At 41.7% G+C, this 288,358-nt stretch overlaps 4 protein-coding genes across 18 annotated transcripts; 3 read left to right on the top strand and 1 right to left on the bottom strand.

Annotated features, from left to right (window-relative positions):
- Nucleotides 1–24,265: 24,265 nt before the first annotated feature.
- CKAP4 (cytoskeleton associated protein 4) lies at nucleotides 24,266–34,541 on the bottom strand. The gene is made up of 2 exons (XM_033220802.1): nucleotides 33,779–34,541; nucleotides 24,266–26,722 (listed from the first exon to the last, which is right to left on the bottom strand). The coding sequence occupies exons 1-2, from the start codon at nucleotides 34,253–34,255 to the stop codon at nucleotides 25,397–25,399; spliced, it is 1,803 nt and encodes a 600-aa protein (XP_033076693.1). The 5' UTR covers nucleotides 34,256–34,541; the 3' UTR covers nucleotides 24,266–25,396.
- A 55,800-nt stretch (nucleotides 34,542–90,341) lies between these two features.
- On the top strand, nucleotides 90,342–132,845 carry TCP11L2 (t-complex 11 like 2). 13 transcript variants are annotated; one of them, XM_033220795.1, is made up of 13 exons: nucleotides 90,345–90,702; nucleotides 91,848–91,986; nucleotides 95,087–95,175; nucleotides 96,740–96,886; nucleotides 96,984–97,175; nucleotides 100,257–100,392; nucleotides 103,897–104,017; nucleotides 106,748–106,968; nucleotides 108,772–108,908; nucleotides 121,224–121,411; nucleotides 121,617–121,798; nucleotides 126,349–126,521; nucleotides 132,116–132,830. In XM_033220795.1, exons 5-13 carry the CDS (start codon nucleotides 97,019–97,021, stop codon nucleotides 132,358–132,360), a joined length of 1,560 nt encoding a protein of 519 aa, XP_033076686.1. In that variant the 5' UTR covers nucleotides 90,345–90,702; nucleotides 91,848–91,986; nucleotides 95,087–95,175; nucleotides 96,740–96,886; nucleotides 96,984–97,018; the 3' UTR covers nucleotides 132,361–132,830. The 13 variants fall into 13 exon arrangements, 12 of the variants coding, with proteins under 12 accessions (XP_033076691.1, XP_033076692.1, XP_033076689.1 ...); XR_004439629.1 differs by lacking the exons at nucleotides 91,848–91,986; nucleotides 96,740–96,886 and adding an exon at nucleotides 131,373–131,585 and having other exon boundaries at nucleotides 90,344–90,702; nucleotides 132,116–132,253; XM_033220794.1 differs by lacking the exon at nucleotides 91,848–91,986.
- A 10,600-nt stretch (nucleotides 132,846–143,445) lies between these two features.
- On the top strand, nucleotides 143,446–288,111 carry POLR3B (RNA polymerase III subunit B). Of its 3 annotated transcripts, XM_033220786.1 has the most exons (28): nucleotides 143,448–144,136; nucleotides 149,755–149,787; nucleotides 152,369–152,425; nucleotides 152,511–152,575; nucleotides 155,129–155,204; nucleotides 155,439–155,539; nucleotides 161,344–161,435; nucleotides 163,237–163,354; nucleotides 164,987–165,095; nucleotides 177,902–178,024; nucleotides 184,540–184,659; nucleotides 189,522–189,656; nucleotides 212,392–212,553; nucleotides 215,481–215,681; nucleotides 217,469–217,631; nucleotides 218,871–219,024; nucleotides 222,552–222,626; nucleotides 223,167–223,265; nucleotides 230,265–230,392; nucleotides 238,151–238,360; nucleotides 240,775–240,933; nucleotides 242,902–243,019; nucleotides 247,128–247,270; nucleotides 273,738–273,841; nucleotides 274,430–274,596; nucleotides 278,944–279,057; nucleotides 282,024–282,197; nucleotides 287,335–288,111. In XM_033220786.1, exons 1-28 carry the CDS (start codon nucleotides 144,065–144,067, stop codon nucleotides 287,462–287,464), a joined length of 3,402 nt encoding a protein of 1,133 aa, XP_033076677.1. In that variant the 5' UTR covers nucleotides 143,448–144,064; the 3' UTR covers nucleotides 287,465–288,111. The 3 variants fall into 3 exon arrangements, with proteins under 3 accessions (XP_033076679.1, XP_033076677.1, XP_033076678.1); XM_033220787.1 differs by lacking the exon at nucleotides 212,392–212,553 and having other exon boundaries at nucleotides 287,335–288,017; XM_033220788.1 differs by lacking the exons at nucleotides 273,738–273,841; nucleotides 274,430–274,596; nucleotides 278,944–279,057; nucleotides 282,024–282,197; nucleotides 287,335–288,111 and adding an exon at nucleotides 271,613–271,756 and having other exon boundaries at nucleotides 143,446–144,136.
- Nucleotides 201,511–202,311, top strand: LOC117089477 (translationally-controlled tumor protein-like). The gene has a single exon (XM_033220789.1). The coding sequence runs from the start codon at nucleotides 201,570–201,572 to the stop codon at nucleotides 202,086–202,088; it is 519 nt and encodes a 172-aa protein (XP_033076680.1). The 5' UTR covers nucleotides 201,511–201,569; the 3' UTR covers nucleotides 202,089–202,311.
- Nucleotides 288,112–288,358: the final 247 nt, after the last annotated feature.

The following is a 288,358-nucleotide window of genomic DNA, read 5'->3' as shown; positions in this document are numbered from 1 at the left end:
CTGTGCCGGAGATCCTCAGGCTCAGACCCTCATGGCTTCCCTTGGGTAGGGGAGAAAATTCCCCAACCCCTTGTGCTTCCTGGGTGAGGCGATGCCCCACCCCGCTTCGGCTCACCCTCCGTGGGCTGTACCCACTGTCCAACCAGTCCCAGTGAAATGAACCACGTACCTCAGTTGGAAATGCAGAAATCACCCACCTGCGTCCATCTAGCTCGGAGCTGCAGACCGGTGCTGTTCCTATTCCATCATCTTGAATCCTCTCTGAATGTTACTGAATTAACTTAGCCTTGCAGGTAAATCAAAAGGAACAGTAGAATTTTCTCCTATCAGAAAAGTGTGTTATGAGTCCTCCCCCTTTACCACAGTCATGAAGAACATGGGCTTTGACATCAGACAGGCCTGATTTTGCACCCTGGTTTCACTGCTTTCTTGGGCAAATTATTTAATCTCGCTTAGTCTTGGTCTTCTTAGTTGTAAAAAGGAACTAATAGTTATCCCCACTGTATAGTGTTCTGGGAGTGATTCTGTGAAGTAAGGCTTTTGATCACTTAACCATAGTCTTTGCATAAAGCAAACTCAATATATAGTTTCTACAATTTTTCAGTCGATCTTTTCAACACCCTCTGGGCTTAGAATTTTATCTCATTGCTTCCTCTCCAAAAAGGCTATGATATGCATTGCAAGAATCCCTCAAATGTTCACCTTCAAATTCTAGTGCAGTGGAAAAACAGGAGGTCCTAAACTAGGATTCAAATCCCATCTCCACCACTGACTGTCTTTTCCATTTAAAGCAAGTCCCCTCTGCTCTCACCACATGACTGAAAGAACTGCCTTTCAAAGAAGTCAACAGTAGACAAAATAATGGCCCTCTCACCCTGCAAAATGTCCTCATCCTGATCCCTGAAGCCTGTAAATATGTTGCCTTACATGGCAAAGGGGACTTTACATGTGTTATTAAGTTAAAGTCTTGAGAAGGGGGCATTATTCTGGGTTATCCAGGTGGGTCTAAGGGTCCAGGGATCCTCATGAGGGTCCTTAGAAGAGTCAGAGAGGGATTTGCAAAGAGAAAAGCAAAGTGTCAGAGGGACTCCAGGTTGATCTGAAGATACTGCACTGCCAGCTCTGAGGGGGGCCATGGAATGCGGATGACCTCTAGGAGCTGGAAAACACAAGGAAACAGATTCTCCACTAGAGCCTCCAGAAGGAATGCAGCCCTGCCAACACCTTGATTTCAGCCCAGCGAGACTGATCTTGAACTCTGACTTCCAGAACTGAGAATAAAATTTGTGTTGATGTAAGGCACTAAGTTTGTGATAATTAGTTACAGCAGCCAGAGGAAACTGATACGAGACTGCTCTGTGAAAGTTCTTTAATAGTCACTCTTGGCCGGGTGCGGCGGCTCACCCCTGTAAACCCAGCACTTTGGGATGCCAAGGTGGGCCAATCACGAGGTCAGGAGTTCCAGACCAGTCTTACCAACATGGTGAAACCCTGTCTCTACTACAAATACAAAAACTAGCCGGGCATGGTGACGTGCACCTGTAATCCCAGCTACTCAGGAGGCTGAGGCAGGAGAACTGCTTGAAGCCGGGAGGCAGAGGTTGCAGTGAGTAGAGATCACACCACTACACTCCAGCCTGGGTGACAGAGCGAGACTCTGTCTCAAAAAAAGAAAAAAAAAAAAAATCACTCTCTGTCCAGGCACGGTGGCTCATACCTGTAATCCCAGCACTTTGGGAAGCCGAGGCGGGCAAATGACTTGAGGTCAGGAGTTCGAGACCACCTAGCCTAATATAGTGAAACCTCGTCTCTACTAAAAACACAAAAATTAGCCAGGCATGTTGGTGGGCACCTGTAATCCCAGCTACATGGGAGACTGAGAGGCAGGAGAATCACTTGAACCCAGGAGGCAGAGGTTGCAGTGAGCCAAGATCGCCACACTGCACTCTAGCCTGGGTAACAGAACGAGAGTCCGTCTCAAAAAAAAAAAAAAAAGTCACACTCTGCCCGCTTGCTTTCACACACACACACACACACACACCCCATTGCTACTGCTAACATTTAAAGTGAGTGACTCAGCAGGTCAGCCAGTAGTCCATGCTCTAGCAGAGGGGAGAAGTGTAAACCCAAGACTTCACTACCCAGAGGTCAAGGGTCCCTGAACCTTCATTAGACGACACCCAGCTGTCACAGAAACTAAACTGGGAGCTTTCCATTCACAGCTCCCTGAGAGAAGGTCAAGGAATTTCCAATCTTTCCAACAAACACTTATTATGCTTTCCACCCTTACTCAGAACCAAAAGATTTTGTCCCAACCAGATCCATCCTGGCAAAAATGCACCATCCGCAGGAATTTAGCACAGCCATGTCTATTTTGCATCCAACATGAAGAATACTATGGAAAAAAGCCAGCCTTCTTCCAGTGGTCGCTGTGTTTCGCTCCATCATCTGTAATTACCCTGTGTTATTGTTGGTGTCTTGTGTTTTCCTTTTTCCCCCATAAACAATGCAATTTGCCTTTGCTTTTTGAGAAAGTCCCTTGGAGAAAGTGCAAAAAAAATGTTTTTTGGGATCCCTCCCTGTAGTTTCAAACTGCTTGGCTCCAGATTTTTATGGGGAAAAGTTCCATAAACATTCTGCCACGCAGAGAGCTCTTGCCTGGCATGAGGAGCATTGGTTTTGGCAGCCAGACATGTCGCCAGGGGCATACCAGCTAAAGGTAGCCCTCTCTTGTGCTCTGCAAAAGCTGAGGTTAGGTGGGGGAGTGGGCCATGCAGGTGGGCAGGGTGGAGAGGAGAGCCAGGGGCTGAGACTGGGGCTGGGGCAAAGCTTAATAGGACACACCTGTTGGAAACAGCATCGCAAGGGAGCCCTCAAGTCATTTGGGCACTTTTCAAGAGCATGTGCTATGAAAACGCAGCACAAGATATCGTGATAATAAAAGGGGGAGAGACTTGTGCAAGGAGAAGGGAGGGTGGGTTGGTGGAAGCCAGTGGAGATGGGAAAAGAAGAATGGAGAGAAAGGAGAGGAGAGGAGAGGAGAGGAGAGGAGAGGAGAGAAGAGGAGAGGAGAGAAGAGGAGAGGACAGGAGAGGAGAGGACAGGAGAGGAGAGGAGAGGAGAAGAGAGGAGAGGAGAGGAGAGGAGGTTGAGAGAGAAACTATTAGTGTTGGGGATATACATATTATTTTTTAGAATTTATTGCTAGGAGAAAGATACACACACACACCTTAAATGTTGACATATCCTGAGAGATCAGTGTTGTGTGTAGCTCACTTCAGTTCAAAGTTTCGGGGGTCTCCTTCTTCCTAGCTCACCCTCCATGGCCAAGTCCCCTAGGCTCAGTGGAAAAACTGCTGTATTCGGGACAGTGAGGAGCTTCTCCCTAGCCTCTTGCTTTTCCTTTCCTTCTGCAGCCCCCTCCTAATGAACAGAGGCCCAGGGAAATGGTACCCTGGAGAAGTAAAACCCAAGTCCCAAGCGAGCCTCTAACCACCAAAATGTGCCCACTGGAGTAGGCTAACCAGACCACATGGAGGAAGCTGCCAGGCTGACAGTGTTATATACCCCGCTAAGAGTCTGAGACCTCAGCTACATGGGAGGTGACGGGTAGCCAGGGAGAGATGCAGGAAAGGAACATGTTAGAATAACGAAGTTGGTGGTCTTTGGCTGAGTAGATTAGAGAGAGAGAAGAGGAAAAAGTGTGAAAAACACTTTCCTGGTTTTTCTCTGATGAAAGGAAAAGAATGACAAAAGGAAGGGTTAGAAATAGTGGCTTTACGAAAACAGACTGGCTTTATCTTTCTCATTTTCATTCTGGAAAACACAGAAAAGGAGAGTAAAAATAAAAGTGATGCATAATCCTCCAATCAAGAAATATTTTTGTTAACAGCTTTCCTCAAGTACAACTGGCAGACGATAAAGGGCATATGTTTCAAGTGTAGAATTTAGTCAGTTCTGACATATGTCTACACCCATGAAACCAGCACCACAATAATACAATGACCATGTCCATCTCTCCTGAAAATTTTCTCCTACCCTCTTAGAATCCCTCCTTTCCACCCATTTGCATTTTATCTTCCATGGTGGTTTATTAGCTATAACTTTGGTTTGCAGTTTTGGTGGATTTTCTAGTGTCCATAACATACTTTTTTTTATTATTATACTTTAAGTTCTGGGGTACATGTGCAGAGCATGCAGGTTTGTTACATAGGTATACATGTGCCATGATGGTTTGCTGCACCCATCAACCCATCACCCACATTAGGTATTTCTCCTAATGTTCTCCCTCCCCTTGCCCCCGACCCCCCAACAGGCCCTGGTGTGTGATGGATAACATACATCTTTAACTCACAGTCTACCTTCAAGTATATAATGCTGCTTCACATCTAAGAATCATACAACTATCCTATTTTGCCCTTCCTCCCTTTTTGTGTTCTCGTTCTCATATATTTTATTTCTGTATATGTTATAAACTCCACAATAGTTTGTTACTTTGTAAATTTAAACAGTCAATTATAGTTTATACAATTTAAATAATGAGAAATTTTACTCAACATAATTAACAATTCTGAGGCTCTTCATTCTCTTACATAGATTCAAATGTCTACCTAGTAGCATTTTCCTTCTGCCTGGAGGACTTCCTTTAATATTTCTCTTTTTCTTTCTTTTTTTTTTTTTTTTTTTGAAACAGTGTCTCACTCTGTTGCACAGGCTGGAGTACAGTGGTGTGATCATGGCTCACTATAGCCTCTACCTCCTAGGCAAGATCCTCCCACCTCAGCCTCCCAAGTCCTGGGACCACAGGTGCATGCCACCACGCCTGACTAATTTTTGTATTTTTTTTTTTTAGAGACATGGTTTCGCCATCTTGCTGAGGCTGGTCTTGAACTCCTGGGCTCAAGCCATCCTCCTGCCTTTGCCTCCCAAAGCACTGGGATTACAAGTGTGTGAGCCAGTACATCCAGCCTAATATTTCTTATAGTACAAATTGGCTGGTGATATTAATAAATTCTTTCAGCTTTATTTTGCCTTCATTTTTGAAATGAGTTGATGGGTTTTCTGTCAATATTTTAGATATATTGCCCAATTGTCTTCTACCTTACATCATTTCCAACAAGATATCTGCCATCTTCCTTCTCTTTGGTAGAAAATGTGTTTTTCTCCCTCTGGTTGCTTTTAAACTTCTCTACTTATCACCTGCTTTAAGCAATTGAATCATGATGTATCTTAGTGTAATTTTCTTCATGTTTCTTGGGATTAGCAAGCATCTTGGATCTGTGGGTTTATACCTTTCATCCCATCTGAAAAATGTCTGCCATTATTTCTTCAAATATTTTTCTGCTGTCCCCTCTGCTTCAGAGATTCCAATTACATGTATATTTGACTACTTGTAGTTTTGCCACAGCTCACTAATGCTGTTCGTTTTGGGTTTTCTTCAATGTTTCTTTTCGAATAATTTCCATTGTTATGTCTTCCAGTTTATTAATCTTTTTTCTCAAATGTTTAACCTACCATTAGTACCATCTTGAACATCACTGTTTTCACCTCTAGAGGTTTCATTTGGGTCATTTTTATAACTTCCATATCTCTACTTACCATGTTCAATATTTCCTCTAGCTTCTAGAACACATGGAATACATTTATAATGATTATTTTAATATCCTTGCCTATAGTTTTTAACATCTGTGTCACTCCTAGGTCAGTTCTAAATGATTGAATGTTCTCTTCACTGTGGGTTGCATTTTGCTGATGTTTTGCATCAGCCCAACATTGTGAATTTTACCTTTTGGGGTAAAATTTTGTATATTTTTTGTATTATTATAAATATTCTCGAACTTTGTTCTGGGACAGAGTGATACCTGGAGACAGTATGATGTTTTCAAGTCTTGCTGTTACTTTATTGAGCAGGACCAGAGCAGTTTTGTTTGAGGCTAATTTTCCCTACATCTGAGTCCTCTGCCTAATGTACTGTGAAGTATGAGGTTTTGAGGTTTACACTTTTACTGATTGGAACAGAATCCTAACCCTATGTGAGCTCTGAGAATTATAGCCTCTCATTCTTTGTTTGTTTGTTTGTTTGTTTGTTTGTTTTTGACACAGTCTTACTGTCACCCAGGCTGGAGTGCAGTGGTGAGATCCTGGCTCACTGCAACCTCCACCTCCCAGGTTCAAGTGATTCTCTTGCTTCAGCCTCTCAAGTAGCTGGGATTACAGGTGCATGCCACCATGCCCAGCTAATTTTTGTATTTTTAGTAGAGACAGGGTTTCACCATGTTGGCTAGGCTGGTCTTGAACTTCTAACTTCAAGTGATCTGCCTGCCTCAGCCTCCCAAAGTGCTGGGATTACAGGCATGAGCCACTGCGCCCAGCCTCTCATCCTTTTAAGTAGTTCTTTCTCCAGCCTCAGATAATTTTCTAAAACACATGTGCTGATGGGTACTTTATTGAAGATTGGAGGGAGATCATCTGCAGATCTCAGAGTTCTATCTCCTCTGCAGTTCTCTGTCTTGTAACCTCTAGCCATGTTGGCCTCACCAGGCTCCTGGCTTTGCCTCTTCAACTCAGGAAGACTGCCAGAATCCACCTGGGATCTCCCTCCCTGCACCACAGCCTGGGTTGCCCAACTCTCCTCAGTTGGGCAACATATTCCTTTCCAGGCAACAAGCTAGGGCAGCTGTAGGACTCATTTCATTTGCTTCTCTTCTCTCAAGGATTGCTGTCCTTCATTGCCTAGTGATCAGTATCTTGAGAATCATCGTTTCATATATTTGATCCAATTTCTTAGTTTTTTCAGATGAGTGGATAAATCCAGTACTGTTATTCTACCTTGGCCAGAAGCAGAAGTCAAAATAATGAGTTTTTCATTTATTTTCTTCCGGAATTTTCTGGCATACACTCGTCTCTGTTACATATATATATATATTTAAACAAATCTTTACTGGGTGCTTGCTATGTGCCAGGCACTATAGTAGTGCTGGAGATAGAGTTCTCATCAAGACAGACACAACTTACAGCCTAGGAGATGAACTAGGCATACATATAACTATATAATTACCTTAGTTCATCAAATCTAAGATGCCATTGCTCATAAGTTGCACCATTAGTTTATATACCACTAAAAAAAACACTACCAATGACACTTCTGAGATGCCTTCAATTGTAAGATGCATCCCAACTTCAGAGATATTAGGTGTTTAGAAACATATACACATATCAGAAAGTCAAGGAAATACAGTAATAATTAATTGCAATTTTGATAAGAGCTGAGACAGAGAAATCCAAAATGCTAGCAGGCTATGTATTAGAAGAACCTGACTTAGCCTGGAGAATGAAGGAAGCCTTATTCACATGCAGCATTTCAGCTGAGATCAGAAAGATGACCTGGTGTTAGCCAAGTGAAGGTGGTATTCTAGGCAGAGGGACTAGGTTGTGCCAAGATGCCAAGGTGGTAAGCAATTTTGCATTGGTGGGGAAGAGAAAGTGTTTCTAGTATAAACTGAGGGACTGCAATGTGATTTTGAACTTTAACCTCAAAGCAACACAAGCCAGATTATAAACAAAGGAGTGATATACAGTCATGTATCACTTAACAATGGAGACACATCCTGAGAAATGTGATGTGTGGTTAAGTGATTTTGTCATTGTGAGAATATCACAGAGTTCATGCACAAACCTAGACAGCATAGCCTACTACACACCCAGGCTATATGTTACGGTCCATTGCTCCCAGACTACATCTATACAGTATGGGACTGTCCTGAATACTGTAGGCAATTGTAACAGAATGGGAAGTATTTCTGTATCAACATATCTCAACATATAAAAGGTATAGTAAAATATGGTATTATAATCCTGTAGGATCAACATCGTATATGCAGTCCATCACGGACTGAAATGTCATTAGGTGGCGCATGACCATAAGTAAATTTGTCCTGTTGAAACATCACTCCTGCTTCTGTGTGACGGGTGGACTGGGAGAAGCACAGACACTGGTTAAGAGGCAATTACAAGAGTCTGGGAAAGAGAGAATGATGGTTTGGACAAGAGTCATGACAGTGGATATCAGGAAAAGTTCTCAGGAAATATTTATAGAGATGCAGCAATAGGATGACTGCCTGTGGACACTAAGGGAGAGGGAGGTGCAAGGACTCATGCTCTGACATGAGAAATTAGATAGATGGAAAAGCCGTTTACTCCGATATGGTTCAATGGAGAAGGAGAAAGTTTCAGAGGAGTGGTCAATGAGCTCATTTGGAGCACAGTGAATTTAATAAGCTTGACCACTCATGGGTGTTTGTTGCAATCCACACAAAACACTCCTGAACATTGCCACCTCAACCCTAAATGCTGTTTCTTCAGTTTCAGTGTAAATAACTTCTGATTATCTCTGGGCCACAAAGATTCAAAGCTGTAGTCTGAGAGTGTGTAATTGGCTAAGAACTAGAAGAGATAATATCTGTACCCCCTCCCTAAAACAGAAAGGGTGTTTTAATGATGGAGAGTCCACTGAAGGATCTTTAAGCAAGCCTTGGAAGGATATCCAGTGGCTTACAACCAAGCCCTTAGGACTGGTGAAGGAAGAGATGCCTGCACAGCTCCCAGGAGGAAGTGGTCATCAGAAAGACCAGAGACCCAGGCGCTGAAGTTATTCAGGCAGGAGGGAGGTGAAGTTCAGGTGAAAGCAGTCTGGTGTGAATCACCACACCTGGACATTTGCCACCTCAACCCTGGAGCCTCAATGTCTTCAGTTTCAGTATAAATAACCTCTGATCATCTCTGCCCCACAAAGGCTAGAAGATCCAGTCTGAGAGCACGTAATTGGCCGAGAACTAGAAGAGAGGATAGCTGAGCCCTTTCCCCCAAAGAGAAGGGGGGGTTCTAATGACAGAGATCTGCTGACGGATCTTGGAATATCCAGGTAGAAATGACAAGTAGGCATTTGACCAGTGCTAGACTGGAACTCAGAAGAAAGGTCTGGACTGGAGATCAAACCTTAGGGTCCTCAGCCTGCGTAGGTAACCTGCATAATGTAGGCACAGATGGCATCACACAGGAGGAAAACATATAGAGCAAGAAGAGAGAACAGCTCACCTCCAAGCCCTTAGGTCTAGTGGAGAAAGAGAAGTCTGCACAGCTAGCAAGAGGAAGTGGCCAAGAAAGGAAGAAGAAAACCAGGAGCATGAAGTGGCAAGGACACCAAGGGAGGGAGTGGGCACCTGCAGTGAACACGGATGAGAGGCTAAGGGAGATGGGAACAGGAAGACCTTGGATCTTGAAAACTACCGGTGACTTCAGCAAGAACCATCTTCATGACAAAGAGCAGAGTTCATGATACAGGGGATGGAAGAGTGAAGATGAGGACAGGTGACTCCTTGGAGGCTTTGTCTGTGGAGGGAAGGTAAGGGGAGAGATGGCACTGGAGCTTTTTTTTTTCTTTTGTTTTGTTTTTCGATTTTCCAGAATAGGAGAGAGGCAAACATGTTTAAGACTGGACTGGATAAAGCCAGGAGAGGAGAGGTTGAAGAGACAGGAGAGGAGGAAGAGGATTGAAAGTATCTCCTTCTGGGTGGTTGGGGCCATTCATTCAACAAGTATCACTGAACCCTTAGCTACATGCTTGGGCATGATAGCACAGTGGTTCAGAGTACAACCTCTGGGCCAGGCACAGTGGCTCATGCCTGTAATCCCAGCACGTTGGGAGGCCAAGGCATGGATCACCTGAAATCAGGAGTTCGAGACCAGCCTGCCCAACATGGTAAAACCCCATCTCTACTAAAAATACAAAAATTAGCCAGGCGTGGTGGCGCATGCCTGTAATTCCAGCTGCTCGGGAGGCTGAGGCAAGAGAATCACTTGAACCCGGGAGGCAGAGGTTGCCGTGAGCCAAGATCGCACTACTGCACTCTAGCCTGGGTGACAGAGTGAGACTCTGTCTCAAAAATAAAAAGTACATAGCCTCTGGAATGTCTGCATCTTGACTGGCTCTTACTAGCTAAGTGACCTGGTCAAGTCACATAAGCCATATGAAACTCAATTTCCTCAGCTGTAAATGGAACTAACAATACAACCTGCTTCACACACTTGCGAGGGATAAATGAGTTAAACATGAAAATAATAATGGTAAACATTTGATGAGCACTTACTATGTGCTTATGATTTAGTTGTTTCAGACAGGTGGGTAAATCCAGTCCCTGTTACTCTACCTGGCCAGAAACAGAAGTAGAGATTTTTTTTTTTTAATGTATTTTCTTCTGAGATTTTTTTTGTCAGGATACATCAATCTGTGTAATACAGACATACACGTATATATTAAACAAATCTTTGTTAGGTGCCTAATAATAATGCTCTAAGACTTTACAGATTTACTTCTCACAAATACTCTGAGGTAGGTACTATTATAATCACCTCATTTTCCAGGTGGGGAACTGAGGCAATAAGTTTAAGTGTTTGCCCCAAGTCACACACCCAGGTGGTCTAGCTTCAGAGCCTAAGTTTCTAGCCACGAGGCTATCCTGCCCCCACCAGCTCCAGGAATAAGTCCAAGGGTAATACCAGGACAGCGGGTAAGAGGGCCACAGCCACGGATGCAGGAATAGTCTGAAAAATGGGAAGTGTGGTAGGAGGACCCTGAAAAAGTCCCACCTACCCTATCCAGCGCTCACACTTCTGGTGCTGGCTTTGTGGTGCTGGGTGATTCTAGCAGGATCAGAGGCCAGTGGAGAAAGAAATACCCAGAACCATCAAAAATACCCATTTGTCTGTTAATGATAAGCCTTTAGACCTTCAGAGCCCCCACTGAAATGACTCCAGTGGAAAGAGACTCCGCGCAGAGTCAGATGCTGGGGGGTGAGGGGACCGCCGATGGGGTTTCTGAAGCATAACAAGGCATGTTTGGTGGCTGCCTGAGCAGAGCCAGAAAGGATTCGCCTGCTGACTTCACTTTTTCTCTCTGCCAAGGAGCACCCAAGGCCACCACAGACTCTGCATTAAGCCATTTCTGGAAGGCAGTTCCATCAAGAAAGAGAATAGGCTCTATTACAAAATGCAGAGACGGGCAAACCACCAGTGTGCGCTGTCTGTAACTTTAATTGTTTCTTTGGGATTAAGCACTCCTCCAACAAGGGCCGGAGCAGGCTAGAATATCATGCTGGATTCCAGTCGACTTGGGGTGGTTTGACAGGCTGCCCAACCTGAGCATGTGACCCCAGGGGAGGGAGCTGTTTTAGGGTTTCCTCCTGCTGGACTCGCTTAGAGAGGTTTGAGCCCCCCAACAAAAGAAACTTCCCAGCCTCACTCACCTCCTCCCCCAGACCTTGCTTCTGGTTTCTTCCTTCTATAACCCACTTGGAATTCTTGGCTGAATCATTCCAATTCTCTCCTGATGGGATCGCAGAATGTCAGAGCTAGAGGCCATCAGGAAAAATTGGGCCAAGCTTCTTAATGGCAGGTCCCAGCTACTTCCAAGCACTGGACTAGAACGCTCATCCACTGCAGCTGCTCCCTCCCGGGCCGCTGCACTACAGTGCCCTCTTCTGGGAGTGGGTGGAAATTGCCTCTGAGTGGCATCGGATTTTCAGGACTGTATTGTGGCTCCGACATCTCCTCGGCATAGACTTTCTCTGCAGAGGGGTTCTAGGGGTTGAGTGTGCAGGCTGCCTCTCTGCAGATTTTACTCCCTCTCTCCTGTGCCCCTCCTTATCTCAGCAAGCCCTGGTTCCTTCCCGTGAAGGCTAGGAGGAAAGTAGCCATCTGCAGAATAATGCAAAGAGGGCCTGCCATGGTGGGCTTTAGTTCTTGGCCAGAAGAGCCTCTGTTCTTGGTAAGAGAAGCCAAATTGCACAAGAAAACCCAAAGATCTTCTTTGATGTACAAAGCCATGAAGTCACAGGCCTTAAAAGAGGTCGACAAAGAGCCCAAAGTTTCCATCAGGTTGACAATTTCCATGTAATTCATCTCACTCACTGCAAGGATCAAAACACCAAATGCTTCCAGGAGCCAGACAGGAGGCCTAAATGAATGGAGAAGCAGACACAAGTGAGTGGTGGGAAATGTGAGAATCTAGAGGCCACAGGCCCACCTGAAGGCACTCACAATCAAAATTCCAAGCTCAGCAGGGCGCAGTGGCTCATGCCTGTAATCCCAACACTTTGGCAGGATTACTTAATCTCAGGAGTTTGATACCAGCCTAGGTAACATAGTGAGACCCCTGTTTCTATGAAAAAATCAAAACATGAGCCAGGTATGGTGGTGTGCATCTATGGTCCCAGCTACAAGGGAGGCTGAAGCGGGAGGATCACTTGAGCCTGGGGGTTCAAGGCTGCAAGTGAGCTATGACCATGCCACTGCACTCCAGCCTGGGCAATGCAGTGAGACCCTGCCAAAAAAAAAAAATTCTAAACTCACCTTTTGCAGGCCAACTATAGGAGGGCTCATTTCACAAGCCCGGCATTTCAAATTCCCCGCATTTAGTCAATTTCTAAGCACTTCTATTGAGCACTTCACTGTCATGGCCACTGTCCTAAGATGGAGTAAGCCTCACAACAACCCTATGAAGTCGGCACTGTCGTTAGCATCGTTTGCATTTATAGGTGGGGAGACCGAGGCAGGGAGTGCTTAAGTGACTTTTCCCAATGTCAGACAGAACATGCTGTGGCTGGGAACTCAAATAGTAAGGCTCAAGAACCCAATTTATTCAATTGTTTATTTATTTATTTATTTTTATTATTTTTTTTTTTTGAGACAGGGTCTCACTTGGGCTAGAGTGCAGTGCTGCCATCACGGGTCACTGCAGCCTCAACTTCCCATGCTCAAGCAATCCAGCCTCGACTTCCCATGCTCAAGCAATCCTCCCACCTCAGCCTCCTGAATAGCTGGGTCTACAGACGTGCACCACCACACCTGGCTAATTTTTATATTTTTTGTAGACATGGGGTTTTGCCATGTTGCCCAGGCTGGTCTCAAACTCCTGGGCTCAAGCAATCCACCTGCCTTGGCCTCCCAAAGTGCTGGGATTACAGGCACAAGCCGCTCCACCCGGCCAGAACCCAGTTTCTTAACCACCAGTATTATATACACAATACAAGTACATAGTTGTATCCTGGGACATTATGGGAAGCTGATTTTATTACTATGGGAAAGGGAGTATGGTTTTATGGACAAAAAGCAGGCTTTGTTAGAGACAAACAGAGTCTGAGTCCTGCTGCTACCACAGACTGTGTGCTCCCAGAGCAAATTAATGACCATTTCTTAGCTGCAGTGGCTGATCAGTAAATCAGAGACAACCATTTTTACTCCCTGGGATAATCGTCAGGATAAGTGAGATGATAAATGTGTTCCACCTAAGGCCTGACATCAAACACAAAACACAATTATGGGTGGCTATTATTTAAGTTAAGGACTAAGCATCCAACATTGGACTTGCCTGATTTAAAGGGTGCCACCTGCACTTCTTTTTTTTTTTTTAGTAGAGTCTCGCTCTGTTTCCCAGGCCAGAGTGCAGTGGTGTGATCTCGGCTCACTGCAACCTCCACCTCCCAGGTTCAAGTGATTCTCCCGAGTAGCTGGGATGAGAGGCAAGTGCCACCACACCAAGCTAATTTTTTGCATTTTTAGTAGAGATGGGGTTTCACGATGTTAGCCAGGATAGTCTCGATCTCCTGACCTCGTGATCCGCCCGCCTCAACCTCCCAAAGTGCTGGGATTACAGGCATGAGCCACTGCGCACTTCTTAACTAGCTGGACGTAGGAACAATAAAGGTCTTTAGGTATCTAAATTTCTAACAAAAGATTCGTATTAAACAAAACTATTATTATCTAAGTTTTCAAAAGAGGCTAATTAGTAGGATAGTATACACATTACAAAAGCATTCATGTCACAGACAAATAAACACATAGATCTTTTAAATAGTGGATTTTCCTGGTATTTTTAATGGTACAATTGGATTTTATCCCTTTTCTGAAACAAGTGCTAAAAATGAAGAAATCATTCCTGTGATCCCTGACTCAGACACTAGATGGTGATAAATTCACACTTCAATTATGTTCCCTGGGTTCCTACTGCCAGTCAGACCAATTTGGGGCTATTCCCCAGCTGAAAGTTCAGGGGCTTGACCTGCTTTGGATTTTTTACTGGTGCATCCTGGCATCTCCTGAAAGTGAAGTCTTCAAGTGAGGTTATCCAAGATGTCAGCCCGGCCCGGCCAACTCTCCCCATTTCACCCCAATAAATGAGAAAACATTAATTGTGACCCAATGTGTGCCAGCCCCCATGGGAGCCACGAATAGACCCTTGAGTAAGACAGAAGCCACCCTGGCCCCTAAAGATCTGCTCACCGTCTAGTCCTTTTTCCCTTAGGCCTTGTCCTGCCCACCCGAGGCTCCAAAAGAATCTTGTGCAATGGCTAAAGTCAAGGAAAGTTGGATCTGGAAGAGAACATGAAGATGACTTTATCTCTCCTCGCTTTTCAGATAGGAAAACAGATGGAGGCCCAGAGAAAGAAAGTGAATTATCCCAGGCAGCATAGCCTGGCAAGCCAGCATTAGCATCAGAGTCCTGATTCCAGGTCACTCACTTCCTCCATCCCTGCTGTTCTTGCCACCCCACATGGGAACTCCCTCCTGGAGTGCAAACCAAGATCATACCAGTGAATGGAAGAAAACAAAATAGACCTAGGTTTCTGAGCTTCCATGAAGGACTCTGGGGGACAGGATGCATCCTAACACCAGCAACCACACCCAACTGGTAATGCCTCTTTCAACACATCACTAGGTATTTGAACACAGATGGGCTGGGATTTCCCCACAGGCCCGTGACCCAACAGGTATTGCTCCTGAGTGTTCGCTGCCACCCGCGGGGGCTTGCACAGCAAGGCCAGGCTGCCACACCCCTTCCTGCCAAGAGTGGGTTTGACTGCCTACAGCAACTCAACTGCCCTGAGTTTTCGCTTACTTCTGAGCATTTTGGATCTGTGCTTAGGCCTGGAGTGGAGCCACAACAAATTGTGGGTGATAAGAGAATAAATTAGCCCCTGTCTTCTTAGCCAGTTAGTGTTTGAGCTTGGGTGAACAACTTTCTGTCTCTGAGGCCCAGCCTCCCCATCTGTAAAACAACAGAATTAGATTAGAGCCTCCTCTCAGCCTTAGCTTTCTAAGGCCTGTCACACGGCTATTTAGCAATCATTACTATGAAAAGTAATTAATCATGCGTAAATGCAGCACTTCATGTAATATATGTAGGCATCATTTGTTTTCTGATCTGTACTAGTTTAACTATTAAAAGTATAAGCTTTTCTCTATGTCTTTCTTCCCCTTTAAAAAAAAAAAGTTTAATTACAAAATATTTCTGACCTATGAAAAGATATCAGGAATATGGGGAGGCCAGGTATGGTGGCTCACACCTGTAATCCCAGCACTTTGGGAGGCCAAGGTAGGTGATCACTTAAGCCCAGGAATGCAAGACCAGCAAGGGCAACAAGGCAAGATCTTGTCTCTACAAAAACACAAAAATTAGCCAGGTGTGGGGGTGCACGCCTGTTAGTCCCAGCTACTACTTGGGAGGCTGCGGCAGGAGAATCACTTGAGCCAGGGAGGTAGAGGCTACAGTGAGCCAAGATCAGCCACTGCACTGCATTCTGGGTGTATATATGTCACATATATGTACCATCTTCCCATATTTTTTTATTTTTCTGAACAGAGCAAGACATTGTTCAAAAAAATTTTTTTAATGGGGAGATGGATGTATATGTGATACACAAACATAGCAAAGTGTTCATTATAGTCTAAGTAGTAGATATATGAGTGTCTGCTGGACAATTCTTTCAACTTTGCTGTTTGAATTTTCAAAATAAAATATTGAAAGGAGAAAAAAAGTATTACGAATGATATCATGAATACTTAGGTAGCACCCACTCAGCCTAAGAAATCAAATTATCTGAATTTGGATATTCAGTCTCCTAGTCACTTCTTGGTACTTTTACTACAATATATAGTATTATTTTACATGGTAAAAATGTCTTAGTTTTAAGAATTAAGGAATTTCTGATGTGTCACACTGTGTATTTTGTCTGCAGCTTTTTTTTTCACTTGGCATTTTAGTTGTGAGATTCATCCCCACGATATGTGAGATTAGGATTTGGTCCTTTTTGTTGTCATTTTGAGGTCTATTGCATGAACAAGTCATAGTGGATTTACTGATCTTGTAGCTACTTTCTCAATGTTTCCACTTTTCTTTCTTTGTAAGCAGCACTGCTGTGCCCATTCTCTCCACGGCTCCATGTCGCCTTGTGCACGGAAAAGGAGGCACAGTGGTGTTCAGGTGCTCTGTGGAGAAACACATGGCCCCTAGCACAGGTGACCCAGGTGTTCAAACTATGTCCTCAGGAACCTGTATTTCGCCAACTCTTGGTTCTGTTTTCTTCTCTGCTGGCCTCATTCTCAGTGGCCTCTGCACATGTGGTGGCCTTTAGCAGCCCTGAGCATTTATCCGGCCAGCCTGGCAGTCCTGGTGGGCAGAAGGCATCCCTTTCCAGAAAGTTCCAACAATAGTCAAGGGACCGCATGGTGACCTGTGTTCCTCCTGCACAAGTCAGACCAGATTTCTGATTGGCCAAACCTGGGTCATGCACTCAGCCCAGTCAGTCTCATAGAAGCCAAATGGACTGGGAGTGGGGAAGGGGTGATTCCCTAACAGAAAACAGAGAAGTGGTCACCAAACGAAGGAGGACTGGATGCTGGGCAGGCAACAACAACACATGTCCAGGACCCAGCAGTCCTCATGTGGTCCCTTGACCGCTGCACAGGTCACCATGCATCTGATTATGGTGCCATTTACATGTCTGTGTCCCCTTTTCAGCTGGGAACCACTCAAAGAGGGAGACCTCATCTTTAATCTCATCTCCCCTGAGCAAATGCAGCTCAGTACCCGGTTTATAATAAATGACAATGGGAGGAATCAATCCCCTGACCAAACACATCCTGAAGAGGGGGAAGGGCAATTCAACCTTCTGCCTCTGAACTTTTAGTTCCTCCCTCTGCGAACCAAGTCAGAGGGGTAAGATGAAGAAAACATCCACTACACCTCACCCTCTTTTTCTCTCTGAGTTACTGACCATCAGGACAAATGCATTGTCCAGTTCAGAAGTCCATATGTTCTCAAACAGCTGCTCTTTATTGAACACCTACTATGTCCCACACATTTTGTTTATATATGGCGGGGCAAGATTCATTCAGATAGGAATGTTTCCAGTCTTCTGTGAATATGCTGGACACAACTGTACACCTTAATAGGGTGAATTGTATGGTATGTGACTTTTATCTCAGTAAAGCTGTCATTTTTTAAAAGAAATACCAAGTCTTATATGATTTCATCTCTATAAAATTCAAAAATGGGCAAAGTAGTCTACGGTGATAGCAGTCAGAATAGTGGTTAGGTTAGAGGATATTGACTGAGGGAGCTCCTGAGGTGCTGGAAAAGTTAAATATCTTGATCTGGTGGTGAGTACATGGAGATATTGTGTGCAGAAATTCATTCAGTCGTAGGTTTCAGATGTGTGTGTCTTAAAGCACCAACGTTATACCTTAACAAAAAGTAGTCCCAAACAATGATGTCTTTTTAAGTGAAGAAAAGAAACCAATTCTAGAGCAGTACAAAATTTTAATGGTTTACCATTAAAATGTAATGGTTTGCCATTACTTTTGTTGTTTTTTTTTTCGAGACAGAGTCTCGCTCTGTCGCCCAGGCTGGAGTGCAGTGGCATGATCTCAGCTCACTGCAAGCTCCGCCTCCTGGGTTCATGCCATTCTCTTGCCTCAGCTGCCCAAGTAGCTGGGACTACAGGCGCCACCATGCCCAGCTAATTTTTTTTTGTATTTTTAGTAGAGATGGGGTTTCACTGTGTTGGCCAGGATGGTCTCGATCTCCTGACCTTGTGATCTGCCCGCCTCGGCCTCCCAAAGTGCTAGGATTACAGGCATGAGCCACCGTGCTCGGCCCCGCCATTACTTTTAATGCAAAAAAAGCGATTACTTTTGAACCAACCTAATAACTCAAGCTATTGGGTTCTAAACCTGGCTACCCCACTTACTAGCTATAACTAGGAAGTACTTTGTCCAAGTTACTGAATCACTCTGTACCTCAGTTTCCCCATCAGTAAAATGGAGTGGCTAATAGTACCTACCCTTAGGACTATTATAATGATTGAATGAGATAATCTTTGTAAAACCTCTAGAGCAGTGTCTGGCACATAGTAAATGCTCAATAAACTTTAGTTTTTTTCTGTTATTATTGATGTGGGCCAAGCACAATGATCTCTGTGGATACAGAGATGAAAGAGCCTTATTCTCACGTGGAACACACCAGAAGCAAGCGGTTATGATACAGAGGAACACTTTGACAAGAAGCCTGGAGTGTGGGCTCTCATAGGAGGAGCTCCCAAATTCAGCCTGTGGTTTGGGTTGAGGGATGCAGAGAACGTGCACCAAGAGTGACAGAATCAGGGGCTGCATAAGGGTGGTTAAGCAAATCAGGGCAGCTACAGAGTTCACAGAAGAGGAGGCTGGAGGGCAGGAAGACAGAGCAATGGAAAAGCTCCTTCTTGGCCACAACCTAGAGCCAGGCTGCTCCTGAGGCCAAGGGGAGAGCTGAGGGATTTAGTGGGGAGGGGACACAGGCAGATTTGCTTTTGAGAAAGAGAATGCTGGTCACTGTGGAGGATTTCCTGAATGGGAGCCAGGCTAGAGACAGGGAGACCAGTTAGGAGGTTGTACCCATTCCTCAAGCATATACTGCAGTCTGTATAATACATTGTCCCGTCTATTTCTGAATGTCTCCTCCCCGCTGCATCATGAGCACCAGGAAAGCAGGAACCATATCTGTGAAGTCATCTCCTTAGTCTGGCAAAGAGTGTGTGCTCTGTGAATGGATACTGAGTGCATGGACTGCATTTCTGATCTCAGTTGGCCAGCAGAGAGCACCGTGGGGAGAGGCTGCTGCTGGAAAGGCTGGGAGGAGGGGACAGAGGTGGATGTGTCAAGGCTTCAACCCTAGGAAATGAGGAGGGAGAGGAAAGGGGAGAAACAGAGAAACAACGGATGACTCCTGAGCTTCTGACTTAAGCAGGGAAGGGGTCAGCTGTGCCATTTACTTTGAGGGGAAACAACTTCAGTTTGGATCCCAGTGAGATTTCCGGGGGTGTGGCGGGTGCAGCAAGGTGTCCAGATGTTATTGGAAAAACAGATGAGTAGCTCAGAGGTATGGTCTGAACTAGGCAGAGGGATTTAGGAATTATTATTATCTAGGTGGCAAATTACATGAATGCATATAAAAGTCTAGAAAATGCCTGCATCGTTTTGGTATCTATGTTGAAATAAAAAGTGATTTAATGCATTCATTCACGCCCATCCTTGTTATGAAAAAAAATTGAGATGGCACTCATAAATACACTTTTTATATTTCTTTTTAGGCTATAGCTTCTGGCTTTTTATATTTCTTTTTAGGCTATGGCTTCATTTTTTTCCCTCTAGGTAGAAATAAACACACCTGGCACCACAGAATTTTAGTCTTACTCTCTAATTCTAGCCTAGTGGTTCTCAAAGTGTAACCCCCTGACCAGCAGCATCAGAATTACCTGGAGCGGCCGGGCGCGGTGGCTCAAGCCTGTAATCCTAGCACTTTGGGAGGCCAAGACGGGCGGATCGCCAGGTCAGGAGATCGAGACCATCCTGGCTAACACGGTGAAACCCCGTCTCTACTAAAAACTACAAAAAACTAGCCGGGCAAGGTGGCAGCGCCTGTAGTCCCAGCTACCTGGGAGGCTGAGACAGGAGAATGGCGTGAACCCGGGAGGCGGAGCTTGCAGTGAGCTGAGATCCGGCCACTGCACTCCAGCCTGGGTGACAGAGCGAGACTCCGTCTCAAAAAAAAAAAAAAAAAAGAATTACCTGGAGCTTGTTACAGATGCAAATTCTTGGGTCCCTCCCCAGACCTCCTGACTTGGAAATTCTGGGACCTGCAATCAGTGTTTTGTTTTGTTTTTTGGTGGTTTTGTTTTGTTTTTTGTTTTTTTGTTTTTTTTTTTTGGAGACGGAGTCTCGCTCTCTTGCCCAGGCTGGAGTGCAGTGGTATGATCTTGGCTCACTGCAACCTCTGTCTCCTGGGTTCAAGCAATTCTCTTGCCTCAGCCTCCCAAATAGCTGAGAATACAGGCACGTGTCCCCATGCCCGGCTAATTTTTTGTTGTTGTTTTTGTTTTGTTTTGTTTTGTTTTTTGTAGAGACAGGGTTTCACCATGTTAGACAGGATGGTCTCGATCTCCTGACCTCGTGATCTACCCGCCTCGGCCTCCCAAAGTGCTGGGATTACAGGCATGAGCCACCATGCCCAGCCCAGTGTTTTCACAAGGTTTCAAGGTGACTCTGATACGTGTTACAATGCGAGAGTCACTAGTCTGGCCCAATGCCATCATTTTGCAGATGAGGAACATGCGACACAGAGAAATTAAAAGATGTACTTGCCTGACATCACACATTGGCCGTAACAGGACATGATCCAGACATCTGAAGAAAGACTAAGATCAAGCTACACAGCCTAAATAGAGGTAGCTACCTTCACTGCAGTGGTGATATCAGGAAGAAATGATGTCTTCAAGGGGTTGACTCTGCAAAGCCATCTCCAATCACTCAACTTCTTAGGTGTCTGCTGAAAGCCAGGCGCTATGTCAGTCTCAGAAGTAAGGCATGGGCATTGCTGGAAACCATGAAGGACAGCACATTTTCTTTATCAAAAAATGTCTCACCCATAGGAGGCCTTCTGTATGAGTTAGGGTCCCATCAGGAAACAGAAATTAAGTAATTGAATTAGGGGAATTTCAGCATGCAGAATTGTGACCTAGTGTGGTGAACTACTCAAGCCACTGGTCTCCTGGGCCTTTCCTTTCCTTACCATTACTCCCTATTCATTTTCCTCCTCCCTCTCTGATCATTCTTTCATGGGTTCCTTTCCTTCACATCTCCTTTAAGTTATCTAAGCAATCTCATCCACTTCCTTAATTTAATAATAAGTATGGATGAGTAATTCTGAAAGCAGGCCTCTCAACTGAGCTCCAGACCTGGCCAGCCCATGGGCTCTGTCTGTACAGGCCACATGAGCACAAGTCACCTTCTTATATCCTCTCCCAATCTGGGAGGGCCATTGTCTTGGAGGCTTCTCCCTTCCTCACCCCACAGGCATTCAGCAGCATATAACCTGGCACATCTCTGACATCCATCTGCAACCCTCATCCTCAGGGCACATCGGACCCAGCCTGGATCACTACTTCCCAATGTCCACCTGCCCTCCTCTTGCTCTCCTCCAATCCTGCCAATGCAGGGGCACTCTAAAACCCAGTTCTGACCATGGTTACTTCCCCCGCCCCACTTAAACCCTTTTGTTTATTCCTCATAGTTCAGATCCAAAGTCTCAGGGATGACACGCAAGGCCTCCAGGTCCTGGCCCCATCAGCCCTCTGACCCCATCTCCACCCCACTGCCTACCTCTGCTTCCTCTATTCCAACAGCAAGAACTGTGCTCAGCCTCTCAACTCTCCTGACCGCTTCAAACCCAGTACCTTTTGCCTGGTACCTGACAACCCTACTTTTAGAACTGGGTTCAAGTTTTACCACCTCTTTATGTAGACACTTCTTTAAAACAAATCATACACACACATCAATTTTTGAGCTCACAAGGAAGGATAATTTCAAAATATGTAATCACTGGTAAAGTGTGGGCACCCACCCATCAGAACAAATGCAGGCCCTGGGGCTGGAGCAGAGTCTCGTGGTCTCTGCTATACTAGAATATTAACCTATTAGATGCTGGGTTGTAAAGAGGTATAGTGGTCCAGAGAGAGGACATGCAGGGGGCTCAGTGCAGAAGCTATTCACCAACTAGGACAAAAGTATTTCAATATTTTAACCTTTGGTATGATCCGTGCATGCATGATCACTGATGCACTTATGATGTGCCAGATTCTGTGCTAACCCCTCTCAACACGCTACCTCATTGAGTCCTCACAACCACGCTGTACCATCACATCATTTTCATCACCACCACCGTCATCATCTCCATCTCCACCATCATCTCTATTAACACCATCACCATTCTAAGTGACTTGCCCAAGGCCACACTGTCAGTGGTATAGTAGTCTCCTCACCAGGGTGCTGTCAGTCCTGCCTGAGAAGTTTCACTGCAGCCTCTTATCCTGGTGCTGGATCTGCAATTCAACCAACATGTTCAGTAATTTGTATATATTATTTGTTCAAAGGGCAGAACAACCTGTTTCCTGAAGGTTCCCATTACTCATGAAAGCATTCCAAGGTACTTCCCCTACGCCTTCAAAAACCCATTCCAACCACCTCTAGACCAACCATGGCACAACTGGCCACTCCTTCCTCTTGGCCCAATACACCCAACTATAGCACGTTTCTTTATAATACCTACCATTTTACATGACTGTCATCCCCACTGGGCTAGTCCTGTACATTTTAATTCACTGATACTTAGCAAAATGCCTGGCTATCGGCCCAATAAATGTTTGTTGAATGAATGAACACTATTGAATGAATGAACAAGACTGAGCTGCATTATTTGGTTTAAGAACTCTAACTGCCCCACCACCAGAAATATGTGAATTCCTAATATATTCCTTTTATTTATTTTCACCTCTTGAATTTGCATTTATCAGACACTTGTCAATGTTTTCATTTATAATATTAATGAGAATCTATTAAACCACTCCATAGTCAGAAATTAGCAACCGCAGAAATGATGGCAGAAGAAAGAGCAAGAACACACTCAATGCAACCAATTGGCCTGAGAAGGAAATGAATTTAATTTTTTCCATGCATGCGACTTTACGCTGTTCTGCACCCTCCCCAAGTGGGTGAAAGTAGCCATTTAAAGCACACGTGTCAATACTTAAGACTTTAAAATAAAAAGTAAAATGGTTTTGAAATAAAAATAGAAATGATTTACAGAGCCTGTCCTGATTTGCTGACGGCTTTGGGAAAAACTTCCAGCTCCGAGTTGTGAAGCTTTGAGGGATCCAGAGTGCCTGACAGCAATCCAGAGATGAGGGGCCCTTCAGCCTGAAAGGGGGACAACAAGCCACAGGGCCTCAGGTCCTAGCCACCCTCTACTCCCTAGGTGGGAAAGAAGAAATCTCTTGCAGCCCCAGGCTCTGGAACACGACAGATGTTCCACAGGCCAAATGGACCTGCACTGGTGTCAGTGGATGGTAGAGGATGCTGTCCCAGTTAAAGCAAGGATGAGGTACAAAGCTTAGCCCTGCCATTTCCTAATGAATGATCTTGTATGAAGCTTCTCAGCCTGCTGTCCCTCTGTGAAATATAGTCCTACCTCAGGGGACTATAAGGAGGAATAACAGGTTATTACACATGCTGAGCACGAGACCTGGCACACAGGTACTCAATAAACAGCATGTGGTTTTTATTGGGTGGAGGGTGGAAGGCAATCCAGGGAAGAAAACACGCCCAGGTGTGCACTAGGGCTGAAGGTCACTCAGATGGTCTGAGACACTGGTTCTCAACCGTGGCTGGACATCAGAATCAGAGAGGGAGCCTTTGAAATACTAGTGCTGGCTGGGTACGGTAGCTCACGCCTGTAATCCCAGCACTTTGGGAGGCCAAGGCGGGCGGATCACAAGGTCAGGAGATTGAGACCATCCTGGTTAACACGGTGAAACCCCGTCTCTACCAAAAATACAAAAAAAAGTAGCCGGGCATGGTGGCCGGTGCCTGTATTCCCAGCTACTCAGGAGGCTGAGGCAGAATGGCCAGAACCCGGGAGGCGGAGCTTGCAGTGAGCTGAGATTGCACCACTGCACTCCAGCCTGGATGACAGAGCGAGACTCTGTCTCAAAAAAAAAAAAAAAAAAATGCCAGCGCCAGACTCTTTATGCCTATTCAATCGGCATCCGTTGGGGCAGGGCCCAGGCATTTTTTAAAGCTCCCAGGAAGATTCTAATAGGTAGTAAGGGTTGAGGTCCTATGCTTGAAGCTAAGAGCTGGAGACAAGTAATCATTGAACACACTTGCTAACAGTCCATCAAAGGAGGCCCCCAGCCCAAGAGTGAGGCCATCTTGGTTTCAGAATTAAAAGAAAAAACAGCTTTAAAACAATAAACGTACCTATTTGCTAATTGTTTATACCACATGCTAATAAAATACATCATAATTACGAAATTCTCAAAATGCAACCACTCTGGAAAAGTCATAACAAAGCTCAAGTGTTTATTAAGAATTAAAAATACTGTAAATAAGCCATACAGTTCATTTCACAGTAAACTAAACAAAACCTTTTTTTTTTTGTACTTTTCAGGTTTTTTTGTTTTTTTTTTTTTTCAATTTTTTTGGAAGGGCAAGACAGCCATTAAAGAACAATACAGCTCAGAGGGAAGGGAGATACAGCAAACAATTACAGAAACGCAGTATGCACGCTTCTTGCTGACAGACAGGGCTGCCCAGGCAGCAAACCTCCTCATGGACATCATGTTAAAATAAAAGGACTTGGCCTACATTCCCCAGGGAGAACCCCCATTCCACTGTGGACAGCTCTCCTAACGCATTTTTTGGAAGAACCCAAGGACTCCCCTTTCTGGGAGTCTAAACCTCTGTGTTCCTTGGTGACCTCCCGAGAGAGAACACGGGCCGGCAGTGGGGACAGAGGTCTGGTGTAGTGCTTCACATTCAGAACCGTCTGGATGCTTTGCATAGTTACCTCTGATATCATAAGATGCGTCAGGAAGACAAATGACACACACACCACAGGGGAAGGCGGCCCTCAAGCAGCGGATTCCTTTCAAAGAAAGACCCAGGGGCTTCTCCCCTCCTCATTCAGAGCTGACAGCTATGAGCTTTAACCGGTTCAAAGTGGAAGACAAGTGAGAGATATCTCAAAAATTTTGGCCAGAAGTACAAAAAAAAAAAAAAAGTAAAATTAATTTTCCTTAAAGACAACTGGAAATAAAAGTGTCCCCCAAAACCACCTTTTTTTACTTGAAATCTGCCAGCCAGACAGGATTTCTGAGGTTAATCTGCTTCTGTTAATCCTCAGTTGAAGCCTTTATCATTTTTCTCTGACTAGAGACATCCATGAAAAGCCACCTGTTATTCACAGCGGCTGCGCTTCAGGAAACTAACCAAACTCTGAAGCAGAGAACTTAAAACATTGTCAATAAATTAACTGGGCACGAAAATACAATGCCTTGGTGTTCAGGTGGTGACAACTGCTCTTTAAGAGGGGACAAGAAATCGGGGGCTGGGGGACACATGGGAGAAAACCACACATTTTTTGGTCATGAGAAATTGGACTTTAAATCCGTGCCCTGCACACGCAACTCATTTAGACCTTTTCGTGAATCTTCTCCACTTTCACGAACAACCTATCCAGATCATTCCTCAGGTCATCTAGTAAACCCTTGGCTGATTCCAGGTTGTTCTCGTTGCTTTCTATTTTGACCGAGTATGCAACCAAACTGTCCACAGCAGTCCTGAGCATTTTCAAGTCTGCCTCCACTTGGCTGACTGAGGCTTTCAGGTTGTCTAAAGAAGAAAGTCTGTCCAGGAAGTCCTGAGGAGGCAGACGGGCGGCCTGGGCTTGGTCCTGACTGAGCAGCGTGTGCACCTGCTCCTGCACTTTCTGGAGTGATTCCACGGTGCTGGGGAGCTCGCCCACACTCCTCTTCAGCTCCTCCACGTCGCCGTAGAGCACCAGCTGGGCCTCACCCAGGCTCCGCACCGTGCTGGCCAGGCCATCCTGGTCTGCCTCCGAGGACCCCAGGCCTTCCAGGCGCCCCTGCAGGGCGGCCAGGCGCTGCTCATGCTCCTGGCTCTTGGACAGGAGGGACTCCAGGCTCTCGGTCTGACGCGCAGAAGCCACCTGCATGGAGAGCACCCCATCCTCCACGTGCTGGAGCCTGGAGTCCAGTCCCTGACTCTTTTGCTGGAGCGCCTCAAAGGCTTCCGAGTGTCTGAAGCCTCCATCTTCCTTCGGCCCGTGGGAATCGGACTTCAGCTGGCGGAGCTCTTCCTCCAGTCTCTGGATCTCCTCCGGGAGGCGGGAGACGGACTCTTCGGACCTGAGAAGCTTCTCCGTGAGGGCCTGCAGGGCGAGCCGCTCCGTGTCGGCCGCCTCCTTGAAAGCCTGCTGCTCCTGCTTGAGGCTCACCAGCTCGCGGACCTCGGTATAGACGTCAGACTCCATAGTCTGAAGGGTGCTTCTCAGGGCCTCCATGTCCCACTCTCTGGACTTGGCTGAGGTCTGTATCTCCTTCACAGCTTCCTTCAAGGCTTTCAAATCCTGCTTGTGCCCCTCGGATTCTTCCAGGGAGGCAACCTTTGCCTTCACGTCGTTGATCTCCTTCTGGCTCCTCTTCTGGACTTCTGTGAAGATGGCGATGTTGTCGTTGATGGATTTGGTGAGCTCTGTCAGTCGCTCCTCCACCGTGTTCTCCAGGGATGTGAAGTCCCGCTCCCGGGCGTCCTTCACCACATGGATCCCATCCGAGAGGTCTTTGAGAATCTCATTCTGGAGTTTCTGCAGCACTTCACTGATCCGGCTGACCTCACTCTCCCCTTGCTTCACAGCTTTCTCTGTGAGGTCTTGTTTATGTTGGGAGCTTCTCAAGATGGACTCAAAAGTTCCAAATGTGGCTTGCAAAGACTGCACCTGTAATCAAAATCCAGACGTTAATTGCTGAGAAGACCTGATGAGTTTCACATGATAGAACTTTTTTTGTCTGTCCAGCTTCCAGGTCCTGTTTTTTCCAGAATGGCACCACAATTTTCCTTTGGAGAAACATCCTTCCACACATAGTCCATATGGTTTTGATGACCAACCCTAGAGCCCCCTTCTAGTGCTCCAGGGACGATTTATAACTCAGGCCTGACTAATCAGGCTGGACAGCACAATGATTAATAACATGGGTTTTAGCCTGATGTGGCACATGGTGCCACTTTTAATACTTAATACTTTGTTGCAAAAAAAAACAAAGAAAAGACAGAAAACAAAAACCTGACTCTGTCAAGTCCCTCGGTCTAACCATCACGCAGGAGAGACATGTCATGAGGATGCAATCAGCCGAACCCACAATGTGAAAAATTCTACAGGACAAAGAACCAGGATCTTCAACAACTAAGTGGCATTTTAAAAGAAGGAAAGACAGGAAACTTACAGGCCGAAAGAAATTTAGGAAAATTTTCAATCAAATGTAATGTGTGGATCTTACACAGATCCTGATTTGAACAAACCAACTGTTAAAAAAGACATCTTTGAGCTGGGCCTAGTGGTGTCCACCTGTAGTCCCAGCTACTTGGGAAGCTAAGGTGACAGGTTGCCTTGAGCCCAGGAGTTCAAGTCCAGCCTGGGCAACAGAGTGAGGTCCTGTGTCTAAAACAACACAAAAATTTAAAAATAAATAAATACATTTTTTAAAGCCATTTTTGAAATAATCTAGGAACTGTGATTCTGGACTGGGTGTCCGATGATACTCAAGAAATACTGTAAACTTTGTTAGGTATGACATGCTGTGTTCTGTTAAAACAAACGGAAAGGAATAGGAAGGAAAGGAAAGGAACCCTTATCAGTTGGAAATAAATCCTAAAATGCTTCAGGTAAACTAAGAATGTCAGCCAGGGATTCATTTTAAAACTAATTCCTAATTCACTATCCCCTGGATCTGCCAGGACAACACAGGCTCTTCAGAGGCCCTAGAGCTGAACTGCCAACATTTTCTGAAGCCCTGGACCCACTTCTGCCCAGTAAATTTTCTGGCTTCAGGACAGGAAAGCCACTCTGCTTATGCTATGGCCATTCAACAGCAACAGCATCTGGAGAACAAGGGAGACCAGGTTGGGCACCCATAGGGCAAGAGAGTGGTTCAGAATCAGACTTCTAACTCCAGCCAAAAAAAAAAAAGGCAGATGGCAGGGGTGCTGATGGAATGAAAAAAGAATGGCAAAACATCAGTAATTCTTGAAACTGGGGTTCATTATATTGCTCTTTTTTTGTTTATGCTTGAACACTGCCATGATAAAAAGTTAAAAAATAAAAAGAATCTGTCCACTGGCAAGGACTCTTGAGCCAGACTGCCTAGGTTCAAATCCTAGCTTGAACACTTAATTCACTTAATTCACACTGCAGTGTGATCTTAGGGAAGTTATTTAGCCTATCTGTACCTTGGTTTCCTCAGTTGAAGGATAGGAAAACAGTACCAGCCTCATATGATTGTCTATATGAGGATTAAGTGAATTAATAATATATCAAATACTTAAACTGTGCCCAGAACATAGTGAACGCTCAATACATGGCAGCTATCATCATCGTGATTATTTCTCGTTTCTTCTGAAGTACCTGGTGAGTATGCAGATTCCTAGAACTATCCTCAGCCCAATGCCAAAAGGCAGGAGGATAAACTGAAGCGGAATGTGAACAGCACACCTCGGCTCTTGTGCCAGCCCCACCAGTAACCAGCTCTGTAAGCACGAAGAGTCACATTCACTTTCCAAGTCCCAGGCTCATCATCCAGTAGCAAATAAGTCTCTAAAGTGCTGTCTAGCTCCATCGGTCTGTTTTAAGGCAGATTAGAATAAGGTTCTCAGGGGCTCCAGAATACTAGACAATTTCCCTGCCCAACCAAATACAACCCAAGTCTTAAAGGACACTCTGTGAAAGTACTGGAGAGAGCCCATCTTTGAAACTAGGTTACTAAATCACAGTGTCTGCCTGTTCTAAGCATAGCACTCAGAACAGAGGTGTGAGCAGGTGAGCACGGTACCTTCAACATGGCAGGCTTTCATCCAGTGTTTTTTGATGGAATCACAAAATGAAGAAGTTCAAGCAAAGCCTGATGAGCTGGCCCATGTCTCCTCTGATCCCTGCCAGCCCTGACCTGGGCTGGCTCTTCACAAATGGTTAGGAAGGAGACTAGAACAGAAATTATACCTAACCCCCAACACTATAAAAAGAACATGGTGTTCCCCTACTGAGGGTACTATGAGTTGTGCATCCTTATGTGAAAATAACTCATTATAATCAATATGCATAGGAAATATCTGTTCCCCCAACAAATGTGGGATGCCCACTAAGTGGTGGGCAGCGGGCAAGATGCCAGAGATGAAATAATGGTTAGGATCCTTGCCCTCAAGGTTACTACACCATAGGGTGGGGGCACTGGGTGTTAGCAGTGGTTGACATTCAACTGGGCACTTACGATGGACCAATAACTATACAAAGGACTTCAGACACATTTCAGACACATCATCTCATTACACCCTCATTATCATCTCATGAGTTGGTGGCTCCCAATGATCTCCATTTTACTAATGAGGAAACTGGTAAGTGGTAGGCTCAAATGTCAAAATCCCAAAATGCTTGATTTCAGAACCTGAGTTCTTAACCACTATGTGATATGCTCAGACAGGGGCACTGACTTCCAAGTGCCCTGAGTACCTGGAAGAGAGGCTGCCAATTCCTGATGCCCTGACTCCTTAGGCAGAGAATCTAGACAAGAAAACAAAAGAAATACGAACAGGGAACTCACTCTTCCACAAATAGGTCCTCGTCTCATTAAACTGTCCCTACCAGGCCTAAGCCTACTCCTACCATTCTTTTTTTTTTTTTTTTTTGAGATGGAGTCTCGCTCTGTCGCCCAGGCTGGAGTGCAGTGGTGCAATCTTGGCTCGCTGCAAGCTCTGCCTCTTGGGTTCACACCATTCTCCTGCCTCAGCCTCCCGAGTAGCTGGGACAACAGGCACCCGCCACCACGCCTGGCTAGTTTTTTATATTTTTTTAGTAGAGACGGGGTTTCACCGTGTTAGCCAGGATGGTCTCGATCTCTTGACCTCGTGATCCACCCACCTCAGCCTCCCAAAGTGCTGGGATTACAGGCGTGAGCCACCGCGCCCAGCCTACCATTCTTTATATCACGCTGGATCTGCCAGGGCAACACAGGCTCTTCAGAAGGTCTAGAGATGAACTGCCAACACTTTCTGAAGCCCAGGACTCACTTGTACCTGCTGAATCCTCTGGGTAAGGACAGGCCAGCCTCTCTGCCTGTGCTACAGTCATTCAGAAGATTTGAGCCATTCTCCAATAACAAGAATATCTGGAGGACAAGAGACAGGTGGGCACCCAACTCCAGCTACACCACTTATGGTCTGTGTGTGACCTTGAATGAGTGACACAGCCAGTCCTCAGCCGCCCCATCTGCAAAATGGTGCTACTAAATGATACCTGCATCAGAGGGTGGCTGGAAGAACAGAAATCATGACTATAAAGCATTTAATAGCATGGCTGACTGACAGTGAACACTAATTATGAATACTGTAAGTATACTTCCCTGCTATGAACCAAACTCCAACCCCCAATAAGTCACCAAGAGTTATAAAGGGGTTCAAACTTAGGATGTCAGAGAACCAAACACAACTGGTTCCTCAATGCAAAATAATTATTTCCTGGTCACCCCAAAGATGCAGACAGAGTGGCCACATTCTGTGGCAAATCCTAACACTGTTGTGGCCATGTTCTGAGTCTCAAGTCAATGAAACATTTATTGGGCACCTACTATGTACTAGGCTAAATAGCGGAGTGGTTAATAGTGTTCTAGGAGTTAGACAACAGTTTGGATCCTAGCCCAGCCACTTACTCGCTATATAACCGCTCAGCCACTTAGCCTCACTTAGTCACTTTTCTCCTCTGTCAAAGAGGGCTGATAATAGTTCCTACCTCTTGGGGTTGTTGTGAGAGTCAGGAGATGATGCATTTTCAAATGCTTTGCATAGTGCCTGGCACGTAATAAGTGCACCACAAATATGACACATTAAATTATAGTTTTATTACACTACTAAATTAAAAGAAAAGTGGTCAGCCAGGCGCAGTGGCTCACATCTGTAGTCCCAGCACTTTGAGAGGCCAAGGCAGGAGGACCGCTTGAGCCCAGGAGTTTGAGACCAACCTAAGCAACACGGCAAGACCCTGACTCTACCAAAAATTTAAAAAATAAATAGCTGGACGTGCTTGTGTGTGCCTCTGGTCCCAGCTACTTGTGAGACTGAGGCAAGAGGAATACTTGAGGCCAGGAGCTCAAGGCTGCAGTGAGCTATGATCACACCACTATGCCCCAGCCTGGTGACACAGTGAGAGACCCTGTCTCTATGAAATATAAAATATGAAATAAAAAAAAGAGAAGTCACTATTTCAACGATTTTAGAGCCATGAGGATTCTTAAAAGTCCGGATGGAGCCCTCTTCTCATTGTGTGGAAGGGAAAACTGAGCCCCAAAGAAGAAAGTGATCTATATACATAGCTCTGATGGAGACGGGGTGAAGAAGCAGAAAGAAGAGACTAAGGGAGGGGCAGGGAGCAGCACAGAGAATTAACCTGGATTCAAGACCTTCCCTATTTTGGCCTCAACTTCCAACCTCCCCTCTCTCACAATTTCCTAAATGTAACTCTGCCACTGGCACGGTAGCCACCTCCTCTCTCTCAAACATGCTCAAAATAGTGCCCCTGCCACGGTGTTCGTCACACTTCTTCTCTCAACATTTATCGATCACCGGCTAGATGGCTGGTACTACCCTGGCCACCAGGATACAGGCGAAATTCCACACCCTCCCTCTTCTGAACTTTCATGGGAGTTACCCTCAACTGACACCTCCTTATGTGCTGCACAAGTGATTCGTGTCTTTTGCTCCTTCATACCCTCCCACAAAGCCTACACAGAGCCACGCAACTGTCAAACTTTAATAAATATTATGATTGATTAGTAAGTAGGTGGATGAAAGAGAAGAAACAGAGGCTAGTGATTATACTCCAGCAGTATGTCTATTTTTTAAGAATGGTTTGACATTCAGGATAGGCAAAGCAGCACTGCCTACTTAATTCCCTTAGAAAAGTCACCTCCCTTGGCCTGCAGCGTTTAGCAGGCTGACTCATTCCAGTTGTTCTGCCTTTTTTTTTTTTGAGATGGAGTCTCGCTCTATGGTTCAGGCTGGGGTGCACTGGCAGGATCTCTGCTCACTGCAACCTCTGCCTCCTGGGTTCAAGTAATTCTCCTGCCTCAGCCTCCTGAGTAGCTGGGACTACAGGCATGCGTCACCACGCCCCACTAATTTTGGTATTTTTAGTAGACACGGGGTTTCACCATGTTGGCCAGGCTGCTCTCAAACTCCTGACCTCAGGTGATCCGCCCGCCTCGGCCTCCTAAAGCGCCGGGATTACAGGAATGAGCCACCACGCCCGGCCGTGCTCTGCCAGTCTTAAGAGGAAACTCCTAGTCCTGCACACTCAACAAAAGCAGAGAGCAACTTGGCAGGACAGACAGCATGCTGGGAAGAGGAGGCAGCGGCTCCGGGATCAGAAGTGGCGGGATTTTTTGTTTCAGTCTTGCAACCAACTTTCATTGGGCAATGACATAGTGAGGAGTGAATGAGAGAAAAGGGGCCGTACTTGGTATGGAAAAACCACAGAAGGGCGGAAGCTGAGCACCTTCGCCTTGAGAGTTGGGTCCGTCCATACCTGAAATGAACCCCTGTGGACCCTTAACGAACAGGGCAGTGGACTAGACATTTGCATGTGTCTGCCACTCACCAGCTGGGGACTTTGTCAACTCACTGCTCTGTCTAAACCTCAATGTTCTGCTCTGGAAAATGAAATCAAAACTGTTAGTCCTCCCTCTCTCCCAGGGTGGCTATAAAAATTAGGTAATATATGAGTAAGCATTCTAAACACCATATAAATGTGGCTAGAAGTATTATTCACCAGTATGATCTAGTATTTTTGGCCCTCCCCTTCCCCTAAAGCTGAACTAGGGCCGGGCGCAGTGGCTCACGCCTGTAATCCAAGCATTCTGGGAGGCCGAGGCAGGCGGATCACTTGAGGTCAGAAGTTCGAAACCAGCCTGACCAACATGGTGAAACCTTGTCTCTACTACTACTAAAAAATTAGCCAGGCGTGGTGGCACATGCCTGTAATCCTGTAATCCCAGCTACTCAGGAGGCTGAAGGAGGAGAATCGCTAGAACCTGGGAGGCAGAGGTTGCAGTGAGCTGAGATCACACCACTGCACTCCAGCCTGGACGCCAGAGCCACACTCCCTCTCAAAAGAAAACCCAAAAAAAGCTGAAGTAGGACTACGACAAAGGCCTACCTGGGCAGGCTGGTCCAATACAGGACAAGGGACCTAAAGATAGATGGTATTTCATTTGGACCTGCAAATGAGTAAGAATGCCAGCTCCGGGTCTATTAAAAACCCCGCTGGGATGTCTCCCACAGGCAGAGCTGAGGTGGGGCCTTGCCTGAGGCTTCCAGGGATGCGCTGGCTTCCCTTTCAATCTCCTTTTTAGACAACTCTGCCCATTCAGCGGTTCCTAATCCAGAAAGAATGGGCTCCCCGGAGCCTGCCGGCTTCCTTACAGGTCACCGCTAATGCCCTGTGACAGGCCCTTGGCCCACCCTGCCAGGCAAGCCTGGCCATCCTCGCGGCGGCCCATCCCTCGGGGCCGATTCCTCCGCAGCCATTAACAAAGGGGGTCTGGGGACTGCCTCAAAACTAGGGGGCCGCATGGAGGGGGTGTCTAGGCCAGGGCCCGCCAAGGAGGAGCGACCGGCTCCCGCCTCGGGGCCTGGGCAGACAGCGCTAGGGGCCGGTCAGGAAGCACGAAGGGGCCCGGCCGTGGGTCCAGAGGCCGCAGTCGATGGGGACAGTGGGGGGGCCGGGGGTACCCACCTTCTGCTCGACGCCCTGCAAGCCCTGGCCCAGCTCCTCCCTTTGCCGGGAGAAGTCCTGGTGGCTGCGCCGGACCTGCTGGACCTCCTCCAGGACGTGGTGGACGCACCAGCCTGAGAAAGCGGCCGCCGCCACCAGGGCGAGGTAGAAGAGAAAGTTGAGCGCCCTGCCGAGCCTGCGCGAGCAGGACGCCGAGGACGAGGCGGCGGCGGCCGAGGAGGAGGACGAGGAGGAGGACTTGCCGCCGCCGCCGCCGCCGCGGTGGCCGCCCTTGCCATGCGCCTGGTTCTGCGGGTGCTGCTGCGGGTGCTGCTGCGGGTGCTGCTGCGGGTGCGGCGCGGGCGGCGGCGGCTGCTGCGGCGCCGGAGGCGGCTTCTTCGCCACGTCATCCGCGCCGCCCGACGGGTGGGCACCCTTCTCCGAGGGGCTTGCGGCGCCGTGGCCGCCCTTGGAGCCCCTTTGTTTGGCCGAGGGCATGGCGGGCGCGGCGGCGGCTCAGGCCGCGGGCTGGGAGGCGAGCGAGCGCGGCGCGCGGCCCGGGAAACTTGCTGGGGCTCCCCCGGGACTGGGCGAGCGGCACGCGGGCGCTAGTGGCGTCGGAGCGGCCGAGAGGACTAGCGGCCGGGGAAGGAGGCCGGGCCGAGGAGGCGGGAGGAGGGGGCCTGCCTCCGCCGCTGCGGCGCCGACCCCGCCTCCCGGTAAGGGAGGCCGAGCGAGCCGAGCCGGGAGAGCCTGCCACGCACGCCGGCCCGGCGGCCCCTCCTCCCCGTCGCCACGACCCCGGAGAGGGAGGGCCGGGCGGGGTCTACGGGGGCCGGGAAGCCGGCGCGGGGGCGGCCGGGCGCGGGGCGGGGCCCGGCGGGGTCTGCGGAGGCTGAGGCGGGCGCCGATGTGGCCGCGAGGGGAGAGGAGAGGAGCGGAGGGGAGGGGAGGGGAGGGGAGGGGAAGCGGCTGAGGTGGGGCTGGCGGCCGGGCGGGTTCCATGCAGGATGGGGACGGAGGGCCAGGTCGACCCCAGCCGGGGCGTGCGGGCCAGCAGGGTCGACGGGGGCCGGGGATGGGCGGCCAGGCGGGGTCAGAGGGACGAAAGCCGGGGGGTGACCCTGCGCCGCGGGCTAAGCGCGACCCCCTCCCTTCCCGACCTGTGCGGAGAGGAGAGAAATGAAGGGGGGCGCCCAAGGAGCCCTGGCCCCGGCAGTGGGAGTCAGCGGATGGGAACAGATCGCCCTTCCTTTCCGCCGGGAATTGGGGGAATCCCCCTGCTTTCACCCTCCCAGCCCGCCATGAGGTTGGGCTTTGTCCTTTGCCTTGGGTTTGAAGGCGGAGGCACAAAGGGCTGTCCAAAATCCAGCCAGCTTCGGAGGCATGTTTGGTGCGAGTTAGCAAAGATTCTCGACTGCGGTAAGTCTGTTCAAGGGGACGCATTCACCGAGCGTCCCCGTTAGCCAAGTTAGCCTGCTGTGGCCAGCTCTTTACTTTTTCCCCCCGAAGTCCCTTCAGCTCTGTTTTCCCTTTGGGGGTCATGAAGTTTGTCCACGGCCCCTACTCCGGGCAGCCTGTGGGATGGGTGCTGCAGAGCCAGCAGCAGCCGCACAGAAAGAGGCAGATCAGGGTTGTCACCCCTACTTTTGTAAAAGGAAATCTAGTATTGCCAGGCTGTGTGCTTAGCGACTCACATATGTTCTGGAAACCTCACGAAAGCCCTGTGAGGTGGAAATTATTTTATCCATTTTGTAGGAAGGAAATTGAGACTAAGCAAGCCGGCTTCGGATTGGCCCAAGGTCACATATAGTCATCATTCGAACCTCACTCAGTCCGCTTCTTTCTGAAGTCTATGCAGCTGAATCACTTCAGAATGGGAAGGAAACGGGAGCCCAGGGAAGTTAAGCAACTTGCCCACTCACTAAGTCTAGTAGGTGCCGGGGCAGGGACAGAACTCACTCAGTTCCACTGCTTTCCCCAGTTCCTGGTGAGTGGTGTGTGCCTGGCCCTGTGTGCACCTGGCACTGTGTGTGGTAGGAATGTTGTTTCTTCTGTCTGTAACCTCCTCCCAGTTCTGTTAACAAAGACAAAACCATGCCCTGCCCTTAAAGCCTATAGGGTTCAAATGCCACCTCTTCAGTGGTACTTTCCCTATAACACCACTTGATACCTCTCATGGGACTCAGCAAGTAATTGCAACGAGAGGCATATATGTTGGTTCAATATAGCAAACCTTTGTTGAAGGCCCACTAAGTGCCAGGTATGTCTCCCCTCCTTGAGGACTGGAAGCAACCATAGTTTGTATTTCTCCTTCTTTCTCGCTTTATAAGTCGCTACTAAAAGCCTCTAGTGAATGAATGAACACCTGTGTGCCTGCCCTCAAAGAGCCTGCATTACACTTGGAGAAATATACAAAAACCTGTTAAGGGCTAACTTAGGTTAATTGGGAATATAAATGTAAAGAGATTTGGAAAGCAAACCATTGAGCTGTACATGGGCAGGCTTTGGGGGCAGAAAGACCTTGAGCAATGCCTTGAAGAATGATTTGCATATGAGAGCAGGGAGGATATTTCTGTGGCGGAAATGGGGTGAGCCCAGGACACCTGTTGGACATGAGGGTGTGTTCTACATGTAGAGAAGAAAGAGATGAACTGGGTGAAGCGGGTCCAGATTGCAGAAGGCTGTAAAAGCCAAGCTGGCAGATAGAAGAATCGCTATTAGTGTGGGAGGACAGAGTAAATTATAGCAGGTTCTGGACTAGAAATACAACCATCTGCCCCAGTCAGAGAGGAACATACCTACTTCAGCTAAATACCAGGAGCTATTGTAGGAGCCTCCTGGTTCAACAGGGCGTAGGTCTCTGACCTGTGGGGCGGGGAGACAGCAGAGGAAATCAGAAGACTCACTCATCCCAAGAACCTTGTTTAAAAACTATTCAGCTAAGTTTGGGTTGTGCTGTTAAAATCTCTAGTGCACAAAAAGAGGTTATCTCCCTTCAAGCAGTTCTCCATGTTAGGGGCAGAGGCAGTAATAACTGGTAAAGCAGCTTGCTGCCAAGATCTGGCCTTGGAAGCAAGAGCCCTACTCCTTACTCCTTTAGTGCTACTACCAAAGTGTGTGACCTTGAGAAGTATCCCTAAACTCCTCTCTAGATTTCAGTCACCCTTTCTGTAAGTGCATCTTTAAGGACCTTTCTTATTATTAATCTGTTTCTTAGAGAAATAGTCATCTGATACTTATCAAAAATAATTCAGTGATATTTAAATTCTTAAAAATTGATCCAGGCCAAGTACAGTGCCTCACACCTATAATCCCAACTATGTGAGGCCAAGCCAGGAAGATCACTTGAGGCCAGGAGTTCCAAGACCAGCCTGGATAACAGCAAGACCACAACTCCACCAAAAATAAAAATAAAAATTAGCTGGATGTGGTGGCACTCAGGAGGCTGAGACAGGAGGATCGCTTGAGCCGAGGAGTTCAAGGTTATAGTCAGCTATGATGACACCACTGTACTCCAGCCTGGGCAACAGAGCAAGACCCTGTCTCAGGAAGAAAAAAAAACACCCACACTGTAGGTCAGATATGAGAATGGACAGTTGCTCAATTTTTGCCTCTACTGAGCACTGAATGAATGGAGAGTAAGACGAAGGGACTGTTAGTATTTTCAGCATTTCCCTCTCATTCTTTTCCTCTGGGAGATAGTACATATAATGGTTAAGACATAGGCTGTAGAATAGACTGACTTGGGTTCAAATTCAGCTCCATGACTGACTTTGGAGTGTGATCTCTCTGAACCTCAGTATCTTCAGCTATAAGACAGAAATAATTGCTACCTCACTGGGCCAGGGTCGGTGGCTCAGTGAGGTAGTCCTCCCCAAATCCCAGGACTTGGGGAGGCCGAGGCAGGTGGATTACTTGAACCCAGGAGTTCAAAACCAGCCTGGGCAATATGGCAAAACCCTGTCCCTACAAAAAATACAAAAACAAATCATCCAGGCATGGTGGGGTGTGACTGTAGTCCCAGCTACTTGGGGAGCTGAGGCGAGAGGATCACTTGGGCCTGGAAAGTCAAGGCTGCAGTGAGCCCTGTTCACTATTGCACTCCAGCCTAGGTGATAGAAAGACCCTGTCTCAAAAAAAAAAAAAAAAAACCTTGCTGTTATGACGATTAGACGAGAGACACCATATGATACTGGGCATGTGGCAATGCTTAGTGAATATTGGACAGCTAATACAATTTGCAGAGTCACTGAGGGAAAGTATAGCTTCACAGAGCTGCTGTGTCCAGATTCCAGCGATTTTCTTTCATCATTATTTCTTGGGGCTCCCAGGACCATATGTGGCTTACAAACCACAGGCTAGGATGTGTTTAACGTTAAAAGCAAGCAGTGTGTTTCTCTGAAGTGTGGCTCCACCATGGTGTTCAGTTACACCCAGAGGAGGAGGCTGGTGGGCAGTGATGGAAGTGCATATTCCAGGGCAGGAAGGGATCAACAGCTCTTCCTGGAGACTTCCATTCTCCTACCGCAGTTTCTGAGCACAGCATGCCTCTAGGGGAGTTTCTTTTCTGCTTTTCCTCCCAGTTTTGTCTCCTCTATCCCTTTTCCTTGCTAAAGTGTGTTGGACGGTCAGGAATGTGGGCGGAGAAGAGGGAGAGCTGGAGACATCTCTTCCTTTCATCCAGCTTGTGTAAAAATGCCTCGGAACTCCCTCGTACCACATGCACCATAAATTATAAGGTCGAGCTTTGTAAGCCTGCATCCCTCTTGGCTTTCTGCATGTTGGTTAGAATGCCTAAATAGAAAGCCCCCATTAATGTTGATTGCCTCTTCTCTGTTCCAGGTTGGCAAGGCCCCCAGTGGCCAAGGCATGAGCCTGGATGCCCTGCAAACTGAGTACGTGTTAGGGATAGGGGCCATTCTTTATAGTTTGGCTCTGGAGAGCTAGGACCACTTTTCCCAGCCTCAGGGGTGCACATCCTCAGGAGCTCCCTACTTCCAGATGTTGTACCTCCATGCAGAAGAGGAAGGGCCCAGCTGGGGCACCTCTTGGTTGAGGAATGAGTATGTGACATTTTCGTGTGGGTACATTTTGATGCTACTTTAAAAATAGGCCGAGCACAGTGGCTCACACCTGTAATTCCAGCACTTCGAGAGGCTGAGAGAGGTGGATCACCTGAGGTCAGGAGTTCGAGATCAGCCTGGCCAACATGAAGAAACCCTGCCTCTACTAAAAATACAAAACATTAGCTGGGTGTGGTGGCACACACCTGTAATTCCAGCTACTCGGGAGGCTGAGGCAGGAGAATCGCTTGAATCTGGGAGGCGGAGGTTGCAGTGAGCCAAGATCACGCTACTACACTCCAGCCTACACTCGTATGATGAGGAGGAGGATAATGGTGGTGATTATGACAATGGTGACATTGGGGATGGTCTTGCTCTGTCACAATCAGTCAATCAATACATAAACACCTTTCTAGTTGTTTTTGCAGTCCTAAGATAAGTGCTCAGTAGCATCCCTGCCCTTCTAATGTGAACTTGAGGGAGGGGTAAGACCCAGAGATGGCATGGGGGACGGGATAAGGAAGGCCTACTGTTCATATTACTTGCAAACATAAAATGGTTTTACATTTTGATGCCACTTCGTTAAATTGACTGAATGATATGAACTGACCTTACACCCTCCTTTAAATTCCGGCTAACACATCCATGTCCTCAAGTGGTATCAGTTGATAATGCCCATGAAAATATTTTGTAAACTACAGGGTGCTAAACAATTGCTTACTTGTATTTTCTGTGGGGGACAGTTTGGCGCTATATACAAAGCAGTGAAGTCTCGACAAGAATGATGACGACTACAGTGAGCACAAAATAAAGTCTTTGGGTGTTTTTTTTTTTTTAGGAAACAGGGTCTCGCTCTGTCACCCACGCTGGAGTGCGATGGTGCATAATCTCAGCTCACTGCATAATCTCAGCTCACTGCAACCTCCGCCCCCTGGGTTCAAGTGATTCTCCTGCCTCACCCTCCTGAGTAGCTGAGATTACAGGCCTGTGCCACCACACCCGGCTAAATTTTTTGTATTTTTAATAGAGATGGGGTTACATCATGTTAGCCAGGCTGGTCTTGAACTCCTGGCCTCATATGATCCTCCTGCATCAGCCTTCCAAAGTGTTGGCATTACAGGCGTGAGTGACTGCTCCTGGCACCAAATAAATGCCTAATAAAATAATATTAAAAGTAATAGCAAACTTTTGTTGGGTCTTGCTTATGTGTGGTCATTGTACTAAGCACTCTGCATATATTTTTAAACTTATTTTTTATTCCCATAGGTTTTTGGGTAACAGGTGGTATTTGGTTATGAATAAGTTCTTTAGTGGTGATTTCTGAGATTGTGGTGCACCCATTATATCTTTTAAACTTCACAACAGCCCTGTGAAGGACTTACTCTTCTCCCCATTTTACCGATGATAAAACAGAAGGGAAGCATAGAACAGTTAAGAAACTTGTCCTAGTTCCCGCAGCTAATAAGTGGTAGAACCAGGATTTGAACCCAGGTGGACTGACTCCAGAGCCCGTGCTGTTAGGCACCATTTAGCTGCTTACAATCCTAGCAGGCCCAGCCAGGGCTGAAATGGGTAAATAATGGTCACTGGGTGGCTAAGGATGGAGAAATCTTCTCGTCCAGAGTTGGAATGGAAATCAGACAGCTCAGTCCGAGGTGCCTTAACAGTCACTGAAGGTCATTCATTTTCAAGTTAATGAGTTAGAATTTCACTCACCAACCAAAACTTCACTGGCCAAAGGGATCTGGGGCGTCGTCCAGCTGGCATGAATGATGTTAAATTTGGTGGTCTGGAAGGTGAGTGGCCTCCAGTGTTCTCTCTGGAGGAAGGGAAGCCTTCATGTGCATAAGTTTCACTCCTGTGGAGAAGAGGGACCTTTTTAGTTTGAGTGGGAGCCAGAAGTGTAACCCTTGATGGTCAGTGGTAAAGGCCTTGAGGCTAAGAGGTTGGTTGGAACCCGGGTCTAAGGAAGTCAAGACCAGGGCTTCTGTGAACTTGGCTTCGCTATAGGATTATAGTCTATAGAATCAGGGAGAGCTAGTGCAAATCTTGGCTCTTGCCACTTACGTGACCTTGAGCAAAACACTTTAGTGAGTCCCAGTTGTTATGGAAGATAACAATAGTACCTACTTTACAGGTACAATATGAGCATAAAATTGATTTTCTCCTCAACATCTGCTCACAGTCTTCCACATCCCAGCACATGCCAGTTCCATCTGTTCAGCTGCTCAGGAATCATGCTTGACTTGTCTCTTTCTCTCACTCCTGTTCCATATTCAATGCAGTATATTAGAAAATCCTGCTGGCTTTATCTTCAAAATATATCTAGCATCTCCCACTTCTCATGACCTCCACAGCTATTCCATTGATTCCAGCCACCAGCAGCTCACACTTGGGTTACTGAAATAAGCTAGACTGGCCTCTCTGCTGAAGTACTTGTCACCCTGTCTTGTGTTGTCAGCACAAAAGCCAAAGTGACTCCATTAGAATATAAGTCAGATCATGTTACACCTCTTTCCAAAATCCTCTGATGACTTTCCAAGTCAATGAGAGTAAAGGCCAGAGTTTTTACAATGACCTGGTCCCAGTGTTCTGCCCCCTGCTGCTTCTCTGATCTCATCCACTGTTACTCCTAGCTTTCATCCAGCCACGCTAGCCTCCTTTTTCCTCCTCACATGCCAGGCATGTTGCTGCCTGGGGGCCTTTATAATTTTGTTCCTGGCCTTTGCACCACCACCCTCCCCCCAAGGTATCTATGTGGGGCCTCCTTCCCTTCCTCAATTCAAATGTCACCTCTAGATGAGCCTTCTTTAACCATCCCAAATAAAAATGGCAACTGCCCAACCCCAGAAACTTCTTTCCCTGCTTTATTTTTCTCTCCAGTATTAATTTTACTTTGACATACTACATAGTTCCTTGTAGTATGTCAGATTCTACAAGGACACATGTAGTATGTCAAAGGAAAATAAATGTCAATCCTTGTAGTATTGTGAATTCTCACTTGTGGAATTAGGCTAATGAGAAGAGACAGACAATACGTCTATGTCTGTCTCTTCTCATTAGCCTAATTCCACAAGTGAGAATTTTATTTAGCTCACCCCTGTATCCTTTGTGCCCAGAAAAATGTCTGATGTATAGTAGGAGCCCAGTAAATGTTAAGAATATCACATCACAAAAATTTAGGTAGGGCCTTCTTTTTCATAAGACAACCACAAGGAAGAAGACTGGAAGCAAGGAACCCAGTGAGGAATGACCTTGGACAGCTTCGATATGATGAGGAGGAGGACGATGATGGTGGTGATTATGATGGAAATGGTGATGGTGATGATGACAATGGTGATAGTGGGGATGGGTATGGTGATGACGATGGCAATATGAGGATGATGATGGGATGGCAAGGATGATGACGGTGAAGACAATGATCACTATAATGACAGAATTTGATCACTAACTGTTCAGCTGCAGGGGAGATGCAATGACACAGGCGCTTGTGATCTTTAACATTTAGTGAGCATTACTTTATGCCAAACACTATGCCAGGAGCTTTACACGCATACCTCCTTTCATCCTCAGCGAATCTTTGATGTAGGCACCACAGTAGTATTGATCCAGTTTGCTGATGAGGGTGGACAGCTTATCCAAGGTGACCCAGCTTGAGAATGATAGGGGACAGAGTAGAATCCAGGCAGTTAATGCTAAAGCCTACACTCTCAACTAGCATACGAACAGGTAAGAGATAAGAACAGAAGGCCTAATGTGATAAAGTGACAAAGCCAATATTATTCAGTCTTCAGATAAAATCCAGATTCTTACTAAGCATCATGAATCTCAAACTGTGAAGGGCAAGGCAGGGCCATATCTCAACCTGACACTGGTATTTCACCTCTGCAACTGTTCCCTCTCACCATGCTGTTGATGGACATGAGTCATCCCTTAGGTATGCTATAGGCAGAAAAAAAAATTACGAGGAACACTGCCTTAACATGACATTGAAAAAAATTCCCTTTCTCAATCCTTCTCTCTCTAGCCTCATTTCCCCCCAAGTCCCTTTTTACTATACATTTAGCCAGACTGAGCTTTCCTGCAATTGCCCTAATTTGCCATATTCTCTTAGGAACTCAGCTTCCTTGACCCTTTCCCTGCCTTCACCCCCAGCCTGGATAAGGTGTCCCTTCCTGGTACATCTCCAACTCCCAGATGGGTCATGACACTTATCACAATGTATTGTAATTGCCTGTTTACGTACTGTCATCCACACTGGAACTTGCAGAGCAGAGACTGATCTGTTCCTTTTTTATCCCAACACTTTGCCTAGATTGTTGCCTAGATATGTTTCATAGGCACTCAACATATGATGGGTGGGTGGATGGATGGATGTGGGTAGGTGGGTGGATGGATGGATGGGTGGATGGATAGATGTGGATGGGTGGATGGATAGATGTGGATGGATGGATGGATGTGGATGGATGGATGGATGGATGGATGGATGGATGTGGATGGATGGATGGATGGATGGATGGATGGATGGATGGATGGATTATATATTAGTTTGCTAGCACTCCCATAACAAAATACCACAGGCTGGGTGGCTTACACAACAGAAATTTATTTTCTCACAGTTCTAGAGTCTAGAAGTGAAAAATCAAGATATCTATCAGCAGGTGTGGTTGCTTCTAAGGGCTCTCTCCTTGGCTTCCACCTTCTCACTGTGTCCTCACATGGTCTTTCACCTCTGCAGATGCATCCTTGCTGTCTCTCTGTATGTCCAAATTTCCCCTTCTCATCAGTCAAATTGGATTAGGGTTCACCCTAAAGACCTAATTTTAAGTTACCCCTTTAGCTATACATTTAGCCAGACTGACCCTTCCTGCAGTTGCCCTAATTTGCCATATTCTCTTTGGAACTCACCTTCCTTGACCCTTCTCCTGCCTTCATCCCCAACCTGGATAAGGTGTCCCATCCTGGTACATCCCCAGCTCCCAGATGTGTCATGGCACTTATCACAATGTATTGTAATTGTGTTTACTGCTGTTTACTTACTATCGTCCACACTAGAACTTTCAGGGCAGAGACCAATCTGTTCCTTTTTTGTCCCAATATGAGGCACTTTGCCTAGATTGTTGCCTAGATATATTGCATATGCACTCAATATATGATAGATGAATGGATAGATGTTTAGATGGATGGACAGATGGATGGATGGATGGATGGATGGATACTATCTTTAATGATACTATCTCCAATTGCAGTCACATTATTACGTACCAGAGGGCTTCATCATAAGGAATTTGGGGGTATACAATTCAGCCCATAACTGGTGAATGGGTAGATACGACTTAGAATGCTAGGCTTCTGGAGGAGGTGGAGCAAGATGGTGGAACAGAGGCCTCTGCTGATTATCTTCCCCACAGGAACACCAAATCTGGCAACTAGCCACCCAAAACAGCACCTTCATAGGAACCAAAATTAAGGGGAGCACTCACAATACCTGGTTTTAACTTCATTTACTGAAAGAGGCACTAAAGAAGGTAGAAAAGTCAGTCTTGAATTGTTGACTCCATCTCTCCCTATTCCCCGGCAGTGCCCTTATGGTATGGAGAGAGAATCTGTGCACTTGAGGGAGGGGCAGCACAGCAATTAGGGAATTTTGCATTGGAACACAGTGCTGCCAACAATGGGCAGAAATCAGTTGACGCCCAGGAGGGAGCATATAGACAAGCCCCAGCCAGAGGGGACTCACCCACCTCAGTGGTCAGAACCTGAGTTCCGGCAAGTTTCGCGACCATGGGCCCAAGTGATGTGGGGTTCAAAATAAACTTGAAAAGCAGTCTAGGCCACAAGGACTGCAACTCCTAGGCAAGTCCTAGTGCTGTGCTGGGCTCAGAGACAGTGGACTTGGGGGACACGTGACCTAGTAAGACACCAGCTGGGGCAGCTAAAGGAGTGCTTGTGTCATCCCTCCCTAAACCCCAGGCAGCACAGCTTGCAGCTCCAAAAGAGAACTTCCTTCCGCTTGAGGAGAGAAGAGGTTAAAGTAAAGAGGACTTTGTTTTGCAACTTGGATACCAGCTCAGCCACAGTAAGACAGGGCACCAGGCAGAGTCATGAGGCCCCCATTTCAGGCTCTAGCTCCAAATAGCACACTCTGGACCAGAAAGGAACCTGCCGCCTTGAAGGAAAGGACTCAGTCCTGGCAGGATTCATCACCTGCTGACAACAGAGCCCTTGGGCCCTGAATAATCGGCAGCAGTAACCAAGTAGTGCACACCGTGGGTCTTGGGTGAGACTCAGGGACACGCTGGCTTCCGGAGTGACCCATCATATTCATAGTTGCGGTGGCTATGAGGAGAGGTACCTTCTACTTGAGAAAAGAAGAGGGAAAAATAAATGGGACTTTGTCTTGTAGTTTAGGTACTAGGCCAGCCATAGTGGGGAAGAGCACCAACCAGGCTCTTGGGGTCCACAAGTCCAGGCCTTGGCTCTTAGACAGCATTTCTGGGCCTACTCTGAGCCAGAGGGGACCCCATGGCCCTGAAGGGTGAGTCCCATGCCTGGCAGCATTCACCACAAGCTGACTGAAGAGCCCGAGGGCCTTAATGAACAACGCTGGTGCCCTGCGGTAATCCCCATGGGTCTGTGGTGGTGGTGACATGGGGAGAGACTTCTCTGCCTGGGGAAAAGGGAAAGAGGCGTGGGAGGGACTTTGTCTTGAAGTTTTGGTGTCAGCTTAGCGACAAAACAATAGACCACACCAGGTAGATTGCTAGGGTTTCCAACTCTAGGCTCTGGCTCCCGCACAGCATCTGTGGACCTTTCTGGGCCCCAGGGGAACTTGGCACTGTGCTGGTTTCAGGTCTGACCCAGCATAGTCCTAGTGGTGGTGGCCACGGGGGTGCTCGTGTCACCCTTACTCCAGGTCCAGGCAGCTCAGCACAGAGGGAAACAGACTCTATTTCCTTGGGAGAAAGTAGTGGAAGAGAACAAAAGCCTCTGCCTAGTAATTCAAAGAATTCTTCTAGATCTTATCTAAGACCACCAAAGTGGTACCTCTATGAGTCTGCAAGAATTACAGTAATACTGAGCTTGGAGTGCCCCGTAATGCAGTTATGGCTGCAGTGACCAAAAACTTAGATCACAAGACCCTGATCCCTTTGATTATCTGGAAAGCCTTCCCAAGAAGGATGGGTACAAACAAGCTCAGGCTGTAAAGACTACGATAAATCCCTAACTCTTAATGCCCACACACTGACAGCTTTTTTTTTTTAGACAGAGTTTCACTCTTCTTGCCTAGCCTGGAGTGCAATGGTGTGATCTCGGCTCACCACAACCTCTGCCTCCTAGGTTTAAGTGATTCTCCTGCCTCAGCCTCCCTAGTAGCTGGGATTAGAGGCATGTGTCACTATGCCCAGCTAATTTTGTATTTTTAGTAGAGACAGGGTTTCTCCATGTTGGTCAAGCTGGTCTCAAACTCCCCACCTAAGGTGATCCGCCCTCCTCGGCCTCCCAAAGTGCTGGAATTACAGGCATAAGCAACTACATCTGGCTCACACTGACAAATGTTTACAAGCATCAAGACCATCCAGGAAAGCATTACTGACCTCACAAAATATACTAAATTAGGCACCAGGGGCCAACCCTGGAAAGATAGAAGTATGAAACCTTTCACAGAGAGAATTCAAAATAGCTGTTTTGAGGAAACTCAAAGAAATTCAAGATAACACAGAGAATGAATTCAGACTCCTATAAGATAAAGTTAACAAAGAAATTAAAATAATTAAAAAGACTCAAACAGAAATTTTGCAGTTGAAAAATACAACTGACATAATGGAGACTGCATCAGAGTCTCTTAATGGCAGAATTGATCAAGCAGAAAAAAGAATTAGTGAGATTGAAGACAGGCTATTTGAAAAGACACAGCCGGAGGAAACAAAAGAAAAAAGAATAAAAAGGAGTGAAACATGCTGACAAGATCTAGAAAATAGCCTCAAAGGGGCAATCTCAGAAGTATTGGCCTTAACGAGGAGATAGAGAGAGAGATAGGGGTAGAAAGTGTATTCAAAGGGATAATAATAGAGAACTTCCCCAACCTAGAGAAAGATATCAATATTGAAATACAAGAAGGTTATAGAACAGTAATCAGATTTAACCCAAATAAGACTACCTCAAGGCATTTAATAATCAAACTCCCAAAGGTCAAGGATAAAGAAAGGATTTTTTTTTTTTTTTTTTTTTTATTATACTTTAAGTTCTAGGGTACAGAAAGGATCTTAACATCAGCAAGAGACAGGAAACAAATAACATACAATGGAGTTTCATTATGTCTGGCAGCAGACTTTTCAGTGGAAACCAGGAGAGTGGCATGACATCTTTAAAGTGCTGAAGGAAAAAACCTTTTATCCTAGTATAATTTCTCCTGTGAAAATATCCTTCAAACATGAAGAAGAAATAAAGAGTTTCCAGAAAAACAAAAGCTGAGGCATTTCATCAATACCAAGCCTGTCCTACAAGAAATGCTAAAAAGAGTTATTCAATCTGAAAGAAAAGGATGCTAATGAGCAACAGAAATCATCTGAAGGTACAAAACTCATTGGTTATAGTCAGGTCATAGAAAAACACAGAATATGACAACACTGTAATTACTGTGTGGAAATTCATATCATAAGTAAATGAATCAATAAAAAATAACTACAACTTTTCAAGACAGTAAAATAAGGTATAATTCAAACAACACAAAGTTAAAAAGCAGGGAGAAAAAATTAAAGCATAGAGCTGTTAGGAGTTTTTTTGCTTGTTTGTGTATGCAATCACTGTTAAGCTGTCATCAGTTTAAAATAATGAGTTATATTTTTTGCACACCTTATGGTAACATCAAATCTAAAAATATAAAATGGATACACAAAAAATAAAAAGAAATTAAAAGATACCACCAGATAAAATCAACTTCACTAAAGAGAATACAGGAAAGAATGAAGAGAAGACCACAAAACAACCGGAAACAAATGACAGGAATAAGCTTTTATTTATCAATGGTAACATTGAATGTAAATAGACTAAATTGACCAATAAAAAGACATAGAGTAGCTGAATAGATTTGAAAAAACAATCTATTGCCTATAAGAAACACCCTACACCTATAAAGACATATATAGACTGAAAATAAAGGGATGAAAAAATTTTTGTATGGCCGGGCGCGGTGGCTCAAGCCTGTAATCCCAGCACTTTGGGAGGCCGAGACGGGCGGATCACGAGGTCAGGAGATCGAGACCATCCTGGCTAATACGGTGAAACCCCGTCTCTACTAAAAAAATACAAAAAACTAGCCGGGCGACGAGGCGGGCGCCTGTAGTCCCAGCTACTCGGGAGGCTGAGACAGGAGAATGGCGTGAACCCGGGAGGTGGAGCTTGCAGTGAGCTGAGATCCGGCCACTGCACTCCAGCCTGGGCGACAGAGTGAGACTCCGTCTCAAAAAAAAAAAAAAAAAAATTTTTGTATGCCAGTGGAAACCAAAAAAAAAAATAGTAGCAGCAATACTTACATCAGACAAAATAGATTTCAAGGCAAAAGCTGTAAAAACAGACAAAAAAGTTCATTATATAATGATAAAAGGGTCAATTCAGCAAGAGGATATAACAATTGTAACTATATATGCACCCCACACTGGAGCACCTAGATATACAAAGAAAATATTATTAGAGCCAAAGAGAGAAAGAGAGACCTCAATAAAATAATAGCTGGAGGCTTCAACGCCCCATTTTCAGCATCGAACAGATCATCCAGACAGAAAAGTAACAAAGAAACGTTGGACTTAATCTGCACTATAGACCAAATGGATCTAACAAATATTTACAGAACATTTCATCGAAAGGCCATAGAATACATATTCTACTCCTCAGCACATGGATCATTCTCAAAGACAGGCCACATGTTAAGCCACAAAAGAAGTCTCAAAACATTCCAAAAAAAAGAAATAATATCAAATATCTTCTCTGACCACAATGGAATAGAACTAGAAGTCGATAACAAGAGAAATTTTAGAAACTATACAAACACATTAAAATCAAACAACATGCTCCTGAATAACCAGTGGGTCAATGACGAGATTAAGATCGAAACTTAAAAATTTTTTGAAACAAATAATAATGGAAACACAACATACCAAAACCTATGGGATATGGTGAAAGCAATACTAAGAAAGAATTTTATTATCATAAGTGCCTACATCAATCAAAATAGAAGAGAAACTTCAAATAAACAACCTAATGATGCATCTTAAAGAACTAGAGCAGCAAGAAGACTAAACCTAAAGCTAGTGGATGAAAAAAACTGATAATACTGGTCAGAGCAGAAATAAATGAAATTGAAACAAAGAAAGTAATACAAAAGATGAACAAAATGAAAAAGTTGGTTTTTTGAAAAGATGAACAGAATTAGCAAGCCTTTAGCCAGAGTAAGATAAAAAAAGAGAAAACCCAGATAGATAAAACCACAGATGAAAATGGAGACATTACAACCAATGCTGCAGAAATTTAAATAATTTTTAGAAGCAACTGTGTGCAATTATATGCCAATAAATTGGAAAAGCTAGAAGAAATGAACAAATTCTCAGACATGTTCAACCTACCAAAATTGAACCATGAAGAAATCCAAAACCTGAACAGACCAATAATAAGTAACAGGATCAAAGCCATAATAAAAAATCTCCAAAGAAAAGCCTGAGACCTAATGGCTTCATTGCTGAATTTTACCGAAAATTTGAAGAACTAATGCCAATCCTACTCAAATTATTCAAAAAATAGAGGTGGAAAAAATAATTTTGAACTCATTTTACAAGGCCAGTATTACCCTCATTCCAAAACCAAAGACATAAAAAAAAATATATATATATATACAGGTTAATATCTCTGATGAACATTAATGTAAAAATCCTTAACAAAATACTAGCAAATCAAATTCAACAACACATTAAAAAGATCATTCATTATGACCAAGTGGGATTTATCACAGGGATGCAAGGATGGTTCAGCATACAAAAATCAATCAGTGTGATACATCAAATCAACAGAATGAAGGATAATAACTATATGACTCTTTTAATTGATGCCAAAAAATTTTTGATAAAATTCAACATCCCGTCATGATAAAAAACCCTCAAAAAATTGGGTATAGAGGGAACATACCTCAACATAATAAAAGTCACATACCGTAGGCCCACAGCTAGTATCATACTGAATGGGGAAAAACTGAAAGCCTTTCCTCTAAGATCTGGAACAAAACAAGGATGTTTACTTTTACCACTGTTATTCAACATAGAACTGGAAGTCCTAGCTAGAGCAATCAGACAAGATAAATAAATAAAGGGCATCTAAATTGGAAAGGAAAAAGTCAAATTTTCTTTATTTGCAGATGATATGATCTTACATTTGAAAAAACATAAAGACTCCACCAAAAAACTGTTAGAACTGATAAACAAATTCAGTAAAGTTGCAGGATACAAAATCAATATATAGGCCAGCCACAGTGGCTCATGCCTATAATCCCAGCACTTTGGGAGGCCAAGGTGGGCTGATCACCTGAGGTCAGGATTTCGAGACCATTCTGGTCAACATGACGAAACCACATCTCTACTAAAAAATACAAAAATTAGCCAGGCATGATGGAGGGCACCTGTAATCCCAGCTACTGGGGAGGCTGAGGCAGGAAGAATTGCTTGAACCTGGAAGGCAGAAGTTGCAGTGAGCCAAGACTGTCCACTGCACCCCAGCCTGGGTGACAGAGCGAGACTCTGTCTCAAAAACAAACAAACAAACAAAATAAAACAAACAAAAGCATAAAACAAAATCAATGCATAAAAATAAATAGCATTTTTACATGCCAACAGCAAGCAATCTGAAAAAGAAATTGAGAAAGCAATCCTATTTACATTAGCTATGAATACAAGTAAATACCTAGGAATTAACCAAGATTTCTACTGTGAAAACTATTAAATATTGGTGAAAGAAATTGAGGAGGACATACATACAAAATGGATAGATATTCCATGTTCCTGGATTGGAAGAATAAATATTATTAAAATCTCCATACCATCCAAAGCAATTTACAGATTCAGTGCAATCCCTATCAAAATACCAATGACATTATTCACAGAAATAGAAAAAAAAATCCTGAAATTTATATGGAACCATGAAAGACCCAAAATAGTCAAAGCTATCCTGAGCGAAAAGAACAAAAGTGGATGAATCACATTACCTGACTTCAAATTACACTACAAAACTATAGTTACCAAAACAGCATGGTACTTGCATAAAAACAGACACATAGACCAATGGAACAGAATACAGAACCCAGAAACTAATCCATACATCTATAGTGAACTCATTTTTGACAAAGGTGCCAAGAACATACATTGGCGAAAGGACAGTCTCTTCCATAAATGGTGCTGGGAAAACTGAATGTCCTTATGCAGAAGACTGAAACTTGATCCCTCTCTCTCACCATATACAAAAATCAAATCAAAATGGATTAAAAACTTAAATTTAAGACCTCAAACTACGAAACTACTATAATAAAACATTGAGGGAACTCTTCTGGACAATGGACTGGGTAAACATTTCTTGAGTAATACCCCACAAGCATAGGCAATCAAAGCAAAAATGAACAAATGGGATCACATCAAGTTTAAAAGCTTCTGCACAGCAAAGGAAACAATCACTAAAGTGAGGAGACAACCCTAGAATTGGTGAAAGTATTTCTAAACTATCAATCTGACAAGTGATTAATAACCAGAATATATAAGGAGCTCAAACAACTCTTTAAGAAAAAATCTAATAATCTGATTTTAAAATCGGCAAAAGATCTGAATAGACATTTTGCAAAAGGAGACATACAAATGGCAAACAGCTATATGAAAAGTTGCTCAACATCATTGATCATCAGAGAAATGCAAATCAAAACTATAATGGGATAGCATCTCACCCTGGTTAAAATGGCTTCCATCCAAAAGACAGTCAATAACAAAGGCTGGCAAGGATGTGGGGAAAAGGGAAGCCTCATACACCTTTGATGGAAGTGGAAATTAGTACAACCCTACGGAGGACAGTTTGGAGGTTCCTCAAAAAACTAAAAATAGAGATGCCATATGATCCAGCAATCCTACTACTGGGTATACACCCAAAAGAAAGGAAATTAGTATATCAAAGAGATATCTGCACTCCTATGTGTGTTGCAGCACTGTTCACAATAGCTAAGATTTAGAAGCAACCTAAAAGCCCATCAAGAGATGAATAGATAAAGAAAATGTGTTATTTATGTACAATGGAGTATTATTTAGACATAAAAAGGAATGTGATCTTGTCATTTGCAACAACATGGATAGATCTAGAGGTCATTATGTTAAGTAAAATAAGCCAGGCACAAAAAGGCAAACTTGGCATTTTCTCACTTACTTGTGGGAGCTAAAAATTAAAACTATTGAACTCACGGAGATACATGGTTACTAGAGGCTGGGAAGGGTATGGGATGGTGGGTGGGTGAGTAAGGGGGAAGTGGAGATGGTCATTGGTATGTTAGTCCGTTCTTACATTGCTGTAAAGAAATACCTGAGACTGAGTAATTTATAGGAAAAGAGGTTTAATTGGCTTATGGTTCTACAGGCCACACAGGAAGCATAGTGCTGGCATCTGCTTCTAGGGAAGCCTCAGGAAGCTTACAATCATGGCAGAAGGTGAAGGGGGAGCAGGTATCTCACATAGCAGGAACAGGAGCAAGAGACAGTTGTGGGGAGATGCCACACATTTAAACAACCAGATCTTGTGAGTACTCACTGGCTACTGCAAGGACAGCACCAAGACATGAGGGATCTGCCCCGATAAGCCAAAACACCTCACACGAGGTCCCACCCCCAACATTGTGGATTACATTTCAACATGAGATTTGAGTAGGGACAAATATCCACACTACATCAAATGGGTACCGAAAAACAGTTTGAAAGAATGAATAAAACCTAGTATTTGATAGCACAATAGGGTGACTATGGTCAATAATAATTTAATTGTACATTGTAAAATAACTAAAAGAGTATGCTTGGATTGTTTGTAACACAAAGCATAAATGCTTGAGGTGATGGATACCCCATTCCCCATGATGTGATTATGACACATGTCGTGCCTGTATGAAAATATCTCATATACCCCATAAATATATATGCCTACTATGCACCCACGAAAATTAAAAATAAGAAAAATATTTAAGAATGCTAGAGTTCTGATTCTCAGCATCCTGCATTGTCAGGCTTTTTTTTTTTTTTTTTTTTTTTTGAGATGTAGTCTCGCTCTGTTGCCCAGCCTGGAGTGCAGTGGGGGCAATCTCAGCTCATTTCAACCTCCATCCCCCGGGTTCAAGCAATTCTTCTACCTCAGCCTCCTGAGTAGCTGGGATTACAGGCATGCGCCACCATGCCTGGCTAATTTTTGTATTTCTAATAGAGATGGGGTTTCACCATGTTGGCCAGGCTGGTCTCGAACTGCTGACCTCGTGATCCATCTGTATCAGCCTCCCACAGTGCTGGGATTACAGGTGTGAGCCACTGTGCCCAGCCCAGAGTACCCATTCTTTAGGTGGACAGAATGTTGGGAAAGTCTCAAAGCTTTGAAAGTGGTTAGTAGAAGTGGGTATTATACACAAATGCAATGTTCTATGATAGGTTCAGATAATACATTATAAACATATGTTGCTAATTTAACCAAGAAAATAGAAGAGGTGCATGGACATGATTGATTTCTAAATGAGTAGGATGAAAAAATAGCTGTAGAAGCCCTATTTCATCCTGCCCTTGCCTTGCTCAGGGATCTGCCATATCTCCTTATTAGAATCAAACCGTAATGGCCAGGAGTGTGTGGGGGGTTAGGGTTGGAAGTGTGGAAACTATGCCTCTTCACCCATCCAGGATTCTACTCACCCTACCACTCCCTGCCCTGCAGCCACGTGCAAGCCTTTGTCCGTTGTTCAAGCTCTTCTCCCTAGTCCTACAACCTGTAAGTCCCAGTGGTCTCCTTCTCTAGAGGAATATAGTCCCTGACTACCCCTCCCTGTCCAACTAGTGCCCCCATCATTTGGATTCCTTATAATGGAGAAGAATTTTAAGGATACAGATTGGCTCTGATGCCATCTAGAAGAGTTAGGAGGTGTGTGGCTCTGGTAAGTTATCCAACTTCTCTAAGCCTCAGTTTCCTCATTTATAAAGTAGGATAATTCTTAACAGTATTTATGGGAAGCAGTAAATACGAAAAAGGCCATTATAACTGTAGGTTACATATATAGTTATCATCAATACGTGCCAACAAAATAAGTCCATTCTCTCTGTAACTCAGAGGCTATCTGGGTATTTTCAACTGTAGAAAAACAAAGATAGCATCTATAAACTAGGGATTATAGTACCCACATCCCAGGGTTGTGGTAAGGTTTCAGTGACATGATATCAGCAAAGCACCCAGCATGTTCTATTTCAGGAGAATGGAGATTATTGCGTAGTTAGTTCGGTATCTTATCCTCAACAGGCCTTAGGCCTCTGGAGGGAATAACCTTGTCTGCCTTGTTCACTGCACTATCCTGGTGCTAATTGTTGGGTGGAGCACATAACTAAAACTAAGAAAGAATATCTTTTATTCAATTCATGGAACAAATTTGAGCATCAGACCTAGGCCAAGGGACTACAGAAGCGAACAAAGCAGTCCAAAGTCCCTGCCCTCATGGAGCTCTCAGGCTAGCAAGGGAGACAGACAATAGTGCATTAGTAAAAGTCAGCATCACCTGGCATGGTGGCTCACGCCTGTAATCTCAGCACTTTGGGAAACTGAGGTGGGTGGATCATCTCAAGACAGGAGTTTGAGACCAGCTTGGCCAACATGGTGAAAACCCCATCTCTACTAAAAATACAAAAATTAGCCGGGTGTGGTGGCATGCGCCTGTAGTCCCAGCTACTCTACTCGGGAGGCTGAGGCAGGAGAATCGCTTGAACACAGGAGGTGGAGATTACAGTGAGCCAAGATTGTGCCACTGCACTCTGGAGATCACGGCACTGCACTCCAGCCTGGGTGACAGAGTGAGACTCCATCAAAAAAAACAAAAAAGTTAAAGGCAGCATCCTAGATACAGTAGTACTAAGTGCTAAAAGGAAAAAGTGAAGTGGAGAAATGGGAACAGAAAGGGCCTGGAATTGGGACAGGGGTTATAATTTTAGATTAAGTGTTCAGGGACCTCACTGAGAAGGTGACATTGGAGGAAAGACCTGAAGGAGTGAGGAGCCAGCCAAGCAAATACATGGAAGAAGAGCCTTCCAGGCAGAACAAAAGAGCAAATGCAAAGGCCCTGAGGTGCATCCAAGAAACAGAAAGGAGGCCAGGAGAGCTGGTGCAAGCGAGCAATTCATTCAGCAAGTATTTATGTTGCCCTGTTTATTGAATTAACAGATAAATTAGCACAATGCCCAGCACATAATCAGCTCTCAGCACATGTGATGTTATTATCAACATCATTACCACTATTATCTCTGTATCTCTCTCATCACCATCACCATCACCCAGTACCCAGCACAAGACCTGCCACCTAGTAAGAGCCCAGAAGCTTCTTAGTAAACTGAATCTCACTGTCCTGTGGAGGCTGCTATCCCCTAACCATTATCACTTGGGTATCCTCTGAGATTTAGCTGCATTGGAAGCTTACTATTTCCTTACATTGGGCTTTTTGCTCTAAAAAGTCATCAGGTCTTAAAGTGGTACCAGAATTGTACATAAATGCAATAGTGTATTTATTTAGTTTAATTCCTCTACCTTCAAAATTATAGAGTCTAGTGTTTGGACTCTGACTTCCAATCAGCCCCCTGGATCCCTTCATTGTATAGGTCCATGACCAGGAGGATCCCTCGAGGGAAGGGCAAGTGCACCAGGCCCAGCATCTCCATGGCTTTGGAGTATCATGCAGGACCCAGCAGCCAGAATGAGGAGCTTGCTGTTTAAAATGCAGATTCACCTCTGAAGGGATTCTGCCAAAAAGAAGGTAGTTGAGAATGAGGGAACCAGAGCTCACCAGGAAACTTTCAACCACAGTGACATTGCAATAACTCAGTAGACGTATCTAGGATGCTTAAGTCCTCACTTATCATTGTTCATAGGTTCTTGGAAATTGCAACTTTAAGCAAAATAACATATAACAAAACCAATTTGACCATAGGCTAATTGATATAAACAAGAGTTAAGTTTCCACACCCTATTCTGGTCACAAAAGTATCACCAAACAGGCCAGGCGTGGTGGCTCATGTGAGCCTGTAATCCCAGCAATTTGGGAGGCCAAGGCGGGCAGATTACCTGAGGTCAGGAGTTAGAGACCAGCCCAGCCAACATACTGAAACCCCATCTCTACTAAAAATACAAAAATTAGCTGGATGTGTTGGCACGCGCTTGTAGTTCCAGCTACTTGGGAAGCTAAGGTAGGAGAATTGCTTGAACCAGGGAGGCAGAGGTTGCAGTGAGCCAAGATCATGCCACTGCACTCCAGCCTGGGTGACAGAGCAAGACTCTCTCTCTCAAAAAAAAAAAAAAAAGCGTCACCAAACTTGTAAAGACCAAAACACTTATCATAGTAAACACTGAAATACATGTGAGCTACACATACATTTAAGAAAGATGAATAAAAACAAGAAAGATAATTATTTACCCAATTATTCTAGTTCAAGGTTGTAGGGGGCAGAAGCCTCTCCCAGCAGCTCAGGGTACAAGACCGGAAACCACCTTGGACAGGATGCCATTCCATCACAGGGCACACTCACATGCACACCCATGCCCACACTCACTCATACTGGGACCATTGAGACATGCCGGTGAAACTGACTTGCAATCTTTGGGAGGAAACCAAAGTACCCAGAGAAAACCCACGCAGACATGGAGAGAACCTGCAAACTCCATACCAACAGTGGCCCAGCTGGGAATCCATTGTTTTTTTTTTTTCATCAACTTTAAACAATACCACATTGAATGAAAAGACATTATTCAAGACCTGCTGTACATGAAAGAGATTGAGAGTTGCTAAAGAACTCCCTTCTGAGCCTCTGCCAGCTGGGAGATTTCAAGTCTTAGACAGGAGACTCCTTGGTGAAGTAAGGTAATCTTGTACTTTTCTCACAGTGAGAAAGTCAGTATTACTATCTAACTTAAGACCCTCTTGTTTCAATAAGCCTAGGTCTCCTCGTTCTTTCTGCAAGTGAAAAAAATGCCATCGGCAGTGCATGGTGGCTCACGCCTGTAATCCCAGCACTTTGGGAGGCTAAGGCAAGTGGATCACCTGAGGTCAGGAGTTCGATACTAGCCTAGCCAAACACAGTGAAACCCCGTCTCTACTGAAAATACAAAAAATTAGCCAGGCGTGGTGGCAGGAGCCTGTAATCCTAGCTACTGGGGAGGCTGAGGCTGGAGAGTCACTTGAATAGCCACAGGAGGCTGAGGTTGCAGTGAGCCGAGATCGCGCCATTGCACTACAGCCTGGGCCACAAGAGCGAAATTCCATCTCTCACACACACACACAAAAAGCCATCCTCTCTTGATCTATTTCTCTGACATCCAGTAAAAGCAGAGCAGAAGAGAACCCTCCATTCTTAGGAGGCTTTCAGTTCAGCTGCAAATTGTCTCAATGTGTTCATCCTCTGCAGCTCAAGCCCCACCATTGCCCAGGGACTTCCACAACACCTATTCTAAATCTGGGCTTTTGTGATCTGTGTATCAAGCAGAAGGGCTCTTCTTCCACTGTTCCAAAGTAACCTCTCATTGTTCCCACATACACCTCCCTCTCCATTTATTGGGCAGGCTGGTTGTCTCTTTCTGTCCCTCTGGTACCTCACCAGTTCCCATCCTCTGGGATGAATGAGCTCTTTCCTCCTCTCCACCCAACCGAATGCCATTCTGAAGAAGAGAAAACTGGCTTTGGAGTGAGAAAGACATTGTTCTCATTTTAGAGAAAAATAAAGCTGAGTCAGAGTGTCTTCACGATTAGCCTAAAGTCACACAGCTTGTCCCTATCAAGAGTCAAGGTTTGAGACCATGCGTGTCTGATTTTAAATCTTTCTCCCTTTCTTCCAGTCACGGTACCTCTTGGTTGGGTGACCTCCAAGGAATGCTGATTAGTACCCAATCCCAAAATAAATATTTGGTATCAATTTATAATACAAGGAGGCATGGGAAATTGGTTTAAAATTATTACTGTATAGAGGCCAGTTCTAGAGTAGTTGTCAAACAGAAGTGACATCAATAAATATCTGTCAAATCACTGAATGAATATCAATGATACAAAGTTAAGGAGGGTGGATCTCCTGAGAAGGAATGGTATTTTCCATCTTCAAGAAAGGAGATTATTTGTTCTGAAAACAGATTTGAATGAGGAATTTTCTTTTATAAAAATGACTATGGCTGTGTTATTTTCATAACAGCTGACCTTGGTTCCCAGGCTAAGCTTCCCAGGGGCTAGGATTATCTTTGCAACTGAGCTGAGGTGGCTTGTAGTGGAGCCAAGTTTTGCCTTTGTCAAGCTATGAAGGCAAGGCCTTTGGGAGATTCAAAGCTTCTCTCCATTTCTCTAAGGAAGAAGAGTTCCTCTCTTAAAAGGCACAACCTCTTTGAAGGTTTTGGAAACCTCTGGGATTAAAAGACAACTTGGATCTCTTTCCATTTATCAATTTGACATGTATTCGCATGTTTTCTCTGGAAATGTCTTACATTAGTTCATCCCAAAGGCAACTATGAGGCAGGTCTGGCATAGACCAAAGGCTCATTCAAGAGGAAGAAGGCAGAATTCATTCATGCATCAGGTGCTGAGCCAGGTATTTTTATACTCGACTTCCCATTGACTCATCACAACCTGTTAAGCAGATATTATTAATTTTGTTCAAGGTGAGAAAAAGAAAGAAAAAAACAAGACTCTGAGAGAAGACCTGCAAACTGGATAACATAGCCTGACATTGGTAAAAATATGATCGAAACCTCTATCTGCTTGAGCCCAAAGTCCATGCTTTTTCAGCTGTGCCCTCAGAGGGTTCCTGAACCCACAACTAGATTCAGCTTGGCATCGCTATCTCTCTCAATCTGTTCCCTACTTATCAGACTAGCTTTATCTCCCACAGTTTCCCACATTAGTGGTGCCTGGGAAGCTTTTAAAAAACAGATGAGTTGGCCGGGCACGGTGGCTCACGCCTGTAATCCCAATACTTTGGGAGGCCAAAGCAGGCGGATCACAAGGTCAGGAGTTCAAAACCAGCCTGACTAACATGGTGAAACCCTGTCTCTACTAAAAATACAAAAATTAGCCAGGCGTGGTGGCACGTGCCTGTAATCCCAGCTACTCAGGAGGCTGAGGCAGGAAAATCACTTGAACTCAGGAGGCAGAACTTGCAGTGAGCCGAGATCACGCCACTGTGCTCCAGCCTGGGTGACAGAGTGAGACTCTGTCTAAAATAATAATAATAATAATAAATACACAAATAAATAACAGATGAGTTGGCCAGCAGTGGTAATCCCAGAACTTTGGGAGTCTGAGGCAGGAAGATCACTTGAGCCCAGGAATTCAAGACCAGCCTGAACACCATGGCAAAACCCTATCTCTACAAGCAATACAAAAAATTAGCTGGGCGTGGTGGCTCACACACCTGTAGTCACAGCTACTAGGGAGGCTGAGGTAGGAGGATCACCTGAGCCTGGGAAGTCGAAGCTGCAGTGAACAGTAATCGTGCCACTGTACTCCAGCCTGGGTGTCAGCGTGAGACCCTGTTTCAAAAAGATAAATAAATGAGTCCCAGTTCTACACTGAACCTCCTAATGGTAGAGCCCAAGCGTAAGGATGTCTTTAGAGCTCCCCAGTCAACAGGTTTGTCCATCCTTGGTTAAGAATCACTATAACATATGGACCTTTTATTCCAGACAAACTCTGCCTGCATTAATGCCTTGTGTGTACGCATTTCCTTGCCATTTCCCTTACCAGATTATCTAAACTGAGCAACTCCAATTGCCCTTCAACAACCCCCATCTCACCTCTCCACTGATCAACGTTCTGCCTATTGTCATCTGTTCAAATCAATGAAAAAAGGTACAGTTCAGTAAGTGTTCAATGTTTGGAAAAAATAACCAGTGTAGATGCACAGCTCACCCCACACACTATGATAAATTATAAATAAATTAAATAATTGAACACAAAAGTTTCATGACTAGGAAAATCAGAAATAACGAAAATGAATCATATCTTAAAATTTTGCTGAGGAAATGAAATTTCTAAGCATGGAAGAAAAATATTTTATTAAAAGGGGAAAGTAGGTCAGATTCAACCACATAAAAATGTAAAACTACTGTATGGAAGAATAAAAACAGCTTATAAGAAAAATATTCGTTGTGAATATGACAAGCAAGACTTAGTATATTATTTTCTAAACAGGCCATACAAATAGAGGATAAGTACCCTAAACATGGGAATGCTGTCTGCCTTGTTTACTATTATATTTTCTGCATCTATAAATGCTTGACCTATAACAGCAAATGAGTACATATTTGTTGAATAAAGAGATTTAAAAATAACTTGTCCATAAGGTAAATGAACAAAAGATCCAAACATTCACAAGAGAAGAAATACAATTACTTCACATTTAGGAACATATTGCTAACCTCACTTGTGATGTAAGAAATGAAAGTAGGCCAGACATGGTGGCTCCCTCATGCCTGCAATCCCAACACTTTGGGAGGCCAAGGTGGGCAGATCACTTGAGGCCAGGAGTTCAACACCAGCCTGGCCAACATGGTGAAATCCCATCTCTGTGCAAAAGAAAACAAAAATTAGCCAGGCATGGTGGTGCACGCCTGTAGTCCCAACTACTCAGGAGTCTAAGGCAGGAGAATCACTTGAACCTGGGATGCAGACATTGCAGTGAGCAGAGATCACACCACTGTACTCTACCCGGGCAACAGAGTGAGACTCCATCAAAAAAAGAAAGAAGGAAGGAAGGGAGGGAGGAAGAAGGAAGGAAGGAAGAAGGAAGGAAGGAAGGAAGGAAGGAAGGAAGGAAGGAAGGAAGGAGAGAAAGAAAAGAAAAGAAAGAGAGAAGTACTTAAAATACCAATAGATTATTATTTTTGCCTATGAAATTAGCTGAGATGAAAAACAATAAAGAAAACGCCTGTAATCCCAGCACTTTGGGAGGCTGTGGTGGCAGCATGGCTTGAGCCCAGGAGTTCAAGGCTATAGTGAGCTATTATCTCACCGTGGCACTCCAGCCTGGGTGACAGAGTGAGACGCTATCTCAAAAATAGAAAAGAAAACTGTGACATATAATGCCAAAACACAGGTGAAACAGCTCCTTCTATCCTTGATTCGGCCACTCTGGAGACTAGCAGAAATGGGAACGAGGTTCTGATGGCATTGAGATGGTCACTGTAATGGGAATTAGTGAGTTTTTCCTGACCAGCAACCCTCCCTCCCCACCTCCTGACAGATCCTATGATCCTCAGGCAGTGCACCTACCCTCTGACCCCAGGGCAGCGTACACAATTAAAGACTGACCAACCCGGCACTGGGATTTTTCAAACCAGCACCGAAGCCCTCCTTCTTCTCTGGTTGGGAATTGGTGAGGATGTAACTCTGGCAGTTGCTGCCATCCACGTCTCTTGAAACACGGAGAGAATGGATCTCTAGTCGGGAAAAACTAGGTTGGTTTGCAGACAGAACCCTACTGGCTTTCGTTTCCCTTGTTCTCTTCCTTCCTGAGGTCACATTCTGTGTCCCTGCTCTTTCTACATGTTGCAGAAGTGAGTGAATCATTTTCCTCTTTTTTACATTTTTCATTGAGTGTGGTAGAGTGGGCTTCTCTGGCTTGCAACAGCCTATTGTTAAATGTTCAGGAATTTTGTTAACTGAATATTAAATGATTGGGAGCTTGAAATCAGCTCTGGTGGAAGTATCTACTCTCAGTCTACCGATGGGTGTTTCCAGCCCATGGAACTCTGCAAACACTACCCACTACAAATCAGGCCTTTTTTTTTTTCCCCCCCTGGCAAGCGAGTTGTTAAATATTTACTAACTTTCCTTAAGGTAACTGGGCTGCAGTTCTGTCACCAACAATCCAGAGTATTTTGGACGATGCAGCCAGAGATCCTGAGAACACCTAAATCCCACCTGAGACTTTCATTATCTCTAGTTTTCACAAATGAAGAAACATCCTCTAGGCAGTCCCAAAGGGAGGTGACACCCAAAGGGAGTCTTATTGTCAGCTGGGCTTTAGGCCCCAAACCCCAAAGCAAAATTCTGGTGCGTGAAACTGTTCTGCACAGCCAAGGCTAGACATATAAAGGTTCAACTTCTCCTCTAACCTGAATCTTGGGTGGGCCATTTTGCAGAGAAAAATGACACAGTGCACATTTATCAGAGCTGTATGCAATGAAGCCACAGAGAAAGAGACCTCAGCAGAAAGTGCATTCGCCTCTGAGCTTAGCAAGGATCTACCCAGGCAGGAGTCAGGCCTGCTTGCTGCATGGGAGAAAAGAGAGCCAAGGAAACGCCCAGGCTTCCTTTAGGGGTCCATGTTCTGGGTCAGTTTTCATCTGGGAATGCATTCAACAGATTGGCAGAAAAAGGAGACACTGTATTGTCTCCAGACTTCTTTCTGCTCAGTGACCCTGCCCACGGTAAAGGTAACCCAACAAGTGCCTGGGCCTCCGGTTAATCATATTCCTCCTCTTCCTCTTCCTCTTCCTTCACTTGGAAATGAAGAAAGAACAAAGGGGCTCAGAGAAGCAACAGGAGATAAAAGCCCCTTCTCCACATGCCTTCAGAATTATTTTGGCAACACTATGAACATTAAAATTGTCCATACTTCTTTAGTTCTGGAAATCATTTCTAAAGGAATAATACAAAATAAAGGAAAATGTTTATGCACAGACTGGTTTATTACTGAGCTTTTTAGACTAGGAAAAAAGTTGGAATCCACACAAAGGTCTAACAATAGGAGAATGATTAAGTAAATTACAATATATTAACTCAATGTAATGCATTGCAGTCATGAAAAATGTTTTGTAAAGGTTGTAATAAGATGGAAAAATTCTTATGTTATCTAAATAAAAATTAGGATATAAATTTTGTATTCAGAATGACAGGTAACACAAAAAGGAAAGAAAGGCAAACTAGGCATTGACTGAAAACTGGAAAAAGATACTCAAAAATGTTAACTGTGGTTTTCTTCTTTGGGCGGTAGAACTATTGATGCTTTTCAGTTCTGCTTTTCTCCATGTTTTGCAAGTGGTGTTCAATAAACTTACATAAAAATGGATACCATTTTACTGAGCATGTACTATGTGCCAGGCCTTATGCTAGGCACTTTTCATAGATTATTTTGTTTAACTCTCCCAGCAAGCTGGGTACAATGGCACATACCTGTAATCCCAGCTACTTTGGAGGCTGAGGCAGGAGGATCACTTGAGGCCAGGAGTTTGATGCTGCAGTGCATGATGATCTCACCTGTGAATGGCTACTGCACACCAGCTTGGGCAACAGAGTGAGAAGCCCTCTCTAAAAAAAAAAAAAAAAAAATTAATCTCATAGCAACCCCATGAGTTGGATACTTTCATTATCTCCAGTTTACAAATGAGGCTCAGCGAGCTTAAGTAACTTGGCTAAAATCACACAGCTGATTGGTAGAGGAGCCAGGATTTAACAGCTGATCTGTTTGATTTCAGAACCAAAGCCTATTATCCACCCATCCCTCCCAATAAGAGAAAAAAAAGGTAAGTAATTTACATATGATTTTACATATAAAGAATTACATCTTAAAGAAAAAATAAACTTAAGCAGTAGATCCATCCTTCAAGGTTGGTTCTTAGGTGAGAACTTCTGCTCCTGTCCCTAAACCCCTGTGCTCCTGTTTGCTCCCTTCATTCATTCTTACATTGTCCTGTGTTGTTGACTCTCTTTTCTTATATATAGGATTTAGGCTATCAAATAACCAGAAAGCCTGAGGGTTTCCCAACTGACTAAATGGAACCTCTGTTGGCCAAGGGGATCCCAAAGAAACCTGAAAAACTAGTTAAGGCCATGACAAGAAGGTGGGGTTAGACGTGCCTGCTATACCCTCCTCCCTTTGGAGTTTAGGCCCAACTGACCAGCATTAACATTAAAATAGAGATCATAAAATAGAGAACTGACTGAAACAAACTCTTTGTAGGAGCAAGATACCCAGCTCCAACCTGACTCTGGCATAGCATCACATGACAGATAGCAGGCCCTGAAGGACATTAAAGTGTTTTACCCCAAAATATATTTCTTTGACATATTTTGGAATGGCCCTGCAAAGCAATCTCCAGTAGGAGAAATTGGCATTCTGTAGAGAATCTCCTTCCCTTACTAGTTCTTTACTTGAGAATCTGACACCTTTTAAGGTCCAATAAGAGACATTTATCGTCTGTTATTTCGGAAACCTATTACTTAGAGGTTTCATCTACATGACAAGAATTTGGCTTCCACAACCCCCCTTATCTTAACTCAAGCATTTCTTCAGGCCAACTTCAACTCTTCAGGCATAGCTTAACTCTTTCAACCAATTGCCAATCAGAAAATCTTTTTTTTTTTTTTTTTTTTTTTTTTTTTTTTTTTTTTTTTTTTTTTTTTTGAGACGGAGTCTCGCTCTAGCCCGGGCTGGAGTGCAGTGGCCGGATCTCAGCTCACTGCAAGCTCCGCCTCCCGGGTTTACGCCATTCTCCTGCCTCAGCCTCCGGAGTAGCTGGGACTACAGGCGCCCGCCACCTCGCCCGGCTAGTTTTTTGTATTTTTTTTAGTAGAGACGGGGTTTCACCGTGTTAGCCAGGATGGTCTCGATCTCCTGACCTCGTGATCCGCCCGTCTCGGCCTCCCAAAGTGCTGGGATTACAGGCTTGAGCCACCGCGCCCGGCCGAAAATCTTTAATCTACCTATGATCTGGAAGTCGCTCCACTTTCAAGATCTTCAAGATGTCCTGCCTTTCCAGGCTGAATCAATGTATACCTTACATATATTGATTTATGGCTTTGCCTGTAGCTTCTATCTCTCTAAAAATGTATAAAACCAAGCTGTAACCCAACCATCTTTGGCACATATTCTCAGGATCTCCTAAGGCTGTCATGGGCCATGGGCCTCATATTTGGCTCATAATAAACCTTTTCAAATATTTTATAGAGTCTGGCTTTTTTCATCAACAGTGGGAAGGGCATCTTCCCCTCACTCTATTCTTTCTACTTTTTTTTACACCCTTTCCTTCCTGTTGTATACTGGATGTCAGCGGCAATCTTAATGCATCATATATAAAATGAGCTAGAAAATTCCAAATTCATGTCCTAGGCAGATGTTTAAATGCCCCACCCAAGACTTCCTCCAAATGCCCCAGGAGCTTGCTTTTTTATTTTCTTATAGCTTCTTCTGCTTCCAGCGCCTAACACTCTACCAAGCTACTTCATTCATGAAAAGTCTCGTCTTTCTGCCTCTGACCCAGACGAAAACTCAACCCCTTCCTTGGTTTCTGTGGAAAGCCCACACTTACAAGGTAATTCGCATGTGCAGAATTTACTGAAGACACTGGAGGCCCAAGGAGGGGTTTACTCTGCTGAAATTCAAAGAACTTCAACATGAACTTTGACATCTTTGTAAAAACGAAATGAAACAAAACAAAACTCTTTGGCCACCCGGCCCTGAAGATGTATTAGGGCCACTTTGCTCTATGTAGTATCTCACTGGATCCCCACGCTCCCTCCCTCCCTGTGGTCTCCCCTGACCTTGCTGCTATACTTGAACTCCAAATTCTCTCCACTCTGCACAGCCATTCAGCTCACGCAAGCCCCAACCTCTAGACTCAGCTCCTAACCCTCCCAGGTGCCCAGTTGAATAAAAAGAGCTTTCACTGAAGTAGAACATACTCTTCTTACAAGGCAGCTGTTTGTGGATGGCAAACATTTTTATCTTTTTCTGTTATACTTAAATATATAACCTTAATTGAGACTCTTCTTTGTGCCAGATACTAGTGATATACAAAAGTGAAAAGTACGCAAGCAACAATCCTTAAGAATGAAAACCTTAAGTTCCTTAGGAACTTGCAGCTTATGAAACAAGTAATCCCATGCCAGGTCACTGATGCTATAATAGAGACAGGGCAAACCATGGGGCTCAAGGGGATGGCACAGCCTGTAGATTGGAACCCCTTAGAAATTTGAGAGACTGACATGCAGCTGTCTTGATTTCCTTTCTTTAGCCATGTGTTCAGCTGGTGTTCCTCATGTCTCCCTTTCAAAAGCTTCATTCTGGGTGTAGCTGCTGATGCAGGATTCTTCTTGGCTCCTTTGCTGGACTCGAAGCAGGGGATACCTGGTCTACTCAGCCCACCATGCTCAGCCCCTTGCAGGAGGGAGCACATGAGGGAGTGAGTGTGGGGTTCGGCCAGCCACTCTGAGCACCAACACAGGAGCAAGCTTTGTGCAGGGCCAGTGCCCAGACCAGGCATGTTACCCCAAGGGGAATGTGGCGATACCCAGGCTGGGATGCCTGCAACCCCAAAACTCCAGAGGGGGTGTTAGTGGGATAATTAGCTCTTTCAATTCTGCCATCCACAGCCTGACAGACGGCGGCATGTTAGTAGCTCAGTCGGCCCCTGGCCCCATCTCATGGGGTGGCTGTCCTCTGCCAGGGAGGGCAAAGGGCCACTGTGACCACCTTTCTGAGTATTTGCTCTTGGTGGGTCCTGAGCTCTTGTCTAGCATCCAAGAAAAATGAGGTCATGCTGATGATTGAAGGGTAATGATAGCAGACAATTTTACTGAGCAACAAAAACAGCTCTCAGCAGAGAGAGAGCTGGAGAGGGGATGAGAAGATCAGGTCATCTTCCCCGAAGTCATGTCGTCTCTTCCCCAAAGTCAGGTTGTCTGTGTCATTGTGGCCGAATCTGGGGTTTTTATAGGCACAGGATGGGGGTGAGACAGGCCGTAGGTAGTATTGGAAAAGGCAACATTTGATTGGTTAAAAGGCATTATTCAGAAAGAACCAATTGGGAAAGAGCAGACAAACAGGAATAGAAGTTCTTACTCTGGGCCATGGGTTTCAGGCTGTTTTTTTGGCTTGAAGGTAGGGTTTCACTGGGGACCCACTCCTGTTTCCCTAGAATTTGTCTGCCTTCTGCTCCTGTTACTGCCATGATTCTTTCCACTGCGTTATGTAATATACAGCATTTATGAAGGACACTATCCCCAATAACACTAACTTGACAATAACTCCAATTTGAAACGTATAAAACAGTAGGTCTGCACTACCTCTGAACCATCCTGCGGGGTACCATGAGCATCTGCAAGATCATTTGGTGGTTTGAGCAACGGAGGATATTGAGGGTTCTACAAAGAAAGCCAAAATGTGCTAAGAAGCTCAATAAAGTCCATTTCAACCTAAGTTTCCTGTTCCTGTTTTTTTGTTGTTATTGTTTCCTCAAAACCAAATGCACACCAGAGCTTTTCTTTCAGAGTCTTTAAAAATAAATGGGGGTAAGGGAGAGATCTCTGTTATCACAGAGGATGTTGCCTGCCTTAACAATGGTTTCAACAGTTCCTTTACAAAATGCTGTGACTGTGCTGTTTTTCACCGACCAGCTTGAATTTTGAGCATGCAGCAATTTGGTTGTCAAGACAATCAAACTGTCTTGTCATAGAAGCTCTAATATTTGTAGAGTACATACTACATGCTAGTTGTTGCGCTGACTGGTTAAATATAATATCAATTTAAACCTCAAAATGAACCTATGCAGTAAATGATATGTCAGATTTCTAAAAGAAGAAAATGGAAGCTCTTGCATTTTCTAGAATTACATATAAATAGAACCATTCAATGTGTACTATTTTGGGCCTTGCTTCTTGATGAATTCAAAAATGAATTTGCCCAAGATTGCACAGCTGATAAGTAAAAGAGCTGGAATTTGAAGCCAGGTTCATTTGAGTCTAAACTCATGATATCTCTCAAACGTAATAATCTATGGAAATAAAAATTGCATTGGTTTTGAGGTTATTTCTAATAATTTGAAGCCAGATGTTAAAATCAAATGTTTTATCTTTTAATGATATGATCAAGATTTGCCTTCACCTTAGCATAATACACTGCTAGTAAGTTTAAAGTTCAAATTGTAGTTATTGATGTCCTCTGGGTTGAGATATTTTAAATTGTTGTTTTTAAATATAAAAGAGATATATGTGCATTGTAAAATGCTATAACTTTTTGGAAGTATAAAGCAAAATGCAAATGTCAATAGCCCACAAAAATTTGAATAGACACTTAACCAAAGAAGATCTATGGATGGCAAATAAGCATATGAAAAAACTGTACATCATCGTCAGTCATTAAAGAAATAAAACTTTCCCATTAGAAGACCTAAAATTTAAAAGTCTGATCATGTCAGATATTGGCAAGTATATAGAAAAACTGGAATACTCATATACGGCTACTGGGATGTAAAATGGTACAACTGCTTTGAAAAACAGCTTGGCAGCTTCTTAAAAAATTAAATACATACCTGCCATATGACCTAGCCATTCCACTCCTGGGTACATATTTACACAAGATAAATCAAAACGTGCAAATGCAAAGACTGGTACACAAATGTGCAGAGCAGCATTATTCATAATAGCCCCAAACCCTCAACAATCCAAACGTCCATCAGCAGATAAATGGAAAAGCAAATTGTGATACAACCATACAATGTAATGCTATTTAGCAACTAAAATGAATTAATTATTTATACCCTTAACAATGTGGATGAACCTCAAATTAATATTGCTGAATGAAAGACACAAGGCCAAAAATAGTACACATTGAATGATTCTATTTATACATAGCTCTAGAAAATGCAAACTGTTAGTGACAGAAAGCAGACCAGTGGCTGCCTGGGGATGGAGGACAGAAAAGAATGATAGGGAGGGTTTTCAAGGACAGTAAAGACACCTTTGGGGGTGATGGATATATTCATTATTGTGATTGTGGCAATGGTTTCACAGGTGTGTATATTTGTCAAAATGTATATTAAACCGCACACTTTAAATATATCCAGCATACTGTATGTCAACTATATTTTGACAAGATTCAACACACACGTGCACACACACACACAGCAAAGGACTAAACACTTATGTTCCCCAAAAATGTGTATGTTGAATTCCTAACCCCCAGGCGATATTTGGAGTTGGGACCTTTGGGAAATAATTAGGTCAAGAGGATGGAGTCCTCATGAGTGGGATTAGTGCCCTTATAAAAGAGACTCATCAGCCCTTCTGCTATGTGAGGACACCACAAGCATGTGCCCTCTATGAACCAGGAAGTTGCCCTCACTGGATGCCAAATCTTGGACTCCTCAGCCTCCAGAACTGTGACAAATAAGCTTCTAGCATTTATAAGTCACTAATATTCTGATATTTTGTTCTAGCAGTTCAAACAGACCAGGACAAATACACACACACACACACACACACACTCAATGGCTCCAAAATCCTCTCCAACAGTTACCACTGATATCAATATTATGATCATCTTTCTAGACACTTACGCTACAGGGATCATAATGTACACAGTATTTTATAACTTGCTTTTGTCACTTGGACTTGTTTTCATCTGTATACGTACAGATCTACCTCGCTGGAACCTGGGAATTCAGTGCGTGAATGCTTTGTCATATTTAGTGGGTCCTCTATTTGTGAACCTTTAGGTGGCTTCTTGTTTGTGCTTCACTATGGATCTTTCCAGAGTTATGAACATCGAACTAAGAAGCTTCCTACTTATGCATCAGTCCCATGCTGGCGCTTTCTCCTACCCTATCCTTCCTCCTTACCCCAGCAGCCTGCAACCGAGCTGTCCTGGCCTACTTGCTCCACCTGGTGGCTAATGTGAGATACTACCTAGGTTTAGTATTTTTCTCTCTCGAGTCTCTTGGTCTCTAGTTTGCCCTTCTCAAATCCATCTTGTCCCTGGCAGCCGGAGTGATCTTTCTAAATACAGATCTGATCTCCTCACTCTCATGATGAAAACGCATCACCTAAAACAAACATAAACCTCTAAGCAGAGTATGCAAAGCAGGAATATTTTGACCCTTGCCCACCTCTCCAGCCTCAATTTTCTCCTCCTAGCACTTTGTACCCTAGCAATACATAACCAATCGCAGTTCGTTAAACACACAGTGCTGCTTCCTGCATCCATATATTTGTACCTGTTGTTTTCTTTTCTTTAGATTTTTTCTGGTAAAAACTGGGAAACCTGCCACACAAATTGTAAAAGAGCTGCAACACCGCCACCTGCTATTTTCTCTCTCTGGAGTGTCACTCTGCCCACTCCCATTCCATGTTTGCCAGGCAAACTCCTATTCAGCTTTTAGAACCCTACTTAGCAGACCCCCCACCTCCTCTCTGCAGTTTTGCCTTTTCCCTCACATGGAGTTGATCACTCTTCTCTTCCTACTGTACCTCCAATACCAAACCTATAACATTTGATTATAATTATCTGTTTATATGTTTGTCTCCTGTACTAACTGGCTACCTCCCTGAACCCCATCACTAAACCTGAGGACCAGAACTGTCTCTTGGTCATTATCCTCTCTCCAGCATCTTCCACAGTGCCCAGAACACAGTAAAGTAAGGTTTAATAAGCAGATACTGAAAGAAAAAGAGCTAACTACATCCACAGTCTCAAGGGTGTGGTACTGTGTGCCTCTTTTTTCCATGTTTATAGGGCCTGCCAGAGTTAGGAATGCTGTGGTCAAGGCACAAAGTTCAGGGGCTGAGACCAGTCAAAGGAAGCGCACACTTTTTTTTTTTCAGACGGAGTTTCACTTTTGCTGTTGCCCAGGCTGGATTACAATGGCATGATCTCGGCTCACCGCAACCTCTGCCTCCCGGGTTTAAGCGATTCTCCTGCCTCAGCCTCCAGAGTAGCTGGGATTACAGGCATGTGCCACCACGCCTGGCTAATTTTTTATTTTTAGTAGAGACGGGGTTTTTCCATATTGGTCAGGCTGGTCTTGAACTCCCGACCTCAAGTGATCGCCCACCTCAGTCTCCCAAAGTGCTGGGATTATAGGCATGAGCCACCATGCCTGGCCAGGAACCACACACTCTTTAATCTTAATCTTGATCAAATACATTTTCAAGTAACATCCAGCACTTGGACAAACCGGAAGGTCATTTGACCCACCCTGAACCTGGTATTCCTCAATCAGTGGTTGGGGAACAAATGACAAAGTGGTTTGGTTCGCAGCCTACAGTCTTGTTCCTTTGGGGTCCATAAGGATATTGTTCCAATAAATGGAGAGTTTCCTTTTATCGAATTCCCCAGGGGAGAAATTGTAGGATCATGGTGACCCTCCTTTTTCCTCATTTGGGATCCAAAGGAAGATATTTCACCCTTTTACTCTTTCATTCAACAAACATTGAGTGTCAGACACTTTTCTAGGCACTTGGAATCCATTAGTGAACAAAACAATGATCTCTGCACTCATGGAGCTTAATTCTAATGAAAATAAACAATACAGTACTAATAAACAGAATAAGTAAATACATTGCATCATATGCTAGAAGACAAGTGTTGGGAAAAAAAGAAAACATCGAGCAGGTTAGGGGGCTCTGTCTATAAAGAGATGCACATAAAAATGTTCGAGCGAGCAGAATCCCAGTTGAACTTCCTGGTTGAATCCTGCACTTCCGACTATGTGAGGTGATTTCCTCACTGTGGAAGCCAGTTTAGACTGGATTTCTGTTCCTTGAAGCTGAAAGTACCCTGACTAAACTGGGAGAGCCACCTTGGCATGCCTTCCTTAAGAGCAGTCTTTGTCGGCTGGGCGCGGTGGCTCAAGCCTGTAATCCCAGCACTTTGGGAGGCCGAGACGGGCGGATCACGAGGTCAGGAGATCGAGACCATCCTGGCTAACACGGTGAAACCCCGTCTCTACTAAAAAAATACAAAAAACTAGCCGGGCGACGTGGCGGGCGCCTGTAGCCCCAGCTACTGGGGAGGCTGAGGCAGGAGAATGGCGTAAACCCAGGAGGTGGAGCTTGCAGTGAGCTGAGATCCGGCCACTGCACTCCAGCCAGGGCGGCAGAGTGAGACTCCGTCTCAAAAAAAAAAAAAAAAAAAAAAAAGAAGAGCAGTCGTTGTCATCCAGTCATCCCATCTGTTCCCTTGGCAAGGAAAAATAATTACAAGGAGATGCCAGAGTCTTCGTTTTCATTTGAGGGTTTTCCTGAGAGCCTCTGATGACACTATATTCTTTGTCACATACCAATCAATTATTTCCACTCCAGCTAAACTCCTTCTCATTGTAAAGCATGAGAGTCAGAAAGCTGCACCTCAAAGTGTACCCCCAGGATGGGATTCAAGAGGATCAACATGCAACTGCTGTTCAAGGGCATGCTCTGTCCACAGGGACAAGGCCACCTGCACAACCCCAGCTCAACCACCCTCATCTCCAGCCTGAATCGCTGCCACATCTTTCCAACTGGTCTCCTCACAGCAGCCAAGGTGATTCTTTTAAAAGAGTTATCACATCCTGTCATTTCCCTCCAATAATTTCCCATCACTTACAGACACCGCATGATCTGGCCCTGGGTTAGCTCCAGCTTCTCCTGCCAAACTTCTTCCTTACTCACCATGCTTCAGTGACACTTGTCCATGCTGGTTCCTTTAGGATGCCAGCTTCTTCCATTCCAGCCTTTGCACCTGCCCTAGAACATTCTTTCAACAGACATCTGCAGGCTAACGCCCTCGCTTTGTTTAGATTTCTGCTCAAATGTAACTTCAGCGTTGCAGCCTTACCTGACCAAGCTACCTAAAATAGGCCCCCAAGCCCCTCTCTGTTGTCATAGTATTTGTCATATATGACATTATCACGTGGATCAATTTCTTGGTTTCTCTGCCGCCTGCCTCCCCTACTAAAACGTGAGCTCCCTGAGGACAAGAACTTTTCCTGTGTTGATCACTCTTGGGTTCTCCAGATTTAAGCACTGCTTGGCACCTAATAGGTACTCAATAAATATTTTCTGAATGAATTGATGATAACCTGACAGACTCCACCTCACTCCATGGCCTAGCGAGGACATTCACACACAGACACACACCCTTTTAAAGCCTCTTCTTCCTTTTCTCCGCTCCTCTAATTCTCATATCTTTGGGAAAGCCTTGCTTCCATCTAACCTTTTCAGTCCCCTGATTTAAATATGTGTGTGTGTATATATATACGTTTATATATATTTTATATTTTTTATTTTATTTTATATTATATATATATATTTTTTTTTTTTTTTTGGAGACGGAGTCTCGCTCTGTCGCTCAGGCTGGAGTGCAGTGGCACAATCTCAGCTCACTGCAAGCTCCGCCTCCTGGGTTCATGCCATTCTCCTGCCTCAGTCTCCCGAGTAGCTGGGACTACAGGCGCCCACCAACACACCCGGCTAATTTTTTTTTTTTTTTTTGTATTTTTAGTAGAGACGGGGTTTCACCGTATTAGCCAGGATGGTCTCGATCTCCTGACCTCGTGATCCTCCCGCCTCGGCCTCCCAAAGTGCTGGGATTACAGGCGTGAGCCACCATGCCCGGCCTATAATATATATTTTATAGTATATTTTTATATATTATATATATACACACAATATATACACACACACATATATATAATTTTTACAAAGCCATGTCTGATTAATAATCTGATAACTGCCAAAGTTCTTGGGCTAGGCACTAACAGTGCTGTCTCCAGGAGGCTAAACTATGTTAGAACTGATTAAGGAAGACATCACGACGCTCCAAGCATAAGCAAATAGGAGTGCATACAGGGTCAGGGAGAGGACTGGCTTCCCACTTCTGCACTGAGCCCAGCACAAGTTTTGGAAGCTACGGAAGTATCCAGAGATTGTCTGCCATGAGTCTTGGCTGTCCTGTTGCTCATAGTGGCAGAGGTGTCTAAGCATCTCTATGCACAGCAAACCCGTACATGCGAGAATCTAAGTAAGAGAGGACAAACAAGGTTAATGGCATGCAGTGTTTGTAAACTCAGAGGCATGCATGAGTGCTCAGAGCTAACTGCGGGATGCTTTAAAGAAGACTAATTTCCAGCAATACAGCTAGTATGCACTCATGCCATCATAATTTGAATACAGAAAGGAAGTATGACCTCATTTTATACTCACAAGGTTGTGTGGACTGAGACCAGGAGTAAAACATGAGTTGAAAATCTGAGTTAGATGTAAAAATGAACCAGGTAAATTAACTATCAAAATCATGGATGGGATCAAAGAGTCTTTAGTAAATGTACCTCCAAATTCTCCAACTATGTTCTTATTTTTCTTTTCTTCAGTTTGCTTTCCCCCCAAACATCAACATGCTGAAGAAGTTCTTTCAAAAAACTATACTCACTGTTTTTCAGGTTTGTTTAATTACTGGCATTGCATCATTTTTTTTTTTCATTGCAACTATTTGGTATTTCTTTTTTTTTTTTTTTTTGAGATGGAGGCTCACTCTGTCACTCAGGTTGAAGTGCAGTGGTGCTATCTCAGCTCACTGCAACCTCCACCTCCCAGGTTCAAGCAATTCTCTTGCCTCAGCCTCCTGAGCAGCTGGGATTACAGGCACACACCACCACGCCCGGACAATTTTTGTCCGACGTAGAGACGGGGTTTCACTATGTTTGGCAGGCTGGTCTCGAACTCCTGACCTCATGATTCACCTGCCTCAGCCTCCCAAAGTGCTGGGATTACAGGTGTGAGCCACCATGCCCAACTTAACTATTTGGTATTTCAAAGACATTGTTGCTTGAATCTTGTTTTATGATCCACCTAAGGAACTAAGTTTCCTATGTGTAACCAGGTATTCTTGCCAAGAATCCCTGAAAATTACTGGGACATCGTTTGTTTATAAATCATAAATTGGGCTGGGCATGATGGCTCACGCCTGTGATCTCAACATTTTGGGAGGTTGAGGTGGGCGGATCACTTGAGGCCAGGAGTTCAAAACTAGCCCAGCCAACATGGTAAAACCCTGTCTCTACTAAAAATACAAAAATCAGCCAGGCATGGTGGCAGGCACCTGTAATTCCAGCTACTCAGGAGGCTGAGGGAGGAGCATCGCTTGAACCCGGGGGGCAGAGGTTGTAGTAAGCCAAGATCGTGCCACTACATTCCAGCCTGGGCAACAAAGGGAGATGCCATCTAAAAAAAAAATCATAAATTGTTCAACGGTGGGTTGCTTTTTTTCAGTGCTGATATTGACTATACACAAAATGATCTTGATTCATCTGCTTGCTGTGGCCCAGAAATTTCTGCTTTTGCAGAAGAGAAAATAAGATAGATAAGGGGCTAGGAAGGGTGGCTGAGAATGAGGCTACAACCTGTAATCCTTCACAGGTCTGTTGAGAACAATAGCATCAATCTTCTCCAGAAAAGTGGCTGCTGGTGGGAAGGCAACCATGATAAAGACTATTAATTCTGACCTGTGGCTTCATGAGCATTTGGAGATCATCTCTTTGAACTGTTCCAACCTGCCTTGAACCAAATATTACCTGGTTAATAAAGAAATAGCAAATTAGTCAAATGTGCATTGTGGGGGTATGTGTTGGGAGGTAGGTTTCTTCCTTTAACTGACTTTCTTTGAAGACCTACGAGGCCAAATCACTGCTGGAAGAACTAAAGGTTGGGCTGAGGGGTGATTACAGAGGTGAGTGAAATTCGGTCCCTGCCTTCCAGACACTAAAAATCTAAAGGAGAAACACACATGAATAGAAATAAATAAACTAAAAAAGGATGTTCTCGATAGCACTTAAGGTCACTTTCACACCTGAGATTTTATTATCCTATTCTATTTATCCATTCAACAAACATGTATTCAGGTCACCCAGAGGAAATTGAAACGGAGGTCTGTGGGGAGTACAGAGAGGGGCATAATTACTTCCAAAGGTGGAGCCGTGGAAGGTTATGATGCAGGTAGCGTGGTAGCATCTGAGCTGAATCTTAAATGGCAAGTAGAAATTTGGGAGACAGATGGATTTATGGGGTGAAAGATACTGCAAGAAAAGGGTAGTGTGTAAGTAAAACCAGGACCCCAAATTTAGGAATCCATGAGTGTTTTAGCATTCCTAAAGTATGCCAAATATGGTGGGGTTTTGTGGTACGTAGTCCTTCCTAATCTGTGGCGGATACATTCCAAGACCCCTAACGGATGCCTGAAACCATGGATGGCACCAAACCCTATACAGACTATGTTTTTTTCCTGTACATACATACCTATGATAAAGTTTAATTTATAAATTAGGCACAGTAAAAGATTGACAATAATAACCAGTAATCAAATAGAATAATTATAACAATATGTGAGGATCACTACTCTTGTGCTTTGGGGCCATTATTAAATAAAATAAAGGTCACTTGAACACAAGCACTGCAATACTGTCACAGTCGATCTAATGGGTTACTGAGTGACTCACGGGTAGTGTATACAGTATGGATATGCTAGACAAAGGGATGATTCATGTTCTGGTCAGGTCGGAGCAAGATGGGGCGAGATTTCATCATGCTTCTCAGAACGGCACACAATTTAAAACTTATGAATTGCTTATTTCTGGAATTTTCCATTCAATAGTTTCAGACTGCGGTTGACAGTAAGTAACTGAAACCTTGTAAAGCGAAACCACAGATAAGGGGGAACTGCTATAGTTTTAAAGCATGTCTGCAAATTCTTTGACACTTCCTACAAAAGGTAGAGAATCTAATGCCCCTCCCTTCGAAAATGAGCCGACTCTAATGACAGGCTTCTAACTAAGAGAATGTAATGGAAATGCCACTTCACGGCTTCTGAAGCCAGGCTAGGAAAGGTGATAGAACTTCTACCTGGGATGCTCTCTCATGACATGTGCTTTGGGAACCCATGTGTGAGAATTCCCGCTACCCTGAAGCTACCCGGCTGGAGAGACCATGTGGAAAGGCCACATAGCAAGATGCAGAGATGCCCCAGAGGCCCAACTACTGGAGTCTTCCCAGCGTCAACCACCACACACAAGTGTGGAGATTTTCCAGTGACTCTTACTCTCCACTTTCAAGTCTTCTAGTTTAGGTGCCAGACATTGTGGAGCAGAGATAAGCCTTCCCTGCTGAATCCTGTTCAAATTCCTGATACACAAGAATCTGTGAGCATAATGAAAAGTTGTTTTGTGCCACTAAGTTTTGGGACTAATTTGTTACACAATCATAGTAACTAGAGAAAGCTTGCTGGAAGACAAGGTAGAAAGAATTGGTTGCTTCCCCATCAATGAAGGCCTTGAAGTTTAGGTTTTACTTGGGAGTAATGGGGAGCCACTGATGGTTTTTGAGTAGGTGTGTGACATGACGACACACGATGAGAGGAGGAAGAGAGCAAGATATGGAGTTCATGATCCAGGGAAGTGGTATGGACGCAGAAGCATTGGTCTCTGTGGCTTTCTCTCATCTCCTTGGGAAATCCTGGGAAATATGAAAACAGAAGCATGGTGGGCAGGAATATCTAAGATCTACCAAGGTATAAGACCACTGCTTCAGGACCTGAATATTAGACCAAATGCTAGTTTTCTCTTTTCTTCCTCTCTTTTTTTTCTTTTTTGAAACAGAGTCTTGCTCTATCACGCAGGCTGAAGTGCAGTGGCACGATCTTGGCTCACTGCAGCCTCCACCTCCTGGGTGCAAGTGATTCTCCTGCCTCAGCTTCCCGAGTATCTGGGGTTACAGGCATGAGCCACCATGCCCAGCTAATTTTTTTTGTAGTTTTATTAGTGACAGGGTTTCACTATGTTGGCCAGGCTGGTCTCAAACTCCTGACCTCAAGTGATCTGCCTGCCTCGGTCTCCCAAAGTGTTGGGATTACAGGCGTGAGCCACTGCGCCTGGACTTTTTTCCCCACGTTTTCAATGGGATTAAGAAAAAAATTGATTGGTGAGACTTATACAAAAAGAAATCAACTAAATAATGTGAAATGTATCATCACTCTTGCTCTTTAAGTCTGGCTTTTCCCCGCTAGGTACACACTGCCACTTCTCACCTCTTTGAGTTTTGTCATTCTGTCCCCTTACCCAGAACACTCTGACTCCCTTTCTTCTTCTAGCTAACTCACCCCTCAAGACTCAGCTTTGGGGTAGCTCATTCGTTTATTTATTTACAAAATATTTACGAAGAACCAAATTTTGTACCAGATACCACACTGGGCACTAGAAAGGCAGTCATGAAGAAAATTCCCTGTCTGCACAGGGTCCAGTGGGATGAACAGATGTAACCAGATATATAAAGGAAATAGTGATGGTTTCGATTTTATTGGTACAATTTTATCCAGGACGCCCAGGTACAGTGGCTCACCTCTGTAATCCCAGCACTTTGAAAGGCTTGAGGCAGAAGAATCACTTGAGCTCAGCAGTTCGAGACCAGCCTGGGCAACAAAGCAAGACCCGGTCTCTACAAAACTAAACTAAACAAAAATAAAATAAATTAGCTGGACACAGTGGCATGTACCTGTAGTCCCGGCTTCTCAAGAGGCCAAGACAGGAGGATATCTTGAGCCCAGGAGTTCAAGATTGCAGTGAGCTATGATCGTGCCACTGCACTCCAGCCTGCGTGACAGAACGAGACCATGTCACACACAAAAAAATGAATCTGGAGTCCCAAGAAAGTGAGTGAAAATCCATCCATCACTTCCCCCCTATTTCACTGGCCAGAATCCAGTAAATTCGGTAGTATGTCAATATCTAACCATAAGGGAGGCTATGTGACCAGCAGGTAAAGGAAGTAGATAAGTCACTCTCTGGCTCACAGCCTACATATGTTCGTTTCATTTTATTTTCACAGGATTCCCAATTAGTTAGGCCTGATCATTCTCATTTTATAGATAAGATAATTCAGACTTTGAAAGGTTAAGCAGCTTGCCTAAAATCCTTCAGTATTTAGGAAGGTTGATTTTTATAAAATAAATCTACCCTCTTTCCACTGCCTGTATGCTATTTTTTCCCAACCCTGCCACTATTCCCCAAAAGAAATGTTTATATTGTTATGAGTCTTTGTAAATAATTATACAGTCATGCACCTCATAACTGTTTCAGTCAACGGTGGACTGTATATGTGATGGTGGTCCCATGAGATTACAGTCAGCTGCCCTAAATACATGTACCATAATTTATCTTTTACACCATATTTTTTCTGTACTTTTTCCATGTTTAGATATGTTTAGACACAGAAATACTTGCCATAGTGTTACTACAATTCCCTGCAATATTCAGCATGGTAACACGCTGTACAGGTTTGTAACCTAGAAGCAATAGATTAGACCATCCTGCCTAGGTGTGTAGCAGGCGATGCCACCTAAGTTTGTGTATGTACACTCTATGATGTTTGCACAAGGACCTAATGATGCCTTTCTCAGAGTGTATCCTGATTATTAAGCAACCGTGACTGTAATTGTTTGAAACACTGCTTAATCACCGTACTTTGCAAAATTCTGGGTAGTCCTGAATGATTCTTCATCTTTCTTGGTTTGCCTGGGGTTTGTTTCAGCTTATCGCGTCTCCAGAAAAACTATCTAGATTTTCCTCAAGAACCTCTGCGGTCATATAACTTTTGATTTTCTTTAAATGGACAGAAAGATCCCTTTGTAATTTAAGCAGAGATAAGGGAATATATTTGCTTCTTAATTTTCACGATTAGCTCTCTGACTGCTCTACCTTGTCTATTTCCTGGTTTTCAGGCGAAGCAGAAAGAAAGAAAAAAGGAAAAAGAAAGTTATAGTCAAAGTCCATCACAGTTAATTTCCCTCCTCATCAGTGACTGTCCCTGCCGACTAACTTCCTGCACTCCCAGCCAGTATTTAGAAGTGCACCTTTAATGTCCTCTTACCAATCAGTATATACAGCACTGAGAAACTACTATGTCACAGGCATTGTGCAAAAGAACATAGATTAATTTAAAGATGGATGTAGGCCTGGCACCGTGGCTCCCACCTGTAATCCCAGCACTTTGGGAGGCCAAGGTGGGCGGATCACCTGAGGTCGGGAGTTTCAGACCAACCTGGCCAATATGGTGAAACCCCATCTGTACTAAAAATACAAAAAATTAGCCAGGTGTGGTCGTGGGCGCCTGTAATCGCAGCTACTCTGGAGGCTGAGGCAGGAGAATCACTTGAACCTGGGAGGTAGAGGTTGCAGTGAGCCAAGATCATGCCATTGCACTCCAGCCTGGGCACAACAGAGTGAGACTCTGTCTCAAATAAAAAAAAAAAATAAATGAATAAATAAAAAATAAAGAAAGAAAGATGGATATAAAGAGTTATCGTCTGAAAAAGGGTTTGGGGCAAACATAAGCAAGCATTGCTCACTGTAGGATCCAATGCACAGGCAGAAGTATCTCCTGTTCTCATTACCCACGACCAAGAGGTGCATTTGGGTTAGGGCATAGCTGCATGTGCCTCAGACCTGTGCTCCAAAAGAGGAACTCCCATGCCTGTATTTTCCCCTTTTATGGAGCAAGTATGAGAATGACCTTGTCCAAAAGAGACATTGTGATGTCAGCCATCAGGTAGCCTGAGAATAAGAGGCAGCTATTGAGGGGAGTGTTGGTAAACACTACCTGCCCAGCATCTGGAGACTTTAGGTGCTCAGGAGAAGTTTAATTTTTGCACAACCCCTCCTGCTAAAAGGAAAAACAAAACAAAAAAAAACAAAAAAACCTGAAACTCTTGTTAGTCCAAAGTCAGGCAATTTGAGCCTCTGAGTTCAGCCTTTAAACAGTTAAGTTGCTTGTGTTCATGAGTAGGAGACATTTCTTGTACCCAAGGAACTATCTAGATTTTCCCCACAGTCTAAAGTGAGTGACTTTCATGTCCTCCAATAATCACAGGACATGTGTGACACATGCTGCACATTTAAAAGCTTTCCTGAGGTCTGTTTTTTTTTGTATCTAGTCATGCACAGCAGATTTCATGGGTGAAAACAATGCTAAGGGCCCTACTTCTCTTCATGGAGATGGCAAAAATGCTTAAAGAATTAGGTGATTCATGTATGAAGTAGGCTACATATAAGAGAGATGGGCTTGTGGCATTCAAATTCAAAGTCCACCTGTGGGCTGAAGGCCACTCATTGCGATGCCCTCTACACCAAGCTTATGGTTGAGCTCTGGGCTCCTGAAGAAATTGCGCAGAACCGTCTATGTAGACTTACAAAGTGAATTGAGTTCCTCACCTCATTTGGCAAGAATGGTGAATTTCCCACAGTTAGCATGTACCTGTGGTTCCGAAGTGAACTATCTGCTGCCATTTTTGAAAATTATAAAAGCAACACTGAAGCAGTTTAAATCAATCCAGATTTTTAGCTAAGCAGTTCCAATTTTCTTCCTTATCAGTTAAGCTCATATCAGCCTTATTTTTCAACCATGAATTTTACCTAAATACTGATTTAGAGGCCTGAGTCTGCTTTATTGAGATCACTTGAGAACTTCTTGTACATGTCTCTGCTTGGCTACTCCTTTCTCTAAGAAGCCTACCTGGGGGCTGTCAGTTCTGGATCACATGCTCCTTCTACGTGGCCCCCTAGATTGACTTCTATTTGTCAAAATATAATTTTCAACAAGTTAAAAACATGACTTATATGAAATAGATCAAACACAGGCTTAAAAAAATATTTATTTCATCAGTTAAAGAATTAGCCAGTAAAATGGTAAAGTTGACTTAAGGAGCATTTGAGAAATAGGGGTTTATCTATCCCATCAAGAAATGCATTTTTAAAAATCTTACAATAAGATTTGTATCTTACTAGGTTAGATACAAAATTGGTTAATTTCTTACAAGGTAATAAATAGTAAGATTTTATCTTTTCTATAGAACAGAAATGATTTTACTTGTATTAGAAACGGACAAGAATAATTGGCACTGTTATCAATTTTTTGGTGTTTTGTTTTGGGTTTTGGGTTTTGGTGTTTTGACCCACCGTCTCTGTCACCCAGGCTAAAGTGAGGTGCCATGATGATAGCTCACCATAGCCTCGAACTCCTGGGCTCAAGGGACCCTCCTGCTCTAGCCTCCTAATTAGCTGGGACTACAGCCACATGCCACCATGCCCAGCTAATTTTTGTATTTTTTTTTGTAGATACAGGATCTCTCTATGTTACCCAGGCTGGTTGCCAACTCCTAGCCTCAAGCAATCTGCCCATCTTGGCCTCTCAAAGTGCTGGGATGACAGGCATGAGCCACTACACGGGGCCTTTGTTATCAGTTTTTAATAAAGTAACATTTGCCTTTACAAAGTTCTGAAATATCTGAACCAATAATGAATAGTAAGTCCAACAAAGGTACACAGTCCTAGATAATGCATGAATCCTTGCACGAGTCTGCCACTACACAGCACTACACAGCACCCTATTAAAAGGACATCCATCAGTCCCTTTTGCCTATTTCCAAGCCTTCGGATAACGTTTGGATAATTATCCAAGTTTTTGGATCATCGTTCTTAACACTATATCATGTTATATTATTTTCCTGAATGGATCCTGACTTACTGGCCTAATGAGTGGAGAATAGTAATCCTCATATTGACATATAAATACCGGGTGATGTGTTAGGCTCACTTGTTAGCTAAATAAATGACTCTCGTACCACTAACTTATTGGATTCAAGTTTGCTCCTTGGCAGAATTTTAAATTATCACATGTCACAGACCTTTAAGTTGCCTAGGACCTGTCGAAGCTGTAAATATTAAATCATTAAAATAACTAGTATAATAACAGTAGTTACAGTTTACTGATCCATACAATGTCCCTGGCACTCTGCTCAACTCTTCATATACATTATTCCTTTTAATTCTCCCACGGGTTATGGGGTATTTGTTCTAGGCAAGGTTCTTAGTGGCAAATAATACACTCTAGTCTGACTAGACCAGAAGGGTCTTCGTAGCTCATGGAACTGAGACCAGAGGGTCTTGGTAGCTCATGGAAGTAGCTAGTGAGTGACTCTAACATATTTTAGACTGAAGACCCAAGCTTGGGAAAGAACTAAAGGAAGCCAAGTATACCTAAGATCATGCTAAGGATGCCATAGCTGGTGTCATCAGCATTGGGCACCACCACTGTAGCTCTGTGAATCACTCTTACCTGCCTGTGGTGGTCAGCATATGATAGAACATGCGTAGGTCCCATGCCCATGCTACAGCCGCCGGGGTCTGGGAAGACAGAATGCCTTTCCAGCTCCAGCAGTAAAGTATGAATGAGATTAGCATATCATCCCCTCTCTGGCTTCTATAATAAATAACAATTTACCATTTGGGAAGCTGGATCACCAAAATGACAAATGGCTCCCACAACATTATTATCCCCGTTTTATGCCTGTAGGGATAAGGACATATGTATAATGAGTGGTGGAACTCGGTTGTCAACCCTCTGGTCTGTCTGAACCCAAAGCCCACCCTCTTTCCACCATACCACATTTCCTCATTATATACAATTATTTTGTACCTCAGTTGATTCCTTGAAAATTTTGATCTATGTAATGCTTGTAACTTTTAAAAAGCCATTTTTTTAATGTCCATGTATAATCACAGAGGTTTTCCTTTAAATAAAGAATTCAGCTTGAGCATTAAAATTTATTTGTATAATTATACCGAGCTTTTTTTTTTTTTTTATTTTTTATTTTATTTTATTTTTTTTTTGAGGCTGAGTTTCACTCTGTCGCCCAGGCCAAAGTGTAGTGGTGCAATCTTGGCTCACTGCAGCCTCTGCCTCCCGGGTTCTCCTGCCTCAACCTCCCGAGTAGCTGGGACTACAGGAGTGTGCCACCATGCCTGGCTAATTTTTTGTATTTTTAATAGAGATGGGGTTTCACCATGTTGACCAGGCTGGTCTTAAACTCCTGACCTCAGGTGATCCGCCCACCTTGGCCTCCCAAAACGCTGGGAGTGTAGGAATGAGCCACTGCTCCTGGCCTGTACTGAGCTTTTCAGGAACTTACTGATAATGTACATGCAGATGTACATGTACCATAAATAATGGCATGGCCTGGGATCCCTCTGAGGGAATTGGCCAGAAACGTTTCGTGTGTGTGTGTGTGTGTGTGTGTGTGTGTGTGGTGAATATATATCTATGTAAACAGCTTTGTATTTTTGTATAAAGCAGTATTCCATTCTTGCTTTCTGGAAGGCACAGCCACCCCAGTATCTGGTCCAGGCACCCTTCAAGAGTAATGGAATGCGATTATAAATACTTTGGGCACTTAGTTGGTACAGAGCTGGTATGCTTGTTGACATGTTGTTATGGAAATTAGATAATTATGCCAATGGGTAATACTTTGCATGTGACACTGCACGTATGTATGTGCGTATTTGCGGAGAGAAGCCATGAAGTGAGTTCTTCTGGTTTCTATTCTCGACCTGCCAACTGAGTGAGTCACTGCTGAGTATCTCTTTAGTCAACATAAACCCTTAGTACCCTAGTATACGACCTTCCTGTAGAATGCCCAGGGACTCAGGTAAAAGCTACTGTACAGGCATCTGAATGTTCAGAGCTCTCAATTTTTTATCTTCAAAAGGTATGGCTGGATGTGGTGGCTCATGCCTGTAATCCCAGCACTTTGGGAGGCCAAGGGGCAGATCACTTGAGGTCAGGAGTTCGAGACCAACCTGGCCAACATGGTGAAACCCCATCTCTACTAAAAATACAAAATGTTAGCCAGGTGTGATGGCACACATCTGTGATTCCAGCCGCTCAGGAGGCTGAGGCAAGAGAATCACTTGAGCTCGGGAGGCAGAGGTTGCAGTGAGCCGAGATCATGCCACTGAACTGCAATCTGGCTGACCGAGTGAGATTCTGCCTCAAAAAAAAAAAAAAAAAAAACAGAAAAGGTAGTGTAATTATTTAAGTCCCATATCACTTTGAGAAAGGACATTTGTCCAGTTTATCATCAAAGGAAGGGAAGGTTTTATAGGTCAGAGTTTGGGGCAAAAACATGTTTAAAATGAAAGCAAACTGCATGCACTTTGGCTATGGAAGAATAGGGCTTGAGGAAAAGAACTTAAAAAGTAAGGATCAATATTCCCCCACCCAGCATTAATAATTTTGACCTATCATAGTGAGGGACTTTTTGAAAATCTGTTCTTTTATATACTTTATATGAGAAGCTCCATTTGTTGTCATGGCTTTCTTAAATATGAATAAAAAAGAGATGGGAAATCTGCTTATTGTGCAGTATCATAGCCTATCTTCACTAAGGTATATTTAGGAGGACATACAGTGATAAGAGTAGTTGCATTGTATGGCAGTGTGAAATAGACTAGTAATATATGAATGACATTCTCACTGCAAAAGAAATAAGCTGTTTGAATGAATACGGAATAAACAAGGAACTAACTTGCCTAAGTAGCCTCCTAAATAGTTCAGTTTCTTTTTAGTCCATTTCTATGTATTTCATATATGCAGAATGCATATGTGCTGTCTCTAGTGTAAGCTCTCACTAGCATAAATCATGTCACTCCATAAGCAGTGTTCTGCAACTCATGTTTTCATGTTGAATCGTGTATCTAAAGAGTCACATTTCTTAATCCTTCCTTTATGTCTTCTGGAGATTGCATCTTATTTTAGTAGCTCTTCCTCATGCCCATTTGGCTATTTCATTTTATTTTAAAACTGAGGGCCTAAGTGTTCATCCATGAACACCTTAGCAAAGCAATCATTTAGAAAATGGTTGATTGCCTGCTGGCCTGGAGGTGGGCTAAAGAGAGTGACTGGCTTGGTCAGAGGTCTGAGCCATCACCTGTTTGGCCTCCCATAGATGCTCCTTTGAGCTTCAACTCTCTTTGGCCCCTCCCACTTCCTGCCCCAGAGTTGTCTTCACTGCTTGTTCTCATTCTCTTTGTGCTTCCCAGGAGACAACAGTGGTGCTCAGGTAAGAGGAAGGGGCCCAGGGGAGGATGTAGGGATTACTAAGAATATTTGTCTTTTTAGTATGTGACAGGGTCAGGGACTGGGCAGTGCCTAAATGTGAAGGTACAGGCAATTGAAATGAGAAATAACCGCTAATTTTTTACTAATTCGGTTCAGTGGAGTCAAAAGAAAACTGGTTTTGGTGTTTTGGAAAATTGTTCAAGCATCAGTTAATAGTCAAAACTGGTCGATTGCCTAGATCTACCTTATCTTCCAAATAAAAGTATATAGAACAAAAAAATTTGCCTAAAAGGTGTGGTTAATTTTTTTTAATAGACCTTATTTTTAGAGCTCACAGTAGAACTGAGTAGGAGGTATGCAGTTAATTTTTGAACATTCAGGGCCTAATTCTCTAGTATGTGTATTAGCTAAATTCATTTTCTTCTTTTTGCTTTCTATTGTATTTTCCTCCTCACTGATTTTTGGCCTTTCTGTATCACCTGAAGATGGACAGGGGTGAGAAAAAAGTGGGATTCCTTTTAAAAAAAATTAATTTAATTTTTAGTTTTTAATTTTTTTTGAGACAAAATCTCGCTGTGTTGCCCAGGCTGGAGTGCAATGGTGCAATCTCAGCTCACTGCAACCTCCGCCTCCCAGGTTCAAGCAATTCTCCTGCCTCAGCCTCTCAAGTAGCTGGGATTACAGGTGTGTGCCACCATGCCCAACTAACTTTTTGTATTTTTAGTAGAGACAAGGTTTTGCCATGTTGGTCAGGCTGGTCTCAAACTCCTGACCTCAAGTGATCCTCCTGCCTCAGCCTCCCAAACTGCTGGGATTACAGGTGTGAACCACCATGCCCAGCCATTATTTTTGAGACTGAGTTTCACTCTTGTTGCCCAGGCTGGAGTGCAATGGCACAATCTCGGCTCACTGCAACTTCTGCCTCCAGGGTTCTAGTGATTTTCCTGCCTCAGCCTCCCAAGTAGTTGGGATTACAGGTATGCACCACCACGCCTGGCTAATTTTTTGTATTTAGTAGAGACGGGGTTTCACCATGTTGGTCAGACTGGTCTCGAACTCATGACTTCAGATGATCCACCCACCTCAGCCTCCCAAAGTGCTGAGATTACAGGCATGAGCCACCATGCCCGGCCCATCTTTTTGTTTTGTTTTGTTTTTTCAATTACAATGGACTCACATCTTACATGAGGGATTAGGCTCTTCAGGAAGACCATGAGGTCAAAGTGCAGTGAAAATTACTCTTGAAAATTTTTTAATGAGCCATAAGACCTAGGATACACCAAGTTTTTGTTGTTTTTGTTTGTTTGGGGCTATTTCTTTTCTTCCAGCATTGAAACAGACATAAGTTTCTTCAACTGAGCACTGGTTGAAATAATTGATCGGCACTTAGGGGCAGGAAAATAAGTGTCTTTAACCACTAGACTCATATTCTGTGTGGGGAGATCAGGACCAGTTATACAATTTGCCAGGTCCAGTGCAAAATGAAAATGCAAGGCCCCTCTTTCAAAAAGCACAATATTAAGAATCTCAACATAACAGCAGCAAAGTGTTAAACCAAGCACAGGGCTCTTCCAAGGGTGGGACCTTGTGCGACTGCCCAGACTGCACGCCCATGAAGCCAGCCATGGGAAAGAAGTTTGGAACATAATGAGAAGCTCAGAAACTCTGATCAACACAGGAAGAGAAGCCTCAAACTCCCATGGAGAGAAATAGGGGACAAGATCACTGGAAGTAATTCAGTTATTCTCTTGTGTTCCTCATATTCTGTCCTAGATGAGTCCCGTATAGCTAAATTTGCATTACATTAAATCAGTACAAGATGCAACTCCACTAGAAAAGTTATAAGGCTGAGAGGTTGCAAATCCAACTGTAAGTACATTTTTGGATTTTGGGCCATGATTTATTATAATTTAAAACTCAGATTTCAAATGTGTAAAAAGAAAATGAGTATTTCTATTTCTTCATCGAACAAAAATTTTGATCTGCCCTTACTTAGTCTTTTGCCAAGAGTGATAGACCACATTTGGTCTACCGTGTAATTTATAGGGAGAAAACAAACTGTATTCCTGTCAGTTCTCCAAGTGGTTCAAAAAAGGTAAGTTGGAAAAACTACGTGTAATAATATGTCTTCTTCAAATAAAATGCTACTTGTTTTACTTGCTAAAGAGGTTGCCTTTTCAGACTTTGGGTTTTTTGTTTGTTTGTTTGTTTTTTCTCAGAAAGTCATGAACATAACCTGAGCAGAGAAGATTTTATGTTATGACTGTCTGAGCCCTCTGAGCAACAATGTGATACAAGGCTCATTTTTGAGGGAACTGCTTTATATTTTACAGCACTCCATTTTTTCAGTGTTGTTTTTGTTTTGAAATAGAGTCTTGCTCTGTCGGCCAGGCTGGAGTGCAGTGGCGTGATCTTGGCTCACTGCAACCTCCACCTCCCAGGTTCAAACGATTCTCCTGCCTCAGCCTCTACAGTAGCTGGGATTACAGGCGCATGCCACCACACCCAGCTAATTTTTTGTATTTTTAGTAGAGACGGGATTTCACCATGTTAGCCAGGATGGTTCATCTCCTGATCTTGTGATCCACCCACCTTGGCCTCCCAAAGTGCTTGGATTACAGGCCTGAGCCACCGCACCTGGCCCAAAGTGCTTTTATACACAAGTCAGGCCAAGGGCAGTTGGTCAGGTAATTCACCAAAGGGTTTTCAGATAGCAAGTTATTGAACATTAAAGTAACAGAAGATAATATTTCCAGCATAATTTCTTATCTCAGCTTGGGTTTCTGATGTTACCCCCACCACTTCCACATCAAGGCTTGTACCCCAGCACATGTTGAAACTTGCTTTGACAAAAGCTGCTTCCTGGTGGCTTTGAGAGCTACGTATCTGAACTTTAAAAGAAGTGTCATGCCTAGGGTCAGGCAGCTGGTCACTCAGGTATAAGGGACAACTACCCTGACTCATGGTCACCTGCTCCAACTTATGTCATAGCACAAAACAATACTTAAATCCTTACAAAGCTAACAAAGGAAGTACTGTTGCCATGTGTCATTGTCACAGAGTTACCAGAAGTTTGGGGGATTTGGGTGTTCATCTTTCTATTGTGGAGTTTTTAAGGTGGTGATGGCAGTTGTGTGGTGGCTGTCATTTGGCAAGAATTGAAATTGGAGGCTTCTGTCATCCTGATTATTTATCCAACAAATGACATAAACAAGGGTATGTTTGTAGGGAAGAACTCCGGTGGGGACAGCACCTTCTATTTAATCTCTGAACCTGTATTATTAGGTTGTATATTTTAGGAGAAGAGAGGAAAGTGGCAAAAGGAGGCACAGATACAAATTTATACAGATCACCAGCTAAGTTTGGCCACAGTGGTTTGCCAAATAGTTTCAATAGCTAATACTTATTGAGTGCTTATTGTGTACCCAGCTAAGCACTTCACAAGCTTTATTTCACTTTATCCTCACAATAACCCAATGAAATAGCTATCATTGTTATCCCCAGAGACCACGATCTCATGATAGTGAATGTCAGAGCCAGGATTGGAACCACAGAGAAGTCTGTGTTGTAACTACTAAACAACTGACTTTCTACCCTGCTTTAAAATGTTGCCTGTTGTTTGTTGTTGTTGCTGTTGTTGTTGTTTTTGAACGGTGGTGGCCAATTTGCCTCCATAATCCAGACATAATTTCGGCACTAAACAGAAATACTTTAGTCTATACAAACTTCATGTAAGTAGTTCCTGCATAAAACTATTTCCCAAGTAATACAGCACCGATTTACACCTGGCAGAGGGCATGGTTTTGATGTGAGCAGTTGGGGGAAGCTTGTTTCTCTACACCCTCAAGCACGCCCACAGCAGGAGCTGAGCAGCAGGCCAGACGGCACAGAGCCCTCCTGGGACTGGTTATTTACATTAACCAAGGTCGAAATTTCTCCAGGAGATAGGTGCTGCCAAGAACCCCAGAGGAAGTAAGACGCTTTATCTTTTGCACGCACACCAAGTCTTCAGAAGGCCTGGAGGGGTGTGACTCCGAGGAGCTAATAGTCCCGTGCAGGTGCAAATCTGAACCGGTGTTTATGTGGAGGTGTAGACGCAACTGGAGATGACGCGGTTAGTCGCTGACGTCCGTGGGAAAGCCCAGCAGCAGCGTTGTTAGTTGGGTTGTCTCTGTAAGTGTGGACAGTGTTGTGGTGGGCACCCAGTTTGGATCGCCCCGTCTAGACAGGGGTGTACGGGCACTCAATGTTCCACGCGCGGCTGGGAGCTCGCGGTGCAGTCCACGCCGGTGCCCCCGAAAGCCCAGGGGATCCGTTCCGCGCTCCGCTGGAGGTTCGGCCGGCGGCTTCGCCCCGCCCCCAGAGCCCCTGCTTGGTCCCCCTACCCCGGCGCCCCCGCACGGCCCCGCCCCCAGTGCACCGTCAAGCCCCGCCCCCAACGCCCCGCGCTCCCGTCGGTGCGGCGGCCTCAGTTCCGTAAACACTGCTCTCCCCGCCCCCGGCAGCCCGGATCGCACCACTTGCCGGGCGGGGAGACCGTGCCGTCTCCCATCCGAAACACCCTCCCATCCGAGCTATCCTCAGCCTCTCTGGTTTAAACATGACGAAGACTGTTTCTCTAATAGGTTCAGTCTGTGAGCGCTCGGCTATCGGAGCCTGAAGGGCCCTGGATCCCCTTGCCCCGTCGCGCCGTCGTCCCCTCGCTCTCCGGTTTTGTGATGGCCGCGCCGTTGCTGCCTCCCTAGAGTCCCTCAGGGCCCTTTAAATACCGCGTTGCGGCGGGGACGCTGGGGTTAGGGGGGTTGTTGGACTGGTGAGTTTTCGAGGTGATAGTGCTGTGCTCGGTGAGGGGACGCCCAGAGAGCCCTCACGCGGGATCACTCCGTCGCCGTTCTCCTCTTGTCTACGTGCTGGACCCGGTGCGTATCCTTCACGGGGAAGGCGTTGCCGGCTCGGAGGTGACCGGCCGGGGCCAACGGAGGGGACACTGCTGCAGCCCGAAGGCTCCTCCGCCCTATCTCGGAACTCCATGCTGGGACGGCGGGGCAGGGGCCATCAAGCTCGTCTCCTAGTTCTTGTCTCACCACTCCACCTCCCCTTGTTTGACCTCGAACTGCCGTCCCGCGTGGGAGCGGGGAGCGGGGCACCGAGTGGCCGCCCCGCGTGTCGGGGTGGACACAGACTTCGGGTCCTGGAGGCCGCTTCGCCGCTGTTTAAATCCTGCTGGACAGGTACCAGCGGCATCCCGCCATCAGGCACCCCCTTCCCCCGCACCCCCCGGCCGGGCTGGAGTGGGGGAACTGAGCCAGGGTAGAGGCCGGGCGGGCCCGGCAGCGTGTGTTTGGAGCTTGTTGCCGTGGTTTCCCCGGCACTCCGCTCTGCCTCCACCGTCCCCTCCCCCAAGGGTTTGTTTTGACAGGAAACGTGGTGCTGCTGGAGGGGAGGGGCGGCCAGAGGACGTGGGCGAGGTCGTGCAGACTGCTGCTACGTCCCCTTGCCGGGACCTTTGGTTAAGAGGAAGAGGTGGAGAAATGCCGATTGGGCCTGGGCTGGAACGCTGAACCCTCAGGGGTTGCTTGTGCTTCCCAAAGCTGCTACTGTAGGTGGCACCAGTGGGGGTAATAGCAATGATTTAAGGTGGCACATGGATGAACATAGCTACTTGTTTTCGTTACTATTAAGAAAATCTGTTCCATTAAGTAAGCAGTTTCACAATGACAGAGTTTCCTTTTAAAATAAATACATTTAAATGCAAAAATCTAGCTAAGATAAAGAGACATGGTTAGTAAATTATAGTATAGGTAAGGAGGGAGATGTAGAAATAGTCATAAAGAGTGGTACTCAAATGACTGCAGTTTGGGAAAATCTTAGATGGTTGTCCTGCTACCTTAACTGTGAAGAAACTGAACAAGTTGTCCTTGTCCCCAGTGGACGTCTCAGCACCCATGGTCACCAGCCCAATCAGGGACCTTGCTCTTCTTACCTGCCAACGGATAATGAGTTTATCTCAGTGGTTCCCACTTGAGGAGGTTCCCTTCTGTGGTCCTTTTCCTCTCTTCTCTAGGGATTTCATGCATCACCCTGACAGCCAGTGGAAGTTGCCTGATTTGAAGAGGCCCAGGGCCGAAGATACCCAGTCATGTGTGGAAGCAGCTTCAATGCCATTTTGTCAGAGGTTGAGGGCCCCAGAGGGGGAAGCACAGGTATTAACAGAAAACAGACCAGCAAGTGTGGGAGGAGTGCTTTCAAATATGAAAAGTGCCTAGGAATCCTTCTCCCTGATGCTGTAATGCCATGTGTAACGTGAACATCTGCTTTGTAGACAGTGACTGACTTGTTGACTTTTATCTAGCTCTTTGTTGGTTCTAACTTGATGAAGACCAGTATTGTCTAGATGAATGGTGTAGGCCCCTATCCCTCTGCTCCATGGTTTTTGCTTTGCTGTGGATGAATAACTTTATTCTGCTCTATGGTTTTTGCTTTGCTGTGGATGAATAACGTTAGCGCTGCTATTTGAGACTGATTCTAAAGCAGCATTTTGCAGAAGATGGAAATTTTTCACATCATCTGCAACTTTTTTCTTCAGAGCCCAGACTTAGTCCTCTGACTCCCTTCCCTTTACTACACATATGCGAAGGATTGTCCTTGCATCTGACCTTGATCTGGTCTTAAAGGATGGTACCCACTAGATGTTTCTTGAAGTTTCTTTTTTGCATGAGCTAACCTTAACTGGATGGGTTCCATTCCTCAAGGCCCTGCTAGAGTGAATATTTCACTCCAAAATGTTTATGACTGTAAGCAGTTAACCTTTTTGCTAATGTGGGGTTTAGGGATTTTGTGGTGCATAAAGAATGGCTCCCTCCTAGAGGATTTTCTATCACTGTAGCGGGGTGGTGGTGAATTGTTTTGGGTGACGAACTCCTTCAGTGATGCCTTTCACAGAATGGCACTTGAGCAGCCATACCAGGATAAGATCAGCTTGCTACCACGTGTGCAAGGGTCCACATGGTGATGGGTAGATCGATTTGGCAGTGGGAGTGGAAAGAATGAGCAGCACACCAAATTTTCTCCAGCCATCCTGGAGTGGTAGAGAGCATGGGTTTCAGGGATCTGCTTCCTGGATTTGAGTTGTGCCTCTACACTGCTGTGAACCACTGGGCAAGTAATGCAACCTCTCTGGGCCTCAGGATCTTATGATAAAATTGGGATAATAATGATACCTTAGCTAACAAGGTTATAATGAGGATTCAAGGAGATAAAATACGTAAAGAACTTATCATAGAGCAGTTATTGATTGCTTATTATTGAGGTAGTAATAAGCACTCAGTGACTGTTAGCTGTAATTGTTATTATTTGCTACACGTGAGTTTCTTTAAGCTCCTGGAACTGTGGGTCTTTGCTAGTTTGAATTTTCGGTGTCTTGCAAATGCATTGAAGTAGGCACTGGGAATTGGAGAGGAGAGTCACAGCTTCCACCAGCAGCTTAAAGTCTAGTGGGAGACAGATATGCACACAAGTGTAGTACTGTAAGTGACTGCATAATGGGAATATGAGTAATGTGAGTGAGGCAGAAAAGAAGGAAAACTCAAGGTGTCTTATGAATAGGAGTGTGGCGTAATTAGTTCATGCAACTATATTCATTGAGCTCCTGCTCTAGCCCAGGCAGTGTTCTAAGCTCTAGCTGGCTCATTTAGATGCAGTGAGTGTAGCTATCAGGGAAGGTTACTTCGAAGTTGGTGACATTAAATTTCAAATCTGAATGACAACGGGGAACCAACTGCAAGGAGATCAGGGAGAGGAACATTTAAAGGGGAGAGAATAGCAGGTGTGAGTGCCCTGAAATAGGAAGTTTGGCGTGTCTGAGGAACCCAAAGAAGATCATGAGGGGTTAGTGGGAGAGCACTACAGAATGAGGTGGGCAGAGTTAAGATCACAGAGGGTCGTAAACCATGGCCCAGAGACTTAGGAAAAGGGAACCCACCTAGGGATGAACTCTTAAAAAGGATTATCTGTTTTGCCTCTTCTGGAGGGCTCTGGCCTATTTTCTGTTTTATTCTTTAGGCACTGTTCAAGAAGGACATCAGGACAAGTTTGAGTGTCTAGAAGAGTTCTTGTAATAGAGTGGTATTTAAGCTATCGCAGCGGCGGGCACAATCAAAATTTCAAAACTGCAAGAGGTTGGACTGTTCTGAATTTGAATCTTGAAGTTTCAGTTCAGCCCATCATCTTCTCTTTTAATCTTTTTTTTTTTGGAAATACTTTCAAACTTACAGATAAAGTTTTGAGAATAATACAAGGAATACCCTGTTGTGTACCTTTTACTCAGATGCACCTATTAACATTTTGCCCTATGTGCTTTATTATTTTTTCTCTTTCTCTTTCATTTGAATCATTTGAGAAAAAGTTGTATTATGTCATGGCCCTTTATTCCTAAATAGAAAAGCACAGTACATTTTAACTTCAGTATATTTAACATTGGACAATAGACAATAGATTCAAATATTGTTAACAGTGTTATTGATTGACCGATACTGTCCTTTACAGCATTTTTGCTTCAGTACTGGATCCACTTTAGGATCACCTATTGCACTCAGTTATCAAGTGTTTTTTTTTTTTTTTTTTTTCATCTGGAACATATTCTCAACCTTTCTTTGTTTTTTATGACATTACGTTTTCGGAACTTGTAACTTCTTTTGTAAGAATAAAATAATAGTTGACATCCGTCAGGCACTTACTAGGAGCTTAAGCACTTGACAGATACTATTTCAGTTAATCTTCACAACACTTCTACAAGGTGGATACTATTATTGTCTCCATTTTACAGATGGTAAGTTCTCTGTTTCTAGTCAGTAAATAATCAAGAGGTGCCAGGATTGAGAACCCAGTCCACCTAGCTCCAGAGGCAATGTTCTTAACGACTTCAGTGACGTGTATTATCATCAGTGTATCTTTGCAGTCCTGAACCAGTGCAGAACTATTTGCAGATAGAGTTGCTGCAGAAAGGAAATAAGGAAGTAAAGCTGGACACAAGCTGAGGAATCACAAGCAAATTAAAAACCAATCTCCTCTCTATCTATAGTGAAATACAGCACTGGCCCCTTCAAATCCTTGTACCTATTCACACCTCTTGAATGTCAGTAGTCTTACTACCATTCATTTATTCAACAATAAATATTTGAATGCTTGCTGCATTCCAGTGATTGGTCTCAGAAGAAATGACATAATATTGTATTTATTATCACAAAGTGATGGAATAATACAATAAAAATGTGAATATGACAGTACTTAATTTTCTTTGAATAGTGACCTGCTATCGTGTTGGAGGCTTTGCTTGGAGTCATCTTCAGTCTTTTCTGTTGACTTTACCTTTGACCACTGATTAAATTCTCCAGGTATGATGAGATGTGATGTTTCTGAAACGTTGTTTGATTTACTTGTGAGTTGCAGTGGCAAAAGTTAGGTAGATCTAAGTTTGCATAAGGCGTATTACCTTTCTTAAAGAAACAGCCTGGTTTCATAATCATCAGTCTAAGGGAGAATCCAAAATAGTTTTTAAAGTAGTCTAAATATCCTCAGTGCCTTTTGAATCAAGTAGCTTTGTCCCCAGGTGACTTACTTGGAAACTCAAGACCGAGAAAGGTAAGAGCAGGTATGAAGGAACTCACGGAAGAACATTCACACAGTGATGGGCCATTCACTCTTGGCTTTTGTCTGTCCAACAAGTGCCAAGAGTTCTGTTCCATGTTAACTACCAGCCTTGTTTGTCTGTTGAAGAACATGGTGTTATCCTGACCTAAAACTGTTCTTCCCTCCAGAGTGTTTAAGTCCTGAGGCAATGATATTAACAAGAAAAAGCAAATAATAGAAAACATTTGTATACTGTTTACTGTGTCAGTGACTGTTCCAAACACTCTGCATGTATTGAGTACCTGAAATCTCACACCAACCCTATGAATTAGATATTCTTCGTAAGCCTGTATGAGGAAACAGACAATTTTTTAATAGAGTAATAATGGACATTTTGGCTTCAAATGCAGGCTTCTGCTTGGATACACTAAGGCCCAGTTGTAATGTGGAGGCATATACCCACTAAACAAGAGTTTCTAAACATTTTGAAGCTTTTAAATTTTCCGTTGCAGCCCCTGTGTCAGGAACTCTACCTCCAGTGAATTGCTGGAAGACAGTATAGTTGCAAGTATAGTTACACATTATTAAGCATGCCTGGCAGAAGCACATTTAATTTCCCAGAACTTCTAGTGATGCCTCATGGAACTCTGGGTTTGGAGCATCTTATATTCCTAGCTGAGAGAAACCTTGTAACTGGCCCAACCTCTCAGAAAAGTGTGCATAAAGTCACACGGCACATTCATGACGAACCCAGGTCACAAACCCTGGACTCCTGACTCCCAATTATTTTAATCTTTGCACTTTTCTGCCTTGTTAAATACAATTAAGAAACCAAGTGTGCTATCCAGCTAAAGTAGAAAAATGAAATGGACAGTTAAAACTCTTAAGCTAGTTCATAAATTCTCATGGCTGGAAGCTCTTATTCACTTTCACTTGGAAAAGTAGCCAGAGCTCATTTGAGGCAACTGTAGTAGAGAAAAATTAAGAGCAGAGCATGCATAGCACAGTTGTTATATTACAGGGGAATAACTGGGGGAAAAAGAAACGACTTCAAGTGGAAACAAACTTGAAGATATTCAAATAAGAGCATGACAAGGAACTGGGAATTTTGACGTTTAATAAGATAGGCTTAAGCAGTAAATTCTCTGCTCTAGGGCTTGGGCTTTGGCAGTACCAGGCTGGTGAATGTGTCGTGATATCAGCTTGCAAATGTTCTGGTTGAAGCTTACCAAATGAGATTCAGGGATTCTGATTTAGCTGACACTGAATGAATACTTGTCATATACTTGGCACTGGTCGTGGACAAGACACAATCTCTGCTTTATTAAGGAGATTCAGAAGTAGCCATGGGAAGAAAATAACAAGGGACTAATATACAAGGAACTAAGTACTCACCTGGAGATGTAGGAGATGTGCTGCAGCCATCCCAAGAGGAGTGCTATTCACTTTGGCTAAAAGCAAGGCCTCCTGGAGAAGGTAGCATTTGCAAGAAATGCCATCAGTGGGACATCAAATGTTGGCAAAGAGAGAAAGCAAACTAGAACATTGATGCAGGGTCTCTTTGTTTGTGCAGGTGCTACCTTTTTACCCACACTTCAGTGACACACAATGCCCTTCAATGGCGAGAAGCAGTGTGTGGGAGAGGACCAGCCAAGCGATTCTGATTCTTCCCGGTTTTCCGAAAGCATGGCTTCGCTCAGTGACTATGAGTGCTCCAGGCAGAGCTTTACAAGTGACTCCTCCAGCAAATCCAGCTCTCCTGCTTGTGAGCCAATGGGGGAGCAGGGGTTGAGGGTGGCGGGGCTACTTCTAGATATGTGTTGGATTTGAAAACTCAGAAATACCTGAGAGCAACAGACTTCCCCTCCTTTCTAGATGCCCCAGAATAGCGCTGCAGAGGCACTGCAGCTTTCCTGGACACATTCTCAGACATAAATAGCCACTAAAGTTTACAACCTGCTGATTTTTATTTTGATCACTGCCTCCGATCTGCTTCGGTCTGACGATAAAGCAGGACTTCAACCTCGTCTGTCTTTTCTCCCAAATGGCAGAAAGCCATTCCTTGAGATTACTTCTTAGATCCCCGCTCAAGGATAAATTCAAATTGGTCTTTTCTGAGTATTCCTGATTTACACTGAAGGAAACTGGTCTTCATTGAAAGGTCAGGAAGGAAGTGAAATAATCTAAAGGGTTTCATGTTGATTTCAAAAAATATTGTGCAAATCACCCCAGGAAGGTACCCACAAGGAGAATTACTACATTAGGGGTGTGAGAAAGAGTTAAAAGAGAGGTCACAGCAAAAGGAGATATCGTTTTCCCGTTTTTGTGTGTAGAAACTAGAGATGTGTAAAGCAGATGTGTTTGCCTTTTTTTAAAATTGGCGCTTTATTTAGTAAGTATAACACCTTTAACTGGCAAAGCAAATGCAGGAAAAAGCAACTAATGTTTAATATGCTGAACTGTCCACTTCTTACAAATTGCTTCATTTGTATTTTAAATTTTTACATTTTTATTTTTTAAAACTTAGAAAATACGTAAGAATAGAGAAAAGAAAACATTGCCTGTGATATCACCCAAAGACGACAGCTGGCAGTGCTTTGCCGTATCTTTATCCTTCACATAGACATATGTGTGTATATGTGTGTGGACTCTTCTTGCTTAGTATTATAACTAAAACGTTTACTCATGATTACATGTTTTTGAAACACTGGTGTTATGAATACCTATTACTTCATCAAGTGAATATATGGTAAACTTAACCATTGATTCATCATTGGACATTTAGTTAGTTTCCTTTTTTTTTTTTTGCTGTTACAAATAGTGCTTTATGAACATCTTAGTTCATGAAGCCTTTCTGGAAAGTCTTTTGGATATCACTGGATTATTGGACCAAAGTATATAAACATTTTTAAGGAGAATCTTGAGTCAGACCTGGCAAAAGAAATTAACAGCAGCCACCCCAGGTTTCTGTGCCTTTTCTCACTCTTTATACTGTATGTGGGGTTGGTACATCTGACACCAGGGTACCTAGACATCCTGAAGAAGGGTTTTACCAATTCTGTGCATCACCTTTCTTTTCTTGCTCCTCTTTCCCTGATCCTCCTCATCTTTTCCTAAATATTAGGTAGCCAGGCGCAGTGGCTCACACCTGTAATCCCAGCACTTTGAGAGGCTGAGGCAGGCGAATCACCTGAGGTCAGGAGTTCAAGACCACCTGGCCAACATGGTAAAACCCCATCTCTACTAAAAATAAAAAATAAGCTGAGCATGGTGGCATGCACCTCTAGTCCCAGCTACTCGGGAGGCTGAGGCAGAAAAATCACTTGAACCTGGGAGGTGAAGGTTGCAGTGAGTCAAGATTGCACCATTGCACTCCAGCCTGGGTGACAGAGCAAGACCCCATCTTGGGAAAAAATAAAAAATTAGGTAGTAAAGTATTACCTGTCACTGCTGTTGTTTGACATTATGATTTTAGTTAAAAGAAGCTAAGATTTCCAACAGTGATTTTAAAAAGACATGATTTATTAGAATAGTTTCTTAGTATAATCTTTAGAAATAACTCAAATTCTTAATTTACTACTTCCTACTGAGAAGTACAATATCCGGCTTCTCAGATTTATTCTATTTTACTTTTAATTATGTAAATTTATTGAGTTCTTACTATTTTCTTTACTTAAATTATCTCATTCAGTCACCTCAGGCCAACCCTGTGAGGAGGAAGGCTATGCCTCAGTGAAATCCATTGATAAATACCAATTGGCAATACTTAGAGTGAACCTAAGCACTTATACTATACTGCCTATACATTTAAAAATTACAGTTTTTGGCCGGGTGCGGTGGCTCACACCTGTAATCCCAGCACTTTGGCCAAGGCAGGTGAATCATCTGAGGTCAGGAGTTCGAGACCAGCCTGGCCAACATGGCAAAACACCATCTCTAATAAAAATACAAAAATTAGCCAGGCGTGGTGACACGTGCCTGTAATCCAGCTACTCGAGAGGCTGAGGCAGGAGAATTGCTTGACCCCAGGAGGTGGAGGTTGCGGTGAGCTGAGATTGCACCACTGCACTCCAGCCTGGCAACAGAGTGAGACTCCATCTCAAATAAATAAATAAATAAATAAATATAGTTCTAAAAATCAGTTATTTCATATTGAGTCTACTTAATGAGACTTCTGAATTATAGAATAAAAATAATTTTATCAATTTCCTATATAATATATATAAGTGCAGGTTTCAATGGGCACTAAAAATGAGGTAATTTTTTTTCCCTCTTTGAGACAGAGTCTCCCTCTGTCGCCCAGGCTGGGGTGCAGTGGCGCAATCTCGGCTTACTACAAGCTCCGCCTCCTGGGTTCACGCCATTCTCCTGCCTCAGCCTCCCGAGTAGCTGGGACTACAGGCGCCCGCCACCACACCCAGCTGATATTTTTCTATTTTTAGTGGAGATGGGGTTTTACCGTGTTAGCCAGGATGGTCTCGATCTCCTGACCTCACGATCCGCCAGCCTCAGCCTCCCAAAGTGCTGTGATTACAGGCGTGAGCCACTGCACCCGGCCTGGTAATTTAATTTTTGAGAGTAACTTATAATGGGCCTATATTAATAAGATGGTCTCAGAAATATTTGAGACAATGTTATCAAATATGGTAACTGAACCTATTGAAAGAGTTCTTAAATTTTTGAAGCCTTTATTAAGTGAGGGAATTCACCTATTTTAATATATAGTCTCCTTATAAAACTCTCAAGTCTATACATTCTGATAAATTAAACCTTATCTGCATCAGGAGGCCTCGTTGGATGACAACTTTTCTTCCACAACATGAACTGCCTTTTTTTTTTCTTTCAGCAACAAGCCCTCCAAGAGTTGTAACATTTGACGAAGTGATGGCTGCAACAAGGAACTTATCAAACTTGACTCTTGCTCACGAGATTGCTGTAAATGAGAATTTTCAATTGAAACAAGAGGCCCTCCCAGAAAACAGGTAACCTGGGGACATTTGTTATACGTAAACTGTGCTGAAGATTGTGTGTGTGTGTGTGAGACAGAGAGAGAGAGAGACATACTCACACTGATTTCTGGAAGTTCTTGTATAATATCCTCAGGGGTAAACATTTAGTTCTAACAAGGTTCTTATACTTGTTTTCAAAAAATTCTGGCTGAGTGTGGTAGCTCACACCTGTAAACCCAGCACTTTGGGAGGTGGAGGCGGGAGGATTCCTTGAAGCCAGGAGTTTGAGACTGGCCTAGGCACCAAAGCAAGACCGCATCTCTACAAAAAATAAAAATAAAAATATTATCCGGCATGGTGGCGTGAGCCTGTAATTACAGCTACCCAAGAGAATGAGTCAAGAAGATCATTTGAGCCCAGGAGTTCAGGGACTGCAGTGAGCTCTCATCATGCCACTACACTCCAGCCTGGGTGACACAGCAAGACCCGGTCTCAAAAAAAAAAAAAAATCCTGTTTGTGACCAGCCTGGCCAACATGGTGAAACCTCATCTCTACTAAAAATACAAAAATTAGCCGGGCATGGTGGCGGGGCATCTGTAATCCCAGCTACTTGGGAGGCTGAGGCAGGAGAATTGCATGAACCCAGGAGTTGGAGGTTTCAGTGAGCCGAGATCGCACCACTGCACCACAGCCTGGGCGACGGAGTGAGACTCCATCTCAAAAAAAAAAAAAATTCCCCTAGGATACATATTACCTATAATCTTTAGAACTCAGTTCATATGTCACTTCCTGAGGGAAACTTCCTGAACCCCCTAGACTACAATTAATCCCTTTGCTAGAGACGCCTGTAGCCCTTGCTGCCTCCCTTTTGTTAAGAGGTCTTATAATTTTGTTTGATGTCCATCTTCCCCACTTGATTGAAATGCGTCATTTATGGAGGAGCTATGTCTGTATTGTTTATTGCTGTATCCTTATTGTCTAGCATAGTGCCGGACATACAGTATAGGCTCAAGAAATATTTGCAGATTGATTTATTGAAAACTGATATTCAGGTTCTGAAGAATAAATAAATGCACCTGAACGGTCAAAGTGTTAAAAGTAGGCAATCCAGAAATGTCTGGAGATGGGAGTCACAGCTGCAAGAGGCACTTCCTGGTTAACCTCGCCCTCAGACCTCTAGTTGGAGCCACCCCTTTGGATCCTACTTCAGCCTTTTTGGAGTCAGTGGCTCACAGGTTTCCTGGGACAAAGAGGAGAAGAGGCTTGAGACTATTATTACAGATCAATCATCTTTAGAAGCAAAGTTGGTTCATGGATTGAATTTTCAGCCTCGCAGTACCAATGATAAATCCTGAGGCATTCGATCAATTAAGACAACTGAGAATATTTGACCTCGTTCAGAACTTTTTCATTTGTTTTAAAGCAGGAAAAGTAAAGGAAGTCAATGTAATAATTTTTCTTCTTTAAAAAGTGGATCATAGTCCTCCTGGGGATGTTGTTCATATAATATGAACATTTTTTAAGCTTGCCATCTATCATGGGTATATCTGTTTGGTTTCCTTTGGTAACTGCATTTCTCCATGACCCTTGATACCAGCTCTACTGCTGCAACCCTAGGCTAGGCCACCATCATCTCTGGCCCGGACCCTTTCAGTCCTAACTGGTTGCCCTGTCTCCGTTCTTAGCCCCCCACGGTTCATCTTCCATATCCACACAGTAGCCTTAATGATCTTTTTAAAGAATAAGCTATATTAGATTATTTCTTTGCCAGAAACCCTTCAATGGTTTTCAATTACTCAGAGACTAAAAATCTAAGAGTTTCTGTATGGCCTGGATGGCCCCACTCTCCTGACCCTGTCTCAGTGCTGTCCCTCCTGCTTGCTGTGCTTCAGCCACGCTGGCTTCCTTTCTAACCTCAGGGTTCACCAGCCTGGATCTTGTCTCAGAAACTTTGTTCCTCTGACTTCTCCTTTTTGAATGTTCTTTTCCCAGATATTAGGTGTTCAGTAAACTTTTATTGACTAATACAAATGAATTTTTTTTTGAGACGGAGTCTCATTTTAAAGTTAAAATTTGTATTTTGTGTGAAGTAAAGCAAAAGACAGGGCATGTCTGTACTTTAAATTCAAAAGTGGCGAGTGCAGGCCATAGTGGAGGCACTTTAGGCTCAGACAGACCCTGGGGCTTGAATCCTGGCTTGGCTGAGAGTACCTGAACCTCATGCTTCCCAAGAATAAGGTGGGGGCTACACTACTCACTTCAGATGTATGCTCACTAGTATAAAAGTACCTTGCACATAAATACTTTGATACTATGGAAAATATTAATCTCTCTTACCTTCAGTTTCTGCCATGGCTAGAAAATGTGAGCAAGGGAAACCAAGTACAGAGTTAGGACACATTGCCTTTGTGTATTAAAGTCTTAGCCAGGTGTGGTGGCTCATACCCGTAATCCCAGCACTTTGGGAGGCTGAGGCGGGCAGATCACCTGAGATCAGGAGTTCAAGACCAGCCTGCCCAATGTGGTGAAACCGTGTCTCTACTAAAAATACAAAAATTAGCTGGGTGTGGTGGTGCACACCTGTAATCCCAGCTACTTGGGAGGCTAAGGCATGAGAATCACTTGGATCTGGGAGGCGGAGGCCGCAGTAAGCTGAGATTGCGCCACTGCACTCCAGCCTGGGCGACCGTGAAACTCCGTCTCAAAAAAAAAAAGAGATACAATTATCAAATTATGAATTCATTCACCATGCATTTGTCAAGCACTCACTATATATCAGGCACTGTGCTAGGCACAGTAGTAAGTACCTACATGAAGGTCTTACGGCCTCTGCTTGGGAAAGGTAATTAGCTCTGTGGGAAAACAGCCTCGTCAGTAATTACAGTGGAGGGACGTGGTTTTCTAAAAGCTGTTGCTAAATGGTATAGGAGTGAGGAAGGAATGTGTATTTTAATGTGCACCTATTTTAAGGGATTGACATAAGGGGTGAAGCAAGGTGGCCACTTATTCTATTGTGAGCTCTCCCTCGGAAGGCTTCTATTTCGGCAGTTTGGTCTGGCTGACTTTAAATGGGACACCTAAGCTGAAGTTGGCAGGCATTCAAATGCATGTGCCCTTGGGGCCAATCTGTTCTATTCCATGCCATGAAATTTCAGCTGGTGAGGAAGAGCAACTTTGCCATCTCATCCCAAAAATGTAGAACAAGTCTAAAGATCTGTATAGAAGGGTAGCTACATAAATTATGAAATCTCTTTAGGACAGAATTTTATGAAGTTATTGAAAGCATTTTCAAGGTCTAGGGGAAACAGGACAGAATGTTAAATGAAAAGTATACATTTTGCATATATGTGCTTAGCTATGTTAAAATAATGCATTCAACAAGAAAAATATTAAAAGATTAATAATGGGATTAAGGACAATTCTGGTTTTGTTTTGTTTTTTTTACATTTTATAAGATTTCTACAATGAGGATATTTCTTTTATAATCAGGAAAAAATGATGCTTATTTTAAAAAACAATTCATTTTATTGCCATAGTTTGGCTGGTCGAGTGAAGCACATTGTTCATCAGGCCTTCTGGGACGTCTTGGATTCAGAACTAAATGCTGACCCTCCTGAGTTTGAACATGCCATCAAACTGTTTGAAGAAATCAGAGAGGCAAGTTGCTGTGTTGTCTGTGTCAGTTAGCGTCTTACTCCGGGTGGGCTGCTATAACAGACTGGCATAGCCTGGGTGGCTTATAAACAGTAGAAATTTACTTCTCACAGTACTGGAGGCTGGGAAGTCCAAGATCAAAGCACCAGCAGATTTGGCATCTGGTGAGGGCTCACTCCCTGATTCATAGATGGTGCCTTCTTGCTGTGTCCTCACGTGGCAGAAAGTGCAGAGAAGCTCTTTAGGGTCTTTTTGTTGTTGTTTTGTTTTGAGACGGAGTCTTACTCTGTTGCCAAGTTGGGGTGCGGTGGCACAATCTCGGCTAATTTTTAAAATATTTTTAGTAGAGATGGGGTTTCACTGTGTTAGCCAGGATGGTCTTGATCTCCTGACCTCATGATTTGCCCACCTTGGCCTCCCAAAGTGCTTGGGATTACAGGCATGAGCCACCGCCCCCCAGCCTAGGGTCTCTTTTATAAGGGTATAGTTCCATTCATATGGACCTTACCCTTATGACTTAATCACCTCCCAAAGGCCCCATCTTCTAATACCATTCCATTCGGATTGGGTTTCAACATACGAATTTGGGGACAGAGGAAAACACAAATATTGAAAGTATAGCAGTTTTTTTTTCCCCCAAAGATTGCTGTATGTCCTTTAGTACTGGCCACTCTTTTTCAAAAAAAGATCAAGTTCACTGACAGGGTTATCCCCTGAGCCTCCTGGAGTAGAGTGAAGGCTGGGAAAATAGTGCTGTGGACTCAGCTTAGGGTGATGCTAAAGTGTAGAGACTCTAGAGTTAGATTGTTGTCCTGGTTTAGTGATGGGTTCTCTCTTTAAGTCTCTCTTTCCTGAGTACTTCTAGGGTAGTCATAAGAACTAAATGAGGTAACAGTTGTAATGTTAGCTAACATTTACAAGGCACTTGTACTACATTGTTCATTTCTTATCAGAATGCTGTGCAGTAGTTGTTCCTGTTATTCTTACTTATTAAAAAACCAAGTTTTCTGACTCATGCAGGGTCACACAGCTTTGAGGGGTGGAGAGGGACTTGAACTGAGCCACACTGGCTCAGAGCGCAGGCTCCTAAGCATGTGCTGTGTGGATAAGCACAGTGTCCTCTGTTAACTGAATAATCAGTAAATAGGCTGCTCATATATAGTAAATATTCTATGTGTAAAATATACTTAATGGACCCCATGGGATATTTTCATCTATCCTTTTTTAAAGAGTTCTTTTGGAGCCATGATCTGCAACTTGTTCTTTCTTCCCTGAACTTTTACCTGTAGACGTTTTGAAATGTAGTAGATCCTCGCATCCTACTGATTTGTTCACTGTTTTTTCTTTATAATGTTGATAAGCAAAAAGATAGATTCTGGTCAGGCGGTGGCTCACCCTTGTAATCCCAGTACTTTTGGAGGCCCAGGTGGGCGGATCACAATGTCAGGGGATCGAGACCATCCTGGCCAACATGTTAACCCCATCTGTAACTAAAAATACAAAAATTAGCTGGCTATGGTGGTGCACACTTGTAATCCCAGCTACTCAGGAGGCTGAGGCAGGAGAATTGCTTGAACCTGGGAGTTGGAGATTGCAGTGAGCCGAGATTGTGCCACTGCACTCCAGCCTGATGACAGAGCGAGACTCCATCTCAAAAAAAAAGAAAGAAAAAGTAAAAAGATAGATTCCTAGCTGGGACTGCCGTCTGTGTGAAGGTTGTATGATCTCCCCATGTCTACGGAGCTTTTCTTTGGGTACTCTGGTTTTCTCCCTCATCCCAAAGATATGCATGTTAAGTTCATTGACAAGTCTAAATGGTCTCAGTCTGAGTGAGTGTGGGTGTGTGAGTGAGTGCATCCTGCAGTGGGATGGCATCCTGTCCCGGGCTGGTTCCTGCCTTATGCTCTGAGCTGCCGTGGTAGGCTCTGGCCACTTGCATCCCTGAACTGGAGTAAGCAGGATGGAAAACGAATGAATACAAGTTACTGTAACATAAAAATTCATAAAGTATTCGATAATTATACAGATGCACAACAATAAACAATGTGCTATGAAAGTGCTCAGTGAGCCTGTCATCATTATTATTTATTTTTGAACTGTGTGGTGGTAGGTGGTGTTCCTTAACAATTTTTGTTTGCAAACATTTCTTCCCCAATTTAACGTACCACCATGGCAGCTGTCACTCACTGATTCACCAAAAATTGGGTAAATCATTGTCTTGTTTTTATTAATTTTTCTCGTATGTATAGCTCACATTTATCTCAGTGTTTAATATTAGAAGTGTTTGGGGTCTTTCAGAAGTTTGGTGATTTTTTTTGTGACCAGAAATATGCCATAGAAACTTAACCGTTGTTTATATCAATTAGCCTATGGTAAAACTGGTTTCATTATATATCATTTCACTTAAAGTTGCAATTTCCAGGAACCTGTCAGCAATGTTAAGTAAGGACTTACTGTGCTTTCAGTAATCTTGCCTCCTTGCTAGATGTTTTTGTTCTGACAGGAGCAGGAATTTCCCATGGTGGGGGCACTTTAATTCAGAAGATAGACCTTTCTTTTTAGGGTTGAGACACTGGAATGCTCCTCTGATCCACCATGCAGTCAGTGTCAACTTCTGTGGCATCTGAGGCACTAAAATGTGGGCAAAGGGCTTGGTCATCTAGACACTGAGGTGAAAAGTGACAGCTTTTATTCACATCATGACGCTGTTAATTTTTATTTCTTTCCCTGTAGATTCTTCTCTCTTTTCTGACTCCTGGTGGCAACCGGCTTCGTAACCAGATCTGTGAAGTTTTGGACACAGACCTCATTAGGCAGCAGGCTGAGCACAGTGCTGTTGACATCCAAGGCCTGGCCAACTATGTCATCAGTACGATGGGAAAGCTGTGTGCTCCCGTGCGAGATAACGATATCAGAGAGTTAAAGGCTACTGGCAACATCGTGGAGGTGCTGAGGTTAGCACTTTTGCTGTTTGCATTTCCTAGAATATCTTTGAGTTCATTCAGAAGGGAAGTTGGGCATCGGTGAACATAGAATAACAACTAGTACCCCAAATAAAGTACTGACCCTAGAAGAAAACCATATAAGCAGAGACCATGTCAATTATTTACTGTATGCAGCGAGTTTTCACATAGAATGATCTGACAAGGTTGTTAGTTGGCACGTAGTGGGCCCTGGAGATGCAGTGATGAAAAAGACAGATATAATCCCTGACTCCAGGGAGTCTAATGGGGAGAGAGACCTTGAACAATTAATTACAGTTCTGATAAGTGGAAGGGGAAGTAGAGGGTCTTAACAGAGTCTCCGACAAGGGACCTAATCTGGTCAAGGCTTCTTTATTAGTTATGGTCACTAGCTGCTATAACATGTAAACCCTAAATTCTCAGTGGTTTATCCAATAAAAGTTTGTTTCTCCCTGATGTCGCAGTCCAATTCAGGGGTCCTTGATCAGACAACTCTCCACATCTCATCCAAGTACCCAACCTCCTTCTTTGCTTGGCTCTACCCTTGCTCAGGTCCTTAGAGTCTTCTCCTTTCAGCTGGCAAATGGGAAAGAGACCATAGGGGAGACATATGTAATGTATAGCCACCTCAGCCCCGAAGTGACACATTCCCTTTGACCATGACTAGTCACATGATCCCACCTAGATTGAAAGGGGAGTTGAGAAAAGTAGTTACAGCCTGGAAAGACTTTTCACAGCCACAAATCTGCACTGCGGGGAGGGAGCATGGGCCTTTAGTGGTCAGCCAGCCACGTCTGCTGGAGCTTCTCTGAGGAAGTGGGGTGCATATTATGTCACGAGGATTTCATCTGGCCACATAGATGACAACTTCTTTGTGATCCAAGAGGAAAGAAGATTCTGCAACACTTTTTGCCATTGAAGCGGACTTTTCTTCTTTTTTGTGTGTGGTGGCCACTTTGAGAATTGAGTTTGATATAAATCTTTTGGAAAGGTAGGAGAAAGACCAGTCTGCATGTAGTGAGTAATTTACTTTGCGATCTTGGGCAGGTTGATCGACTCTCAAAGTGACAGTCTCTGTCAAACGGGTGTTAATCCTTAGAGTCGTGCTTGGCTCTGGCAGATTGTAATTCCTCAGTTATGGGATCCTTGCTTCTAGTTGTCTTATTACCCTAGTACGATCTCAAATCTGTGATGTTCATCATGGTCATTTGTTGAGCACCTACTGGATGCCACTGCCGCCTGCACTTTACGATCATTATCTCATTGACTGTTCACAACATCCCTCCAAGGTTGAGGTTGTCCTCTTTCACAGATGAGGAAACTGAGGCTCAGAGAGACTGATTTACTTGTGTATATGCCCACAAATCTGGCCAGTTGCAAAGCTGGGTTTGAGCACAGAGCTGCCTAACTCTAAAAGGAAGTGTTTTTCCTCAGTGCCTCACTGCCTTGTCCTTTCTTTTTTTAATTTTTCTTGTTCCCTAAGGAATAGAAGCCATATGCCCCGTGTCCAGGCTCTTTAAAATTTCAGGGGCTTTCAAATGAAAATTCCTTCTTGAATTTTTCTTACATCATTAAGATTGTTTATGCTTCAAATAATTACTCTTGAGATCTGTGGAAGAACACATTTGCAGTACACATATGACCTCTATGAAACATGACCCTACCAAATGGCAGTTGAAACTTTAAAACCATTTCGGGGATGTTTATTGTTTTTGGCCTGGAACATAGATCATTGTTAGTGAATTTCAGCTTCACTTCCTAATCATCTCTCCATTTTAATTCTAAAATTTTTAGACAAATATTCCATGTCCTGGACCTCATGAAAATGGACATGGCCAATTTTACAATTATGAGTCTCAGACCACACCTTCAACGCCAGTTAGTGGAATATGAGAGAACCAAGTTCCAGGAAATTTTGGAAGAAACTCCAAGTGAGTATAATATAATGTGTATTTATATTGAAATTAGGTTAAAATGTGATGTTTTCATTTTTGACATCATATATAGTATCACTAAAGAATTTTGGCCTTTCTATTAAACATTTTTTTACCTTCCAAAATTGACATCACAAACTTGCAGTTGTTTATTCTGTCCAGGAGCTGTGCTAAGCACTATTTGTTTCTTCATTCATTCAAGATATATTTATTGAGTGCCTCCTGTGTTTCAGACACTGCCTAGGTGCAGTGGATACTGCAGAGAACAGAATGGAATACAGCTGCCGTCCCCAAGGAGCTGACATTCTAGTAGGCATGACAAACAAACGTATTTATTTATGCATAACTGGGCAAATAAATAAACATATATGGACAATATATATGGACATATTGTCCATATGTTTATTATTTGTGTATTAAGTGCTATGAAGAAAAATAGGATAAAGGGACAGTAATGGGTCAGAAGTGAAGACAGGCTGTTTTTTAGATGTGATGGACTGGGAAGGTCTCTGTAAGTAACATTTGAGTAAAGTTTGCAAAGAAATGAGGAAGGGGTATGTAAAGATGGGGAAAAGAATGTTCTAGCCTGAGGGACTGCAAGTACAAAGGCCCTGAAGCAGAAACTTGCTTATGAGTTTGACAAACACAGGGCAGACATTGTGACTGGAGTAGAGTAGGTAAGGGGAGAGTGGTAAGAGATGAGGCTGAAAAGGAGATAAAGGCAGGTCACTTAGAGCATTGTTAGTAAATGAGAGGAGTTTGGATTTCATTCCACCTGTGGTGGAAACTCATCAGAGAGTTTTAATCAGGGGAGCAACATCTGATTTTCATTTTTGAAGAATATTCTTGTTCCTGGCTACAGAATAAATCATGTAGGAACAAAGAGGGAAACAGAGGTACCAATTAGATGGCATTGCAGTTGCTCAGGCAAGAAATGGTGGTGGCTTGTTCCAGATGGTAGTGGTGGAAGGAGTGCAGAGAGACCAAATTCTGGATACATTTGGAAGGTGGAGTAATCAGATTTGCTGAAGGTTGGATAAGGGAGAAAAGAGTTGAGGATGACTGAGGTTTTTGGCCCGTACAGCTGGGTGAATGGTGATACAGTTTGAGTGAAACTGGGGAGACTAGGGGAAAGAAGGTTGGGAGATGACGTGGAATCAAGAGTTCAGTTTTGGTGATACGAACTTTTGAGATTTCATTTGACATCAATGTGGAAATTTGGAGATGTCAGGTAGGCATTTAGATATGAATGACGAGTTCAGAGGAATAATGGAAACTGTGTATATACATTTGGGAATAATCGGTATATATGATATAGAAAGCCATGGAACTGGGTACTAGTTAACACCTAGAAAATCCTTATCACATTCTAAGTACTTTACCTGTATGAACTAATGTAATCCTTGCAACAACTGTATGAAGTTACCCCCCATTCTATGGGTGCGGAAACTGAGGTACCTTGAGGTTAAGTCACTGGCCTGTATAACACAACTTGAAAGTATAGGGGTCCACCTAGGAAGGCAGCTTGGCTCCACAGTCCATGTTCCTATCCATTATATTACACTTGGTGAGACTACCTCGGGGGAGTGAGTATGGACTCTGAAAGAAGCTGACATGGGGCAGTCAAGCAGCTAGAAGCTGAAGTTGAGGAGGAGGATCTAGCAATGGAGACTATGAGGAAGTAGCCAGAGAGGTAGTGTGACAGTCAGGAGAGGGGGGTCCTGTAAGAGATACGTGAAGAAGGTATTTGGAGAAGGAAGGCATGATTGGATATGACAAGCGTTGCTAAGTGGTCAAGAAAGACACAGGCCAACTTGACCATTGGATTTGACTGTATGATGATGGTCGGTAACCTTGATGAGAGTGGTTTCAGTGGATTTGTGTGCATTAAAACCAGACTGGGCAGGGCACGGTGGCTCATGCCTGTAATCCTAGCACTTTGGGAGCCGAGGTGGGTGGATCACCTGAGGTCCGGAGTTCAAGACCAGCCTGGCCAACATGGTGAAACCCCTTCTCTACTAAAATATAAAAATTAGCCGGGCATGATGGCAGGTGCCTGTAATCCCAGCTACTCAGGAGGCTGAGACGGGAGAATCGCTTGAACCTGGGAGATGGCGGTTGCAGTGAGCCAAGATCACGTCACTGCACTCCAGTCTGGGCAGCTGAGTGAGACTCCGTCTCAAAAAACAGACAAACAAACAAACAAAAATACTAGACTGGAGGGGGGATCAAGGAAGAAATAGGAGTAGAAGAAATCTTAGCTCATCGAGTCTTCACAATTACTAGTTACCCAGTGAAGTAGGTACTGTTATCCCCTTTGTCTTACAGGCAAGGAAACTGAGATGCCAGAGGTTACACAGCTGGCAAGAGGCTGGCTAACTGCTCATTGGCAAACTTTTGACACAAGCCTCTGGGGTTTAATTAATCACTATTTAAGGCTGAGTTAGGTGGTTTCTGCCCAAATAATCAACACAGTGGCCTTATATAAAAAAGACAAAACAGGCGCTACATTTAAAGGGGCCCTGGCAGGCAGGAGCACGTCCAGGGGAGAACACATTGATCATGGAGGCCACATGAGGAACCGTCGAGGAAGCTGGGCATGTTCTGCTTGGTAACAAGGAGACTCAGGTGGGCCATGGCCCCACCCACCCTCCCTGTTGACAGCGACTCAGAGACTGGTGAAATTCTGTAGGGCAGACTAGGATTCATGAGACGGAGGAAGCAGACAGCTGGTTTTGACCTTCCTGATAGTTGGAGCTGCTTTAACTTTGGAATGGGCCTATTTTAGCAGTAGTCAGTGTTAGCTAACATTTTGTATGAGCACTTACTACATGCTAAGTCCTTACCGTACCACTTAAGTAGTCTGTTCAAGCATCACACTAGCCCTATGAGGTTGGAACCCCTAATTACAACTGAGAGAAGTGAGGTTAAGGTACTTAGCCTAGATGACTACTAGTAAGGGGTAGAGCCTGGGTAACCCAGATGTGTCTCTGACTTAAAGCGTGTGCATTTAGATACTGTGAAACCCTGTCTCTTCAAAGAAGTTATCAGCTGTGGGGGATATTGCAGAGGGATCTCTCACATCATCTGGCAGATGATTTAGTCATCTGGATAGCCAGTTATCTAGTCAGATAACTTCTAAGTTTTGTTCTACAACCAAAACTCTATGACTCCAAGGACTGTGTTGTTTTAGCTTCAAAGGGAAGGGAGTAAAGTGAAGTAGAACGCTATGTCGAACCTGGATCTGAAACCTGAACTGTGGCAACTGTCCACGGCAGCATTTTCCTGAGACTTAGTGGTTGGTTTCATTTGTGTACCTGTGTATGTAAACACATGTGCAAATGCACGCCTATCTTTAATCAAGATAGCTTGAAATCTTGAGCAAATTCCCTAATAGGGTGAATTATGATTTTGTTCATCTCAAATTATTTGCCTCTTTTTTTTCTGTTGTTTGTTTGTTTGTCTTTAAGAGACAGAGTCTCACTCTATTGCCCAGGCTGGGGTGCAGTGGCATGATCATAACTTACTCTAACCTCTAATTCTTGGACTCAAGGGATTCTCCTGTCTCAGCTTCCCAAGTAGCTAGGACTATAGGCATGTGCCACCACACCTGGCTAATTTTTAAAACATTTTTTGTAGAGACAGGGGTCTCACTGTGTTGCTCAGGCTGCTCTCTTAACTATTGGCTTCTTCCTGCCTCTCAAGTTGCTGGGATTACAGGCATGAGCCACTGCACCTGGCTTGCTTCTCTTTTTAAAACCCAGGTTTAGTGACCTGTAATCCATTTGCAACTTTTCTATTGACTCGGATATTTTCAGAGATTTAAGAATAGAGCAAACCCAGCTTTGCATATAGGTCATTATTGCTTAGCAAGAGAAATCAAGAGTCCCAGAAGCAGAGTGTAGGTCAGCTGTTAATTATGTCCCCAAGTCACTCTGTCAAAAGTTGGCCCCTGTGCCCTAATATCAAAATAAGAGTCTCATAGTATCATACAGAAGGACAAAAGTGTTGGATTTTTGTGTACACATGATTATATAAGAATTATTAGAAAATTAATACAGAGAAGTACTCTAGATTTCTGAATTGGCTGCAGGAAAATATTTTATTTTACCTAAGAGGAGATTTTATGTAATTGCCTATTTTAAATATAGGCAGGAAAACCTTAGGAATGATTATTTGTACTAAGTAAGTAGCAACAAGATAACATTAGATCCAACATGTAAATTATCTGTGAAAAGAGCAAGAGATTATCCCTAGGTGGGGGCCATAAGTAATTTTTAAGATACCCTGAAAGAAAGGCTTTTTTTAGACAATATCTTATGTCTGATCAAATGTTTTCATGAACTTTATTTCGTATTATTCTTTTTTTTTTTTTTTTTTTAGACGGAGTCTCGCTCTGTCGCCCAGGCTGGAGTGCAGTGGCCGGATCTCAGCTCACTGCAAGCTCCACCTCCCGGGTTTACGCCATTCTCCTGCCTCAGCCTCCCGAATGGCTGGGACTACAGGCGCCCGCCACCTCGCCCGGCTAGTTTTTTGTATTTTTTTAGTAGAGACGGGGTTTCACCGTGTTCGCCAGGATGGTCTCGATCTCCTGACCTTGTGATCCGCCCGTCTCGGCCTCCCAAAGTGCTGGGATTACAGGCTTGAGCCACCGCGCCCGGCCCGTATTATTCTTTAAAAAAATTCTGTGGGACATAAATATCTCTTTCAGAATATATGAAACTCTATTGTGATTCCCTTCATCTGTCACATGAGGCATTCAAAAAATATTTATGGAACATTTTAAAGAAGAGCAAACATGCTCAGTGATGACCTCCTTAGACTCAGTCATTCAGCTAAGTAAACAGTGGAGGCTGGGTGCAGTGGCTCACACCTGTAATCCCAGCACTTTGAGAGCCAAGGCGAGCAGATCATGAGTTCAGGTGATCGAGACTATCCTGGCCAACATGGTGAAACCCCGTCTCTACTAAAAATACTAAAATTAGCCAGGTGTGGTGGCATGTGCCTGTGATCCCAGCTACCGAGAGACTGAGGCAGGAGAATCACTTGAACCCGGGAGGCAGAGGCTAGAGTGAGCCGAGATTGCGCCACTGCACTGCAGCCTGGGCAACAGAGCGAGTTTCTGTCTCAAAAAAAAAAAAAAAAAAAAAAAAAAAATCAAAAACAAAAACAGAAAAAACAGTGGAGCTAGGACTGGAAACCAGGTCTCCCAAATCCAAGTCAAGATTAAACCAAGCTGCTACTTTTTCAGCCTTCTTTGAATTTTTCAGTTTTGTGTTATATTGCAATACAACTGAGTTGTATTGCAAGCAACAGAAACCAACTGTAGCTGACTTAGCCAAAGGGAAGTGAATGGAAGGATGGAGGAAGTCCACAGAATCAAAGGAAAAGCCAAAATGTCAGAAATCAGAAGAATGTCACAAATCTGGATAAGAATAACCAAAGGATAGCAAGTCTCCATTGTCACGATGGTTGATGTGGGCTGTAAACATGGGCCATCCTTGAACACTCTCACCACTCAGATCCCGGGAAGGAGTCCGCTCTGCTGGGCACGTGACTCTGCTCAGCCAGCCCCTGGTCAGGAAGATAGGGCCTCTGAATTGAGACTCACAAAAGAAAACAGAACCAGAGGAAATGGTTTCTCAGAGAAAACCAGCACCAAAAGAAGGGAAAGTGAGATGTTGCCAGGCAAAAAAGAGATGTCGTGGATAAGGAAACTACATTTTTCCAACTGAAAATTGGGGTAGAAGCACCTGTAATACCATTGCTTATTCTGGTGTCTGTCTCTCCCTCTTACCAGACTAGGAACTTCTTGAGTGCAGGGACTGTGCTTATTTACCTTTACATCCCCAGTACTTGGTACAATACCTGGGACTAAGTAGGTACCCAGTAGTTTTCGTCAAATAAACGAATGAGTGGAAAAACTCTTAATCCTGTCCCCAGGAAAAGCCAAGGTTGCAGGTGCCTCATGAGGCTGACCTTGCTTTGGAGCCACAGAGAACAGTTACCGTGCCAGCCTGTGAGAGTGAAGTCTCTGTGGATCCCTGAGAGAAGAGCCAATGTTTCACTCTAGACGCATGCGCCTTCTGCTTTACCAGGCGTTCTCAAGTCGGACTACAAATTAGAATCATCTGGGGCGTTTAAACACAGAGGCCTGAGCCCTGCCTCAGACAGAATAAATTAAAGTCTCCAGGAGCTGTGCCCATGAACATTTTTTTGTTTTAAAGTTCCCCAGGTGATTCTAAAGTCAGCCAGGATTGAGAACCACTATGCCACACTGTTGCTTTTGTTCAAGATAACTAAACGGGCTCTTAAATGTGTCAGCTGTAAATGATTAAACTTGCATTATAAATGCTTATTACTGCCACATTGTAATTATATTCACATGATGATTTCCACGCGTGCTTTCTCAGTCGGATGACTTAAATGAAAGACTGCAAGTCTTTTCCATCTTTATAAAACAGAACTAGCAAACCAAAAACAACATTTGCCAACTGAGGAGAAACAAGAGTTGCGAAATTCTGAGGGTGGTGTTGCTTTAGTGTGGCAAACAGAACTACTCATAAATTATCCCTACTCAAGTGCTGGGTCCGAGGAAGAATTTCAGTCTATTTCTTTCGCTCTCGCGCTCTCTCACTCTCACTCTCCCTCTCTAATCTGCACCTGTATTCAGGCTGTATTTCTTGGCAATTGTCACCTTATAAATTCTACCAAATATATAATTTTAAAAGAACTGTGGTATAAAAAGCAATTTGTTTCTAGTGGGAAACCTTAGAACTGGGTCTAAAGCAAAATAAGGTGAATTTTGCCCTAAGGCAGACAGGCCCAGTAGAGAATTCCTGCCTCCAAACTTTCAGCCTCCTGGAATAGCCTTGGCATGTCAAATTTCATTTAGTTCATGATGTAAGAGACATTTTATTCAAAGTTAGAAGAACTACTTATGAGCAAAAGTAAATAAATACTATTTGTCATCTAAGTCCGTGATTCTCAACGTGGCTCTCTTAGGGGTGATTTTGCCACTGCCCCCGCCCCACAATATTTAGCCATGTCTGGAGACACTTGGCTGTCCCATCCTGACAGGGCAAGGTGGGAGGCTGAGGAAGGGCATCTAGTAGGTAGAGCTTAGGGATGCTGCTAAACATTGTATAGTGAACAGGACAGCACCCAACAATGGAGATTTACCCAGTTCAAAATGTCAATAGTGCCGAGGTTGAGACACCCTAAATAAAGAATCAGAATGAATCCATTTCATGATGACCCAAGGAACCATCTCATGCTCCAGGAAAATTTGGGCTTCAATAAGCAAGGAAGTCCAGTGGCTGTTGAGCACTTGGGGGTTGTTTTGTATTTGGAATCAGTCTCATTTCAGCTAGTCATGGCTGATGGTGGGTGCTTTCTTCTTGCCTCCTTTCCATTGTCTAGAGGGAGCCGTTTCCACTTGCAGAAGCAAGCCCTTGCAGAGGCACCTTTTGGAGCAACTCTGTGAGTTGTTTGTCATAGAAACTCTTAATATCAAGGGAACTCTGCTAATAATAACTATTAGGCACCTGATAACCTATATTATAGTAATATTGAAGTGCCATATGCTTAAAAATGAAATGAATTCAAGTAAAAACCTCATTTCCAGTGATACATATTTTTTATCCAGAAGAACTAAACTTGACAAGTTTTTGTCTAAAGTGGAAGGACAATTGAACTGGACATTGTCTTTAAGGTCATAGTCTTTAAGGTCAAATGAAGTATGACACTAAAGTTCAGTGATTTCTTCCTTCCTCACTGCTTCCTTCTCCCTCTCCCATCTTGCCTTCTGGAATAACCCTTCCCAAATACCAGGGATCATACTGCATAAACTAGATTTTCAGTGTCTGCGTGTTTTCTAGATAACATCTCCTTTAAAGCATTGGCTTTTCTTTAAGGGGACCTGCCTAGATTCTGCTCCCTCATGCTAACACACTAACTGGTATTTACACACACAGAAAAAGTCAAGTTCCCAAAAAAGCTCATTTTAACCAACCCACTGCTTAGCCTACTCACTCTTCTTATTCCATGGGTGATCACTGTGTCTGAGGCAACTTCATTAATAAGGCAGCTGTTGTGTATCAGGCAGAGAACCTGACGAGCCCTCTAGAGACAATAATCCCCCTCCTTAAAGGTTTATTACAGAGTTAAATGAGCTAATGTAACAATTGCTAACACTTAGGGGCATTTCCTTTGTGCCAGAAAGGGTTCCAAGTGTTTTGTATGTGCTAGTTTGTTGAATCTTTACCATAGCTTCAGGAGGAATACTATTATCCCCAGTTCACAGACAGAGGAAACTGAGGAGACATTAGGTAACCTGTCCAAGGCATACACCAAAGTTGAGACTGCTTGCCTCAGTCCCACGCTCCCAGCTACTGCACCGGCTGTTTACTCTGCATGGGGGAGCCTAGCACAAGTTCTTAGTCACATGTTGATTGCTTTGATATTAGGTTGCACTAAGTTGAGATTCATTCATCTGCAATGCATAGGTTGCCCTAAGCTGAGATTCATTCATCTGCAATGCAAACTTGACTCCCCAGTCAAGCTGCTTCTTCATTCTCTGTCTTGCTTTCTAAATCCTGTTGCAGAACAGACTGTTGCTGATCAGCCTCTGCACTGCAACTTTTGTTTGTGTTCTTGTCAAATCTGTTTCAAGGAATAAATGTAAAAGACTTGTCTGCCCAATTATACTGGGCTCTGTTTGACAGATAATTGATTTTAGAAATGGACACTGTCAGTGGTAGGCTGGAAGTGGTTGGTACAGACTTGGGAGCCATTTGCTATATTTGAAGGAATTTTGTGAGCGAGTAAACATACCCATTACTAAAAATTAAATTATATAAATTTACAATTTAATACATTATATTAAAAACAAAGGTAAAACTCTGGGAAATCATTAGGCAATTTCTTATTAAACACACTTACAACCTAGTAATTGCAATACTGAGTCTTTATCCCCAAGAATTGTAAACTGACATTCACACAGAAACCTGTACATAAATATTCATATCAGCCTTATTTGTAAAACCCCAAACTGAAAGAACCAAAATGACTTTCCACTGGTAAATGGATAAACAGACTGTGGTATATCCATACAGTAGAATACAACTCAGTAATAAAAAGGAATGAACTGTTGATACATACAACTTGGATGGATGCTTAGAAAACAAAGCCAATCTCAAAGGGTCATTTTACTGGTCTGCTCAGGGTGCCATAACAAAGTACCACAGACTGGGTAGCTTCAACAATATTAGTTTATTTTTCACAGTTCTCAAGGCTGAAAGTCCAAAATGAAAGTGCCAGCTGATTTGGTTCCTGATGAGGGCTTTCTTCCTGGCACTTACAGACATGCCTGTTTCTCAGTGTGTGCGAATGGAAAGAGAGTATCCTCTTTTGTCTTTCTTTTAAGGGTATCAACCCTCGTGACCTCATCTAACCCTAATTACCTCCCAAATTCTCCATCTCCAAATGTCATCACAGTGGAAGTTAGGGCTTCATGATAGGAATTTGGGTGGCAGGTGGACACAAACAGTCCATAACAGCTACATATTGTATGATTCTATTTACATAACATTCTTGAAGTGACATAGTTATGGTGATCATTGGTTACGAGAAGTTAGGGTTGAGGTGAGAGTGTGACTACTGGGAGGTAACATGAGGAGATATTTTACGGTGATGAAATAGTTGAGTATCCTGATGGTTACAGGAATCCACATATGTAATAAAATTCCTTAGAACTACACACATAAAGAATGCATGTAAAAACTGGTAAAATCAGTATAAGTTAATGGTATTGTACCCATGTCAGTTTCCTGATTTTGACAATATACCGTAGTTATTTAAGATGCTGTCCTTGGGGGCAGCTGGGTGAAGGGTATACAGGAACTGTCTGTACTATTTTCACAACTTTTTAAGTCTTTTATTTTGAAATAGTTTAAGCTGTTTCAAAATTTAAAAGTTATTTTTAAAGCCCTAAAAAAGAATGAAATGTGATACATAAGACAATGTGGATAAATGTCAGAAACACTATGCTAGGTACTTTATGATTCCATTTATATGAATTTCTAGAAGGCAAACTAATTCATGCAGTTAGGAGTTAAAAGTAGTTGAGTGAGGTGCACATTGACTGGAAAGGGAGACGAGAGAACTTTCGGGGGTAATGGATATAGTCTATATCTTGTTTTAGGTGGTAGTTGCACAGGTACATAGAGTAGTCAAAACTCACCGAACTGAACACTTAAGAGCTGAACATTTTAGTGTACAAATTTATTATGTCTGTAAATATAAACATATTTATATGTATGAAAAAACAAAATAATAATAATTATAAAAAGTAAAGGAAAACAAATACTAAAAACTCTTCACTTCCAAATTGTCTTACTATTGTCTATAGTCTTGACATTAAAGAATCTCAAGATGGTACATATAACAGGTGTAAAGTACCTGTTATATCTGGATGATGGAAACACTATGTAGCAGTGTACTATACTGGGCATCTCTGCTCAACTTCATATTTAGTGACTCTCCTCCCACTTGCTCATTCTACAAATGAGGAAATCAAAAGCTCAGGAGAGAAGTGAGGGCTGGAGATACAGATTTGGGAGCCTTATGGGATATGGGTGGAAATAGAAACCACAGAAATGAGTAAGATGGTCTAGTGAGATTGAAGAGTACCAAATCAATGGGGATTGGGTAGAGTGCTTAGAAGCATCAACATTTAAGGAACAGGCAGAGGAACATTTTCCTGTAATTGAAGGGAGATGCACCTATCTTCTCATCCTGTCTTCTCAACCCAGGTATGAAATGCAGAAGCACAGCTAGGGGAAACTAAGGAAGAGTGGTGTCAGAAAAGCCAGGAAAAGAGTTTCTGGAGGGCTGTACTAAGAGATGTCTGTATTACAGAGGTGTTTAAAAAAAATAGGAAGGACATGTTTATTGGATTTGACAACCAGGAGATTGGTGGTGGCCTTAGAAAGGTTATGGGAAGGATTTATTTCAGAAGCTCTTTGGCCTATATTCTGTATCTTGGTAGATAGCACAGGCATTCATTCAGATGTCCAAGGTACAAATCTGGGAGTCATCCTAGAATACTTCTTTCCTACTCTCTACATGTAAGTGGTCACCAAGACCTATGGGTGCTCCCCCTAAGTATTTGTCAATTTCCCCCTCCTTACCCCTCACTTCCACTGCCTTATCCATTCATTCTCTTGTCTGAACCTCTGCAACAATGTACTCTCCCTCCACTAATGCAGTCTTTCTTTCCAAGCAATTTTTCTAACATACATATCTGATCATATGGGTTCCATGTTGAAAATAATAATAATCATCTGGGTGCAGTGGTTCACGCCTGTAATCCCAACACTTTGGGAGGTCGAGGTGGGTGGATCATGAGGTCAGGAGATCAAGACCATCCTGGCCAGCATGGTGAAACCCCATCTGTACTAAAAATACAAAAATTATCTGGGTGTGGTAGCGCACTCCTATAGTTCCAGCTACTCAGGAGGCTGAGGCAGGAGAATCGCTTGAACCTGGGAGGTGGAGGTTGCAGTGAGCTGAGATCATGCCACTGCACTCCAGCCTGAGTGAAAGAGCGAGACCCTGTCTGAAAAAAAAAAAAAGAAAGAAAGAAAATAATATTATCCAAAACTCCCCATTCCCGTCGCTGGTGTTTGTAAACTGGGGACTATGAATCTGGTAAGAATGACAGTTGTTTGTGGACATGTGCACGTGAGTGTGCACGTTCACCTTGGGAAAGGCGTTATCTCTAATTAGATATTAAAGGCGGTCTAAGACCCAAAAATGTGTAATAATTATACTCTGTTTTCAGATTATATAAATCTTTCACCTTTTACCAAAAATGTGTGAAAATTAATGACTTTAAATACCTTCTCTGCACAAACTCAAGGCTGGCTTCTAACCACCCATCCAGTGCCATCTGCTACAACCCTCTTACCCCTAATTCTTTATGGACCAGCAATACAGATTTGTTTGTGGCATCCAGAATGTGGCATCTAGAATGTGCCATATGCTGTCTTTTTCAGAGCACTTACAGAGCTCTTCCTCTTAGATTATTTCCTGGACAGCCTCTTCTCCCACAATTACCAGCATTCATTGTACTGTGTTATAGTTGTTAGTTTATAGACCTGTCTTTCCATCTGGGTTATAAACTCCTTGAAGGGCATGGCTGTGTCTTTTCATTTATGCCCAGCATCCAACACAGCATCTGTGAAGTGGAATACACCAGTGAAGGGATCAATCAGCTGTAGAACAAATATGTGGCCTCTTCACTCTTAGGTGCTCTTGATCAGACTACAGAATGGATAAAAGAATCTGTAAATGAAGAATTATTTTCTCTTTCTGAGAGTGCTTTAACTCCTGGGGCCGAAAATACCTCCAAGCCAAGCCTGAGCCCTACTTTGGTGCTAAATAATAGTTACTTGAAACTGTTACAGTGGGATTATCAGAAAAAAGAATTACCAGAGGTGAGTGATTTTGTTCTTCCCCTACATTTCCCAGTATTTTAATTCTTAAGTTCTAACTTTGAATCATCTGGTCTGTGTTTCGTGTGGTTTAATGATTTTACAAAAATCAGATAAAAATGGGAATTTGGAAATGACATTGCCTATTTTGTATTTCCATGCTATTGAGCTACCCTTTTTATTTTTATATTTTAAATAAATATGTTAGACACTTACAACAGATGGAGCACGTCTTCAGGAACTGACAGAAAAGCTGAATCAATTGAAAATTATTGCCTGCCTGTCCCTAATTACCAACAACATGGTGGGTGCTATTACAGGAGGCCTGCCTGAGCTTGCAAACAGGTTAAAAAGGATTTCAGCTGTTCTACTTGAAGGCATGAACAAAGAGTAAGTTCCAAATTTTTGCATCTGCTCCCTCTTGTATTAAGGCTCTGCATGCGTCTCAGAGAACAAGAATGACCTTGGACACCTGGATATGAGATTCAGGACTGTGCTTTAGAGAAGCTTATCTTACACTTTCTTTTTCTAGAATTTCCTCTAATATCTCTGAAGGCTTAGATGTCCTCTCATAGGAAGGGAGAGGTGTTTTCCATGACAAGTGCCAGAGTGAGTGTAGTATTTCCACTTAAAATGAATTTGTACAACAGCTTTTCGTTGACAGTGCTTTGGAAGAAAAACAAACGAAACACAGAAATCTGCCAAGCTCAGTGTTTAGAATTGTGCAAATTGTTTTTGAAAAAAAAAAAAAGAGTCTCGCTTTGTCGCCAGGCTGGAGTACAGTGGCACAACCTGGGCTCACTGCAACCTCCATGTCCCGGGTTTGAGCGATTCTCCTGCCTCAGCCTCCCGAGTAGCTGGGACTACAGACATGCACCACCATGCCTGGCGAATTTTTGTATTTTTAGTAGAGACAGGGTTTCACCATGTTGGCCAGGATGGGCTCGATCTCTTGACCTCATGATCCACCCACCTCGGCCTCTCTAGAATGGTGCTATTGCTTGTTCTGACTTCATCATTTTTCTGCAATGAATTGTTTACTGACTTCACAAATCCACCTTGCTATGAAGTCTTCAGAAGTGCTGACAATTCTGCCCTTCAGAGATGTGATACAAGTCCAGTGAAGATTTTGATTTTTGCTAAATTTATCTCCAGTATTACACCTTCATGAATGCTGGAATCCCATTTAGATTTTGCATTTACATCATCCAGTAGGAATTCCTATCCAAGTCAGAAAATTCTTAGTCTTGGTGACTGGCCAGATGGTTCTATGAGTCTCTTATGGGCCAGCTTCTCCTGCTGGTTCCCTTTAAGGTGTCTTCAGAGGCATGTCCTCTTTATTCCTGTAATTGAAGGGAGATGCACCTGTCTTCTCATCCTCCCACCTAGTATTAAGAGAGCATGTAAATTACTTGATGAAATCCTAGACTATTAAGAGCCAAAAGGAGAACAAGTAGTTACAGAATCCAACTTCTCATTTTGAACTGAAGCTTAGAGATAGAGTAGAATTTGCCTTGGGCTGCACAGCTAGAAAAGGGCAGACCAAGGACTGAGCCCTGATCTGACCTTTCTCCTGATTCTGATGCTCATTAATATTCTGGGACCCAAGACCTATAATGAAAGGAAACCTCTGATTTTGCAGTTGGTCTTATCTTACCATTTCCTTGCATGGGTAATCATTACTTTCCAGAAACTTTGATTTATTAAGCCTTTAGAGAACACCCGGTGCTGCTGAAATGTTAATATAAAGTATACAGAAGGTGGTTACTAAGAAGACAGGCTTTCGGGTCAGACATACCAGGATTTAAATCCCAGCTCTGCTACTGACTTATTATGAACACTTGAATAAGTTCTCAAATTACTATGAGCCTGACTTCCTCACTTGTAAGAAGGGAATAATAATTGTATTAATATCTACCTTGGAGTCGTGAGAACTTAAGATGATTCATGTACAGGTGTGTGGCACATAATACGTACTCAATGAATGCTAGCTATTAATAACTAGCCATTAAATCATCCTCTTTATAATTGTATCTGGTTGTTTTATTATTTAATTTTTTCCCTGGTGTTAGGAAATGAATACAATCAATTCTCAATTATCCTCATTATGGACGGGGCAATAGCATTCATAGTGTAAAAAAAGGGAGAGTACTAAATAGTAGACCAACATGTCGTTTATATTTGGTTTGATGATGCATCTTGAAAACTAGAAACAGTTTTCCCTCTTCATTGTGAGTAGAAGGCATGGCTTATGCTGAGACAACTTTTTTTGAAGAGCTGAAAGAGGATTTATTGATTGGTTGATTTTTAATTTTTTTCCCTTTTTCAGCTTTTAGGTTTAGGGACACATGTACAGGTTTTTACATGGGTAAGTTGAGGGTCACTGGGGTTTGGTGTACCAGTGATTTCATCAACCAGGTAGTGAGCATAGTTTTTCAACCCTCACCCTCCTCCAGACCTCCATCTTTTAGGTATAGGACCCGGTATCTGTTGTTACCCTTTGTGTCCATGTTTACTCAGTATTTAGCTCCCACTTATAAGCGAGAACATGTGGTATTTGGTTTTGTTTCTGATAATTTACTTAGGATGATGGTTTCCAGTTTTACCCATGTTGCTGCAAAGAATGTAGTCTTATTCTTTTTACAGCTGTATAGTATTCCATGGTGTATATACCATGTTTTCTTTATCCGGTCCGCCACTGATGGGCATCTAGGTTGATTCCATGTCTTTGCTGTTGTGAATAGTGCTGCAATGAACATATGAGTACATGTGTCTTTTTGATAGAGTGATTTCTATTCCTTTGGGAATAAACCCAGTAATGGGATTGCTGAATTGAATGGTAGTTCTGTTTTAAGTTATTTTAGAAATCTCCAAACTGCTTTCCACAGTGGCTGAACTAATTTACATTCCCACCAGAAGTGTATAAGCGCTCTCTTTTCTCTACAACCTTGCCAGAATCTGTTATTTTCTGACTTTTTAATAATAGCCATTCAGGCTGGGCACATTGGCTCACTGTTATCCCAGCATTCTAGGAGGCCGAGGCAGGCGGATCACTTGAGATCAGGAGTTCAAGACTAGCCTGCCACAGATGGCAAAACCCTGTCTCTACAAAAAATAATTAGCCAAGCATGGTGGTGCATGCCTGTAGTTCCAGCTACTCAGGAAGCTGAGGCAGGAGAATCACTTGAACCTGGAAGGTGGAGGTTGCAGTGAGCCGAGATTGCGCCACTACACTCCAGCCTGGGCAATGGAGTGAGACTCCATCTCAAAAAAGAAGGAAAAACAGCCATTTAGACTGGTATGAGATGGTGTCTCACTGTGGTTTTGATGTGCATTTCTCTAATGATTGGTGATGTTGAGCATTTCTTCAGATGCTTGTTGGCTACATGTGAGTCTTCTTTTGAGAAGTATCTGTTCATGCCCTTTGCCCATTTTTTAATGAGGTTGTTTTTTGCTGGTTGTAAGTTCCTTTTAGATTCTAGATATTAGACCTTTGTTAAATGCATAGTTTGCAAATATTTTCTCCCATTCTGTAGGTTGTTTACTCTCTTGATAGTTTTTCTTGCTGTGCATAAGCTCTTTAGTTGAATTAGGTCCTACTTATTTATTTTTGTTTTGGTTGCATTTGTTTTTGAATAATTCATCATGAAATGTTTGCCAAGGCCTATGTCCATAATGGTATTTCCTGGGTCTTCCTTTAGGGTTTTTAAAGGTCTTATAGTTAAGTCTTTAATCCATCTTGAGTTGATTTTTGTATCTGGTGAAAGGATGGGGTCCAGTATCAATTTTCTGCGTATGGCCGGCCAGTTTCCCTTTAGCCTAAGAACTCACTGATTAAAAGCAAGAAAAAACGAGGGCAGTACATTGTAGTGGATATAAAGTCAGAAGGTAATAATTTTATTACAATCAGTCTATCCTTGGGTTACAGAATTCCAACATCAGGTCCAGTGTGGGCTTATAACAAATTCCAGTCAAGGCAGAACACCAGGAACTCATTTCTTATTGCTGTTAATGATGATCAACACAATAACCTATTTTTCTCTTTTCCTTCTTCCATGTGCCTGATAATCTGCTGAGAGCCAAATATTAGACACATAGAAGTTCAGTGGTAGAGCCAGGATTTGAACCCAGCTCCACAGGACACCATAGCTTATGTTCCAACTCATTCCATTATTAATCTGCGTCCTATCATTGAGCCCGTCTCTCATCCTTTAATTGCCATTTTGCAGAGTTATCTTAAGGACCCTTTCTGGATCGTGAGATAGAATTTTCAGTCATCTTTCCCTAATAGTGCGGACCCAACAAATGCCTTTTCTAATTACCTATTTTTCCTTACCTACTAAATAACTCACTCTTTAATTACCTTTACAACTTTCTGGACTCTATATATTGGAGATTATTTATCAGTTACTTGAATAATGGGAAGGAGCTTATTATCTTTGGTCATGATCAGCCAAGAGTTTTAGGTATTTGACCACTGAATATCTTTATTTGTTGTTTTTGATTGGTGTTACAGATTTACTGCTTAGGCATAGATAAATGAATTCAGTCTACTTCATTTATCAAGTGCATTTTAAAAAATGTGTGAATGAATCCACTCAGACCAACAAGTTTATTTTAAGAAGCAAATTGGTGTTTTCTGTCCCTTTCTGATAGTCCTATAATATAAATGGAGTTGCAGGTGCATTTTTGGGGACCATATTTTTCTGCTTATGCTTTTCTACTTAAACACTGCTACACAATTTAATGATTTTAAGCATTTAAAAATCTGCTACATAAGAAGGTTGGTGGTTGGGAGGAGTTACTATTTTATAAGTTCATTCTAATATAGGTTATTATTGTCTGTATAAGAGAAGATTGGTAGACATCTAAAACACGTCTGTATATTAACTTGATGAACAAAAACTTTCTCTGGTGGAATTTCATTTTATGTTTCACAGGACCTTTAACTTGAAGGAAGTCCTGAATTCTATTGGTGTTCAGACTTGTGCTGAGGTTAACAAGACCCTGATGGAGAGAGGTTTACCCACTTTCAGTGCTGAGATTCAAGCTAATCTTATAGGTCAATTTTCAAGCATTGAAGAGGAGGACAATCCTATCTGGTCCTTGATTGGTGAGTCCTTTTATTGATTTCTGCTTCAATTCCAATTTGCTTTAACTTGCTGATTTTGACTAATTATTAAGTCAGTCAAATTTTTGTCTTAAACACATTACCCGCTTTCAGAGGATAAGTATTGAAAATGTCAAGAAATAATAATGTTTTCAAGGGCCTGGGACTCATTGCTGCTTCTGTGTGTCGTGGAGTGGGGGGATGTTTCAGGGCCTATTATCTATTTAGCCAATAGATTTTATGACGAGAATAACAGAGTGCTGGAGTAATGTTAAAATCCTAGATCAATGCAGTAATTCAAACCAGCTGGCAGTATGTTCACAGATAGTAGATATCAGTTCTGCTGTGAGCAGCTCTGAAGGAACTTGGTCAGGCTTAAAGAGACAGACTGAAAACGCGTGAATCCAGGAGACATAGTGTGCAGGCTTTTTGTAATGGTCGGCCAGGAAATTGACTGTCTCAAAGTCAAGCTGTGTTGGTGAGTTGGGAAAATGGATAATGTATCAGTTAGGACTTTTCTGTTACCTGTGACAAGAATCTAAACTTCTAAACTAGCTTAAACAAAATGAGCATTTATTTTCTCGTCTAACTGAAAAGACCAGGGGTAGGGCTGGCTTCTGGTACAGCCTAATGAGAGTTCCAGCTGTCACTGGCACTAGTTTTCCTGCCTCCAACTCTCAACACTACCTTCTCCTGGGCTGGCTGCCTTCACAGGCAGACTTTTGTCATGACAGCAAGATGGTTTTAGCTCCAGCCTACAACCTTCCATATTTAAGTCAAGTGAAAAACAAGGAATCTGCTTCCTTGTTAGCTCAAACAGTGAATCCATCTTTGAGTCTCAGTGGCTCCAGTTAGCCTGACTATAGTTCATGTCCCATTCTTGAATTGGTCATGGTGGCCTGAGGGGAAGAAAGTTAAGCCTGAGACACGTATTCACCTCCTGGAGCCAAGGAGGAGTCAATTTTCTCTGTAACACCTGATGAGAGTAGGGAGGAGATGGTTACACCGAAACAAAATCAGAGTATTGTGGCCATAAAGAAGGGGAGAGAGAAGCTGCTGTGTGGTACAAAGCAGTTGTTTACTACAGAGGTTCAAGGATGAAAACCAAAAGTAGAAGAGTGTAGAATTCGAATGTACTAACCTGCTAGGATTAATCTGCAAATTTTCAAAGTACAACATTGACTGCCCTAAGATACTATTAATTTGAGACTTTCAAATAGTGTTGTTCATCCTTATCCCTGGGGACACGGAATGCTGGGGATCCAGGCCACACAGGCTACTTCAGTGGTTCAAAGCTTCAACTTTGCCCCCAGAAAGGAACAGTGTCGGTGTATACAACACTGTGGGCTGCTGGGGAGGCTGCTCCTGAGAGGGGACAGTTGATAACAATAACAAACAGAGCATGACCGTGATCACCTGTGACCAAGCCCTTATCTATATACCTTCACGTGCTGACATGTGTCTGTCCTCAGAGCATGCCGTCCCAGCTGAACAGGTAAAACCTGAGAGATGGTGTTCTAGGAGGAAGAGGGATAGAGTGGGGATTGAGACACTGTCCAGCAGTCTCTGCAGCAAACTGCCAAATCCCCAGTAGTGTGCAGTCCTCATGAGGACGGTGTGCAGGTTTGTTCACTGCTATATTCTTGTGCAATGCTGCACCCACACATATATTTAATAAATGTTTGTGAAATGGGTGAATGCATAGGAGACTTGGAGAGGTTAAGGAACTTTCACTCAAAGTCCCATAACAAGCTGGGGGCAGAGTAGGGATCCTTCCCCAGCCTGTCTGACTCCAGAGCTCATGTTCCTCACTGGCACTTCACTCAGAGCTGGAGCCCTGCTGCTTGCTGGCAGAGTGGCCAGAGTGTCCGGGTGTACTCTGTGCCTTTTCTTTGGATAAGGGAAATGCTTGCAGTATCAGAAGGAAGAGGGAAGCTGAGGGCCAGGAGATGCCTCTTAAAATCTGGTAAAGCAACTTTTGTCCACCCAGCTTTCCCCAGTACAACTTGCCTGTCCTTTTGCAAATTGAAAGCATTTTAAATCTCATTCAAAGTACTGTCGCCCTAGCAACTTCAGTGACTCACTTGGGCGTCTCTCCTTCGACCCTGGAAGCCAAGGACACACCTTTGGCAGGGACTCCGTGTGGCTGCTCCTAACTGGACAAACACTCCTGTCACTTCAGCCTTTGCCTCAAAATGGACTCATCTGCAAATGAGGCAGGAGAGACAGAACCACTTGCTGACATAAGAACGATTTTGAAAGGGTTTCATTCTTTAAACCTTCTTAAGGGAAAGTGTTTGGATCATATCTGTGATGATATAGACCTGGGCCTCTGAGGATCAGGCAACTAGTCTAAAGGGAAAGTAGTATACAGTTAACTCTAAATGTATGCCTGCAGAGGAGTTAGAATAAATTAGACAGAGCGATTCCTGGAACATGAGAAGGGCTTCATCAGTGTTGGCCATGGTTTTCCTCTGCTCAGGGTACCCATAGTGTGCTTTCTTTTGTTCTCATTGATGCGCTATTTATTTACTGAAGGGATTACAATACCCAATTCCCATTACAATTCTTAACCTTTTGAAGATATTAGAAAGGGATTTTTCTTTCAAATACATACTAAGTAAAAATTATGGATTACCTGCTGTGTAAATTATTTGCATGCCTGCATCTATTTCTTTTTCTGAGATGGAGTCTTGCTCTGTCACCCAGGCTGGAGTGCAGTGGCGTGATCTTGGCTCACTGCAACCTCTGCCTTCTGGGTTCAAGCTATTCTTCTGCCTCAGCCTCCTGAGTAGCTGGGACTACAGGTGCATGCCACCACGCCCAGCTATTTTTTGTATTTTTAGTAGAGATGGGGTTTCACCATGTTGGCCAGGCTGGTCTCAAACTCTTGACCTCATGATCTGCCCACCATGGCCTCCCAAAGTGCTGGGATTATAGGCATGAGCCACTGCACCCTGCCTGCCATCTACATTTTTAACAAGTAATTTCAGTTGTACAGGTGATACAGAATAATTTCTCCTTGTAGAAAAATTACAGACAAAGGCCAGGCACAGTGGCTCATGCCTGTCATCCCAGCACTTTGGGAGGCCGAAGCAGGAGGATGACTTGAGGCCAGGAGTTTGAGACTATGGGGGCAACAGATGGAGACCCTGTCTATATAAAAAAAAGAACAAAGTTACAGATAAGGCTTAAGTCACCTTTGTTTGCCTTCTTCAGTCCCCATTTTCCTCTGGCTCATGGTTTTCAGTTTGTTATTTATCTTTATAGACCCTTTTCAGTCCATTCTCATTTAAGTTCAGTCAGCATTTACAATGTGTCTGTCACATGCCAGACCAAGAATATAAAGATAAAAAAGATATAACCCTCACGCTCAAAAGAGTCCACTGTCCAAGAAGGGAGAGAGACACCTTCTCAACTGGCAATCATATGTCATGATAGTCTGATAACAGATGCTAAGGAAAGTCACAGAAAGGAGGTAACTTTTGGCACGACATTGAAGGATGCCTTTGATTCTGGGCAGAGATGGGATGGCATGGCGTGGCATGACATGGCATTCTAGTAAAAGGAAAGAATTCTAAGACATGGACATTTGAAACTAAGTTCTAGGTCACACCTAGCTGGAATATATGATCTTTGTGAGCATTCTTGGGTGATAGGAATTTCAGTAGTATCATAGTTGTCCATATTCAATGTGGCATATTTTCCTTAGTAAACCTTCTTATTGGTGAGGTTTCTGTTCCCAAAGCCAGAGAAAGCCCTTGGAGCAGCCTGAGCTATAGCAGGTCTTTTCTGTCCAGTATTACTAATAGTTGTCCCATGCTATTGCAGCCTGATTTCCATATGCATTTCTGTGCTTTTGTGTAGTCGTGTCAAACTCAGATACATCGAGGCAGTGATGCAGGCAGGGCGGGGAAGGTGGCACAATGGTGTGCTGGTTGGGGTGGCCCTTCCTCAGTGTCTCCTGATTCTTGGCCATGTGTGAAGTGCCCTGTAACTTATTTAATATTAATTAATTGTGTTTGAGATAGAGTCTCCCTCTGTTGCCCAGGCTGGAGTGCAGTGGCATGATCACAGTTCACTGCAGCCTCGTGAGCTCAGACAGTCCTCTCAACTCAGTCTCCTAAGTAGCTGGGACTACAGACACGCACCACCATGCCTGGCTAATTTTTAATTTTTTTTTGTAGAGACGAAGTTTCACTATATTGCCCAGGCTGGTCTTGAACTCCTGGGCTCAATAGATCCTCCCACTTCGGCCTCCCAAAGTGCTGGGATTACAGGTGTGAGCCACTACGCCTGGCACCATGTAATTTATTGTTCAACAGGATACTTTTGAGAGTCTCTTTTTAAAATTATGCTGGGACAACAGGTGTAAATTTTGACTGTCCTGGGGAAACCTAGATGTGTGGTCCCCCTTGCCGTGTGGTAATTTGGGCCCCCAAGTTTGCCAGATCTCTAGATTTTTCAAGAGAAAGCAGAAATATGGATTTCTATGTGAAATCTTCTGATTTTAAATGGCTTCTGTTTTTAAAAAAGACACTGCATGAGCCAGACTGTTAATGCCAGTTTACAAACTCAGCTTTAGTGTATGTAATTACAATCATGAACATTTAGGATTAACTTTTGTAAAAGATTCCCCCCAAATAGGGCTCTGCATTTTTTATCAGTCAGCTATTGCTGCAAAACAAAATACCACAAAACTCCTGAGCTTAAAAAAAATAAGCATTTATTATTACTCACCAGTCTGTGAGGCGACCGGGTGACTCTTTTGGTCTTGCTGAATTCACTAATGTATTTGTGGGTCAGCTGTGGCTCAGGATGGAAGCTTTGCTGATCCTGGCTGGACTTTCTCAGGTGTTTGAATGCTGGTTGACTATGCACTGGTCTAGGATAGCCTCAGATGGAACAGCTGGGTTTCCCTCTCCGTGATCTCTCATCCTCCAGCAAGCCCAGGCTTATTCTCATGGCAGTAGTAGGTAGAGAGTGGACATGAACAAGAGTGTCCTCTTGAGGCCAAGGCATGAAACTGGTACTCTGGCATTTCCACTGCATTCTGTATTGGCCAAAGTAAGTCACAGAGCCAACCAGATAAAAAGGATGGGGAAAATCCTCCAGCCTTTGATAGGAGGAGCTGCAAAGCTACCTTGGAAAGGGGATGGGTACAGGGAGGGGTAAAGAATTGGGAACATGATTGCAGTCAACCTACTACAATTACTTGTTCTTGTTTTTAAAAGTATGTACTTTAGGCCGGGCGCGATGGCTCAAGCCTGTAATCCCAGCACTTTGGGAGGCCGAGACGGGCGGATCACGAGGTCAGGAGATCGAGACCATCCTGGCTAACACGGTGAAACCCCATCTCTACTAAAAATACAAAAACTAGCCGGGCGAGGTGGCGGGCGCCTGTAGTCCCAGCTACTCGGGAGGCTGAGGCAGGAGAATGGCGTAAACCCGGGAGGCGGAGCTTGCAGTGAGCTGAGATCTGGCCACTGCACTCCAGTCCGGGCGACAGAGCAAGACTCCGCCTCAAAAAAAAAAAAAAAAAAAAAGTATGTACTTTAATAATGGACAGATAAAGGTATCTTTTTTTTCCCCTTCAGATAAACGAATTAAGCTTTACATGAAAAGCCTGCTTTGTCTTCCAAGCCCTCAAAAATGCATGCCTCCTATGCCAGGAGGCCTAGCTGTCATTCAGCAGGAGCTAGAATCCCTAGGCTGTCAATATGCAAACATTGTGAATCTCAACAAGCAAGTGTATGGACCATTTTATGCAAATATACTTCGAAAGCTGCTCTTCAACGAGGAAGCCATGGGGAAGGTAGATGCTTCACCTCCTACTAACTAAAGAAGAACTGACATTGGATGAGAGATTGGAAATCCAGCACTTTGGTGTCCAGTCCACTTCCATTGATGGCATTAGAGATCCAGCACATTCTCAGTACTGTGGTGCAGTATTAGCCCAAATCTGTGTAATGGGTAATATTAGCGTTACAGAAGACACACACATCACATAGACCCTCAGAAGACACAAACATCCCATAGACCCTATTTGTGCATCATCTTCAAGTTTAAAACAGACATTTGTAATGAACAGAAAACAATTTGTAATGAACTATATTACCTATATAATACTTGTAAATGTTTTCTTAACCATTTATATTTGGCTTATGACATTCAGCCCATAAGGAGCTGTGTTTCTCACTTGTCATTTTCAAACCTAATGATTTTTAATTTTGGTACAACTCCTTAAAGGGTTGAAGGTTGTGAGAATAACTGAGGGAATTGATGTTCTGAATAAATGATGTAAAGTAAACATAATTGTATTTGAAATGTACAATTACATTTTATTAATGTGTTAACAGAAACTTACAAAGTAAGTCCTCAAATTACACACATGTACCAAATCACACTTTATAATACCAATGATCAGTATTTATTTAGAATTTGAATGTATTAAGTACATTTTTATGCTACATACAAACTTTAGATAAAACCTCCCTTGTTTGTTTAGTGAAAATAGAAGCAACTCCCTTCTCAAAGTATTCTAGAAGTTTGTTTTTTCTTACAATTTAGCCTGCTCTCCAAGAAAAACAATTTTTGCACAAATCTCTTAGTGAATGTCCTTGCATTTCTCAGGCCATTTATAAGGTTTATATAAGAATTTAATATTTTTATGTGAGGCAGGGCTCATTTGGTTTACTTGTAAGAAGAAGAAAGGCAGTCAATGATACCCGTTCTCCATGAAGTTCATATCTGAAAAAGAAACAGTTAAACTTTGGATTTCTTACCCATATAACTTAACTAGCAGATGTCTTTTGTGCTGATGAAAGCTTTACTGTGTTATGATCAAGATGCTCTTCTAAGGATCATTATCATTTGCTTTTTTTTTTTTTTTGAGACAGAGTCTCACTTTGTCACCCAGGCTGGAGTGCAGTGGTGTGATCTCAGCTCACTGCAACCTCTGCCGCCTGGGTTCAAGCAATTCTCCTGCCTTAGCCTCCCGAGTAGCTGGGACTACAGGCGCCTGCCACCAGGCCTGGCTAATTTCTGTATTTTTAATTTTTTTTTTTTTTTTTTTTTTTTTTTTTTTGAGACGGAGTCTCGCTCTGTCGCCCAGGCTGGAGCGCAGTGGCCGGATCTCAGCTCACTGCAAGCTCCGCCTCCCGGGTTTACGCCATTCTCCTGCCTCAGCCTCCCAAGTAGCTGGGACTACAGGTGCCCACCACCTCGCCTGGCTAGTTTTTTGTATTTTTTTAGTAGAGACGGGGTTTCACCGTGTTAGCCAGGATGGTCTCAATCTCCTGACCTCGTGATCCGCCCGTCTCGGCCTCCCAAAGTGCTGGGATTACAGGCTTGAGCAACCGCGCCCGGTCTAATTTTTGTATTTTTAGTAGAGACAGGGTTTCATCATGTTGGCCAAGCTTGTCTTGAACTCCTGACCTCGTGATCCACCCGCCTCGGCCTCCCAAAGTGCTGAGATTACAGGCATGAGCCACCGAGCCCGGCCTCATTTGCATTCTTGTTTTGTGAGGTTTGTTTGCTTGTTTGTTTGAGATGGAGTCTCACTGTATTGCCCAGGCTGGAGTGCAATGGTGCAATCTCGGCTCACTGCAACCTCTGCCTCCTGGGTTCAAGTGATTCTCCTGCCTCAGCCTTCCAAGTAGCTGGGATTACAGGCATGCACCACCACACCCAGCTAATTTTTGTATTTTTACTAGAGACGGGGTTTCACCATGTTGGTGAGGCTGGTCTCGATCTCCTGACCTCGTGATCCGCCTGCCTCGGCATCCCAAAGTGCTGGGATTACAGGCATGAGCCACTGCGCCTGGCCTCATTTGCCATTCTTGAGCATTAAATCAAACCTTGCAAAGTTGGGTGCTAGTGATCACTGAGACTTTAGAGAAATCTGCTTATCCTGGAATTACTCTTCTTGGAGTGCTGAGGGAAGCACTACAGTTGGGAGGTACTTGGTCTGAAAGGAGCTTCATTTGCATAAAATACATTTTTGATTGTTTTGTTTGCTAAGGACTCAATTGAGCCCTAGTAATTTGGTGAGGTAGAGTGGGTAGAAAATAAAAAGGAGTATTCCTTTCTTCCCCAACCTTCATTTCCTCACTACAACCTTCACCATTACGGTGTTACTTCATTATTTTATGAAGTTTTAGGAAGTGATTGTGTGAATAAATTGTCTCCATTGTTTGTATTTGGGGAAATCTGCCAAAATTTGAGGAAATTATGAATGTCAGTTTTTTTTTTTTTTTTTCTCACAATGCCCAATACATCAGCCATTGTCTCCACGGAAGCTGCTGCATGCAAGTGGAGTTTTACTGAAGAGTACACCATTGGTCTTAGCTATTTTTTTCTCTTCCTGCAGTCTTCTTCTGCCCACGTTTCCTATGCACAGAAACTATAAGGTGCTGAAGACATTTGGTTTTCTCTTAAGCTGAAGGAGTTCTCAGCTGTTCTGTCTTTGGGGCATGGGCATCAGGGAGAATCTGACAGTAGAAAGGTAATATGTAGTGTGATTTTTTTGTTGTTGCTTTCTGTATACTTAACAGGTGGTGTACTTTTTTATTACTGGATTTGAATCCAGCTGATCCTCTTTTATATACTCGATTATACTACAGTGGCCAGCAGGAAAACAATGTACAAACATTTTTTTAAAATGCATTTAAAATGAAGGGCATTCTGCTTTTTTATTTTTTATTTTTATTTTTAGTGGCAAAGTAAATCTCAGTGTTTCAAGTCTGGATTTAGGCAACTACATTTACTAGGATTTTAAAAATTGTATCCCTTAGCATGTTGTTTATTTGGTTTTTACTTAAATGTTTACTTCTACTTTTAATGTTTTCCTAACATGGTCTCATTTTGTAATGTAAATTTGTATTAAATGTCATACACACATTTTCATTCTCTGCTAAAACATGTATTGTGTGCACTTACTAAATTTTAAAACATTAAAAATTATTTCGAGATAGCCAGTGTCTCTGTTTTTTAAACCACTTCTGGGTAGCCTGGGGCTGGAATATTGGATAGTCTTTATTGGATAGTCTTTAGAATGATTCTTGTGCTGACCATCAGAGCCTTACAGACATCAAGTCATGTTTATTCACAATTCATTCATTGAGTCAACAAACACCTATTGAGCATGTGCTGTGTGCCTGCCAAGAAGTATCCCAGTGGTTGTGATACATAGATGATAAAACACACTGTCTTCAAGAACTTTGTAATCTAGTGAGAAGGACAAACTTGTGAACAGTTACAATAAAGTCTAATGAGGGTTAAAAAATAAAGCCGGGCGCAATGGCTCATGCCTGAATCCCAGCACTTTGGGAAGCCAAGGCAGATGCATCACTTGAGGCCAGGAGTTCGAGACAAGCCTGGCCAACCTGGCAAAACACCGTCTCTATTAAAAATACAAAAATCAGCTGGGTGTGGTGGTACATGCTTGTAATCCCAGCTACTTGGGAAGCTGAAGCAGGAGAATTGCTTGACCCTGGGAGGCAGAAGTTGCAGTGAGCCGAGATTGCGCCACTGCACTCCAGCCTGGGTAACAGAGCAAGACCCTGTCTCCAAAAAAAAAGCATAGTGCTAGGGAGAACATGGTCAAACTCTACTTCATAAAGAAGATAATTCTTTAGCTAAAACACGAGAGATACATAGGAACTTGCCAAGAGGCCACAAAAGGAAAAAACACAACAGACCAAGTGCACAGTAAGTACAACAGTATGGAGAAATGGTGAGCCAGGGATCAGAGTAAGTTGGAAGAATGAAAGTGATGAATGAGAGGTGATCAGGCACGGTGGCTCACACCTGAAATCCCAGCACTTCAGGAGGCTGAGGCGGGTGGATCACTTGAGGTCAGGAGTTCGAGACCAGCCTGGCCAACATGGTAAAACCCCATCTCTCTACTAAAAATACAAAAATTAGCTGGACGTGGAGGCAGACACCTGTAATCCTAGCTACTCGGGAGACTGAGGCAGGAGAATCACTTGAACCCAGGAAGCGGAGGTTGCAGTGAGCTGAGATCATGCCACTGCGCTGCAGCCTGTGGACAGAGGGACACTTCATCTTTAAAAACAAAGTGATGAGAGGTGAAACAAGAAAGATGAAAAGGTTATCGGATGCCATGCTAAAATTTGGGTGGGGGGCAGAGGTTGTCCTGAAAAGGAAAAAGAATCATTGCATCTCTTGAAACAGGAGAAGGTCACAAACAAATGTATGCTTTTGAAAGATTGCCCTGACAACACTTGTTGATGCTAAAATATTCCTATGTCTAGTGTATGTATGCTTACATGTACTCACACGTGAAGACATGATAGCAGCAATTGAAATGGACTCTGGTTAACTAAAGCAGAAAAGGAGTTTATTGGATGGGCATGAAGTACCTCACAGAATCTAGGTAATCAGAGAGGAACCAGGTTTGGAAAATGAACAGGAACCAAGGTGATGCAAGCTGCAGGAGTGCAGCCATGCTAGAATCAGTGCTGCAGCTTCAGAGATTGATTTCTCAACTGTCTTTCTTTCTTTGCCTCATTTGCTTAAGATCTAAAGTCCCACATATTAAAATTCAGTTGAGTGAGTCTTTAAGTCAAGTGCCCAGGCTCTAATTTGCAGGGGATGGAGTGAGGGAATTATGATCCTTACACTCCCGTGGTCCCACCAAAGTCATCCAATTAGGGATTTCTCCCAAATTGAGAGGGCATGCTGAGAAGCAGAAAGAGAAAAATAAATCCACTGTAATGATCATTCATGAAATCTTTAAAATTTGTATGTGAGAAACGTGTGAGGAGACCACCCAAACCAGCAGTGCTTCTGAGAATTATACAAAAGATGATTTAAGGAAAGGCATAGTTACAAGAAGTCAACCTTTCTTAATAAGTGTAGGTGAACTGCTGAACAAACAGCCCCCAAGTCTCAGTGGTCTCATAAGCTAATTTCTCAAAGCGTAGTTCAAAGCAGGGGGTAGGGTGGAGTTGGGGGATGGGTCTTCCACTTAGCCATCCAGAGAGCCAACTTCCATTCATGTCATGACTCCACTGTCCTCTAAATCTTCATTTGCTCAGCTGATAGGGAAGGAAAAAGACTGCCCACTTCCACTCATGTTCTATTGGCCAGAATTCAATAATGTGGCCTCACCTTACTGCGAGGGAGGCTGGAAAAAGTGCCCAGGAGAAAGGCAATCATGGATATTGTTGGTAAGCATTAGCCGTCTCCACTTCAGGTCCCTGCCAGTGAACGTTCTCTTCATAAAAATAGGTTTAAAATCATGTGCCTGATCTTTCAGTGGTAACTCCCCAGAAAGGGGAGGATTTGAAAGCCAGACCCAGGAGAATCACTAATGAGTTCTGTGATTGTTTGGCTAAGTGTGCTATAGGAATGGGGAGTGCCTCCTTTGTGCAACATATTTTTACTTTTCAGTCGCATCTTTCTCAAGACTGAAGTTCAGCCTGTTCTGCCTCTGGGGATGTTCAATTCCAAAAATTTTCCACTAATTGTTCTGTGAAAGCATGGGACTAAGAGTCGTAAGAACTTAGTTTGAATTCACTCCTACTACTTCACAGCTATATGAACGCGAGCCAGTCTTTTAATCTCGCCAAACCTCAATTTTCCACCCTACTTCCCCACCCTACTATCTGCCTACCTCACAGTTATTGTAAAAATAAAATGAGACATATTTGAAATTGTCTGCAAACTCTAAAGCACAATGTAGCCAGAATACATTATAATAACTGTAACTTATGAGTCCTAAATCTCTTTCAAGTTTCAAGGGGTTTTAGTATTTGGAGATGTGATGATCAAGTACTTAAGTACATAAGAACAAAAATTTTCATATCTCATCAGAACCATGGTTCATTAAGCCCAATATTGTTATTGGTGGAGAAACCCAAGGGAATGCAGAAAGCTGCGGTTATTGTCCTTGATGTCAACTTCAAAGGCTAGCGACAAAACCCAACATGTTCTAATTCCATTTAGTAATCAATTATGACATTATCCTCTATGATTTACTTTAATCTTTCGAAAGGTGTATTTGTATTATCAACTTGTGTCCTCTTGTTCTGTTTTCAGAGTGAGGCTTTACCTTTTCATTTCTAAACTTACTATGTTAGCTTCTTTCAGATTTCAAGGGAAAGGAACAGAGGGATTTATTGTAAACTTTTATGAAGAAAAAAGGAAATCCAGGAATTTGTCTCAGCAGCTGTATTTGTAGATGTGGTGAACCTGAATATAGTCTTTTTTCTCTTTCAGAATATAATAAAAAAATATTAATAGCCACTGAGCACTTACCCTATGGCAGGGACTACCCGAAGCACTTTATGTAGATATCATATAACTGCACAGCACATTGGGAGGCAGGCTCCCTCCTTTCCATATGTGGAAAATGAGAATCAGAGAGGCTAAGGAACTTGCCCAATGTCACAGAGCTGGTAAGTGTATTTGAACCCAAGGAGTCTAACTCTGGAATGTGTGCCATCCATCAAAAGTGTTTCTCAGGGCCACGGACCCGCTGGCTCACGCCTGTAATCCCAGCACTTTGGGAGGCTGAGGCAGGTGGATCACCTGAGGTCAGGAATTTGAGACCAGCCTGGCCAACATGGTAAAATCCCATCTCTACTAAAAATACAAAAATTAGCCAGGCGTGGTGGTACAGGTCTGTAATCCCGGTTACTTGGGAGGCTAAGGCACGAGAATCACTTGAACCTGGGAGGTGGAGGTTGCAGTGAGCCGAGATTGCACCACTGTACTCCAGCCTGGGTGACAGAGTGAGACGCTGTCTCAAAAAAAAAAAAAGAAAGAAAGAAAAAGATAAAAAGAAAAGTATTTCTCAGGCCAGGCGCAATGGCTCACTCCTGTAATCCCAGCACTCTGGGAAGCCAAGGCAGGCAGATTGCTTGAGCCCGAGAGTTCAAGGCTGCAGTGAGCTAGGTGACAGAGCAAGACCCTATCTGAAAAAAACAAAAAAGATATCTCTGTGGTGCTGATACCAAAGGCTGACTTGGCATTTGCTTCTCAGCTTCTGTTGCTGCCCTCCCCTTTGGGGTATCTTCATTAAATGTGTCCTGAGAGAGAATATGATTGAGTTTGCTCGCCATGCATCAGTTTAGATGACCCTCAAACCCCACGTTGGACAGGGTTCTCATGACAAGCCACTTCATCCCTTAAATCCAGCCCACATAGCTGTCTCGGGCAGGTACCTGGCCCTATTGGTTCTGACAGGATAAGATCACATCACACAAAGAAAGATCTGGGGGCATGGCAGGCAGCTCAAAGTTTTCGGACTATCCAGTCTTGCTTAAAATGCAGAATGTTCTCTGACTTCAAGGGTTCTCCCTCTGCTCTTGCCTTTTGAGACTGAAGAGTCCTTATTCTTTCTCTAACATTGTTTCTGGTCTTCTCTAGTTCTATTATGAATTAATTGAGACATAGAAATCAACCATATGTATCTTTTTTCCAGTCTGAATGCATCAAGGTGTCAAGAAGGGAGGATAATCTTTTCCTTTTGTTTCTGGCATCTTCATGTTGAAGCCTCTCAGAACACGGTCTAATTTCTTTTACAGGGCATAACAGTCCGTGATGGTACAGCTCCAGTGGCTCTTTCTAGTGTCATCTACAGACACATCCCTTGAAAAGCCCTATGTGAGAACCACACTCAATTGACAGGATGTGGTATAATGTACGCTAATGCCCTCATGCCATTGCTCATGCTGTGTTTCTCTACTTGAAATGTTTTCTGCTACCCTATGCTTTTGGTATAGCATTATGATAGAGTGGTTAAAAGCATGGGTTCTGGTGTCAAATAATTATGGATTTAAATTCCAGCTCTGCTTGGGCAAGTTTCTTTTTTTTTTTTTTTTGAGACGGAGTCTCGCTGTGTCGCCCAAGCTGGAGTGCAGTGGCCGGATCTCAGCTCACTGCAATCTCCGCCTCCCGGGTTCACGCCATTCTCCTGCCTCAGCCTCCTGAGTAGCTGGGACTACAGGCGCCCGCCACCTCGCCAGGCTAGTTTTTTGTACTTTTTAGTAGAGACGGGGTTTCACCGTGTTAGCCAGGATGGTCTCGATCTCCTGACCTTGTGATCCGCCCGCCTCGGCCTCCCAAAGTGCTGGGATTACAGGCTTGAGCCACCGCGGCTTGGGCAAGTTTCTTAACCCCTGTGAGCCTTAGTCTCTTTACCTGTCAAGTGGCAATAATCATACTTATCCCCTGGGGTTGAACACTCACTTAGAGAAGGCACATCAAGTGGTCATTGCAATGCCTGACAGAGTAAACACTCCATACACAGAAGTTCTCCCTAGTATTTCAGGGCCCAGATTGTACACCTCTGCCTTTCCTTTTTCCTTGCTCTCCCTTAAACAAGATCCCCTATTCCTCCATGACAATGGTCAATTTTTCATCTGGCTACCATAAGCCATTATACATTAAGTGATAAGATAGTATTCCAAGATGTTAACCATTTTTCCCTCTGTGATCTGATCTCTTTTTTTTTTTTTTTTTTTTTTGAGACGGAGTTTAGTTCTTGTTGCCCAGGCTGGAGTGCAATGGCGCGATCTCAGCTCACTGCAACCTCTGCCTCCCAGATTCAAGCAATTCTCCTGCCTCAGCCTCCTGAGTAGCTGGGATTACAGGTGCGTGCCAACACCTCAGGCTAATTTTTGTATTTTTAGTAGAGACAGGGTTTCACCATGTTGGCCAGGCTGGTCTCAAACTCCTGACCTTGTGATCCACTGCTTCGGGCTCCCAAAGTGCTGGGATTACAGGCGTGAGCCCATGAGCCCGGCCTAGTGATCCCTTTTCCCTAATTTCCCACCCCTCTATTCAAACCACTGGTCTTTTTGCACTAATACCTTGGGAAAATGACATGGCAGCAGAAAACAAAGAAACCATGAGACTGTTCCTGGCTTCTTGGTTTCAAAACTCCAGTTCCTCAGGGTATCAGGAAGAAGTTATAGATTTGACCTGGGGGAAGGACTGTGAGGGGCTGTGGCAGCTATGGTCTAAGGGCCAACACCATTCAGCATTAGCCAATTGTTGCCATATAGGACTTTGGGACCATGGCTACAGGAGCCTCCTGCTTTTGAAGAGAAACTAGAAGCAATCTGGATTCTTAAAAAGTGAGTATAATATCAAACATCACCCATTGCAATTTTTTCTTTCAACTCACTTAATTCTACACAAATATTTTCAGGAACAACTGATGGGTTAGAAGTTGGAAATACAAACAAGATAAGATAGTTCCTGTACCAAGAGCTCAGTCTGGATAATTAGACACATAAAAAGAGCATATGGCACTGAGTGGTAAGTCTTAGGTTAGTGATTTCCAAAGCATAATCACTGGAAAGCAGCAGCAGGGAACTTATTAAAAATGCAAATTTGCAGGCCGGGTGTGATGGCTCATGCCTGTAATCCCAGCACTTTGGGAGGCCGAGGCAGGTGGAGCACCTGAGGTCAGGAGTTCGAGACTCAGCCTGGCCAACATGGTGAAACCCTGTCTCTACTAAAAATAAAAGTTTAGCTGGGTGTGGTGGCGCATGCCTGTAGTCCCAACTACTAAGGAGGCTGAGGCAGGAGAATCGCTTGAACCTTGGAGGCTGAGGTTGCATTGAGCCAAGACCATGCTAGCTCATGCTTGTAATCCTAGCACTTTGGGAGGCCGAGGCAGGTGGATCACCTGAAGTCAGGAGTTTAAGACCAGCCTGGCCAATATGACGAAACACCGTCTGTAATAAAAAAAAAAAAAAGAAAAAAATTACCTGGGTATGGTGGCATGCGCCTGTAATCCCTGCTACTTGGGAGGCTGAGGCAGGAGAACTGCTTGAACCTGGGAGGGTGCAGTGAGCCAAGGTCACGCCACGGCACTCCAGCCTGGACGACAGAGTAAGACTCCAACTCAAAAAAAAGCAAACTTTCAGCCCCAATTTACCAATCAGAAAGCTGAGATTGGTTTAACAAGCTCTCCAGGTGATTCTGATACACCCTAAAGTTGGAGAATCACCTTGATAATGGAAAGCAAAGACGACTTTGGCACAGACAACCAACACACTTGAGCCAACCTTGAGATCCTCTGCCATCTATAAATCACTTTCGCAGTCCCTTCCAGGCTACATGCTAAATTGGTTGCAATCTGGTAATTCACAAGGATGAGACACAAGTTGTATCTTGTCTCCGTAATAAGTAAACTGTAAGAACTTCAAAGGCAGGGTTGATTCTACTTTTGGTCTTTTTCCCATTCTTCTCATATTTCAGGTGTCAGTGCAACACTTAGAAAATACAAGTACTGAAATTTAAGTAGCTCTTTAGGAAACAAGAATAATTAACCTGGTGCAAGGGTTCTACCTTTATGAGGGAGAAATTGGAAAGCATACATGTACTTACAAATTTTCACAGCTTTTCTTACTGTTCTAAAATATACATAAAACGTAGCATTTTAACCCTTTAAAATGATGTACAGGTCAGCAGCATTAAATACGTTCACACTGTTGTGCAACCATCACCTCTATCCATTTACAGAATTTTTGCATCTTCCCAAATCGAAACTCCGTACCCACTAATTAATTGGTGCATTTTGCCTTGTTTTTTCTAATAGGATTTTTCTTTCTATTGATTTGTATGAGCTCATTGTAAATTAGAGAAACCAGCCCTTTGTCTTCTGCCAATTAATTTTTTTATTAATTCTATTCGTTGGCGATTTTAAAAATTCTGTTCAGAAAATTAAAAATTTTCTGTAGAATCATAAAATCGTGTTTAGAATTATATTATGAAATCCTTTATGATATGACTGTTGCCGTCTTGAAAACTTTCATCATCTCAATGTTATGAATATCTGCACTTACATTTTCTTCTAAGTTTTTGTTAACATTTCAATATTTAATCCATAAAGGTTTCACTTACATGTATTTTCCCCAAATGGGTAATCAGCTCTTCAAACATTTACTGGACAGGCCATCCTTCCTCTACTAACGTAAATGTCATCTTTTCATACTAAATTTCTCCATACGCTGGTATTTACTCCTACATCTTCCAACTAGTGCTTTTGAGAATTTTGAACACTCTTCCATTACACGCATGTACCATCATTTATTTAATCTATCTCCTATTAGTAGGCATTTGGGACGTTTCCTGCTCTTCCATACTAAACAACGCATATAATTTTGGACTACATTAAACAATTCTCTGCCTCAGTGGTTCAAGTTGGGTAAATTATGCGTTTACACTTTTCTTCGGATTACTTTTAAAATGACAACCACTATGTTTTCCTGGTCTCAATTATCAGAGAATTGGCAAGAAACCTGACAGCTGGGGCTTAGGATTCCCCGCGCCAGACCTCTGAGCTACACCAGGGGGCGTAGTTTCCCTACTCGGCCTCGGCCACATCCGGGTTCCACCGCAGATTCGGCAGGGAGCAGGCGGAACCTTTCTGCCGCGTCTCTAGCTAACACGGCGGGGACAGTTAGGCCTCCGCGCACCGTTCTCCGGGGTCTTGCAGTTCGCTCGGTGCAGGAAAGGCGGGCGCGGAGGTTCTATCTGCTTCTTCCTCCTTCGTGAGCAGCATGGACGTGCTAGCGGAGGAGTTTGGGAACCTGACTCCGGAGCAGCTGGCTGCGCCGATCCCGACTGTAGAGGTGAGTGCCAGGCACTCATGGAGCGTCAGGGACCTGGATGCTCCCTGAGGGGGCGTTGCCCGGAGTGCCGGGCCGCTAAGGGGGCGGGCTGGAGATTTGTGCGCATGCGCCGGGCATCTGCGCATGCTCAGAGCGTCTGGCGTGCCAGTCTTTTTCCAGAGCCGGCATCCGCGTGCGCGAGTGAAGCCTGAGCCCAGAGGAGCTGTCAGTCGCTGCGGGGGTCGAGAAGCCCCGCGGCTGGCTCTCGGGTTGGAGCTCTTCCAGCATAGGTGTGCGTGGGGAGGACTGGCCCTCGCACTTACTGTGGGGGACGTATTGCATGTTTGCAGTCTTACAAAGGACACTGGGGTCCAGGGAGCTCAGGCCGCTTGCATGAGGCACCACAGCTGGCTGTGGGGGTAAAACCAGATCGTCTGAATTCCAAGCTAGTCATCTTTCCTTTTAACCTGAAATTCAAGTTTGGGTTGCAGGGGAATTTTAAACGCCCTGAATATTTACTAAAGAATTTGCCTGTGTGTTTTCTCAGGGAGAGACTCCATAGCTTTCATCAGATTCTCAGAAGTTAAGGACAGCTGTCCCACAGCGAGCTGCCCAATGAAGTACGGCTGTCGACATGTTTTGTTATCTGATAAGGCACATATTATAACCTCTCTGAGCCTCAAAATCTACACTGACATGGAATAGGGAAGTGGAGACGTGGCCGGAGAAGATAGCAAAGGAGAGATTTCAGGGAGAGAGAACAAGATACTTGAAACCTCCTCCGCAAGACCATTGAATGTTTTTGAGGAAGGAAAGTAAATCCAGTAGTATTAGAGTGAAGAAAAATAGAGGAGGAGAGATAAAAGACAGGGTTAAGTAAGGGTCCTGATTATGAAAAGTTTCAATAAACATCTGACAGAGCTTGGACTTTGTCTTGGAGCAGAGCTTTTGAAGGGTTTAAGCAGGAAAGTGATATGATCAGTAAATCTATCGGATTATAAGAACCTCCTTGGCTAGGCGTGGTGACTCACTGCTGTAATACCAGCAGTTTGGGAGGCCAAGGTGGGCGGATCACTTGGGCTCAAGAGTTTGAGGCCAGCGTGGGCGACATGGCAAAACCCTATCTCTGCAAAAAATACAAAAATTACCCATGTGTGGTGCTGTGCACTTCTTGTCTCAGCAACTCAGGAGGCCGAGCTGGGAGGATCACTTGAGCCTGGAAGGTCGAGGCCCACCATCATCCCCAGCTAATTTTTGTATTTTTAGTAGAGAAGGCGTTTCACTGTGTTAGCCAGGCTGGTCTCGAACTCCTGACCTTGTGATCCGCCACCTCGGCCTCCCAAAGTGCTGGGATTACAGGCGTGAGCCACCGCGCCCGGCCACCAAACTGTATTTTAACCGTGAAAAGTAAATATCAAGGATCCAGCATTCCCTGAGCACTTGCTAATGTACCAGGCTCTGTTTAACCATAACATGTGTTATGTTATTTAATCCTCTGAAATAAGTGCTATTTTCACCCCCATTTTGCCAGAGAGGCCCAGAGGTGTGAAGTAAATAGCCTGGCATTAGAAGCCTGGTAAGTGGCTAATCTGACTCGTCAGTCTGACTCTAGTCTTCATCCCTAACTGCTGATCGGACTGCTTCTCCAGAGAGCTGAAAAAATAAGCCTGGGAGAGTTCTATTTATTATGTGAATTTACACACCTATGAAGTGATCAGTGCTATAATTCCAGCCTTCTGATTCAAGAATAACAGTTCCTCTTCCTGTATTCTGCATCCAGTCCACCATCACCTCTAAAAAGTCTTGAGTTCTTAATCTATGCATATCTGAAACTTCATTCCCACTGTTTTCCAGCCCAGAACCACTCTCCTCTCTTACATCCTAACTCTCTTACCTGGCACCTGGCTTGTCCCAATCCAGTCTGTTCCTTGCTCTGCAGCCAGAGCTGTCCGTTTAAACACACAAACATGGTTATGTTGCTCCTTTGGTTAAAATTCTTCAATCTCTGTTGCTTTTAGGGCAAAATCTAGTGTTTACCATGTTTGTAATAAATTTCCTCAGTCTGACCAGTGCTTACTTCTCTAGCCTCTTTTCCCATGATTCTCCCCTCTCCCTCCCTTGAGATCTTTCTACTCTGCTCATACAATTTCTTCTGGATCACTCTCCCATTCCTATTTGTAAATTAAATCCCACATATCTATGATACAACTTGCCTAGGAAGGCCTTTCCTGATTCTCCTAGAAGATGGTAGATCTCTGCTACTTGCTGCCATTTCCTTTTAAATTGAGATATTAAAATATTTTCTTAAACTTTCCAACTTCAGTTTTAAAAAGTTTCTTAAACTTTCTAAGTTTCTCTGAAACTTTTTCTAGATAGGAGCTCAGTTTTACTTGGACTGGCCATGCCTGGTATTTTTTTGTGCTTATGGTAGCACAGCAGCATGGTAGTATGGTAGAAATAACACAAGCTTTGGAGCCAATTAATCAGTTACTTGTTGAATAAATATCTATCAGTATTACTGAGTACTTACCTGGTGGTGTATTATTCACAGGGTTTATAAAAGTTCAAAAAATGTGTTTCCTGCCTCCCAGTGTGTTATAGATTTATAAAGAGAGACATGTAAGCAGGTGGAATAACATGCAATAGGTACTGTGATACAAGTGGGTGAGGGGTATATTAGTATTACAAATGGTAGCTGGGATGTGATGCCTGAACTGAGTTTGCCAGATGTGGATGAAGTGTGGTGGTGGGGAAGCATTCCAGATAGAAGGAGGAGGCGTGGGCACAAGTACAGCTGCAAGCACAGCATATGATGTATGCCTCACTGTGGGCTCAAGACATGGTGAAGAGGGTGGGGAGGCACTGAAGAGGTGTAGAGAATGAGATGCTCAGCTGTGCACATGAGGACATGCACACTGGCTTTAGTGTTTAGCATTGAAAGGGACGAGCAGAAAGATTAGAAAGGAAGTATGGCCACAGTCCAGATTATGAGGGCCTCAACTGGCACAGGAGCAGAGGATAAATGCGAGGAAGGTTGCCAGGAGGTCGACTCCGCAGAATTTTTGTTTTCCCGTCGATTAAGAGGAGTCAGAAAGTTAGGACTACCGGGTATCTAATTTGCGATTGACTTGGATAAATGGTGATATTCACTGAGATTGGGAATGGAGCTAGGGGAAGATTTAATTTTGGACATACTGAGTTTAAGTAGCCTCTGAGGCTGTAAGGTATCGCTGCCCAGTCAGTAGTTGGAGGGGACAGGCCCATACCCAGTAGCTTACTGCAGCAGTGATATTCACTCACTCATTTATTTATTCATTCAGTATTTATTGGAGTCTTTTATGTGCCAGGCACTGTGGTAAACAGGATAGACAGGTTCACTGCCTTTGAAAGCCCACATTTGGAACTAGGGGGCTGTGGGATGAGATGGGGGAAGGAAAACAACACTTTCAAACAGTGTTGTTTGAAATCCTCCGTTCCCAACCCTACTTGAGAATGGGAAAATACATCTCCAGGGATAGAACTTTGAAGAACAACAATGTTTACAGGTTGGCAGACGGAAAGAGACGTGAGAAGGCCCGGCCAGAGGAAGGAAAGACATAAGAGAATGATGTCACAGGGCGTTGTAAGACAGTGATTGGCATGGCCAGATACTGTGGAAAGGGAATGTGAAGGGGCATCAAGGGAGGTCTTTGAAGTCGCAGCCTTGGTGACCTCTGTTGAGCTGTTTCACTGGCAGGCAGGTCAGAGTCCTGACTAGAATGGAATGAAGGAGTGGGAAGTGAGGAACGAGAAGCTAAATATGGCATAATTTGGGAGAGGTTGTAAGCTGAAGGGCAGGAAAGAAAGTAGTCAGAGGACCTGCTGGGTCTTACATTTTTTTTGTTCTTTTTAAATGGGAAGATTTGAATACTTTACTAGTTTTAAATAGAACAGGTTGAATATCAAGGACCGAACTGGGGCAAAGTTTACAGTCTTCAGGAGAAGATTGGCAGGATTGTGTTCATGGCAGAAGGGTTAGACTTAGACCAAGGAATGGATGGTCCTTCCTTTGAAATGGGAGGAAGCGAGCATGAGAAGGGGTGTAGAGAAAGGAATTTGAAGACGTGGGAGTATTAGCTTATAGGGCTGTCATAACATAGTAACCACAAACTATGTGGCTTAAACAACAGAAATTTGTTTTCTCCTAATTCTGGAGGTTAGAAATCTGAGATCAGGGTGACAGCAGAGCCAGCTCCTTCTGAGGGCTATGAGAGAGGATCTGCTCTGTGTTCTCCCCCACTATAGGTGTTTAAAACTCTGGCAATCTTTGGCATCCCTTGGCTTTCAGAAGCTTCACCAAGACTTCTACCTTCATCTTCACATGACATTGTCCTTGTGTGCATCTCTATGTCCAATTTCTCTTTTTCATGAGGACACCAGTTGTATTGGATTAGGGCTTACCCTAATGACTCATTTTACTTAATCACCTTTGTCAAGACCCCATCTTCAAAAGCAGTCACACTCTGAGATACTTGGGGTTAGGACTTTAGCATGTGAATTTTGAGAGGGACACAATTCAACCTGTATCATTGTCATTCTTCTATTTTTAAATTTAGGTATAATTTATATAATAAAAGGTATGGATGCTAGATATTCAGTTACATTGGTTTTATAGTCATGTGCTATATGTGGACATTTGCATCACCCCAGAAAGTTCCCTTATGACCCTTTTCAGTCTATCCCCCCAACCACCTTTTGATTTCTGTCATCATAGATTAGCTTTGCCTGCCTCCCTTCTGGAAAATGTTTTTGACTATATCCAGGTGTCTGCCACCCTGCCTGGCCATTCCTCGGTCTCCTTTGCTGGAGCTGCCTTCTGCTCTTCCTCTCTAATTGTTGGATGTTCTTGGTTGGTCTCACTTTGTGGAACTCTTCTCATCTACACTGCATAGGTGATCTCATCCATCACATGCCTTTAATTATCATCCACTTGTTAATCTCTCTCTAGTTTATATCTCCCGGCCACTCCAATCCCGAATTCCAGTCTCATTTGTTGCCTCCTTGACATTTCCACCTGAATGTCTAATGCAAGTTTAACACACCCAAACCAAACTTCTGGTAGCCCCTCCACGCCTAAACCTGCTGTTCCTACAGTGTTCCTCGTCTCCATCAGTTGTAACTTTGTCCCTCTAGTTGCTCAGGCAGTGTAGGAAGCAATCACCATATGTGCCATCCTTCTGTAGCCCTGAGATGAGCTCTGACCAGACAGTAGTTGAGAGAGAGTAGGAGGGAGACAGAACTCCCTTTGGGTCTTGAGAACCAGCTCTCCTACCAGACTCTCTGAGCCTTATTTTCCTTTTCTCAGACTGGCAGACTTCACTTAGGAAGTGTCGTGAGCATAAAAGAAAGGATTGAAAAGTGCTTAAAATGTTGAGTCATCAAGAAGGGATTAAGTTATATTCTGTTTAAGAAATCTGTAGTGTATGTATGTATGTGTATACATATTTATATGCATATGTACACATGCATTTCCATAAAAATGTTAAAATTGTTCTTTTTGTTTTGACTTACTTTCCTTTGCTTATTTTGGTACATTAAAATAACTTATGAAAGTACTGTTGCTGGTAGAGTTCTGATATTCTTCTTGTTTTGGCTCACAGGAGAAATGGAGGCTGCTTCCAGCATTTTTAAAGGTAATTGTTTCGCATTTAATAATAATTGGTTATTTTTCAGATGAAAAGGTCAAGAAAGAAGCCGTTTTTTAAAGATTAAATTTTTGTCATCAACATTTTTTGATTTTGTGTAGCTGTGTTGCTAGGTTTGGGAAATACAAGGAATTATAAGGTAAAATCCTTGCCTGAGAGGTGCTGGTTTGGGGAATGGTAGTCTAATTTTAGAGAGAAGTAGTAGTACATGCATAGCAGCATATGGCACATGATTAAAAACCAAAGTGCTATCAGCAGAAGAGCGATGGTCAGAGAGGGCCACCCAAATGAAGTGAGACATAAACCACATCTTAAGAGAAGAAGGTTTAAGCTGAAAGCTGGGTGCAGAGAGTGTGGCTCAATCAAGGTGTTCAAGAGGAGCCTCCACAGGGTCTGCAGGAAATAGCGACCAGTCAAGAAGAGTTGCTGAATGTGATACGACGTGGTGTCGGGCTTCAATTCAATTTCCAAGAGCTTATGCTAAGAAGTAGTGAGTACCACAGCGAGAGACCACTTGGTACCCGCTAGGATAGCTATAATCAAAATAGAATGTTAATAAGGGTGTGGAGGAATGGGAACTGTCCACTGGTAGGAACGTAAAGTGTTTAACCACTTGGGAAAACAGGCTGGCAGTTTCTCAAATGGTTAAACAAAAAGTTACCACATCCTCCAGCAATTCCACTCCTAGATATCTGCCCAAGAGAAGTGAAAACGTGTCCATGCAGAAACCTGTACACAAATGCTCATAACAGTATTATTCATAACAGCCAAGAGTGGAAACAACCCAAATGGACATCAGCTGCTGGATGGATACACAAAATGCGATATATCTGTACAACAGAGTATTATTTGGCAATAAAAATAAATTGAGTACTGTTACCTGCTGCAACATGGGCGAATCTTGAAAGCATTGTGCTAAGTGAAAGAATGGAGACTTGAAAAATGAGGCTGGTCGCGGTGGATCATGCCTGTAATCCCAGCACTTTGGGAGGCTGAGGTGGGTGGATCATGAGGTCAGGAGTTTGAGACCACCCTGGCCAACATAGTGAAACATCATCTCTACTAAAGATACAAAAAATTAGCTGGGCATGGTGGCGGGCCCCTGTAATCCCAGCTACTTGGGAGGCTGAGGCAGGAGAATCGCTTGAACCTGGGAGGCAGAGGTTGCAGTGAGCCGAGATCACACCACTGCAGTCCAGCCTGGTGACAGTGTGAGACTCCATCTCAAAAAAAGAAAAATGAGTAGAGTTTTGTCTCTACTCATTTTGAACTCTACTCTAGAATTCAGTTGGGTGTTATGGGCAGAGGGGAGAGTCCTGGGAAATGAGGCTGGGAAAGTTGTCGGGGCCAGATTCCTGATCAGATTTGAAAGCCAAGTTAAGGATTTCGCTTTTCTTCTAAAAGCCATAGGAAGCTATTGAGGAGTTTCTAAGTAGTGGATTGACCAAGAATCAAATAAAATGGTCGTAAGGTCAATAAATTTTTTTTTTTTCCCCAGGAGACCAGGTCTTGCTACATTGCCTAGGCTGGATTTAAACTCTTGAGTTTGATCCTCCTGCCTCTGCCTCTGCCTCCTGAGTAGCTGCGACTGTAGGAATGTGACACCTTGCCCGGCCTTTTTGTTATTTTTTAAAAGGAACTGCACATAAATGGAGAAGAAGGTGCTGGGCACAGTGGCTCACGCCTATAATCTCAGCACTTTGGGAGGACGAGACAAGGCGGATCATTTGAGGTTGGGAGTTTGAGATTGACTAGCCTGGCCAACATGGTGAAACCCTGTTTCTACTAAAAATACAAAAATTAGTAGGGCATGGTGGCGGGCACCTGTAATCCCAGCTACTCAGAAAGCTGAGGCACCTGAACCACTTGATGCAGGGAGGTGGACTTTTGCAGTGAGCCAAGATCGCGCCACTGTACTCCAGCCTGGGCAATAGAGTGAGACTGTCTCCAAAAAAAATTTTTATTTTTTTGTTAAAAACTAAGATACAAATACACACATTAGCCCAGCCCAGAATCATCAGTATCACTGTCTTCCACCTCCGTGCCTTGTCCCACTGGAGGGTCTTTATGGACAATAACACACATGGAGCTATCATCTTCTAGGATAACGATGCTTACTTCTAGAATACTTCCTGAGGAGTCCGCAGGAGGCTCTTCTTGAGGAGGGGGTCACTCTTTTCAGAAATACACGCTATGAAATCAAATCAAGTCATAAGTCATTAGGCGACAGGAATTTTTCAGCTCCATTATAATCTTTATAGGACTGCTGTCAGATATATGCTCCATAGTTGAATGAAATGTTATGTGGCACATGACCATACATTCACATACTCATATTTTGATTTCCGAAAGTCAGATTGCTTCTCAAGGAGGAAAACTCTCAAGGATATACTAGTAAGATGATGCAGAAATGGAATGAGAACACACTAATGAAAAAATTTACTAAATAAAATTCATGGATTTTTTTTCTCACTTTGGTTTTGATAAAAATTTGATGTTCACCTATTATTAGATTCCATTATATGATTTATTATTTTGTTGCTAACCTGTTTACTTTCTATTTGTTTAGGTGAAAGGCCTTGTGAAACAGCATATAGATTCATTTAACTATTTCATTAATGTAGAGGTAAGCATCAGACATTAGAAATAGACATAAACTAAGGATTAATTGGAAGCCAGAGTCTTTACTAATGTTGCATTTTCCACTGCAGATAAAGAAGATAATGAAAGCCAATGAAAAGGTTACAAGTGATGCTGACCCTATGTGGTACTTAAAGTAAGGAACCAACTATTCTTAATTTGCTATGTGGGTTACATCTGACATTTTTTAAAGTGAGTGAAGTTGCTATCAAAACTCTTTTAAAATCATTGTCTTGGCCAGGTGCAGTGGCTTATGCCTGTAATACCCAGCACTTTGGGAGGCCAAGGTGGGCAGATCATCTGGGGTCAGGAGTTCGAGACCAGCCTGGCCAACATGGTGAAACCCTGTCTCTACTAAAAATACAAAATTAGCTAGGCGTGGTGGTACACATCTGTAATTCCAGATACTCAGGAGGCTGAGGCAGGGGAATCACTTGAATCTGGGACAGGGAGATTGCAGTGAGCTGAGACTGTGTCACTGCATTCCAACTCGGGTGACAGAGCAAGACTCCGACTCAAAAAAAAAAGAAAAAATAAATCATTGTCTTTTATTAACTATAAAGTGCTCAAATTAAATTTTTAACTGGCAAATTATAATGAGTTATGGTTGGGAAATTTTTGAAACTATTAGATTTTAAATATTTAAATTTTTATTTTGAAATAATGTTAAGCTTAAAAGAAGAACTGCAAAAATAGTACAAAGAGTTCTTCAATATTCTTCACCAAGCCTTCACTGATACTAACATCTTACATAACCATAGCACAATGATCAAAACCAGGAAGTCAGCACTGATATGATGTGGTCTACTAATCTGTAGACCTTATTTGATGTTTTCTCACAAATATTCTTTTTCTGGTGTAGGAATCAGTCCAGAGCTCCGTGTTATGTTTAGTTGTCTTGTATCCTTAGTCTTCTCAATTTTTGACAGTCCCTCAATCTTTCTTGGTCTTTCATGACATTGACACTTTTGAACAATCTAGTCAGTATTTGTAGAAGTTCCTTTAATTTGAGTTTGTATGACATGTGATCATTATTAGATTGGGTTTTACATTTTTGGCAAGAATACCACAGAGGCAATGTTTTATGTTGTTCTCACTGATTCGTATTGGGGTTACAGACGCCAGTATGTTTTATTACTGATGATTTTAACTTTGTTCACTTGGTTAAGGTAGAATCTTCCAGATTTCTCCACTGAAAAGTTACTATTTTTCCTTTTGTAGTTAATAAGTTCTTATAGGGAGATTCTTTGAGACTATGCAACTACCCTTTCTCATCATAATTTCACCAACAATTTTAGCATACATTGATGATTCTTACCTATAACAGTTATTATTGTGGGCTTACCTCATGGTGAACATTTATTTCGATCATTCCTTCTGTATTGATACTGGAATTCTATACGGAACAGTTTCCTCTTGCCCTCACTTATCTCTCTATATATTAATTTATCTCAATTTGGACTTATGGATGTTTTATTTTATTCTGTGAGTACTATCATATATATATCCAGTACTGTCATTTTTCTGTTGTTCAGACTGTTTCAGCTTTGACCATAGGGAGACCCTTCAGATTGACTCCTGTGTCCTTTCATGATGCCACCATTATTTTTTGAGCACTCCTTTGCTTTCTCACACTGTAAGATGTAGTTCATTTGGTATGCCCCTGTCCTAGATTGGGAATCAAGGAGCCCTAGAGTCTCCCTTTTATTGGAAAATAGTACTTAGAATCCAAGATATGGACACTAAGATTTCAGCAGGCAGAGCTCAGAAATATGTATATGTATATGAGCACATACATGCAGACACATCTGTATTTCTTTATCCTATCCATTTTTACATATATTAAAAACCATGCAGACTGATACCTCCAATTTCAGTTCAGCACTGCAGGACTCATTCTAACCTTTTCCCTTTCCTTATTTAACTTTTATCCCAATAATGAGAAATCTGGCTCCCATTATCTGCAATATTTAAAAAAATTTTTTTTCAATCCTAGACTATACATAAAGTTTCAGAATTGTTAACTCATGTCTCTGTGAGATAAAATTTACTAGAGTATGACATCTGTGCACTGTCCTTTTTATCTTTAGCCTCTCAATGTCCAATCACAATATTGTCTCCCAGGGTTACTTACTTTAGTTCTTTTCTTTATTTTTTCAGTATGTGAAACATTATTATGGTTTAAGAGTTAGACTTGCACAAAAAAGTATATTCAGAAAATAGTTGTTCCACTTCCAGTTCTTTCCACCCTGTTCCCAGCCACTCTCCATAGGTAACCAATCTCATTAGTTTTCGCTTTATCCTTTTTATCCTTCTTTTGCACAAATGAGCGTATTTATTTTTTTTTGCCTTTATGGACTCTTCTTTCTTTTACAAATGATAGCGGATCATCAGTACTCTTTGCACTTTGCTCTTTCATGAAGTATCGTTTTTAGGGAGCTGTATGTCCAGTATTTTTGTAAAGAGATTTGTAGTATTTTTAAAAGATACTTTGATAATATTTCCCTTCTTTGTAAAGCTATATGTACTATCACTTCAAGAAGATCTCCAATTTTAATATTGAATTTGTCGTCCTTAGCAAGATAAGCATTTATCAAAACATAATCTTTGTATTTGGAAGGAAAATAGCTTGTTTGCTTTTATGATCTTTGAAGAAGTATAATTCGTACTACACTAATTTGCTTTTCAGATATCTTAATATCTATGTTGGGCTTCCTGATGTTGAAGAAAGCTTCAATGTAACTAGACCAGTGTCCCCTCATGAGGTAATTACGAACCTTACTTTAATTGGACTTGTTTGCTTTAACTCAGAGTCTGCCCTTAATATATACTCTTAAAAGATCATTTAAAAACAGGAGCAGGGAGACATTCTTTTGAGAAAAAGGGATTAAAGTTCAATGTGGGCCATACTTCTCCTACAGAAGGAGCACTTTGAAGTGATCAGGACCCTGTTGCAGAGAGAAGGAGCAGTAACTATCAAATTCCTGATTCTCTTTCAGTGCCGTTTGAGAGACATGACGTACTCTGCCCCTATTACAGTGGATATTGAATATACCCGAGGCAGCCAGAGGATCATCCGCAATGCCTTACCCATCGGCAGGTAAGAAATGAAATCTGTATTAGAGCCACACTGCCTGGATTCCAGCCCCATGATGTGACCCCATTTCCTCATCTGAAAAATGCAAGAAATGCTGCCTGTTTCATAGGTCCAATGAGTCAGCATGTGTAAAGCACTTAGAATAATGTCCAGCATATAGTCATGGTTGTTACTATTTACTAATTGTAAAACCTTTTCTAAAAAGTTGAGGAAAATGTTTCCCTTTCCTACTATAACTCTAAGCTGCTAGGGAAACACTAGGTACGATAGCATTTCCGTGAACTCTCTTGGACAGGCCTTGGTGGATTCCAGGTATATTCTGAGATTGAGTTTTCCTGGAGTTTAACTTTTTCTCATCTGCAAGTATTTAAGGGGAGAAATTACTTATTTGCCTGGTACAAGTTTGGAAATGATAGCATCCACTTGCGTTTTTGCAATCTGCCTTTCCTGATTAGGGAAATATATTGACTCTCCTTTTAGAGATGGACAAAACCCACAATATTATGAGGTCAATAATGATATTAGACTTTAAACTTAGTCCACATAATTTCTGTTCAAGTGTTTTTCCCCCTCTCAAAAGTGCTAAGAGCACTTTTGAACAAATATCCATTTGTTCAATAAATATATACCAACTGCCTATCACTTCTTATGTATGATGCTGAGTACTTAGGTGAGTAAAAGATACACAAAATATGGTTCCTATTGGCTACCTTCATTCACAGCTGTCAGGGAAGACTGGCATATGTAATTATGGCATCATTTGGTAAGGGGTTTAGAAGTCCAGTTTTATGGGAACATGCAGGTTTAACAAATCCTTCTCCTACACTTCCCTCAAAGGAAGGGGTAATTTGTATTGTTTCTCTCCTCGTTCTTCAATTAGAAAAATAAGTAAGATATTAAAATATTCACCTTGGTTTTAGCAGGACTGTTTATCAGTGTTTTTGTTCTTGTTTTTGTTTTTGTTTTTTTGAGACAGAGTCTTACTCTGTTACCCAGGCTGGAGTGCAGTGGCATGACCTCAGCTCATTGCAACCTCTGCCCCCCGGGTTCAAATAATTGGCCAGCCTAAGCCTCCTGAGTAGCTGGGATTATAGGCATGTGCCACCATACTCAGCTAATTTTTGTATTTTTTAGTAGAGATGGGGTTTCGCCATGTTGGCCAGGCTAGTCTTGAACTTCTGACCTCAGGCGATCTGCCCGCCTCGACTTCTCAGAGTGCTGGGATTACAGGTGTGAGCCACCGCACCCGGCCTATCAGCGTTAAGATGAGAACGTCTCTCTTTCTTATATATGGACCATACTAGTGTCCAGTTAAATTTTGGACCATAGCTAAATTATAAACTAGATTGACTGTTGTGAAGAAAAGGCAAGAGAAACTGGAGGAAAACATAAATTCGTAAGATTGATGATTTAAATCCTGGTTTAAAGAGGGGGCTTATAACTAGCATTTGTTTAATACCTGCTTTGTGCCATACTATGATAGGCAATGTTGTTTGGTAGCCCCGCATTCATAAAAATGACCTCTAGTCATTAGAATGCTTATGTGTACTATGCATTATCTAAATTGCATATAGAATCTCATTTATTTTTTGGAGTAAAAAGATTTTAGTTTAATCCAAATTATAGTTGTACTTGGTTAGAAATCAAACAGTACATAAAAACATTTGATTCAAAACAGTAACCTCCCTTCCCTTCCTCACTTTTCATCCCATTCCCAACTTCATGACTATTTCTGTTATTTTTTTCTGGGGGTTATTACATCCATAACTTTATTTTGTGTGTGTGTGTTGCTGGGCGGTGAGGGGGTTGTTTGTTTTTTTTGAGACAGAGTCTCACTCTGTTGCCCAGGCTGGAGTACAGTGGCATGATCTCTGCTCTCTACAGCCTCTGCCCCCCAGGTTCAAGTGATTCACCCACCTCTACCTCCTGAGTAGCTGGGATTACAGGTGCCCGCCACCACGCCTGGCTAATTTTTTTCTTACTTTTAGTAGAGACAGGTTTCACCATGTTGGTTAGGCTGGTCACAAACCCCTGACCTCATGTGATCCACTCGCCTCGGCCTCCCAAAGTGCTGAGATTACAGGCATGAGCCACCGTGCATGGCCAATATCCGTAACTTTAAATGCGATGCTTTGACCTCTATTTCTTGATACATTAACTGTAAACATTATGTTTTGCCTCCTGATATATGGGATGTGGCTTAGCTTACCTGTGTCACCTACTTTGCTTCTCCCTTCCTCTTCCAAATTTTCCTTCTTGTTTTTAATTCTCTTTTTGGTTACTGTAGTAACTGTAATATTCTTATATCTTCATGTCGTATTACGTAACTTTAGTCAGTGTGTTCATTTCCCTTGATGTAAAATGACAATATTCTTATTTCTATCTTCCCATTACTATTTCCTTTTGAACCTAAGTTATTTTGAAGACTTAAGATTTCCCAATTGGTGCTTTATGTCAATTTTTGGAACTTTGTAGAGACCTGTTTCTATAAATGTTTCATGTTTATTTGGAAACAAGGGGTGTTCTCCAGTTGTTTTGTGCCATTGTCTGTGTTTTTCCTTCAGATCAGACTTGTTAATTGTGTTGTTTAGATGTTTTGTATCTGCATTGCTTTTTGATTTGTTTGTTCTATCAGTTACTACAATAGGTATGTTAAAATCTCCCTCTGTGATGGTGGATTTGTCCATTTTCCTTATGGTTTTGTGTATTTTTGCTTTTTTGAAGCTATGATATTAGGTGCATAGTTTAGAATTGTTAAGTCTTCCTAGTAAATTGAACCTTTGATTGTTATACATTTATCTTCTTTATCTCTTGTAATATTCTTTGCCTTGAATCTTATTTTGTCTGCTCTTAGCATAGCCACATTTGCTTTCTTTTGGTTATATTTATGGCATATCATTTAAAAAATTATTGTCTATTTAATCTTTTATATGGGCTGGGCACAGTGGCTCACACCTGTAATCCCAGCACTTTGGGAAGCTGAGGTGGGCAGATCTCCTGAGGTTGGGAGTTCGAGACCAGCCTGGCCAACATGGTAAAACTGCGCCTCTACTAAAAATACAAAAATTAGCTGGGCGCGGTGGTGCACATCTGTAATCCCAGCTACTTGAGAGACTGAGGCATGAGAATTGCTTGAACCCGGAAGGCAGAGGTTGCAGTGAGCCGAGATTGTGCCACTGTACTCCAGCCTGGGCAACAGAGCGAGACTCCATCTCAAAAAAAAAATCCTTAAATGTCCTTATGTTTTGAGTTTAGTTGAAGTAAACTGCATATGGCTACATTTTTTAAAAAATTGTCTTGAGAATTTAGTTCATTTATATTTGTTATATATATAATACATATATACATATATATTTCAATGTATATCTGTCAACTTATTCTATATTTTAAAGCTGTCTAGCTTTTCATGTTTCAAGTTTTTTCCATTTTTGTTTTTGGATAATGGAAGATTTTTTTTTCTCACCCTTCCCCAATTGATTTAAAAGTCATATACAGTATTTCTGATTGTTTATGTTTATCTTAGAAATTTTGAAATATATACTTAACAAAGCTTAAAAATAAACAATATCTTTATTCTCCTCCTGGCAAGAACAAAGACTTTAGAAAGCTTTTAAGTTGGATCAAATCAATCACTTTGACTTACATGCTTTTGTTGTATCAAATTTTTGTTCTATCTTGTTTTGTTTTGGTCTTTTTGAGATGGTCTCACTCTGTCACCCAGGCAGGAGTGCAATGGTACACTCATTGAGTGTACTCATTGAGGCTCATTGCAGCCTTAACCTCCTGGGCTCAAGTGATCCTCCCACCTCCACCCTCCCCGGTAACTGGGACTGTAAGTGCACCACCACACCTGGCTAATTTTTGTATTTTTTGTAGGGACAGGGTTTTGCCATGTCGCCCAGGCTGGTCTCGAGCTCCTGGGCTCAAGTGATCCACCCACCTCGGTCTCCCAAAGCATTGGGAATTGCAGGCATGAGCCACCATTCGTGGCATGTTTGTTTGTTTGTTTGTTTTTTGAGATGGAGTCTCGCTCTGTTGCCCAGGCTGGAGTGCAGTGGCGCGATCTTGGCTCATTGCACCCTCCACCTCCCAGGTTCAAGCGATTCTCCTGCCCCATCCTCCTGAGTAGCTGGGACTGCAGGCGTGCACCACCACACCCAGCCAATATTTTTTATATTTTTAGTAGAGATGGGGTTTCACCACATTGGCCAGGGTGGTCTCGATTCCCTTGACCTTGTTATCCACCAGCCTCGGCCTCCCAAAGTGCTGGGATTACAGGCGTGAGCCACTGCGCCCAGCCTCCCTGTCATGTTTTTTAACCTATGAATTAGAAATGGTTATTGTCTTATGAAGTTAATATTTGTTTATATCCGCACACGTTAGTTTCCATTTTCTTTGCTCACCGTATATTTTTACACATCAGACTTTTGGTTAGTGTTTATTTTCCATCTTCCTGAAGATGATTTTTTTAAACAAATTTATTAGTGAGGGCCTATTAGTACATTAGTAACTTCTCTCAGTTTTTGTCTGGAAATATCTTTATGTTGACCTCATTCTGAGTGAATACTTAGCAGAATACACAAATCGAGGTTGGCAGTTACTTTCTCTGAGCACTTTGAGCACATTGCTCTGTGTCATTGGTTGTTGTGAAGTTATTGTGTATCCTTTCCTTTTTGGTAGCCTCCCTTTTTTTCTGGCTGGGTTTTAAATCTTATCTAATTTTGGTGTTTAGTATCTTGACTGTGATATGCTTAGGTGTAGCTTTCTTTTTATTTATCTTGTGCAGGTGTTACTGTGAGGATTTGTGTCTTTCATGTATCTTTAAAACTTTACAGCTATTATCTCTTTGAATAGGACTTCTCACCCATTCTGTGTATTTTCGCCATCTAGAAGTCTGGTTAGATGTTTATTAGTCACTCTCTCTCTATCCTTCCCTGACTCTTAAACTCTCTTTCATATCTTCCATCTCTATGTCTTTCTGAAATACATTCTCAGTAATTTCTTCAGATGTTTTTTCCAGCCCAGTAATTATATCTTCAGCAATATCAAATCTGTGATTATCCAACCTGTTTCTACATTTTTAAGTCAGTGCTTAAAATTTCCATTTCTAGTAAGTTTTGCTTAGTTCTTTTTCCAGACTGCCTGGTTAGTTTTCATAGCCTGTTGTTACTTAACACTTGGATGCGTTGTGCGATTGCCAAGTAACTGATGAGAATCACTTTGTCTTCCGTGAAGGAAATATTGCTGTCATTTCTGACTCTAACTAAAGCTGTATGCAGAGTTTAAACCAAAAATTTGAGGTTTTTGGTTTTTTGTTTTGTTTTTTGAGAGAGCCTCGCTCTGGAGTGCAGTGGTGTGATCCCGGCTCATGGCAACTTCCACCTCCAAGTTCAAGCGATTCTCTTGTCTCAGCCTCCTGAGTAGCTGGGACTACAGGCACACACCACCACACCCAGCTAATTTTTTGTATTTTTAGTAGAGATGGGGTTTCACCATGTTGGCCAGGCTGCTCTCGAACTCCTGGCCTCATATGATCCACCCATCTTGGCCTCCCAAAGTGCTGGGATTACAGGAATGAGCCTCTGCACCCAACCTGAGTTTTTATCGTCTGTACTAGACAAGCAGCATGCCTGAGAAAATACTTCGTTTTGCTTGGCTTCCATGCAGTTGCTATTTCTCTGCCTTTTCTAACATGGTGCATAGACAGACCCTTGGTGAGGTGGTGTGCACTGCATGTTTTGTATTTTTTGCAGCTTTTACCATTGACAGCCTACATGTGATATTTTCTTTTGTTTTATTTTATACAGAATGCCCATAATGCTACGTAGTTCAAACTGTGTTCTTACCGGAAAAACGCCAGCAGAATTTGCCAAACTGAATGAATGTCCTTTAGATCCAGGTATGTGTGAAGTCTTGGATTTGCCCCACTTTCCTTATTCTTTTATTCTGCTGCTGCTGTTGTTTTAACATTTTGTCTCAAAAACAGTGCCAGCTTTTCTACTTTATGATGAACTTGTTCACAAAACACCCAGAAATTTGTCTCTAGCTTTATCTAGCATTATGCTATTAGTCTGTCTTTCTTTTTTTTTTTTTCCTTTTTTTTTTGAGACAATGTCTCACTCTGTCACCTAAGCTAGAGTGCAGTGGTGGGATCTCAAGCAGTCCTCCCACCTCAGCTTCACAAATGGCTGGGACTACAGGCTTGTGCCACCATGCCCAGCTCATTTTTGTATTTTTAGTAGAGATGGTGTTTTGCTATGTCATCCTGGCTGATCTCCTGGACTCATCCACCTTAGCTTCCCAAAATGCTGGTATTACAGGTGTGAACCACTGTGCCCAGCCCTATTAGTCTGTATTTCTCAAAGACATACTGTTTCCTCTTTTATTTCAGACTTAAGACTTTAATATGCCACATTCTTGTTTATTGCCATGATTTGTCAGTCTTTTCTATCTTTGTCCAGCAGTTTCTTTTGGTATGCCTAAATATTCAAGAATAATCTTCCATAGTTACTGGCCTTGCCTGGTTGAAAAAAATCAAGTATCTCACTTCAGGCTCAAGTATTTCACTTCAGGCTGTTTTAAATGCAGTAAAGCCTGGGGGAGATGAAAGTATTTTTTTGTTTACATTTTTAAAATTTTATTTTTGTGCCTATTTCTAGGCAATTTCTTTTGTAAAATTTCAAACTTAGAACTTAACAGGAAGTTTCTCTTAATTCTTTAACTCATATTTCACAGTGATTTATTTGAACTTATAGTTGCTTTAATCTTATTCCTGTAAAGTTACATTGTTGTAGAATCCCAGAAGTTTTGGAAAGAAGTTAATGAAGAACATGACTTTTCTAGACTATAACAGAATGTTGCATAAGTCGAATATGTTATATTGTTTTTGCTTATATTCTACAGGTATAAAATGAAGTATTACTTTATCCTACTCTGAATTGTGTGCAAAAAAAATACATGATGATGCATGAATTTTTTCGAATATGCAATATTATTTGGAAACCTAATCTTAATCTACCATTATCACTGATTTGTTAGAAAACTTAGAGTAAATTTCAGTTTATATTGAAAATTGTCAGTTACACTTGTACTTAAGAGCTCTGACAACTAATTTTTTTAACTTGTTTGTCATTCACTTTCTACATATGTTAGGGGCTGGTGATTTTTCATAGACCAATAAGATATATTTCCTGTCCTCAAGATTTTATACAAATATAGCTTATTTGTATAAAATCATATACTGATCTTCAGTCCATAAAACAATATCAGATGGGCACAATGGCTCATACCTATGATCCCAGCGCTTTGAGAGGCTGAGGCGGGAGGATAGCTTAAGACAGCGAGTCAGCCTGAGAAGCACAGTGAGACCCTGTTGTTGGAAAAAATTTAAAAATTAGCTAGGCGTGGTGGCACATGCCTGTAGTCCTAGCTACTCGGGAGACTGGGGCGGGCGAATCACTTGAGGTTAGGAGTTCAAGGTTGCAGTGAGCTATGATTGTGCCACTGCACTCCAACCTGGGCAACAGAGGGAGATCCTTTCTCAAAAAATAAAATAAAATCAGCAAACCCCTTTGAATCAAGCGTTAGCCAGTGCCATGAAGCAGTAGAAAAGGTAATCTGATTCAGAAGATTCCTGCCATTACTAAATCAGCACTGGTTGAGGAATAAATGATTAAATTTTTCTTGTTTCCTTTGGGTAGGTGGCTACTTCATTGTTAAAGGAGTAGAAAAAGTTATTCTTATCCAAGAGCAGCTGTCTAAGAACAGGATCATCGTGGAGGCTGATAGAAAAGGGGCCGTTGGAGCTTCAGTTACGAGGTATGAAAAGCAGAGATGGTGTCCTTAAAAAATATTGGTCATTCAATTAGTCCTAAATGGCTATCTTTCAATACAGAGGGAGCCAGTTATTACTCTCTAAAAGCAGGCATTGTAATATTTAAGCTATCTGCATTCAATTTATTATGAAAGTCTGGAAGCATAGGGTATTGATTTTAAAATTTCAGTGATGGGAGTCTGAGACATCATTTGAAAAGTCACTGTTTAAGCTGAATTTTATCTTAGCTTATAGAACATGAAAGGAGATTTTTAAAGAGAAAAAATATAAAACAGCTCTTCAGTTTTTCATGCTCCTTTTTAGCCTTTTACCGTTTACTTGTGTATTCCTGCAGCAGTATGATCAGGGACTATTTGAACCCTAATACTGAATGACCTATATTATGGACTTAGCACCCTATTGTTAGTTTTCTAGACCAGCCTCTCTCACAGTGTACTCATTTTTACAACAGTGTCCCTTTCGAGGCTTCTGTAACTTTTTATTTTCATGTGTAATTTGAAATGTGGAGGTTAATGAGTTCTGGGAATAGAAAGATTTGTGGCATAGATAAGATGTCAGAGTGTAGTAGTTTCCCGTTTGATAACCTACAACGAACTGATTAACCCAGAGTTAACTTTTCTTTCTGATGGAGAGGCAGTTAACAATGATGGTCATTCGTCAAGTACTTACTAGCAGCCAGGCAAAATACTAGACATATTATTTGTCACCTCAGTCTTCCAAGATAAGTGGTACTGTTAACATCTCCATTTTACAACTAACAGGCCTTAAACTCAGGGGTACCTTGACTGTAAGGGGTAGATACTCTTTGAACCCAGATACAGTTAATTCTACAGTCCATGTCTTCCCACTATCTATAACTTTGGAGCCAGGGCAATTTCAATTTGAATTTGAATCCTAAAGCGTTTGTTTTCTAGATATGAGGCACTGGAACGTGCAGTTACTTAACTTCTCTAAGTCTTGGTTTCCTCCTATGTGATTTTGAGAGAATACTTCAAAGTTTGACTATGTAGAAGATTAGAGCTAATATAAGTAATGTGGGTAACAATGCATGGTAGCAGGTAATCTGTGTGTGTTACTCATGTGGTTGATTAGAGCTTTTAAAATGCTTTGAAATCCATTAGAAATTTTATAACTAACACAGATACCAATAGAAGGATATTCCTTTCTTTTGACTTTACTATATACCAAGACTGTGGGTATGTTTTGTTGAATTACTAGTTTAAAAACTCACATAAATTCATTTCTTTTTAATTTCCTCTTTATGGTTAAGGCCCATATTATAAAATTGGCCTTGTATATATGCTCTACACTGGATCAAAGTAATTCAGGTGGAGTCAAAGTGAAGTTGGTCAGAAAGTAATTGTCACTCATTCACACACAGAACTTCCATCATAATCTCAAAGTCAAAGAAAAATTTATCGTGTTTTTAAATGTTCACAGAAGTGGCAGCTGGGCAGGAAAGGGATTGTCTTTTTAAAGTACTTACTAGAAAGGACCTTGTCATTGTTATTGTTGTTGATCAGTTGACCCTTGTTGATTAATGATCATTGCTATTGCATGTTATTAGCTTGAAACTAAGTGGGGATGCAGTTTAACCAACTTGTATTTACTCATAGCTCTACCCATGAGAAAAAAAGCAGAACCAATATGGCTGTGAAACAAGGACGGTTTTATTTGAGGCATAATACTTTGTCAGAAGATATACCCATTGTCATCATATTTAAGGTAAAGCTGCAGCTCTCTTCTGAAAATTATAAGAATTCTTTCTCTGGTTTATTTACATATATAATTAGAGATTTGGAAGGTAAGGAATTCTTGGAGTAGAAAGATTTGTGATATAAGTTGTCAGTCATATGATGTATTTTAAATTGAAAGCTGGCTGGGCATGGTAGCTCATGCCTGAAATCCCAACATTTTGGGAGGCCAAGATGGGCAGACTGCCTGAGCCCAGGAGTTTGAGACCAACTTGGGCAACATGGTGAAACCCCCATCTCTACCAAAAAATATATATATATATATCAGGATGTGGTGGTGTGCACCTCTACTCCCAGCCACCCAGGAGGCTGAGGTGGGAGGATGGCTTGAGCCTGGGAGGCAAAGATTGCAGTGAGCTGAGATTGTGCCACTCTGCTCCAGCCTGAACAACATAGTGAGACCTCATCTCTACAAATAATAAAAACATTGGCCAAGCTTGGTGGCGTGTGCCTATAGTTTCAGCTATTTGGGTTGCTGAGATGGGAGGATCACACAAGCCCAGGAAGTCAAGGCTGCAATGAGCCGTGATCATGCCACTGCACTCCAGCCTGGGCAACATAGCAAGGCCCTGTCTCAAAACCAAAGAAAAAAATCAGCTTATTTGTGAATTGTTGGCCTAGAACGCAGAAGACATTTTCCATAGAAACAATATTGAAATAGATACAGAGATACTGCTGGTTTTGTTCCAGACCACCACAATAAAGCTAATATCACAGTAAAGTGAGTCACACAAATATTTTACTTTCCCAGTGTATACAAAAGTTATGTGTATACTATACTGTAGTCTGTTAAGTGTACAATAGCATTATGTATAAAAAATACATGCCTCAATTAAAATATACTTTTTTGCTAAAAAATTCTAACAATTATCTGAGTCATAGTCTTTCAGTGAGTTATAATCCTTTTACTGGTAGAGGGTCTTGCCTCAGCGTTGGTGGCTACTGACTAATCAGGATGGTGGTTGCTGAAGGTGGCTATGGCATTTTCTTAAAATAAGACATCAGTGAAGTTTGCCACAGCTATTGACTCTTACTTCGTGAAAGATTTCTCTGTAGCACACAATGCTGTTTGATAGCATTTTACCCACAGTAGAACTTCTTTCAAAAATTGGAGTCAGTTGTCTTAAGCCCTGCTGCTGCTTTGTCAATGAAGTGTACGTAATATTCTGCATCCTTTTTTGTTATTCCAACAACGTATACAGCCTCTTCACCAGTATTAGATTCCATTTCAAGAAATCACTTTCTCTGCTCATCATTAAGAAGCAACTCCTCACCCGTTCAAGTTATATCATGAGATTACACCAATTCAGTCACATCTTCGGGCTCCACTTCTACTTCTAGTTCTCTTGCTATTCCCACCACATCTGCAGCTTCTTTCTTCACTAAAGTCTTAAACCCTCAAAATCATCCTTGAGGATGGGAAGCAGCTTCTTTCAAACTTTTGTTAATGTTGATATTTTGACCTCTTCTCATGAGTCACAGATATACAGACATTCTTTTTTTTTTTTTTTTTTTTTTAAGGTGAAAGCAAGTTTATAAGAAAGTAAAGGAACGAAAGAACAGCCACTCCATAGCAGAGCAACCCCAAGGGCTGCTGGTTGCCCATTTTAATGGTTATTTCTTGATTATATGCTAAACAAGGGGTGGATTATTCATGAGTTTTCTGGGAAAGGGGTGGGGAGTTCCCAGTACTGAAGTTTCCTCCTCCTTTTAGACCATATAGGGTAACTTCCTGACGTTGACATGGCATTTGTAAACTATCATGGCGCTGGTAGGAGTGTGAGGACGACCAGAGGTCACTCTCATTGCCATCTTGGTTTTAGTGGGTTTTGGCTGGCTTCCTTACTGCAGTCTGTTTTATCAGCAAGGTCTTTATGACTTGTATCTTGTGCCAACCTCCTGTCTCATCCTGTGACTAAGAGTGCCTTAACCTCCTTGAAATGCAGCCCAGTTGGTCTCAGCCCCTGTTCAAGAGAGAGTCACTGTGGTTCGAACACCTCTGACATATTTCCCTGTTTCCCTTTTATAAGACAACCCTAGTCTTAAGGTTTGTAGAAGGATGAAGACCCATCTTCCATAACTTCTTCAGGCTGAATAGGAATGATGATATTCCTGCCTAACTATTAGGGTCTCTCGTATTCAGGGGAATCACAGATATTCTTATTGGCATCTAGAAAAGAGTGAATCCTTTCCAGAAGGTTTCCAGTTTACTTTGTCCAGATCCATCAAAGGAATCACTATCTATGGCAGCTATAGCCATAAGACTTGAAAGTTGAAATTACTTCTTTATTCATGGGCTGCAGGATGGATGTTGTGTTAGCAAGCACAAAAACATTAATCTTGTACATCTCTATCAGAACTGTTGGTGACTGAGTTCATTATCAATGAGCAGTAATGTTTCTAAAGGATCTTTTTTTCTTAGCAGTTGTTCTCAACAGTAGGCATACAATATTCAGTGAACTATACTGTCAACTGATGCGCTGTCATCCAGACTTTGTTGCTTCATTGGTAGAGCACAGGCAGAGTAGATATAGCATAATTCTTAAGGGCCTTATGATTTTCAGAATGGTCAATGAGCACTGATTTGAACTTTTTCTAGACCCTCACAAGAAAGTCAGCCTGTCCTTTGAAGCTTTGAAGCCAGGCATTGACCTCTCCTGCTGTCAAAGTCCTAGACAGCATGTTCTTTCAATAGAAGTCTGTTTCATCTACATTGAAAATCTGTTGTTTAGTGTAGACACCTTCATCAGTGATCTTAGCCAAATCTTCTGGATAACTTGCCGCAGCTTCTCCATCAGCACTTGCTGCTTCACCTTGCACTTTTGTGTTGTGGAGATGGCTTCTTTCCTTAAATCTCATGAACCAGCCTCTGCTAGTTTCCAACTTTTCTTCTGCCCTTTCCTCCCCTCTCTCAGCCTTCATAGAACTGAAGAGAGTTAGGCCCTTACTCAGGATTATGCTTTAACTTATTGTGGCTGGTTTGCTCTTCTATCCAGACCACTAAAACCGTCTACATATCAGCAATACGCCTGTTTCCCTTTCTTATCATTGATATGTTCACTGGAATAGCACTTTTAATTTCTTTCAAGAACTTTTCCTTTGTATTCACAACTAGGCTAATTGGTGCAAGAGGCCTAGTTTTTGGCCTGTCTCAGCTTTTGACACGCCTTTCTTTCTAAACTTAATCATTTCTACCTTTTGATTTATGGTGACAGATATGCAACCTTTTTTTTTACTTGCATACTTAAGAAGCCATTCTAGGATTATTAATTGGCCTAATTTCACTATTGTTGTGTCTCAAGGAATAAGGAGGCTCAAGAAGGGAGAGAGATGGGGGAATAGCTAGTTGGTGGAGCAGTCACAACACACACATTTATCGATTAAAGTTTTCATCTCTTATGAGCACAGTTTGTGGCACCCCAAAACAGTTACAATAGTAACATCAAAGAACGCTGATCAGCTGGACGCAATGGCTCACGCCTATAATCCCAGCACTTTGGAAGGCTGAGGCGGGGATCATTTGAGGTCGGGAGTTTGAGACCAGCCTGACCAACATGGTGAAATCCCATCTCTACTAAAAATACAAAAATTAGCCGGGTGTGGTGGCACACGTCTGTAATCTCAGCTACTTTGGGAGGCTGAGGCAGGATGATTGCTTGAACCTGGGAGGTGGAGGTTGCTGTGAGCCTAGATTGCACCACTGTATTCCAGCCTGGGCAACAGAGTGAGACTCCGTCTCAAAAAAAAGAGAAAAAAAAAAGATCGTTGATCACAGGTCACCATAACAGTGAAAAAGTTTGAAATATGGCAAGAATTTATCAAAATGTGACACAGGGATATGAAGTGAGCACATGCTGTTGGAAAAATGACACCAATAGACTTGCCTGAAGCAGGATCAGTCTGCAAGCAGGGACAAACCTTCAATTTGGAAAAAATACAATATCTACAAAGCCCAATAAAGCAAAGCATGATAAAATGATATGTACCTGTAGTGACACAGAGACCCATTTAACCCGCTCTAAGACATAAATACTATATACATTCAGTGAACAGTTAAGTTGTCGTATTAGTTATCAAGCAAAATAAAAAAATAGTTGGCATTGTGTGATGCAATTAGTTGATCCTCAGTATTTGCAAATTCCCTGTTTGTGAATTCACTTACTTGCTAAAATTTATACATAACTCCAAAATCAATACTTGCGGTGCTTATATGCACTGACATAGAGTGGTAAAAACTTAAGTCACCCAGCGCACATATTCCCAGCTGAGATTGAACAAGGCAACACTCCGCCTTCTTGTTTCAGCCCTTATGTTGTAACCAAGTGTCCATTTTGCAGTCTATTTAGTGCCGTATTTTTTGTATTTTTGTGCTCTGTTGATTTGCAGTATGAGATGGCCCCCTAGTGTAATGCTAAAGTTCCGTCGAGGTGTTCCAAAGGACAAACAGGCTGTGATGTGCCTTCTGGAGGAAATATGTGTTAGATAAGCTTTGTTCAGGCATGAGTTATAGTGCTGTTGGCTGACTTCAAAGTTAATGAATCAATGATAAATATCTTTTTTTTTTTGAGATGGAGTTTTGCTCTTTCACCTAGGCTAGTGTGTAATGGCGCGACCTTGGCTCACTGCAACCTCCCTTCCAGTTTCAAGTGATTCTCCTGCCTCAGCCTCCCGAGTAGCTTAGGATTACAGATGCCCTCCACCACGCCCAGCTAATTTTTGTATTTTTAGTAGAGATGGGGTTTCACCATGTTGGCTAGGCTGGTCTCGAACTCCTGACCCTGTGATCCTCCCGCCTTGGCCTCCCAAAGTGCTGGAATTACAGGTATGAGTCACTGCGCCCAGCCCACTTCATAGTTTCAAAGTGACTTTCCTTATAGGGTTAAAACAAACGCAACTTTCTTATCATGTTGGCTCAGGTAAACTGGACCCCTTCTGATTGGTTGCTATGAATCTGTATTTTTTTGCCCTGTATTTTTCCTGGAACAATGGTTCAGTGTTTACTATTCAGTATTTGGTATAATTCAGCAACTTGATAGAACATAACTACCGTGGATAATGATAACCGATTATATATAGGTACAAAATGAATCTCGATAACCAGTTTAGTTGAAATGAAGAGCTCAGATTATTTGAGGAGATACTGGATGCTTCAGATAATTTTAGAAATTTATAATATTTATTCAGTTTCAATAGTTATGATAGTGGAAATAATTTTTGAGTCAAAATTAGAGAAAACAAAGGAAGAGAGCCTCTGAGGTTGAAGTAAGTTGATTAAAACGGAAAAGTATTTTGGGTATAAACCTCAGAGGAGTAAGAAAGAAAGGAATGAGTCTTTACTGTTAAAGTTGTAACCAGGTGACAGAGGGTAGGAGTCAGGGAGGAAAGTAGCCCTCAAATCAATCTGATGATGGGGATTTAGGGAGAGAACCCCTGATGGTTCATGAGTATTGAATGGATGTTGACAAGTCAGGTTCTTTAACTCAGGAAACATCCATATTCTAAATGCAATTGTGTGAAGGAAGTTTTAGGAAATTTAAAAATGTTTATTGTAGCCTAATGTGCTTTTGAGTTCTATAAATGAGATGGAGCCATTTTCTTTTCAGGATGATGATGATGATAGTCATAGTAGCAGTACCATATCAGAGGGCCCAGGAAGAATTCTTAAATATACTTTTTCTTTCCTTTCTTCAGGGTTTGCATTTTTTAAGCACAAAAGTAATTTTGCTTTTCTTATAGGGATCCCATAGTGCCCAATGCAGTGTTTTATGTACATAGTGATGAATATTGAAAATTTTTTCTGACGGGGCTGGGCACAGTGGCTCATGCCTATGATCCCATCACTTAGGGAGGCCAAGGCAGGTGGATCACTTGAGGTCAGGAGTTTGAGACCAGCCTGGCTAACATGGTGAAACGCCATCTCTGCTAAAAATACAAAAACCAGCTGGGCATGGTAGCTCATGCCTGCCCCAGCTTCTTGGGAGGCTGAGGCAGGAGAATTGCTTGAACTCAGGAAGCAGAGATTGCAGTGAGGCGAAATCACATCACTGTATGCCAGCCTGGGCAACAGAGGGAGACTCCGTCTCAAACAAAAAAAAAAAGAAAATTTTATCTAATGATATAGAATTACATCTCCAGCAGAGGGCAGTATGTTCCCATGCATCCAAAGGACTGTTTTTTTTTTTAGAAGGTTTTATAGACCCTTGAAGATGCATAGTACTGCTTTCTTCCTACCAGAAATTATAAATTAATTACAATGCATATAATCTTCTATCACTCATGGAAAATGCATGACTAGACCCATGCATACATTAAAATCAGAAAACATATTAAGTACTGCTTTTTGGCTAGGTGATGAGTTTAGTAAGACAGTTTTGCCAGGCGCAGTGGCTCAGGCCTGTAATCCCAGCACTTTGGGAGGCCGGGGTGGGCGGATCCCAAGGTCAGGAGATGGAGACCATCTTGGCTAACACGGTGAAACCGCGTCTCTACTAAAAATACAAAAAATTAGCTGGGTGTGGTGGTGGGTGCCTGTAGTCCCGGCTACTCGGGAGGCTGAGGCAGGAGAATGGCATGAACCTGGCAGGCGGAGCGTGCAGTGAGCCAAGATCACACCACTGGGCTCCGTCCAGCCTGGGCAACAGAGCGAGACTCCGTCTCAAAAAAAAAAAAGACACTTTCTTATGTCAAGTTTGTTTAACATTTATATTGTACATCTATACACACATTTGCTTACATACACACAACTGACTTAAATCCTTTTTAGAATAGGGCTGTAAATTAACACTATGCATATTTATGTAACCAGTAGTTGTGGTTTCAGACTTCTCCCTTTCTGATTATAAAGGCATTCCTTGCATTATTTAAATTTAGAAAACCACTTAAAAGTATATCTACATTTTTGGATATATTTTTCGAGATCATTTTCCTGTGCTTCTGTGATATACACATAAATTTTTATTTTTTTCACTTAACAGTGCATTATGAATAGCTTTCCCTGTTATGGATCTGCATCATGATTTTTAGTGACTGTTGTGTAGAAGTTGCATACTTGTGGTGGAATTTACTTAACCACTTTCCTCTAGTGGGGCATTTAGGTGTCATTTTTTTCCCCAAGGCTTTACTCTTAAATACAACCGTAGGATGACTGTTATATGTACCTGTTTATGCACGTTGCTGATTGTTTTGTGAGACTTTATTCCTAAGATTGGAATTTTTTTTTAAAAAACTTGGTACATGTTGCCAATTATTTTCCTGAAACGTATCCACTACATTCTAATCAGTAAATATTTTAAAATTTTTAGTTTGGATAAATGAGCTAAATATTTTGGTCATGAATGATCACTTTTATTGGTCTCCCACAATAGGTATGTTTTAATAAATTGATGGGAATTTATTTGATAACCACTGTTTAGACTTTTCCATCTGGGAGGCCGCATAGAGTATTGGATATCTTAGAATCAGACAGATTTAGGTTGAATCCCAGCATCTGCACTTATTAGCTCTGTGACCTTGGGCATAATTTCCAGCCTCTTTGAAGCTTGGATAAGTCATCTATTAAGGTGAGAAGTTTGAGAGAGTTGCCGTGAAGAGCAAACAGGATCATGTATTTTTTGAAAAGTCCTGAAAGGGGAGTGCCCTTTTTCTTTCCTTACTTCTCTTTAGTCAGAAACCCTGGGAAGACAAACGGGGATACCAGAAAAGACACATCATTTCTCTTTGAGTGTTGTGTGGCCCTAACACAGACCTTGACAGTCATTAGGACTTGATGGTTGTTGATTGTAACCAACAATTGGCTGAAAGTGACAGGAACAGCAGGGTTTCTCGATTCCATGCTGAGTCTGAATATGACGGAGAAAGCTTTTAAGACATAGATCAGCCTTATTTATGGACTTGAATCACTACAAAGGTTCTCCTGCCCATGAATCTTCCCCACTTTACATTTTGTATTCCCAAGTATGCAGCCTGCACTTATGATGGCATCTGTAGTTAGAAAGATTTTGCAGAAAAGAAGATCAGATTTCAAAGGTGCTTGGCAGTGTTTCCTGGAAACTAACTTATATGGAAATTTATCTTTTTTTTTTTTTTGAGATGGAGTCTCGCTCTGTGGCCAGGCTGGAGTACAGTGGCACGATCTCGGCTCAGTACAACCTCCAACTCCCTGGTTCAAGCGATTCTCCTGCCTCAGCCTCTCAAGTAGCTGGGATTACAGGCACGCACCACCACGCCCAGCTAATTTTTGTATTTTTAGTAGAGACGAGGTTTCTCCATGTTGACCAGGATGGTCTTGATCTCCTGACCTGGTGATCCGCCCGCCTTAGCCTCCCAAAGTGCTGGGATTACAGGCGTGAGCCAATGTTCCTGGCCAAAATTGATCTTCTTTAAAGCGAAACAGTCACAAAGTTAGAGAGGGCCATCACAGTTCTCTTATTACCTGCTGGGACTGCTGTGAGTAGTAATAGATTGATTTTGGTCTGCTTTAAAGAAACATTAGAGATTTCTGAATAGTAGATATTTTAAGAAGTTACTTCCTTTCCCACCTTCACACAGTATATTTCAACCTGTTACCATTAGTGTGTGTATCAGTCTCTTCTGCTCATTAGTATTCTTTGTTTTTGTCTTTAAAAGTCACATTTTGTAGATATCTAAAAAGACCTCATGCCACTTTTTATAGTGCACCTCCCCTTATTTTTGTTCAGTGGTATTGCTGATTTCTAGAGTGTAGGGGACCTGCTGAAATGTATTATCTCTGCTGTGTTTTCGTAAGGTTATTATGTAGGATTTACCTTTGACTTATTAGGAAAAATGATTTCAGATATCTGGAGTACAAAGAGGTCCATATAAAGCCAGTTTTCAGATGTCTAAATTATGTCTTTAAAGTAAAATGGTTCAGCATTTTGCTGTCGTTTCCATAGCAATATGTCATTTATTTGTGGCTGTGACTACTGAAGGCTAAATAGTCATAAAGTCAGTTCGGTCTTTGCAGCTGGTGTGCTTTGATGATAACTTGACTGAGTTATCGCCCCTGTATTTAGTGACTTGATATAGGAAGAGTTTAGTCCTTTTAGAGCAAAGCTTTGGCAGTAATCATGCTTTCTGCACATATGGTGTCATTCACCATGTGCTTGGCATATCTTTGTTTCATAGCTTAGAAATATTTGGAAGGCCTAAGCAGTCTGTTTAGATCCCTGTTAGGACATTGGAGAATTTTATGCAGTTATAAAATTATCACTTAGGTTCAGCACCAGGACGACTTGAAGTGGCAATCCATACGTCAAATGAGGAAAGACCTTTTCATTACAGGTTGAGCGTCCCTTATCTGAAATGCTTGGGACCAGCAGTGTTTAGGATTTCAGGGTTTTTTAAAATTTTGGAATGTTGGCATTATCCTTATCCTTATGGTTGAGCATCTCAAATCCAGAAATCCAAAATCTGAAATGCGCTAATGAGTATTTCCTCTGAATGTCATGTCTGTACTCAGAAAGTTTCAGATTTTGAAAGCTAATCATGGTGGCCTGTGCCTATAGTACCAGCTACTTTAGAGGGTAAGGTAGGAAGATTGCTTGAGCCCAAAAGTTTGAGGCGATAGCGTGCACTGCAGTTGTGACTGTGAGTGGCCTCTGCACCCCAGCCTGGGCAACACAGTGAGACCGTGTCTTTTAAAAAAGTTGGCTGGGTGCGGTGGCTTTGGCCAGGTGTGGTGGCTTATACCTGTAATCCCAGCACTTTGGGAGACTGAGGCGGGTGGATCACTTGCAGCCAGGAATTTGAGACCAGCCTGGCCAACATGGCAAAACCCCATCTGTACTAAAAAAATACAAAAATTAGCTGGGCGTGGTGGCAGATGCCTGTAGTCCCAGCTACTTGGGAGGCCGAGACAAGAGAGTCACTTGAATCTAAGAGACAGAGGTTGCACTGAGTTGAGATTGCACCGCTGTACCCCAGCGTGGGCGACAGAGTAAGACTCTGTCTCCAAAAAAAGCAAGCAAACAAAAAAACAACCAAAAAAACTCTCTCCCCCTAATTTTTTTTTTTTTAAGTTTCAAATTTTAGAGCATTTTGGATTTTCAGATTAGGGAAACAACCTGTGTTATTTAAACACCAAAGAAAGGAATTCTATTCTAATATTTGTGACTGGCTACTTGCAGACCAAAGAGAAAGTGTAGATGGTTTTACATATATGCCATCACCATCAAAGTAAATGCACGTCAGTGTGCTTGAGCTAAGAATAATCTAGTTTTGTTTGTTTGTTTAAAAATTAGAACCGATGATTTTTTTTAGGATGGCTATCTTTTAATCCATGGAAGGCTAAGTGTTTTAATGAAATTGTGTAATTTTTAAATAGTGGAGCTTATTTCTAGTATCCATTTGAATACATGTTTCCATATCAAATTGGAGGTTAAAAAAAGAAGTCTGCAAAAACTATAGGAAAAGGGTTTGCATCCTGAGAACTTGTTTGCTAAAAAAAAAAAAAACAAACCAAAAAAAGGAACAAAACAAGTTGTACATTTAAACGAATTGTTTTAAATTCAGATAGTGAATTTAATTCCATTAGTTATCTGTGCTGTGTAACAAATTATAGCACAGCTTCTGTTAGTTGGGAATTTAAGACTTGCTTGGCTGGGTGGTTCTGGCTTAGGGTCTTTCATGAGCCAGGATGTCAGCCATAAGCCAAGCATAGTGGCATGTGCCTGTAGTCCCAGTTACTCAGGAGGCTGAGGCGGGAGGTTCACTTAAGCCCAGGAGCCTGAGGCTGTAAAGCACCGTGATTGCACCTGTGAATACCCACCTACTTCAGCCAGGGCAACATAAGCAAGACCCCTTCTCCCAAGAGGAAAAAAGAAAAGATATCAGCCAGGGCTGCAGTTATCTGAAGGCCGAACTGAAGTGGGCTGGAGGATCTCCTTCCAGGATAACTCACCCCCATGGCAGTTGACAGAAAACTGCAGGTCCTCATTGGCTGTTGGTAAGAGGACATAGTTCCTCACCACTGGACCTTGCCACAGACTGCTTGTGTGTTTCCATGACATGGTAGCAATCTTCCCCCAGAGAGAGCACTCTCAGAGCAAGCAGGCAGCTGTAGTGCCTTTTATGACTAGTCCTTCAAAGTCATCATACGTGCCACCTTCACATTTTTTCTATAGAGGTGAAGCATTGAGCTTAGCCTACACTTGGAGTAGAGAATTAGTCTCCACCTTTTGAAGGGAGTGTCAAAGAATCTATGAAGGTTTTTAAAACCACTGTAGTTGGCCTAAAAGGGACATGGGATCTATTCAGATTCCCCCCAAATCTTCAAAACTTTCTATAAGTTTACATCGGATCCTAAAGTATCCAAATCAAATTTATAGAATGCAGATCACTGAAGGTCAGATGTAGAATCACAGAATTTTGAGCTGGAAGGGATCTGGTTTTTCATTTATGCAAATGAGAAAACAGGTGAAGAGGTTGCATGACAGTGGTCGTGGTAATGTCTGTGTCTGTTGTTGGTGTTATATTAGGACGAACACCTCAGATCTCTGGACTTTTAGATAGATGCCTCTGTTGTACTCAGGATAATGTCCTGGATGTTCTGCACTGGAACTTGGGGTTTAATTTTCCCTTCCTTTCTCTTTTGTGTGGAGAACTGAGAACTAGGGCATCAACACTAACTAGACAATTATCCTCCGGTTTTGTCTTCTCTACAGCTGAAGGAAGAATTTTAATGCAAACATAACTTTTCCCCTTACTTCTAAGAAGTAGACTATTACTCTTCCAAGGGAGATTTAGTGAGATTATGCTGTGTTCCTTGATATGGCAAAATTCCAGGCAAATGTGTGAAGGAGTGAGCCCTAGTACCATATGGAATCTACAAAGACCTACGTTGCTGCTGCCACCTTGAAACACTTAACTTGGTTTCTGAAACCTCTTAAGTGCGTTCCTACTTTTTTTTTTTTTGAGACGGAGTTTTGTTCTTGTTGCCCAGGCTGGAGTACAGTGGTACAATTTTAGCTCACTGCAACCTCCACCGCCCGAATTCAAGCGATTCTCCTGCCTCAGCCTCCCAAGTAGCTGGGATTACGGGCACATGCCAACACGTCTGGCTAATTTTTGTGTTTTTAGTAGAGATGAGGTTTTGCCACATTGGCCAGGCTGGTCTTGAACTCCTGACCTCAGGTGATCCACCTGCCTCGGCCTCCCAAAGTGCTAGGATTACAGGCATGAGCCACCATGCCCAGCCCATGTGTTCCAACTTTTTAAAAGTCTCCTTTGAAACCTGCATGAAGTTTGGTTCGATATCTCTAGGATAGTGAGGTAAAACATGTTTTAGGAAAAATTCTTTTAGCCTAAATATGAGTGATTTGACAGTGCTCAGAAAAATTAATTTTGTGACAAGACTGTTTGGGGTTCTGCTTATTTTCAGCAATGCATCTTTTCTGATTCACTGCCTTTTGGCTGTTTGTCTTTACAGTTTGCCTTTGTAGTCATGACCAGTTGTCTTTACCATACCTCCCAGCCTCCTTTTTTTGTGATGAAACTCTTAGAATATTTAAAAATGTTAGCAGATAGTACACACGCAAAAAATGTTTGAGAATGTTTGTTTTCCACTTTCTAATCAAAATATCTGTTTCAGGTTTTTCTGCAGCTTGGGCAAGGCTGCCAATGCCAGATGGCACCGTTTCTGAGAGAAGAGCTAGCTTTTGCTTAGAAGTAATACCCACAAACAATGCCAAATTAGCATAAGCAAATGTCAGTGAGTTAACACAAAGCCAACACTCTTTCTATCTTTTCTTTCCTTCCTAGGCCATGGGTGTTGAGAGTGACCAGGAAATTGTGCAGATGATTGGAACAGAGGAGCACGTGATGGCTGCATTTGGGCCCAGTCTGGAAGAGTGCCAGAAAGCTCAGATTTTCACACAGATGCAGGTGTGTCTTTTCATGTCGTCCTTTGCTATGAAATGGAATTAGAGACTTAATGCCGCTCATTGATAAAGCTCGTTGGATGTGATGGCTTTGGGCTCATGGATGTGGGAAAGGTACTGGGGAGATGGGAAGAGTGAAGTTTCTTTAACTCACTTTTGTCAGGATTGGAGGAGGAGTTTCCTCAGACAAATTAGGAGCCTATGGTGCCTAACTTAGAATAGGGATATATGGCCAAGAGGTGTTTATTTTGATATAATAGCAAGTACTATTTTATTTTTCCTTATTTGCCTGAGTGATAATATATTTTTTTAAACTATGGCAACACTCGTGTACAGGGTGTGTGTGTGCGCTTGCATTTCTCTTTCATATCTTTTTTTATGCCCTACTTCAGTTGCTTTAGGCATTCAGTTGTATGTGGTTTCTATTTCTTTTCCTGAATTCCCGGTGCTACTTTGGACGGCAAGGAAAACCCGGCATCAGTCCTTTTTACTGCTGCAGAGCCTTCATTGACCTGCTCAGGCACTCCTGGTTGGACCCTGGGAATTTTAGGACAAGACTCAAAGATGAAGATTGAGAAATACACGCGCGCACACACACACACACACACACACACCCCATAATAAAAATAATTGCACTTCCCTTCCCACATGGAGGAAGCCCTAGCAGCCATACTTAGGATTTTAGTCCCATATTTGCAAGTGCTTTCCTAAGTATAAATCAAAGGTAACATCCCTCATAGCCATCCTGGGAGGTGGGAATTCCCTACTATAGAATCACAGTAAACAGTTCTTACCTATCCACATGTACATTGTCTGTTCTGTGGATTACGTATGACATACGTAAACTCCAGCCTGCTTTTTTTCTCTTCACCCAGGATGTTTGTAGAGAAAGCATTTCCCGCTTATATCTGTTAATATGTATTCTGAAATCAAATCAGTATTGATATTTTTGTAGACTACACTAGATATTTGGAAAGATTGAAATAGGTCAGTAAATATATAATTCCAAAGCACAAATCAGTAAGGATTATTCTCATCACTGCCTTCCTCTTTTTCTACAGTTAATTAATAGTTGACTGCAGTTACAGGGCAGGCAGCACCAGGAAGGGTGGTTTGGATTTAGGAGATTCTATTTTTGGCCTTTATCAAAAATGAAATATTTGGTACGCATGAATCTTTGTTATACACTGAAGTTATATTGTCCAAGAGTTCCAAGAACATGAAGAGAAAACATTAAGAAATATCCAGGAGGCAGAAAATGTAGAATCTACCCTGCAAACAGGAATATTTGGTTCCATTTTGGGAGATACCCTATTTTTTAATGCTGTGTAGTACCCTACAAGAGCAGTTTACCTTAATGGTTTCCCAGTGGCTTCAATGAAATCCATTATGCATTTTATTTCAAACATCATCATTGGGGTCAGATAACCCTAGCATTGTAAAGCTGAGCAGAGCCCAAACAGTAGGTTGGAAAATCATTCATTTATTTCTGTTAAATAGGTTCTGACAGAAAATTTCAGCTAATTAAATCAGATCAGATTAGTGAAAAGATGGCAGGAAAAGATGGAGGGAAGTTAACATAAAAAGACAAATGTTCCTTTTCCTCCAAAGGGAAGTATAACTTTGAAAGTGCTTGTACTTTGTATGCTGGATTAAGGCACATATTAGCTATTGAAACTGATAAAAGGATATAGAGATGCAAGTAATCCAAAATAGTTGGTATGTAGAACATACATTACCAGTTACGAAAACATGAATATTCTATGCTATTCTAAATGAAAATGTAGTAAGTACACTTTGTATTAGTCTGTTCTCACATTGCTATAAAGAAACACCTGATCAGCCTGGATAGCATGGTAAGACCCCATCTCTACAAACAATAAAAATAAATTAGCCAGGCGTGGTGGCATGCACCAGTGGTCCCAGCTACTTGGGAGACTGAGGCAGGAGGATCACTTGAGCCTGAGAGGTCAAGGCGGCAGTGAGCTATGATTGTGCCACCCCAGCCTGTGCGACAGAGTGAGACGTTGCCTAAAAAAAAGAAATACCTGAGACTGGGTAATTTGTAAAGAAAAGAGGTTTAATTGGCTCATGGTTTTGCAGCCTGTGCAGGAACCATAGCAGCCTCTGCTTCTGGGGAGGCCTCAAGAAGCTTCCAGTCATGGCAGAAGGCAAAGGAAGGGGCAAGGCGTCTCATATGGTGGGAATGAGAGCAAGAGAGCTTTTAAACAACCAGATTGGGAAAACTCACTATCAGGAGGACAGCACCAAGGGAATGGTGCTAAACCAGTCATGAGAAACCCATCCCCATGATCCAGCCACCACCCACCAGGCCCCACCTCCAACGTGGGGCACTAAAATTTGACATGAGATTTGGTGGGGACACAGATCCAAACCATATCACACTTTGTTTTGTATAATAGAACTTTGGAAGATGTGGCACTTTAATGGATTGCTTAAAACCTGTGGGGTTTTGTGTTTTTGGCCGGGCACGGTGGCTTATGCCTGTAATCCCAGCACTTTGGGAGGCCGAGGTGTGTGGATCATTTGAGGTCAGGAGTTCAAGACCCAGCCTGGCCAATATGGTGAAAACCCGACTCTACTAAAAATACAAAAATTAGCTGGGCATGGTGGTGGGTGCCTGTAATCCCAGCTACTCGGGAGGCTGAGTCAGGAGAATTGCTTGAACCCAGGAGGCAGAGGTTGCAGTGAGCCAAGATTGTGCCACTACATTCCAGCCTGGCTGACAGAGTGAGACTCCGTTTTTTATGCCTCCCTTTGTAGTCTCTCTCACATTTCTTCTGTTCCTGAAGCCTTCTTTCTGTGTTGTTCATATATGTTTTATTTACACCATCGTTGTCTTGGGCTCTAATATATAGAGAAGAAAGTATTAGCTGTAGTGAGGGATAAGAGGCACTAGGCGTGTCATCTTGACCTATGCATCACAAGGGATACCCTCCTCACCTGTGTTCCTCTATTTCCCCCTCAAACAAGTGAAAAATTGTAGCCTTTTTCACAAGGAAACTAGAAGGTCAATCTTTATTGAAGACAGCTTAGTTTGGGGAAAACTGAACTGCCTGTCTACTCACGGTTCCTGCCAACTGACCTACTTTCTTCCTTTACTTAGTTACTACTTACTACTAGGTCACTGCAGCAAGCATTTTCAGGGTTTTAATTTATCTTATACTCTAATGGCCTTTTAATGGGAAAGATTTAGATTTGAAGTCCAAATCTTATCATGGGATGGAGTTTCATTCAATTGCAAACACTGTACTAATCACTGGGAGTCAAAGAAAAAGATGACGGAATTCCCACCCACCAAGTCTAGTAGGAAAAACATACATGTAAATAGATCATTAAAACATGTGATATGAACATGAATTAAAATATGCAATCCTGAATGCATAAGGAATTAAAACTGCAGAGAAAGAGGAGTGGGGTTAGGAAAGCCTTCGGAGAGGAAATGATATCTGATCTAGGTTTTGAAGCATGAGAAAGGAATACCCCAAGCAGGTAATTGGGGAGGAATTCCAAAATAATCAAAGATCCCAGCCTTTTCTTCTGTTAAACTGAAAGTCTCTTTTATTTATTTATTTATTTTTAAGTTCATTCTTGGCCAGGCACGGTGGGTCACACCTATTATACTGCCACTTTGGGAGGCCAAGGCAGGATGATCACTTGAGGCTGGGGGTTTGAGACCAGCCTAGGCAACATAATGAGACCCTGTCTCTACCAAAGGTTTTTTGTTGTTATTGTTGTTGTTGTTTTAGTTAGCTGGGCATGGTGGCATGTGCCTGTAGTTCTGCTACTTTGGAGGCTGAGTGAGGTGGGAGGATTGCCTGAGCCCAGGAGATTGAGGCTGCAGTGAACTGACATCACACCACTGCACTCCAGCCTGGGCAACAGAGTGAGACCCTGTCTCAAAAAAAAAAAGGTACATCGTTGTTCCAAAATAATAAGAACCACATACTCCTCTTCTTTAAACACTGTTGGTTAGGAAAAATTTCAACATATATAAAGTGCAAATAATAGTGTTATAAATGCTCATATATCCAATGCCTACCTTCAGAAGTTGTCAACACCCTTACTTGGTTATTTTAAGTAAATTTATGTACACTAAAATATACAAATCTTAATTGTATGACTTTACAAGATACAGAATATTTCCTTATCACACAAAGTTCCCTCATGCCCCTTCCTGGTCAATCTTCACCTCTACTCTCTGATTTTTTCCCCCACTATTCTGATTTTTGCACTGTAGATTAGTTTTGCCAATTACAGAACTTTATTTATGGAATTAGGCATCATAAATTAGTGATTTTTGCACCATAAGTTAGTTTTACCTATTGTAGAGCTATATATATGGAATTAGGCCGTATATACGCTTTCGTGTGGAGCTTCTTTTGCTGAGCTTATTGTCTGAGATTCATCCAAGTTGTTTCTTTTTGTTCCTCTTTATCTCAGTTATCCATGTAGTTCATTTCTTTTTATTTCAACATAGTATTTCATTGTATAAATATACCACAGTTTATCTGTTTTCCTATTGATAGACACTTGGTGTGTTTTTCAGTCTTTAGCAATTATGAATAAGACTGTATAAACACATCTTTATGTGGATGTGTGGACATGTTTCATTTCTCATGAATGAGTACCAAAGAATAGAATTGTTGAATCAGAGAGCAGATATATATGTAACTTTTATATATACCTTGTTCCAAAATGATTGTAACATTTTGCATTTACACCAGCAGTGTATGAGAGTTCTTTTTTTTTTTTTTGGAGACGGAACCTCACTCTGTCACCCAGGCTGGAGTATAGTGGCATGATCTCCGCTCACTGCATTCTCCACTTCCTGGGTTCAAGCGATTCTCCTGCCTCAGCCTCCCAAGTAGCTGGGACCACAGGTGTGCACCACCATGCCCGGCTAATCTTTTTGTATTTTTAGTAGAGACAGAGTTTCACCATGTTGGCCAGGCTAGTCTCAAACTCCTTACTTCAGGTGATCTGCCTGCCTGATTACAGGCATGAGCCACCACGCCCAGCCTGATAGAAAGTTCTGATTGCTTCATGTCCTCATAATATCTGGTGTTGTCAGTCTTTTTAATTTTAGCCGCTGTAATGGGTATATAGTGGTATCTCATTGTGGTTTTAGTTTTTATTTTTATGATAACAAATGATGTTGAAACTTTATGTCTTTTTGGCTATTTGTATTTTCTTCTCTGTGAAGTGTGAGCCAAATGTTCATTTTCCTTAGTGAATTTTCTTGTTGTTGAGTTTAAGAGTCCTTTGAAAAACAAATCCTGGATGTAACTAACTTCCTTGTCAGCATTATGTATTTTCTCCCAGTCCATTCCCTCCCTATTTGTTTGCTTAATTCTATTTTTTAATTTTGAAAAAACTTAGGGTTTTTTTTATATGTTTCACTTTTATATTTAATTGCTCTCTGTGTTCTGTTTAAGGAAATCTTGCCTACCCCAAGGTTAGGAATATATTCTTCAATGTTTTCTCCTTGAAGCTTTATAGTTTTACTAATAGTTTTTATGGTTAGATCTCAAATCCCTCTTAAACTAATTTTTGTATTTGTTGTGAGGTAGGGGTCGAGATTAATTTTTCACTTTATGGATAGTTGTTTCAACAACTTTTATTGAGAAGACTTTTTCTTCCTCATTGAATTGCTGTGGTACTTTCGTCAAAAGTCAACTGATCTTTTAGTATGTGTTTATTTCTGGACTTTTTATTCTCTTTCATTGATTTGTCTGTCCTCGTGCCAGTATCACACTATTTTGATTACTTAGCTTTATAGTTAAAATCAGGTAATATAATACTCCAACTTTTTTCTTTCATTATTGTTTTAGCTACTCCAGATCCTTTGCATTTCCATGTAAATTTTAGAATCTAAAATTTTAGAATCTAGAAATTTAGAATTAGTCAGTTTTTGCTTTTTAAGCCTGCTAAGGGTATAATTAACAATTATGAATGTATTGGTCAGTTTGGAGAGAATTTTAACACTAAGCCACTTTTAATACCATTGAATCATCCAATCCACGAACATGTCATGACCCTTAATTTATTTAGGTTTTGTTTTCTCTCAGCACTGTTTTGTAGCTTTCAGTGTAGAGGTATGGTATGATTCATTTTTGAGAGGAAAAAAGTACTACTATAAAATTTACCTGTGGTTTTCTCTGGGTGAAAGACTGATGACTGCTGTATGTCTATACACACACACACACACACACATATTTTACTTGTGTCTGTATTTTCTAAATTTCCTACAATGACAATGTATCACTTTTTTTTAGTAAGAAAACAAAAAATAAAAAGGGAACCAGTGTATTAGGCAGTGTGCTATACTTTTTGTCACTGATTTACGATAAATGTAGATTTTAGACTAGACCCAGTATAGCTTTCTCTATAACCAGGGTCTTTATCTCTTTTGCTCATAGTGTACGTGTGGTTAGGTGCTTACTAAACTACCTCCAGTGATGTTATTCAAACGTTATTACAATCTGTTTTTTATAGGCATTAAAATACATAGGCAACAAAGTAAGAAGGCAAAGGATGTGGGGAGGTGGACCAAAGAAAACCAAAATAGAAGAAGCAAGAGAGCTCCTGGCTTCCACCATTCTGACCCATGTCCCAGTGAGTAACACTGTTACTGTGAATAAGGACTGTGAGATCTGTGAATTCCTGTTAAAGAACTGTGATAAGAGTTTACCTCATTTAAAGTCTAATTCCTCAAGGGAAAATTCTAAAGAGGACTGTACTGCCCCACCAGAAATAACCTTCCGTTATCAGCAGTTTATTTATACTCGGAGAATGTTAGCTGTATCGGCATCATCATGTTTATTCTCTTGTGGTTATTCTTTCAGTCTTAAAATATTGTTATTTTATGTTCATACATATATTAGTACTAGATTTCTACTGCTACTAGATTTCATGGTTTTGAAGGACAAAGATGATGTCTTACATGTTTTGCAAATAAATTAAAATAAGCTTATAGTGCCTTGTCCATACGTATTTTTTATTGTATGGTAAAATTGCTTATGTAAAATATTCTTATGCTTATTGTATAGTAAAATATGCTTCATGGTAAAATATGCATAACATAAAGTTTACCTTTTTACATGTACAATTTTCTGGAGTTAAGTACATTCACACTATTGTACAACCATCACCACAGCAGATAGGTTTAAAAATGCTTACTGAATGAGTTCATCTTCTAGACCTTGAATTTTAAAGTTCACATTATCCAGCCTCCTTCACTTACTATGAAGATTCTCTGATCCAAGCATGCTAGATGAGTTGCGTTGTCACCCAGCTGGTTAGCGGTAAGAGTAAGGGCTAGAACCTATCTTCTGACCTTGGACTAGTATGTAGTATTTACTTTTTATTAACTTATTAAACAGAGATCAACCATATTGGCATGTGGGGTGTTGGCAAGAGGCAACCCTCAATTTTCTTCCCATTTAATGTATATGTTTTACTAAGTTATAGAGTTATTATTTGTTAGACTGTCTTGTTAACTAAATAGTCTGGTTTGTAATGAGTTACCATGTGTTCCATCCATGAATAATCTTATTCAAGGGTTGCAAACACGACCTTCAGGGGCTGACTGTAAAATAATGGAAGGTCAAGGGATCTGTGGAAGTCGAGAGTAACTACCTGAATGCATCCAGATCCGATTTTCCTGTATTAAAACACCCTTCAATCCAAATAATACAGGTCTCTCATTCTGCCCCTTGGCTACCATTTGTGCATGTCATTGATTTAATCTAAATAATTAGAAAATTTTGAATGTTAAAGCTAGGTCTGAACTGAATTTTAAGCTCTTTTGGATGATTGGAAAGAGTCTGAAACTTAAAATAGCAGAAGTGAATAGTAGAAACAACAAGGGCTTTTGGAGTCTGAGACGTAATTGTTCAAATCCTGGTTTCTTACATCCTAACTGATGAACTTTGGACAAATCTGAACTTTTCTAAGCTTCAGTTTTCTCATCTGTATAATAAAAGTAATTCCCACTTTCTCGCAGGGTTCTTATGATGATTCAAATATATAATATACGTAAAGCTCTGTATTTTCCACAGCTCCCCATGTAGCTATTAGGAGCTACGCTTACCTTCATCCTATAACAGAGAAGAATGTTGGGTTAATTAAAGAGCTTTAGTTGATAGAGTCCTGCCGATATCAACGCTTGTTTAGTTAGACTAATAAAGACACACCGGGCGCAGTGGCTCACACCTGTAATCCCAGCACTTTGGGAGGCCGAGGCAGGCAGATCACCTGAGGTCAGGAATTCAAGACCAGCCTGACCAATATTGAGAAACCCCATCTTACTGAAAACACAAAATTAGCTAGGCATGGTGGCACATGCCTGTAATCCCAGCTACTCCGGAGACTGAGGCAGGAGAATCACTTGAACCTGGGAGGCGTAGGTTGCGATGAGCCAAGATCATGCCACTGCACTCCTGCCTGGGCAACAAGAGTGAAACTCTTGACTAAAAAAAAAACAAAAAACAAAATTCATACTTTTCTGTGGTTGCATGGAACCTAAATGACCATTTTAAAAGCTTGGTTATACATAATCCAGGGAGGAATAAAGTCAGAATAGATGGATCAGGGAAAAGATCTTCGTTTTCCAGAACTGTTTTGGACAGTATTTACCTAAGTATGATATAAAGGATGATTTTCGTGATACAGGGTCATTTTTTTATGTGAGTAATTATGTACTTACTAGAAAGAATACAACTAGCATCAAATCCATTGGTGTGGTATACGTGATTTTATGGTATTATTGCATAGGATGAAACTTAGCTTAAAATTGGTTGTTTAAAGATGATTAAACATGTTACATAAATATATATAACAGAAATATTTGTGATGGTGGGACTTGAATTACTATCATTTGGAAAGTATTGTTTAGGTGTGTCTGTGTAGAGGGAAAAGCATGGGCAGATACTCAGTAGTTCTCAGTGCTTGTCCTTGGGGGCGGGCCTCCAGAGTGCTTGTCTTGGTATCCTGGCCTTTCAGTTCCTTGGGGTCTGTGGTTCCCAAAGAGCATTCCATGAACTAGTAGCATTGGCATCACAGGGGACTTGTGAGAAATACTTAAACTCTACCCTAGACCTACTGAATCAGAAACCCTAGGAGTGGGTCCCAGTAATCTGTGTCTTCACAAGCCCTCCAGATGATTATGCATGCTAAAGTTTAGAAACCACTGCACTAGGGGTGATTAGGCTCCAAGACGCCTAAGTTCCAGACCACTCTTTCCTCGAATGTAGTATTAAAAGGTCTCCAGAGTTCTGAAACAGGCAACAATTCTGTTTCATCATTCCGAGTTCATTTGTTAGTCCTCTTTTCTCCCCCTCTTTCAGATAATCTGCAGGTTAGTATCCCACAAAGGAGTATCTGAACTACTCTAAGCATTCTCCCAGAAAGTGTTACCAGCTGCTGAATTGAGAGGATCCCCACTCACCATATGACTGTGGGAACAGTGCTAAGTATTAACTCATTTCAATTTAGACCTAGGGTTTTGCTTTCTAGCATATAGTCATTAAAAAAGGGAGTGAAGTAAATTAGGGTTCAGTCCCAAGGGGGTGATGGACTGCACTTCTAGTCAAGAAGTGGCATTATACAGTTCAGTAGGGGCATTTTCCACAAATATCCATATTTATTTCTACTTATAAATGTCTTGGGAGAATCTGCCAGTGTTTATGCAAAAGGAAAATGTGAAATGGGTTTTGTTGAAAATTGAAAATTTTGTTAATGAAAGTTTGCTTTATTTTTCTCATTAACAAGAAAAATAACTACAACTAGAAGAGTTAGATGTTCCATGTAACTTACCACGTTAAGATTAGAACAATAAAATGTAAATTAGATGTGCTTAAATAGAGGACCACACAGCTTTCGAAATAGCAATTGAAAATGTAAATTACTTATAGCTGCCCAGACACTGAGTTTTTCTGCTTGGTATTGTAGTAACTGGTGTTATGATTGTAGAGGTTTTTATTTTCGAGGATGGACAAGAGACTTTTCTTTTTAAATACCTTCTTGTTGATGGACGAGAGACTTTTCTTTTTAAATTCCTTCTTATTGATGTAATTGTTTTGTGGGTTCAAGATAACAAAGTAGCTTTTAGGGCTACTTTTTCTTTTACCACATTCAAACACATTTCTTTTAACATATTCCAAAGTTCTCAGTAATAGAAAGAGAGTAAATTGACCTAGAGGAGAAATAAAACTTCCTTTGAAAGAAAATGGAGTTTTTGAAACACATACAGAATTCTAACATCCTACATTATTTAGTGGAACTACTTAGCAGCAACAACAAAATGTATGAAGAAGAATGCCTACTTTTTTTTTTTTAATGCAATCTATTGATTTATTGTCATAGTGATAAACTTAACAAAAGAGATTTCATTGGGATTTTACTAAATGATTAAGGTAAGTAAAAACGAAATTTTGTAATGGTATGTATCATCTGTGGAAAAGCCTATAAATACTCCTTGGAACTGGCAGAAGCTCAGGCTACATTCTCAAAATTTGCCTTTTTAGATGTAGTGAAAGGATCTACTTCAGGTTTTTTGCCTCTCCAAACAAACCAGTGCAATTATTTTATCAGTTCTGAGTCTACTTACTGATTGAACCATTCATTCATATGAGTTTCAGTGTTTCTGCTAGAGAAGATTGACTGGAACATTTGCTACAAATTCATTTCTCTGTTCATTCATTCAGCAGGTGTTTGTTGCATGCCAGACAACATTGTAGTACGGTTCTTATCACTGCATAATAAACAATTCTAAAACATAATGGCTTAATGTAACTGTTTATTGTATCTCTCATGATTCTGTGGTTTGACTGAGCTTAACTTAAGGTGGAGGAGGGAGTTCACATTTCAGGTCTCTTACAAAGTTGCAGACAGACAGACAGCAGCTGAGGTTAGAGTCATCTGGAAGGTCACCTGGACTGGACATTCCAGATGGCATCTTCACTCATATCTCTGACCCCTTCTTGGTTTTCCATTTCATTGGGATTTTACTAAATGAAATGTAGCCTCTGTCTCTGCACAACAGAGTGTTTTGGACTTCTCATGTAGTGTCTCAGGACTCTAAGAGAAAGGAAAAGGAAATTGCCAGTTGACTTAAAGGTTAATTCCGGAATTGGCCTGGTATCATTTCTGCTGTATTCTCTTGGTTAAACTAATTATAGGCCAATCCCAAGGGAGTGACAGATTCCACTTTTAATGAAGAAATGGCATAAAGTTTATAGGAAGGGAAGGAGTTGATAGTAGTCATCTTTGACACAAAGGTACTCACAGGTACTGAGGACAACGATGAAAAGTCATCTCAACTCAGTAAGTTTCCTGACTACTTGAATTTATTTGAATGGAGAGAATCATAACAATTCAGTATTTTCTTAAATGTTATAATATCGATACTTTTCTTGAGGTACATTAAATTTTAGTGTCCATTTTCTCAAAATTTTTCTCCAATTTCTGACTTACAGGTTAAGGAATTCAATTTCCGAGCCAAATGTATCTATACTGCAGTGATGGTGCGAAGAGTAATTCTGGCCCAAGGAGATAATAAAGTTGATGACAGAGATTATTATGGGAACAAGCGACTGGAATTGGCAGGACAGGTGATTTAATTATTTTATGTCAAAAATCTTTCTTTAATGAAGGTTAATTTGGTTTTCGTTTCACGTAAGAGGAAGAAACATCTGAATGAAATATAGTTTGCATGTTTGAAGGCAAACATTTCATGCCTGACTTATTATCTCTTATAATTCCTTTAACTGTAAAAACATTAATTCTTTTTCTTTTCTTTCTTTTTTTTTTTTTTTTTGAGACAGAGTTTCGCTCTTGTTGCCCAGGCTAGAGGGCAATGGTGCGATATTGGCTCACTGCAACCTCCGTCTCCTGGGTTCAAGCGATTCTCCTGCCTCAGCCTCCTGAGTAGCTGGGATTACAGGCATGTGCCACTATGCCTGGTTAATTTTGTATTTTTAGTAGAGATGGGGTTTCTCCATGTTGGTCAGGCTGATCTTGAACTCCTGACCCCAGGTGATCCACCTGTCTTGGCCTCCCAAAGTGCCGGGATTCTAGGTGTGAGCCATCACGCCCGGTCTAATTCTTTAAATGTTAATAGTACATGAGCTATATCTTTTGTTGGGATGTTTACCCTCATTCTGTATAATATACAAAGTGAGGTATGACTTTAAGTAATATCATTTATTTAGTTAACAAATATTTACTAAACACCTATTATGTTCTGGGCATACTCCTACGTACTAGTTATATTAGAGGAAGTGAGACAGACAAAAGCCTCTTTTCTCTTACTCCTTGTAGTCTCAGTGGGAGGGAGAGAGACAATAATCAAGGAAACAATTCTCTGATTGTTTTGGTGACATGGTAGAGGTAGGTTAGTGAGAATATCGCTAATCTCATTTTAAGTCTTAGCTGATAAATGACATTTTATTTCAAGAGTGTGTGTATCTTTCAACTGGCTAGCAAGCATCCACAAATCTTTGCTTGGCAAGTGTCTAAAATGCTCCAGAAATAGTTTGCAATTATTTTCTCCTATTCTGTAGGTTGCTTTTTCACTTTCTTGACAGTGTCCTTTGATGCACAACAGTTTTTAATTTTGAAAATAGTCCTATTTGTCTATTATTTTCTCTTGTTTCCAGTGCTTTTGGTGTCATATTCATGAAATTATAGACAAATTCAGTGTCAAGAAGATTTCCCGAATGTTTTCTTCTAAAAGTTTTATAGTGTTAGCTCTTAAGTTTAGGCCTTAGTTTAGGTGAGAGTTTTGTTAGATGTACATTTCTAGATTGATATTTATTATCTCTCACAATTTACTAGTTTATTTGTTTTTGTTTTTTTACTTTAGGCAAATATTTCACCTCCTTCTGCCTCAGGTTCCCTGTCTATAAAAATGGGGTTCATGCCATGTACCTTATAGGATTGTTATGGGATTAGATGAATGATGTATACCATACCTTGAATGGCACAGAACCATTGTAATTCCTTCATAGGTGTTCTGTCTTATCTGTCTAGGTGCTTTTAAGATCTTCTCTTGACTTTTGTTATTCTGCAGTTTTCTTTATGATATGCCTTGGTGTGAATTTCTTTTATTTATTTTGCTTGGTATGTGCGTGTTCCTGTTATCCCTGGATTAATGTCTTTAATCAATTCAGAAAAATTCTCAGCTATTATCTCTTCAAATGTTGCCTATCCTCCCTTCTTTCTATTCTCTTTTTCAGATTTTCCAATTAAATGTGCTTTAAACTCTCATTTTTTTCCATATTTCTTAACCTCTGTTTTCTTTTTTCTATTATCTTTGTTCCTTTACTGCATTCTATGTGATTGTTTTTCTAATGTAGCTCTTAGTTCATTTTCTATCCAGCCATGTTCAGTAATTGAGTTTTTTGTTGTTTACTTTTATAGAAGGCTTTTTCATATATTTTTGGTAATTTGTTGGTTTTACATTTTATGATGAAAATTCTCAAACATTCAGAAAAGTTAGAATGATTTTGTGGTTATTTTGATCATCTTATTTTGTGTATATTTTTTATTTCTCCATTGATTTACATAGCTTTTTAATTTCATATCAGAAAACTGTATTTTAGCATCTAGAATCTAATATGCCATTAATTATAAGGTGGACCACTATTTTTATTTACACTAAGAAACAAAACACATCACCAGTTAAATTATGACACAGTGCTAAGTGTTAAGATGTATCCCATGTTCAGAAAAAAAAAAAAAATTCCAATTAATGAAATACAGTAATTCCAGTATCTAATGTTCTAAAGCTGCTGAGTTAGTTGTTTTTGATTACTCTTAAGGTAGATTGGTTCCTTGTGAGTTCAACGATCTTTATTTATGAACTCATATTTAATTGAGCTCAGATTCTGGGTGCTATACTAGGGATATTTTCTTTTGGGGATATGTATTTTCTTTTGCAGGGAATAGTGCTGACGTGGAACTTCTAAGTCTTCTTACATGATTCTGAGGATTTTGACTTTCAGGCTCACTCCTTCATCTTGTCACTGAACTTTGATTTAGTCTCCAGGTCCCTAAAGCTGACATCAGTAATTATTCTCAGGGCAACTCTGCCATTTGGATTTGCTTATTGCTCCCTACTCCCTACCGTGGCTTCACCTCATTTTTTAATCTCGTGACTCTTGGAGCTAGGGGTGGTTAGGGGAGAGGGTACCTTGGAATTTTCTTATTCTTCCTGCAAGCCCAGCAGTATGTGAGAAGCATGTTTTATCCAGAATCTAGTCATATTTTAGTAACCAGACTCCTCAGAGAATCTAACCCAGTATGCTCCAAGCAGCAGAGCTCCTTTCATTTTCACGGTAGACTTGAAGCTTCATGAGGACAGAGACTGCATCTTTCTTGTTCATCTTACTAAACTTTGCAACTAATAAGATGCCCCAGATATAGTGTCATCACATATTTGTTGTAGTAATGAATCAGTTAATTACATGTTCTAAAATAGTTTACTTTAAAGCTCCTTTGAATTCTGATATTCTTTCTTCATTGCTGTCTTAATCAGTTAGCAGTGCCATCTACCCATGCTGCTGAGCTAGGAACCTCTGTGTCACTCCAGACTCTTCCTGTTCCTTCAGTCTACACATCAGGTTTGTCAGATCATCAAATCCTGCTTGTGCCATTTCCTAAATGCATCTCTAATTTATCTCCAGTGTAACTGTTAGAGCACAGGCCTTCAACTTCAGTGTAACCTCCTAATGAGCCTCTCTGTTCTTAGCTTCACCCCAACTCCATTCATCTTCCACAGTGCTAATAAAATTATTTCAACACACAAATATGATCTTCTCACTCTTGTGCTTAGGCTGTTTGAATGGCTCCCTCTGAAAGCAGTGAGGTCACTACAGTGAGATGTGATGTGGTTAATGGAAGATGCCAAGTTAGGGAATGTGTCAGCCAAATCATCTTTTAGGAATTTAGAATCTGTTGTTGGTGACAATTCTTAGGAGATCAGTCTGTGTGGTTGTCACAGAGGGACGATGGTATGGTTGATAAGAAGAGGATGCCAAGTTTCCATAATAACTAAAGATATGGTAAGTTAGGGATATGGTTGTATAAAGCACTGACATGCTTTTAATTAGAGGTACTACTTCCTGAGTCCCCTGGAATTTTCCCAGGAGATATATATCTGTGAATGATACCACCCAGCCTAGAATGAGGTTTTGCAGAGCCCAAGACACTTCTTTTGTTATTCTGATGGTTATTCATTTATTTTACCAATTTAAACAAATATCTTGGAATAGGAAGAGCTCCAGTCTCCAACTCCCAGTGCGAGCGACACAGAAGACCGGTGATTTCTGCATTTTCAACTGAGGTACTGGGGTCATCTCACTAGGGAGTGCGGGACAATCGGTGCTGGTCAGCTGCTGCAGCCCGACCAGTGAGAGCTGAAGCAGGGTGAGGCATTGCCTCACCTGGGAAGCGCAAGGGGGAAGGGAATCCCTTTTCCTAGCCAGGGGAACTGAGACACACAACACCTGGAAAATCAGGTAATTCCCACCCCAATACTGCACTTTAAGCAAACGGGCACACCAGGAGATTATACCCACACCTGGCCGGGAGGGTCCCACGGCCACGGAGCCTCCCTCATTGCTAGCACAGCAGTCTGCGATCTAACCGCAAGGCAGCAGCGAGGCTGGGGGAGGGGCGCCCGCCATTGCTGAGGCTTAAGTAGGTAAACAAAGCCGCTAGGAAGCTCGAACTGGGTGGAGCTCACAGCAGCTCAAGGAAACCTGCCTGTCTCTGTAGAATTCACCTCTGGGAACAGGGCACAGCTAAACAACAACAACAAAAAAAAGCAGCAGAACCCTGTGCAGACGCAAACGACTCTGTCTGACAGCTTTGAAGAGAGCAGTGGATCTCCCAACACGGAGGTTGAGATCTGAGAACGGACAGACTGCCTGCTCAAGTGGGTCCCTGACCCCTGAGTAGCCTAACTGGGAGACATCCCCCACTAGGGGCAGTCTGACACCCCACACCTCACAGGGTGGAGTACACCCCTGAGAGGAAGTTTCCAAAGTAAGAATCAGACAGGTACACTCGCTGTTCAGCAATATTCTATCTTCTGCAACCTCTGCTGCTGATACCCAGGCAAACAGGGTCTGGAGTGGACCTCAAGCAATCTCCAACAGACCTACAGCTGAGGGTCCTGACTATTAGAAGGAAAACTATCAAACAGGAAGGACACCTATACCAAAATCCCATCAGTACGTCACCATCATCAAAGACCAGAGGCAGATAAAACCACAAAGATGGGGAAAAAGCAGGGCAGAAAAGCTGGAAATTCAAAAAATAAGAGCGCATCTCCCCCTGCAAAGGAGCGCAGCTCATCGCCAGCAACGGATCAAAGCTGGTCAGAGAATGACTTTGACGAGATGAGAGAAGAAGGCTTCAGTCCATCAAACTTCTCAGAGCTAAAGGAGGAATTACGTACCCAGCACAAAGAAACTAAAAATCTTGAAAAAAAAAGAGTGGAAGAATTGATAGCTAGAATAATTAATGCAGAGAAGATCATAAATGAAATGACAGAGATGAAAACCATGACACGAGAAATACGTGACAAATCCACAAGCTTCAGTAACCGACTCGATCAACTGGAAGAAAGAGTATCAGCGATTGAGGATCAAATGAATGAAATGAAGCGAGAAGAGAAACCAAAAGAAAAAAGAAGAAAAAGAAATGAACAAAGCCTGCAAGAAGTATGGGATTATGTAAAAAGACCAAATCTACGTCTGATTGGGGTGCCTGAAAGTGAGGGGGGAAATGGAACCAAGTTGGAAAACACTCTTCAGGATATCATCCAGGAGAACTTCCCCAACCTAGTAGGGCAGGCCAACATTCAAATTCAGGAAATACAGAGGACACCACAAAGATACTCCTTGAGAAGAGCAACTCCAAGACACATAATTGCCAGATTCACCAAAGTTGAAATGAAGGAAAAAATCTTAAGGGCAGCCAGAGAGAAAGGTCGGGTTACCCACAAAGGGAAGCCCATCAGACTAACAGCAGACCTCTTGGCAGAAACTCTACAAGCCAGAAGAGAGTGGGGGCCAATATTCAACATTCTTTTTTTTTTTTTTTTTTTTTGAGACGGAGTCTCGCGCTGTCACCCAGGCTGGAGTGCTGTGGCGGATCTCAGCTCACTGCAAGCTCCGCCTCCCAGGTTCACGCCATTCTCCTGCCTCAGCCTCCCGAGTAGCTGGGACTACAGGCGCCGCCACCTCGCCCGGCTAGTTTTTTGTAGTTTTTAGTAGAGACGGGGTTTCACCATGTTAGTCAGAATGGTCTCGATCTCCTGACCTCGTGATCCGCCCGTCTCGGCCTCCCAAGGTGCTAGGATTACAGGCTTGAGCCACCGCGCCCGGCCGTCAACATTCTTAAAGAAAAGAATTTTAAACCCAGAATTTCATATCCAGCCAAACTAACTTTCATAAGTGAAGGAGAAATAAAATCCTTTACAGATAAGCAAAAGCTTAGAGATTTTGTCACCACCAGGCCTGCCTTACAAGAGACCCTGAAGGAAGCCCTAAACGTGGAAAGGAACAACCGGTTCCAGCCATTGCAAAAACATGCCAAAATGTAAAGACTATCGATGCTAGGAAGAAACTGCATCAACTAACGAGCAAAATAACCAGTTAATATCATAATGGCAGGATCAAGTTCACACATAACAATATTAACCCTAAATGTAAATGGACTAAATGCTCCAATTAAAAGACACAGACTGGCAAGCTGGATAAAGAGTCAAGACCCATCAGTCTGCTGTATTCAGGAGACCCATCTCACATGCAGAGACATACATAAGCTCAAAATAAAGGGATGGAGGAAGATCTACCAAGCAAATGAAAAGCAAAAAAAAGCAGGGGTTGCAATCCTGGTCTCTGATAAAATAGACTTTAAACCATCAAAGATCAAAAGAGACAAAGAAGGCCATTACATAATGGTAAAGGGATCAATTCAACAGGAAGAGCTAACTATCCTAAATATATATGCACCCAATACAGGAGCACCCACATTCATAAAGCAAGTCCTTAGAGACTTACAAAGAGACTTAGACTCCCATACAATAATAATGGGAGACTTCAACACTCCACTGTCAACATTAGACAGATCAACGAGACAGAAAGTTAACAAGGATATCCAGGAATTGAACTCATCTCTGCACCAAGCGGACCTAATAGACATCTATAGAACTCTCCACCCCAAATCAACAGAATATACATTCTTCTCAGCACCACATCTCACTTATTCCAAAATTGACCACATAATTGGAAGTAAAGCACTCCTCAGCAAATGTAAAAGAACAGAAATTATAACAAACTGTCTCTCAGACCACAGTGCAATCAAACTAGAACTCAGGACTAAGAAACTCAATCAAAACCGCTCAACTACATGGAAACTGAACAACCTGCTCCTGAATGACTACTGGGTACATAACGAAATGAAGGCAGAAATAAAGATGTTCTTTGAAACCAATGAGAACAAAGATACAACATACCAGAATCTCTGGGACACATTTAAAGCAGTGTGTAGAGGGAAATTTATAGCACTAAATGCCCACAAGAGAAAGCTGGAAAGATCTAAAATTGACACTCTAACATCACAATTAAAAGAACTGGAGAAGCAAGAGCAAACACATTCAAAAGCTAGCAGAAGGCAAGAAATAACTAAGATCAGAGCAGAACTGAAGGAGATAGAGACACAAAAAACCCTCCAAAAAATCAATGAATCCAGGAGTTGGTTTTTTGAAAAAATCAACAAAATTGACAGACCACTAGCAAGACTAATAAAGAAGAAAAGAGAGAAGAATCAAATAGACACAATAAAAAATGATAAAGGGGATATCACCACCGACCCCACAGAAATACAAACTACCATCAGAGAATACTATAAACACCTCTACGCAAATACACTAGAAAATCTAGAAGAAATGGATAATTTCGTGGACACTTACACTCTTCCAAGACTAAACCAGGAAGAAGTTGAATCCCTGAATAGACCAATAGCAGGCTCTGAAATTGTGGCAATAATTAATAGCCTACCAACCAAGAAAAGTCCAGGACCAGATGGATTCACAGCTGAATTCTACCAGAGGTACAAGGAGGAGCTGGTACCATTCCTTCTGAAGCTATTGCAATCAACAGAAAAAGAGGGAATCCTCCCTAACTCATTTTATGAGGCCAACATCATCCTGATACCAAAGCCTGGCAGAGACACAACAAAAAAAGAAAATTTTAGACCAATATCCCTGATGAATATCGATGCAAAAATCCTCAATAAAATACTGGCAAACCGGATTCAGCAGCACATCAAAAAGCTTATCCACCATGATCAAGTGGGCTTCATCCCTGGGATGCAAGGCTGGTTCTACATTCACAAATCAATAAACGTAATCCAGCATATAAACAGAACCAAAGACAAGAACCACATGATTATCTCAATAGATGCAGAAAAGGCTTTTGACAAAATTCAAAAGCCCTTCATGCTAAAAACGCTCAATAAATTCGGTATTGATGGAACGTACCTCAAAATAATAAGAGCTATTTATGACAAACCCACAGCCAATATCATACTGAATGGGCAAAAATTGGAAAAATTCCCTTTGAAAACTGGCACAAGATAGGGATGCCCTCTCTCACCACTCCTATTCAACATAGTGTTGGAAGTTCTGGCTAGGGCAATCAGGCAAGAGAAAGAAATCAAGGGTATCCAGTTAGGAAAAGAAGAAGTCAAATTGTCCCTGTTTGCAGATGACATGATTGTATATTTAGAAAACCCCATCGTCTCAGCCCAAAATCTGCTTAAGCTGATAAGCAACTTCAGCAAAGTCTCAGGATACAAAATTAATGTGCAAAAATCACAAGCATTCTTATACACCAGTAACAGACAAACAGAGAGCCAAATCATGACTGAACTTCCATTCACAATTGCTTCAAAGAGAATAAAATACCTAGGAATCCAACTTACAAGGGATGTCAAGGACCTCTTCAAGGAGAACTACAAACCACTGCTCAGTGAAATAAAAGAGGACACAAACAAATGGAAGAACATACCATGCTCATGGATAGGAAGAATCAATATCGTGAAAATGGCCATACTGCCCAAGGTTATTTATAGATTCAATGCCATCCCCGTCAAGCTACCAATGAGTTTCTTTACAGAATTGGAAAAAACTGCTTTAAAGTTCATATGGAGCCAAAAAAGAGCCCGCATTGCCAAGACAATCCTAAGTCAAAAGAACAAAGCTGGAGGCATCACGCTACCTGACTTCAAACTATACTACAAGGCTACAGTAACCAAAACAGCATGGTACTGGTACCAAAACAGAGCTATAGACCAATGGAACAGAACAGAGTCCTCAGAAATAATACCACACATCTACAGCCATCTGATCTTTGACAAACCTGAGAGGAACAAGAAATGGGGAAAGGATTCCGTATTTAATAAATGGTGCTGGGAAAATTGGCTAGCCATAAGTAGAAAGCTGAAACTGGATCCTTTCCTTACTCCTTATACGAAAATTAATTCAAGATGGATTAGAGACGTAAATGTTAGACCTAATACCATAAAAACCCTAGAAGAAAACCTAGGTAGTACCATTCAGGACATAGGCATGGGCAAGGACTTCATGTCTAAAACACCAAAAGCAACGGCAGCAAAAGCCAAAATTGACAAATGGGATCTCATTAAACTAAAGAGCTTCTGCACAGCAAAAGAAACTACCATCAGAGTGAACAGGCAACCTACAGAATGGGAGAAAATTTTTGCAGTCTACTCATCTGACAAAGGGCTAATATCGAGAACCTACAAAGAACTCAAACAAATTTACAAGAAAAAAACAAACAACCCCATCAAAAAGTGGGCAAAGGATATGAACAGACATTTCTCAAAAGAAGACATTCATACAGCCAACAGACACATTAAAAAATGCTCATCATCACTGGCCATCAGAGAAATGCAAATCAAAACCACAATGAGATACCATCTCACACCAGTTAGAATGGCAATCATTAAAAAGTCAGGAAACAACAGGTGCTGGAGAGGATGTGGAGAAATGGGAACACTTTTACACTGTTGGTGGGATTGTAAACTAGTTCACCATTATGGAAAACAGTATGGCAATTCCTCAAGGATCTACAACTAGATGTACCATATGACCCAGCCATCCACTACTGGGTATATACCCAAAGGATTATAAATCATGCTGCTATAAAGACACATGCACACGTATGTTTATTGCGGCACTATTCACAATAGCAAAGACTTGGAATCAACCCAAATGTCCATCTGTGACAGACTGGATTAAGAAAATGTGGCACATATACACCATGGAATATTATGCAGCCATAAAAAAGGATGAGTTTGTGTCTTTTGTAGGGACATGGATGCAGCTGGAAACCATCATTCTTAGCAAACTATCACAAGAACAGAAAACCAAACACCGCATGTTCTCACTCATAGGTGGGAACTGAACAATGAGATCACTTGAACTCGGGAAGGGGAACATCACACATCGGGGCCTATCATGGGGAGCGGGGAGGGATTGCATTGGGAGTTATACCTGATATAAATGACGAATTGATGGGTGCTGACGAGTCGATGGGTGCAGCACACCAACATGGCATAAGTATGCATATGTAACAAACCTGCACGTTATGCACATGTACCCTAGAACTTAAAGTATAAAAAAAAAAAAAAAATCTTTAATTAAAAAAAAAAGTGTTATGATTTTTAAAAAATAATGTTGTCAGTAAAAATAATAAACAGTAAAATAGCAGAAGTTATTCTTAGCAAACATTTTTTTAAAAATAGCATAGCAAAAAGAATTCTAAACAAAAAGGTTTGCAGTGAAAAGTGACCCATCTCTGACCCTCCTTTCCATCTGACTGAATTCCCCAGTTCTCCTTCCCAGAAAGTCACTTTTCCTATACTTTCCTCTATCCTTCCAGAGACACTCTATGCATATACAAATATCTTTATTAACTGGCATTTTAAAGTTAAACCATTGGAAACTCTTGCCCTGAAAACTATTCAGGCCTCTGTGTGAATTTATGCTTAGTGGGGCTTCCTTGAGGACCTTTGTCATGGGCAAGTTTGGAGTCAGGTTTTGCAAGTTCAGAAGAAATTATATAAAGGAACAGTTTGCTGTCATTAGTTTGAAACAGATTTTCAAACCAGTAATGTCCGAGAATATTATTTGACCATTACTGCCAAGCCCTTTGACTTAAGGGGGAATTTAATCAGTTAAGTGTGTCTGTTGCTACAGAAATTGACATATACCTGCTTCTGTATGTGCTTTTTAGTTACGAAAAATTGTGTACACACCACTATATATAATGTGTGCCTTAAGTCTGATAAAGTAAATACTTATATATTCCCATTCAATTTAAGAATGAATACAACATCAATACATTTGAATCCTCCATGTGCCTTCTCTTGTTCTTGGCTGTCCCTCCCGTCTGTCTGTCTGGAGGCTCTGGCCATGTGCCTGCCTATTTACTTGGTACCAAGCAATCCCAACACATTCCTGAGCATTCTCTGTGTGATTAGGTGAAGCACAGGTCCTTTTCCCAGGAGCATCCGCAGCAGACCTGAACTTCAGATGTAGGTTTCAAAGTTTTTCAAGCATGAACTCTTAGTTGGAATCCCAATATTAAAACAGATAAAAGTTGAGCCTTTCTGGTTGAGGTGGGACAGAGGGGTTCTCTGCCTCCTTCCCCTTCCCCTGAAACTCCTCCGTGGAATTCATAAGCACAGTCTCCTCTGTAGAAGGATGTTTAGATACTTTCACAGAGCCTGCAGGATCCTCGATGATCCTGCCCCTCTGTGCCTTTCCAGCCTCATCTCATGCCAAAGTGAGCCACCTACATCTTCTCAAACATACCATAATGCTCTTCTATCACTCCATTCCTTTGAGTTGTGCCTTTTACCGAAGCTGCCCCTCCCTCATATCCCTTTCACCCTCTCTCTAAAGAGGAGCTCCTCCTTATTCATCATTTGAGCCCTCTCTGAAACTGTAACTGAAAACGCCTAGGTGCAGTTAGTTGCTCTGTCTTCCTTAGGCCAGTAGCAATTTATTCAAGTGTTTATTTGCATGCTAAATTAACGTGTAATTCTTTACTTCCATGCTTCTTCCCCCTTTTGGGTTGTAAGCTCATTGAGGACAGGAACCATTTATATTCATCTTGCTATTTCCACATATGTGCAGGCTGATATTTGAATAAGGAGAAGTTGCTCTCATGCAGCCTTGCAAACTGCATTCCAGCAAGAGACACAACCAAGTTCACATCTCCTAAGGCAGGAATGAGTTTAGGGACTGGAGGAACTGAAAGAGGGTCAGTGGGACTGGAGTGAGTGAGGTGTCAGGATGGTAAGAAATGACACTGGAGACCCACGTGGAGGCCGGATTATCTGGGGCCCTGTGTGTCATGAAAAGAGACTTGGATTTAGTCCTGCTAAGCTAGCGCCGCCGTCGTCGCCTTTCAGTCGCCGTCATGATTATCTGCCGGGACCTCATCAGCCACGATGAGATGTTCTCCGACATCTACAAGATCCGGGAGATCGTGGACGGGCTGTGCCTGGAGGTGGAGGGGAAGATGGTCAGTAGGACAGAAGGTAACATTGATGACTCGCTCATTGGTGGAAATGCCTCTGCTGAAGGCCCAGAGGGTGAAGGTACCGAAAGCACAGTAATCACTGGTGTCGATATTGTCATGAACCATCACCTGCAGGAAACAAGTTTCACAAAAGAAGCCTACAAGAAGTACATCAAAGATTACATGAAATCAATCAAAGGCAAACTTGAAGAACAGAGACCAGAAAGAGTAAATCCTTTTATGACAGGGGCTGCAGAACAAATCAAGCACATCCTTGCTAATTTCAAAAACTACCAGTTCTTTATTGGTGAAAACATGATTCCAGATGGCATGGTTGCTCTATTGGACTACTGTGAGGATGGTGTCACCCCATATATGATTTTCTTTAAGGATGGTTTAGAAATGGAAAAATGTTAACAAATTTGGCAATTACTTTGGATCTATCACCTGTCATTGTAACTGGCTTCTGCTTGTCATCCACACAACACCAGGACTTAAGACAAATGGGACTGATGTCATCTTGAGCTCTTCATTTATTTTGACCATGATTTATTTGGAGTGGAGGCATTGTTTTTAAGAAAAACATGTCATGTAGGTTGTCTAAAAATAAAATGCATTTAAACTCAAAAAAAAAAAAAAAGAGACTTGGATTTAATTCTACGTGCAGCAGAAGACTATTGAAGGATTTTAGTCAGGGAAGTGACATGATCTGATTTTTAGTTTAGAAAGATCTGATGTGGAGATGAACAGGCCAAGAGTGGACCGGCTAGAAACTGTAGCAGTTTTCCAGATGAGAGATAGTGGGGCTGGGATGGTGACAGCAGATAGTACCACAACTAAAATTTAAAAACTAGAATTCTGAAATTATAGTAATTTTAGGTTTTGGAAAAAAAAAATTAGTATCTGGACTACTGAGGAAGCTCTGTTTGGTTAATGGCCACTACTTAGCAGTTAGGTTTTTGGCCACCTTCAGATTGACCACTGTGCAAGGAATTATGGGTATCCTCACCATCAATCCCGTTTTTACTATTTTTCACTTGGGAAAAATCATGGTGTTAAATGAGTCCATTAAAAAAAGTTGATTGTTTAGAGGAATAAGGAATGGAATAACAAGGGGGGAAAGGAGAGCTGATCCTGTTGCTTAAAAAATTAGAATTAAAAAGAGGGTTCCCATGTGCAAGAAAACATAGCTTTATAAACAATGTAAAGACACAAAAGACATTGTATTGGCAAAAATGTGTAAAAACAATAGCTGCTAATTTCACACCCCATGGGATGAGGGAGCATAAATGTGCTTCAGCTTTAGATAACAGAGTTGTCTCCACTGGCCAAGGAGGTTCACAGAGCTTTCCCTCAGTCTTGCTGCCACAAGAGGGTTGGCAGGCCAGCCGCCAGTAGAGGTGTTAGCAAAACCTACCGATTTCAGGCTTAATCTTTCACCTACCTTTTCTTTTTCGGTAATGTGTTCATTATTTGCTGAGCATTACTCTATTCTTTGTCTGCAAATTTTTTGTTTCTAATGCAGCTTGCTTTGTATGGGTGAGATATGGAATGGCACCAAAATCCGGCACCCTGGAAAGCCAGGGATTTCCACCCTATGACAAAAGAATGCCGTCTTGACTTCAGAGATTGCCTAATCCCAGCTGTTCTGATAATGTAATTAAGGCTGCCTAATGTCTTTAATTTTGCAACCAGTTTGTGTGAAAAGGAGAATTTGGCACTCTGAAGGCTTAAACACTAAATAGCAATCTCAAGACGCCTAATTAGAATTCTCTGACATTAAGCTAATTGGTGAAACTGTATTTCAGCAGCTTAACTTCTTTATTAATTTTTTAAGCATTTTCATTGAAAATCAATTGATGAGCTGTCAGCATTTTTCGCTGAAATATGATTTGCTCTTTACTGCTCCTGTCTTAAACAGGCTGAAAGGCCTTATACTAGCAAGGTATTGAATATTATCACCAGCATTCCTTCCCTTTTAGTCATTTTACTTTTAACCCAAATAATGTGGTTTATTGTGTGGATGGCCTTGTGGTTTCTCACTGATCTGTGAACTTGGACGGCATTTTTTCTTTTAAACAGAAATTTTAGGAGTGGGGAAATTTAATAACGAGGCAGTATTTCTGTTGACTGTGCTCTTACTTTTTACTTGTTTAGTACCAGAACGTTTCCTTGTGTTTGAATCAAGGGGCTACAATAAATTCAGCTGGGATCCAAAAAAACTTTGTCATAATTTAAGACAAAAGTGTCTAAGTGTAAGGGACTAATTAAAATAGAGCTGAGCTTTTGTTGTTTAGGTTAAGGGCATTCGATTCTGTTCAGGATGCTTATTCAAGTTCCTTTTGCCAGTTTCCACAGGAAGTTGCTGGAATGGGCTTCTTCATCCCCTCTCACCCCTCTGCACCTGCTTCCATTCCCATATTCTTTCTTTCCAAGAGTGAAACTGCTGGATCTCACTGTAAGAAAGGATTAAGCTCTCAGAGGAGGAAGTTTTCTCTTTAGAACACTTCTGACATAGTAAATTCAAATTCAAGATCCAGTCTTTTCTATCTGAAAAGTTGGTCTTAGTAGAAAAGTGGAAGGACATGTCTTAACTTTAAAGAAGGAAAAGCATGAAATCCAATTCCACTTAGGAAATTCCTTCTTTGGCACTAGCTAGAGGAGAAGATTCATTTGCTTTGAATACCTTCTTCATTCTGAGTCAAAAAACTACCTATCAGAAACATGCAGGAATATAGTCAGTATGGAATTTGGAAAATCTTGCTTAAACGTATTTCACTGAACCTCAGAATTCTTTAAGAAATTAATTAGTATAAATATGCCCCCCATATTACTTTAATGTTTTGTTATTTAACTTAGATCACAAATATATTGGGCTTTTTTCTTCCACTGCAAAGAAAAAAGATGTGTACAAAGGGAAAAACTAATCGAATTAATTTTATAGGGGTATTTAGTATTCATAATATCTGTTATATTATTGAAAAAGTCTGCCTGTTTTTTATTTGTAGTGAGCCAGCTATTTAGTTTTGCTTTTTTATTTTTTATGAACTTGATGTAACTGCCATTCTGGTTGTGTTACTCTGTTACATGCTATCTAAAAACAGTGGCTTAAAACAACCATTTTATTATACATACCTCACAGTTTTGTGGGTCAAGAACTCAGGCGGGACTTGGCTATTTGATTCTTCTGTTTCACATGGTGTTGATGGAGGTTGGTTGGTTGGTGTTCTGCTAGAGGATGGTGAGAAGGGCTGGAAAGCTAGGCGCAGGCCTTTCTAGAGTTGTCACATTGATGGAGGTTGGTTGGTTGGTGTTCTGCTATAGGATGGTGGGAAGGGCTGGAAAGCTAGACTCAGGTCTTTCCAGAGTTGTCACATTCGGTGGCTCAGGAATCCAAGAGTAAGTGTTTCCCGTAGATAAGAAACTGTGTGACCTTAATGACCTAGACTGAAAGTCACAACATCACTTATGTTTATTCTATTGGTCAAATTGTCCCCAACCCAGATGTGGGGCAGTGGGGCGCAGGGGAGGGGTGGGCATGGGCCATACCGCTCTATGTTTAGTTCAGGGATCAGCCAGAGATTTGGGCAAACTTTATATATATAATTTGGAGTTTTCTTCCTTGCGTTCTCTCCTTTATGGAATTCCCCTTCACCTTCCAGCTACTCAAATCCAGTAGTTCAGATCTTTTTCTTCTGTTTCTCCAATGCAGTAAGACTGCTGGTCTTTCTCTGAGTTTCAGCTTCCCAATGTGGCTTGGACTGTTTTTATTAATGTGGCCTACCCTTAGGTGAAAAGCCTTAAAAATGAAACATATGCCCAGTGCCACTCACTCTCAGTGTCCTGCTTTTCGACACTCCCTAGTGCCTTCAAAAAGTTTTTAAATGTTTTGTCCAGAATTTGTAATTATTATCTGCAGATGAATCCATCTGATAGGACCTACTCTACCAATTCGGGAAACAGAGCCACCTAGTCTGTTTTCATGAGTCACTGTTCCATCCCATTGATTTGGCTTCCATAATCTTACTGTTTTAAAATATCACTGTGGTTTAATAGCATTTATAGGTAATTTTTAACATAAAAATGAAAATGTTACAATTATATGTTATGAAGGGTACAAATAAAATGAACACCCTCAAGACCACTACTTAACAACTAGACTATTACCAATACCATTTCATTTACCTATGTACCCCCTACTCCGTTCTTCACTTTCCCCTACTGTCCTGAACTTTTCATTTTTTTATTTCTTGGTTTATTATATTATTTACATTTTTAATTTTAAAGTTTTAAAATTATTTATTACAGTATAAGCTTTGCTTACTTTTGAGCTTTATAGAAATAGATCCCTACCATATAATTTCTCTGCAATTTTTTTCTTCTTTCAACATTAAGATGTATCTATATTGTTGCATGTCACTGTGTTCATTTTCATTTGTTTTCCATTGTGTCAAGATGTGATACAGTATGATGAATACCACTTTATTCATTCTACTGATCAAGGACTTAGTATTGTTTCTCACCATTTGACATTAAAAAAAAAAAACTCAGCAGCACTGGCGTTCTTATTTATATCTCCTGGTTTCCATATGCAAGAGTTTCTCTAAGGAGGATTACCTAGTCATGGAGTCAGAGTCAAGTTAAATTTTTATCTGAACTGGAGAATGTCAAACTAGTTTCCCAAATATTTCTACATTACATTGTATATGAATTTCTGATGATCTCCGTCCCATGACTTAGTACCAAAAACTTCTAAGTTTTTGTCTAATAGGTGCAAAGTGGCTTCTCCTTGTGGTTTTAATTTGCATTTTCTACATTACTAATGAGGTTGAGCGCCTTTTCGTGTACTTATTGATTATTCCTGTTTTCTTTGAAATGTCTTTTGGGTTGTTCCCATTTTTGTTATTGATTTCAAGGAGATTTTTGTGTATTTTGCATCCTAATTTTTTGTTATATGTGTTGCAGATATCCTCTTCCAGTCTACATTCTTTTTTAAATAACTTTATGTGTGTATATATATATATATATATATATGCACACTTTTTTTTTTTTTTTTGGAGACAGAGTCTGGCTCTGTTACCCAGGCTGGAGTGCAGTGGCATGATCTCTGCTCACCGCAACCTCCACCTCCTGGGTTTGAGCAATCCTCCTGCCTCAGCCTCCCAGGTAGCTGGGATTACAGGCGTGCACCACCACACCCAGCTAATTTTTATATTTTTAGTAGAGATGGGGTTTTGCCATGTTGGCCAGGCTGGTCTCGAACTCCTGACCTCAAGTGATCCACCCGTCTCAGCCTCCCAAAGTGCTAGGATTACAGGCATGAGCCACAGCACCCGGCCAACTTTATAGTATTTTAAAGTGCTACTAATTTGTGCTTTTAGTTGTCGTCATTTGTCAACTTATCTTCCTTTTAATAGTGCTTGATATGGTTTGAATCTGTGTCCCCACCCAAATCTCATGTTGACATGCAATCCCCGATGCTGGAGGTGGGGCCCGGTGGGAGGTGATTGGATCATGGGGGTGGTTTTTAATGGTTTAGCACCATCCTTCTAGTGCCATTCTCTTGATAGAATTCTCATGAGATCTGGTTGCTTAAAAATGTGTAGCATTGCCCCCTTCTCCCTCTTCTTCCTGCTCTGACCATATGAGACATGCTTGCTTCCCCTTTGCCTTCTGCCATAATTGTAAGTTTCCTGAGGCCTCTGCAGAAACTGAGCAGATGGCCAGCATCATGCTTCCTATACAGCCTGCTGAACCATGAATCAATTAAACCTCTTTTCTTTATAAAGTACGCAGTCTCAGTTGTTTCTTTATATAAGCAAGGCAAGAACAGACTAATACAGTGCTCTTTATTTTTTAAACTTGTGTGTTTAGTATTTGTTCTTTTGTTCATCTGTAATGAAGTAAGGAATCCAATTTCATTTGTTTTCCAGATGGATAACTGGTTGTCCCAGCTCCATTTATTGTATAGTCTTCCATTTCCTCACTGATCCAAAATGCATCTCTATCATATAACAAGTTTATTATATGTGCAGATCTTTTCTGGACTCTTTGGTCTATCCATTGGTCAGGTTGTCTATGTATGTATTAGTACCTTTACGTTTTTAGGAGTGTCTTGGCTATTTCAGGGTCTTAGCTTTTCCATATAAATTTTAGAGTTATTTTGTCAATTTTCATCAAAATAAATCTTCTAGGGATTCTAATTGGTGTTGCATTGGAACTATAGATCAGTATGGAGAAGATTCATAATCTTAAAATATGTAGACTTTTTATCCATAAATATTTTCCTTTCATTATTTTGGTTTTCTTTGGTGTTTTTCAATAAAGATTTATAATTTTATTCATGAAGGTCTTGCACCTCTTTCAGATTTATTTCTAAGTTTTTAAAGGGTTTTTGGTTAACATTTTAAATAAAAATATTAATAACATTTTCCAAAATACACAAAAATAGAATAGTAAAATTAACTCCCATATATCCATCACAGACCTTCAACTGTTATCAGTGGAAGGCAATCTTGTTTCATCTACACCCTTCTCAACTCTTTCCCTGCCCCTTATTCTCCAAATTGTGTTTAAACAAATTGTAGCCATCAAATCATTTCATTATCTCAGCTGTCAAATAACATTCTGTAAATACTTAAAAATATGTCTCTAAAAGACATGACTAAAATTTTTCACATCTTAAAATTTTTCATACGTTTTCACACGTTAAAATTTGTTAGATAGATGGATAGATAAGATAGGAAAGAATTTATTATGGGAATTGGCACTTGTGATTATGGAGACAGTCCCACAATGTGCTGTCTGCAATCTGGAGAACCGGAGAAGCTAGTGGTATAGTTTAGTCAAAGTCCAAGGGCCTGAGAACCAGGGAGGTGATGGTGTTTACTCTCAGACTGAGGCTGAACGACTGAGAACCTAGAGTTCTGATGTCCAAGGCCAGGAGAAGATGGGTGTCTCAGCTCCAGAAGAGACAGTAAATTTGCCTTTCTTCTGATTTTTTGTTCTATGTCCTCAAAAGTTTGGATGATGCCTACTCACATTGGTTGAGGGCAGATCGTCCTTACTCAGCCCCACTGATTGAAATGCCAATCTCTTCCAGAAACACCCCCAGAGACACACCCAGAAATAATGCTTTACCAACCTTCTGGGCATTCCTTAACCCAGTCAAGTTGACACCTAAAAATAACTATCACGGATCTTTATGGTGTTTTCTTTTTTTTTTTTTTGAGACAGAGTCTTACTCTGTCACCCAGGCTGGAGTGCAGTGGTGCTCATTGCAACCTCCGCCTCCCGGGTTCAGGTAATTCTCCTACCTCGGCCTCCTGAGTAACTGGGATTATAGGCACCCGCCACCACACCCGGCTAATTTTTGTATTTTTAGTAGAGATGGGGTTTCACCATGTTGGTGAGGCTGGTCTCAAACTCCTGACCTCATGATCCGCCCGCCTTGGCCTCCCAGAGTGCTGGGATTACAGGCGTGAGCTACCATGCCCAGCCCTCATGATGTCTTTTAACATATATATATATATATATATATATATTCCTCTCCCTCCTAAATTTCTTATAAACCAGGAGTTAAATCTAGAGGATAAATGGTATTCCGGTTTTGGTTTGGTTTGGTTTGGGACTAGAACACTTCATGGATGGTGGGGGTATATCCTATCCTGTATGTCTGTTTTATCCATTTTTTGTGCCATTGAAATTGATCATTGGGTTTAGGTGTTTGGGTCCCTGATTCATCCATTAAGCTCCCCATCAACTTTTCTCCTGATAGTTTTATTTAGCATCTGATGATGATCATTTCCTTTATTCATTATCTCATTAGGGCATGCAAAATAATGATACTCTAACATTTTCATCCTGGTCCATTTATTAGCTGGAATTTTTTAATAAAGAGTACTTTCATTGTCATCCCCTTCGTTACCCTGAAACATAATTTATGTGGGAAAGGCGGGGTAAATGCTTGCTACATTTTTTTTAAGCCTGTTTGCAGAATAATAATTTAGTTCTCTAATTTCCTTCAGAAGTGAATAGTGAAGGTTTTTTTTTCTTCTGAGTATTATTATAAACTTAGGAATTTTAACATTTTTACTTAAGTTTTAGAATTAGCTTCTCCATTTTCACAAATAAATAAATAAAAGCCTGCAAGCTTTTTCATTGAGATTGCATTTGAATTTGTAGGTCAGTTTGGGGAGAACTGATATCTAAATAATATTTAGCTTTCCAAACATATCATCTCACCTGTTGAAGTTTTCTTTAATTTCTTTCAGTAATTTTTAGTTGCTTTGTGTTTATTGGCCTTGTATCTTGCAAACTTGCTAAACACATCTACTATTTTTATTAAGGCTTTTTCTTAGATTCTTTTGGATTTTCTATGTGGATGAACATATTATCTGCAAGTAAAGACAGTTTTATTGCTTCTTTTCCAATATTTATGTCTTTTATTTCTTTATTTTGTCCTATGAACTGAATGGCACCTCCAATACAATGTTGAACAGGAGTGATGAGAATGGGCAATCTCTTTTTCCCCCATTTTCTAAAGGAAAGCTTTCAGTTTCCTGCCCCTTCCCTGCAGTATCTGGCCCCTGCTGTGCATTAGTGCAGGATCTTTGCCCAACCAGGTTTCCTGCTCCTCCCCTAGGGAAAGATGCTTCTCCCTTCTCTTCCTTCTGGCATTGCACCTTTTCCTGAAATTGGAGGGTTTACTGGACCTCTTCCAGGGGGAGACTGTTGTTGCTAGTTACTGTAGGTGCAGAGCTTGTTGGGAGAGCAGGGGTGATTAGGGACAGATAGCTTTTGCTTCTATCCCTCTCTGACAGGAGGTTATTTTTGCCTCCTGGGACTTTGCTAGGCAGGAGGGTGTCCTGCCCTCTTCCCAGGGACTTAGGTGTTGCTTCCTATGCAAGAAAGCCCAGGGAAGTAGGTAGGTAGGGTTTTATTGCCTGTGTTCTAACAAAGGGGTCTTTCTCAGGTCTTCTGCCTCACTGCAGCCTTTCATGAGCACTCCACAGAAAGGAACTCATGAGTGGATGTGGACACTTCTTGTGCCTGGGCTTCAGAAGAACTCTGAACTTGTGTGGCAGTCCACATTTGGCCTTTAAGAAGTCCTTAAAATTTTAGCTGATTCTTCTATTACACTATTTGCATCCTAACTTTTCTTTAAAGTGTAACCACCTAATTGTACCTTCCTAAACAATATAATGTAGTTGTGCTGGGTTTTGAACCTTATATAAATGGAATCGTGCCATATATATATTGTTTTATGTCTGGTTTCTTTTGCTGAATATTTGTTTTTAATACTCAGCCATGATTTTGTGGTTAGTGATTTTTTGTTCATTTTCATTGTTTTACAGTGTTTCATTATATGAGTATACCAGTTTGTCTACATATTATCTGTATGGTTTCCAGATTTTAGCTGCTACAGATAGCTAGTATAAGTATCTTGAGTGCCCTCCTGCCAGCAGCACTGGCATCTTCTGGGAGCTGATTAGACATTCATATTCGTGGGCACTACCTTAGACCTACTGAGTTGGAAACTGTAAGGGTAGGGCCTGCAATTTGTGTGTATGTGTGGTTTTTTTTTTTTTTTTTTTTTTGAGGTGGAGTCTCGCTCTGTTGCCCAGGCTGGAGTGCACTGGCGCAATCTCAGCTCACTGCAACCTCTGCTTCCCGGGTTCACGCCATTCTCCTGCCTCAGCTTCCTGAGTAGCTGGGACTACAGGCGCCTGCCACCGCATCTGGCTAATTTTTTGTATTTTTAGTAGAGATGGGATTTCACCGTGGTCTCGGTCTCCTGACCTCGTGATCCGCCCGCCTCAGCCTCCCAAAGTGCTGGGATTACAGGCGTGAGCCACTGTGCCCAGCCTTTTTTTTTTTTAGATGGAGTCTCACTCTGTCCCCCAGGCTGGAGTGCAGTGGCACAATCTTGGCTCACTGCATCCTCTGCCTCCTGGGTTCAAGCGGTTCTCTGCCTCAGCTTCCCAAATAGCTGGGATTATAGGCGCCCACCACCATGCCTGGCTAATTTTTGTATTTTTAGTAGAGACAGGGTTTCACCATCTTGGCCAGGCTGGTCTTGAACTCCTGACCTCGTGATCAACTCACCTCAGCCTCCCAAAGTGATGGGATTACAGGTGTGAGCCACTGTACCCAGCTGCAATTTGTGTTTTAACAATCCCTCAGAGTGATTACTGTACATGCTAAAGTTTGAGAACCACTTCTATAGCAGGTATACCTAGGAGAGGAACTTTGGGCATAGGGATGGGTAGATAATGGCAAACTGTTTCCTAAGTGATTGTACCAATTTACACCTTTACCAATGATACAGGAAACATCTTGGGCATCTTCAGAGTTTTTAATAGTAATTCTTCTCCCTCCACATCCTTTTTGGTTTTAATGCATAACTTTATCTGTAAAATTAAAAATTAGGTCATTGGTCAATGAAATCTGAAAGTCTAGAAGTGACTGGTCTAAAGGAAGTGTCTTTGAATGCAGTGAGTATGTCATCATCTTTGCTCTCATTTAAACGCCTAGCACAGTGTTAAGCACATAGAAAATTATGTACATATCTGTCAAACTGAATTTGAAAATACCAATTTTTTTGTTTTAAGCAGTTCCTCCATCTTATTTTTTAAAAATCTTAAGACCTAAAGTTTATTAAAATAATCTAGCAGTGCTTTTTGAAAAATCACCATATACTTTTTTTTTTTTTTTTTAGCTTTTATCTCTTCTTTTTGAAGACTTGTTCAAAAAATTTAATTCTGAAATGAAAAAGATTGCCGACCAGGTGATTCCTAAGCAAAGAGCAGCCCAGTTTGATGTTGTCAAACACATGCGCCAAGACCAGATCACCAATGGCATGGTGAATGCTATTTCTACCGTAAGTCTTCAGTCACTCTTTTAGGGTCTTGTAATTTAGTTGTAAATCTATTTGGTAGAAGAAAAACTTAAAGTACTTTGAGAATCCAGGTGAAATATAGGAAGAAATGTTTACAAAGCACAAATTTCTACTTTGAAAGGAAGTCTGAAGTGTTTATTACTATAACTTTCCTGCCGAATTATAGTTCCTGTTACATGAGGCAATAAGAAAATAGATACTCTTACACAGAGGAAAAATCTTCATTTAACTGTTAATAACCATTCTTTTAAAGAATACTTTCCCCCATTTTCTTCTGTAGTAAAATTGACACATTTCAGGCAGGTTTATTAATTATCAACCTTTTGTCCAAAATAATACAAAATGTTTCATTTCACAGGAGGTTTATATTCTTTGAAGACCTGTCAGGTGTTCCTCACATAAGCGATGAGTTCTGTGCTGGATGAATTCAGTTCTCGGCAGCAGCTGTGTAGTCAGGGTCTCGGGCTATTCAGAAAAGGTTATCAGATGGGTTTTTGCTTCCTTTCTTAAAGCGTAACAACTATAGGTCTATCTGATGAAGTCTGGTTCATGTTTTGCATGCCAGACATAAAATTAGTTTTATGGATGAGATTTTGCCCCAACAAAGCGTAGTATACTCTACCATGTTGATTCCCTTAATGATGAAGGAGTGCAGACTTGCTTCAATACTTGACTTTAGAACTTTATAGTGGGTCTATGTGAGTGGCCCATACAGTGACAGCTACATCTTAATTTGAGGTGAACCAGGCCTTTGTCCCTATTTAGGCACATAAACTCTAGTGGCCCAAACTTGTCTGAGGTGGATCCCTGAGTATTTGAAGAGAATCCTCCAAAGAGTGCTTGAACACGCTTCTGTTAGAATCACTTTTCCTTGCTTCCCCGCCCATGATTTTCAGGTCAAAAGAGCTATTTTGAGTACTTCTTTTACCCCTAGAGGAAACTGCTTTACCTCCCTGACAGAACTGCTTATTACAAAAATCAGTAGCAGGCCTAGTTACAGGTGTGCCCCACTCTAGACAACAGAAAAAGATCAACCTTTAAAATTCTTAGTGTTGCTATTAGCAGAATGCTTTTACCAAATACATTTTTCTCAAAGGAGCCTTTTTAGCCCTCTTGTCTGTTTCTCTTCTCTCCCTTTTGTAATACTCCTACAGAATACAAGAACAAATTCTCTTGCTGAACATCTTGGCTTCACTCCCATCTACTTGCTACTTGCCAACAGCTGCTGCCTTATTTTAGCTGTGTGCTGAATACTTATTTACCTTATTTACTCTTACTCTGTGGGCATGAGTCAGTTTACTAGATTCATTCTGCCTCCAAGGATAAAAGGAGTTAATGAAATAAGTGATAATATGAGAGGTTAATTTGTGGGATATATATAGTTGCTCTGTTTCTTTGCCTTTTAATAGGGTTTCTTAGAGTTTAGCTCTTTCCCACGTTTCAGAAACTCAAGGTTCCAAAGTGATTGATCTTCACTATAATAGTGAGCAAACTGTACTTTGTGAGGGAGCTCCCCCAAAGTTGCACATTTTAATGCAAACAGATCACCTAATCTTTTCCTGAAACCCTAGCAGTTTTTCTGCTACAAGGGTTTTTAACCTGGGATCCATAAGAGTCCAAAAATGAATGTAAAATTTTTATTCTTGTTTCTATGTGCATTTTTCTCAAGAGAACATTCCTAGCTTTTATTGGGTCCTCTGAGGAGGAATGAAGAACCATGGCAGGTGCAGTTTTTCTCTTTAGAATTAGAAAACTTGAGTCAACAATTTTGTTCACATCTTACTGTCTGCTTTGCTTTTTTTTTTTTTTTGAGACAGCATCTTACTCACAGGCTGGAGTACAGTGGTGTGATCTCAGCTCCCTGCAGCCCCTGCCTTTTGGGCTCAAGTGATCCTCCCACCTCAGCCTCCCAAGTAGCTGGAAATACAGATGTGCAGCACCACACCCAGCTAGTTTTTGTATTCTTAGTAGAGATGAGGTTTTGCCTGTTGGCAGGCTGGTCTCAAACTCCTGACCTCAAGTGATCCACCCACCTCGGCCTCCCAAAGTGCTGGAATTGTGGGTGTGAGCCACCATGCCCGGCCTGCTTTGCTTTTTGGATGAATACTGTTTTCTACTGTTAATTAATGTTACCATGAATTTAAATTTCAAAAATTTCTAATCTTAATCTTTAAATTATTCTTGAGAATATTTTTAATGTGTACAATTAATACAACTACAAAATAATACAACATATTTAATGCATAAGAAGATAAAGTAAATTTAATGTTCAAGATTTAGTTGATATGAATCTATTTTAATAATGACACAGTGGCCACAGAGAATATATGTTTCTTAATATGAATATATATACTATTTTTAGATTCCTTAAAACTTAACTAAGAAGCCTTCAGTTTGTTCATTATCCTAAGTAAATGATACCTGAGTTATTTTTCTGTTGCTGCATTTTCCTTTTCTTAAGACTAACTTTGGAAAACATCCAAATAGCACATTCCAACATGAAATGATCTCTTTGAGCTTCAAACTAGTTTTCCCTTAAATGTGTATAGAAATTGATGGTGTTTTATCAGTTAGCTTATGACTTCCCGTGGAAATCTGTGGTTGAACTGGCTCTTCATTATAGAATTAGTTCCTGAGAAGGTGATGGCTCTGGTGTGGTAAGTTTATGCATCGAACAATTCTGAGATGGTTGCTAGATACAGTAATGTTCATTATCTTCCTAGAAAACCCCAGCAAGTGACTTGACTAAATTTTCATTTTAATTGTGACACTTTGATTTCTGAATATGTGTCATGGTTCTAATTTCGTAAGCATGAAGATCTTGTCATGAACTTCTTGGAGTGACTGCGCAGTATCAGACAACATAGGATTGGGTTAGGAATCGTCTTACGTCTTTCATCTCCCTACAGGGAAATTGGTCTCTAAAGAGATTTAAAATGGACCGCCAGGGTGTAACCCAAGTGCTGTCTCGCTTGTCATATATATCCGCACTGGGCATGATGACAAGAATCTCTTCCCAGTTTGAAAAAACAAGAAAAGTGAGTGGTCCTCGCTCCCTCCAGCCATCTCAGTGGGGAATGCTTTGTCCTTCGGACACTCCTGAAGGAGAGGTAAGGAATCTGAGGAGTCCTTCTGTTCCCATCTCCAGGCCATATCCTTTCTTTTGTCTGTCATTTATCTGGCAAAGAAATATTGACATGCTTGGGAGACTACTTTCGTATGATTCCAAAACTAGGACCTGCAGAAGCATTTGATTCTGTGTGTTAGCTGAAAGTAATACAGTCCATGTTTCTCTTGCTTATTTTAGTTTATCCCAAAATCAAACCATGCACAGAGGGGATAAGACTGTGAAGGCAGATTGAAAGACCTATCCCCTCTCATGCTCATGAGGGGCTCTTTTTGAGCAGCTCCTTATTGACCTTAGTTAGGCTCAGTCACAGCCAATTAGGAGTATACAGTCCATGACCTAATACGGATTCTAACTCACTTATATTGGAAACACAAGCAATTGCCTAAACACCAAGCCAGGAAGTTTACATTGTTTTACTTCTGTGGCACCCACTACTCCCTGTGTCAGGGTCCTTTCTCCCTTGTGTTAACATTGTGAGTTTCACTTGATTCTATTCCTTCTAAATTGTAAAATTCTGGAGGAAGGAAGGTTCACCGTTGTATCTCAAGCTCCTAACATAGAGCCTTAGTTAGAGTAGAGGCCCCATGAATATATGCTGAATTAATAATTATGACAAGTAAAAGGTGTAGGTTCCAAAGTGTAGGAATTTATCATTATTTGGAAAAGATGAAAATAGGAGTCTGTATAGAGCTGTGATTTTTAGAAACTATTTATCTAATTTATCTTAAACCATATGGAAATTGACACTAAAATTATCCAGTTTGTCAAATTTTGTATAATTTATACAACTTTGAAACATTTCATTTCCCAGAGATTGCTTCAGCTAACTTAAAAAAAAAAAAGTAACTATTTTGTACCTTACTGCAGCAGATGGTTTTAAGACTTGAAGATACAATCTTACAAGTCACCTGTCTTAAGTATTTTTTTTCTATTTACTATATTCTGTCCTTGTTGGTATTGTTGTTTTAGAACTGTTCTGGGTTGCATAGATATTTAAAAAGATTTATTTTCTTTTCATTTTGAAGTAATTTTAGATGTACAAAAAAGTGATGAAACTGGTACAAAGATTTTCCACAATCTTTCATCTAGATTCCCAACCGTGAACATCTTATGTAACCATAGCACTGTTATCAACCTCATGACATTGAACACTACTATAATCTATGGATCTTATTCAAATTTTGCCAGTTGTCCCACTGTTGTCTTTTTTCCGTTCCAGAATCACACATTATTTTTAGTTGTCATGCCTCCTTGTCTCTTTTAATCTGAAAGAATTTTTCAGTCTTTATTTACCTTTAATGACCAAGAAACTTAAGGGTACTGGCCAGTTATTTTATACAGTCTCTCATTTCAGGCCAGAAATTTTATATTTTTATGTAGCTGCATTTATTAATGTTTTCCTTTACTTATTTTATACAGTGTCATCATAATGACTGTAATGTTCCGTTGTCTGGGAGTAATTGTTAATGTAGTCAATTTTGTTGGGCATTTATGATGCTGTCAACATTTACAATTACAAAGAGTACCATGCTGGGCATTTCTGTAGCTAAATCTATTTTATATCCTTGCTTGTTATGAAGATAAATTCCTCTGGGTTAAGGGATATATATATATTTTAAAGACATTTGTGTGAATCACCACAGTATCCCCTACAAAGTTGTACTGCTTTGCACTGCCGCCAGCAAAGTAGTGAGCTATTTTCAGATGCAAACTGTACTTTGTATCACTAATGTTCATTCTTAGAAATGACTGTCTTTTGTTTTTTAGGCATGTGGTTTGGTTAAAAACTTGGCCCTTATGACACACATCACAACTGATATGGAAGATGGACCCATTGTTAAATTAGCCAGTAACTTGGGAGTAGAAGATGTGAATTTATTATGTGGGGAAGAGCTCTCTTACCCAAATGTGTTTCTTGTCTTTCTTAATGGTGGGTATATTACGGAGACATCTTGGCCCTAGATAGTCTGTGAAGAGGGGGAGGGAATCCATTATTATCCTGGTATTTAAAGCACAGATAGACTTTAATTCTGGGCCCAGGTTGACCTTCACTTAAAGGTAGAAAATACAGTGATAACAGAAATAGTTACTTTGTTGGCTGGGTTATCCAAGGTTCTGAGAGGATATAGCCATCAGAGCTAAAGGGTAACATTGCAGAAAGTGGCTGCTGTCTGCCCTTTTGCAGTTGCTGACATATCCATAGTGGAATAAGGTTCAACATGGTATCTTTAAGTACAAGTTAAATATTGGAGTCATTCTGCAAAAATTATCAGATCAGCTCTTATAATGAATTGACTTTGTCTAGCCATCTAATAATCAGTATGTCAGCAGCCTGTGGTAAGAGGATCCCTCTCCTCTGGCTCACACTCCAGTTACTTCTTTCATATACCTCTTCCTACCTCCTTCAAAGTCTTCCAGAGACTCAGCAGGAAGTGTGCTCTCTTCCTTTCTGCTTTTGATTTATTGCTGTGTGTGCCTGTCCTCTCACTAGTATGCTCCATGAGCTTATCCCTTGTCACTTGTCTGTCCTCTCTTCCTCTCCCTCTTCTGCTCATTCTAGGAGGCATTAACTCTTTTTTATATGGGCTGGTGAGGAAGGGGTCAGAGCCTCAGCAGGGCTGTTAACTGACTACCTCATTCATTGTATCCCAGAGGCTAACACTGAGTGAGCTTTTACTCCGCACTTTACCTGGTGCCTATTTGAATCCTCCCACTAACCTTGGGAAGCAAAGTTCATTTTCCCCCATTTCACAGATGATGATTACAACAAGAAGCAGTTTAATAGTAGCAGTTAGTAGGTGCTAAGCAGAATTCTCAGTACTTTAAATGATCAGCTCGTTTAATCTTTACTATCACCCTGTGGAAGTGATGGAGCCAATGTTCAAACCCAAGTGGTTTGGACCCAAGTTCATGCCCCAGCACTGTGCTGAAAGATGAGGAAAATGAAGCTGACTTTTCCAGTATTCCTCAGCCAGCATCTGGAAGGACTGGCCCTTAACCATTCTTCCTTTGTTGCTTTCCTGCAACCTTGTGGACTGGCTGCAGGTGTTAATAACAGTGTTTTCAAATAACTGCTTAGTGCTGCTTACTATTTTTATTGGTTGGATTTATTAAATCAGGTTGGGTTTATTTTTTATTTCTGTCTTATCCATTCTTTCTTTTTGCCTAGGTAACATCTTGGGTGTCATTCGCGACCACAAAAAGCTGGTGAATACATTTCGACTCATGAGAAGAGCAGGATATATCAATGAATTTGTTTCCATCTCAACAAATCTTACAGATCGATGTGTCTATATTTCTTCTGATGGAGGAAGGCTATGCAGGTATATGTTACTAAAAAGAGTTTTTTTTTTTTTTTTTTTTTTTTTTTTTTTTTTTTTTTTTTTTGAGATGGAGTCTCGCTCTGTCACCCAGGCTGGAGTGCTGTGGCCGGATCTCAGCTCACTGCAAGCTCCGCCTCCCGGGTTCACGCCATTCTCCTGTCTCAGCCTCCCGGGTAGCTGGGACTACAGGCGCCGCCACGTCGCCCGGCTAGTTTTTTGTATTTTTTAGTAGAGACGGGGTTTCACCGTGTTAGCCAGGATGGTCTCGATCTCCTGACCTCGTGATCCGCCCGTCTCGGCCTCCCAAAGTGCTGGGATTACAGGCTTGAGCCACCGCGCCCGGCCACTAAAAAGAGTTTTTAAGAATCTCTTTATATTTATTCTTGAAAGAAATAGACTGTTTTTTATTTATGAAACTGTTTTAACCTCTTTCATTGTGAAGATAAATTTAATTCCATGAGCAAACACTTTATGAATATGCATATTAGGTACTGAGGATGCAAATTAATATGGGAGACAGAGTCTGCCCTCAGAGAGCTCAGTCTGCCAGGAAAGGCAGAAAAAATGACTAATAACAATCATCTGTGCTAGTAGTTAATGCTAGCCACTATTTGTCATTTTAATGGAGGCACTATATGTGTAAGGCTTTAACTCCATTCAACCCTATGAGGTTGGATTATTCTTGTCGTTTAACAAATGAGGAAACTGAGGTTCAGTGAGGCTGAGTAACTTATTGAAAACTAAAGAGTGGTGGAGTCTGTTTTTTATTTGAAAGTCCTTAGGATTCGTTTGATGCATGATTTTGCCCACTATAGTCTGTTGCTACAAACTGAGCTTTAAAGGATGAGTAGGATTGTGTTAACTTGGAGGTAGGTGGGGAGGAGAAAGGCTGAAACAAGGCAAGAATGAAAACCTGGAGACATGAAGAAATAAAATAACACTAGATCCAATGGAAAAGTAGGTTCCTTTTATTCATTCAGTAAGTATTTATTAAGGGCCTATTATGCACAGGTACTATCTAGGAGCTGGAGGTACAAAGATGAATGTGACATAGTGTCTGGTTTGAGGGGATATGCAGAGACATCAGCTGAGGACATTGCTTTGTTTCACAAGCCTTTTCTAGCATTACCGTAGTTATTCTGTGTATACCTCGGGTAGAGTTGAAGCACGAGGCAGTGAGCTAGCAGTAGCTGGAAGTCTGTCAGAGCTGGGAGAGTGACTGTCCAGCATCCATTCCTCCTTCATATGATACTACCTCATTTTCCTTTGAGGACTGCCCCTCCCCATTGGCAGGCTTCTTGGGATGGTCAGTCCAGTGCCCTCTTCTCTTCAGCCAGGGGTTGGGCATATGACCCAAATGAGGCCAGTCATACCCCCTCATCAGAGAATTTGAATCCCAGGTAAAATAAATCAAGGGAGGGAAGTGCTTGGACCTGATTCATTCTCCCAGTGCTGCATGCAAGAGACTGTCGGTTACACCTCATTTTCTGGATCCTTGGAATTGCTCTAGTTCCTTTTCTTTCTGAGGCTGAGCATTTCAGTTTTTTCGCTGATTCTTATCCTTCCATTAACTCTTTTTTATTTTTTTTTTGAGACAGAGTCTCAGTTTGTCACCCAGGCTGGAGTGCAGTGGTACAATATTGTCTCACTGCAACCTCCGCCTCCCAGGTTCAAGCAATTCTTATGCCTCAGCTCCCCTCCCACCCCTGCCCCCCCGAGTAGCTGGGATTACAGGCACACACCACCGCCTCTGGCTAATTTTTTGTGTTATTAGTAGAGATGGGGTTTCACTGTGTTGGCCAGGCTGGTCTCGAACTCCTGGCCTCAAGTGATCCACCAACGTCAGCTTCCCAAAGTGCTGGGATTACAGGTGTGATCCATCGCACCCAGCACTGGTAAATTCTTAATGCCTCCAGTAGACTTCATTTTTGCTTAAATTAGCCAGAATTGGTTTCTCTTCTTTGCAACCAAAGAATGGTTAGCTGATGATATACCTGTGTTTGAATCCTAACTTCCCACTTACTGACTTGTGTGACTCTGAGTGTACTACTTCAGTCTCTCACTGAGAAAGTGAGAGACTTGGTTTCACTGGCTATAAAATGGAAACAATAATGCCTGCCTAAGATTGTCTTGAGAAGTAGTTGATATAAGGTGTGGTAAGTGCTCTGTATAGTGCCAGGCACACATTAGGTGCTTATTTATGACTATTAATAGCATGGTCCAGTTAAGAGCAGGAATAACAGTGACAATTTCTAGGCTACTCTTTTTTAGGATTTCATTACGTCCAACATAATACATATTCGAAAAGAAAACTCTTTTATAGAAGCAACTTTATAATGGCATGACAGATCTAGCAGGAAAAAATAGTAGAATGTGTTGAGTTAACGTAAGGATAACTGAGGCAGCTAAATGTGATCCCCTCCCTCTCCTCCGCCGGTTTCTGTCGTCTCATCTGAGGCTTAACCTGAATCCACTGCAGCGCTCAAATGAGGCATTAGTGGGCTCTGCTTCCCTACCAAGAAGGAGCCAGAATTTTGAGGTACTGTGGATTTCCATGAAAAGCTCACCCAGTTCATTTTTCAACAACTTGTGTTCCGCTTTTGTAATTGTGCAGCTCCTGTTCTTAACTGTTTAAAAGTGCTCATTAGTCCTCAAATAGTTATTTGGACTTTAGGGTAGCACGTCCAAGTGTCTGGTGGTTACTTGCTCCTCTCTGTAAGAGCTGCTTATCCAAATAGCAACAGCCCTTGACGTTTCAGTGCCGCATGCCATCCTTTGTGTCGGGGTTTCCTCATGGTGGCAAAGCCCTCCGAGGCAAGTCCCCACTGACAGTTACAGGTTAATCTGCCAGAATGCCTTCTCCACCTTCCACCCATTACGTTGCTGAAAACCACAAAGTAAGAAAGCTTTATTCTCTGCCAACTTTCAGCCACTCTCTTTGATCACTTGTAGCTTTAAGTATCTTGCTAACCTAGCTCAGTGATGTTTAGACTAAATCAAACTACTCTAAACATCTGGATATTCATCAGAACCTCGTAATGCAATGCCACTTATTACCCTAGGTGACAGTGCTTCTTTGACTGTTAACTCCGTGAGTAGTATGCAAAATATTTCCAGTGTGAAATCAGGGGATGTTTTTAGATTGATACATTACACCGTTTTTAAAAATATGACATTAAAGGTTTTGTTTCCTTTTCAGACTTTGAGTATCATTTTTGTGTTGCCTTTTCGTTCAAAACCAAATGTTTCCTAAGATACTTGCAGGAAGCACTGTGTGTGTGCATGAATATGTGTACACATACTTACATGTGCACATGGGCTTGGGTGTGTATGTGTGTATATGTGAGAGAGAACATAGGCCCCTACACCATGCTCTTGCATACAAAAAATACCTGGTGTACTCAGCAATCCAGGAATAGGTTTGGTCGTATTTATATCTTTCTTCATCTCACTTTGGTAAACTTAACTTGCCTGTGTAATTTTTCCCTGGAACTGCTATTAATTTGGTTTTGCTGTTTCCGTTCTAGACCCTACATAATTGTCAAGAAACAGAAGCCAGCAGTCACAAATAAACATATGGAAGAGCTGGCCCAAGGGTACAGGTAAGTAGCCAAAAGTAAAACTTACCAATCTCCTTAATACCCACATACATGGTTTAAGAAAAGTGTATTTTCATTTTAGTGTTTTAATTTCTTTCCATCAAATTACCAGCCTGTTAAAAACCTATTTTGCTCCATGTGAACTTGCTTGGACATTGTAAAATATTCATCAATTTAGATCATGAGGCTTACATAGTCTTGAAGTCAGTTAGTACACAAGTGTTTCTGGTAAGAAAAGGACTTACATCGTCAGTGTAGACACTGTGGGTCTCATCATGAGGTTTCTAAGGTCAGAATTTTTTTTTAAGAAGTGGGGACTAGGTTGACAAGAGTTACAGACAGACACTTTGCTGTTTTTATTTCAGCAATTTGTGGTTACTGTGTGAGCCAAGAATAACATGTTTCAGGTATCTCAATGTAATGATATCCTCTGGGAGAGAAAGGTGCTTTGGGCCTAAATGAAAGCCAGTATCTCCTGTTGTTATATAAAATACTGCAGAAAAATGCTTTTTAATGATGTCTCTTTCACCAATATTTTCCCAGGAATTTTGAAGATTTCTTACATGAGAGTCTGGTTGAATATTTAGATGTGAATGAAGAAAATGATTGTAACATTGCACTGTACGAACACACAATTAATAAGTAAGTAGAATCCATAGCAACTGTAATTAAAACCTGTTCTGACTATAGAAACTAACTTCTTTTAAGAGGAACTGTTAGAAATATACAATCTTTTTTTTTTTTTTTTTTTGAACATGCAGGTTTGTTATGTAGGTAAATGTGGGCCGTGGTGGTTTGCTGTACCTATCAACCTATCACCTAGGTTTTAAGCCCAGCATGCATTAGCTATTTATCTTGATGCTCTCCCTCCCCCAACCCCCTAACAGGCCCCCCGCTGTGTGTTGTTCCCCTCCCTGTGTCCCTGTGTTCTCGTTGTTCGGCTTCCACCTATGAGTGAGAACATGCGGTGTTTGGTTTTCTGTTCCTGTGTTAGTTTGCTGAGGATGGCTTCCAGCTTCATCCACGTAACTGCAAAGGACATGCTCTCGTTCCTTTTTATGGCTGCATAGTATTTCATGGTATATATGTATATTGTATATTTCTGTGTGTACCATATAGAAATATACAATTTTATAGCATAGTATAACCCATCATTTATCCCAGTGAAGAGTATTACAAAGCAGCTAACAAGTCGTCTTCATATTTCATTATCCTTCCTATTCGTGTGACAGTTTATATATACACACACACACACGCATACATACATAGAAAGATATATCCATATACATAGATAGATAAATATATATATACACACACACATATTATATATATATGGTTGGTTTTTTTGTTTTGTTTTGTTTTTTGAGACAGGGTCTTGCTCTGTCACCCAGAAGGAGTATAGTGGCACAACATAGCTCAGTGAAGCTTAAAACTCCTGATCTCAAGCAATCCTCCCACTTCAGTGTCCTGAGTAGTTGGGATTACAAGCGTGAGCCACCATGTCCAGCCTTAATGTATATTTTTTAAAGGGAGTTGCTTCTCTGATTTTAATACTTGATTACTGCCAAAATTGAACTAATGAATTAAGCTGTATAAAAATATACTTACCTCTTTTAGAGATGATTTTGTCTATGGACATCTGAATTCTTGTCAGTACAGGAATTCTCTACATAGTCTGTTCAAAAACTATCTCTTAAGTTTATGTGTAGTATACACTTGAATTGATAGTATGTTCACAATATTTCTTCTTGAACAATATTTTTAGAAGCATCTGTGTTCCATTTGGAGTACATTAAAGAACATCTATATAACCTGCTGTCTGATGCATGTGACTGATGTGCCATTTACCTGAAATTGGAATTCTTGCAGATATATTGCTAGAGAGTTTAATACTACCACCTGATAACTATTTATGTCTTCAATCAAGAATAAGTACTTTTCTGACCAGTGTAGCAGCTCACCCCTATAATCCCAGTGCTTTGGGAGGCTGAGGCAGGAGAATCGCCTAAGGCCAAGAGTTTGAGACCAGCCTGGACAACATAGCAAGACCCTATGTCTGAAAAAATAAAATAAAAATAAAAAATTAACCAGACGCAGTGGCATACACCTGTAGTCCTAGCTACTCGGGAGGCTGAGTGGAAGGATCACTTGAGCCCAGGAGTTATGGGTTACAGTGAGTTATGATCGTGCCACTGCACTCCAGCCTGGCTGAGAACCTGTGTCTTAAAACAGGAAAAAGAAAAACTTTTCTGTTTTCTGCTACCAAATGAAATATATTACTTTTTAAAAGATTATAATTTACAAGCCTGGGTAACATGGCAAGACCCCGTCTCTACAAAACCCTTAAAAATTAACCAGATGTGGTGGTGCAGGCCTGTAGTCCCAGTAACTCAAGGGGCTGAGGCTGGAGGATTGCATGAGTCCAGGAGGTGGAGGCTCTGTGAGCCATGTTCATGCCACTGCACTCCAGCCTGGGTGACAGAGCAAGACCCTGCTGCTTGTTATATATATTGCAAATATATATATATTTTGCACTTTGTAAATAGTGCTTTTTAGTCAGAATTTTTCTTCCTTAAAGATGTGAATCTCTCAAAGTACTATTTTGTACCCCTCATTTCAAAATGGACTGAGGGCCAGGTGTGGTGGGTCACACCTATAATCCCAGCACTTTGGGAGGCTAAGGCAGGAGGATTGCTTGAGCTCAGGAGTTGGAGATCAGCCTGGCCAACACAGTGAGACCTCATCTCCACTAAAAATAAAAAAAAGTTAGTTGAGTGTTGTGGTGTGCACCTATGATCCCAGCTCTTGGGAGGCTGAGGTGGAAGGATCACTTGAGTCCACTTTGAGGCTTCAGTGAGCTATACTTGGAACAACACTGCATTCCAGCTTGGGCAACAGAATGGGACCCTGACTCAAAAAATATATAGATATAGATACATATCCTGAGTATAAAATAGAACTATTTTATAGCAGCCCCATAAGTGACAGTTCCATCCTTGTATTACTCAAGCCAACAAAACCCTCTATTTCCATCCTGACCCTTTTTCTCTGTATCGACATCAATCCCTAGCTCATCATGTGAGCCTTCCAAATACATCTGGAATCTGAACTGTTTTTCACTACCTCAATCCATCACCTAGTCCAGGACATCTGGAATCTGAACTGTTTTTCACTACCTCAATCCATCACCTAGTCCAGGCCATTTCTATTTCTTACCTGGATTTTTGCAAAAGCCTCCTATTTTGACACCTGTTCCCATACAGTCTTTTCCTAATAGAGCAGAGGGGGCATGTCCGTTCTCTTCTCAAATCCCTCAGGGGCTTTCCATCTCCCTCAGAAGTCCTTACAGAGGCCTTCCAGTTCCTGCACAATCTGCCCACTCCCATTTCTACCTCTCCCCGCTCCCTGTTTCAACCACACTGGCCTCTTCTCCGAATACTCCAGGCATGCCTCTGCCTTAGCACCTTTGCACTGGCTGCTTCCTCTGCCTGGAGCACTCTCTCACATACCTATATGGCTCACTGCTTCACCTCCTCCAGGTCTTCACTCAGGTGTCTCCTTCTCGTGAGACTTTTCTGACCACTCTATTGAAAATAGAAACTCTTATCTCTATCCACTCCTCTTTACTACTTTTTTTTTCCTTCTTGTGCCTATTACCATAGACTACAATTGGTATTTTACTGATGTATCTATGTATTGTCTATCTCCTCTCACTAGAAGCTTCATGAAAGCAGGGATTTTCTTCTGGTTTTTCATTGATGTAAATGAATATAAGTCTCAGCATTACCCAATTACCAAGCTATTCTATACATCAAATTAATTTCATTTTAAAAATCTAGAAGTTTTTGTTTTAATTCATTCTTAACGTTTTTTAAAATGTAGAAATGCATGAAGCACAAAGAATGAATCCCCTTCCTTTCCCATCCCACCAGACTCTACCCTCCAGAAGTCACCAGTGTTAATAATTTCTTATGTGTTATTCTAGATTTTTTTTTTCTGAGTACAAACATACACACATGATTCCACACAATGTGTGTGTATAAAACAGTGAAAACATTTCCAGTGCCTTGATTTTGAAACTTAACCAGTATACTCTGGACATTTTCCATATTAGTATATATATTTATATACATATATATTTGTATATACAGTCATATGTCACTTAATGACGGGGATGCATTCTGAGAAGTTTGTTGTCAGGTGATTTCATTTTGTGAATATAATAGTGTACTTAAACAAACCTAGATGGTGTCTGTCACCCACATCACCTACTACACACATAGACTATATGCTAAAGCCTGTTGCTTCTAGACTACAAACCTGTACAGCATATTACTCTACTGAACATTGTAGGCAGTTGTAACACAATGGTAAGTATTTGTGTATCAAAACATATCTAAACAAAGAAAGGGTATAGTAAAAATGCAGTATTATAATCTTTTGGAACCACCATCGTTTATGCAGTCTGTTGTAGACCAAAATGTTATGTGGTGTGTGACTGTATACATATAAATATATATTTTTTAAATTGCCGTTTGTTATTACATTATCTACCTACACATATTTAGTTTATTAACTAGTTTCCTACTGTTGAATATTTAGATAGTTTCCAATTGTTCTACTGTTATAAACAACAGGTTACTTAGTTTTCTTCTAACTAAATATAAGTGCTTTATATACAGTGAATAAGAAATCTTGGCTGAGTGCAGTGGCTCATGCCTGTAATCCCAACACTGTGGGAGGCCAAGGCAGGTGGATCACCTGAGGTTGGGAGTTTGAGACCAGCCTGACCAACTGGTCAGGAGAAACCCCATCTCTACTAAAAATACAAAATTAGCCGGATGTGGTGGTGCATGTCTGTAATCCCAGCTACTCGGGAGGCTGAGGTGGAAGAATTGCTTGAACCCGGGAGGCAGAGGTTGCAGTGAGCCGAGATCGCACCATTGCAGTCCAGCCTGGGCAACAAGAGCGAAATTTCATCTCAGAAAAAAAAAAAAGAAATCTCCCAATTCCTGTTCAGTTTCTAAACTGATGCTTTTCAAGAGAATGATTTTCTTTTTTGTAAAATCAGAATCTAGAGTGTTTGGACGTCCAGTAATTATTAGATACTATATGAGTTTATGCATGTTGTCACCATAAAAGAAAAAAACTTCAGATGTTTCTTTTCATTTTTCAACTCAATCCAATCTTAACATCTGAAAAAGTAGTTTCTACTTAGATGGAGAATGTCAACTTGGCCAATATTTAAACAAAGCAGTATATTTAAAAGAAAATCTGTTTTCTTCTAGACTATAAACTGTAGCTGTAAGCTGATGTTCTTTAAAGAAAAAAGCAAAACAGCCGGGCGCGGTGGCTCAAGCCTGTAATCCCAGCACTTTGGGAGGCCGAGGCGGGCGGATCACGAGGTCAGGAGATCGAGACCCTCCTGGCTAACACGGTGAAACCCCGTCTCTACTAAAAATACAAAAAACTAGCCGGGCGCGGTGGCGGGCGCCTGTAGTCCCAGCTACTCAGAGGCTGAGGCAGAAGAATGGCGGGAACCCGGGAGGCGGAGCTTGCAGTGAGCCGAGATCGCGCCACCGCACTCCAGCCTGGGCGACACAGCAAGACTCCGTCTCAAAAAAAAAAAAAAAAAAAAAAGAAAAACAAAACCTAGAGTCTTTTCCCTTCCTGCTTGACAAAGGAAGTCTTTTCCCTTCCTGCTTGTCTGAGAGGATTGGGGTTCTGCTAAGTCGTAAGGTGAAAACAGTACTCATCAAGAACTACATGGAAGGTACCTTCTCTCACCAAACTAGGGACATAATTTAATACATGTGTTTTGGGAAAAAAAAATAGATGAAAAACTGGATAAATGGGAGATCTTTTACTAGGTACATTCCATTGATGGGTTGGGATCTGGTTTCTTGGACATCACTTCGGTCCACAGGTGCTGTAAACCACTGACATTTTTAAGGTTACACTTCACAAACGCTTGAGGGAAAAATAGTAGGTCCATAGAGATCACAGATCCTGGATAACACATCTGGTACTTTCCACAAATACCTATAATTAATGTGAGTACTCTTTCCTATTAACGCAACTGAGTTGCTTCATCATTTGGCCAAAAAACTGAATTTTCTGCAGAAATATATTATGAAAGTAACCAAGATTCTGACATCTACGGGGTAAAATCTTACTTTGTGTCCAATACAACCCATAGCAGAGCTGTCCAGTAAAATAAAATGCAAGCCACCTATACAACCTCAGACTTTCTAATAGCCACATTAAAAAGGTAAAAAGAAACTGGTAAAATTATTTTAAATACTAGTTTTATTTGTGAGTATATCCAAAATATTATCATGTCAACAATATAAAACTAATGAGCTACTTTACACTTTTTTTCCTACTATAAGTCCTCAAAATCTGGTGTGCACTTACAGCACATTTCAATTTGGATGCCAGTTTTTTATCAGAAATACTAGATCTCATTTCATAACATTTATACTTTTAAAAGATTCATAAATGTGAGTTGTTCCAAGATAAAAGGTTTTGTGTAACTGAACTGAGTTAAATTTCAATTTGAGTTTTAAATTTTAAAGTAATTAAAATTAAGTAAAATAAAAAAAATCAGTTTTTCAGTCACACTAGCCTGGCATTTCAAGTGCTCAGTAGCCACAGTTATCTAGTGTCTAGTGGCTATGGTATTGGTCCCTGTAGGTCTATAGTAACTATTCTTTTTTTTTTTTGAGACAGAGTCTTGCTCTGTTGCCCAGGCTGGAATGCAATGGCAAGATCTTGGCTCACTGCAACCTCCATCTCCTGGGTTCAAGCAATTCTCCTGCCTCAGCCTCCAGAGTATCTGGGATTACAGGTGCCCACCACCATGCGTGGCTGATTTTTTGTGTTTTTTAAGTAGGGACAGGGTTTCACTGTATTGGCCAGGCTGGTCTTGACCTCCTGACCTCAAGTGATCCACCTGCCTAGGCCTCCCAAACTGCTGGGATTATAGGCTTGAGCCACTACACCCGGCCTATAGTAACTACTCTTTTTTTTTTTTTTTGAGACGGAGTCTCGCTGTCTCACCAGGCTGGAGTGCAGTGGCATGATCTCGGCTCACTGCAACCTCCGCCTCCCGGGTTCAAGCAATTCTCCTGCCTCAGCCTCCCAAGTAGCTGGGGCTACGGGTTTGCGCTACCACACCCAGCTAATTTGTATTTTTAGTAGAGACAGGGTTTTACCATGTTGGCCAGGATGGTCTCGATCTCTTGACCTCATGATCTACCTGCCTCGGCCTCTCAAAGTGCTGGAATTACAGGCGTGAGCCACTGTGCCCAGCTAGTAACTATTCTTAAAGGATATATATTCCACTTTTAAATGGTGATACAATGTGCTCATTGATATATGTTAGAAGAATGAGGAAAAGGAGGCTACTCATCCATGTGGATATTGTCAATGTATTTCTATATGTTGACTATAGTAATTTATGTGTTAATTACAAGTTCTTACGTTTTATTGTATTTAAGTGTGTTTTTATTTTACCAGTTTTACTAGCCTCAAATTTTATTGACATGTAAATCCCCTGAAGATATTTTTATACCCTTTAAGAGAAATTTATTTTTGTACTTGATGCTTAAGATATGTGATTTTTACTTAACTTGTTAGAGACACCACCCACTTGGAGATTGAACCCTTCACTCTTCTCGGCGTGTGTGCTGGACTGATCCCATACCCTCACCATAACCAGTCACCGAGAAACACTTATCAGTGTGCCATGGGGAAACAAGCCATGGGTAAGATTTCCTTCTTGAAAGTTGGTTCTAAATACTTGGAAATACTTTTGGAAAACATCTTACACCTTTATTCCTGCTTCACCAGTATTATATGTTTAAACAAATCAGGCACTGGGAACACCGGAGGGTTACAAAGCCCAGGGAGTTGCGTATGGAACTCTGCAAGGCTTGGTGCCCTGCCATGTCTAAAGCTTAAACAAAAATGGAGAAAACCTCTCTAAACTTGTTTCCTTCACCAAACAAAGCAATATTTAATTAGTGTCACAGAATTAAGAGGGATAAATATAAAGAGAAAAGCCCTGTAAAATGTAACTTGTTAACCTTGAGAGATGTGAGAAAGGGCAGAAAAACTCAAGCTTAAGGAGGAAGAGGGAGAAAAAAACAGATAAAGATGTACGATGTCTATTCAAATGTACCTAGTAATTGCCTGGTTGACAATCCCCGAACCCATTATACCCTTGCAATTGCTAATGTATCTCCTAAAACTTATCCAATTCATGTCACACTGATTTCTGAGTTTATTTTCCTTCCTCTTTCTCTTTCATATATTTATTTATTCATTTGTAACATTTATTGAGCGTAACTGTAGACTAGACATGAGGCTGGAGCCTGAAAATAGAGAGATGAGGCAGAGTCCTATGCTCAGGGAGTTCAGGGTCTAGTAGAAGAGACCAACAAATAAAAACAGTAACCCAATCTCCCAATCTAGTGTAATAAATGCTGTAATTGACAACCAAAATCTAAGAAAATTAGAGGAGGAAGGTCACTTAAAGTGAGAGTGGGTTGTTTCTGAAGGGCAGAGCTGAGCTGAGTCTTGGAAGACTGAGTATATTTGAAGGTATGGAAGTGTGAGCAAGTATAGCATAAGAGGTCTCAGTTCTTTGGTGTGGCTGCCTAGTGTAGCATGGTACAGAGCCGTGAAGGGGAAGTGCCATATGTTGAGGAGTTTGAGTTTTATCTTGAAGGTAATACAGAGAGAATACCGGTGCCCCCTTACCCGCCACAAAAAAAAAGGTTTACTTATAAAGCTTTTTGAAATGTTTTTTAAAATCATTTAAATCCTAATATATTCAATAAATTTTATTTTCGTATATGCCCATGACACCAGTATGATTGCCATCTCTGATTTAAAGTATGATGCAAGGAACTTCATAAAGAAACTGTAAAAATGTAGAGAGGGAGGCATTGCATTGCCTTTGGGTAACAACCGGAATGCATTTAGCTCCTCCGTTACCGACAACCAGCTGCAACTGACCATAGCTTGGCAATTAAGAAACCCTATTTCTTCATTATGGATAGAGAGTAGATATATTTCTTTTCAAGTTTTTATATTGCCCTCTGGTTAGCTACAAAGAAATAAAAAGCATTTTATCCTGCTACTATTTACCTGAATGATGTAATGCCTGGACAGTTGAGAATCATTCCCAGTGGGAAAATCTAAACAGCAGCTCATCAATTTAGCCTTTCCCATTCATCCTCAGCAGCGGTGTAGGCTGATTTCCCGCTTGTGCTTCTGACTTGCTAACAAGTTGAAATATACAGTACTGAACCCTGTGTGTCATGAAAGGGCTATCACTTCTATTGAGTTTACCAAACCATTTTGTTTCATGATGTGAATCCCAGCTGAAACAATACACCTTTTGTGTGGAACCTTCAGCAGAATTAACGGAAGACTAATCACTTCATCGCTAATGCCACTCTTTAGTGTGTTTGAAGATCGAAACAGAAAGAGCTGCAGCTATCTCCATGTAGTGAAGCTTTTTTAAAAAATAAAGAATAGACTTGAAAGAAAGAAATAATATTTTTATTTTTATAACTTCGCTCCCCACAAAAAAAGAAAAAGAAAAGAAAAGAAAAACCCTTTATATGTGGCCATGAGTATCTGAAACGTTTGGTTAGTTACCACACACAGTTAAGCAGGATCAGTGTGTACAGAAAGCCAATTCAGTGTCTGTAGAGTTCTTTTGTAGTTTTCTGTGTGAAGGTTTTTTTTCTCGTTTTGTTTTGAGTGTCATTTGCAATTCATTGTCTGTGTTTTCTGAGGTTGGTGTATTCAGCTGCTCTGACCCTGGGTCCTGCACATTTAGCTCCTTGGATACAATCCTCTGACGTTACTGCTGACGCTAGGAAGACAAAAGCCACTGAATATCTTAAGTAATAAAAAAAAGCCTTTGTTACTGTTTGTTATTATAAAACACCTGACTGGAAAGAAAAGCAGCGAGATAAAAGTACATTTAGAGTTGGCATATAACACGGCAGCATTTCTCTGTGGACACTGAAATAGCTGCAGAAGTATTGAGCAAAGTCTGCTTGAAAAACGACAAAAGGAAAAAGGTCGGCAGAGGGAGAAAACCTACAGCAGATACCCAGGTCTATAATGCAGACTTCGCACGTTAAGTAGGACTTCTCTGGATCGTTTTAATTCCTGCAGTCTTGACAGCTGATAACTAAAACTCACACTGTATCCCGTTTTTATTATGAGCCATTGCTGAAGATTATTTAAATTCAGAGATTCTATGTGGATTTTCTAAAATAATATTTTAGTTGCTATTCCTCTGTCTGCTGGTCCAGTCCATGTATAACATGGAAAATAGTAGCTTAGAATTAATTCACTAAATATTCTAGCCAGTCTGGAAAATTTGCTCTCTACTATTCCCTACTATCCCTCCCACTACTCCGCAAGAGAGTGAAGAAATGAGAGAAAGTCATTTTCTATCACTATGAAGGAGACCCACAAACCACAGAGATGGAAAGCCTTACCTTGTGTGTGAAAGGGAGCTAATCCACGATAAAACACCAGCAGAGGGTGTTCTCCAATCTTAGGTGCTTTAAGTTATTAATAAAGTTCGAGTTCCCACACAGCATCTTACTGTGCCACTGAGAAGCACTTCTCCATGGATGTGGCTGTGTGTGTATTGTGACATGGCTCAGAGCAAGAAGGTCAGGTGGACATCTGGAAATGGCTGGATCTCCAGGTCACTCAGCACTACCAGGAAGGGCTGTGTGTTGGAGCCACCTTTTGTGTCATCTCATTGGCACCCGATGCCAAGTTCACATGAGCCACACTTTCATATCCTGCCCATTTGTTAGTTGGTAATCCTCTAGTGGAACACTTTCTCCTGTGTAAAAGGATCATTCAGTTACTATCAGCTCAATTAATGAATATGCAGCACAGACCTTCCCAGACCTCAACAGTGGCTCCTTCTCACTACCCCTTCCCGCTTCAACTGCAAACTACTGGGACTTTTTTCTAAGCTCAGGAGTGAATGCAGCTTCTGTTTTTATGTTTGTTTTCAATAGATTCTATTCCTAAGTCGATAGTTTCTTCCTTTCTGTTCCCCACTTTACAGTAGGCTGAGATGTACTAGAAAGAGGCTGGAGGATTTTGAGACACTAAAAACACAATATACAAAGATCCTCATAAAATTTTGTTTCATCCTACACCTTCTCCCCCTTTCTGTTTGATTTGATTTTTAGCATATTTATTTTTTGTCCATTTGAGGGTACAAAATGCAAAAAATGTTTTGGCCAAATTACCCTGGAAATTATTTTTCAAATTTTGCTATTGGTTAAAGTTTTTTTTAATTATTGTAGCTATTTTAGGTATAAGCTTATGTGGTATTTTCTAAGACTAGAATGTTAGCAATGAATATATACGGAGGTACAGTTGAGTACTCTAAGTTTAGTATGTAGCCTTGAGTGGGAGGTAGAATGAATGATATTATAGGGTAATAAGATATGTATTTTTATTATTACTAATATTGTTAATATTGATTATAAATAATGTTGCCACTTACTGAGTATCCAAATTCTTTACATACATTATTTCTTTTTTTTTTTTTGAGATGGAGTCTTGCTGTTACCCAGGCTGGAGTACAGTGGCACGATCACAACTCACTGCAACCTCCACTTCCTGGGTTCAAGGAATTCTCCTGCCTTAGCCTCCTGAGTAGCTGGGACTGCAGACGCACGCCACCATGCCCAGCTAATTTTTGTGTGTGTGTGTGTGTGTGTGTGTCTGTTTTTAGTAGAGACAGGGTTTCACCATGTTGGCTAGGCTGGTCTCGCACTCCTGACCTCATGTGATCTGCCTGCCTTGACCTCCCAAAGTGCTGGAATTACAGGTGTGAGCCACCATGCCCAGCCCTTTTTTTTTAAATCACAATAATAATCCTTTGAAATATAATACATACTTCTTTTTGTTCTGACAAGGAAGCTGAATCCCAGTTTTGTTGAGTAACATATAAAAGATTTTCTATGTCTTCTATGTAATGTTACCTATAAAGCTTACTGAAATTCTTCTCAACCAAAACTAACTTCTTTTCTCATTTTTTTCCTGTCCATTGTGGATCACGAACAGGCTGCCTTTTCTGGTAGAATGTAAATTATAAGCCCCTTGAAGTCAGGAGCTCTGTTATTTATTACAGGTTGAATATCCCTTACCTGAAATGCTTAGGACCAGGAGTGTTTCAGATTTTGGATTTTTTTGGATTTTGAAATATTTGCATATACATAATAAGATATCTTGGGGATGGGACCCAAGTCTAAACATGAAATCCGTTTAAGTTTCATATACACTTTATACACGTAGCCTAAAGGTAATTTATACGATACTTTTAATAATTTTGTACATGAAGCAAAGTTTGACTAAGTTTTGACTGCAACCCATCACATGAGGTCAGGTGTGGAGTTTTCCACTTGTGGCGGCATGTTGGTGCTCAAAATGTTTCTGATTTAGGAGCATTTTGGACTTTGGATTTTTGACTAAGGATGCTCAACCAGTGTTGCAGTTGACTCTTGAACAACACAGGGGTTAGGAGCATCAACTCCTCTCACAGTTAAACATCCATGTATTATTTTTGACTCCCCTAAAGCTAATTACTAATAGCCTACTGTTGACTGAAAGTCTTACCAATAACATAGTCAATTAACACTTACTTTGTATGTGATATGTGTTATATACTATATTCTTACAATTCAAATAAGCTAGATAAAAGAAAATGTTATTAAGAAAATTATAAGGAAGAGCAAATATATTTATTATTCTTTAAGTGGAAATGGATTATCATAAAGGTCTTTTTCCTCGTCGTCTGCACACTGAGTAGGCTGAGGTGTAGAGGAAGGGAGAGATTGGTCTTGCTGTCTCAGGGGCAGTAGAGGGAAAAGAAAATCCATATATGAGTGGTCTCCCTTTTTAAGGAAACTGAAAATAGTAATAGGGGAATCAAAGTTTGAGCATGTGCTGCACACAGACAAGCCCTATCATTTGCTTGCCTATTGCTTCTTGGCAAAATGGTTAGTCAGCCATTCATTATTTTTATAAAAATCTGGGAATCTGATAGCATTTTGAAGTTTTATGACATAGAATAGTTTATAAATCCTATTTTAACATTTTAACTTACACACCCATAATCGGTGCTGCTAAAAATGCACGTACATGTATACTCTCACAAGTTCTTTGAAAAGCCTTTAGAGAAAACTTTTTGATGTCATAAGCACTAAACATTTGCTAAACTATTTTGTTGTTCATCCATTCAGTGGTCAGTTGTAATGCCTGAGAATTATGTTCTGGGCCTGGTAGCACAATTTATAGCAGGATCCAGTCTCTTTCACCATTGTTTAGAGGTGCAGCCATTTATGTTTCCCTGCTGCATAATAATGCGTGTCTCGGGTTTCAGAAGACATGTTTGGCAGCCTGGTGGGACATTGCCTGAACCCTTGTCTCCAGCTGAGTAAAGTATACAATTGGAACTGAAATCTCAACATAAATTTTAAGTGATTTCATATAAAAGGACAAACTTATTGTCAGTGAACTCTACCATAATCCCAGCAGTAGTAATCTTATTTCTAAAACAGTAAGTGATCTATTGCCAGGTATCCTGCCCAGTTTATTAGTTGGCACTAAAATAGCATAAATTAATTGGCAATTTATAGTGCAAACTCAATAAATAGTTCATGAGGTTCAGTTTGACTTGTTTTTCAGCTGAATCCTGTTAAGTTTTTAGAGATTGAAGCACATACTGGCATAAAAAGTATAATGGGATTCTTCAATTTAATTCACTTGACATTTATTGAGCATCTATAATCTATATAATAAGCGTGGCACTGTCACTGTACTAGATATTCCCTACATATTTACTATTTATTTCAATAGTAATTGTCAAGGAGTACCGTATCATTTTTGCTGCTTCGTTTATTTTCTTTTTCTTTTCTTCTTCTTCTTTTTTTTTTTTTTGAGACAGGGTCTTGCTCTGTTGGCCAGGCTTGAGTATAGTGATATGATCTTAGCTCACTGCAACCTTTACTTCCTGAGCTCAAGTGCTTCTCATGCCTCAGCCACCCAAGTAGCTGGGACTACAGGCACACACCACCTTGCCCAGTTAATTTTTGCATTTTTAGTAGAGACATGGTTTTGTCATGTTGCCCAGTCTGGTCTTGAACTCCTGAGCTCAAGCAATCCACCCACATTGACCTCCCAAAGTGCTGGGATGACAGGCATGAGTCACCACCCTCAGCCTGAATAGCTTATTTTCATCCCCAAAATGAAATCATCATTGATTTAATGACATGAGTATGGAGAAAAAGTTAAAGGAAATGAATATTGAGTTTTGGTGTCTGCACACCCTAGGGTGTAACTCTGTGAAATGGCACTTAGGTACTTTGGAGTGTGTGTGTGGTGTCTGTGTTGTGTATATGTCACTATGGAAGCATGTGCAAGAGAGAGAGGCTTAAAGCTACCTTCTTTTTTCTAACACTAACATCTGTTCTTAGCTATTCACGGGGGGAAAAAAAAGAGATACCTAGGAGAAGTTAAAGAGGCTCTGTAGCCCACACTCAAGCTCAACGGTAGAGCAAGCCTGAGTTTTCCAAATTTAATGTCTCTGTGTAGCATCAGTTCTGTGCCCACAAGCCCAGGAGACTAAAAGACTTTTCTTCAGACAGGTCCATGAACCCCAGTGTGTTTATGAGGGGAAATGAGAGAAAGGGTTAACCTTCTGATTTCATGTTCAGTTGACAGTGACCCAATAACACCCTTCTGAGGAATAATCAGGTGGAAAGACTGATTGCTAAGGAGGGAAGAGCCCACCCCTGATTGGGCTGTACCCTAGATTTCTTAAGGAAGGGACCAAGCCTTTTCCCGTTTTATCTCCAGTGTTTGGCACAGAGTAGGTGTTTATTAACTGCTTAATAAGTGAATCATCAAATAAATGAATAATCCCCTCTTCCTTGCTCTCACTTGAATTCCTCTTTGTTCATTCTTTTTCTTTCCTTCTCTTCTGTATTCTTTTTCATTTAGAACTTTTGTAATTGTTTATTTCTTTTTATGGAATATACCTGTTTATCCATTTTATAAGCTCCTTGGATGTGAACACTGGGTGTTATCTTACATTACCTCTCCCCAGCAGGCCCGAACACGGTAGAAACAAATAAAGAATTGTTCATTGTGAAGTTAACCAGTGGAAACTAAATCCCTTAAATGGGATAATATAAATCCAAAAAGTCTAAATTATTTAAATTAAAATATACTCTGAGTATATTTTTCCTTCTTTGTAGGACTTTAAAACTTTAAATATTAGTGAGAAAAGTTGCTTTTACAAGTTGTTAAGCCACCATGAGAGTATTGCTTTTGAAATGTTGAACCTGAAGAGTTTCTTCATTTTGATTAGTGATGTTAATGTATTTATCTCTATATTCTTTACTACCTTATTATTTCGAGTAATAGAATGTTGTATTTTGTTTTCTTCAATATCAATGCAGGTACTATAGGATACAACCAGCGAAACAGAATTGATACTCTCATGTATCTACTAGCATATCCACAAAAACCCATGGTTAAGACAAAAACCATTGAATTGATAGAATTTGAGAAACTGCCAGCTGGACAGAATGCAACAGTTGCTGTGATGAGCTATAGTGGCTATGATATTGAAGATGCTCTTGTTTTAAACAAGGCCTCTTTAGACAGAGGTAAGTGAATTTTCAAAACTAACGCCAAAGGTGCTTTTTGCAGAATTAGATATAGGGATGATTAATGTAGAGATCACTTGGTTAATGTCATTTCAAGATATTTGAATTTTATGATATAGAAACAGGAGGTGGTTGAGTTTTGATGTTGGCTTTCTTGTCATTTTTAATGAATAGTATATTGAGATAATTTGTTAAACGTACTACTACAGAATATTTTTCTTCTTTGTTATTTTATTGGTTACGTGAGACAGTCCTTCAAAGAGAAAAAAATGTAAGAATGTGTTTGTTTTCCAGCAGGAATTACAATATATGAATATGTGTTTTCACTGTATCTAGTGATATATATTGTTAACAAACCTGTTTGAGAGGGCAGTAGCAATATCTGGATGTAAAAGGCTGTTTCTTATTTGCGTAACCTCATAATTTGGTACCTTCTTTGGCCAAGTGACGAAAGTTAAAAATATATGGCCGCAAACTCTGGCATGGAGTTTTTCTGCTTTTCTTTCTGTTTTTGACAATTACTTTCGCAAGTCACCACTTCGTGATTTGTTAGACATCACCTGATCTGAAGTCTGACTTCTCTATTCATAATCTCCATTTCTCTTTTTCCTTTCTGGCATACCCACTATGCCTTCCCCTTCCCTCTTTGTAGTTGCTAGGCAGCCATAATAGTACTCCTAGACATGTGTCTTTGGCATTAATGTTGGCCACACTTAATTTATGCCTCTTTTTTTCCTCCAAATGACAACAGCCATGCTTTAAAACTAGATGTTTTCCTTTCTGATTAACTGGTAACATTTATGTGGAAATCTGAAGACTTTGTGATGTCTGTCAGAAACTCTGCAACCCAATTTAATGATCTGAGTTTACTGTCCGCTAGCTCTTAAGCTATCACCTGTAAATAAAATGTCTATTTACACTTTGAAGAAAACAGTTCTTGATTTCATGCAGTTAAGATTCACATTACACTCCAGCATGTTGCAGTTAATGGCTACTATATGAAATTTCAAGATCATGTAATGTTTCCAAACCAGCTGGCATTCTGAGCCCAGTTTATTATGGCCATGCACAATTTCCTAGGAGCCATGATGACTACGGCCTTGCTTAAAGACACAAATGTCTTCATATGACGTCCAGTTGTAGAAATTCGTTACTTCATCTCACAGTCACCTTCATATTTAAAAAATTACATTACAGCCCTGAGATTTTATTTATAAATCCACTTTTACCTGATTGATTTCTAAAGTCACATTCTTAGATTTCTGCTTTTGGTGGAAAATTGTTAAGTGAAGGATTTTACAGCCATGCATTTATTTCATCAGTAATAACTGGCATTGAATCCCGAGACATTTTCTTATTTAAGTGAACTCTGGCATGACTCAATATATCCTGAGGAGATTAGTAAGATAATCTAGTTTAAAATAACTGCTTGGCCAAAGGGGAAAAAGAAAGAAATGCAGCCACAGAATCTTAGGAAATTATAGTGTTGAAGGAATGACAGCTGTTTTGGGTAACTCTACAACTCATGGATTTTTTCTTTTAGGGATTCAGTGGTTGAGTTTTTTTGCCCCACCCAAAGGTTTTTCTTCTGTCCTTTTTGCTTATTTTTCTTCCTTTTATTTTTCTGATCTATTGGTAAACAGCTTATTTTTCTTGATGTTCAGATTGTTAGTTGACTTCACAGCTTTTCCCTCATCCACTAGATAAATACAATCTAAAAATGTAATTAAACTCCAATCTTTAGGGCAGAGGAGAACTATTTTTCCCATTGAAATAATTTGATTGTTCTTTTTTCATTCTGTCTCTTCTCTGGAGAAAAATTAATGTTTTTACTTGCTGGCTTAGAACTTGCTCTAAATGCCAAATTTTAAAAAGGAAAACTTTCCAGGGAAGGTTAGCAGAAGTTGTGTACCAAAAGGATGTGTGTCCTGGCTCAGGAGTCAGTGGACTTGTGCTGTTTAACACAATCCTCAACTCTGCTGCCAACTTGCCAGATGACCTTGGCCACTTAATTTCTCTGGACCTCACTCCTAGTGCCTGTGAAAGAGATAGGTTAAGCAGGTAATTTCTAAGGCCCTTTCCAATTCTAATATTCTAGGGCTCTGTCCTCTGAAAGAATCACAGTGCCAGTCTTAGATTTCTCTCACCCTTCTCCAGTTTGACAAGGTGTATTCCGTGCAGAAAATGGTTGTAGAGATTCCAGTGTTTACACAGACAGTAGGTAGGGGACAAGTCCTGTGCCACTTCTTCAGATTATCAGATTTTTATTTGGTTTGTACTATGTCCCAGATACAGAGAAGTTTTGGGATTTGGGGGAGAGTGAGGTGGAGGGGATTGTTGAGTAGCACAAATCCATGTTTTCTTATAGCTTTGGATTACTGGTGGTTCTAATGCCCATTTTGGTTTCATTTTAGGCTTTGGGCGCTGCCTTGTATATAAAAATGCTAAATGTACATTGAAACGATACACCAATCAGACTTTTGATAAAGTGATGGGGCCCATGTTGGATGCTGCCACAAGGAAACCTATCTGGCGACATGAAATCTTAGATGCAGATGGTATTTGTTCTCCAGGTAAAAGCCTTTTAAAAGAAAAATTTTTAATATATACCTTTGAAATCATATGTTATTCAACAGTATTTCTGAATATTTGACAAAAAGGGCAGAAAAACGTAACAACCTATAAAACCACTATCCAAACTCAACCAATGAGGTCATTTTTGATGAATTTCCTTCCAGTTTGTTTTTCTATACACTATGTTTTTACCTATCAGTAATCTATGCTAACTATAATTTTTTAGTTATAATTTTGAATAATAGAAAAGCCACTTTAAGGAAATATTTAGAGTAGTTCGTGTCCCTGCATCTGCACTGGTATTTCTTCATTTACGCATTTAGCTTACAGACTACTTTAGAATTTTATCCCCCTGCAAAGGTATAACTCCATTATAATTACAAACTTGTAATGCATTTTGTTGATGAAACAAATAGTCCTTGCCCTTATGGGTCTCACAGACTGGTACAGGAGACTGACGTTGATCAGAGGATCATGCACAAACGCAGGTTAAGGAATCATATAGGTAGCTATGAGGCCATTTTATAGCAAGAGGATTTGACCTAGTTAGGAAGATCAGCATGGCCTTCCCCAAGTAAGTGAGCTGGAATCTGAAGGATAGGGAAGAGTTAACTAAACAAGAGGGTCAGGGAGCGTGTTCTAAGTAGTAAGAAAAGCTTGTGCAAGGGTCCCAGAGCTTGGTAGTTAAAAGATCTGAAAGAAGACCAGTGCGGCTAACAAGAAGAGAGTGCAGGGAAGCATGGTGCGCATGAGTTGGTGGGTGACGCGTGGGGTAGGGGCCAGAGTAAGCAAGTCTTTGCAACTGTGTTAGTATTGTCTTTATTTTATTAATTTTATTTTTGAGACAGGATCTCAGTCTGTCACCGAGGCTGGAGCGCAGTGGCACAATCTCAGCTCACTGCAACCTCTGCCTCCTGGATTCAAGCGATTCTCCCACTTCAACCTCCTGGATAGCTGGGACCCATAGGCGCGTGCCACCGTGCCTGGCTAGTTTTTTGTATTTTTTGTAGAGATGAGGTCTTACCATCTTGCCCAGGCTGGTCTCGAACTCCTGGGCTCAAGTTCTCCACCCACCTCGGCTTCCCAAAGTGCTGGGATTATAGGCGTGAGCTACCATGCTGAGCCCTTGATACTATTTTCATTATGATCCTAAAAGCAGTGATATATTCAGATATGTGTTTTGAAATGATCATTCTGACTACAGTGTAGAAAAAGGATTAGAAGGGCACTGAAATAGAAGGTAGACCTGGTACCAGGAGCTGTGGTGAAGGTAGAGAGAACCCAGTTGTTAGGAGGAAAATCCACATGACTTTGTCGTGGTTGGCCTGTGGGTGGTGAATGCTTTATCAAGCTGTGATTCCAAAGAGACACAGAATACGTGACTTCTCCTCCCTCTGTCTGCCTTTGTTTCTTGGAGGATTTTTCTCATCCTAACACTGGTCAGTATGGCTTGGAAAATATGCGCTATGACAGTACTACAGGTAGTTGGTCTTTGAGCTTACCAGGAAGAGATACAAAGCAAAAATGGGAATAACAGCAAAACCAAAGAAATATTTTGATTTCCTCATTGCCCAAGTTGAATTGGTGGTGGCTTATTACTGGTTGAAATAACTGTAAATAAAAATAAGTGATGAAAACTTAACATCCTAAGAGATATATAAAATTGCTATTTACTGAGATGATATTTCTTATGTTAACATAGTACTCTGAATTATTTTCTTTATTTTATATACACTATGATGTGTGTGTGTGTGTGTGTGCGTGTGTGTGTGTCTCATTCTGTTGCCCAGGCTGGAGTGCAGTGGCATGGTCATAGCTCTCTGCAGCCTCAACCTAGGCTCAAGCAGTCCTCCTACCTCAGCCTCCTAAGTAGTTGGGACTATAGGCATGTTCATCTGTGCCTAGTTCGTAATCTTTATTCCACACAGATGATAACAATATGCCTAACACTTTTCTTTTCTTCTCAGGTGAGAAAGTAGAAAACAAACAAGTGCTTGTAAATAAGTCCATGCCCACGGTGACTCAGATTCCGTTGGAAGGAAGTAATGTACCACAGCAACCACAGTACAAAGATGTACCCATAACGTATGTATTGGTTGTGCCTTGATAATACGTAGAAAGGTTAGAAAAAGAGAAGGAATGGGAGAAATTAGAAGGTAGGTCTTCGTGTGTTGGAGAACTACAAATAGCAATTTGGGGTAACATTACTTGTCATGAAAAAAGCATGGTATAGAATATAAAATAGTCTATGGAATCATATAGACCCTGGGTTTGAGGTGTGGACCACATAGGCAGGGGTTCCTGGTGGAATTAACAGCAGGATGAAGGGTACATGGCGTAATAGTGCCTGGGTTTTGGAGGATCAGTGCAGCTTGCTGGGGCTAGGTTGTGAAAGAGTTGGGAATTGCTACTGCAGAGAGGGACATGATAAGAGTCATATTTTTAAACAGTGAAACACTGGCCACAACATGGCATCACAGTATACTAGAACACAGCCCAGCTCTCGTGCAGGTTGTCTTGTGTATCTTACATGAGTAAAGCATTTAAATTCTGTTAGCTTCAGTTTTTTCATTTGTATAATACAATGAAAGAGTTAGACTTATTAATCTCTAAATTTCTTCTAAGCTCTAAAATTTAATAAAGTATGAACCTAGTGAGAAGGGCCAATGATAGTCACCACATTGTAATATAAAAACCAAACTAGAAGAGATATTTAACCTAGCCAAGGTGAACTAAGCTAACTGAGTTTAGGAGGTGGCAGTGAGGGTGACCTAGGAGAACTGGATTCTTGAGCTGTGATGGCAGTTTTACAAATGTATTCAATACACAGTAGCTGAGGCCTGCTGTGTGCCAGCCACCCTGCCTCTTGTGCCAGCGATATAGAGCTGAAATAAGCCACAAGCCTTGCCTGCAAGAAGTCGTATTTAGTTGGCAAAGACCCCCACACAAAAAAAGTGCGGTAATGACCGTGATCATAATAGCTTATTGGGAATTTATACTGTACCAGTTACTGTTCTGGACATTTTACATGTGTTAACTCAGTTAATCCTACCACCACCCTAGGAGCTGTGTTCTCTTCGTGGCTCATTAGAAAGATAAGATGGAAGCAAGGAGAAGTTAAGTAATTTACCAAGGTCACACAGCAATAAGGGGCAGCACCAGGATTTGAAGTCATGTCAGAGTGCTTCTCTTGACCATTGTGCTAAACACAGCAAGAGAGTCATCTTGGGTGCCATGGATTTGTCTCTGGAGGAGGAGCACCAAGGAGAAAATGGGCAGCTATGCTTAGGGGATGGGTCCAGACTCTTACACTGACTTCTACAGGATGAACAGCTATTTTACAGTTGCAGAGGTGGCTATGCTGGTTGCCTCTCTTCCTGTCTTGAAGGAGGATATCTCTTTTTCTGTGCAAAGTTCATCTCTCCTTTTGGTTTCTTAATTTTATTCACTCTTTTCAGAGACCTTTTTCTGTCATCTTCTCTTTTATCCTCCCATATTTTCAATGTTTCCTGTTGATTCCTTCTTTACAGGTTAGAAAATGTGCTCAGATACTTTTTACCTTTAAAGGAAAATAAAAGTTTTTTCTGGTCTTTGTGTCCCTTTCTAGCTGCCACTGTATTCCTCTTCCTTTGACTATGAATCTCCTCAGAGCAGTCGTCTGTCATCTCCATTTCTACTTTGTTACCTTCTGCTTACTCCCTAACCTTCGGAACTGGCCTCTTACCTACCTCGTCATTCTCCTGAAACAGCTCCAGAAGAGGTCACCAAAGACATCCTATATGTTCATTTCATTCAAGAAATACTTTTGTTTTTGAGACAGAGTCTTGCACTGTCACCCGGGCTAGAGTGCAATGGCACTATCTCGGCTCACTGCAACCTCCACCTCCCGGTTCAAGCGATTCTCCTGCCTCAGCCTCCTGAGTAGCTGGGACTACAGGTGCACACCACCACACCCGGCTGATTTTTTGTATTTTTACAAAAATAAAAAATACAATATGTTGTCCAGACTGGTCTCGAACTCCGCCTCATGATCTGCCCACCTCGGCCTCCCAAAGTGCTGGGAGTCATAAGTCACGGCACCCAGCCCTTAAGAAATACTTTCTGAGCATTAACAGTATGCCAGGAACTATTCCGGGCACATGGGATAGTGCAGGGAGGAAAACCAGCAGTACCTGTCTTTGTGGGAATCACACCCCAGTGCGGGAAGCAGGAAGTAAAGAAATAAGCAAAACCCACGTGTAGTCGAATTTGCCAAATCAGACAGACTCTTCAATCGGAATCTTCTTGCAGACTGGGACTTTGTCTCTTTTTTTCACCTTGTACCCCCTAGTGTCTGGCATAGTACCTGGCACATAGCGGGTATAGTGGGTATTCATTCAGTAAATAGTTACCATGTGAATGAATGAATTTCATGTGACCCTTCTATAGCATTTGACGCCCCTGACCTCTCCCTTCCCTTGGTGTTGTGACACTGCTCTCACCTGGCCCTCCCTATCGGTCTAATCACTCACTCTTAGCCCCCCCATCCTTCCTGGCCTTGTGGTGACTTCACCCTGGCCGGGATGATTCTTGAGCCTCATCCGGACAAGCTCCCCAATTCTCAGCACTCCAGTCACCCTCTTTTTGCTGATGACTCCCATAGAGACATCTGCCCGGTGTCAGCTTCCTATCAGCACTTGGGCAGCTTTACAGTGGCCCCAAACAGGCTCCTCCTCCTGGATCCCTGTCTTGTTAAATGGTATCAGCTGCCAGCAGCCAGCCAGTCACCAGCACAATCTGACTCCTTTCCTTTACCTGCCACACACATCAATCCTGTAGTTCCTGTCATCTTAGCAGCTCTCTTCTCTCCTTCCTGCTGCAGTGTCTGCGCTGTGGCCCTCTGCTCTGCCTGGAGTTCTTGTTCACTGTCCATCTGCCTCCAGGCTGGTACCTCTCAGGCTCTCTCTGCATCACTGCTAGGGTGATTTTTTCTTTTTGAGACAGAGACTCGCTCTGTCGTCCAGGCTGGAGTGCAGTGGTGCAATCTTACCTCACTGCAACCTCCACATCCTGGATTCAAGCACTTCTCTTGCCTCAGCCTCCTGAGTAGCTGGGATTACAGGGGCATGCCACTACGCCCAGCTAATTTTTATATTTTCAGTAGAGATAGGGTTTCACATGTTAGGCTGGTCTCGATCTCCTGACCTCATGATCCGTCCACTTTTGCCTCCCAGAGTGCTGGGATTACAGGTGTGAGCCACCGTGCCTGGCTGGGTGATTTTCTAAACTACTCCTCTGGCCATGTTACTCTGTTGGATAAATAGAGTGAAACTTGAGTAAGTTAAGTGAAAGTATGAATGACAGGGGCACCTGTGGGAAAGGCGTCCTCAGCACACCTCCCTGGCCTCCCCCTCACACACTAAGCTGTATGTTTCTAGGAAATCACCTCTTATTATCCAAAATGTGCTGTTCTAATTCAATTAGGCCTTGTGCAATCGCTCAGGCTGCCACTCTGCCAGTGACCCACTCTGGTCAGGTCTCAAGTTGAGGGTTACCTCTTCTGTGGCAGGTCTTGACAGCCTGCCACTCCCTGCCACCACTGTCATCCCCCACTCCCAGCAGAATTGACTATCTCCCTTGAGCCTCTCCTATTCTTCACACCAGATGTCATTACTGCACTTACCTGTCTCCTCCTTGATTGGATTGTGAGCTCCTTTGGTGCAGTAACTGTGTCTACTTAATTGTTAGGTGTCCAAAGGCTACCAGGATCTGATACATGGTAGATTTCTAATAATGTTTGTTATGTGAAAAAAAATTAATAATTGAAAAGCTGAGTAAGTAAAAGTACTATTACTGTTAAGAACTAGGAGTTGAATCTGAAATCCCAGTTCCACTTTGTATGAGTCATGTGCCCTTGGACAAGTTACTTAACTCCTCTAAGCATCAGTTTTCCTCATCTATAATGGAATAACAGTATGGACTGTTGTGAGGATTAAATTGCACTGTGCCTTCCTCATAATAAATGTGTAGTGTTGTAAAAGGGAAATTGTGAAATTTGAATTTAATGTTAAAAAAAATGGAAGTCATTTTTCAGAGCCCAAGATGAGAATGTCAAAGTACTCTATGGTAGGCATGAAATGAAATGTAACATGGGTGAGAGGGTCGCAAAGGGCAGTTTGAAAACTCTGTTTTAGTGACTTTCTCTTAACACCAGCTATAAAGGAGCCACAGATTCATACATTGAAAAAGTGATGATATCTTCAAATGCTGAAGATGCTTTTCTCATCAAAATGCTGCTGAGACAGACAAGGCGTCCAGAAATTGGAGACAAATTCAGCAGTCGTCATGGGCAAAAAGGTAAATTGTATCATTTCTCAACTTGATTATAAAACAATATATGAATGATTTGTTAACCACTTACATAAAATTACCCCATTTATAAAATTTACTTTGGAAAAGTATTACATTGTTATAAAAATTCTTGTTTTATTTCTTAGATTAACCTGTTTATATTTTAATGGCATTTAAAAATATATGGTAGACTTGCTCCTCTGTGCTGTCTATTTCATTCTCCTGCAGTTGCTATGCCCAGAATTATAATTATAACTACATTCTAGGTGAGGCACCTGTTGAGATACATGTAGCTGTTCAAAAAATAAATAGTGGTGCCCTTTTTTTTTTTCTGAAAGGTACATCTTTAAACTACTACGTGTTCTGTTGGGTCATAGTATCATAAGATGTCAGCACTAGAAGACACCTCAGAGTTATCCGTCCCCTTGTTTACAGATGAGGAAGTTTAGTCCCCGCATTTTCAGTGGCCAGTCAAGAATATGCAGCTGCTTGGTTGTTGAACTGGTGTTAGAACCTGGGTCTCCTGACCCCAAGGCACTGCTTTGTGTGTCTCCCACATCTAATCCCATTGGCAAGCCTCACTCATTCCTTTGATGATTACTGCACAGTTTTCATCTATTTGTAGTTTTGTTTATTTTCAAGAAACACAGCACTGTATCACTGTTAATTAACTCATTTATTAGTAAGCTCTTGTTTAGTCAATATACACAGTCTTTAAAGTGGAAAGTTTGTCCTGGGGTTTGAATTTTAGCTCTGCCTGCTGCTTAGCTTTAAGAACAACAGCAGCTAACACTTTTGTAGCACTAACTGTGTGCCTGGCTGCGTTCTCAGCACTTGACAGGTGGTAACTCATTTGATTCTCACACAGTTCTGAGAGGGAGGTAGCATCATTATCCATATTCTATAGATGAGGAAATAGAGGCATAGAGAGATTAATAGCTTGCTCAAGGTCACACAGTTGATGGGAGAACTGGCATTTGAACCTTGGCAGCTTGGCTCCAGAGACCTAGCTCTTAATTACTAGGCCACACTGACTATTAAGCAGTTAGCAATGTGCCTGGCACATAGTAAGTGCTCAAGAAGACCATCATTCTTTTGATATATACTTAAAATACATCACTTCTACTTTTCTACCTTGACTCTCACATTTGCTTATAAATTACTAGTGCGATATCTTCTTATTTTTAATTGGTTTGAAGATAACTGCACATTGTGTTTCTGCTGATTTTAAGTTTCTTTGCCAAGCAAGTATATCCATGTACCAGTTCTCTTGGTCAAGTATACCCAGCCTTAGTTATCATTCTGCCAGTGAAATTATGTCAGACTAAGATACTCGTTCATCAAAATCATTTTTAGTTCTGTTGACAGTAGCTAGATTATTTTAGCCTGTCAATATTGTTAAGAAATAATTGGTTCCATCTGTTAATGTGAATTTGACACCTCTAATTCATATAGTTCCCTGAGATGCTAACTCTTAATGCCCTTTGAGTGTTTTTTAAAGTATCTTGAGTTTCTAACGTTTTACATGGCTTGACAGTAAAAAATCAAATTCTGTATATTGAAACTATTTCCCCTTTTCTCTTGGTCTTAACAGTTGTTGAGTCAATTATGGGGTAACCTTAACCTCATTTGTTAGGTCATTGTGGGGTAACCTTAACCTCATTTGTAGTCTCTATCTTACTTGGCCCCCTACTTGGACAAAAGCAAAGTTGATACTCTTCTTGTAAAATATTGACACTGGAAGCTTCACAAGAATGCACACCATAAGAGAATATCCCTTCTGAATCACTTTACAAGAATAAGGTACCCCAAATCCTTATGTCTTTATCCCATCAGGGTATTATGCAAAGAGTTGCAGACTAGCAGATATTTCAGTGGCTATGCAATGCATTCTAACTCCACTAAACTTTTTTTTTTTCAAGTTCTGGATTACATGTGCAGAACGTGCAGTTTTGTTAATAGGTATACACGTGCCATGGTGGTTTGCTGCACCCATCAACCCATCACCTACATTAGGTATTTCTCCTAATGTTATCCGTCCCCTAGCCTCCCACCCCCAGCAGGCCCCAGTGTGTGATGTTCCCCTCCCTGTGTCCAAGTGTTCTCACCTGTGTCATAGTGTTCTCCCACCTGTGAGTGAGAACATGCGGTGTTTGGTTTTCTGATCTTGTGACAGTTTGCTGAGAATGATGGTTTCCAGCTTCATCCATGCCCCTGCAAAGGACACGAACTCGTCCATTTTTATGGCTGCATAGTATTCCATGGCGTATATGTGCCACATTTTCTTAACCTAGTCTATCATTGATGGACATTTGGGTTGGTTCCAAGTTGCTATTGTGAATAGTGCTACAATAAACATACATGTGCATGTGTCTTTATGGTAGAATGATGTATAATCCTTTGGGTATATGCCCAGTAATGGGATGGCTGGGTCAAATGGTATTTCTAGTTCTAGATGCTTGAGGAATCCCCACACTGTCTTCCACAATGGCTGAACTAATTTACACTCCCACCAACAGTGTAAAAGTGTTCCTATTTTTCCACAACCACTCCAGCATCTGTTGTTTCCTTACTTTTTAATGATTGCCATTCTAACTGGCATGAGATGGTATCTCATTGTGGTTTTGATTTGCATTTCACTAATGACCAGTGATGATGAGCATTTTTTCATGTGTCTGTTGGCTGCATAAATGTCTTCTTTTGAAAAGTGTCTGTTCATATCCTTTGCCCATTTTTTGATGGGGGTTGTTTGCTTTTTTCTTGTAAATTTGTTTAAGTCCTTTATAGATTCTGGATATTAGCCCTTTGTCAGATGGATAGATTGCAAACATTTTCTCCCATTCTGTAGTTTACCTGTTCATTCTGATGATAGTTTCTTTTGCTGTGCAGAAGCTGTTTAGTTTACTTAGGTCCCATTTGTCAATTTTGGCTTTTGTTGCCATTGCTTTTGGTGTTTTAGACATGAAGTCTTTGCCCGTGCCTATGTCCTGAATGGTATTGCCCAGCTTTTCTTCTAGAATTTTTATGGTCCTAGGTCTTATGTTTAGGTCTATGATCCATCATGAGTTGATTTTCGTATAAGGTTTAAGGAAGGGGTACAGTTTCAGTTTTCTGCATATAGCTAGCCAGTTTTCCCAACACCATTTTAAATAGGGACTTTTCCCCATTGCTTGTATGTGTCAGGTTTGTCAAAGATCAGATGGTGGTAGATGTGTGGTGTTATTTCCGAGGCCTCCATTCTGTTCCATTGGTCTAAATCTCTGTTTTGGTACTAGTACCATGCTGTTTTGGTTACTGTAGCCTTGTAGTATAGTTTGAAGTCAGGTAGCATGATGCCTTCAGCTTTGTTCTTCTTGCCCAGGATTGTCTTGGCTACGTGGGCTCTTTTTTGGTTCCATATGAATTTTAAAGTAGTTTTTTCCAGTTCTGTGAAGAAAGTCATTGGTAGCTTGAGGCGGGGGGCAGGGATAGTATTGAATCTATAAATTACTTTGGGCAGTAAGACCATTTTCCTGATATTGGTTCTTCCTATCCATAAGCATGAAATGTCTTTCCATTTGTTTGTGTCCTCTCTTATTTCCTTGAGTAGTGTTTTGTAGTTCTCCTTGAAGAGGTCCTTCACATCCCTTGGAAGTTATATTCCTAGGTATTTTATTATCTTAGTAGCAATTGTGAATGGGAGTTCACTCATGATTTGGCTCTCTGTCTGTTATTGTTGTATAGAAATGCTTGTGATTTTTGCACAGTGATTTTGTATCCTGAGACTTTGCTGAAGGTTCTTATCAGCTTAAGGAGATTTTGGGCTGAGATGGGGTTTTCTAAATATAAAGTCATGTCATCCGCAAACAAAGAAAATTTGACTTCCTCTCTTCCTATCTGAATATACTTTGTTGCTTTCTCTTGCCTGATTGCCCTGGCCAGAACTTCCAATACTATGTTGAATAGGAGTGGTGAGAGAGGGCATCCTTGTGCCAGTTTTCAAAGGGAATGCTTCCAGTTTTTGGCCATTCAGTATGATATTGGCTGTGGGTTTGTCATAAATAGCTCTTATTATTTTGAGATATGTTCCATCAATACCTGGTTTATTGAGAGTTTTTAGCATGAAAGGCTGCTGAATTTTGTCGAAGGCCTTTTCTGCATCTATTGAGATAATCATGTGGTTTTTGTTGTTGGATCTGTTTATGTGATGGCTTACGTTTATTGATTTGCGTATGTTGAACCAGCCTTGCATCCGAGGGGTGAAGCCAGCTTGATCGTGGTGGACAAGCTTTTTGACGTGCTGCTGGATTCGGTTTGCCAATATTTCGTTGAGGATTTTCTCATCAGTGTTCATCGGGGATATTGGCCTGAAATTCTCTTTTTTTGTTGTGTCTCTGCCAGGCTTTGATATCAGGATGATGCTGGCCTCATAAAATGAGTTAGGGAGGATTCCCTGTTTTTCTGTTGATTGGAATAGTTTCAGAAGGAATGGTACCAGCTCCTCTTTGCAACTCTGGTAGAATTTGGCTGTGAATCTGTCTGGTCCTGGACTTTTTTTGGTTGGTAGGCTATTAATTATTGCCTCAATTTCAGAACCTGTTATTGGTCTATTCAGAGATTCAGCTTCTTCCTGGTTTAGTCTTGGGAGGGTGTTTGTGTCCAGAAATCTATCCATTTCTTCTAGATTTTCTAGTTGATTTGCGTAGAGGTGTTTATAGTATTCTCTGATGGTAGTTTGTATTTCTGTGGGATGGGTGGTGATATATCCCCTTTATCATTTTTTATTGCATGTATTTTATTCTTCTCTCTTTTCTTCTTATTAGTCTTGCTAGCGATCTATCTATTTGGTTGATCTTTTCAAAATACCAGCTCCTGGATTCATTGATTTTTTTTGAAGGCTTTTTTGTGTCTCTATCGCCTTCAGTTCTTTCTGATCTTAGTTATTTCTTGCCTTCTGCTAGCTTTTGAATTTGTTTGCTCTCGCTTCTCTAGTTCTTTTAATTGTGATGTTAGGGTGTCGATTTTAGATCTCTCCTGCTTTCTCTTGTGGGCATTTAGTGCTATAAATTTACCTCTACACACTGCTTTAAATGTATCCCAGAGATTCTGGTACGTTGTGTCTTTGTTCTCATTGGTTTCAAAGAACATCTTTATTTCTGCCTTCATTTCGTTATTTACCCAGTAGTCATTCAGGAGCAGGTTGTTCAGCTTCCATGTAGTTGTGCGGTCTTGAGTGAGTTTCTTAATCCTGAGTTCTAATTTGATTGCACTGTGGTCTGAGAGACAGTTTGTTGTGATTTCTGTTCTTTTACATTTACTGAGGAGTGTTTTACTCCCTATTATGTGGTCAGTTTTAGAATAAGTGTGATGTGGTGCTGAAAAGAATGTATATTCTGTTGATTTGGGGTGGAGAGTTCTGTAGATATCTATTGGGTCCATTGGGTCCAGAGCTGAGTTCAAGGCCTGGATATCCTTGTTAAGTTTCTGTCTCATTAATCTGTCTAATATTGACAGTGGGGTGGTAGTCTCCCATTATTATTGTGTGGGAGTCTAAGTCTCTTTGTAGGTCTCTAAGAACTTGCTTTATGAATCTGGGTGCTCCTGTATTGGGTGCATATATATTTAGGATAGTTAGCTCTTCTTGTTGAATTGACCCCTTCACCATTATGTAATGGTCTTCTTTGTCTCTTTGATTTTTGTTTGTTTAAAGTCTGTTTTATCAGATACCAGGATTGCAACCCCTGCTTTTTTTTTTTGCTTTTCATTTGCTTGGTAGATCTTCCTCCATCCCTTTATTTTGAGCCTATGTGTGTCCTTGCATGTGAGATGGGTCTCCTGAATACAGCACACTGATGGGTCTTGACTCTATCCAGTCTGCCAGTCTGTATCTTTTAACTGGGGCATTTAGCCCCAGCATTTAATGTTAATATTGTTATGTGTGAATTTGATCCTGTCATTATGATGCTCACTGGTTATTTCACCCATTAATTGATGCAGTTTCTTCCTAGCATCGATGCTCTTTACAATTTGGTATGTTTTTGCAGTGGCTGGTACCGGTTGTTCCTTTCCTTGTTGAGTGCTTCCTTCAGGAGCTCTTGTAAGCAGGCCTGTTGGTCACAAAATCTCTCAGCGTTTGCTTGTCTGTAAAGGATTTTATTTCTCCTTCACTTATGAAGCTTAGTTTGGCTGGATATGAAATTCTGGGTTGAAAATTCTTTCCTTTAAGAATGTTGAGGCCGGGCTCGGTGGCTCAAGCCTGTAATCCCAGCACTTTGGGAGGCCGAGACGGGCGGATCACGAGGTCAGGAGATCGAGACCATCTTGGTTAACACGGTGAAACCCCGTCTCTACTAAAAAATACAAAAAAACTAGCCGGGAGAGGTGGCGGGCGCCTGTAGTCCCAGCTACTCCGGAGGCTGAGGCAGGAGAATGGCGTTAACCCGGGAGGGGGAGCTCGCAGTGAGCTGAGATCCGGCCACTGCACTCCAGCCCGGGCGACAGAGCAAGACTCTGTCTCAAAAAAAAAAAAAAAAAAAAAAAAAAAGAATGTTGAATATTGGCCCCTACTCTCTTCTGGTCTGTAGGGTTTCTGCAGAGAGATCTGCTGTTAGTCTTATGGGCTTCCCTTTGTGGGTAACCCAACCTTTCTCTCTGGCTGCCCTTAACACTTTTTGCTTCATTTCAACCTTGGTGAATCTGACAGTTATGTGTCTTGGGGTTGCTCTTCTCAAGGAGTATCTTTGTGGTGTTCTCTGTATTTCCTGAATTTGAATATTGGCCTGCCTTGCTAGGTTGGGGAAGTTCTCCTGGATAATATCCCGAAGAGTGTTTTCTAACTTGGTTCCCTTCTCCCCATCACTTTCAGATACACCAATCAAACGTAGATTTGGTCTTTTCACATAGTCTCATATTTCTTGGAGGCTTTGTTCGTTTCTTGTCACTGTTTTTTCTCTAATCTTGTCTTCTTGCTTTATTTCATTAATTTGATCTTCAGTCACTGATACCCTTTCTTCTGCTTGATCGAATTGGCTATTGAAGCTTGTGCATGAGTCACGAAGTTCTCGTACTGTGGTTTTCAGCTGCATCAGGTCATTTAAGCTCTTCTCTACACTGGTTGTTCTAGTTAGCCATTTGTCTAATCTTTTTTCAGGTTTTTAGGTTCCTTGTGATGGGTTAGAACTTCCTCCTTTAGCTCGGAGAAGTTTGTTATTACCGACCTTCTGAAGCCTACTTCTGTCAACTTGTCAAACTCATTCTCCATCCAGCTTTGTTCCCTTGCTGGTGAGGAGTTGTGTTCCTTTGGAGGAGAAGAGGTGTTCTGGTTTTTGGAATTTTCAGCCTTTCTGCTCTGGTTTCTCCCCATCTTTATGGTTTTATCTACCTTCAGTCTTTGATGTTAGTGACCTACGGGTGGGGTTTTGGTCTGGATGTCCTTTTTGTTGATGTTGATGCTATTCCTTTCTGTTTGTTAGTTTTCTTTCTAACAGTCAGGTCCCTCAGCTGCAGGTCTGTTGGAGTAGGCTGGAGGTCCACTCCAGACCCTGTTTGCCTGGGTATCACCAGTGGAGGCTGCAGAACAGCAAATATTGCTGCCTGATCCTTCCTCTGGAGGCTTCGTCCCAGCGGGGCACCCGCCTGTATGAGGTGTCTGTCAGCCCCTCCTGGGAGGTGTCTCCCAGTCAGGCTACATGGGGCTGAGGGACCTACTTGAGGAGGCAGTCTGTCCGTTATCAGCTCAAACACCATGCTGGGAGAACCACTGCTCTCTTCAAAGTTGTCAGGCAGTGATGTTTAAGTCTGGAGAAGCTGTCTGCTACCTTTTGTTCAGATGTGCCTTGCCCTCAGAGGTGGAATCTAGAAAGGCAGTAGGCCTTGCTGAGCTGCGGTGGGCTCCACCCAGTTTGAGCTTCCCTGCCACTTTGTTTACACTGTGAGCATAGAACTGCCTCCTCAAGCCTCAGCTATTGTGGATGACCCTCCCCACTCCTCGCTCCACAGTCCCAGATCAATCTCAGACTGCTGCACTAGCAGTGAGCAAGGCTTCATGGGCGTGGGACCTGCCAAGCCAGGCATGAGAGGGGATCTCCTGATCTGCTGGCTGCGAAGACCTTGGGGAAAGCGCAGTATTTGGGCAGGAGTATACCGCTTCTCCAGGTACAGTTACTCATGGCTTCCCTTGGCTAGGAAAGGGAAATCCCCTGACCCCTTGCGCTTCCTGGGTGAGGTGACGCCCCGCCCTGCTTCAGCTCACCCTCCGTGAGTTGCACCCACTGTCCAGCAAGTCGCAGTGAGATGAACCAGGTACCTCAGTTGGAAATGCAGAAATCACCCATCTTCTGTGTCAGTCTCACTGGGAGCTGTAGACTGGAGCTGTTCCTATTTGGCCATCTTGGACACAACCAGTCTGCATTAAACTTCTTGAAGACAGAGACTATGTCCTTGTATTCTCCATAAAGCCCAATAAGGCCTTTCTCATACATGACACTTAATAGATAGTAGATAATAGGTGAGTTCACAATGTTTATGAATGAATGAGTGAATGAATTAATAAATTGGAGGTAGGGAAGTGATGGGGGTAGATTCTCTACTGTTGATGGATTGATTTTATTCAGGTTTTAATCTGTCCGCTATGTGTGAGTACGTGTATGTGTATAGACAAAGCAGTGCTTTTTTTTTTTTTTTTTTTTTTTTTTTGAGACAGAGTCTCACTATCACCTAGGCTGGAGTGCAGTGGCTCAATCTCAGCTCACTGCAACTTCCACCTCCCGGGTTCAAGTGATTCTTCTGCCTCAGCATCCCCCATTAGCTGGGACTACAGGCATGCGCTACCATGGCTGGCTAATTTTTAGTATTTTTAATAGAGATGGAGTTTCACCATATTGCCCAGGCTGGTCCCAAATTCCTCAGCTCACGCAATCCATCTACCTCAGCCTCCCCAAGTGCTGGAATTACAGACGTGAGCTACTGTGCCCAGCCAAAGCAGTGCTTTTAAAAGTGAAAACGACACACCTACTTTGTAAGCTCCTGAAAATACAGATGTCTAGGTAAAATGTCAGGAAGGTCTTTGTGCTATATAGCATTTTTTCAGACTGTTAATATGATTGGTATAATGTTCATTAACAGGCATGCTTTCTAATTTGCAGTGATCTGAAACAGCAGATTTTAGAGAGCTGTTCAGTCTTAGGGGAGCTTTGACTTGTATGTCTCTTTACAAAACTGAAGGAGTCCTCCTGGGTCTAGCTGACCTTTCCCTTGTAGTGAGGAGTTTGTCTTGCTACTTTTTTTTTCCAGATGGCTTTTAATCCAAGGGTAAAAACCTTCTGATTAGCCTAGATTCCCTTGATAGTCCCTTCTCTTACAGCTTCATCAAATTTATGTTAAAGATTGGGGAAAAACAAGCAAACAAACAAAAAGTAGGTGGTGTAAACTTTAACAGAGTAATAGAAGGATTGACATGGGACTCGTAACTGGACATAATTTTTATTTCTCTTAAGTATAATTTTATTATTAAATAATAAATGCACATTGTTTTAAAAGGTCAAACAGAACAAGAAGGGGTTCTTTGTACAAAAAAACCCATCAGGCCTTGTCTCTCCTCCTGACCCGACTTTGGTTAGGTATAAAATTCTAGGTTGAAAATTGTTTTCCCTAAGGATTTTGGTGGCCTTGCCACGTCATCATCTAGATTCCACGTAAATTGTAATGTCACTCTTCTTCCTGGTTTTTTTGTGCCCTGTTTCTCTTTTTCCCTGCTTACCTCCCTCCTACTTTATTCCTTTCTCTCTGGAAACTTTTACTATCTTCTTCCCTTCTTGAAATTCTGAAATTTCTTAAGCCCTTTTTTCATTCCTTGTGCTGGGAAATTGGACACCCTCGCATTCTGGAGGTTTAAGTTCCTTCAGTTCTAGGACATTTTCTTATATTTATTTAGTTAATAATTTCCTCTTCCTCATTTTCCCCATACCCTTTCAGGTTTTCTTAGTGGTCAAATATTGGAACTTCCAGATTGATGCTCTAGTTTTCTTATCTTTTTGCCCTCTTCTTGTTTTTCTTTTAGGAGATTTGATCAATGTTATTTTTCAGATTTTTTAAACCTATCATATTTTAAATTTCTAATTAAATGTTTAAAGTTAATTTATATTCTTATAGCAAGAAATATGTAATTTTAGTTGTCTCTGAATTTTAGTTTTTTGGTTTTTCAAAGTTTTCTTCTGTTTCTAATCTTCTTTCTTTCCTTTTTTCTTTCTCTCTCTCACTCTTTCTTTTTCTTTCTTTCTTTCGCAGTATCTTGCTCTGCTCTGTCACCCAGGATGGAGTGCAGTGGCACGATCACAGCTCACTGCATCCTCAACCTCCTGGACTCAAGCGATCCTTCCATCTCAGCCTCCAGAGTAGCTGGACTACAGGCATGCACCACCATGCCTGGCTAATTTTGGGGTTTTTTTTTTTTTTTTTTGGCTTTTTGTTTTTTATTTATAGAGACTGGGTATTGCCGTATTACCCAGGCTGGTCTCGAACTCCTAGGCTCAAGCGATCCACCTGCCTCAGCTTCCCAAAGTGGCATTTGAACCTTGGGATTACAGGTGTGAGATTACAGGCATGAGCCACTGTGCCTGGCCATTACTATCTTTCGATAGGATTTTCCTCTCCTATTTGTTTTAGTGTCTGATTTGTTGTTGTTGGAGGCTTTCCTCTAATACCTGGAATACCCCTGAACCCTAGAAAGCATTTGAAAGCTCTATGTGGATAGAACTTGTTGACTAGTGAATATCATTGTAGGGTGGTCAGGTAGTGAACCTCTTTATTGTTGGTGCCATTCAGTTTCAACATACGAGGATCTTTGTACCTCCTGCCTGAAGGTTGGAGCTGGAATGAGGGTGGGGACAGTGCTTAAGTCTGTCAGCTGACCTCCAGGAGTCAGGCAGGGGCAGGGACTGGAGCTTACTCTTCAGTGCATAGACTTTTAATTCCTCTGTATCAAGCTTTTGACCAGCCCACCCTCTGCTGTACTTGCTACCCTTGGGTCTCAGATCAAGTACTCAAGTAGTGGTTACTCAAGTAAGAGTTGGGGGAGAAGTGTAGTTTCCCGGCTGTATGGGCTAGGGAATACAGAGAACTGACAATTTCTTATATAGACATTTATTTATACAAATATTTGTTAAGTCTGGCACTATTCTAGGCTCTGGTGACAGGCAGTAAACAAAATAGATTAAAGTTCCAACCGTTGTGGAGCTTGTGTTCTTGTGGGCAAGAAGGAAAATAGTAAGTGCTGAGGGAATGATGTGTCATGAGATAAGAAAAGATTGGAAGCTGGGAAGGGGGATGGGAATCATGTTGGGGGAGGGCATGTGGTTAGTGATTCAGAGTTTAGGCAGAGTGGTTGGGGAACAACAGCATGTTGAAAAGATGGCATTGAGTAAAGCCCTGAGAGAAGTAAGGGGGTGAGCCCTCTCTGGCTGAAGAGCATTTGAGGTGAAGGCTTTGCAGCTGTAGCTCACCTAACAGAAAACCAGCAAGGAGGCCCCATGGCTGGAGCAGAGTGAGAGGTGAGGAGGCAGCCATGAGGCTCATAGGTCACAGCAGGAACTTTGGCTTTTATTCTGAGGGAGAGGGAAGCCACTGGAGAAGGGGTTTGAGCTGGTGAGAGATAATCTGACTGACACTGGCTGCTGTGTTCAAAGAAACTGCAGTGGTGCCAGTTCAAAAGCTACGTGAGAGTTGGAGGTGGGCTGGGAAAGCATAACGATGAGGAATTGGTGAGAGAGGATCAGAGTCTGGACATATTTTGAAAGTAGAGCCTCCTGGAATTGCTGATGGATTGGTCGGCTTTGACTCAGTCCTCTTGCTTTCAGCTTCGCACCTCACACTGCCTTTTGCAATACTAGTACTTCGTGTCTGTGTCTTCTGAGCCTTCCCAGGAATCGGGTGGGTGAGTGGGGGTGGCACCAAAGGCCGCATCAGCTCACCTCTTCACACCTCATCTGCAGAGACTTAGGATTACTCTTCTGTTACTTTTCTTTCCTCTCTTTATCAGCTTTCAAAGTTGTAAAATTATCTCATGCCCACTGATAACACTGTGCCTGTTCTTTCTCCTTACACGTAGGTTTACACCTTAAGTTTTAAAAACTCAGTGAGGTATAGAGAAGCCGTGTTGATAAACACGTGTTTCATCTGTCATGTTTAACTAGAAATCTGTTTATCATTTGAGAATATTCAACACAAGAATGTTTAGTGAATGTGCTTGATTTTTTTCAATGCAATTTATAGAACTGAAAATTATTTTAATAAAAGATGAGAAGGATTTTCAGGGCACTAACCTTTTGTTTCCTGACCAGAGTCTTGCCTCTAGGACTTCTTTGGTCTTTTTTTTTTGTTTACTTTAATCATTTCTAGATTGAAAATTAATTTTAAAATGTTTAAAGCTCACACCCTGAGAATTATGATATAAATGCTAACAATCATGAGAGAAGCATTAATCATAGTTTGTCAGCTCTTATCTGAAAATAACTTATCTTTTTTCTGGATCATTTTTGTAACTAAGGTCTAGAACTTTGATCCTCTTCTTGAATGTCACCCATCTGAAGCCAGAGGCGTGACAGTAGCAAAAGTCTATTTTTTGAAATTTTATTAATAAAATTCTAAAGATTCAAAGATACCAATAGTTTTATTAAAATAAATGTATATGTTGTTAAATATCCAGAACACCTTGTTGGCTAACTTAGTGTATTCCATTTTCACACTACTATAAAGAAATACCGGCCGGGCGCGGTGGCTCAAGCCTGTAATCCCAGCACTTTGGGAGGCCGAGACGGGCGGATCACGAGGTCAGGAGATCGAGACCATCCTGGCTAACACGGTGAAACCCCGCCTCTACTAAAAATACAAAAAAAACTAGCCGGGCGAGGTGGCGGGCGCCTGTAGTCCCAGCTACTCGGGAGGCTGAGGCAGGAGAATGGCATAAACCCGGGAGGCAGAGCTTGCAGTGAGCTGAGATCCGGCCACTGCACTCCAGTCCAGGCGACAGAGGGAGACTCCGCCTCAAAAAAAAAAGAAATACCTCAGACTGGATAATTTATAAAGAAAAGAGGTTTAACTGGCTCACAACTCTGCAGGCTGTACAGGAAGCATGGCTGGGAAGGCCTCAGGAAAGTTATAATCATGGCAGAAAGCGACAGGGAAGCAGGCACATCTTACACAGCGAGAGCAGGAGGAAGAGAGAGAAGAGGGAGGTGCTACACACTTTCAAACAACCAGTTCCCGTGAGAACTCACTATCACGAGAACAGCAAGTGGGAAATCCATCCCACGATCCAATCTCCTCCCACCAGGTCCCTCCTCCAACACTGGGAATTTGACACGAGATTTGGGTGGGGACACAAATCTAAACCGTATCACTTAGGTAAGTATACTTTAGGTTCATTGAGATTAGGAAACATGCCCTGCTGATTTACTTAACCCCAAAGCACCCAGCATAGCACTTTGCATATAACATGGTATCCACTTACGGTGTTTGAGGAATCCTTTATTAAATAAAGGATTTTACATATTCATTGGCCTTATTGGAAATTGTACTGACATAACAAGCCAAACTCATTACTCCCAGAATAAGTGTAATTTATTCTTCCTAGTAAATACCAGAAATGAGATGCTTCATTTTTATCTAAACTGGCACCAGGAGTTTCGATACTTGAGACTCGTAGCTTCCCAACCCTAACTGGTCACACAGGCCCACTAAAGCTTCTTCAACCATAATAACTAAATATAGTCATCCCTCAGTATATGCTGGGAATTGGTTCCAGGACCCCTGCATATATTCAAGTCCCACAGTTGGACCTGTAGAACCCAAATATATGAAAAGTTGTCTCTCTGTGTAGAAGGGCTCACATTCCGCAAATGCTTTATTTTCTATTCACATTTCATTGAAGAAAAATCCCCATATAAGTGGACCTACACAGTTAAGACCTGTGTTATTCAAGGGTCAACTGTGTACATGCCCCCCCCCCCCAACGTCCACCAGGGGCACAAATGAGAACCTGCCTTGACAGCCCCAGGGAAACCTATTCGGTCATATTTAAGTCATTGTTGTGGGCTCAAAACTGTGTGGGGCACCTTAGGGGATAGAAAGGAAATGAATCCCTTGACTAATGCCCATGAGGAGTTGACTGACACCTGAAGCAAAAAGATCAATATGAAGGATTACATAGTTAAATGCTAAATTATATGGGAGAAACCACTAAAAATATAGAGCTTTAGAGTTTAGTGTAGATAGGAATAGAATCTTAGAGTTTGAAAAGTCCTTTTAGAAGTCCAGTCTAAATCCATCTTCTAGTATAAGAGTTCTTTTTAGATTATCTTTGGCAGATGGTTTTCCATGTTCATTGTGGCCTGTGAAGAGAGGCCCTTGCTATTTTCTGAGGCAGCCTCTTCTATAGTAGCACTGTGCTGATGGTTTTCTTGAGTCAGAAGTGCTCAAGAGTTAGTAAGAGTGCTGAAGAGTCTATAAGTTACTGCAGTTAGTCCTGCCTTGTCTTGTGGGCCATATTGAATGAACACATTGCCTTTTCATCACAACCACCCTCTGTTCAGTATTTAAAGAAAGCCCGTGGATTGAGGAAAAGTATAGCAGAGAGAGAAAGGTCTTGAATTCTAACTAGGTGAGCTATTTTGTCCCTTTATGCCTTGGCCTCCTTGATACTAATATGTAAAAGCAGGGAACACAGTGCCTGATGCACAGGCAGCAGGCCGTAAAGGTGAGCTGCGGGCAGGTCTGTCTTGGGTCTTCCTTTGCAGGCTGCTTGCAAAGGAAGGCTTCAGATACTAGATGGGGTTCAGGCTTAGAGGGCTTTGATAAAGATGTGAAAGAAAAACGGGACAGCAGAGAAGAGCAAATCAATGGACTTGACTGACTGAAATAAAGACAGCATAAAGAAGAAAAACCACAGGGACTGTGGTTTTAAATCCTGGTAAATGATGGCACCAATCACAAAGCATTTGTGTCTCATTGACTTGAGATGATGAGATGATGGAAAATCACCTCAAGTGCTTATATTGTTGATTAATTCATCCATTTATTGAGCTTTCACTGTGTACCAAGTACTGTTCTAGATACTGGAAATACAGAGGTAAACAAGACTGATGGGGTCTCCGTTCTCCCAGGGTTTGTGTTCTCCTGGAGGAGAAAACAGACAGAAAAGAAGTAAACAAAAATATAAACCCCAGCTACTTAGAAGGCTGAGGCAGGAGGATCACTTGAGCCCAGGAGTTTGAGACCAGCCTGGGCAGTATAGCAAGACTCCATTCCAAGAAAAAAAATGTGTAAACAAAAATATAAACAGGATAATTTAAGGTAATGATAAGTGCCATATATGAAGAATGATGTAAAAGAATGGATGGTTTAGAGGTGGAGGTGTGTACTTTAGATTATGATAAGGAACAGCCTCTTGCAGGAAGCGACACTGAGCTGAGACATGAAGGATACAAAGGAGCCAGCCGAGCAAAAGTCTGGGAGGATTTAGTTGTAGGCAGAGAGAACCATTAGGGTAAGAGTTCTGAGGCACAAATGAGCTTGGTATATTCAAGGAATAGAAAAAAGGCCAGTCTGGTCAGGCATATGCCTGACAAGGAGTGTAGTGTGAGACTTGTGGAGGGAGAGGATGAGGATGGTGGCATATCCTGTAGGGCCTTTTGGCTAAAAGAAAGGAGATTGGACTTTACTCCAGATATGCTGGGAACCAACAGAACTGTTGGATGGTGGGTATCTTGGTCCATTTTCTGCTGCTATGACAAAATACCACTGACTGGATAATTTATAAATAAAAAAAGTTTATTTGGCTTATGGTTCTAAAGACTTGGAAGTTGAGGAGCATGGCACCAGCATCTGGAGAGGATCATCCCGTGGCAGACAGGCAGAGGGGCAGGAGAGCTTGCTTTTATAACAAAGCCAGTCCTGAGATAACTAACCCACATCTGTAATAATGGCATTAATCCATTCATGGGAATGGACTCCTTATGACCTAACCACCTCTTAAAGGCCCCATATCAATTAAATCTCAACATGAGTTTTGGTGGGTACGTACAAACCATAACAATGAATGTAAGCAAAGGAGTGACAAGATCTAACGTACAACTTCTAGAGCTCACTGTGGATTCTATATGAAAAGTGGATTGGAAGGGGCAAGGAAGGGGGCAGGGAGACCATTGCAGGGGTCCAGGCAAGAAAGGCTGGTGACTTGGACTAGGACAGCAGCAGTGGAGAAATAGAGAGAAGTGACTGGATTCTGGATATACCCTGGAGATAGAGCCAACAGGACTCACTTACGGGCTTGGATGGATGTTGCGAGAGGAAAATACAGGATTTAAGGATGAAGTTTGTGGCCTGAGCAACTGATAATGCTGTTTACCAAGATGGGATCGATTGGGTAAATAATAGTTTTTTGGCGTTAGACAAGGGTAGAGGTTGAGAGTTTGGGCCTCAGGTTGAAATGCCTATCTTCTCCAAGTGAAGATATTAGGTTGGCAACTGGGTATAGAGTCTAGAGCTCCAGGGAGAGATTTGGGCTAGAGAAAAAATTGAGGAATCATTTGCATGCTGTTTATCTCCACATTTATAATATTCTACTTTTTGCGTATTGATCATTTATGAGCACTTTTGTCTATATTTCATCCTTTAACTGGTACAGTTCCAGTTTGTGTTGTTATTCCTACTATAAAGAGTAAGGGGACTGAGGCTCAGGGAGGTGAGTAGCATGCCTCCTACAGCTTGGTGCTGGCAGAGCCTGCATTTGAATCCAGGGTTTTGATTCCAAGTATATTGCCCATTTGGTTAAATCTGGTTAAAGGTGGCTCTTTTCTCTTCTTATATCTTACTCTGCTCCTGAGATTGCCATATACGCAGAGATTTCTCATTGGAAAGACACCACCTTTCCTGAGGATGAATCCTGCTGTTTCTTAGTATTATTTTCTGTCTCCTCCTTAAGATGGGCATCTTCTCAAAATTCCCATTCTTCCTGGATAAGCAGCTTTACAGCTGCCACAAATCCAGAATAAATACTACTCTCATACAGCGTGTCACAGAAATGCCTGCCAAGGCCCCATATTAAGATGTACTCCTAAAATAAAGCTGTATTTTCTGGTGTCCCTTTCCTTCTAAACTCAGCTTATTGTAAACACTATCCCCACTCCCTTCTTTAACTGGTCCTCTGGTCAGGCTTTAGTGGCCTTGGTGTAAAATTCAAAATCTATCAGGATTTTAAACAGATGTAAAAGGAAGTCAGTTTTTGAGCCCTCAACTTTGACAGTTCTCCCGATTTATTTGGCTAGATGTGATAGTTAAAGCCACAAAAGAGGGCACTTGAAGAAAATGTTTTGGCCACAGTGATTGCAGTTAGTGCACTTGGAACCTTCAGATGCACAGATGGCAGGTGTCTGTAAGGAGCCACACAATAACCCAGCCCTTAGTGTGGGCCCAAAGGGGGACTGCATCAGGCCTAAAGGAGTTGGATATTGGCAAGTAAAATGTGAGCGAAACAGAAAATGTAGTCCACAACATCAGCTATGCTATTTGTAGTTGTCATGAAATGAGCTGATAGAAATTTCAAAGTGTTGAGTTTTCAGGGTACATGTGTCACACCACGATTCCTGCAGAGATTTGTTTGTTTGTTTCTGTTTGGGTCCGGATACGTGCCAGAATAAAAGCAGTGGTTAGTTGAACTTCGTTTTTAATCCTGAGATGTAGAATTGTTTGGAAATCCCGTTTTTTATTGTGTAGCATTTCCTGCAAGTTGACGCATATGTATTATCTATGAGAAAATTTTAAAATTATTTTGATTTAATATACCTTTGTGCACATTCTTTTTCTCTCTCCATTTAGAGCATTAAATGTATTGTTCTGGGTGTTCAGAAAGTAACATGGCCCTGCAGATTGTCTGATTTTTGTCTTTTCTTAAAAGTTTACTTTAACAAAGCTGTCGTTAGGCATTCTTTTTTTACATTAATTGTGTGTAGATCACATTTTTGTGCCCAATGTCTCTTCAGATACCCTCTCTAACAATTAAAGGAGACTTGAAAATTTAGTTTCACAGAACATGTGCATCTGTCCTGCTCAAGCCTGATCACTTCAAAGATGGTAGGATAATTAGTAGCTAAATGAAACAAACGTGAAGAGGAAGTGGAACAGTGGTAGTTATGTGCCGCATGTGATCACAGAGCTCATGGAGAAGACTGAAGGGGGCAGAATGCATGGATAAACTGGAATAAGGGAGTCAATACTGAGTACCTGGGAATCAACATCAGTGCTGCATGATGAGCAAAGATTGAATGCAATTGATCAGAGAAGGCCCACTGGAGAAGTGAAAATGTTTTATCAGTTACAGATGTGACAGAGTCAATAAGCAGCATCACCTTCTGTAACCTCAAAAGTGGAGGAGGATTAAGCAGAGAACCAAGTAATGAGGAACCATATTTTGTAAAGAAGGTGGCGTCACAATTAACATAGACTACTGTGGGCTCAGAAGCAGGCAGGATTCATTCACAGTTACTTTTTCGATGAGGGCATTTCAATACAGTCTTCTACTGAGACTTTCAGAGAATCTTAATGAAGTACAACCTTCCTTTGGGCATTGTGAGGTCAGTTATATATCTTATCAGTAAATGTACAATGAGTCGGCACCCCCCAAAAGAGCTGGACCTTTGATCAAGAATCTCTAGAGTCGTTCATCCTTTAGTAGTATGCAAAATGGTGTCCAAAATGAAATTATTTAGTAATAACCTTCTATACACCAAAGTTGTGAATTTGTTGTTTGTTTATTTACAAAGGCAGGAAAGTTTTGTTTTGTTTTAAATTTATTTGGGAAGAAATATGTAAACCCTGAAGTCTTGAGCTCCTTTCCCAAGTGGTCTAGACTTCTAGGTATTTTTGAGTGAAGCCATGACTTATCTGGTTGAGGCATAACGATGTTCCAAAGGGAAAAGAGAGCTGAACATGGGTGTGGAATGTTCTGTGTGTCGCTGTATATTCTAATCATTTTTATAGATAGAGTTAAAGATAGGAAGAGACATTCACATATGCCGATTGAAATTATGTTTGGAATTAGACTATTAAAATCAAAATAACATATGTAAGCCTCTTCAACTGTGTTGTAAATTCTAATGGAGGGAACTCATCAAGGGCAAGTATTTTTATGTTGAACCTTGTTTTCTCTGGTGATTAGTGCATTTATTAGAAGATTGACTACTCCTTTTTAAAAAAAATCTTCAACAAAAATTATCTGACAGCCCAAGGAATTCTCAAGTTAAGTTCCATTTCAGTGTTCAGGCAAATCAAATTATTATATTTCCAGATTTCCTCTTCTTTTGCTGCCACTCACAATGAAGGAGAAAAAAGCGTACTCCTTTGATGTGGAGAGAAAAAAAAAAAAAAAGGCAATATATCACTTTCCTGAAAGAACATTTCTCAGTCTCTCATGTGAAAAAGGATTAGCACCTCCAACAAAGGTCCTGTGGATCACAGCATCGGGCAGCAATACCAAGCAGTACTCCTAAGAAGAGGAAAAACTGTATTTGAGCAAGAGTGTTTGTCCTGGCAAACAGAAGCTTTTTAATAACTGCAAATCTGAGATAATGGCATACGCTCCCTAAATCCTTAAGGACCAGACAGCTAGTTTAAATGGAGTGAAGTCAACTTTTGTTTTACAATAGAAGTCTAGTCTCATAAAAATATAGTTTTTTCACTTAATGATTTAGTCTGCCTATCTGTGATTGATAAGGATTGTGCGTATATGGATAAAATCGTTTGGAAGATTCATCTTTGACCCTCTCTTTTACAAAAAAAGTTCCATTATAAGGTCACTTGCTTCCATTTTGCCCTAATAAGTTATTCAATAACCTGCTGAATTAATTTATTAAGATTTTGATTGAATGTTTCTTAGAAGAAAAGAAAACCTGCTCTGAGTTTCCAACACATTAAAGAATCCTTTTACAGTAGATATAAAGAGGCTGTGGGAAGTAAGAAAATGGTAATTCATGTGTGACAGAAAAGCCAAGGAGAAAGTTTATCTGTTAAACAAGATTTGGTTTAAAAGTTTGGTTTTGCTAGACCTTCATTTGTTAGTCCTTTTTTCTGTATTATGCTTTCTAAAACTGAGAAAGTGAAAAGAACCTGATTTAAAGTAAGAAGAATAATAATACCTTGTACTCATGTAGTACTTGAGCCTGTCTAAAATCCTCTCTGCAAGTCCACAGCTTTAAACAGTCTGGATAGCTTTGGCTCTCTACGTTGCTTGATCCTGCTTGAATGGAATTTTCTAAGTGGGAGGGGAGAAGGAGGCTGGTAGTGCTCACAGTATGAGCCCCATCGTAAGGTGTATGATGCCAAACGATCCATCAGAGTTTCAGTCCAAAACCAAAACTTCAGCAGCTCTTACTTTAATGTTAGAAATCAGGGTTTCTTCTTCCACACAGATACCTTATTATAAGAAGGTTTTTATTATTTATCGAATTGGCTTTTTTAGGAACAAATTTTGGTCTTCAGTAGCTCGCCAGTAACCCTCTGACCTTTCAGTAAATATCCAACTAAAGCTTTGAAATTAGGGTATTTAGTGTTTTATGGCCCAGAATAAAAATCTCCAATTCTGTTTCCAAATAGTGTAGCCTCCACACATTTTATTAAGCTCTTGACACATTCAGCCGTGTGTATTTTGTAAAGTTCCTATGGTTATTGTTTTACAATAGCTGCTTGCAAAAGCATTGTAAGGGTTTCAATTAATCAGCCCTTTGTGCGCTTCAGACTATGCAAATTTATCACATCAAACCATTCAGCTGCTCATGGGAAAGCCGTGTAAAAACTGTATTGTCTTCTAGCGCCTCCTCTCATTTAGAGTGATGTTTTAATAAGAAAGCTAATCAAGTTTTCTTATGCATTATTTATCTGTTAACATGTAAGGAAGAGCCGAATTAAAATTATGTCAACCGGGATATGGCAAGTGATGTGATAGATCTGGAAATGATTCAACAACAGAACAAAGCCAATATGATTCAACAGTTTTTGTCTACTCCCCTCCCTCTGGGGATTATTTAAGGTGGTGGTGTGAAAAATAAAAGGAGGTTAATTCGATAGCTGGAAAAGGGGAGGGGAAGAAAGGAATAACCACCTGTGTTAGCCTTAACATTTTGATTTAGAGATTTCGTTTCTGAATGTATAATGGCTCATTGAGATGAGTTTACTCAAAGCAAACCATTTCTTAATAGGAACAGTCAAACTTGAAAGCATTCCTACTGCTTCTTTGGCCCCATTTACCACCATGTTCATCAGCGGTAAACTATTCCCCAATAGATACCTGCAACCCCAGGTCTCGTGCAAGTTATCAGGAGACAGTGTCTTGATGATGTTAAGTGACCTGCACAACCCAGGAAGGAGTCATCTGCTTTTCTGCCTCTCCAGCCAAAGTTAGTGCAACTACAACTGCTCCTTCTATTCATTAAGTTGGTCTCCTTTGCTTTGCTAGTTTGCTTCCTGCTGAGAGTAATTAGGTTTCTTATATAATAATAATTCCTTGTATTTAGATGCAGCCTTTCTTTAAGGACCTTAAAGTACCTCTCAGACATTAGCTCATCTGTTCTTCTAACACAATTGCCTCATGAGATAGGTGCTAATTATTCCCGTTGCAAAGAGCAAACAACTAAGGCTCACCAGAAAGTGGTGCTTCCCCCGCACCCCCAAGGTAACACATCAGTGGAAAAGCATTGAGTCAAATTAAAGTCACCCAATTCCTCGATCGCCTGCTCTACGTAGGTCTAAGAGTCCAAGGGGTGATGAATTCTTTACAGACAGCATTTCACCCACATTTATAAAGCTCACTAATACTGGGCACTGGTTGAGTGTTCATCCCTTACTAAACACGGCTGTCTTCTTGCACTGTGACTGATGGAGAAAATCCACAGCATCATTTCATCATTCAGTGTAAAGAGTGTAAAACTGTGCAGAATAAATAGTCTTGTCCAACGGCTGAGTATCTGCGGAAAGTAAAAGGAGGTAATTTAGACTTTGATTGGGATTATTTCAGCAGACCATTCTGCCAGATGTGCTTCACATCATTTAGAGCATTAGAAAGTGGCAAGCTGAATTGTATAAATGTATACAATATGTTTATGAAGTTTTCAATATTCACTCAGATGACTCGACATAAGCTACTCCGCCTATCTGGAGTTGAGGCCCTGAACCTCTACTTCCCCAGCAGTTGAGGGAAGTGATTCTTTTTCTCTTTCCTCAATCAGAAAAGGAAGAGTAATAATATATATTAACCTCAGAGAGGTAAATTTAATTCAAATGTGATTCCACTTAGAAGGTAGACTTGCTAAATAAAAATGTAAAAATTAAAGCAGACTGTGATATTAAAATGAGAACTGGCCATCAACAAAATTGAAACAATTTACTAATTAGGTCTCAACACATTGAAGTCACATCAAAAACATCTCTTGAATTAGAGATGGCATTACAGTTGTCTTCTGCAGTTGCCATTTGCTTTTCTGTCTTCATATGCTACTAGAATGCATTAATTTTTCTTACTATTTTCTCTTTTCTTACCTTTCTTTTTTTCCTGTTTGAGTTAAGGTAGTCCATTACACAGAGACAGTACACTAAAACCAGTATTTTTTAAAGGCCAAAAATGACTTTTGAATAAGTCAGTTGCTGTTTAGAATTAGGAATACTTTTTAAGCCAGACATGGTGGCTCACACCTCTCATCCCAGCCCTTTGACTTGAGTCCAAGAACTCGAGACCAGCCTGGGCAACATAGTGAGACCTCATCTCTACAAAAATAAAAATAAAAATTAGCTGGACATGGTGGCACACAGCTGGATGTGATAGTCCCAGCTACTAGGGAGGCTGAGGTGGAAGGATCACTTGAGTGAGCCATGATTGCCCACTGCACTCTAGCCTGGGCAAGAGAGTGAGACCCTGTCCAAGAAAAGAAAAAAGAAATATTTTTAAAGACGACCAAATGATTCCTGAGATTAACTCGACTTTTCCTGAGCAAACCCATTCTTAAATGATTACTGTGTTGTTCTGTGAAGCCTTGGAAATAGAAATAACAAATTGGTGTAGGAGCCAGCAGTGTCTGCAGCATGATACAGAGAGCTGTGACAGGGGATGTCATAAGTGCCTCTCCTGAGTGGATCGGCAGTCAGATTTAGACTCCCTAAATTTCTTCCCTTTACAAGTAGACATTAAGATGGATGGTGATGGAATAATATTTTGTTGATTGGGGTATTGGCAGTTCCTTTCTGCTCTAACTTTCTGTGATTCTATTTTTCTTTGTTTCTTACTATCTATTTGCATTTGTTAAAAGTTCTATACTGTAGTCTGTGGTCCAATTCCCATTCGGCCCTCCTGAGTGATTAAATGTTCCTGAGCATGTTAAACTGGTGTATTTGCATTTTATTGCCAGGAGGTTGTGCTGTAAACAATGGGGTTGAGACACCAGCTTGAGCCAGGGGATGAAATTTTATTTTAAAATCTGAAATGCTGTGTAAGCATTTAAGGTATGAATTGGTAATTGTTTCACAACAGCTTCCATTAGATATGGTTTATTTGTAGTCCGTCCTCTTTTCAAGGATCCAGGGGAGTGTTAACACACTGAAGCGCACCGCATATCATTTACATTTTAAACCAGTGTTAAGGGAAAATGACCATAACTTTTAAGACTTCTAAATATTGGAATGGACTTTATGCCTCTGTCCCTGGAGAAAACAGTTTTAATCTTTCATTTGAAAATAAGAAAAGAAACCTTCCTGCTGTGATTAAGGATTTGAATAATTCTGAAACAGAGAAATACTGTTAGAAAAGTCTGGTTCTAAGATTGAGAACTCTCTTTCTACCCCTAATGAATTCAGTAAAATACAAACTTTTAAAAATCATCTGTCTAATTTGAGATTCGAGATCATCAAATTCTGTCTAAATATTTTGTTTTAACTTCTAAGCTCATTATGGTCTCTTTGTGTTAACTTGTATTAAAATCTGTCAGCTATGACTGGTCTCATAAGCACAGTCAGCGGACCAGAATAAGTTAATTATTTACTTGTGTCACTAGTGCTCTTCATCTAATGAAATGCACAGCTGTGTTAGATCTGCAGTTGGATGTGTAGCTTCCATTGTTCCTCAAGTCAGCAGAGGGTAGAAGCCGCAATGATGGAGAGCCCTCAGTTCTTTCTGCTGTTCTGGCTTTCTGTGTCGATTTCATGGATCTTTTATCATTCACTTTCACACAAAACAAACAACACAGGGCTGTCTGCTATGGGAACCATCTTGGCATATAAAAGGGTTTTCAGGGCCTAAAGTAATTTTAAGTCAGCTAAGATTTAATTTTTGACTTACAGGTGCCCTTGGTGCAGATATTGCCAAAGCAGTTCCTGTAATGGAAGGAAAAAGATCCAAAAGCTACTTATGTGTATTTTTTTAACAAAATGTCAGAAGAGGGCTGATAAGAAAACAACTTCCCCAGAAGGAAGCTCTGCACTAAATATTATTAATCAGATTTCAAGCATTTAGAGATTCACATTTCAGTGGAACGAGCACTTTTCTCATTTTAATAACATAATGTTGAATTTGCTTAATTAAATGTGTCAGTTCAAACTGTAAACACAAAATGTAAGTCATCTCTCTCCTTACCTACCCCCAATATAAGTACGTCATGCTTCCTTGGTCAGTTTCTGCACCTCCTGCCCCTCACTCCCACCTTCTCTTGATGGAGGGTGGACAGGCAGCTTCCTCCTGAGCAGACGCCGGCCTCCTTCTGCGAACTGCTGCTTAAGGGGTGCTGAGGTTTCTCTTTGGTTTTGTTTTTTCAGGGGTATAGCTGAACCCTCCATCTCCTCACCAGCCAAAATTCCATTCTCACTTGAGCTGGTCCCAGAACCGGCCCCTTTAGGGATTGCCGTTTTTAACATTTTGTTCACCGCTGAACAATGTTGTTGTCGGTGCACCTAGATTTACAATTTGATCTCTTTCAAAGTAGATTTCCCAGTAGCCCTAGGGTTTTGTCAGATAATTTCAGTGTGGATAAGATGGATTTTTGGAAGGAAGAAAGAAGGGTCACACACTCTGCTTGATTGAAATTCTAACACATTGTAGCTGAATTTGAAATAAAGTGAACTGAATGATTGTTTCTATTCTTCATGTAGGAAAGCATATATTTATAATAAACAATACCATTTTAACCCAAAAGCCAATTTAAACTAACTACATGCTCTAGGATTCAACTCCACAAACTTAATATCCATATTGTGGGCAGCTACAAGAAATCAGAATATTAATCATCAATATTACATAGGCAAATGGCGTTCTTTTTTCTTTTGACTTTAGCTCCTGGTGATTATAACAAATCACAAACTATTAAAATAGTTTGAATAATTACATACAGTCAAATTGAATGAAATATTTGAGAACAATTTCTTTGCAATAGGGGCAGATAGTGGATAACTTTATACACAGAGAAAAGGAATTTTATCTTTTACAACAAATGTAAAAGCGTTTGTTTTCTTAATCCAATGTCACTGTACACTAGTTTTCTGATTCTAAATTATGAAGGTTGTAGTTAACAATCTAAATTCTATTCCTACTCCTCTTCCCAAGAAAAAGAAATCAGAGGAATGAAAAACTATTTAGCAACAAAATCCCCTATAGGTTAGAATAATGTTAAGGGAACTAATTTAAGAGAATATTAGTAGTACATAGAGTTGGTAGATTTTTGTTTTGTTGTTTTCATTCTTAGAATTCCATTTCTAATTCTAGCCTTTTTTTTCCAAGAATGATTTGGCATTTAATTTTCTTGTTCAACTTTACAAGTTCAATCAAAGATCACTTTCCTAATGGGTTGTAAGCTATAGGAATTAAAATTCCTTTGGGCAGTTTAGACTCAGCCAGGGAAGCCCTGGCAAAAATCAGCCAACCCGCCAGAGCACTGCAGCCTATATATAGGTAAACCTGTTAGCACATCAGCCACACACAGGTACTTCTTGTTAACTGTTTTTTAAAACCACATTGTAAGCACACCCCTCATCCAATCATTTCTGTGTTCGGGGTCAGAGAACTTGGATTTGTTTAACTTGGGTGCAGAACCCAGCAGATCACAAACTAGCTGATAAGGAGCAAAACTGCTGCTGACTTAAAGCTTCAGGGATGGCCACAGGCCTGGGGTCCAGTGAAGCCGCTGTTCTTCAGTCTCTGTGGCACAGGAGGGTGGGCAGGCAGCCTGACAGCACCATTGTGTGCCATGCCAGCAGCACAGTCCACCGGCTGCAGTGCCTTTCGCAAGGAGAGTCGTTTTTGAACTGTTTGTCCAGCGGGATTGTTGAAAATTGCTTTTGTTACTCTTGGTAGAGGCCATGAGGAAGATTTTAGAGCAGTGGAAATAGAAATAGCAGCGGGGAAAACCCAATTAAGTACTGTATTCTTCCTTTCTGCCGATTTGCTTTATGTGGCATGAAATCTTCTCTCCCCCAGGTGTTTGTGGCTTGATTGTCCCTCAGGAAGACATGCCATTTTGTGATTCTGGCATCTGTCCGGATATCATCATGAACCCACACGGCTTCCCATCACGAATGACGGTCAGTGACCTGTAGGTTTTTCAGAGGCACTGCCTTTAAGGAAGAAGCAGGCAGTTAGTTTAGTTAGAATGGAGGTGACAAGGACTCTGAAGCTGTTTTTTCAGGTAGAGCTCTTTTGCCACTTGCCAGATAAACAGGCTTCCAGCCCCTGATGATTCTGGGCCACTCTCCTGTACAGAAAGAATGAGGAGCATGTCTGTACCTCCCTTTGAGAGTGGAGTCTTCTGAGGGATGAATTTGCCCCTCAGCAAAAGAGAACTCCTTGTATTGAACCTAAATGGATCTCCCTTTCAGTGATTATTTTTGGTGATCCTGGCTCCACCTCTTACCAGCTGTGTGGCCTTGGACAAGTTGCTTATCCTCCCCATCCTTCAGTTTCTTCATCTGTAAAATGAAGAAATATAGGACCTATCTCATAGGGTATTGAGAGTCATAAAATTAGATCACACATGTCAAGCTTAAATACTGCTTCTGTTAATTTATCACTGTTATTAATAGTGGTCGTGGGGAAATAAGCTGGAGATAAATAAGCAGAGAGAGTGCTTGTGCCACAGGGAGGTGCTCACTTAATTTGTTCACATCCCACAGGTGGGGAAGCTCATTGAGCTGCTGGCTGGCAAGGCTGGTGTGCTGGACGGCAGATTCCACTACGGCACTGCGTTTGGAGGCAGTAAAGTGAAGGATGTGTGTGAGGACCTCGTTCGCCATGGTTATAACTACTTGGGGAAAGACTATGTTACCTCGGGCATCACAGGGTAAGCATGCGATTGAGCTATTTTAAAGAAAAAGAATGGTTTTACTAGGATAGGGGAGACAAAGCTTTCAGGTGTGCCCTATTAAGTATACTTTCAGGCACACTTGTACAGCCCGTGGGCGGCGTGTGGCCCAGGATAGCTTTGAATGTGTCTGACACAAATTTGTAAACTTTGTTTAAAAACATTATAAGAGTTTTTCATGATTTAAAGAAAATTTTAGCTCACCAGCTATCGTTAGTGTTAGTGTATTTTATGTGTGGCCCAAGACAGTTCTTCTTCCAGTATGTCCCAGGGAAGCCAAAAGATCGGACACCCCATCTTAAAGTGTAAGCGTTAAAGCTATGTGCCTTGAGCTTTATTTTTTTAAGAAACTGAATACCAGAAAATCTCAATTTAGAAAACTAACAATTGTGGAGTGCTGTTTGTACTACTAAGATTATAATTTAGAAAGTAGAAACGATTTTTGGGAGGCTAAGGCAGGTGGATCGCCCAGGAGTTTGAGACTAGCCTGGGCAATGTAGTGAGACTTCATCGCAAAAAAATAAAGTAGAAAAGATTTAATTTACCATAATATGATTTCTACCCTATGCCTACTTGTAAGGAACATATCAATTACATATAATACAAAGTTTTCCTTTAACTCTTGAACTTTCCCTGCATTTATGTGATGAGTATCAGAATAATAAATGCTTTGACAGGTAGACCAAGGCCTAACATTTGTGCATGTGTTCACTAAAGATGTACTAAGCACCTATCTAATATGTGCTAGGCACTGAGTATATACCAATAAATATAGTAGACAGGTCCCAGTTCTATGGAGCTGACCATTTAGGTGTGTTGCTAGACATTAAAAAATAACAGACACAAGGTAACTTCTCAGTAGGGCCTACTGTGACCATCTTATTGAAAACTATAACCCCGTACTGCCCATTTGCTGCTTTATTTTCCCTGTAGCACTCACCATTTTCAAATACACTACATAATAATACTATTGCCTGTCTCCCCAACTAGAACGTAACCTCCATGAAAGCAGAGCTGGTCTGTTTTGTTTACTATTCTATTTCCAGGGCATAGCACAGGGCCTGACATACAGCAGGCACTCCATAAACATTTATTGAAAAAAGGAATTCAGACAAATAAATACAAGTACATATAGCTCTCACCAAAATGGAGACAGAGTGGGTGAGAAGGCCCCTGTGAGGAGCTGGATATGATATTTCAGCTGAGAGATAAAGGGTGAGAAGGATAGGGCATTCGAAGAATGTTTGATGGACAGGAAAAGTTATGTTTAACACTTTGCTAGGGAAAGAGCTTGGTAAGTTCAGGGAACAGGAAGAGGCCAGCCTGGCTGCAGTGCAGTGAAGAGGCAGTGCTGGCGGCCCGAGGTGAGGGTGGAGGGGAGGAAGAGCCAGGCAACCAGGCTTGGGAGCTTGTGTTAACCTGTGAGAAGCAGATCCCTGCAATGATCATGAATGACAAGGTTCTGAAGCTGGAATCACCGTGGTTTTAAAGGATCAAATTAGTTGCCTAAATTAAGACACACTTATGTATTTTATGCCAGATAAAACTCCAGGACCTAGTGTTTATAGTGTTCTTCTAGGTGTTGTTTTTTGTTTGGTTGGTTTTGGGGGTTTTTTGGGTTTTTTTGGGGGGGGGGGTGGTTTGAGATAGAGCTTCACTCTTGTTGCCCAGGCTGGAGTGCAATGCCATTGTCTCAGCTCACCGCAACCTCTGCTTCCCTGAGGGGTTCAAGCGATTCTCCTGCCTCAGCCTCCCGAGTAGTTGGGACTACAGGCACGCACCACCATGCCTGGCTAATTTTTTGTATTTTGAGTAGAGATGAGGTTTTGCCAAGTCGGCCAGGCTGGTCTTGAACTCCTTACCTCAAGTGATCCACCCACCTTGGCCTCCCAAAGTGCTGGGATTACAAGCGTGAGCCACTGTGCCCTGGGGTTTTAAACTACTTGAACACTAGTGAAACTCAGCATGGAAGCATGTATGAGAACAGAGCTTGATTTTAGTGCTGTAGATAGACTCTCCAGATGTGATTGAAATGGTTGGAGTGCTTTTAAAAATTGCCTGTTAAGACTATAATAATATGGATTTCTTAGGTGTATCATTCCTGAGATGTTATAGAAAATCACATTACAGGAAAAGACCAATGGACCATTTCAGAAATGGTTCAATAAAATAATTGTGACCATTTCAGAAAACATAGTTGTCATTGCTAAATTCATTAACCTTCTCTTCACTTCTCCACCCAGAAATAAGGCACATGTTTGGCCATATGTTGACCAGAAAGTGCAAAACCATAGGATCAATTTGGTGGACCTTCATGAACATAATTTGTACTGAAAGAATTGGATGGGTTATATCCTGCTTGCCATAGATAATGGTTAGTCTATATCCCAGTCCACACTGCCTTCCCGTATGCCCCCAGCCAGAGTTTTCATTTCTTTGCCATTTATTTCAGTGACAAAATCTGAGAAGCACTGTTTAGTTAAAAATTCCCGAGGGCATTTAAACATATCACCACCAGCTTTCACCTTTTGTTCATTCTTGAACATAGGTAGGAGGAAAAATTGCATATGGCTTTACTCTATGGATGATGGAATAGCATTGAGTAACTGAGTGTCATAAATTCTACCATGAGCAACCCTACCATTGAGGAATAGAATAATTCACTGTTAGAGCTGGAAAGAATCTTGTTTTGACCGCCTTCTTGTACAACTAAGAATGCTCAGCTAGAGAGGTCGTGTAATTACTGTGTGACAAAACTGAGACAAGGACAGGGTTTCTTGATACCCTCTCCATTGTGCCTTCCACTCTATTCTGTGTCTTCCAAGAACCAGGTTGTGCTGAAGTCAGCAGAATGGCCTGATGACTGCAAAAGCCCTGGCTTAGGATGCTGAGAATGTGATCAGGGACATGGAGCAAGCAGGGGCCAAGCTTTTTCTTTGCCTCTCTGCTGTGTCTGTTGTTTCCTTTGCTTTTTCTACTTTTACATCATGCTGTAGCCCAGAGTTTACTTGTTCCAAATCAGACCAGTGTTGCAGGGAGAGCCCTGGATTTGAATCCCCACTGCACTACTCACCAGCTCTTACCTGACCTCTCAGGCTGTCTGTGTCCATTTCTTCATCTTCAAAATAGAGGTGACAGTTCTTCCTCCCCGGATCATTGTATGGATTAAGTAGTGCATGGTAGATGCTTCCTTCCCTTTGAAGAAGGAAGTTTGAGGCAGTTAAAAAAATTTTTTTAAGACGTCAGTGCTCTGGTTGTTCTTGCTCCAAACTAATGAGAAAAGGTTTCTTCTGTCAAAGTACATGTGTATTCACCCTCTTCTTAAACTCTTATTACAGCCTTTCTAAAGATTCATTGAATCAGTTATGTAATAGACATTTTTTGAGTACGAGTTGCATGCCAGGCAGGGTCACAGGTGCTGGAGCCACCGTGACAAAGGAGACAAAGTGCTTATCCTTGCAGAGTTACTTCTTGTGGGGAAGACAGGCAATAATCTGAGAGATAATAAATGTACACCACGGTATCAAAAGGGGGAAGTGCACCAAAGGGTCAGGTTGAGACGGGGCCGGAGTGGCGATGTCAGGTGGGAGGAGAACTTCTTCAGATATTCAGGGAAAGTCTCTCTGAGCAGGTGAAATGTCTGACAGAGCCATGTGAGTACCTGGTGGGAGAGTGTTTCAGGCAAAGGAAACAGTAAGTCAGAGGCCCCAAGAGAGGAACAGGCTTGCTCCATTTGAGGAGTAATGAAGAGGCCAGTGTTGCTGGAGTAGCGTGGTGAGTGTCGGGACACGGGAATAGGAATAGTGAGGTGTGCAGGAACTGGAGTATGTCTCACCATAGGGCCGTAATATAGAATGTTGGCAGTACAGATTCCGAGTATGATAGGAAGCCATTGGTGAGTTGAGGACAGAAGAATGACCTATTGTGATTTACATTTTAGAAAGAGTCCCCTGACTTTTTATGCAAAGAATAGATTGTTGAGGGATTAGAGTGGAAGCAGGGAGATTAAATAGAAGATTGTCTGTGGCAGCCCAAGCAAGAAGGGATGGTGGCCTGACCAGGTCACCATGAAGGAGGGATCATCCCATACACACTGTTTCCCAACCTGTTTAAGTGTCTATTTCTTTGTAAAACCATTTATCTTTGAATATAGCTATGGTACTTTTCATATTTTTAGAACTAGTCTTTTCATTCACTACAGACTGAAAATCGTTCTTATCCAGTCAGTCATAAATGAGTAAGGACCTGCCAGTGATGGGTCCAAAGGCTGTCTCTTGTTAGCCCAAACTTAGTTTCTTAACCCACAACACTTGATCTTTCTTTCAGTGAGCCCTTAGAAGCATACATATATTTTGGCCCCGTGTACTATCAGAAGCTGAAACACATGGTGCTGGATAAAATGCATGCCCGGGCCCGGGGCCCACGAGCTGTCCTTACCAGGTAAGAGAAAAGTACTTACAAAAAGAATTGATAATGCAGTCAAGCCCACCTTGTATTTTCCAGATATGGCAAAAAGCAGACTCAACAAAGTTTCTATTTTCCTGAGATGTCAAAATTTGGCAAGTTTGACTTTAAGAAAATCATATATGTATGATTAACATGAAAAAGTAGCAGCCAATTAAAAAATAGTTCACAAGTGCAAGAGCAAACCCACCATAGGTCTTGCCAGTGGACTCCTAACACAACTATTCACTGTGTAAATGTCTGCAAATATGGTCCTATTTATAAAGGTTCATATAAGAAGATGTGTATGTATATACCCACATATACATTGATATGCCCCTGTGTACACAGAAGACACATGCATACATTATTCGTTAGCATAAACCACAATTGGAGTTTTTTAAAACTAATGTTACTGAAACATAAGGCACCTCCACTTGCAGACTTATTTGAGTAAGCTAGAGGAGGTTAGGGGCCACCTGCACCCCATACAGGTATACCCTCGATCCCAAGCACAGTGTCTGTGTGTTAATGAATGGATAAATTTCTTGGGAAAGAGAATTACAGCTACTAAGTTTCACATGTTCTTAGTGCTATTTTTTCCAGTTGGAAATGCATAGTCGAGGGCAGTGGTTCTCAGCCAGGGATGATTTTGCCTCTCAGGGGACATTTAACAACATCTGGAAACATTTTCAGATGTCCCAACTTGGGGTTGGGGAAGTAGCTACTGGCATCTAGTAGGGAGAGGCCAGGGATGCTATAGGGACAGCCCCCCACAACAAAGAGTCACCCAGCTCAGTATGTCAGCAGTGCCAAAGTTGAGGAACCCTGGGCTAAGGGAGGGAACCCAGGCCTTGGAGTCAGATGGACAAGGCTATGCTCTCATCTCCACCTTTTCGTTCCATCACAAGCCTTGGACAGATCACTGATGACCACTGTCTGATGAAATGCTCAGCTTCAGCATTTCTCATATTTAAAGTGGAGACAATATACCTACTTAACAGGTGCCAGTGAATGTCGAGAGTGTGAATACAGAATGTATACAATGCCCATCCACAGGTGGCATCAGCAAGCATCTGGTTCCCTCCCCACTTTCACTGAGCACAGCCTGGATGTAACAATGTGGAGAGGGGGCAAGGATGAGGCAGCTCATGCTGGAGGTTTTATTTTTTTTTTAAACCAAGGGAGAGGTGTAGATGACTCAACTCCTTGACCATTTAAAACTGAGCACTTGCACATGTCTGTTGAAATGATAGACATATGTGGGCTTAAAACTGCAAAGAGGGAGGAGAAGTTGAGATTCTCAAGACGATAATCACTTCAGCAATGGGACCTTCATTGGGTTAGATGTGTTTCTCCCCTAAATGCTGTCCCCTCCTAAACTTCCATTTCAGTTACAAGATCCAAAAACTATTTCAGAGTAACATAAATGTCAAAGCAGTTATTTCCTATATTTTGCTTTGTTGTGTAGAAAAAGTTATTACTTTGGTATTACTTTTGTGCCTTCCATATGAAGACTGCCTCGAGTGCATTTGTCTGTAGTCAGTTATCTTAGTTGGTTAAAATCCAAGTATTGGATTCTGTCCACATGTGGTCTGTTTACCTTTACCTTGTTCACTGACCTCAGGTGGAGGGAGCAACTACCCATGCATGTTTCTACGGGCAGATAAAAATGTATCAATGTGCTCAGTTATGAAGTTTCCACTATAATGTGTTTATTTAGCCCTATTTGTAAGTTATTCATGTGCATATTTCCTTCCAACAAGTGTTCTACAACTTCTTTGATTTCACATTGAAACTTAAAATCACAACAATTCTAAAAATCGTAAAAGTTTGGTATGTGTTGGCATACCCTGTGTTCACCTTCTTAATTCTTTGGGAGATGGCAGCAACAACAAAGATTAAAAGATGCGGCCGGGCGCGGTGGCTCAAGCCTGTAATCCCAGCACTTTGGGAGGCCGAGACGGGCGGATCACAAGGTCAGGAGATCGAGACCATCCTGGCTAACACGGTGAAACCCCATCTCTACTAAAAATACAAAAACTAGCCGGGCGAGGTGGCGGGCGCCTGTAGTCCCAGCTACTTAGGAGGCTGAGGCAGGAGAATGGCGTAAACCCGGGAGGTGGAGCTTGCAGTGAGCTGAGATCCGGCCACTGCACTCCAGCCTGGGAGACAGAGCCAGACTCCGTCTGAAAAAAAAAAAAAAAAAAAAAGATGCTATGGAATACAGCAAACAAGGGGTGCATGGTCACCCCTGCTCACAGATTACCTTTAAGAAGCCTGCCAGGGAGCTTGCTTTTTTTTTCCCCAAATAATTTGTGTGATCCATACCTACATGGGGTTACCTAAATTGTTCACATCCCCCTGATTTTACCTATATCTCTGGGTCCTGGATTCTGAACCTTTTAAAGTATTCTCAAGCCCAGCATATACACAAACCACAGGGAATCCATTCAAGAGGCTAACAGCTCTGGCTGCAACTACTGGAGGATCCAGGTTCCCCACCACCTCCCCCCCACCGGCTGTTCTGCTTAGTTTTTCTGCTTTTAAATAATAGAATACTGAGATATCTTTGAAAATACTCAAAGACATTGTTTCCTGATTTGAAAACTCTGCTAAGTTCTAATAATAATGATAGTGATGGTAATAGTAATGGTGTTTTCTGTGATTATATATTAATACGTTATTATATCATATGATATTATGTAATTATATATTAATTTCATTTAACCATAACAACCATCAGTATTACATCTTTTCTCAATTGAGGCTGTTTGGGATAGGTGTGCTTATGCACTTTTACAGATGAGGCTGAGTAGCATGTTCAAGGCCACTGTCCAGTTACTGATTTGGATCCAGGTGAGCCCTGCTCCAAAGCCTCGCGCTCTCTGCCAGCACGTGATGCTGCTTCTTTGTTTGTTTAACAGAATAATAACACATTTGTCTAATAACTTGTTTCAAAGGCAACCCACTGAAGGACGGTCTCGTGATGGTGGCTTGCGTCTTGGGGAAATGGAACGTGACTGTTTAATCGGTTATGGAGCCAGTATGCTTTTGCTAGAGAGACTAATGATTTCAAGTGATGCCTTTGAGGTTGATGTCTGTGGGCAGTGTGGACTTCTGGGGTATTCTGGCTGGTAAGTGGATACCATATGTCTCTCATACCACACCTCTTGCCTCTTAAATCACAGCTCAAGAATTGACCCTGGATCCTATCCGCATATTCTCCAGCCTCTGTCTGTGATCACTAACATACCCTCCCTCATGCATGTATTCCTGTCATTGGGGATACTCTGTGTACATGTCTCATTTGTCTGCATCATGATCTACTTCCTACACAGCTAGAGGCTCAGCTCCCAAGGAGTACAAACTTTATCTTCTTTTAAATATTATCTCAGGTACTTTTTATAACACTATTTGCCTGTGAAAATCCTAGCAGATGCATTGTTGGATGTTAGAATCACCGTGTGTTAAAGAAACCTCTTTAGGGAAGATTACATCGAATGCTTTCATTTGTAGCTTCAGACCCAAAGAGCCAGGGATGCTGCCCCAGGTCTTATAGCAAATTGGTGACAGAGCCAAGAGCCAAGACCAAGACGACCTAGTACCCTGCCCCCTTGTCTGTACTCTCTCTGCCAAGGCTAGCGGCTTCACACTTGTACGGTAGATTCTGTGAGGGCAGAAACCGGGTCTGTCTCAGTAATTTATTCAGCAAACATTTAGTAAGTGTCTGCCAAGTGTCAGACACTGTTCTAGGCCCCAGAAATGCAGCAGTGAACAAGACAGATGATGGCTGCTCCCAAGGAGCTTATCTTCTACTTTATTCTCATTGCATCCTGTCATGTTTACCCTCATTTCTCCAGCCTGGGACCTGATAGATGCTTCATAAAAAAATACTGGTTGAATGATACCCTGCATTTGTAGGATTGCCAATAAGTAAATCATGTCATTTGTAAAGTTTATAATTTCTGTGTAGAGTTTGGTACACAAAGGTCACCTTAAAAGATGACGCTAGATTTTTTTTTCTGTGCAGTTGCACCACCTTTCCTATTTGTAATGATTCCACTCTGTCGCCAAAGAACAAAAAGCTCGCTTAGGGTTATTCCTAAAACACTCCTGTAGGCAAGAGAATCCATAGTTCCCCAGAAGCGAGGGGTTTTTTATTTTGTTTTTGTTTTTTTTTTTGTTTCGAGACAGAGAGTCTCACTCTGTCACCCAGGCTGGAGTGCAATGGTGTGATCTCGGCTCACTGCAGCCTCAACCTCCCAGGCTCAAGCGATCCTCTCACCTCAGTCCCCTGAGTAGCTGGGACTACAGGCTCACACCACCACGCCTGACTAACTTTTGTACGTTTTATAGAGGCAGGGTTTCACCATGTTGCCCAGCTTGTCTCAAACTCCTGGGCTCAAGTGATCCCTCCCACAGTGCTGGGATTTACAGGCATGAGCCACCACTCCCAGCCAAAAGTGAGTTCTTTACTTAACTTTTCAATCAGAGGCAAGGTCCAACAAGATCTAAGGCAGAAGCTACAGAGCTTCCAGCCTCACCCCCTCATTGCCCCTCACCTGCCCTCCCTAGAGTGCCTTTTCTCTAGATAGGGGCCATCCCCAAGATATAGTTAGGCCCAAATAACATTCATTGCCGGATTTGAGGAATTTGTGGGCCACCTTTTCCCCATTGAGTCCCCACCGTAGTTTCCTTCCAGACAGAGTCTCAACGTCTTGCCATCCTGAGCTACTAATTTCTAAGTTGAAAAAAGCCAATCACAAGTTGAACAAGTGGGCTTCTTAGAACACAGTGTATCCCTTGCCAGATAAATGTCGAAACCTTTTAGCCAGTTATTTCATGATTTTGGTGTAGAAGACTCTTTGTCTGTGAAGAGATCATTTCACTTTAAAAACTAACAGAAGAGGTGGCCATTTGCAGTTCATCTTTCATAAGGTTACAGAGAAGAAGTGACATGATTCCAAGGATAAGCCTAACTGTTTCTTATATGAATGAGATGAGGGTTTGCTTCAGTCCTGAGATGTTTGTTTGTCTTTTGAAATGCATATTGAGCTTGCTTTTTATAGTCTGCGCTGTGCAACCAAAAAGAAAAAAAAGAAAAGAAATCATGTAATAGGAAGATGCCTGAGTCTTCGTTCCACTATGCTTAAATCTTCAAATCTGACACAAGCGTTTTTAAATAATTTACTTCGAAAGGATGGTACAGAAGAATCATGTTATTGAAAATAGAGGTCATGGAACTTCAAAAAGAGTTTCCTTTTCTTTTCCTCCCCCTTGCATTCTTCCTCCCTCTTCCCACCCCCAAAGAAAAAAGAAAACAGTCAACCCAATTCACTTATGCACTTTGAGAACCTTCCCCTCTCTGCCACTGGTTACCCAGGGAAGGTAATGTAAGCAAGAAGACCTGTAAGCAGTGATTGATCCTCAACATTATTCTGCTAAATGTGTATCTTCTTTCCTGCTTCATTTCTGTCTCATTTAGAGAGCATCTGATGGCAGTGTCTGATTTTGAAGCGTATGTGTTCAGTGTGCATTGTATTTGAAATCCTTTGAAAGAGAACTAAATCAGGTTATACACTTTGAGGGTCTTTACTGTAATTAAACAGACCTCAATATATACCGTATGTCTGATTTTGAGTGGCCTACTTATACCCTTGTTGCCAACAGAAAAAAATCCTAATCCATTCTAGTAGTCTAGCCGCCGCCTCGGGTGCTGCTTTCTGGCTGAGAAGCATAATGATGCTGTCATTTTTCCCATCATTACCTGATCATATGTGCTGGGTTGAGTGGGAGGGAGCATGGGCGTCGTTGGAGGAAGTTGCTCTTTAATGAGCGGCACAATGGAGGCTGGGTAATTAGAGCAGTTCGGAACCTTGAAACTGGCCTTTTGTCAGGGATTTGCACATTAGTGAGGCATTGCTATGGGGATGTTTACAGCATGACTGTTGTTCTACAGAAGACACTAAGGGTATAAGTCACAAAAGCGAGGTCCAAAAGGAAGACTTCAGGAAAAAGAAAATCCCTGTTAAGATAATTAGCTCATAGAGGATGTTTCACTGGACAGTCATTTCTCATGTGAAGCCACAGCCTCTCCTTTTTGCTACCTTTGCCCTAAAAAAATCCGTTCATTTTATTGTTGTTCAGGTCAAGTTTCTACCTTTGCAAATTGTTCAGATACAAGGTAAGGTAAGGTTTTATACACAGACATGCACACTGGAACATTTTAAATGATGGAGAAATATTTAATAATAGAGAAGATTAAAGGGCTTTTTGGAATATGAATCAGTACATATGGAAATGTAAAATAGATTAGCTTGGATTGGAGTCATTGGGTAATGTACTAGTCAGAAGAAAAAGAGAAAAGTTACCCCTGTTAAATCCATTTCCCCAATTTAATGAAAGCATGAACATGATTCCTAGATAGATTACATCAACCCAAGCACATTAAAAAGATAATTTTAAAACTCAAATGTATTAAATAGGTCTTTAATCTTTTAAGAAAAAGTAACTCACCAAGTTTATATTTGTACTGTTGACGGATCAAATACAGGTTAAGCACCCTGCGTCACCTCGTCATAGCATCAATTGTGCATTTGTGAGGGTTAGTCTTCTCTCATTCTCCTCCTCAGGAAACTGTCTGCATAGTTACCACCGCCGCGTGCACATTCTGAGCCTCAGTGCTTGCTTTTCTTTTCTGAAATAATACAAGCTTTATTTTACTGATTGCAAAAATGATCCCTGCTCATTGTAAAACATTCAAAAGTTACCACAAATATAAAGCGAGTCACATGAATTCCCACCACCCAGAGATGACCACTGTTAACATTTTGCTGACTCTTTCAAGATTCTGATAAGAGAAGAAAGATACAAATATACACACAAAAAATTTAAAATTTTACATATGATTTTGGGGGCTCCATACACTTACAAAACCTGTTTGAGGGCCCCCTTGGGACCATGCTGATTAACAAACTGCTTTTTTCACTTCACAGTTTGTCCTGGACACCTTCCATTTCAATAAATGTGATGGCTTCACAGTCTTCTTCTATGTGAATGTCCCAGTGGACATGTGCATAGTCTCACATTCTGCTGTTATAAATAGTGTGGCTGTCAACATTCTTGTACACATCCCTTTGTCACTTTTGGGATTACAGAATCAAAGAATATGCACATTTACATTTTTACACACACTGTCTTACTGCCCTCCAGAATGGCCAATCCTTTGTTCACTAAGGAATCCTCCTCCAGTTCCTGGTCAGCACCAGATCTTCCAAGCCTCAGTTGCTATTCTTCTTGGACTCATTTTCCTCGTTAACTGTGAGGACCTAGTTTTCTACCTGTTAAGAGTCAGGATTTGTACTAGATACCTACTGTCCCAGCTGCTGCAGACCCTTGAGGAGTAGAGCAAGGTCCTATTTTGATCTGAAACCTGAAAGAATAATTCACTTTCTCCCCAGGGACCCTTCTACAGTTGTAGCCATTGATTAAGAAGTAAGTTCGGTTTACCAGCTCTTCCGGAAAGAAGAGAAAATAAAGTCCTAATTGGAATATGAGGCAAATTGGTTAGGAACATGGGCTGTTGTTGTTAGGGTTAAGTGGGAATATATATGCACATACGCACATACATACATTTCTTAATTTCACACGAGGGACAACATGTTGTAAGTATAGTACCTTCCAACACTCACAGAAATAACCAAGCCTGAAGAGCACTAGAAAAGTTACCATTTGATTGAATACCACTGTCCTATTCAGAAGTCTTGTCTTTTCCATCAGACTTTATGTATCTCAATGACAGAAACCAAGTTATAATTGTTGAGCACCTTGCCTAGAATATGCTGCGTGTATAGTAGATGCTTATCAAATACATGGAAATTGATTGAATTAGTTTAAAACTCCTTAAACAATGAAAAAAATTAAATTTGGGTAAATTTCCCAATGGTTCAGATTTCTGGAGCTCTTTCAAAACAAGTATATAGGCAGATGTTTTACATTTTAAGGAGAAAGGGCTAGATGTGTGGTAACAACTGACTCAACTTGCATGCTTTAAACACTGGAGGGAATGGTGTTTGTTTCATTTTTTCTTTTGCTGCCTTGGATGTTTCTTTTTTTCTGGGCACATATGTACTTATAGTGCAACTGAACACTTAGGAACAGAAAGATAATTTGATAGAATGATAATAGAACTTTATAGAGACCGTTTTCACTTCCTGCGTGGAGGCCTTTGTTTCCGAGTTGCTGTCTAACACTTGCTGACTTGGGTTTCAGGTGCCATTACTGCAAGTCATCCTGCCACGTGTCTTCCCTCCGTATTCCATATGCCTGCAAGCTGCTCTTCCAGGAACTACAGTCTATGAACATTATCCCCAGGTTAAAACTGTCCAAGTACAATGAATGAGGATAGAAAAAAATGATTATTAAAGAGAACAAGCGATACATCCAATACAATGGAAAGCAGAAGGGATTTAGGACTACTACTCCTCCTGTGAAGAATTCCCTTGCGTATTCTGTCACTAAAACAAACAAACAAAAAAAAAAAATGGAGAGGCTTTTGATATACTACAAGACTGGCTAAACAACCTTGATCAGTGAGCCTTGAGCCATGGGAGAGATGCTGACCATGTGGACTGCAAGGCAGCTTGATTCACAGATGGATGTGACCTATAGGAGAAATCAACCATTACTTATGTGCTGATATCTTGACATTCACTCATTAGAAGACCTTACTCCTTCAAGAGAATGTTTGGGGTTAAATTTACCATATCCTCTGGCTAACGATGTTCAGGGTTCTTCTGGAAACTTGGAAGATATAAAGAATCCGTTTGGTCAGCCTGGCTTTTGTGGCTGGCTCTGATAAATTTTCCCAACAATTAAATCTTGACTTTATACACCCAAACTTTGTAATTTTAGTCTTGGTGAAATATAATGAATTTGTTCCTACCTTGTCAAGCAAGAATGTCATCTTCCCTTATGGACTCAATTGCTATTATTTTGAACCTCCATGATCGTACCATGCAACAATATTCATTAAATATCTGAATCTAACCCCGTAGCTGCTTTGTCATACTCTGTCCCTTCCATACCTGCCAGGATGCTAGCTGTCCATTTTCTTTTTAATCTGACAGGCTTCCTTACTCATTTCTAATTTGTTTTCAACTGCTGCCCTGAAGCCAAACATTTGTGTTAAGAATTGTTTGTAAAATCAGGGTCAGAAATGCTTTGAGTCATGGCCTAAGGCTTCATTCCCAGCATGTCACACTGAAGATGTTCCACAGAATATTAATAGGTATCA

This window comes from Trachypithecus francoisi, unplaced genomic scaffold (genome assembly GCF_009764315.1).
Source record: "Trachypithecus francoisi isolate TF-2019V2 unplaced genomic scaffold, Tfra_2.0 Lachesis_group11, whole genome shotgun sequence".
Classification (NCBI taxonomy): domain Eukaryota; kingdom Metazoa; phylum Chordata; class Mammalia; order Primates; family Cercopithecidae; genus Trachypithecus; species Trachypithecus francoisi.
This window is presented reverse-complemented; position numbering and strand designations above follow the sequence as displayed.

What these genes read in the sequence shown, in the direction of transcription:
- CKAP4 (XM_033220802.1), bottom strand. Translation starts at nt 34,255, where the DNA reads ATGCCCTCGGCCAAACAAAGGGGCTCCAAGGGCGGCCACGGCGCCGCA. An exon ending in TGCAGGGCGTCGAGCAGAAG is followed by an intron (nt 26,723 to 33,778) that starts GTGGGTACCCCC and finishes TTTTGATTACAG; the next exon opens with GTGCAGTCTTTGCAAGCCAC.
- TCP11L2 (XM_033220793.1), top strand. Translation starts at nt 97,019, where the DNA reads ATGCCCTTCAATGGCGAGAAGCAGTGTGTGGGAGAGGACCAGCCAAGC. An exon ending in GAGGCCCTCCCAGAAAACAG is followed by an intron (nt 100,393 to 103,896) that starts GTAACCTGGGGA and finishes TTATTGCCATAG; the next exon opens with TTTGGCTGGTCGAGTGAAGC. An exon ending in CTTGAAGGCATGAACAAAGA is followed by an intron (nt 121,799 to 126,348) that starts GTAAGTTCCAAA and finishes TATGTTTCACAG; the next exon opens with GACCTTTAACTTGAAGGAAG.
- POLR3B (XM_033220786.1), top strand. Translation starts at nt 144,065, where the DNA reads ATGGACGTGCTAGCGGAGGAGTTTGGGAACCTGACTCCGGAGCAGCTG. An exon ending in GACTGGAATTGGCAGGACAG is followed by an intron (nt 189,657 to 212,391) that starts GTGATTTAATTA and finishes TTTTTTTTTTAG; the next exon opens with CTTTTATCTCTTCTTTTTGA. An exon ending in CATGGGGAAACAAGCCATGG is followed by an intron (nt 230,393 to 238,150) that starts GTAAGATTTCCT and finishes ATATCAATGCAG; the next exon opens with GTACTATAGGATACAACCAG.
- LOC117089477 (XM_033220789.1), top strand. Translation starts at nt 201,570, where the DNA reads ATGATTATCTGCCGGGACCTCATCAGCCACGATGAGATGTTCTCCGAC.